The following is a 288,358-nucleotide window of genomic DNA, read 5'->3' as shown; positions in this document are numbered from 1 at the left end:
CTTTTCTTGGGCATGCGGATGATCTGGCAAGAGACTTCTTGACCGATCGCCAGTGCTGGTTTCAACGCATGCGCTTCGCATGCCTGAAACAGGTACTTGCGCAGCCCCTAGGCACCCGTGGTCATTTTCTTGTGGTTTTAGTAGTGATCCAGTAATAAAAGTATTTATGGCCTCCTGTAGTAGATACAAATTGGTCAGTATTCAGTCCTAAAATTTACACTGCTGCAGTGGAGGATTAGCATGGTCAGTTGGAGCAGAGAGCATTTATTCTGTCAGGTGGTGTGTGCGGACTAGTCAGCATTTCCTGTGTACACATTTTTAACTGGATCTGTAAAATCCTGTGGTATAAATTAAGGAACTGCTTTTTGATTGAAAGTTAGGCAATGGATTTCAAGAAATTGTTTAGCAATTTTATGGAACATAGATGGGTATGAAGCACGGGAAGGTTATAACTCTGTGCTTCTCCGGTATTGTGCAGTTTTGTAATGTTTTCATCTTTAACAGCTAAGAGTAATAAATGCTAGAAGTTATTTGTTGACCTATAATTGCAGCAGAAGTTCACACTATGCTCTGTAATTATTTAACTGTGTCAAATATCTTTGATTCAGTACTTAAATTTGGCAGACAGACTGTACTGCACCATTGTGAATTGTCTGCCAGTGCAGAATGATTTGGAGAAATTTTCTGTTCAAGATTTTTCTTGAAAGACAAGTTATTCTCTGGTTGTATAAATGCTCCTGGATGCAACCTTCCAGCATTTCTGGGCTTGATGTCAGATTCCTGAAAATCCGCGATTGCTCAAGCATCAGCCTAAGTTGGTGATTTCTGACATGAGACTGGCAGGAATAGGGAAATAATTTTCTCACTTCCCCTCCCACTCACAGACTACATGTTTGGTGAATGCATACTTTACTAAATCACCAGAGAAAAATGGCATTGGAGATCTAGCTGTTATGATGGCAGTTAAGAACGTAAGAAATAGGAGCAGGATTAGGCCATTTGGCCCTTCGAGCCTGCCCTGCCATTCAATAAGATCATGGCTGATCTTCTACTTCATCTCCACTTTCCTGCACTATCCCCCATATCCCTTGATTCCCTTAATATTCAAATCACTGTCTTGAATATACTCAACGACTGAGCCTCTACAGCCCTCTGGGGTAGAGAATCCCGAAGATTCACCACCCTCTGAGTAAAGAAATTTCTCCTCATCTCAGTCGTAAATGGCCTACCCCTTTATTCTGAGACTGTGACCCCTGGTTCATAGACTGCCCAGCCAGGGGAAACATCTACCCTGTCAAGCCCTGTAAGAATTATGTATGTTTCAATGAGATCACCTCTCATTCTTCTAAACCCCAGAGAATATAAGCCCAGTCTACTCGATCTCTCCTCATAGGACAATCCCCCCATCCCTGGAAGCAGTCTGGTGAACCTTAGTTGCTCTCCCTCTATGGCAAGTATATCCTTCCTTAGGTAAGGAGACCAAAACAGTACACAATACTCCAGGTGTGGTCTCACCAGGGCCCTATATAATTGCAGTAAGATGTATTTACTCTTGTACTCAAATCCCCTTGTAATAAAGGCCAACATACCATTTGCTTTCTTAATTGCTTGCTGGACCTGCATGTTAACTTTGTGATTCGTGTACAAGGACACCAAAATATCCCAATCTCTCACCATTTAAAAAATACTCTGCTTTTCTATTTTTCCTACCAAAGTGGATAACTTCACATTTCTCCACATTATATTCCATTTGCCATCTTCTTGCCCACTCACTTAGCCTGTCTATATCCCCTTGAAGCTTCCTTGCATCCTCCTCACAACTTATATTCCCACCCAGCTTTGTATCATCAGCAAACTTGGATATATTACATTTGGTCCCCTCATCCAAATCATTGATATAGATTGTGAATAGCTGAGGCCCAAGCACTGATCCTTGCGGTACCTGACTAGTTACAGCCTGCCAACCTGAAAATGACCCACTTATTCCTACTCTGTTTTCTGTCCATTAACCAATCCTCAATCCATGCTGGTATATTACCATCAATCCTATGAGCCCTCCCAATTTTGTTTAATAACCTCTTGTGTGCGACCTTATTGAATGCTTTCTGAAAATCCAAATACACCACATCCACTGGTTGCCCTTTATCTATTCTGTTAGTTACAACCTCAAAAAATTCTAACAGATTTGTCAAACACGATTTCCCTTTCATAAATCCTTGTTGACTCTGCCCAATCTTATTATTATTTTAAGTTATGATGGTTCATAAAGAATGGTGCTGCAAACGTAGAAGGTGGATTTTTTTTATAAATGGAAATTGTGCTGCAAAACTTGAAATGGATTAAATTGGAGATGTATCAGTAATCCCAAATCGGACAGATTTAATTACTTATGCTCATCACTTTTCAAGTTTTAATACAGTTGTGTGTTAATGTTACTTACTCTGATTTCTAGGAAGGTCCTATGATTCATTCTGGTGCTGTAATTGCAGCTGGTATTTCACAGGGGAGATCCTCAACCTTAAAGAAAGATTTCAAGGTTAGTTCTGATGCTGTTCTTTACTCATTGGCATAAGCCCGAACATAAATTGGCACAGTAAGTAGTGTTATTGATCGTAATTGATTATTGACTAGAACATGGTCAATGGACCATTAAGATGACTGAATTTAAACTAATTTTAACTGAAAATTGTTCAAGTAATTGCTGCAATTGAACAAACAGGATAATCAGTGATTTCAATTGACTGGCCACACACAGGTCTGGTGTATCCAGGGCACATCATTTGACTGAATTTGAACTAATTTAAAGTAATTGAACATAATTGTAACATAAGTAAGTATAACATATTTAGAAAAGATAGAGAGGGGAAAAAGGAGAGGTGGAGTAGCTGTACTTATTAGGGATAACAATGGCAGTAGAAAAAGTGACACAGCTATCAGCAAGATAGAAATAGAATCCATGTGGATGGAGATAAAAGATAATAAAGGATCAATCACACCAATAGGTGTGTCTATAGACAACGTAAAAGTGGAAAGGAGGTGGAAGAAAAAATATGGAAACAAATTAGGGAAGAGTAAAAAACATAGAATAATCATGGGTGATTTCAACTACCCCAATATTAATTGGACAGAAGAGGGAGGAAAAGGAGGTAAGCGATTGGAGTTCCTACAATGACTCTTTTCTAACCCAATATATAAGCAGCCCAACAAGGGAGGATTCGCTATTAGATCTAATAATGGGGAATGAACCAGAGCAGATAAAAGAAGTAAAAGTAGGGGAACATCTAGCCAATAGTGACCATAATATAATACTCTCTAAGATAATTGAGAAGGACATAAGTATGATGAAGACCTTGGAGAAAAGCCAATTTTTCAGTTGCTGAGAATAGAACTTAGGAAAATAAAATGGACAATAATATTGGAAAACAATGATTTAGAACAGCAATGGGAAACATTTAAAGCTGTGTTCAACAGAGTCCAGGAAAAAAATATTCCGCTAAAAAACGAGAACAAGCTAAACACTAATGAGACACCATGAGTAAGTAAAGACAAGGGAAAAATTGAGGGTAAGGAAAGAGGTGTACACTAAGTACATGGACAGCATGATGAGGGAGAATATGAAGAGATCAGGAAGGCAAAGAAGAATTATGAAATTAAATTATCAAGGAACATAAAACAAAAAATTATAAAATATTTTACAGGCAAATTTTTTTTTTAAATGAAGGTTGGGATGGGAATAGGGCCACTAAGGGATGGACAGGATAATACCACAGGCAGCAATAAATAGAGAGATGGCAGAAATATTAAATAATTACTTTGCTTCAGTATTTACCAGGGAGACAGAACAGGTGGACATGACATTTGATGATGAGATTAGAAATGAGATTTAATTTAAAATAAAAAGGAGAAATATTAAATAAACTAATCAAACTCAGGATAAAACGCCTGGTCTGGACAGATTACGTCCGTTTATTTTAAAAGAATCTAGGGAAGAGATAGCAGAGGCATTACTACACATATTTAATAATTTGTTAGAAAAAGGTGCCAGAGGACTGGCGGATAGCTGACGTAATGCCTATATTCAAGAAGGGGGATAGAACATGTGTGGTAAACTACTGCTAACTCTGTACATGTCTGTGTGGTAAACCACTGTTAACTCTGTACAGGTCCGGGCATGTCTCCGCCCCTGGCTCCACCCCTAAGCCCGGGTATAAAGGTGACTCAACACCCTTCCCCCGGGAGCTCTTAGGATGCATCCACTAGCAGAGGCATGCTCCAGTTCTTAGTCAATAAAAGCCTACTTCGTATAAGTTCAACTCGTAGTCTTTGGTGTTGTTGATAGCGCATCAATTTTATTGACTAAATTTTCGACATGGAGCAAATCTTGAAGCCGGAACGTTTAGACCTGGATCCTCAAGCAGCAGATGCAGCCAATAACTTTGAACACTGGCTGAGCTGTTTCGAAGCCTTCCTGGAGGCCTCCAGCACTACCGTCACTACAGATGACGCGAAACGGCTTGTCTTGAACTCACGGGTGAGCCACCGAGTCTACTCGATCATCCGAGACGCCACAACTTACGCGGCCGCCATCGCGACGCTAAAGGAACAATACGTGAGGCCTGTTAACGAGGTCTACGCCAGACACCACCTGGCTACCCGAAAACAGCGCCCCGGGGAATCGGGCGCCGAATATTTACTGGCACTGAGAGTCCTCGGCCGGGCCTGTAATTGCAAAGCGGTGACGGCCAAGGAATGCACGGAAGACCTGATCCGAGACACCTACGTAGCCGGCATCAGGTCCAACTATACTCGGCAGAGGCTGCTGGAACAGAGGGGGCTCGACCTGCAGAAGACGGTGGCCCTCGCTAACTCGTTAGACGTGGCCCTCCAGAACATGGACACCTACCCCCCTGACCGGATGGCCACGTGGATGTCATGGGAGCAGCCATCTTGGGACCCGGTAAGGCCACAAGCCGCCAGCAGCCCAACTACAGCTGCAATGACCAGAGGCCAGAAATGCTACTTCTGCGGCCAGGCCAAGCACCCCAGACAGCAATGCCCAGCAAAGGACGCGACCTGCTCCAAATGCGGCAAAAAAGGCCACTACGCGAGAGTGTGCAGGGCGAAATCGACCCCCAATTCCAGCAGCGCTGCGTGTGAACCATGCAGGCCGCCATTTTGGACCCCACCAACCACGTGTGAGCCGTGCGGGCCGCCATTTTGGGCACCACCAGCCGCGGGGGAGCCGCCATCTTGGACCAGGCCCCCGGCGCGGGCGAATACTACAGCGACCCACCGACCTCGACGATGGCCTCCATCACCCTGGACCAATCTAGGCCCCATCAACTAGCCAGGTCCATGATGAACGTAAAGGTAAATGGCCATGCCACAAATTGCCTTTTCGACTGCGGAAGCACGGAGAGCTCCATCCACCCCGACACGGCGCGACGCTACTCCCTATCGGTTATGCCCACACGCCACCAGGTCTTTATGGCCTCAAAGTCCCATACGGCGGACGTCGGCGGCTACTGTGTAGCGACTCTGACAGTGAACGGCGTGGAGTACAGAGATTTTAAATTCCTCGTCCTGCCACAGCTCTGCGCTCCCGTACTGCTAGGATTAGACTTCCAGTGCCATCTGGAGAGCGTCACGATGGCATATGGCGGGCCCCTGCCCCCACTTAGTCTGCAGCTGGCAGAATTTAAACACGGCGCCGTGCAAAGTATGCAGCCTGTCCACCCTGAAGGTCAAACCCCCCCCCGTTCGCTAATCTCGCCAAAGCCTGCAAGCCAACTGCTACTAAAAGCAGGCGGTAAAGTGCCGGGGATAGGAGCTTTATTAAATCGGAAGTAGAAAGACTCCTGAGGGAAGGGATTATTGAGGGCAGCACCAGCCCATGGCGAGCCCAAGTGGTGGTAATGAAGACCGGCGAAAAACAGCGCCTGGTTATTGATTACAGCCAGACGATCAATCGATACACTCAATTAGACGCATACCCACTTCCCCGCATATCTGACATGGTCAACCAGATAGCACAATACCGGGTATTCTCGACGATTGATCTGAAGTCGGCATACCACCAGCTCCCCATCAGGCCTGAGGACCGCCAGTACACGGCCTTCGAGGCTGATGGTCGCCTCTACCACTTCCTCCGAGTCCCCTTCGGCGTCACCAACGGGGTCTCGGTCTTCCAAAGGGAGATGGACCGGATGGTTGACCAAAACGCGCTGCAGGCCACCTTCCCCTACCTAGACAACATCACCATCTGCGGCCATGACCACGACGCCAACCTAGAAAAATTCCTCCGTACGGCCCAACGGCTGAATCTGACATACAACAGAGAAAAATGTATGTTCCGCACCACGCGCCTCGCTATTCTTGGCTGCGTGGTGGAAAACGGAGTCATCGGCCCCGACCCCGACCGAATGCGCCCCCTCCTGGAACTACCCCTCCCCCACTGCCTAAAAGCCCTGAAGAGATGCCTAGGGTTCTTCTCTTACTACGCCCAGTGGGTGCCCAACTATGCGGACAAAGCCCGGCCCCTCATCAAGTCAACCTCCTTCCCCCTGACGGCAGAGGCCCGTGCGGCCTTCACCCTCATAAAAGAGGACATTGCGAAGGCCACAATGCACGCAGTGGATGAGTCCATCCCTTTACAAGTGGAGAGCGATGCATCCGACTTCGCCCTAGCCGCAACCCTTAACCAGGCGGGGAGACCCGTGGCCTTCTTTTCACGGACCCTCCAGGGCCCCGAAATTCGACACTCCTCAGTCGAGAAGGAGGCCCAGGCGATAGTGGAGGCTGTACGGCACTGGAGGCATTACCTGGCCGGTAAACGTTTCACCCTGCTCACTGACCAACGATCAGTAGCATTTATGTTTAACAACAGACAAAGGGGGAAAATCAAAAATGATAAGATATTGCGGTGGAGGATCGAGTTATCCACCTACAACTACGATATCTTATACCGGCCCGGGAAACTTAATGAGCCCCCAGACGCCCTATCCCGTGGGACATGTGCCAACGCACAAGTCGATAGGCTACGGACCCTCCACAATGATCTCTGCCACCCGGGGGTCACCAGGTTCTTCCATTTTATTAAAGCTCGCAACCTGTCTTACTCCATCGAGGAGGTCAGGACCATGACCTGGAACTGCCAGGTCTGCGCCGAATGCAAACCGCATTTTTATAGGCCAGACAGGGCACACCTGATTAAAGCCACCCGCCGCTTCGAACGTCTCGGCGTCGATTTCAAGGGGCCCCTTCCCTCCTCTGACCGCAACACGTACTTCCTCAATATTATTGACGAGTACTCCCGTTTCCCCTTCGCCATCCCCTGCCCGGACATGACCAGCGCCACAGTCATCAGGTGCCTCAACGACCTGTTCGCCATATTTGGCTTCCCCAATTACATCCACAGCGACAGGGGCTCGTCGTTCATGAGCGACGAGCTGCGCCAGTACCTGCTCGAGAAGGGCGTAGCCACGAGCAGGACTACCAGCTACAACCCCCGGGGTAACGGACAGGTAGAGAGGGAGAACGCAACGGTGTGGAAGACCGCCATGCTCGCCCTAAAATCCAAGGGCCTCCCAACCTCCCGCTGGCAAGATGTCCTCCCCGATGCGCTCCACTCCATACGATCACTGCTCTGTACTGCCACAAACGCCACCCCTCACGAAGATGTTCGTCTTCCCCAGGAAATCCACCTCGGGGACATCACTACCGCCATGGCTGACTTCTCCGGGACCCGTCCTGCTCAGGAAACACGTGAGGAGCCATAAGATGGACCCCCCGGTCGAAAAGGTTCACCTCCTCCACGCCAACCCACAGTATGCCTACGTGGCGTATCCTGACGGGCGGGAGGACACAGTCTCAATTCGAGACCTCGCACCCTCAGGTACCACCCGAATCACCATCCACTACCCGCGACGCACCACCGGGGTGTCTACCACAAACTGACGACATGCCGGTGCCATCCCTACCCCGAGAGGACGACACGCCAGTGCTCCGTCACACGCGAGAAGCGGCCGCGGGCAAAGAACCGCCGCAACCGGCACCACGAAGATCATTACGGCAGACAAGACCCCCGGAGAGACTTTCGTATACGAACTTTTGAAACACTTCACCCCGCTGGACTCTTTTTTAAACGAGGGGTGAATGTGGTAAACCACTGCTAACTCTGTACATTCTGTGTGGTAAACCACTGTTAACTCTGTACAGGTCCGGGCATGTCTCCGCCCCTGGCTCCACCCCTAAGCCCAGGTATAAAGGTGACTCACCACCCTTCCCCCGGGAGCTCTTTGGATGGATCCACTAGCAGAGGCATGCTCCAGTTCTTAGTCAATAAAAGCCTACTTCGTATAAGTTCAACTCGTAGTCTTTGGCGTTGTTGATAGTGCATCAACATGTACAGGGAATTATAGACCAGTCAGCTTAACATTGGTGGTTGGAAAAATAATGGAATCCCTACTAAAGGAGAAAATAGAAGAACATCTAGAAACCAAAAATACAATAATGAATAGTCCGCATGGATTTCAAAAGGGAAAGTCATGCTTGACCAACCTCATTGAATTTTTTGAAGAGGTAACGGAGAGTGGACAAGGGTAATGCAATAGATGTAATTTATCTAGATTTTCAAAAGGTCTTCGATAAGGTACCACATAATAGACTAATGAATAAGGTCAGAGCTTGCAGAGTCGGGACAAGTAGCAGAATGGATTGCTAGCTGGCTTCAAGACAGAAAGCAGAGAGTAGGGATAAAGGGTTCAGAGTGGCAGAAGGTAGAAAGTGGGGTTGCACAAGGACAAGTGCCTGGACCACTATTGTTCACAATTTATATTAACGGTTTAGACTTTGGAATCAAAAACACAATTTCTAAATTTGCGGATGACACCAAATTGGGGGGGGAGGAATAGAGGAGGGCTGCAAAAAATTACAAGAAGACATTAATAACCTTTCAGAATGGGCATATAATTGGCAAATGAATTTCAACACAGATAAATGTGAGGTTGTAGGAACGGAGGTTCCTATCTGAATAAGGTATTCGACTCGCTGAATCAAATCAACAGGTTTTAATGAACAACAAAGTTAACAGGGAAACTACAGGAGAAATGGTACACAGGTCTATTCAGCTTGCTGGGCACTCGACTACTGGAAGATTCTGGAAGCTGACGTCATGACGTCATCGCGTTCTTCGCGCCACTGGTGGTCATGTGATCGGCGTCATGACGTCATCACGTGGAGTGCAGGAAAACACAATACAGTACAATTAACAGGCAGTTTAAAGGTGCAGTCCGCGGTTGCACTACACTGTAGTTAAAGGGATTATTACCAATTGTTCTGAGACCCTTGGTGGCTCCGCCACAGGCGCCCCCCCAGAATCCACTTTAACGGACACTGTCAACTGAGTAGGAGGCTTAATGATCCTGGTTGAACGGCGACGAAATTCAGGCAGCGGAAACAGGGCATTAGTAGAAGAGCCAGTGCCGGATTGCGGCAGAAGCGGCGGCCCGGGCGAGGCAGAAACGGTAGTCAGAGGTGCAGGCGTGTCAGAGGTCGAATCGGGCTGTTCGACGGCGGGCAGGTGCACGGCTGGTCTGGCGGCTAACGGCGGTCGGCCGCGGCGAGGCGGTTGGGCAGCCACGACAGGCTCACTCCGATCCAGGTGGGCTGGTTTGAGCCGGTCGATAGAGACGGTATCAGACTTTCCACCGACTTCGACTGTGAAAAACTTTTCCCCTGATGAGATGACACGAAAAGGTCCGGCATACGGTGGCTTGAGTGGGTCTCTGACCGTCTTGTCGAATAAAGACATAGTCCGACCTCATGAGCTCTGTCGGGACGTGAGGCCTCTGCAGGTCATGGTGCGAGGTTGGGATGGGCAGGAAAGTCCTGGCCGCCTCGTGATGAAGTAGGAGCTGTTGAGCTGCAGACCATGGTTCGGTGTGTGGAGGGAGAAAGTCGCCTGGTACTCTAGTGTCTGGCCATAAACCACAACAGCCGATGAAGACTGAAGATCCTCTTTTGGTGCTGTCCGGAGGCCTAGCATCACCCATGGGAGCCTGTCCACCCAGTTGGGTCCCCTCAAGCTGGCACGGAGGGACTCTTTGAGAGACCGATGGAACCTTTCGCACAGGCCATTCGCCTGCAGATGGTACGCGGTAGTACGGTGCAGCTTGGTACCCAGGCCTTGTGCCACTGCGTTCCACAGCTCTGATGTGAATTACGGACCGCGGTCCGAGGAGATGTCAGATGGCACCCCGAACCGAGTCACCCACGACGAAAGAAATGCCCTGGCGATGTCTGCTGCGGTGGTAGCGGCCAAGGGACTCTCCTCTGGCCACCTGGTGGTCCGGTCTACCACCGTCAGGAGGTGTGTGAATCCACGCGACCCAGGAAGGGTACCTACTAAATCCACGTGAACGTGGTCGAAAAGGTGCTCGGGCACCGGGAAGTTGGCCACCGGAGCCTTGACGTGATGGTGGACTTTGGATTTTTGACAATCGACGCAATTGTTTGTCCAGTCCCGGACGTCCAAATGCATGCCTTTCCAAACGAATTTGCGGGACAGTAGCCGTTGAGAAGCCCGCATCCCCGGGTGAGATAACTCGTGGATTGCCTGGAATACCTTGCGCCGTTCGACCGGCACAATGGGCTGGGGCACTCCCATGGATGTGTCGCACAAGAGCGTGGTTCCTGCCGCTTGAAACAGCACGTCTGCAACCTGCCAACTGGAAGGAGTGGTCCTAAACGCTTGTACCTCTGGGTCTGCCAGTTGATCCTCTGCCAGGCCGACGAAATCGATGCCCAGGTGGACTGCCTGGACTGGAACCCGGGAAAGGCAATCTGCCACGCGATTATCCTTGCCTGACACGTGCCGCAAGTCCGTTGTGAATTCGGATATAAACGTGAGGTGGCGCTGCTGCCGAGCTGACCAAGGTTCCGCCGTTTTGGCTATGGCGAAGGTGAGCGGCTTGTGGTCCACGAATGCAGTGAACGGATGGCCTTCTAGCAGGAAACGGAAATGCCGGATGACCAAAAACAGGGCTAGCAACTCTGTCAAAAGTGCTATACTTTCGCTCGTTCTTGCGCAGTTGGCGGCTGAAAAAGGCTAACGGCTGCCAACCCCCGTCGACCCACTGCTCTTGCACCGCTCCGATGGCGTAGTCGGAGGCATCCGTAGTGAGGGCAACAGTCGCGCCCGGGAGTGGGTGTGCTAGCATAGTTGCATCCGCCAACGCCGCCATGGTATCGCGGAATGCCTGGTCCATTTGCGGTGTCCAAGTGAGAACATCCTTGCCCGACTTTCCTTTTAGTGCTTCGTACAGAGGTTGCATTAACCGGGCCGCCTTGGGGACAAAACGATGATAAAAATTTACCATCCCCAAGAACTCTTGTAGGGGTTTGACCGTGTGAGGCCGCGGGAATGCGGTAACTGCCTCTACCTTAGTGGCTAGCGGGACGGCGCCTTCTGGGGTAATCCTGTGTTCCAGGAAATCAATGCTGGATACTCCAAACGTGCATTTAGCCGGATTGACAATAAGGCCGTGTTGGCTGATTCGGGCGAAAAGTGTACGTAAATGGGCCATGTGAGCTGTCGTATCCTTGCTGGTTATTAGGATGTCGTCCAAATATACAAAAATGAAGGGCAGATCCCGTAAGACAGAGTCCATCAACTGCTGGAATGCTTGCGCTGCGTTTATCAGACCGAATGGCATGCGGAGGAACTCAAAAAGGCCGAACGGAGTGATGACTGCCGTTTTGGGGATGTCTGGAGGGTGCACCGGAACTTAGTGATATCCACGAACGAGATCCACTTCAGAAAATATAGCGTTGCCAGCCAGATGTGCCGAAAAATCTTGGATGTGGGGAATAGGATACCTGTCCGGTGTCGTGGCGTCGTTTAAGCGTCTGTAATCACCGCAAGGTCGCCATCCGCCACCTGGTTTGGGTACTATATGCAGTGGGGAGGACCAAGGGCTGTCCGAACACCGGATGATCCCGAGGCGCTCCATGGTCTGGAACTCAGCCTTTGCGGCTGCCAGCTTGCCGGCTTCTAATCGCCGCGCCCGAGCGTAAACGGGTGCGCCGGTCGTGGAGATATAGTGCTCCACCCCGTGCCGTGTGCTTGCAGCCGAAAAAGTAGGCCTGGTGAGCTCCGGGAATTCGTCGAGCAGGCGCGTAAACCGGACTTGTGACGGAACCGCACAGGCCACCGACCAGGACACGGCGGTGCTGCGGTGGCAGGGCACTGCGTGGAAAGTGGACGCATTAATGAGTCGGCAGTGTTGGACGTCGACCAGCAGACCGTTTGCACAGAAAAAATCAGCACCCAGGATGGCCTGTGAGACCTTCGCTGTAATGAAGTCGCAGACAAAATGCTGACCGGCGAAGGTTAAGTTTACCGTCCGTTTCCCGAACGTACGCATGGCAGCGCCATTTATTGCCACGAGGGAAGGGCCCTGGCCGCCGGATAGTAGGTCCAGCTTTGAAGCTGGGAGGATGCTGCACTGTGAACCAGTGTCGCACAGGAATCGTCGGCCCGTAACGGAATCCGTAACGTAAATGAGTTTGCCCGCTGAGCCCGCCGCCATAGCTAACTTGCTGTGCTTTTTAGACCTTGTCCATCCGGGGGGACGCGGGCTTGTTGGAGTTTTTTTTTCTTGAGGGAAACTGCAAGGAGGCCGGCAGCATCGAGCTTTGGCGCCAAAACGGGCGTGGTACGCGCACCATCCCTTGGGGCGGGCTGGGCTTCACTTGCATGGGGGGAAAGGCGCCTCGTGGCTGCACAACATTGCTGAGTAACAGTAAATATCTTGTCTGCCTCTGCAGCGAGTTCAGCACCGTCTGTGATGGCAGTGTTGGCCAATGCCGCCTGAACCGGTTCGGGTAGCTGGCAGAGGAAAAGCTCACGGAATAAAAAGCATTGGGGTTCCGCGCCCAACAGCGTGAGCATTTGACTCATCAGCTCTGACGGTTTTGAGTCCCCGAGGCCGGGCATGGAAATAAGCTTGCGTGCCCGCTCCGACTTATTAAGATCAAATACCTGTAGCAAACGGGCTTTAAGCGCTTCGTACTTGCCCTCCTCTGGTGAGCTTCCAAGGATGCTGACGACCCGCGAGGCCGTGGCACTGTCGAGAGCGGCAACCACGTAATAATAACAGGTCGCATCCGCTGTGACCTCCCGGAGAGCGAACTGTGCTTCTGCCTGGAAAAACCATGCTGCTGGCTGCTGTTCCCAGAACTGCGGCAGTTTAAGGGCGACGGCATTAGTGTTCATCCTCGACGAAAGTTGTCCGACGAGATCGGGGTCACCAATGTAGGAACGGAGGTTCCTATCTGAATAAGGTATTCGACTCGCTGAATCATATCAACAGGTTTTAATGAACAACGAAGTTAACAGGGAAACTACAGGAGAAACGGTACACAGGTCTATTCAGCTTGCTGGGCACTCGACGACTACTGGAAGATTCTGGAAGCTGACGTCATCGCGTTCTTCGCGCCACTGGTGGTCACGTGATCGGCGTCGTGACGTCATCACGTGGAGTGCAGGAAAACACAATACAGTACAGTTAACGGGCAGTTTAAAGGTGCAGTCCGCGGTTGCACTACACTGTAGTTAAAGGGATTATTACCAATTGTTCTGAGACCCTTGGTGGCTCCGCCACAAGGTATTACATTTTGGTAAGAAAAATAGGGAGGCCACATATTACTTGGAAAATACGAATCTAAATGGGGTAGAAGAGCAAAGGGATTTCGGAGTACAAATACACAAATCATTAAAAGTAGTGACACATGTTAACAAGGCCATTTAAAAAAAAAAAAGCAAACCAAACACTAGGGTTTATTTCTAGAGGGATAGAATTGAAAAGTAGTGAAGTTATGCTAAATTTGTATTGCCCCTTGGTTAGACCACATTTGGAGTATTGCGTGCATTTCTGGTCGCCATATTATAAAAAGGATATAGAGGCACTGGACAGGGTGCAGAGAAGATTTACAAGGATGATACCAGAAATGCAAGGGTATACATATCAGGAAAGGATGAACAGGCTGGGTCTCCAAGAGAAAATAGAAGGCTGAGGGGTGTTCTAATAGAGGTCATTATCAAAACCTTTCATAATTTTAGAGCAGATACAGAGAGAGTGTTTCCACTTGTGGGGAAGAGCAAATTTAGAAGCCATCAGTATAAGATAGTTACCAAGAGATCAAAATGGAATACAGAAGAAACTTCTTAACCCTGAGAATGTGGAACCCGCTACCACATGCAGTGGTTGAAGCGAATAGTATAGAGTGGAGCATAAACGCCGGCATGGACTGGTTGGGCCAAATGACCTGTTTCTGTGCTGTATATCCTATCTAATCCTATTTAGTATGAGAAACACATCTGAGTGACTATCCCCCCCCCCCCACCCCCCCCACAATTTGGTGTCATCTGCAAATTTAGAAATTGTGTTTTTGATTCCAAAGCCTAAGCCGTTAATAAAAATTGTGAACAAGAGGCTTCAATTGACTGCTGTTCACTGCAGCTGCACATCATTCAGATGGATTAATGTGCCCACGGGTGTTTGTGCACCCGAAATTCTGGGCGCAATGTGATGCGCATCTCCGACGGGCAGAAACTCGCCATTCGTCCTGGGGGTGTGGCTAGTGTTTTGGGTGGGAATTGTTTCTGGCGAATGAACTTTGGAGCCAGCATAAAGTAGTTATGGGCATAACTCAGTAACCCTTACAATTCCGTGATTTTTGCACTATTTATTTCACTCTGTCCAGATTGTGCTGTTATCTGGGCAGAAAACCTGCAGAAACTCTGGGCCATTATGTTTAAGGAACTGTTAATATCAGTAAGCCTCTGTTAATTTATTTATGGTATGTGGGAGCGCACATGGTTTTGAAAAATGAAGACTATTCTTTTGAGGAACCTTGTATATTCAGGTTTATTGTATCAGAATTTTTACTGTGCGCTGAGCATTATATCTGTGCGCATGGGATAAAGGTCACCTATTCAGTTTGCACTTATGCCTTTAATTTGTGCAGTCTTTGAACAATTACTATACAACTTCTGGCAAAGAAGTGCTTTAATTGTTGTTCACTGAGCTTTTAATCATGAAAAGTTATCGCTGCAATTGTGGCCAAGACAGTTTTTTGCATTTTCAGTATCTGTCAACCTATGGTCTTTTGTTTCAGATATTTGAGTATTTTCGCAGAGATACCGAAAAAAGAGATTTTGTGTCGGCTGGAGCTGCAGCAGGAGTTGCTGCTGCTTTTGGTGCCCCAGTGGGTAAGGAGCAAAATGATAACCAGTGTGCCATGTTTATGTTGAATAGCCAAAGACAATACCCAATGCAGTGAAGTTTCCCATTTCAAAAAATAATGTTTCATGCAGACCAACCTCTGCCTGTTAAAACCACAACAAAAGTGTGGATACTATGGGGGAAAATTCAGTTGTTTGCGACTCCCGTTAGCGCCTTAAGAGGGCGCTAATCGGGCGCAAAGCAACTAGCGCCCGTCGCGGCGATGTTTGCGCCGCTCGCGAAATTAACTAGACATTTTGCGGCGTCGCTAAACACTCCCGCCACGATCTCCTGCGCCGGCAGATCGTGACGTCAGTCGAGTGCGCAGCGCCCCGGACCGGATATTGAGTGGCATCCCCTGCCGCTAGCAACGACAGATTGAGGGGAGCGTTTTGCAGTCAGAAAGGGACTGGGGGAGCGCTATTTAAAGGCGACCGCTTCCTGCCTTTTTTTGTTGGTGACATTTGTGCGCCACGCATTCCGAGAGAGTGAGACTGATTTCTGGAGAGATTCAACACTCTGTGAAGGAGTTTTGGGTACTGAGCAGCACTTTGCAGGTTAATTTTGATATGCACTTCCTTGCTTCGCCAGCGCTCTGAGGTAGCGCCTCGCTCCTCGGACTTTGCGCCTTAAGACAGGTGTGTAGTGCCTGATTTAGCGCTCCAATTACCTCCAGGGGCGATAAAAGCCAAGTTTACCGTCGGAGGCAATAATTAGTGCCAGGCACTAAACTTTGCGCACGGCTGATAATGGCGCCCCAAATGGGGCGATACTGAATTTTTCCCCCTATTTGTTTTAAATGGGGGGAAAAAAATCAAACCTGGATTTGCATTAAATGGTCAGTCGTATCTATGAGATACTTTTAGAGGGAGCTGTCATGGGAGTTGATTAGCATGCTGTCTTTTCACCACTGGGGTTTGCTTGAATCCAACCCAGCCAGATGGGATGACGGTCTTCTCTGTCTGTTGATTGTAAGGGTCTTGTGTGAAATACATTGGGCAATTACACCCCAGTTGCTCATGGGTAAGCACAAAACTGTCCTCATTTGCCACGAATTGGCATAATATTTGCAGTTTCACTGGTATGGCAACCACAATACAATTAACCTTTACTTTTAATGAAAAGGCCACTAATCTTGATTTTGTTGCACATTATATAATGTGCCAATTAAAGTATCAAAGTGTTGAAGACAATGGAAAAATGTGAAAATTTCAGTCTGGATTGCCATTTGAACTTCTAAATTCTTGGAAAATACAGCCAAAATGTAGCCAAACAGCATTCTGATGTTTGAATTTTTATTTGTAGTGAAAGCATTTTTATAATTATGCATTAAAATTTGGTGCTGCATTTTATAAAAAATAAATAAATATATATATATATGTCCTTTTAACTTTACCATTGCAGTAATTCGTGGTTTTCGAATGAAGCCTCCCTGTAATGTAAATTTATTTTGCAGGCGGTGTTCTTTTCAGCTTGGAAGAAGGGGCTTCCTTCTGGAACCAAATGCTGACTTGGCGTATTGTAAGTACATTTGCAGAATAGAATACCTAATGGTTACCACTGGCTATTGTAGCACACAGCATCCTTCAAAACTATTGTCTTCACTCCTCTTCGAGATACCCTCTCTAGAGCCATTCACTCTGTCCATCTACTGCCCTATCTAAAACCACCATTCTTCTTCAAAGTCCCCCCTGCAGCACTCCAATCTGACTTCTACCCATCCCACAGTACTGGTCAGAGTCATTCTGGCCAAAATGACATCCTGTGTGACTGAAACCATACCTTTTTTCCATCAATCCCTCTGCTGCTGTTGATAGTCGACTACTCCATCCTCCGAAGTTTCTCGCCTACAGTCTTACCTCTGAGACACTGCTCTCCTGCTTCTGCTCATACGTTACTCAGCACAGACACTACATTGTTGTCCACAGCTTCTCCTCCTCTGCTCACATGGTCACCATTGGTATTTGCCTGGGGTCCATCCTTGGCTTCCTTGTCTTCACTATCTACAAGCGCCCCTTGATGACATTAACTCCCCCCACTCACTACCTTAGTGACTTCCACCTGCCTTACATCCCTACACACACCCTCTGCTCCTGTAGCACCAGACTTCTCGCCTCTCACTTCCTCTCCTCATTCAGCTGCTACGATCCTGCCCTCTGGATTTCTCTACCCAGTTCCCGTTGCCTTGCTGACTCTTCTCTTTCAGAATACGCCTTAAAACCCTTTATTTGACCATGTTTTCAGTTACCCATGTTCATCTCCATATCCCTCATTTATAAAGCGCTCTGGGACATTTACCTGAGATGTATCCTTTGTGAAGTGTACTATATAAATGCAGATTGTTGTAAAAAAAAAATAGAAAAGTTGTAACTGGTAACATAACAAACTAGTGTACAAATCCAGATATTTCTGTACTTCATTCACTTATACTAAATATTACAGTTTGGGAAACTGGAATCATTAGTGTTAAAGTGAATAAAATGTGCAAGCAAACTTGCCATTTTTGCCAGAATGAGTTTGTGCTTCTCCATTATTTAATCACTATGATCCATGAATTCTGCCAAGTGTATAAAATGAGGCATACTGATTTTGTTAAGTAAATTGTGGGGCACTAGTTTGTTAAACAGCTTGTGATTCATGTGTAGAGTTGCAGAGAATAAGTCTGATAAAAGGATATGCAGCATTTCATGCTTAATTTAATATTTTACTGAGATCTCAGTTAAAACTACTGTAAGTGAATCAAAGTATTGGTGGGGTGGTGAGCAGGAAAAGTATTTTCAATATGAAGTTTCTGTCCTTGTTAGTCATTTGACAAGTAGGGAGAAATTTACTTTAATCCCATTCTTCCTCTCCACTCAGCACCTCCCCTGGAGACCAATATATATTTTTTCACAAAAGCTAGAAAGCAGTCCAGCTGACATGAGAGCCCCTATTTTAACGGAGCGAGATTTGGGTGGGCAAAAGACGGGGCAAACCTCCGACCTCAGCAGCGTGAGGCTCGGGCGATTTTAACTTCTGGGCTTCATCTGCATGTCGCTGATCAGCTGCCCGCCTGAAATGGGCGTAAAGTGGCAACTGGCCAGCAGGTGGGAGCGGAAAAGTGGACAGCAGGAGGTCACTGGCCCACACAAAAGGGAGACTCACTGGAAAGATGGTCTTGCAGACGAAAGGTGGGAGCCTGGGACTGAGGTTGCCTTAACTTTACTTCAGGCCCAGGGGAAGCATTCCTGCTCCTCTTAGCCCCATTAGGATATTTAAAAAAAAAACTTAGTATAAATTGCCTCTGGTCCTGGCTCCTCTTCCCACTGTATTCACCTGGTGGGAGAGCCAAAATGGTTTCCCTGCTCAGGCTGCAGTTAAAATTGCAGTCTGGGATCGATGATATTATCGGACCCCAATCTGTATATTTAAAGAAGGAACCCGCTAGCTTCAGGCGAGTGCATTTTCATCCTGCTCAAAAGCACTGGTTAAAATTGAAGACGACGGGATACTGGTGGGACCTCGGCGGTTAAGTCACCCAGCCAATTTTAACTGGCCACCCAAAAATTGCCTCTGATATGAACTCCATCAACAAGTAGTTAATGAAAAAAATATCTTTTTTGGTCTTGGGGAATTATAAGTTTCATAAGCAGTATCCAGTTAAATTGAGCTTTTGCCAGCTTTGGATCAGTGTCCAGACTGGTCCAGAGTGCTGGTTTCTAGATCACTCTGAATTCACTCTTGGGTGAATCCACAGGCCTGTATTGGTGAAACTTCCCAGTCTGAAGGGAGACCTGGAGGAACAGGCAATGGATAGTTTGTTATTTCATATAAGGTAACTGTTTAGATTTTTAAAATTAAAATACTAGTTGATCTTTCATGACATTGGTCCAGGAGGCTGGCCATTTCCATGACATTGGTCATGGGTAGCACAGATCCAGGAGGCTGGACACTGGCCATTTACTTCCAGATGCAAGAGCAATGTTGCAGCAAATTGAGAGGAACAATTGCCAGTTTGTTTAGAGATGGAGTCTTGACACCCAAATGCTGTCACTCCATTCCCAGGTCAGGTCACAATGCTCAACCAGTGCTGTTGGTCCAGGTTTTGCCAGTGGTGTCTCGATGGCATGGATAGGTGTAACTGTCCTGGCGGATTGCTAGTTTTGCAGTCTGTTTGCTGCTGGGTCAGTTGGACAAACAAATAAAAATCCAATATTTTATGCGCAGATAAAAAAAATAGCTGTTTCTGGGGAGATATTTTATATTGACAAAACACCCTTCTGTGCTGTCGTTTTTTAAAATTAATTTTTAATTGAATTTGATCCCTGGAATCTTTTATCTTCCAGTTCTTTGCTTCAATGATTTCAACATTTACTTTAAACTTTGTCCTGAGTATCTACCGTGGCAATCCAGGTGATCTGTCAAGCCCAGGTCTGATCAATTTTGGGCGGTTTCAAAGTGAGGTAAGAAAAGGTCAAATAATGAATGATTATATTGCTTTGTAATAATTGTTTGAGTTATCTCATTAGCAATTTGTTGCATCAAGGCAGAAGTGGAGTTTGATGTGAGAAATTCCATAACTGGCATAGAAAGTGTTATTGAGGCCTGGGAATTGGAGCCATTTTTCATGCTTCTAATAATTATTATTATTCTATTGTCATATGTTTTTGCAATAGTAAGTATTGGTCACAGACAAAATAAACACTTTGCTTCATTCCTGTGTTGCTGCTGTTCTATTAGTATCTTGACAGCATTCATGTCAAGATAGAATTATTTGAAAAGACAAAACTCAAATTATTAAGCTTCAGTAAATGTAAGTTTGGGACATAATTGTTTGCTAATGTTTGTGAGGAAAGTGATGATTTGTTTTATTTCTAACATCTAGAATTTTTTCTAAAGTCTAGAATTTTACCTAATCGTGTCTGGGGTAAATGTATGTCACCTTTTGCACTTTTTTTAACAGTATGTTTTTAACTATTCATCATGCTGCAGTAGTTTGTTTGAATGTTGGATAACCTGAAATGTAAAATATTCTTGCCAATAAACTGTGATTAGCTCCAATACAGTAGACACAGGAGTTCACTTGATGTTTGATCATAGACCAATCTCCTACTGAATAAGCAGTAATCAAATTTGAAGGGTAATTTTATTGATAACTAATGTACAGTGGAAATGAAGATCTGCATCTTCACCATATGCAAACCTGAATATTGTAAAAGATTTTTTAATTTCAGTATGGTTTTATTATTCTTGATGGCACAGTTGAGACAGGTCATGCAAGCATGCATATTTTTGGAGGCTGTTATAAACGCCTCAGATATTGCTTTTGTTTTGCACCTCGCAAGGGTCCATCCATAATCCCCACCTCCTGCCCACTCCATGGCACCGCCCCCCCCCCCCCCCCCCCCCCCCGACAGGGTAAGAGTTAATTTAGTATTAAAACTTCTGAGATAAATTAATTATTGTCATGTGCTTTTGGGGGACAGGGGACTAAATACTTTCGTGGGAAAAATGTCAGTTATGCATGACTGTTTTAAAAACACAGTTAAGAATTATAGGCCTGAATTGTTAAAGCTTATACTTGTACTATTTAATTACATGCAGCTATAATTTCAGTGCTAATACCTGTTACTTTCGGAATACTTAGCTTTATTCTTGGCCTTTTGCTAATACTGTACTAATCAAATGCTAGGTGTGCAAAAGATAGCCGAGCTTGACTTGGAAAGAAGGAACTCTATTTCCTCCCTCTTCTACACAGTTAAGACGAAATTCTAGGTGTGGACTGATGGCTTTCCATAAAAGGTGGTGTACTAACACATTGCCTGATTGGATTGTCATTTTATTTAATTCAGATTGGAATTTTAATGATTGTGTTCTTAATAGAGTTGGTCTTTATTGGAGGACAGAGTAGTAGAAAAATATCCCCCCGCCACCTTTAGTCTCTCAATCTCATTGTTGCAATTTTTCTTGTCTCCATACTGCTGTGGTTAGTGCTTCTCTATTTATAGTGTCACTTTTTTTGATTTACCGCAACTCTTCTATTATCAACCATCATGGTGTCCTTCAGAATGATTTATGGCCCTTGACCTAGCTTTTTCAGTTTTAAAAAAAAAGCTTAATTCATTGAATATCTTAAATATTGCTGAATATTGTAGGAAACGTCTTTGGTATTGCGTCCACTAAACTAGAAAGCAATAAATATGAATGCAAATCTGTGGCGGTATTACTAATTCCTTTACTTGCTATCAATTTATTTATTTTGTTTTCTTAACAGGCTATACAATATAATTGGTATGAAATCCCTATATTTATATGTGTGGGTGCAATCGGTACGTATTATCTTACTTACCAATGCAGAAGTGTAGGCAGTTTAACGTAAACCAAGTGCTACTTTTCTTGAAATTTTGCAAGAAATCAACAAAATATCTGAGGTGAACTGATGTTCGTATACACTGAAACAAATTGAAAAGTTTGGTGTTCGACATTACATCCATAAAATCTTGATTACTGTTTTTTTCTCTGTGCATAAGTTCAATAAGATACCATTAAATTATTGTACATTTGAATATTATACCCCAGGAACCAGTTGCTGACTATCATGCGATAAACTTGCAGTTATTACAAAATACTCATTGGGCTGAATTTTAATGGGGAAGGCGGGTTGGGGGCGAGGGGTCTCCGAGCGGTCATGAGGCCAGGTTTTCCACAGGCCCTGCTGAATTTAACGGCAGGGCCTGATTTGCATGTGAGGCCTCTGTTTCCCGCTTGCCGCCAGCCTGATGGAGAGGCTGGCTGGCTCTGGGCGGGTAGGCCTGCGGCCTGCACAGAGGAGGGGGAGGGAGGTATCGTGGGTGGGCCGGGAAGTGGCCACAGAAGTGGGGTGGGAGGGTCCGAGGACGGTCGCAGGCCGGGAAGCGGCCACAAAAGCACAATGTTTGGGGGAGGGGTCCTACCAGGTTTGCGGGCCGGGAGGAGCTGGGGGAGGGATCTTCAGAAGATCGGGGGCCGGGAGCAATGGGGAGGCCTCATGGAGGCTTGTTTGGGGTGGGGGGGGAGGGGGTGATTGGTAGGCTGGGGGAGAGGAATCTGCGGCCGGGGGAGATGGTGTGGGGATGTCCGATCACAGGGGGTAGGTTAGGTAGGGGTCTTGGATCCAGGATATAGGTATAAAGGCACTGACCTTCTGGATCCAGCAGCCCCTGCCTTGCTGTAACTGCTGGGTTTTACGAATTGAGTAAAACAAGACCACATGCAATTAAATACAAAATGGAGGTTAAAAAAGTGTCTTCTAGCCTATTTTATAATATTTTAAAAATTGGCTTTCTGCCTCCTGGGAGCGGGTTGGCTGGCCCACCCCCTCCCCGTCCCGCTTCCATTAAAACCGGAAGTAGGTGAATTGGAGGCGGGTTCAGGTCGGGAATCCGATTTTTAACAATTTAACTACCTCCACGCTCCAAATCCACTCATTTTTAGGTTTAAATTCTCCCCATTCTCGCTGAGCCATGCATCAATGATGTTGCAAGGTCCTGTTTGGTGTGCTTAATTTGTCATGAATAAAGAATCCAAAACGAAATAAACACCCTCCCATAAACTTTGTCCTACATAAAATCACTTCCAGCTATCCAAAGTCAAGACTAAAATTTATTTTTGGATTTCACATGAACAAGTTTTAGGAACTACTAAAGCTTCACTTGAGCTATTGGCTGAATGGTCTTAATTAGATTATTGTACAGTAATAACATCACTTTCAACTATCTGCTATTTCTCGTTTTTATCATTTGTTTTATGTAACAGCTGTTTTTCTTTAGATTTTTACTTGTGTAACTAAATTGTAGTCTTAATTTTTATTTGTATTTGCAAATTCTTCTCTTTCCACCCCGCCTCCAAAACCAGCAACACCCACATCAGAAGGGTAACTATAGCTGGATGTAGTTTTCTCCCTGACTATGAACATCTAGCAGGCAGTATTATGATTTTCTGCCCCTCTCGGGAAATTATAACGCTACTCTACCCCCAAAAAAGGGTTTAGGGGCTACCTGGTTTGAGTAGTAGGCAACAGGGAACTACAGGCCAGTTAGCCTGACATCGGATGTCGGGCAGATGCTGAAATCCATTATTAAGGAAGTGGTAACGGCCCTTAGAAAATCATATGATTATGCAGAGTCAGCATGGTTTTATGGAAGGGAAATCATGTTTAACAAATTTATTAGGGTTTTTTGAGGATGTAACTAGCAGGGTAGATAAAGGGGAATGAGTGGATGTAGTATATTTGGATTTCCGAAAGGCATTCTATAAGGTGCTACATAAAAGGTTGCTACGCAAGATAAGGCCTCATGGGGTTGGGGGAATATATTTGCATGGATAGAGGATTGGTTACCGGACAGAAAACAGAGTAGGGATAAACTGGTCATTTTCCGGTTGGTAGGCTGTAACTAGTGGGGTGCTTGTTCCTCAGCTATTTACTATCTATATTAATGACTTGGATGAAGGGATTGAGTGCAAGTTTGCTGACGATACTAAGCTAGGAGGGAAAATATGCTGTGAGGTGGTCACAAAGAGCCTGCAAAGTGATATAGACAGATTAAGTGAGTGGGCAATAAAGTGGCAGATGGAGTATAATGTGGGGTTATTCATTTTGGTAGGAAGAATAGAAAAACAGAATATTTTTTAAATGGTAAGAAACTTAAATGTTGGTGTTCAGAGAGATTTAGATATCCTTGTACAGGAAACAGAGTTAGCATGCAGGTACAGAAAGCAAATGGCATACTGGCCTTTATTGCAAGGGGGTTGGAGTAAAAGAGTAAGGAAGTCTTGCTACAATTGCACAGGGCTTTGGTGAGACAACACCTGGAGCACTGTGCACAGTTTTGGTCTCCTTATCTGAGAAAGGATATACTTGCCTTAGAGGCGGTGCAGCAAAGGTTCACTAAATTGATTCCTGGGATGAGAGGGTTGTCCTATGAGGAGAGATTGAGTACATTGTGCCTATTCTCTCTGGAGTTTAGAAGAATGAGAGGTGATCTCTTATAAGATTCTGAGGGGCATTGACAGGGTAGATGCTGAGAGGTTGTTTCCCCTGGCTGGAGAGTCTAGAACTGGGGGGCATAGTCTCGGGATGATGAGGAGGAATTTCTTGTGAATCTTTGGAATTCGTTACCCCAAAGGACTGTGGAGGCTGAATTGCTGAGCATATTCAAGGCTGCGATAGATAGACTTTTGCACTCTAGGGGAATCGAGGGATATGGAGATCGGGCGAGAAAGTGGAGTTGAGGCAGAAGATCAGCCATGATCTGATTGAATAGCAGAGCAGGCTCGAGGGGACGTATGGCCTACTCCTCCTGCTCCTAATTCTTATGTTCTTAGATCATACAGGAAAGGTTCTGTATCAAGTTCAATATCTTAATGGTCATGAGACCTTTCCTATATTTTGCAAATAATGCCTTTGATTGGAATAGTGAAGATAAGTAATCTGTCTCGGCTTTTAATTGCTGTGGTGACATATTTTCAGTTATCTGGATAGTCTAGAGAAGCTGAGGTTGTTCTCCTTGGAACAGAGAAGGCTAAGAGGAGATTTGATAGAGGTGTTTATCTAAATCCTTCATGATTTTAAGAGTATAGAGAAACGGTTTCCAGTGGCTGAAGGGTTGATAACCAGAGGGCACAGATTTAAGGTGATTGGTAAAAGAACCAGAGGCGACATGAGGAAAAACTTTTCATGCAACAAGTGTTTAGGATTTAGAATACACTACCCGATAGGGTGATGGATACAGATTCAATAGTAGCCTTCATAAGGGAATTGGATAAATACTTGAAGGATAAAAAATTGCAGGGATTTGGGGAAAGAGCGGGGGAGTGGGATTAACTGGATTGCACTTCAGAAAAGCCGACTCCTGTGCTGTATTATTCTATGATTTAGCAAACTTCATGGTAATTTTTAAAAGCCTATTGAAATATTACATTCTCTTTACTTCAGGTGGCATACTGGGAGCAGTGTTTAATCGGTTGAATTACGGTCTTACAATGTTTCGAATCAGGTAAGTTGTGCAAACCCAATGTATTTTTCTATTTAATGTTACTGAAATGGATGTGTTGAAAGAGAATTGTAGCAGTGGCTTCAATCGAGATTTGTTACCACCACTTTAAAGAATTGCAATAATCCTCTGAGCTTTTATGTTCTTTTGTAGTGGTTTTGGTGAGATTCTTACTTTAGAACTAAATTACTGTAATTAATTTTTGAAGTTTTGCAATCTATAATTTTGAATCTGAGAGTTGTGAATACCTGGAGAGAACAAGTTTTGCATATTTGTAGAAAAGTTCTATAAACCAGTACAGAAATGTTTGTTGAAAATTGCAGTAATAAAATGCAATTTTAAGAAGCTATCTTTCCAACAAAGGTACAGGAGCAAGCGATTCAGCCCTGAGCCTGTTCTGCCATTCTGTTGGGTCATGGCTGATCTGTACTTCAACTCCATTTACCTGCCTTTGATGATATCCCTTGATGCCCTTACCTAACAAAAATCTATCGATCTCCGTTTTGAAAATTTCAATTGACTCAGCATCCACAGCCTTTGTGGTAGAGTATTCCAGATTTCCACTACCCTTTATGTGGAAAAACTGCTTCCTTCATTCTTAAATGGCCTTGCTCCAATTTTAAGGTGACCGCTCCGCCGCCCCCCCCCCCCCCCCCCCCCACTTCTTGAGGTGTGGGCCTCAAAACAATATTGTACACCAGATGGGGTCAGATCAAGGCTCTGTACAACTGAAGCATCTTTTGTATTCCAGCCCCATTGAGATAAAGGCCAACAATTCATTAGATTTTTTGAGTTGCTTTTTGTACCTGTGCTCTAGCTTTTAGTGATTCGTGTACATGCCATTTCTTGCGGTAATATAACAAACCTAGCGAGAAAGTATATAAAAACACACTATATTTCTGCGCGCCCCCACCCCGCCCCCAAAAGAGAAAACGCTAAAACTGAATGCTGTCTGCCTAAACTCTAAGAGGGTTTGCAGCAGTGATGAGCTGCAGCTCTGCATTCCCGGCCACTGCAGTCTGATCTGGTTTCCATGTTATGTCATGGGAATGAAACAATATATACATTACTGCATCAGACCTTGTACTTCCACTGAAGGAATGCAGCTGTCATGTGAACTGCTTTAGTAGTGTTTTGCTTTAATCTGCAAGTAGTGGAAATTTTACATTAATATTCTTGTTCTTTTCTTAATGGTAAGTGGTGTATGAAGGCCCAAATCATACAAATCCAGTCCTTAACGTTTTTTGTGTTCAGATTGGTTTTTTGTCCTCTCAAGCAGAGAAAAATTGTTGACTGGTGCAATGTTAATGCATTATCACATCTTGGACTCGGGTTCAAGTCTCTACAGTGTGTTCAATATAAGGGTCTACTTGAAGTGGAATTCTGGAAGTTTCAGGACTTCTAATATAAAATTGCCAATAACTTATTGGCAGTCTTTCTCATGATGGCTAATGACTTCTTCCCCCTTCTACATACCTCTCACGCCAGTTAACATTCATTTGTTTAACTACGGGTTCAATTCTAATTTTATAGTTTGGTCTGTACAGTTGATAAGCTGATGAGGCTGTAGTTCATGATGTTTTGCTGTGCCACTGATATCTAAACCGCTCAGTATGTTACTGAGCTGGTAATGTCCTGGCAGTTTCCCAATTGAATTTGCTTCATCCATTACTCATAATAAAAATTCTATCCAGGGTGGGAATGCCTTCTCAATCTATTGACAAGGCCATGTGGAGACACTGATTCTTATATATGTCATGTTATTGGAGTATGGAAATATGCTGTACTCAATAGAAAGATCGCAACTTTCATGACATGATTGCAAGCATTACAGTTTTACAGTATGGTAAAAGATTGTGTTGGTTCAACTGTTATGGCCGCTTAAAGTTGTATTCCATGACACTCCCTCAAAAATGGAGAGTGACACATGGGACTGAACTCAAATATTGCTCATCATCTCTACTCAAGAGTTTACTTGACGCAGGTTCTGTGTAATAAAGATGCAAAAATATATTAGGCAATTGGTAGAATGGAGAAACCCTAGCCCATTTCTTTCAGTTTTGGGCTTGATGTTGGTCTTTCTGGAAACATTAACCAGATTTGTGTGTTTGAGATTACAGGATGCAGTTATACTGCCACTTTTATGTTGCTGCTGACAATTTCTACTTTGTTGTGCTGCAAAAGCATTGTCACTTCGGAGTCTGTCCCAAATCTAACACTCAGAACTTGGTAGAGAGGCAGTTTACCACAGTTTGGGTTTGACACTGCATGCAGTAAAAATTCAAGTGGGATGGCAAACCATTGGAACCCCTGGATGTTTTACAGACTTAGAGTTGCTTTAAATATATCAAGTGTGTGGTTTGCTCCTGCTGTCAAAACATTTGTAACTTAGCAGTTGAGAGTGCATGCATATATGCACAGAACTCTGACTAGGCCATTTAAATGACGAACTGCCAGGCTGGCATCAATTTGGTAACTACTGTTGTCATATTGGTAGCTACAGTATAATAGCCAAAGTGTAAACTCTGAATTCTAGTGCTTGTCAATCATGGGAGAATCAGTATGCACTGTTAAATCAAGACATCTCTGCTATCGATTTTTGATATATTAACATCTGTCACATTTGCAAAACATTTTTAAAATCTTGGTTCCTCACTTGCATTTCTAACCTTCAGCCTGAAGTTAACAAATTCAGTCCAATCTACAAATTATTAGACTTTGGAGCTTTAAAGGGCTCTACCGTAGCAGCAAAATAATATATTGGACATTACGTGCTATACCTCCTGTCATAAAATGGTGCATCATCTGTAGGGGGGCATCTTTTAACTGATTTAAGGTAATTTCCCTGGTCTTGCAGCCTTTGCCTGCACTCTGACCAATTCCAATCTTTTACCTGGTTTACGGTAATTCACCTGGTCAGGCAGCCTGCTGCTACACTGTAAACCAAATTCCAATAAACCAATTTTCAAACGGCGGTTTCGAATCGCTACCCCACCTTCCAGTTCTGACTGAAGGACTTATAATTAATGATATTAAAACGGACAAATGGTCTGGATGAGAGAAAAAAATCAAGCTTTATTAACTAAAAGAAACTATAATCAAATATCAAACTATACCACACGAACACAGTAATTACAGTAAAATTGCTTAAATGGGGGAAGGCAGACGGCAAAAACGAGGGATTAAATGGCTACAATGTTGATTAAACAATCTTAGCAATTTCCCCTTAATTACCATCCCCTAACTCCTTACTAGGTTGCTTTGCTGAGGAGTCAAAAACCCTGCTCACCTGTGGTCCAGCGAAGTAAGAGCTAAAAGCGAGATAGCTTCTCGGGAGCTATCTTTATACCTGGGAAAGTCTGTCTGCAAAATTTGCGCCCAAAGGTCCAATACACAAGAGAAACGCTGTGATTGGTTGATTCAAAGTGGTTGGAATGGGTTAATGTGTCTGCACTGTGGGGCCGAAATGTTCCCGCCCACATCCGGAGCTCACCTGGGCTAAAACAAAAGGGAATGCAACTGCCCTATTGTCCAGAATGATGGGTGATTCACACCCATTCAATGCTTAAACTGTTCCCTTTCAAAGGTCCATTCCATGGTTTCAGTGTGCCTCATTGCCTGTGAGTGCTTTGAATTGCTGTGTAAACAGAAGCAGTTTCAATCGATTGTCCTGCGGTTAGTCTCAAGTAGTTGTAATCCCTTATGTCAATAAGCAACTTCAATTGCTTAGAAGGGAACCTCCCTTTGATTGGCAGGTCTTTACACACAGAGCTCACGGGCTGGTCTGGTTTTTTTTTTAAGCCCCAGTATCTTGGCCAATGCTTTCTGTGGCCATTTTAAAACCTTTTGTGATTGCCCAAACTCCAGGGAACAATTTTATTAATAAAAGTACTGTCTTAAGGTATGTGAATATTTTCCACAGAGCTCCACGACTCCGGTGTTGTCCACGTTCTTTCCATCTCAGCAGTCTTTTGCAGTTCTAGGCACATTTTAAAATATTGTAGACAATTCACATCACCCAATTCTTCATCCACGATGTGGACCAATATTTTCAATCTTCAGGGGAAAAATAGGGGAATTTTGCAAAACCCTACACATCTGACTAACCATGAAAAACACTAGGAAATCTGTTAGTAATATATTAAACTACAGGTGTGTCATTGTAGATATAACGCTGTTACTATTACAGATGCAGAACAGTCTTAAAACGGTATGTGTTTCTGGCCTGAAACTGACGTGCATAATTAGTCTACAACGTTCCCTGATCAAAGAACAGTTAAACTTTGACTTGGCCTGTTTATTTAACAATTCGACTTGATGACCTTAAAGGGACACGCAACCACCTGTGCAGCAAAATAATGCATTGTGGAATTATGTGGTATAACAATATTGTTCTTCCAGAACAGTATTTCATTTGTGTCCTTCTAAAACATACAACTTGCCATTAGCAGTGCTATGGGAGATTTGCTGTAATTTTAATCTTGCTGAAAGTGTGAATTTGCAACCAAAAGTATGAAAAAACATTCCCCATCAAACCATGTCGACCTTTTATTCCTTCCTGAATTTGTCTTTAATTCACGTTCCAATTGTTCAAAGGTTTGTAAATCATTTATTAGGACTCCAGTCATTTTCTTGCATTCAGAGCCTTGTTGGGTGATGCTTTTAAGAGCCAGCAGTCAGTTTCCCTCTAGCTATTTTGTATCTGCGATCCAAAGTCTTCTAATTGTGTTCCCTGGATACCCAGACTGAGAGTTAGAAAACACATGAAGAGGAAACTCAGAACATTGAATTAAAGTGACTGGGATTTAAGATGATAAAGGTCATCAAGACAAGGTACTAAGGTACCTTTTTGTAAATGCTAATCCTTACATGTATAGAATAGCGGTCTGGTATTATCATATTTTGAGAATTCTGTTCACCAAGGACACATGAATTTCACATTCTATTGCTGCCTGGTAGAACAGTTCATTTTTGCTGCTCTCATCAAGCTTGTATTGACAGCTTGATTTAATTGCACAGAATTTTCTTCTCTTCCTCCCTCGTGTGTGTGTGTGTGTGTGTGTGTGTGTGTGTCATATTACAGTAATCTGGTTAGAATAATACATTTGGCAGTGATTTTGAGCCATCTTTTGTTAAATTACTGAATACAAATTAATGTAACGGGATGTTAACCTGCTTTTATTTTGTCTAAAAAGGTACATTCATCGTCCCTGCTTACAAGTGATTGAGGCTATGCTGGTTGGGGCAGTGACTGCTACAGTTTCTTTTATCATGATTTATGCTATGTACGCTTATGACTGCCAGCCTATTGGAGAAGATCCTATTAATTATCCACTCCAAGTAAGTTATTGTTTCTTTGCAGCTTATAGTTTTGGGTTTCGGTGATCAGTTTTTTCCTTTAACAGCTCAACACTAGCTCCTTCAGGAGAGGAAAAGTTGGCCAAAAAAAAAAACCTATTGTAATAAAAATAGGGAAAGGGGATGAGAATGTAGTGATTAAATTTACCTGTTGCTGTTGGTTGGAGCAGTGGTACAGCTGCTACAGTTTGCTGCAGCTCCCATGGGTTAGGGAACGTAAAATTGGCTAGGTTCCCACTGCTGATTACTGCTCAGCAATTTACTGCTGGTAGTGTATGAACATTAAGGAGGACAGGGTTGTGATACCCTCCACAATCAAATAGCCTGCTGGCACTTTCTTTCCAGGCTTGCACATAAAAGATAGCCACTTGGGTGAGGTACTGAAGGACGACCAGTATCCGTACAGCTATATCCAAGGTACTCGACAGGAGCGGAAGGGAGAAACTTGACTAGAAACAAAAAAAAAACTTGCAGTCATAATTGTGCTACTGATAGGCTGAATACAACAGTGTTTTCTAAACCACTTGATTACCCACCTCGACTATGGACATTTATTTAACTTTCTTGTAGTTAAGTGATTGGAGCCTTAGAGGGAGAAGATGCATATAATTTACGTTTGAGAATCATTTCAAATTTTTCTGTAGCTTATGTCTGCCCAGTGCAAAAACCATGACTTGTATTGGACAGAAACTAACTGTATCTGGTAATTTAAAGAAAACTAAAACTGGGAGTGGTTTCTGCAAATCTGTTCACATCCTACTGCACAAACTAAAGGCAGCAGATTGTCTGCCCTAATGGCCCAGTGGGTTTACATTGCATGTAGTTGAGGCATACAGATCTGTAAGATTCCAGATTTGTCCTGAGCTAGCTGATTTCATCTGGTGTATTTGGGATGCTTAATTGGCCTCAGTATCTGAGTTAGAGCGAGGTTAATTAGCCACTGCTGCTGCTCCTGATGATTGTCCAATGAGCCCCAGTGTGAGAGTGAAGATGGAGTCTAGCTTGACTGTTATGTCTCCTTGTGGTTGAATCACCTACTTCCACTCGCTGTGATCACACGTGAATCATTGACATTTGGGTAAGATGCAGGAGATCAACTGCCTTGCATGGAATTATAACCCAACAAAAATTCAGTGTCTTAGGAGGGAAGACAGAAAACTTGTAAAGAGAAATGAGCCATTTAAAAAAAAAAAATAAAATAAAAAAAAAAAAAATTTGAATGGATTTTTATTGCACCATCCCCTTAAGTTAATTTGTTACAGTCTACTCTTGACTCAAATTTTTAGCACTATGTTCCCAGTTTGCTATGTTTATGTTGCTTTATGTAAATTGTTGGATAATTCAAAAAAATTTAGTTGGAAAAAAGTTTCACTGTTAAACACCATCGTATCAGAATCATGGGAGGTATGTAGGTTGCTGGCCAACTTTCTGCACACCAAATTTTGCATATCAGCCAAGAAAGTTTTCTTTAATTATTTGGCTGCTCTCAGTTCAATAGATGTTTTGTACAAAATTTCGCACATCAGTAGAAGTCGTGTTAGTTTAGAGACTGAATCCAGGAAGCTTCTGTTGGAATCATTGTCACCAAAAGATTTCCGTGTCTGGTTGCTTTGGAGGAAATTGGCTGGTCAAACTAGGAACTTACTTGCTCTGGCTGTCTAACCAGCTGCGTAGATATCATTGCAATTATCCAAAATATCAATTGCTCTCTTTAATTGAAATACATCACCCTGGAATTTTAATCTGGAGGTGGGTACGGAGCAAGGGGGGGTCTAGAAAGCATTTGCAAACCCGGGAGAACGGATTTCCTGCAGCCCCTGCCGAATTTAACGGCAGAGCCTGATTAGCATTTCAAAGCTCTGTTTCCCCCCTGCAGCCAGCCAGATGGAGAGGCTGGCTGAATGTCGGGCGGGTAGGCCTGTGGCACTTGGCCGAGGAGAGGGAAAGGGATAGGGGTGTGGTCGGGGGCTGGTAGAGGATTGGGGCCAGAGGAGGGTTGGGGCGGAGGGGGCGGTGGTTGGGGGCCGGAGGAACTATAGGGAGGGGTGGGAGGGGGGATGGGGCTGGAGGGGGGAGTCGGGGGCCTGAGGAGGAGGATTGGGTGTGGGTGGGAGGTCGGAGTCGGGGGCCTGAGGAGGAGGATTGGGTGTGGGTGGGAGGCCGGAGGAGGAGGATTGGGTGTGGGTGGGAGGTCGGAGGCCGGAGGAGGAGGATTGGGGCAGGGTGTGGGGGGGTGCCAGAGGAGGATTGGGTGAAGGGTGGTCGGAACGGGGAGGAGAGTGGGGTCGTGGGAGGGGGGGGGGGGGTGTCGGAGGCTGGAGGGGCGAATCGGGTGCCGAGGATCAGAGGCTAGAGGCGGAGATCAGGTCAGGAGGGGCGAATTGTACCTCTGGGTGGGTGGAGGCCGAGAGCGGGGTGCGGTCAGGGGGTGAGGCAGGAACACTGGATCCAGCAGGTAAGTGGAAAGGTACCTAGCTCCTGGATCCAGCAGTCCTCGCCTCCCTTTAGCTGGCGGGTTCCCTGAGGCCAGGGAAACCCGCCCGCCCACAGTTAAGTTTGAAATGGTGGATCACTGAGGCATGCCAGCCTCATTATAATACTTAAATGGATGCTGCGCCTCCTGGGAGCAGGTTGGCTGCCCGTCCCCCATCTCACCTCCGTTAAAACCAATAGTGGGCGGGTTGGGGTCGGGATTCAGCTTTTTAACTCTTTCATCTCCTGTTTGTTGGGCTTAAAATTCCCCCCATTGTCTTACTGACATCACTTCTGTAATTTCAGCTATTTTGCCCAGATGGAGAATACAATGCAATGGCCACAGCATTCTTCAACACCCCTGAAAAGAGTGTTCGTAGTCTGTTTCATGATTCTCCAGGTCAGTGTTAGTAAAGTTGGTAATGTGACTCTTCAGTTCAACAGATTTTAAAAGAAGTTTTGTTGCAGTATTGGTATGATTAATCGTTCAAGAATGTTAACTAACTAATAACTCGTAACAACATGGCCTTTTTATTAAACCGGCACTTTTTAATTTGTTTCTTAAACTTGGTGTTTTATAGTTTTTACATGTTATATATTTCTAAAATTGTTTTGTCACTTCACCAGTTTGTAAATTCTACTAGTTTTTTTAAAGCCTTTAACCACCTCCATTTACTAGCCCCTTCTAGCATACATTTTTCGGAAGAAAAGCAGGTCAAAGAAAGTAATTTTGTTTAGCTTGTGGATGGCCATGCCTGGAATTGGGTTGCAATATTAGGGAGATTTAAATGTGCTTCAGCCCTACCCCACTGCCATTTATCATTAGTAATTTTATTAATTTACAGGTATGTGCGCTTGTTAGGCCTTGAATACAATTTTGCCATGTTTATATTTGCATTATTGTAGTTGGAGTACAAATGATGGGCATATTGACTGTGACTTGGGGACGATCTAACAACCACAGCAATTTGTTATTTTGTTTTCAGGAAAAGAATGTGGAAGATTATCACTAGTAAAGCTGAAGTAAAACATAACATATTGCAGAGAGCAAAAATACAAGGACAAAACTGATGCAGTAAAATTTCTAGTACAGTTCTATATTGAACACGATATAGGAAGTAACAAAAAAAAGCACTAATTGTTCATCCTCCACATACACATTAGTAGGCTTCCATCCAAATAAGGAAACACCGTTGGGACACTGTCTCTTAAAAATTTGGTACCACACAATAGCCAGCTATGCATACAGATTTCCCCAGGCTTTTGCTCCATTTAATGTCTTGTCAAAATAAATTACACCTAAGTCATCTTTCTTCTATCAGCAGCAGCAATTTGTTCATTCTGTTGTCACCACTTGCACATCCTGCTGTAGGTCCATTCCAGGTTCATACATCTTCATGCACAATCTACTTCAAAAAATCTAAAAAGCACTTATGACTACTTGACTTGATGGAAAATATTTTTGAACGAAAGAATGGGATACAATAGTTGACACATTGGAAAGCTTCAGAAATCTGTCTCTCTCCAACATGGAACAGCTTATGTTTCAGATCAAATTTCAGTAAAGATCTGTTTAGACAGCAACAAAAAACAATTTATTTTGTTGTCAAAAGTACCAACGGAGTCACATTCCATCGTTACTCGGTGTGTAGCTTTCTCGTGTAATGAGACTGTTAGCAGCAGTGACTGCAGAAACTACCCATCATAGCAGCCCAGTCATAAACTTTAGGCTGCTTCTCAATTATGCCTGATTTTTCTCCAAGCAAAAAAAAAACTTTGCCACTGAGTGTTTTTCTATTTTTTTTCTTTCTCTCTCTCTCTCCCTCTTTCTCACCCCACCCCCTCAAAAAAAAAAAAAAAAAAAAAGTCTCCTGACCAAGCAGAATTCTCCATATCTTCCCTTTGCTTTCCAAATTATTCTAGAGACAATAGTGGTGACGCCATTACTAGCCATAGAAAATTTGGCTGTGTATTAAAACTGATCACCAAACATCTCATGGTGATTCCATCCAAGCCAGACCTGTAGTTTAGATCTTGTGCAATTTCTGAGTCTCTACTGAATGGCTTCTGTCTTGAAACCAACAGTTGCCTGTTCAAGAATTTATCTCCCACTTGAATGCAACACCAGCATTGTGGTAAGACTTCCGAAGGCAGTGTAGTGCAAGAATACTGGGTACAGGCCCTTGGATATCATTTTTTCCCTTCTTTAATAATTAGTGTTCCCTCTGGGTCTGTTGTATGTTCTAAGGGTTCAAGTGGCAGCATATCACCAACTTATAAGTGCCGGAACATTTTGTTTTGAAACTTTCAATGGAATCCCTGCACTAGAATGCGTAAGCCTGAGGCACACCTGATCTTGGGCCTCATTTTCATGAAACTGGCGATCTGCGGATGCCTGTTAGGCATCCCCGGGCAGCTCACCGATTCGGATGTGAATTTTGGGCTGCTGCATCGCCGGCAGCGGCCCTCAGCTAGGTCCTGGGAGTGGGGGGGGTGATGGGGAGTTAATGCAAGCAGGGGCCAGCAACAAGCTTTGGCACTGCTACACATTCAGATAAGTTTTTTTTAAAACATCTTTTTGTTGGCATCTGGTGATCCCTTTAAGGACAGGTGGTTAGGCCACATGTAGATGCTTACTGTTATGGTTTATGATATCATTGGAACTCTTCCATATTTCTGTACTGTAAAGATAGATGCCATCCTTTGGATATGCAAATAAGGGGCCTAACCTGTTTCAGGGATGGGCTCCGGGCACTTATTTTTCTGCCTTCATCAATATGGCGGGAGGCGCACCTCCAGCACGGAATGTACGCACGCAGTCACCCGCCATGTTGGACGCTTGGGCACCCATTTTACACCTGTAAAACGGGTGCAGCCTCCACCAATTTCTAGGCCAGTGATTTTATTACCGGTGAAGTCCTGAGCTGAGATTCTGACGCCATATCCTCTCCATTACAAAGACTGCTTACTTCCTTTGTTTTTGTCTCAAATGTCTTACCTTTAATCTTGTATCTATGTCCCTTTGTTCTAGACCCCTCAATCACTGGAAACCATCTGTTTTTATCTACTGTGTCCCAACTCTTTTATAGTTTTATAAACACTTATCAAATTGCCCTTTAATCTCCTCTTTTCTAATGAAAACAGCCCCTTGCTTGCCTCTGCCTTAACCTTGGCTTATCTGCTGCTGAATCACTCATCCATACCTTTTTCACCTCTATGCTTTATTGCTTTCCTGGTTAACCTCCCATCCCCCATATGCTTCAGCTCATCCGTAACACTGCTGCATGCTCGCCCACCACCCCTGTTCTCACTCACCTGCGTTGGCTACTGGTTCCCGAACACCTCTCTCTCTCTCTCTCTCTCTCTCTCTCTCTCTCTCTCTCTCTCTCTGGTGTAGTCCTTGCTTGGCTTCACAATACCCTATAACCTACCCTAGCTCTAGAGCCCCTGCCCCTGATTCTGGTATTGCAAGAACACCTTATAAAATGTCAAAACTATTAAAGTTCATCAGAACTAAGCATTAGCAGGATTATATTTGTAAGATTATAAATAAAATTGTTGAATACAATCATTAGTATGCCATATTAAAGTTGTAAAACATTTCAAAATGAGCATCAACTTCTTGTAATGGTGTCCTGAAGTCATCATTGCATAATTTTTTTCACATGCTTGAGCTTACTGTTATGGTTTATGTCATTAGAACTCTACACTGTAAAGATATATATTTGAACACTGAATATTTTTTAAAGTTCAAAGAAGCAGGGTTAATTTGATTTTGAAAATTAACAAGAAAGATGAATACTGTGAAACAAAGTGTGAGATGCTGATGTTCAAGAACAGTATTTACTTGATCAGTATGTTCTATTTTTGCAGGTTCATACAATCCTCTGACTCTGGGCTTGTTCACTTTAAGTTACTTTTTTCTGGCCTGTTGGACATATGGTTTAGCAGTATCCAGTGGAGTCTTCATTCCGTCTTTACTGATTGGTGCTGCATGGGGAAGATTGTTTGGAATATTTATTTCCAGCGTTTCAGCAAACTCTGTGAGTTTCTTTTTTCATAACCTTGAACAATAGCATGTGTAATACAGGAAACTCTTTTTATCCGGCACTGACTGGACCGGCGTGGTGCCGGTTTATCAAAAAGTCCGGATTACAGAGAGGTATAGTTAAAAGGTACGAGAGCTCCGTACACAGCAACAAATCCAGGCTTCCCTGTTGCTTAGCAACAGCTGCAGGAACTCCGGCCACAGACCAAGCGTCCCTGTTGCTTAGCAACAAGTGCAGGAACCCCGATTACACAGCCACAGATCCAGGAACGGCCACTAATATGAAGTAAAACTTACCTGAACCTACTCCTGAATTTTGCCGGTTAACAGAGAATTCCGGTTATTTAGGTGCCAGTAAATCGAGAGTTTCCTGTACATAGATTTTTGGTATTTTCTAAAGGGCAGTCTAAATGAGAAAACCAACATGGTAAATTTTGAATTTCTGAATGCTTATCTAGCTTTGCCAACAAATTAATCCCTAACACTTCATACTATTCGTGCCTGTAACATGAAATATTGATTTGTTTCTGTCCGTAAAATGTTTATTTCATGAATTTGTTCTGTAGACATGCGGTGAAGGAAAATTCTTGCTGCCCATTTAGCTACGAGTTGAAGATAAATACATTAAGCCCTGACTGAATGTTACCTGTTTTCTGGGACAGTTCACAACAGCAAAGTTTTATTCGTCTAATGAGATTTTGTTTAAAGCAATGAATCAGCTAACGGCCAGTCTGTCTTGTACTGTTAGTTTTAGCATTCTTATACCTGTACTATGAATTCAGTAAGCAGTTTCTTGAGCCATTTTTCTTGAGAATAAAAAGACAATGATTTTTTAAACTTTTTTTCCCCCTAAGTAGACTTGTAATAATAGGAGGAACTGATTTGTGCAGACCTATTCTTTTTTTCATCAGCAATGACGTGTCATCTATCACCCTGCTGTTTTCCTTTTCCCCTCTAGAACTCTCCTAACATCTGATTGAATACTTTATTGAATACATTGTAGGATTTTGCTATGAAAGATCTGAGCCTTATGGGACTAGACGTGTGTTTCTCTTCCAAAAAGAAATCCTGGCGTTTAAAATTGATTACAAAACAGATAAAACTCCTGACTCACTTAATGAGATGACATGATGGTCCCCTGCTCCACATGTGCACCTTTAACAGTCTTAATGCTAGTTTCTGTCGACTACTTAAACAGAATGAGATTCTGGTTAGTTTGGATTTTAGCTTTCCCAAGAGTAGGGCTCTGGGGAAAATCCACATCCCTTCAGCACTCAAAACTATTTCTTGTGTTGTCATGAGGGACATTTTGGTATGGACTGTGATTGTCGATCTCAAGTTAACCAATTTTAAATTTAATGGATGACAGTCAATCTTCCAGTTGGAAGATCTAAGCCATTATCTCATTCCAGGACTTCATTTCAGGGGTAGGGGCATGAAACAAATTCTCCAAAGACCGATATTCCTGACACCATTTCCTTTCATATTCCTTTGGTATATCGTCTTCCTAGAATCATCATTTAAAAGGACAATTATATAAAGTAGGATTGTGTGTTCAAAAGCATCACCTGGCCCTATCTTTCTGCAACTTAGTCAAGCTGAACCCAAGAGTTTTCCTTTATTAACATTACAGGAAATGTCAATTTTCTCAAAGATAAAGGAGTTTTGTTTCCCCAGATGGCCTCTATCCTCTGGGAAGCAGTGGAAAATATTTAATTCACTCTCTACATCACATTCATTTTAAGAACATTAATTTCCCTGGAAGAGAAAAATGTAGCATTTTCAACTGATTTGGGTTCATCCGAATATTGATCGTTAACCTATTTGGTTGATATTCTCAGTCGGTGAGACTAGGGACCACGAGGTTGTCCAAAGTGGAACTGACATAGTTTGAATAGAATGCAATGTACAGTAGTTGAAAAGAATATGTAGCATACACTAATGTTACAATGCTATTAATCCAATTCAATACTGTACTGGTATTATGCCTTGTGTGACATATGGATTATCTATTGGATTCTTTCTTTCTTGTTGGTCACAGCACACAGGATTAAAATTGGTTACAGCTAGTTTCTGCAGATTGAAGAGAATATGCATCTCGGATTGGCAGAGACTTTGCTTCTTAGTTCAGGGGGACCTTGATATGTATGGATCAATTGCTGCTATCAACCTTGGATAGGGACCCATTTCTCCTCATTGAAAGTGTTGTGAATTGATCAGTGGGCCAAGACATTCCATTATATTACAAGCATCCTATGAGGCTCTGTCTTGCCTATGTTGCAACTAGATGGTGGTTAGTCTGGAGCCAGTAGCAATGAGGTTAATCAGAAGGCTCTGTGGTAGCAGGTAATCATATTTAAAGTAAGCAACTATGTTGCAAGGGTTAGTTATATATACTTATAAAGTTCAGTTGGGCTTTTGTGCTTGTTTTAATTGTTTTACTTTCTGTTGCACTCTACAGACTTGGGCTGACCCAGGGAAATATGCTCTGATGGGAGCAGCAGCTCAGCTTGGTAAGTGTGGCACTTGACCAGTGACCTACATACTGGGAAGTTAGGATTTCCAGACTAACAGTCTAGGGATATTCGATAATTTCCTGTTGCCTTTCCTATAGCAGCAAAGTAATTTCTATAACAGCCCTGCAGTCTTTGAAAACTTCCCTTTTGCTATGATCTGGGTAGGAATATTGGCAACATATTCATTGTGGAGGATTTTTCATTAATCCCAAAAGGCTACATTTTATGAAATCTGCTACTACAAAGTAAGCCAAGTGCTCTCACTAGATGGAGGAAATGATTTTGATACTTTTGTTTCCTACATATCTTTGAACAAAAAGTTCAGTGTTGCAAGTAATTTAACAATTGATTTAGCTACGCTTCAATGTTACATAGTATTTGCAGTACAGAAACAGGCCATTTGGCCCAACTGGTCAATGCCAGTGTTTATGCTCCACACAAGCCTCCTCCCATCCTCCTTCATCTGACCCCATCAACATATCCTTCTATTCCTTTCTCCCTCGTGTGTTTATCTAGCTTCCCCTTAAATGCATCTATGCTATTCACCTTGATTATTCCTTGTGGTAGCACATTCCACATTCTAACCACTCTCAGGGTAAGCAAGTTTCTCCTGAATTCCCTGTTGGATTTATTAGTGACTGTTATATTTATGACCCCTAGTCCTGGTCTCGTCTGCAAGTGAAAACATCTTCTCTGCAGCTAACCTATCAATCCCTTTCATAATATTAAAGATCTCTATCAGGTCACCCCTCAGTCTTCTCTTTTCTAGAGAAAAAACCCCAGCCTGTTCAATCTTTCCTGATAGATATAACTTCTCAGTTCTGCTATAATTCTAGTAAATCTTTTTTGTACCTTCTCCAGTGCTTCTATATCCTTTTCATAATATGGAGACCAGAACTGTTGATAGTACCCCCAAGTGTGGTCTAACCAAGGTTCTAGACAGGTTTAACATAACTTCTCTGCTTTTCAATTCTATCCTTCTAGAAATGAATCCCCCCCCCCCCCGGTGCTTGGTTTGCTTTTTTATGGCCTTCTTATACTGCAGCACAAATTTTAGTGATTTGTGTATCTGACTTTGTGTATCTGTTTGATTTTCTCCAGTAGTATTTCCACAGCTACATCTAAGAAGCTGGAAAAATCAAGTTTTTTTTCCTATGGCTCAAAAGTGATTGTAATGATGCGTGCCACTTTAAGCTGATGGAGGCCTTTAAATTCAACAGCAGTATGTTATTTCCTGCCCCTAATCGGAGGCAATCTTGATGCCTGCAATGTGCACAAAATGATGCTGATCCAGGAAATTATGGTTAAGTCAACGCTCATCATGTGCACTCGATCAGGATTTTACCCAATCGGAAAATCTGAATTTGGGTGATTAAAGTAGAATGGTGTTCATTTCCCAGCGCTGTCATTTTATATATCTTGTATCTGAGTTGGAATAGCTACCATTTATCACAGTTTTTGATGATCAAACAGAGCAATCATTATTAATATGGAAGGACTTAGCACTGTTGTAGATCATAACCAGATTCCTGATTATTTCTGAAAGGGAGAAAAAGGAAACTGTTAACATTTAAAACTTTTTAACTTTGAGGAAGTTTCTTCAATTAGGAACAACTTGGGTCTTATATTTGTTTCAAAAAACATGTTGACTACTACGCCCCTAAGAAATCTAGATTCACAATATAACATTGATCTGTCTTATGAGTGAGACAGGAGCCAACTAAGATACATACATGCATATAAACTGTCATGTTCGATCAGATGTAGCTGAGCTTATGGTCTATCACTTTCCATTGGCAGGAGGTATTGTACGAATGACGCTGAGCCTGACGGTCATCATTGTGGAGGCTACTGGAAATGTGACATATGGTCTTCCCATCATGTTGGTGCTGATGACTGCCAAAATAGTTGGGGACTTATGTATTGAGGTGCCTGTTTATTTATTTCAAGTGTTTGAATACTGAAAGTATAATCACTTCAAATTAATCTTTCAGTTTGTATCGAAAAGTAAGCTTTGTTTAGAAAAGTTAATTTGTTTTAATTGTCAGCATAGTTTGTTGAATTTCATAGTTTTATATTGATGTGAATTGGGGAGCAAAAGGTTGATGGAAATTAACTAGTTGGATAAGTTATCTCAGCATCTTCTTGCAGCTAGGAGATGAAGCTCAACGTAAGCTTGAGGAACAGCGCACCTCATCTTTTGATTGGGCACTTTGCAGCCTGCCGGACTCAACATTGAGTTCAACAATTTCAGATAATTATCCCTGCCCCTTTTTTCATGCAGTATGATTTTTGCCATTCCCATTTGCAACATTTTATCTTTCCTGCCTCTTACAAAAGTACAGGATGTTCTTTCTATTCCTTCCTCCCCTCCTAACCCCCCCCCCCCCCCACCGTCTCTGCACCTGCTTAATATCTGTTACATCTCCAGCTTTTTCCAGTTCTGATGAAGGGTCCCAGACCTGAAACGTTAACTCTGTTTCTCTCTCCACGGATGCTGCCTGGCCTGCTGAGTATTTCCAGCATTTTCTGTTGTTATTTCAGATTTCCAGCATCCACCGTATTTTGCAATTATTATAGTAGTATCACTTCTTGGGGAGCTGGGTTTTGTCGGAGTATTTCAAATTGAAAGTACTTCAACCTCCCTTTTGAAAAGAGAGCCCCCTTCACATACAGATCACCAACAGGAAGAACTTAAGGGCTATCTCCTTACAATATTTTAGCTTTGATTGCATGGTAATGTTGGGCTGGTGCTCATGTTACTTAGACATCCCTTATCATGTTTGAGTCCTCATCTGGGTCTGCAGATTCTTTTCCCTGTTGACAACTGCAGATGTCCTTGTTCAGCTTGTTTTTCTTGCATAAAAAATGTTTTTGTGCTTCAAACTTCATTTTTGTTTTGTTAAAGTGCATTGATTTGCAGTGAGTGCTGTTTCATAATTATTGTTTCTAGTGAATGATAAGAAATCTCAACTAGAGCCTTTGCAGTATCTACAGGTTCATTTATGTGTGGTTTAAACACACTGGGAATAGTATCCATAGTATTCTGTAATGAGGCATAAGCAGAATGTTTTGATGTGATCTAGGTCTCGTGTCTGTGGCCTTTACAGTGATTATAGATGCAAAACTCTTGAGGCTGGTCCCACTCAGAAGAGCTAGCAGCCCTCACTGAGGCATTTACCTTGTGGGCAATTTTTAGAGAAAAAATATTTTTTCAGTTATGTAGGTTTATGTTACTGACAAATAATTGAGAATAAGGACCATTGCAGGGCCTTTTCCTTCAACATAATTCAGTGCACACCTTGAAATGTTCACAGCATTGTGAACCAAAATAATGGATAAATGTGGGCCTCTCTCCAGTTTTATCAGAATATTTCTACACTCAAACCAATATTTAATCCTCACAATATTGGTACATAGTTGAGATTAACAAAAGTTCAGTGGCTATTTTTCTTTGTTTTTCCTTTTCTCCCTATTTTCTCCCATGAATGCAAAAGTCTGAGCTGCTGATTCTTTTCTGATCTCCTGTTAATCTGTTTAATACCAAGTAAGCAGGAGATGAGCATTAATGTATAGAGTTTCAAAAGTGCCTGCTCTTCCTATTCTCAAAATTAAGTACAGTGTTCCATAGTTCACAAATGAGAAACAGAAAATGGTAGAAATTCACAGCTGGTCACTCAGTATCTGAAAGAAAGGTTAATGCATTGAACAGAACTGGTTGATATGGCAGTGAGGCAAGTTATCTACCCATAATGACCCTCCCAACTGAAGTAACTGAGATTGAGTGACAAACAACCCATGACTTCAAAATCTGACTAAGTTAGAACTGGTCTTGACTTTCATCCTGCTGAATAAACAAAGTGTTGCAGTGTATACGACCACAAATAAAAACTCTATTTCTATCCTGCTTCAAAGGAATGTGTTCACCATTTAAGGATTGGGACGTGAAGCTTTAAAAATTAGTGTGTCATTTATTTTTAAACTGTAAATACACACTGGTGGGAAAAATAGAGTTTCTGTCTTGCAGTTTAATCTGAGAGCAATGGTTCTCTTATTGGCTCAATCTGCCAAGTGTTGAATTTCACTCTAGGATTAGTATGGATTAAATACTTATCCCAGTATTAACAAGTGCATGTAAATCAAGATCACATTTGGAAATGCAATACATATCTCAAATTGGTGCCTGTGTTGAGAATGTCAATCTCTTTCTGTAAAGGGGATTCACAGCTTAGTCCTTAAGTACTTGATAAATCACAGCTGCTTAGCTCAGCCTTTTGTACAGTTTGTCATTGTAGCAATATGTCTAACAACATAGGTTGCATTGCTTAGCATGTGAGTGGATTTTATCTTCATTCATGCGCAGACATAACGGAACACATTTGCTATTTTGACTTGTAACTGTTTTCGCTTGACTCAGATACGAGAAAATTTGCTAATTACACTTTCTTCAAGTAGCTATGTTGCTTTAAATGAGCAGGAGTATATGTTGGTTAACAAATTCAAACTATCTGGCTGTTAAAACCAGGATAATGGGTCATTTTTTCCCCAGTACTTTGAGAAGGCATAATCTTCAATTATGTCACTGTTGGCTGTCCCTTTTATTCTTGTGCCTAGCTAACTATTCAATATTGATTTCTATTTTACTAGTATAAAAATAATACCAGTTAGATAAATGACTGTTGCATTCTGTGTTTAGAGATATACAATAGGTAAACATATATGTAATGTCTGTCATATTTTGGGGGTTTTGAGCATTTTTCTACGGAAAGGATTTGGAAAAATAATAATGACTTTCAAATGTTTCTGCACCCTTAGAGAGGGTAGAGAAGAGATTTACTAGAATGGTACCAGGGATGAGGCACATCAGTTATATGGAGAAGTTGAGGTGGCTCTCCTTCGAGGTTAAGAGGAGATTTGAGAGGTGTGATCAAAATCATTAACGGTTCTGTTAGAGTAAATAAGGCGCAGGGTCGGACACAGATTTAAAGTGATTGGTAAACGAACCAGAGGCAACATGAGGAAATTAAATTACACAGTGCGCTGTTGTGATCTGGAATTCACTGCCTGAAAGGGTGGTGGAAGCAGATTCAACAGTAACATTCAAAAGAGAATTCGATAAATACCTGAAGGGGGGAAAAAATTATAGGGTTGTGGGGAAAGAGCAGAAGAGCGGGACTAATTGGATAGAAGAGCCAGTACAGGTGAATGGTCTCCTTCTGTGCTGTATCATTCTATGATTTTATGTTGAGGTTTTAAAGCAAAGAGTATTCACAATTTTTTTTTAAAGGCACTGGGACAGTAGGTTGCTAAAATGCTAATGAGCTAAGCTTTGAAGCCGTTTCCTCATGAGCTGTAAATAATTAATTTGCCTGTCTCAAATCACTAAACAGTTAAAACCCATTGTGTTGGTATGTCTTGGTTTCTTTCTGGCTGTGAAAACAGTTTAAGAAATAGACACAGGCAGCTACACCTGCAACCAGAAAGCCTTGTAGGCCAGTTTGGGCTTGGAAGGAGAATGCTGTAGGTTAGTTTCTCAGTTATTCTGTTTAAGTGAAGTAAGATGACTCACTGATGTGGCTTGTTCATTATAGTATGTGAAAATAAGTTGTACTGAATTGAACTAAGTGAGTCTAATCATAGCTGTTGCTCCATATGCATACTTGCTGTGAAATAAAACAGCTTAAGGACTTATATCTGGCCTTGTCTTACCAAATGTTTTCTTGGTTTGCTTTAAAAAAGACTAAAGTAGATGTGCAAAAGATATGATTATCTGGTTCAGATCTCAAAGGGGTAATTTTGTTGCAACCCTTAATTAAGTTCTCATATAGTTGGATATTGGGCAGTACGGGCACACCCAGGAGCATAAGACACTCCGACCACTTGTGGGAGTGACCATCCTGAAAAAATATCTAAGGCAGGACCTTAAAATCATTACAGTCCCCATTATGTGACTTGTATTTATAAGATTTCTTCATGGAGCCTCTTGTTCAACTACAGTATTTCAAGGGAACACATAGAAGAAAGACTTGCATTTTTATAGCACCTTTCACGATCCCAGGACATCCCAAAGTGCTTTACAGCCAGTTAAGTACTTTTGAAGTGTAGTCACGCTCGTAATGTAGAAAACGTGCATTAGAACTTTGCAAAGCAAAAGGATACCCATTATACACACTAACACTGGTTGCAATGTGACCAGACTCTCTAGTTCAGACTGATTTTGTGTTAATCCTGCAATTGATCTGTGAGCAGATTGCTAAATAGAAATCCATAACATTTGTGCGAGGCAAGTACCTGAATTCTTACAAACATACAAGCATGTTTCAGTGTCCCAATTAATGCACACGACCATTTTCATTAAATGTTTTCTAATTACTAAATCCTACACTGTCACTGCTTGTGGCTTTTTATTTGGCCTTGAAATGTAGTCAGTAGCTTCTACCTCCTTGCAAACTTTTTTGGAAGCTTAGCTGCTGGTTCATTGGTGGGATCTATTGACTTTAGATTTGCTGTAAATTCTGTTAAATAAAATGGATGATATCACAATTTTGTGCTTTCATACACATCTAAAAAACTTAGATTCCCTGTTACCAAGCTTTTTGTTGAAGATGCATTGAAGTAGTAAAAACAATAAAATTCTGAGTAAACGCAATAACATTTTAATTTTTTTCATCTCCACTGGTCTTGGGGGCAAGGGCTGAAAGAGATTAGCTTTGGAAGGATGTGTCAGAAATCCATGGCAGTGATCTATCACGTATTTCAATAACTCATCGACGAATCTACATTTGAACTGTATCAATATAAAGTAGAACGTGGATGTGAAAAAGACTTGAACTTTAACAGTTAAATTGTTTTTGGTTTTAGGGACTGTATGATATTCACATTAAGCTGCAGAGTGTACCTTTCCTTGGTTGGGAGCCTCCTGAAAAATCTCATGCTTTAACTGCACGGTAAGAATGATCAGTTTGTCTTGTATAGTTACTCCTATGTCATAAATTGAGAACTGTCAATTGGAAATGGTTTATGTAATATCCCTGCAGTTTTTCATTTCAAACCTAATGAACAGTGATTCTGCATCTTTATACTTTTCTTCAGGCCCTACCCCTCTCTCCAATTGTTTCATATGACAATACTGTGTTCTCCGTAAACTTAAAAGCAGGGAGGGGGATGACATGAAATTCCTCTCTTTTTAAAAAAAAAAAGCAAAACTCTTGTTTTTCACTGTAATTAATGTCCTGCTAATGAAATTGCAAGAGCATGCACTTTGAAATGTATCATTTCTGAGAATGCAGCTTCTTTAATTAGAGAAAGACAGGCATTCTTTTGTTTTTCTGTCAGGAGCAGTTTTTCCCCCTGAGGAATCTGCCCCGTGATCATGCTGCAGATCTGGGTTTGTTCCAAATTTATTCCTGCTCTGAGTTTGCAACTACAAGTTGGCGACAAATGGAATTTAAAACTCAAGTAGAATATATCTTCCAACTTTTTACATAACTCATTTTAAATCCAAGCTCCCATCTTGTGTTTATGTGCACACATTGTATCTTGGGTGTTTTTGTTCATGAAATTATACCAGATGCACACATCTGCTTTATATTAACTTGCCTTTTGTGGCTGGGGGGAGTGTGTAAGAGGGAAAATTGTGTCTGGTTCCTGACAGGCTGGGGATGTGATGCAATAATCTATCATCATATGGAATAAAAATATTATGAATAACTAGGGAATTAGTCTGCATTTGAACTATATGAATCTAAAGTATAACTTATCAAAGAGCTTGATCAAGGATACAATATTTGGCAGAGGTCGTCTTTGTTAGGAATTTGCTTTTTATCCCATTTTACATAAATCACTGTTTTTGTCAAGTATTACATAAGCATCAACAAGTAGATTTGGGTGCCTGTGAGAACCTATAGTTAGTTTTTTTTAATACTGTAGAAAATACAAGACCCCATACCACAGCTGTCCTGGTTTAGTTAAAATTTTGTGTATCTGAACAAAAAGTTCATATTTGTCTGACTTTGCAGTTCATATTACATTTACACAATTTTTTGTATTTTGTTATATCATCGTAAACTGCAGATTTTTTACCATTAGTTTTATTTGTATCTGATGTGATGATCCATTTATGGGCAAAACCTAGGGAGTTCAACAGTAAATCCATTGCTTATGACTTGCATTAATGCTGCTTTAACCAGCCAAATAACATGCATTTGAGATCCAAAATTCTGTAGAAAATTTATTAGCTGACTCTATGCACAACTTAAAGGATCAGCATGATTTCAATGCTCGATAAAGATGCAGTTCATCATTACTCAGGAACAGCATGACTGAGCACTTGCATTTGTTTCAGTGTCAGCTGTAGTATGCACACCATAGTTATAGGTAATACTCCTAGAAGATTAAGTTTATAATGCTGTTCCATGTATGTTATTTTACTCTTCCTTTCCTGGTGCGCTGCCACTTGTATGCAGGATGAATGAATGTTAATATGAGAGAGAAATCTGCTAGCAGCTTATAATGCATAAAAAATATCTATGCCCAAACCAGTCTGTTATAAGGGCTGATGTACATTGATGCTTTTTTCATGTATTGCTAGCAACATTTATTTTGCTTTAAATCTGTTTTATTGGCTTGCTTGACATTATAGCCATGATGGGTGAATGTAGGGAGGAAAGGGCGACTATAAATCAGTATTGGAGCAAAACTGATGACATTATCTTTTACATTAGGGATGTAATGCACATAGGGAAGGATTATTACCAAGGCCACTGGGTTTGGGTTTCATGGAAAAACTGACAAAATCGAGGAATACAATTCCCCAAAACATCTAAAAAAAAATCCTGGAATCCCATGTAATAAAAGTGGAATTTAATTTATTCAGTCACTTGAATTGTAGCCAACTGCCTTTGTGTTTTATCCCACTAAATTAGTTTTATTGATGACTGCCTCAAATTTACTTGAGCTTTGAATGATTAGTAATCACAACACTTGAACCCTTTTCCTTCTCCACCTGGCTCGGGTGTTTTATAAAGATTTAATGGTTCTGTGAAGAAGGCAGTGGGGGTGGTCAAAAAGCTACAACATTGTAGCCTCGATTCTCTTACCCATGATACCTGCAAGTGCAGTGCAGCTCCCTTTTGGGATTGCGGAATTAGCCCTTTAATTCTTTATAACACATGTGAATACCTTGTTTTAGTTTTAATATGAATTGCAAATATAGAGTTCTATGCATACTTGTTTGTGTTTAATTCATAGAGCCACTTTTGCCCCAAATACTAGAGAATTGATAAATTAAAAACTAAATATTCATTATTTTATGATTTCAAATTCAATTTGTCTATTTATCTTTTATACACCAGACTAGTGCATATTAGTATCGTAAAAGTGTTGATGTGATTTCTGGCACAGGAGAGAAAATAGTTCGTTTCATTTTTGTGTATGTATCAAAACATGTTGCATAAATAAGAGATTATGGTAGAAATATATTTTAAAAACAAATGCATCATTCAATTTTAGTGAAGTGATGAGTTACCCAGTCACTTGTTTCAATCGACTAGAGAAGGTTGGACGCATAGTGGACATTCTTAGTGACACATCAACTAATCATAATGGATTTCCGGTGGTAAATGAGAATCATGAGGTATGTAGATACATATTTAAATATAGATTTTGGTTTTCATATATATAGGGAATACGAGAAAATACAGGATGGTGTCCCTAAGTACAACTTGAACACAATATAAAACTTAATGCTGATCTCCTATAATTAGGGTGTGACCAATCTAAGATTTATATAACTGCTAAACATGTAGGCCCAGAATTTGTGGTTGTAATGACGGCAAAACTGTCGGTGTTCGCAATCATTACAACTGTGAAACTGACAGCAACTTCTGGTGTCCGAACATGCGCAGTTAAACTCGGAAATCCAGAAGTTGCTGTCAGTCATTCCCTGCTCCTCCACAGGCTACGCTGTTGAACTCCCCGGAGCCGACAATCAACTGAAATCCCTGAACTGACGAAAACGTCCCCTTTTACACTGGAATATCGCTGTTTAAAAACCCCCGAAAAAGTTGAGCCTTTTTGAATGAGGTGTAACTGGGTTTTTAACGGCGTACTGAGTCATAGCTACTACTGAACAACCGTTCAGGCCCTGGAAAACTAATTTTATATTTGACAAAAATGTGACATTCTGCAAATTTTTTCATTATGATAATTCTTGGTTTTTAATATTTTTTAAGATTTGTTTGATATTTTAGTTTCTACTTCATTCCCATGTATATGTCCCAATCTTTATTTGGCTCTCTGTGAAATGATTAAAAAGTGAAGGAAAATCAGTGCATTTTACTTCCTGGTTTGCTGTCTGAGAATTCTTCAGTGTGATTGGTTGCTTAGCCAGCTTGATAACATCACTGTTGCTGGAGAGCCCCTAGACTTGGCGCCAGAATCAAATTAACATCAGGAGAGGGGAAATCCTCACCACAGAGATCGCTAGATTGGGGAGACCAAACGCAGATTGGGTGACCGCTTTGCGGAACACCTCTGTTCAGTCCGTAAGGGGGGACCACGAGCTTCCGGTCGCCTGTCACTTTAATTCACTGCTCCATTCCCACTCGGACCTCACCGTCCTCGGCCTCTTGCATTGTTCCACGGAAGCTCAGCGTAAGCTCGAGGAGCAGCACTTCATCTTTCGATTAGGCACTTTACAGCCCTCTGGACTCAACATAGAGTTCAACAATTTCAGATCATAACCTCGGCCCCTATCTATATATATTTTTTATCCACACTTTTTGTTTGTGCCTTTTTTTCTTCCCTCCCACATGGCAGCTGTCTTTCATTCTGCCAGTGCAATTCACACTTCATCTAGAGCCATCCTTTGTTTCTTAACCTGTCCCATTACCATCTCCTCTTGCCTTGAATATCTCTTGATGCCTCTTCACTTCTCCTGCCTTCCATCCTATCACAGACCTTCCCTTTTGTTCTTTCACCCCCTCCCTCATTTCCCAGCCCCTAAACTTGCATTAAAATCTGTCCCATTTCCTGCTTTTTTCCAGTTCTGACGAAAGGTCTTCGACCTGAAACGTTGACTCTGTTTCTCTCTCCATGAATGCTGCCTGGCCTGCAGCGTTTTCTGTTATTTCAGATTTTCAGCATCCGCAGTATTTTGCTATTGTGATTGCTAGATCTTTGTGGGCAGCTTCCTTCAAGGTCAGCTGTAAAGGCTCCTCAATATAATGAGTGCAAGAGAAAAAGCTGACGGAGCTCAGCCACATCACTCATGGAGATCCTGATTCTGGAATCAATCCACTCAACTTATAGTTTAATTGAAGTTGGAGAAAATGACTAAATTTTAAGTACAAAAGTCTTCTTGCTGAAAGCAAGCGCCTTTTTTAAACGTTAATTCTCGAGATGTAGGCATCGCTGGCAAGACCAGCATTTATTGCCCATCCCTAGTTGCCCTGAGAAGGTGATGGTGGCCTTTCTTGAACCCTTTCAGTCCATGTGAAGGTATTCCCACAATACTCTTTTTAATACCAGTTTGATACAACCGAGTGGCTTGCTAGGCCACTTCAGAGGCCAGACATGAGTCAACCATGGTGTGGGTCTGGAGTCATGTATAGACCAGACCCGGTCAGGACGGCAGGTTTTCTTCTCTAAAGGACATTGGCTGAACCAGTTGTTTTTTTTCAACAATCCAACAACTTCATGGTCACTTTTACTAATGCCAGCCTTTTATTTCTAGATTTAAAAAAAAACTGAATTCAAATTTTTTAACTCCCATCCTCTGGATTATTAGTCCAGCCCTCTGACTGACTTTGTCCAGTAATATAACCACTACACCACCTCAAGAGCATTTTGAGTCAAGTTCACCACAGTGGCAACTGTTATTCTATGCAATGAAGGGGGACCCTTGTGGCTAATAATAGAAATTGCTTGATCAATAAGAATCCAAATTGCACTAAACTGCTAATTGTTCCACCTGTCTCTGCCTCCCTGTTCAGTTCTTCAGCAGGACTTGCCTCCATTATCGCTGCTGGCAATATGTCACTGTTATACAGCTGATGAATCAATAGACCTGCTAACTCAGTTTTCCCATTCACCAGCCCTTTGTAACCCAGCTCATGCCACAGACCTGAGAGTCAACCAAAGGAAGTTCCTTGATGCCAACCATGAGCCTCCAGCTGAAGAGGTGAATGCTAAACACACTGAGCTGGCCTTTGTTCATCCAGTTGTCAGCAATAATACTAATCTCAGTGGAGTTGTTGACTTTAAAATCAGTGCATAACCTGCCTGTTCAGGAGCATGTTTAAACGGGCAGCTTCTTCACCTCTTGAAATCTGAAGCTTTGCAGAGAACAGGATTACTAATGGTGCTGACAGAATAGTTGGAAATTAGTGCATACTTCTTTTAATGTTCACCTCTAGCTGGGTGCCGTGTTTGGCATGGGGAGAGAGTTTTTGTGTGGTATACTTGAGCCTATGGAGGTACGGGGTAGCAGAATGCTGACAGATCGGCTCATTGATCAGATGTGCAATGCCAGCTGATTTTGCCAACAAGAAGACAAACATAAAAGCTGGCAGCCCTGCCTCTCATTCTCCCATTATCCATGAACATTTTCCTGGATAATAGAGAGCACAAATAATGGGAGTGCAACTAATCGAGATTGCACTACACCTGCAAGCTTGGATATCCTTGTGGTTCTTCCATTTTGGTAACGTTAGCCATTTCGCAACCAATAGGCAAAGCCCAATGATTTTTAATGGTTCAAATTGCCAGTGATTCATCCAGATCATCCCTGGATCCCTTGAGATTTTGTCAGTTGTGATCTTACCCAGATGTGCACAAGTTTCTTTCTAGACAGTAACTTAAGTATTGAAAAGAAAACAATGCATGTGTTTCCAGTCTTTTTAAATTTTCATGTTTTGATATCCAAAACAATTTATTTTAAACCATGAGGGTGCAATTACTGAGACTTGCTAACGACAATGCCCTTCAAGTAAAATTCATGATGTTAACCATCTAAACAGTCAACTAACTGCTTTACTTTGTCGTGTTCCATTAGCTGTAATATGTCAAATCCAGATTAATTTTATGGAATCATTCAAATCTTGCAGTGCTGCCTGGAGATTAAGCAGCTGGCGGAGCAGTCATCCTCCATACAGCTGTGTCCACAGTGATCCCATTTTGCCCCAGCTTAGTGCTGGCAATTTTGATTGTTTTTGTAATTACCTTTGTTGTTGTGTGGAGTTGAACAGAAAGTCACCTAACTTTGGGAGAGATTGGAGCCCCTATAGTTATTAAATACCTATAGAATTTTTGCATGTGACTCCATGAAGTTTTTTTGGCCAGTTTTCTTCCCTCCCCTCCTAATGGAAATCATTTCCTGCTGAAGTATGATTCTGAGGCATCAGGTGGCTCTCCCCAGTGCCTCATCCAGAAATCCTTGACAAATGAGTGCTGATAGTCTTTTTAATTTGAGGCTGTCGGAGTTGAGCTGATTTCTGTGCCCACTGATCAGACATGCGCACTGCACAAGCGCCTAACTGTGTTTTGTTTCCCCTTACTCCTTAACCCTTGGGTGCTGAGGCAGATTGTGCTGGTTGGCTGAGATTAGCTAACTCAGCAAAGACTGGAGATCAAACCTGTGGCTGAGGTACTAAATGTTTTACCCTTCTGAGCAATCGGAAGAGTTGTTTGATTAGTATGCAGTCAAAATTGCCTCTGGTGTAACACTCACTGACGAAAGTATAATTCCTCTTTTAATTATTTTAAGGCCATCATAAATGTACAAGATTAACTGCTGTACTCCCCACCCCTTTACACCCCAAACCCTGTGCATTATTCTGTTGTTAAAAGTGCAGCACCCAGACCTCCTAATGTTTGAGAGGGAATCAGGGACAGTGACTGGAGTGACCAGTGTAATTATTTTACCTTTTTCTCTTTCTTTCCCATGACAAAAGACATTTGCTTTGTTTGGTATCTTAGCTAAAAGTAGCAACATGCTGCATGGGGAAATCATAGATGTAAAATTTACTATTCCACAGTACAGTTTGTTATGCCAGTTGCTACTGATTCATCTGGGGTTTGCTGTATTCTTTTAAGTTTTTTACAATTCATATGACATCTGGATATTCAATCCAGAGAAATTGAGATGTTTGGCATGGAAAACCTGGTGCACCCAAGAGACTGGTTGCTTTTTTCCTATGAAAGTGCTGTTTCTACGCTTTCCCTCTCATTTTACTTCATTCTATCTATACTCAGCCAGCAACGGCACTGCTTGATTTCTTTTCTTATCTAATCCTAATTTTCCAACTATATTTTCTGGACCTATTTTCATTTTACTAAAGTGGAATACTCCATACACAATCTGGCATTGTATTTGGTAAATTTTATTCTTCCTGTTTCTCATTACCAGCACTCAGAAATGGAAAGCAAGCTAAAAGGCCTAGTTGTGAGTTTAATTTCTGTTTTTGGTGCAGTAATTTCAATTTCCAATCATATCAAATGCTATCATTTTCTTTTCAGCCTGGCGATGATAATGTTGGAAGACTGTGTGGGTTAATATTACGATCACAGTTAATTGTCCTCCTGAAACATAAGGTAATCTTTCAAATAGAAAAAAAACTCTAAATGCTGCTAATCTGAAATAAAAAGAGTGTGCTGGGAACACACAGATTGATCAGCATTGCTGAAGAGAAAAGCTAGTGGAGTATATATATTCTTCAGAATTTTTTTTTTACTAAAGTGCATTTTATTTTAAAAATATTTTTGCAAGTAAATATATCTGAATTAAATATGAAGCAAAATGTTAATTGTGTAATGGTCGGATAACTCTGATTTCAAAGCTTGCAGTTGGTTCTTATCGATGATATTTTTTACACTGGGAGAGGGGGAGCATAATAGGGTTACATTCATCTCCTGTGGAATATAAATGCTCTTCCAGCTGTTAGATGGAGCAGTGTTAGTATAATATAGCCGCATTGCACTGAACTTTGAAACCAAGCTATATTTCAATTCAATTTCAATTTTATTTGCCATATGTAACTAGTACAATGGAATGCTTACTCCCTGATCACTCCCACAATAAGCTGTGGGAGCTCACAGAGACACGTCGCTATTCTCCAGCGCCATGTTCAGAAAAAGTCAATTCAATGGCATCCAATGGCAGTGGGAACGCGATGTCCCTCAGCCGCTCTGACACCGCGGCCTCCTCCTCACTGTTGCCGGCTCCACGATGTGGTGGCCTGCTTCAATGAATACTTCATTGATTTAACTTCAAATTTTAGGGTGGAAAAAATCAGCCACATTCCAGTCACTCTGAAGCCAAGAAAGTGCTGTATTTGGGGCCATTATAATGCTGCATGTTACAATTCATAGGAGTCTGATCTGTTAAGAGCATGGACCAGTTGGTGTCTCTGTGCTGTACATTCTATGCAAGAGTTAAGATGGAACCTCTTAAAACCTTACTAAAATGTTTAAAATGCAGTTTTCTTTTCAAATGCTGGGTGTAAACTGAGAAAGACTTGCATTTATATAACATCATACATCTTGGTTTCACAAAAGTACTTCACATACGATGAATTAATTTGAAGTGCAGGGATTGTTGTGTAGGCAAATAAAAAAAGTGCAAAATTACAAAGGGATATTGACAGATTAAGTGAATGGGCAAAACTGTGGCAAATGGATTTCAATGTAGGCAAATGTGAGGGCATCCACTTTGGACCTAAAAAGGATAGAACAGGGTACTTTCTAAATGGTGAAAAGCTAAAAACCGTGGAGGTTAAGGTACATAGATCATTAAAATGTCATGAACAGGTAAAGAAAATAATCAAAAAGGCTAACGGAATGCTGGCCTTTATATCTACAGGACTAGAATACAAGGGGGTAGAAGTTATGCTGCAGCTATACAAAACCCTGGTTAGACCGCACCTGGAGTAGTGTGTGCAGTTCTGGGCACCACACCGTAGGAAGGATATATTGGCCTTGGAGGGAGTGCAGCATAGGTTTACCAGAATGGTACCCAGACTTCAAGGGTTAAGTTACGAAGAGAGCTTATACAAATTAGGGTTGTATTCCCTAGAATTTAGAAGGTTAAGGGATGATCTGATGGAAGTTTTCAAGATATTAAGGGGAACAGATAGGGTAGACAGAAACTATTTCTGATGGTTGGGGATTCTAGGACTGGAGGGCATAGTGTAAAAATTAGAGCCAGACCTTCCAGGAGTGAAATTAGGAAACACTTCTACACTCAAAGGGTGGTAGAAGTTTGGAACTTTCTTCAGCAAACGGCAATTGATGCTAGATCAGTTATTAATTTTAAATCTGAGATTGATAGCTTTTTGTTAACCAAAGGTATTAAGGGATATGGGCCAAAGGCGGGTATATGGAGTTAGGTTGCAGATCAGCCATGATCTCATTGAATGGTGGAACAGGCTCGAGGGGCTGAATGGCCTACTCTTGTTCCTATGTTCCGAAATGCAGCAGCCATTTTTTACACAGCAAGATCCACAAATCGCAGTGAGATGAATGAATAGTTTTTTTTGAGGTATTGTTTGAGGGAAGTATCTTGCCCGGGCATCAGGAGAATCCCAGCCTGGAATTTCCAGGATCGCGCCAACACAGAAATTTACACCAGTTTCTATGTTGATTTTGCCAATGGGAACTTGTGCCCAAAATTCCTCAGAATTGCATTAGCATTCGCCGGAACATAACTGGCATAAAAGAAACTGAAATGAGCGTAAATAATCGGGGTCTGAGGAAAGCGCAGAATAAAGAATAACTTTATTCTTTAAGTCCTTCTTTATTTTATTGATGATATGAAAATTAAAGTCTGAAGCCATCAAACCATTTATGCACATTAAGCACAATTGTGGAAGCTTTTCGCTTTTTAATGTAACCGATTTTGATACCAATAAAAAGCAAACAAAAATGTAAAACATACAGTGCAGGTCTCAGTAAGGAAAAATATTTAAAAAATCACAAAATTGTTACTAGAAAACACCATAAATAGTGACTTTGGGTCCTGCTGCACCTAAAATTATAGGCATAAATTTACGTTTACCCATGCAAATGCAGGAAACTCATGTTCTCTGGTATTTTACATGGGGGGGATGGAGGGTGGATGTGGTGCTGTGTCTGAACCAAGTGGCGTTTTGGCGGATGTAACTGAAGCGACGTGAATGATTGAAGAAATTTGTGCGTAGCGATGTTTTGGCATAAAACCAGCATAAACCAGCACAGATTTCCTCAGAACAAAAGTAGTACAAATTCACTCTTAAGCCGTAGTTACGCTGAAACTTTCTGGGGAATTCCGGGCTTCTAATTTTAATAATACCAACCTATTCACGATAAAATTATTTTCTTTTAATAAGAATAACTTCCATAATTCTGGAAATGACAATTATGTGTGACGCAGATACTTCAGCTCTTGTTTCTTTGACTTTTCTCTTGGTTCTAATTCTGCTTTTATTATTTCAGGTGTTTGTGGAAAGGGCAAACTCAAACCTCACGCAGAGGAAACTTCAACTTAAGGACTTCCGAGATGCTTACCCACGATTCCCTCCAATCCAGTCTATTCATGTGTCACAGGATGAACGAGACTGTACAATGGACTTGACAGAATTCATGAACCCAACCCCATATAGTGTACCTGGGGTAATGACATTTAAACTGCTGCCTTAGAATAGTGTTGTCTGGTTGATCATTCAAAATGTACCACTTGAATATTTTTTTCATATTTTACTAACACTACCTTGTGTGAAGTTATTTTAGAGTTTGTATACTCACAATTATGTCTACATTAGTTGGCAAACATAGACAATGAAGACACATTTAATTCAGATATTTCACTATAGCAGTTAAATGTATAATCTAAAAATTTGCATATTTTAAATTATAAGAACATAAGCCAAGACACATTACAAGAACATAAGCAAAGATCATGTGTCTCATTGAGGCTCATCCTTCTAGTACCCTGAACTGTTACATCTTAGTATTTTAAACATCCCTAATGTTTTCACTCTACTATCCTGCTTGTCCATTTATTTCAAATGCATATTCTGAGTATTCTTAATATTTGAGCTAGAGATTTTCTAATCTTTGTTCATAGCTTATCCTTTACACTTGGAGTCAGTCCTCTTCCTCTTTACTCTTTTCAATGCCACTGCATCTCTTGTGTTGTGGTGGCAAGAACTTTAAACAGTCTGCTGCATGATCTGATGAATATTAGCATAACTTTTACAGTCTTGTACTCTACTGTTGCAGCTATATGTTTTTTAAAAACGCTTTGCCATGTTGTGTAGACAATGAAAGAAACTCATCTATCATTATGCGCAGGTTCCTTTTTAAGTCTCCGTGTTAATTAGGGTGACCACATGTCCCTGTTTTCCGGGGACAGTCCCCAGATAAGGTACTGTGCCCCAGGCCAACAATGTCCCCAGAAGAGTTCCCGGTTCACAAAACTCATCCCCGAAGTGTACCCACTGAGCTGTCAGTTTGTGGCTCTAAGGCTAAATTAAACAACAACTTGTACAATGACCAGAGTGACTCACTGCGCATGTGCAACTGGGCGGTCTTTCTGCACATGTGCCGGTTGTTGTTTGTTTCCGGCTGGGCGCGCGTTGCTGGATTATCGGCGCCAGAATTGCCTGGGAGCACGGCAACCAGAGCAGGTGAGGGAGAGGCCGCGGGGTAGGGCCCGGTCACGGTCACTGGGGGAAGGAGAGCGGCTTAGTCCTAGACACTAGGAGGGTCAGGTATGACGTCAGTCATGGTGGGTGGGCAAGGGTAGTGGTCAGGATCAGGTGTAACCTCAGTCACTGGGGGTGCGTGTCAGGTGTGACCTCAGTCACTGGCATGGGGAGGGGGAGGATGTGGCCTCGGTCGCGCAGGGGCAGGTGTGACCTCTGTCGCGGAGGGGGAGGGTCAGGTGTGACCTGTCGCGGAGGAGGGTCAGGTGTGGCCTCGGTTGCGGAGGGGGAGGGTCAGGTGTGGCCTCGGTCGCGGAGGGGGAGGGTCAGGTGTGGCCTCGGTCGCGGAGGGGGAGGCGGGTCCGGCGCGGAGGGGGGAGGGTCAGGTGTGGCCTCAGGCGTGGAGGGGGAGGGTCAGGTGTGACCTGTCGCGGAGGAGGGTCAGGTGTGGCCTCGGTTGCGGAGGGGGAGGGTCAGGTGTGGTCTCGGTCGCGGAGGGGGAGGCGGGTCCGGCGCGGAGGGGGGAGGGTCAGGTGTGGCCTCAGGCGTGGAGGGGGAGGGTCAGGTGTGGGTGGCCTCTGTTGCGGAGGGGGAGGGTCAGGTGTGACCTCCGTCGGGGAGGGTCAGGTGTGGCCTCGGTCACGGAGGGGGAGGCGGGTCCGTCGCGGAGGGGGAGGGTCAGGTGTGGCCTCAGGCGTGGGGGCGGTATCGGGTGTGACCTCAGGCGTGGGGGCGGTATCGGGTGTGACCTCGGGCGTGGGGGGCGGTATCGGGTGTGGCCTCAGGTGTGGGGGCGGTATCGGGTGTGGCCTCAGGCGTGGGGGCGGTATCGGGTGTGGCCTCAGGCGCGGGGGCGGTATTGGGTGTGGCCTCAGGCGCGGGGGGCGGTATCGGGTGTGGCCTCGGGCGTGGGGGCGGTATCGGGTGTGGCCTCAGGTGTGGGGGCGGTATCGGGTGTGGCCTCGGGCGTGGGGGCGGTATCGGGTGTGGCCTCAGGCGTAGGGGCGGTATCGGGTGTGGCCTCAGGCGTGGGGGCGGTATCAGGTGTGACCTCAGACGTGGGGGAGGTATCGGGTGAGACCTCAGTCGCAGGGTGGGGGAGGGTGTGACCTCAGTTGCGGGGAGGGAGAAGGGTCAGGTGTGACTTCAGTCGCGGTGGTGGGAGGGGAGAGGGGGGGAGGGTCACGTGTGACCTTAGTTTGGGGGGGGGGGGGGGGGGTGGTGTCAGGTGTGGCCTCTGTCACTGGGAGGGGGCAGGTGTCTGAACGCGCGTCAATAGTATAACATCACATCCACAGTAATTATATGCACATTTGTTTTGCATTTGTAGTGTATATGTGCAACTGTTTAAAATATAGGCTGCTAAAAAGGTTTGCTTCGCTATGCTGCGCAATCTACATTTTCCACCCTGGCTACTTTGCTGTGCTCCCACTCTGCGTGTTCCTGGATTCGGTTTAGAAAATATGGTCACCCTAGTGTTAATTCAATTGTGTTCATTGGTCAAAAAAGTGCAGTTTTAAATATACAATGTGCGCTACTGTATATTGAGTGTTACTGTTTGCCTGATCCCAATCCTACTGCAAATCTTTATCAACATCCTCTGTCTCTACATCTCTCCCACTGAATTTGACACTCTACGTTTGGTTCCTGTACCCAAATTATTTTTATATACACTAAGAGTAAGTGTTCAGTGTACTGAAACCTGTGGGACCGATTCAACACACTCTGTTTCCTCGTCTCCTCTGATTTTGCGTTTGTCAGAAGCACTGTTAATGTATTTTGTGTTAACCAACTACTTATGCAGTCCCAGATACTATCCTGGATTCCTGTGAATTTTAGTTTAATTGGAAATCTTTTTCATGTTAAATGCTTTCTGAAAATCCATTAAGCAATAGCATAGGGAATTCCTATGATAAGCAGAGCTGAACTTGAAAAAGAAACACAGGAAGGAGGACACTTTTTTTTTTTTTTTCCTTTTTTAAAAACCAAAACACTGGGACCAACACTAAAGGAAAAGTGCAGGATTCCTGGGAGTGGGACTGAAAAAAAAAGACAAGCTATTAGTTAAGTCAACCCTGCTGATTAGGTCATACCCATTGACTACATGTGAACCAAACACACACCAGTTCCAGACAGACAGGAAAGCTAATCAGCAACAGGCAAACAACACAAAATCATCGATTTAAATTACTATTTTTTATAAAAAAACAAGCAGCTCCCAGCAAATGAACCAAATTGCTTCACATTTTTCTCGGCCACCATTTTCCTTCACTCGGGTGAGATAATTAACAGACACAATTCTGAGAATAAAATACTAAACTTATCCATAAGAAATAGGAGCTGGAGTAGGCCATTTGGCCATTCAACAGGATCATGGCTGATCTTCTACCTCAACTCCACCTTCCCGCACTATCCCCATATCCCTTAATTCCCTTCGTTCCCAAAAATTTATCGACCTCTGTCTTGAATATACTCAACGACTGAGCATCCACAGCTCTCTGGGGTAGAGAATTCCAAAGATTCACAACTCCTTGAGTGAAGAAATTTGTCCTCATCTCAGTCTTAAATGGCCTACCCCTTATTCTGTGACTGTGTTCTAGATTCCCTAGCCAGGGGAAACATTTTCCCAGCATTAACCCTGTCAAGCCCCTTAAGAATTTTATGTTTCAATTAGATCACACCTCATTCTTCTAAACTCTAAGGAATATAGGCCTAGTCTACTCAGTCTCTCATAGAGCAATCCCCTTATCCCAGGAACCAGTCTAGTGAACCTTTGCTGCACTCCCACTGAGGCAAGTATGTCTTTCCTTAGGTAAGGAGATCAGCACTGTACACAGTACTCCAGGTGTGGCCTCACCAATGCCCTGTATAATTGTAGTAAGACTTCTTTACTCTTATACTCTAATCCCTTTGTAACAAAAGCTAACATACCATTTGCTTTCCTAATTGCTTGCTGTACCTGCATGTTAACTTTCTGTGATTCATGTACAAGGACGCCCAGGTCCCTCTGATTCAAACATTTCCCAGTCTCTCACCATTCAAAAAATATTCTGCTTTTTTGTCTTTAATGTTTGAAATACCTGCAAGAACTTCCCCATCACAGGTCTGTTCTTCTGTCTGGAGGTGAGGCTTGAGTTGGATGCTTCATGTTGATCTTGGATGCTGTGGTTTTCTAGCTACAGTGAACAAAGTGTGTGTTGATAGGGTCAGATGAAGCAAGGTGGGAGGAGGCTCGTGTGGGGAATAAACACCGGCATAAACATGTTGGGCTGAATCAACCTGCTTTTCTTTAACTACACTATCCAGATGCAGCGCACACACTGTCACATGACCACTATGTAGAAAAGTACCGGGGAGTTATAGCTGCTATTGACAAATTATGTGAGATGCATCGTGGGAAGTTGTAATTTTAACTTTTTATTTTTACCATTTTTAAACAATTTCACTGAAGTAGTTTACTAGTTTATTTGATCGCAAATTGTCCGTTTCAACGAGAGAAGGGAGAACAATTCTAATTTTACTGACATTCCTGGAAAGTACATGTGGTTAATCGGGTAGGACCAGAATTAATATTGTAGATTTGTGCCAATGGCCTCGGCTTATTAAACATTTCAATATGATCTTGTTTGAGCTGGGCTAGGCAATTTGCAAGTGAACTCAAATTCATCTGTTTTGTTTAAATTTTCAAATCCAGTATTTGTTTTTCTTTAAAGGAGGCATCTCTTTCTAGAGCCTTTAGATTGTTCCGTACTCTTGGCCTGAGACACTTGGTGATATGTGATGGCTCTAACGGGGTGAGTAGTTCAAGTTGTACTCGAAAAAATGTTTGTATAGTGTCTAGTTTGGGACTTTGACCATTTTTCTGCAGAAAATACTTGAAAAAAGTTGCATTCAAATGTATTTTTAAGTGTATTAATACAAATTTACTGAAGGGGGAAAAAAGCACCTAGCTGAAAGATGGTCAATATGCCAATAAATGCTGTTTTCCCAAAGATTAACCAATAAACAATTAGTTTGCTTGTCTTGATAATCCTTCTTAGGCAGTCCCTCTGAACAGAGGATGACTTGCTTCCACACTAAAAATGAGTTCTCAGGTGACTGATGAGTCCAATGCGGGACCTACAGTCTTTGTCACAGGTGGGGCAGATGGTGGTTGAAGGGGCGGGTGGTTGGGGTGCTTGGGTTGACGTGCGCTCTTTCCGCTGCTTGCGCTTGGCTTCCGCTTGCCCCTGACAAAGAGACTCGAGGTGTTTCCGGATGCTTCTCCTCCACTTTGTGCGGTCTTGGGCCAGGGATTCCCAGGTTTCGTTGGGGCTGTTGCATTTTTTCAAGGAGGCTTTGAGGGTGTCCTTGAAGCGTTTCCTCTGCCCACCTGGGGCTCTCTTGCCGTGTCGGAGCTCTTGAGTAGAGCGCTTGTTTTGGGAGTCTCTTATCGGGCATGCGGACAATGTGGCCCATCCATCGGAGCTGATCAAGCGTGGTCAAAGCTTCGATGCTGGGGGTGTTGGCCTGAGCGAGTACACTGACGTTGGTGCGCCTATCCTGTCAATGGATTTGCAGGATCTTGCGGAGGCGGCGTTGGTGGTACCTCCAGTGCTTTGAGGTGCCTGCTGTACATGGTCTATGTCTCTGAAGCATACAGCAGGGCTGGTATCATTGGTGCTCTGTAGACCATGAGCTTAGTGCCGGGTTTGAGGTCCTGGTCTTCAAACACTCTCTTCCTCAGGCGACCGAAGGCTGCAGTGGCACACTGAAGGCAGTGTTGGACTTCATCATCGACGTCTGCCCTTGTTGACAGTAGGCTCCCAAGGTATGGAAAGTGGTCCACATTGTCCAAGGCCTCGTTGTTCCCCTTGTGGAATAAACGAACGCCTCATGACTCTTCGGCTCACCCTAGCCCGGAACCAGTGTGCTACGGTCATCAGTGCGTACTCCCCAACACTGGAAGCCACAGACGAGACCAAAGAGTAATTCTACTCCAGCCTCGAACAGTCCCTGTCCCGAGTCCCAACAGGTGACAAGCTGAACCTCCTTGGTGACTTTAACGCCAGAGTTGGAAAGGACACAGACCTCTGGAGAAGTGTGATCGGCAGAGAGGAGGTAGGGAAAACCAACTCAACGGTACCCTCTTCCTGACGAAATGCTTAGAACATGGCCTTGTCATAACCAACACCTTGTTCCATCAGAGAGACAAGTACAAGGCTTCATGGCAACACCCTCGCTCCAAGCACTGGCATCTGCTGGACTACGTCATCGTCCGAGCGAGGGGCTGCAAGGACATCCGCAACACCCGCGCCATGACACGAGCTGACGACTGCTGGGACAGACCACCGCCTAATTCGCTCTGTCATCTCCATCAATGTAGCCCCAAAACAGCGGTGGCAACAGAAACCATGCCACAGGAAAATCAATGCTGGAGCACTCAAAGACCCTGCTAAGAAAGCCCTATTCAGCCTGCGCCTCACAACCAGTCTGACGACTCCCAGTGATTGAGTGTGTCCACGGCACCTGGTCTGCACGCAAGGCCTCCATAATCAGCACATGTGAGGAGACGCTCGGTCACTCGAACAGGAAACACCAAGACTGGTTCGATGAGTGTGACCAGGCGATCCAGGAGCTAATGAGCCGCAAGCGCAAGGCATTCCTGATCTGGAAACAGCAACACAACTCACGACCTAAAGAACAGATGATGGGTGGAGAAAGCGCAAATGATCCAGCAGCTAGCCGACAACCACGCATGCGTGGATTCTTGAGCGCAGTCAAGATCACCTACGGCCCAAGCACCCAAGGTCCTACCCCACTGCGGGCCAAGAACGGAGAGGTACTCATCAAGGACAGAGAGGCAGTCAGTGCCCGCTGGAAGGAGCACTTCGAAGATCTCCTTAACCGAGACTCTGTCTTCGACGCGAGTGTCCTCAACTCCATCCCACAGCATGCTACCCGCCACCACCTCGGCACAACCCCAGCCCGGCATGAGGTTGAACCGGCCATCCGACAACTGAACAAGGAGGCCTCGGGAGCAGACGGAATTCCCGCCGAGGCACTAAAGCATAGCGGAGAAGCACTTGATAATCAATCAACACCTTACGCCTATTGTGTTGGGAACTCTGGTCCTAGGCACTCGACAAGGGGTCTTTGCCAGGGCTTCCTTTTTTGGCTGTGAACAGAGGAAGATTTTTTTTAAAAAGCAAACGCAGGCAGTCAGGTGCAGAAAAGGCTGTGAAAGTAGTAAAAATTTTTTAAATGGAAAGCTGTGAGTGCAAGCATTCACAAGGCTGAGGAGGAGAACGCAAGAGTATAGCAAATAGTGTTATTGTATTTAAATCAAGTAAGATAACTTGCTGATTTTTACGAAGTTTTGCATGTTCTTTATTTTGAATCATTATTCAAACAAGTACCATTTGAGCGAAGTGAATTTGATCGTAACTTGCTCTATATGTTCACTTGCTGTGAAATAATGCAGCTTATTAATTCATATTGAGCCCCATCTCACCAAATGTTTTCTCAATCTGCCTTCAAAAAGATTGAAGAAGCACATGTGTGAAAGACACTATTATCCAGTTCAGGTTGCAAGCAGATTCTGCTGTTAAACACCTGCAGAATATTTATCGTTCAGTTAGATATTGGGAAGTAGGAGAATACCCTTAAACACCAGATGCTCAGAATACTTATAGGAGTGACTAGCATAGTAGTACTTGAGACAATATCTAAGGCAAAACCCAAAATGTTATACTAGGAAAAAATGCTGTTTAGTATTAGGGAATAGGAGTTGTAACACAATTTCCTAAAATATCTTCAAAAAGAGAAAACCTGGGATTATATTTAATTAAATATAGTTGAAGGGCTTGAGTTAATCTTTGTGATATAGATCCAGCTCCTTTGATCTGAAGTTCTGTGTAAAGTAACTGATTTAATGCCAACAATGATTGTGTTTATTATTTTGCATGTAGGTAATTGGAATTGTTACCAGAAAAGATCTTGCCAGATATCGTTTGCATAAAGGACAACTGGAGGAACTTGAAATGGCACATACATGATTTCATCTCGTGCCTTTGTTAAGAAACTGCAATGCGCTGGAGTTTTAACTTTTTTTTAAAATTCTGGATAAAACGTTTTATTCAGCCAGCATTTGTTGCACTTCATGTGAATGGGGCCTCATGCACCAGGATATTTTCTGGAAGGGCTACCATATTGTGCCAGAATTGACTTGTTTGCACTCTAACTTGTTGTAATTTAAAATTGTACAGTCTTATATTAATATATTTTTAATTAGAACGAATATTTGCCTTGCACAGTTTTCTGCTGTTCTTTCTGGGTCATGGTAAACTGTGGCACTTGGGAACCAGGAATGCAAATACCTTTGTAAAGTTGCTCCTGTATGGTTAGTTGGACCAGAATTTTAACTTGGGGAGATTCTGCTATGTTCTGAGAAATTCTGCTGCTATTCTGAGTCAGATGTTTAGGAGGGGGTGGGGTTAGGGGAAGAAATGTAGATTGATTATAAATATCATGAAAGGAAAAGTTGATCTGTTCAATAACAATTCACTTTGCCTGCATACATACTAAGTTGGGCTCCACTTGTACTGCAGCTACCAGTCTCAGAATGGTATCTGTGAAGTGTAATGTGCAGTCAACAGATTAGAATGATATTGCTCGCTGCACCTTGCCAGAGGTCAGCTACATGGGAGCTCTATGCATGCAGATTGCATACCTGTGCAGAGCTCTGCTCTCTGCTAATTTCTAATTTTCAAGCCCAGGCAGGAGCATTTGCTTTTCCCGAATATACAAATATAAAGTTGGCATAGTTCCAAGACAGTCCATAAGCTAGATGTGCCTTTGCATCAAGCTGGGGTTGTACTGCAGCTAGTGTAAGACTATCCCCTGGCAGGAGTCTCCTACTGTTTAGCTTCAGTACAGTTGGGAGCAGATCACGACCTTATTCCTGAGGTATATTGCTTCTTTTACATTGATGGGCACCTGAAATTGCTTTACATTCACACAGGTGGTTGTATAGCTCCACTCTTGAACCTGAGCACAATGTCATTTCTGTAGACTTTTTTGTTAATTGGCTAGTATTTGCATTAGCATTTCAATCATTAGAATATAGATTCTATAACCTAATTTGTGTTTTTTGATTCTATTAAATTAGGAGATTTATGAAATGCCAGAAGTGACAGGTGTGCTTTCTAGAGAGTACAAATTTAAAAAAATAATAATTTTGACTTCTGTAGCAGGACAATAAATGGGGAGGTGTGAGTATGGAGGGTTTTAGCACGTCAGTGATTATTTTGTTCTGCAGTAAGTTCTGATATGAGAAAATTCTGATATTTGCACACCTTGCATATAATTTTAGATAATTAAATTTGACCTATTATCTTGCACTAAAAATAATGCTAATAAATGTTGACCTGGCTTCAAACCAAAATGGCAGCAACACCAGGGGAACAATTAAAATTCCAAATAGTGTTCCAAGTGATAGCTAATCAGTGTTCTTATTGCTTCAATAGTGACTTGTATTTTTATCATACTTAAATTTTAGTTTTATTGTGCTAGATCGATGTCTGAACCATGACTATAATGGCAACTATATGAATGAATGATAAATATAATGGTACAACTGCAAAATAGACATGTTTTAGTCTTTAAGTACTACAGTATTCAAGTATTATTTTGTCTAAAATTTTAAGATATCTTTGTGCTCATGCATTTCAAAAAGTATTGTGACTCTTATTTCCTGTAGAAATAAATGTGTTTTCCTAGGTAGCTTGAATGTTCTTCACTTAGAATTTTTATGCTCATGAAGATGAATGATTTTAATATTGGAAGATACTCCTTTTGGTTTCCCAAGCCAGAGTTGTGACGATCGGCTGCAGAGATAATTTCCTTTGACTCTGTCCTACTAACGTCTTAAACCCCAACTTCAGAGGAGCATGCCTTCCTCCCCACCACTGACGAATGGGATATTTCATCATCCACACCAGCCAAACTTATGACCTCCTGAGTGAGATTGCCAATTTAGTGACAAATCTGTGGACCCAGTCTCGCAGATTCTGGATTTTGATTGCCCAGACTCCTTTTACAGCCCTTTTGCCAGAGATTTTAATCCTATGGGCTGGGTTCAAACCCAGATCCTAGAAGAGAAAGGTGTTAAAAAACCTGTTCAACTATCTAATTCCTCCTGGATCCCCAAGGGTCTTTTTCATTTTGTCAAGAGGTGCATCATTACTTAGCAATTTTGAAAGAACTTTCTTAGTTATGTAATTTCTAGTTTGAAGGCTTATTTTTTCAAAAAGGTATGAACACCAGCTTGTGATTGTGTTAATCTGAAAATGCATGGTGGTGTATATACAAAGCAGCTGCAATCTGATTAAAGTATATTGAACTTTTTACAAATGGATAGAACAGTGGGTGAAGTTCTTTATTAAAGCATTTTTTGTGGTTATATTCAGATAAATGAAGCATAGGTAACATCCTGCAGTTACAGATAGCCAGTGAATACGAATAGCCAGGAGTATGAATTTGACCATGAATTTTCTACTAGTTTGTTGAAGTAAAGTGCTTAATATTGACAAACATATTTAAGATAAAAATGTTATCACTAAGATTTGAACCATTTGTTCAGCTGCCTCTGCTGCTTCCTCCTCTTCCCTTTGTCCACGAAGCTGAACGCCCGCCTCAGTTTAGTTTCTCACCCATGGCTCCCCATGCTGAGCTCCTCCCCATGGATCCACCACCTGCTCCCTTGATCCCATTCCCACTCTACACCAGGGTAGAGCTTCTGCTTTGGGCACAAAACTACTCCAAAATTGCGATAGTTTTGGGAAGTGTTTTTTATCCCGCAAGTTTCTGCTCCAACTCATTTGCATATCGCCGAATGTAAAATCTGCCATGAAGCAGCACAGTCGGGCAGCATTTTAGAACGGAATTAAAACAAATGTTTTGCATTAAAAAATATTCCGTGATATATTTAAGAGTGATAGCTTGGTGCAATTTGATTAATACAGCTGAAAATGAGTTTATCACAAAATAAGCATTTTTAATCAGTGTCTCGTCACCATCTGTGAGTAACCTGATTTTAAATAAATGAAAATTACTTTAAAAAACTATACAGAACCATTTGCTTGTTATTGGTGAAGTGTAGTCAGTTTTTTAGTAAATTAAAAATAAGTTATATTCATAAGCTTTTAAAACATGTCTGTTGGTGTCCTTGCACCCAAAAAAACAGCTTAATTTTAAGAGCCTCCTCGCAGGCCCACAAAGGGGCGCAGTTAGCGGAAACTTGCAATGGTGATTAGTCCGATCTGGGGGCAAGAACTGTTTTGTAGACGGGGCCAGCTTCTAGCGCAATCTTTTTTAAACTAGCACAAAAGATTGCAGAAACTCGATTTATACTGGGGAGAACACCCCGCTCTCCTTTTGAAATAGTGCCGTGGGATCCAGTGCTTCAATTTTGCTAACAACTCTATTATATGGCACTTTATCAAACACCTTTTGAAAGTCCATATACACATCAACCAATCCTCTGTTACTTCATTGAAGTACTCAATCAAATTTGACTCGATCAGACACAACTTGCCTTTAACAAATCCGTGTTGGCTGTTATTAATTAACCCATGTTTTTCTAAGTGAAAATTAATTTTATCCGGGATCATGGTTTCTAGAAGTTTCCCCACCACTGACGTTGGGCTTAATGGCCTGTAGTTACCAGGCTTATCCCTCCTTTTTTGAACAGGGGTGTAAAATTTGCAACCCTCCGGTCCCCTGGCACCACTCCCATATCCAAGGAGGATTGAAAGATTGTGGTCAGTGTGTCTGCTATTTCCACCCTTACTTCCCTCAGTAACCTAGGATGCATCTCATCTGAACTGTGCTGACTTTTCTATTTCTGTTGCCAACCTTGCTGTTGACACCTAGCTAACTCTCCACTACCTTTCTTGACCTCACCACAATTTCTGTGCTATCAGACTGTTTGTCTAACAGTATTGGATGAACCACAATTTCCTCCAGCTAAACATTGGGAAGACTGAAAGCCATCATTTAATGGCTCCCATCCAAACTCTATACTCTTAGCACTAACTCCATACTATTCCCTGGCCACTGTCTTGGCAGCTGAACCAAAATGTTCACAACCTCAGTGTTTTTGTTTGACTGTAAACTGAGCTTCTGATCCCTTATTCGCTACATCACAAAGATAACATCCAACTCCATAACATCGCTGGCCTCTACCTGTGCCTCAATCCATCTGCTGCTGAAACCTTCACTCAATGCCTTTGTCACCTTTGAACACCTTAATTCACTGTTCTCCTGTCCCTATCCTATCCCACACCAAGTTCCAGTTGCTCATCGCCACTGTCCTTGCTGACCTACATTGGCTAAACATCTCAATTTTCATCCTTGTGTTTAAATCCTTTTGTAACTTGTCCCTCCCTACCTCTGAAACATCCTCCAGCACTACACTCACCCCAGCCCCACCACTAACTACATTCCTCTCAATCCAACCTCTTGTGCATTCCCCTACCTTTGCCCAACCTTTTGCGACCATGTCTTCAGCAGCCTATACCCCATGCCCTGGAATTCTCTACCTATCCTCCTTTAAGACCCACTTCTTTAATCAGGTTGCCTTGTCTATTTCTTTGATTTGGCATCCATTGTTTTTACCTTCTGCTTCTGTGAAGTGGTTTGGGATAGCTTCCTACACTGAAGACACTGTATAAATGCAATTTGTGGTTGTTAACCTGTTGTTAAGACCCATCAGATTTGGATGAACAAAATTGGAGTCTGTAAGCATTTTGGCAACTGACTATCCAAGGTCAAGTATCTTGCATTCAAGATTAATGGAAATCGATCTATAGTTAAATGATTTACAGACTCCTTTTTGCCTAGTTAGTATAAGTGCCACTGACATGGCTGTTTGCATTGCCATGACAGTGCATCTGATCAAAGGCAAATGTTGGATGGGGAAAAGAGGAGGAAGCATTTCCTGATAGTGTAGAATTCTTTTGGGAAGTCATGTATTTGTTGGAACTTCTGTTATGGCAGCTGGAAATTGCCTTTTAAGTATCTATGCCCAATATTTGAATGGGACGTCATATAAAAAGATGTACAGTTGCTGTGGTCAAATAAAATAAGGGGTGTATACGTATCAGAAGCTGCCCCTCCCCACTAGTTGAATGGAGGAATTTGACACTATTGCTTTGTTCAGTAAGCCCAGGATATCAAGTAAATGAGGGAAGCAATAGTTATGAATGTGAAAATGAATGAGAGGACAAGACCATCGAGCCTGTCCAATATGGCCATGTGCAACTTAAACACACTGTCACCCCTGTCCACACCAACCAGCCATGGGAGAGGAAAAACACCGTAGGCCAATTTAGGAAAAAATACTGAGATTCCTCTCCAACCCCTAAAAGTGAACATACAAGTTGCAAGAAACCTTGGTGACTGGAAGAGATATCCCCCCATACCCAATCACCACCTATACATCGTTACGTCAGCCACACTCCTCCTTTGGCTCAGCGTCCATTTTTGTCTGATAACACCCCTGTGAAGTACTTTTGAGACATTTTTCTACATTTAAAGGTGCTATATAAATGCAAGTTGTGTAACAATCTAGTAGCCCTTTAAAAAAAATCTTTTTAGGGCCTCTTAGCACCTATCATATGAGGGTATGCAAGAGAAGAAAATGCAACAAGAGTTTTTTTTAATTGTGAATTTTAGAAATAAATTTCTTTCCCCCATTTTAATTTTATTTTTTGCACCACATTTAGATTACCCATGAATTTGCAACAAACAAGTGATTTAATGGGAAATAGAATTTTAATCTTGTGGAAACTTGATGTCAACTTAATCCGTAGTACATAGCTCTGTCTGGTGGTAAACATAGTTACAGAAAGACTAGAATAAACTCCCTTTATTCTTCAATGCTAGCAATTTGCTCTGTATTTCCAGCCTTGTTTTTATTCCCTTTGTTCTTTACTGGTCACACTACATTTTTTTACAGTTGACCTATGGAATAATGTAGTGAAAGTGGATTTGGTTGAAGCTTTTTAAAAACTGCAAAGAATCAGCAGGGAGTAGAAAATCATGGACTTAGTATCAAAGCAGGGAGGAAATTAAAATTTAGTGGGCCCTATCTGTTGACCTTAATGACCGCATGAGCTATGGGCTTTTCTTCATACCTTTTTATTAGAATAATTTTGATAACACGGGTTGAATGATTGAAATGTAATTATATACTGTATTGAGGGCACAATGAATGGAATTCCTCAGGGACTTGATCAGCTCTTCACAATCGTGCTCTCTACCCAAATATATAATTCAGGAGTCTCATTTTGGGGCTGCTGTGAATCAGAGTCCATATACATTTGGTCAATCGTAACCAGAAGTACATAGACAATATGATAATTTGAAAACAGGAATGCTTTTGTCTATGCTTGCTAATTCACTTACCCTCCCCCTCGTACCTGGAATGAGACAGCATAACTGGTTGTTCTGGACCAATGAACATTTTATGTGTGCAGATAGCACCCTCTGGTGGTTATTGTGTTAACAGTTTGTATGCTGGAAAGGTCATCTGATCGATCTTCCTGTGTGAGGTCATTTGACCTTTGTTCCTTTCTTCCTGTGAGGGGTTATTTGACCTTCCTACCTTTCTTCCTGTTGACCCCAGGAAGCAGTTTTGCTAGGAAGAACCTGACTTGAGTAATGGAGAATCTGCCATGAGAGGTTCCATTCACAATCCAATGTAATCTGATTTCATATGTTAGGCCAAGCGCAATATCTGTGAGTATCTTTGTTCCTTAGCATAATAGCAACGTTGTCAGAGTAATATTTTGATAATACTATGTTTATAAAAGGTTAATATTTGATAGTTATAGAAGTTAGTCCAAATGTTTGTTAGTTATACAATTAGTCTATTCTACTGTTGTAAATATGTTTATATCTTATGTAATATCGAATGTATAGTACTCAGTTTATGTACAAAACATACTTTGTCTTTGTTTACAGTTTCACAAATTTGTTCAAGTAAAGCTTCAAAACAGCAACCGCTTGAGAAGAATTATTTTTGAATGAGTGTTTAACTTGCTGGATAGCTAGATAGGAGCACGTCTAGCGCGGCCAGTACAGTGAAAAGATAGCAATACGGCTAGCTGTGAAGAGCGGAGCAGGAGGAGCCCAGAGTAAGCCTTAACCTCGTAGAGCACATCTACCTCATATATCAACATGTCAGAAGATAATAACGAAAATGCTTTGCAGCAAGTAGAAAACCTTAAACAGGCAGATGAAACTGTAGAATGTGACAATCGGTCTATAAGCTCCGGTTACTACAGATCGCAAGTTGGTTCACGGTCATCGGGTGGTTCTAGAGTAAGCATAGCCATCGCCAAAGCACGGGCTAAGCTAGTAGCAGCTCAAGCCAGAGCTGCGCATACGGACAGTGAAATAGAAATAAAAGTAAGACAGGCCGGCTCCAAGCAGAACAGGCCCGGCTCCAAGCAGAATTCCAAGCGGAACAGGCCCATCACCAAGTGGAACGCCAGGCTGAACAGGCCTGTCTCCAAGCCACATTAGAGGCTCTGCAGCAACAAAAAGAGATAGATGCTGCATTAGCCGAGACACAAGTATTCGAGGCAATTTTGGAGGGAGCTGATCCCAAGACAGCTTACAAACCTTTAATTCCTGTTCCGTGGCAGAGTCCACGACAGCACACCGTAGATTACGTGAGCGACCATGCCGACATACAGTTTACAGGAGAAAGGGATGGAGGCCCGCACATCTCTACAGACGCAAACACTTCGTATAACATGCCACAAGTTGCCAACCAAGGTCAAAGCAGACGGCGTGCCTCAAGCCGCAGAGTCTCCGCCAGCAGAACGGAAGACACGGTGCAAAGGAATAGGACGCCGAATAGAGAAAGTCAGAGGCAAATCCCCTCTCGGTCCCTTGAGACCCCCAACAGAGCCCCCAGCCAAGGCAACCCTGGCACAGGTCCCAGCACCTACGACCTCGCCAAATACCTTGCACGCACCCAGCTGGTGACTTCGGGGTTAATCAAGTTTGATGACAGGCCAAAGAATTGTCAGGCTTGGAAGTCCTGCTTCCACGATGCCACATTGGGCTTAGACCTGTCGGCAGGAGAAGAGCGCGGCCTCCTTATCAAAGAAGCCAAAGCCAGGAACGACCCCAGCTTCAACTTCTTCTCCTCCCACCCAGCACTTGCCAGAAGAGACAAGTTCGACAGACATGGAAAGACACCAATACCTGTCCACAGAATGCAAGTGTCCTCAACTGAGTACACAAAGATTCAGAAGAAACCTGAGGATATGAGCAAACAATGCCCTATCGACAACAAGCCCCATCCTTTAAAGAAGTGCAGAGGCTTCAGGGAGATGTTCCTGGAAGATCGGAAACAATATCTTAGAGAACTCTATATGTTTCAGGTGCTGCTCGTCCACGAGCCATCTCGTCAAGAACTGCAAGGTAGATGCAAAATGCACAGAAGGCGAAAGTGATCGGCACGTTTCAGCACTACACCCAGGCCCAGCTCCTTGGAAGTCAGAGACGCCTCCTCCCGCTTCAGAGCACGGTGGGGAGAGAGAGAGGGAGCTGCTGGTCCAGAGATTACATCCAGGTGCACCGAGGTGTGTGGAGAAGGAGTGAGTGCAAGAGCATGCTCCAAGATATGCCTCGTTAATGTGTACCCTGTAGGACGTCGCACACTAGAGAACAAGCCATCTCAGGTGAGCACACAAGACTTCCATCTTGGAGAATGGTTGTCCAAGCTACCTTACCCCATGCAGTAGACAGATCCGCATGGTGTTTGACTCCAGTGCACCATATCAGGGCGTCTCTCTCAATGACGTACTCCTCACAGGGCCCGATCTTAACAGCCTCTTGGGGGTGCTCATGAGATTCAGGAAAGAGCCCGTCGCCATCACTGCCGATATCTAGCACATGTTTCATTGCTTCGTGGTGAGAGAAGACCACAGACTTCCTCCGCTTCCTATGGTATCGGGACAATGACCCTAATAGAGACATTGTGGACTACAGAATGCGTGTCCATGTCTTTGGGAATAGCCCATCCCCTGCTGTCGCCATATACGGACTAAGGAGGGCTGCCAAGGAAGAAGACGACGACTTTGGCAGTGATGTGAGAGGGTTCATCGAACGAGAGTTTTACGTCGACGACGCACTGAAGTCATTCCCGACCGAAGCAGAGGCCATCAGTACCCTCGGACGAGCCCAGGAACTACTTGCACTATCCAACCTCAGGCTGCATAAGATCGCCTCTAACAGACCAGCAGTGATGGAGGCATTCCCCCCTGAAGATTGTGCTAAGGACGTCAAGGACCTAGACCTCTTCACTGATGACCTCCCCCTACAGCGTAGCCTAGGGGTGTCGTGGAACATAGCAACAGACACATTAACGTTCCAAGTCCTAGACGCCAAGAAACCCTTCACACGTAGAGGAGTGCTCTCTACAGTCAACAGCCTATACGACCCTCTCGGCTTCTTAGCCCCTGTCACCATACAAGGCAGCCTACTCCTCGGGGAACTCTCCACACGCGCTGAAGAGTGGGATTCACCTCTCCCTGAAGAGATGGAAGCAGAGTGGGACAGATGGAGAGACTCCAAGACTTACAGGAGATCCGAATACCTCGCTGCTATTCATCTCTCTCTCCCTTAAATGCCCAATTCAAAGAGCTTTGTGTCTTTCCAGACACATCCGCTAAGGCCATTGCAAGTGTGGCTTATCTGAAGGTCACCACTCAAGAAGGACAAAGCAAAATTGGCTTCGTCTTTGATAGAGGCAAGTTGGCGCCCCAGCCAGACCTCACCATACCCAGGTTGGAACTGTGCGTAGCAGAACGCAACCTACCCCCTCACAGCAGTCTACGGAAGCTGCATCCTATCATCGACACCGACGGACCGTCTCCGAGGTGGTTCTTCTTTTGTCGCCAGAGGACTCCAGTGACAAGTAGAGTTCGGACTATGTGGAGTCGTTAACGACCCCAGACGGGGAGTGTTCTGGACCAATGACATTTTATGTGTGCAGATAGCACCCTCTGGTGGTGGTTATTGTGTTAACAGTTTGTATGCTGGAAAGGTCATCTGATCTTTCTTCCTGTGTGAGGTCATTTGACCTTTGTTCCTTTCTTCCTGTGAAAGGTCATTTGACCTTCCTACCTTTCTTCCTGTTGACCCCAGGAAGCAGTTTTGCTAGGAAGAACCTGACTTGAGTAATGGAGAATCTGCCATGAGAGGTTCCATTCACAATCCAATGTAATCTGATTTCATATGTTAGGCCAAGCGCAATATCTGTGAGTATCTTTGTTCCTTAGCATAATAGCAATGTTGTCAGAGTAATATTTTGATAATACTATGTTTATAAAAGGTTAATATTTGATAGTTATAGAAGTTAGTCCAAATGTTAGTTAGTTATACAATTAGTCTATTCTACTGTTGTAAATATGTTTATATCTTATGTAATATCGAATGTATAGTACTCAGTTTATGTACAAAACATACTTTTGTCTTTGTTTACAGTTTCACAAATTTGTTCAAGTAAAGCTTCAAAACAGCAACCGGCTTGAGAAGAATTATTTTTGAATGAGTGTTTAACTTGCTGGATAGCTAGATAGGAGCACGTATAGCGCGGCCAGTACACTGGTAGATAGTGACTCCTGAAGAATGAACCGCATTGGCTACTAGTATGCCTATATTCAATCTGTAGATGCACTGTAGTAATTAGTAAACAGCCCATATTATATCATGATAGGAAGAATGACTCACTAGATTTTGCAAGAGCTTAATCAAATATTCATCTTGGATGCTGATAAAAGCCATTCCCTTAACCCTGGTGATTTAGGGTCATGGGAATGTCTAGTGCTAACCATAAGACCAGTCCTGAAGTCTTCAACGACTCAGATTTTTCAATCACTTCCCATGCCAAATATACATATAGCTTCCTGTTCAATTTACCAACACAATTTCCCCTTCCTTGTTTCTTTTGGAGTTCATTCCACAAATTCACCATTCTCTGTGAAGTAATTAATTCCAAATTGTTCATCTTTCTTCTTAACTTCAGTTTATGCTCCTGTGTAAAGTTCTTCTAATGTAAGCAGGGCTATGAGCTAGCATGGTGAGAGACAGAGGCAGCCTCAACCAATGGCTTCTGCAAGAACAAGCCCTAAGGTAGAAAATGAATTAATACCAAAAAAATTAAGCCAATCCTTTATCCACTTAACAAAGTCCATCTGAACTATTGCTTTATACCATCTGACATTAAGTGAAATGGTTCAAACTTTCATCAGCCTTATAGTCACTACAAATGTTTGCAAGCATGGGCCAGGAATGGCAATTTAAGTGGTTAGAAGTTGGGTAGGGAAGAGATTGAGGGAGTAGGAGGTGGGTATCATGGAAGAGATGAGCCTGAAAAGGACTGAGAGCAGTTAAGGAAGACATTAGAATGACAGAGGATTGGGAGCAGAGTGAATGAGAGGGCTAAGGTGTAGTTGGGGGGGGGGAGGAGGCAGCTGGTGGATGGACTCGATCTAAGATATTGGCCTGAAAATTACAGCCGGAGGCTTGCTGCCCGCATATGCCTCCGAACCACAAGAAAAGTACGTACTTGCCTGCTGTCTCCGGTCCTAGGCTTACAGGGCCTGTGTAAAGGCCCACAGATCCCAGGGGTGGATGCGGTTTGCGAGCGTCCCTGGGATCACGTGGGCCAGGCCAAGCAATGACAACATTTGAGAGTTCTTCCTACTTGGTATTGGATCAGAGTAGAGCGATTTGGGGAAATTGGTTTAAGGAGATTTGTCATCGAGAAAATGAGTTGTGGGTGATACTCCTGGTTTGATAGGAGGATTTGGTTGAAGAGAGTGAGGTATGGTGGATTCCATTTACGTACGGAATCCCCGTAAGAATAATAGAAATCGCCTAATAAATACAATTTCACAACACTGAAATAAAAATAAATGATCGCAGGTTCAAAATTAATTGAAATACCATTTAATTAAACATTTTTTAAAAATTAAAAAGATTTTTGAAAAATAAATTTAAACATATTTTTAACCGGGACAAAATTGACCTAAACTAATTTTAAATGTAGGTGAATGTCTAAATCATTTATAAAAAAAATTATTTTAACATTTATTTAAACTTTTATGCTGGTAAAAGAAGGCCTTACACCTGCTTTTACCAGGCATAAGGGTTTGGTGGGTATTCACTGGGCAGTATTTGGGCAAATAGCTCAACCCTGCGCCAGCGAATGTGAATTTACAGCGGATGCGTACGATCTGTCAAAGAGAAACTTGATAGATTGCAAGTTCGAGTTTTCGCGCACTCGCATCGCATGTGGAAACCCAGAACTTGCGGGGCACTTACAACGGCGTACCACTGTCAGGCTCCATAACATCCGGGCCATTAAGAAATTTGAGAGTTCTTCCTACTTGGTATTGGATCAGAGTAGAGAGATTTGGGGAAATTGGTTTAAGGAGATTTGTCATCGAGAAAATTAGTTGTGGGTGATATTCCTGGTTTGATAGGAGGATTTGGTTGAAGAGAGTGAGGTATGGTGGACCTTCATGTGGTTGAGCTAGATATGTTAATGAATAGCTAGTTTATATTTGTGGCCCTCGGACTTATGGGAATCAAGATGAGAAATGTACTTGGGGAATGGCAGGAATGGGAGATGAGGAGTGATTTGGTGGAAACAAAATGTTGAAAAATGAGTGAACAACTGAGGCCAAGAACGACAGCAGTGGTGTGATGGATGGAGGACTAAAGGAGAAAGAATATTAAATGATGTGAGTGATCAGGAAAGTGGGCTTATGTGAAGCAACACCATCACAGACTTGATGGGCAGAATAACATTCTATGATATCCAGGCTTGCTGCTGGTGTCAGTAGTGATACACAACCTGGTTTTCTTTGTTAGATAGCAGTGGGATTACAAATGCCAACACTTTGAGGCTACCCACTTGTGCTAATTTATTGGTCGTTTTGTGCCATGGAGCTGTCCGATGAAGGACTATTACAGCTGGAAAAGTGAACTTTCCATTCCATTGGTTTGGGATGGATTTGAACTCAGGCCAGAACGATGGAAGGTTGTCACTGGGTAGATATTGAAACCAATGGTGCCACTTTGTCCCTTTTTGATGTAGTTAACCGTTGCAATGTCCATATAGTTGACAGAAGGGTGGCAAAGCCCACCAACTTGATATTCTTTAACCTTACCCAGCAGATAAGCGATCCAAAAGTTTGAACTCTGAAACACAGGACCCATCTTGGTGTAAGCTTTGAGGCAAGGATGCCAAGCTCCCAACAATTAATTGCATTTTTTGTGCTCCAACATTCATTGGCCATTTGGCTAATGAACAAGAGCTAGGTTCTGCCATGAAGTGGCATATTACTGCTTTGATAGCAGAGCTAGAATTGCAAGAACAGTTGTGGTACAAAAAGAAACTTACTTCTCTTTAAAGTAAAACATTTAGGTGCGTAAAACCAAAAAATCTGATCCTTGCATTATTTTACCTGGCAACACCACAGGTGATTGCGTTTGTGTTCATTTCTGGGATAACTGGCCAATTAGTAAGTGTGTTTGGACTAAAACATGAAGCATGCATTTCAGTGACAGTTGGCCTCCTGTTTCCTACAAACTATGGGGGTAATTTTAATCTAACTCACCAGGTGGGAAAACCGCATGATCGGCTGGAATGCTGGTAGACACCACAAAAGTAGGGACTGTGGGTAATTGTGAAGAGGATTATATGCGACAGTTTAGTAGGTTGGGCAGATAGATGGCAGATGAAATTTAATGCGGAGAAATGTGAGGTGATACAATTTTGGAAGCATGAATAAGGATGGTAAAACTTTAAAACTTTAAAAAGTAGCAACTTGGAGTTCGGACATATAAATTAATAAACTGGGGAAAATATTTCCACTGGTCGATGAGTTGGTAACTAAATGACATAATTCTAAGCTCCTCAAAAACCATAAGGGGGTTAGGCAAATTTTTATTTTACACAGGGATGTTAGGATAAAGGGATGGACTGGTGGAAGCAGAACCATAACAGCTTTTATAAGGGAATTGGGTAAGTTTTTGAAAGAAAAAAAATAGTTGCATTTATATAACACCTTCCACGACAACCGGATTTCCCGAAGTGCTTTACAGTCAATGGAGTACTTTTGAAGTGTAGTCACTGTTGTAATGTAGGAAACGCAGCAGCCAATTTTCACTCAGTAAGCTCCCACAAACAGCAATGTGATAATGACCAGATGATCTGCTATTATGTTGAGTGAGGGATATATATTGGCCAGGATACTGGGGCTAATTCTCCTGCTCTTCTAAATAGTGCCATGGGATCTTTTGTGCCCACCTGAAATAGCAGATGGGGCTTCTGTTTAATGTTGTAATATATGGGGGTAGAACAAATGAGGAACAGAGACACAATGAGTTGCTTGGCCATGTGCTTGCTTTATTTGGCCAGAGTGAACTAAGCGTGCTCATACTAAACCATGTGACAAAACCATGTGACAATACATTACAAACCTCACATCTGAAAGGCACATCTGACAGTGCAGCGCTCCCTCAGCTCTACTGTAGTGTCAGCCTAGATGTTTGTGCAAAAGTCTGCAGTGGGACTTGAACCCACAACCTTCTTGAACCAAGGCTGACACTTTTTTAGGGGAAGATGAAAAGAATAAAAGGGAATAGGAGTAAGCAGAGAGTTGTGTGAGAGGCACCACGGCCCCCTTGCTATAAAATACTGTGACTCCATGGAGCTGGAGCGCATCATCAGTCAATCTGAGTGAAGGTGCTGTCCGGCACGTGGTGCAGCTGAGCGCGCGCATTCAGGCCGAACCTTCGGAGGCTGATTGTGACGTCAGTCCGCCACAGGTGGCGGCAGCAAACGAATATCATGGATGCCGACAGGTAACCGAGCAACCCGGCCCCGGGGGCTTTCTTCCCTGTTCTTGTTTAGTAAAAGGGAGTTGAAGGATGGCCTTTTAAAGCAGCCTGGCCCTGCGATTCACTGGTTGCTATGGGAATTTGCGACTTTTCTGTGACTATGTCAACACCTGAACCAATCCCTTCAGTAAATAGCATTCGTCCTTTGAATGAGTGAAGCTCGTTGTTACGAAAATAGTGAATGTCGTCACCGACCTCCACCACCCCCCCCCCCCCCCCCAATCTGTGCAATACCGTAAGGATGTTATTGCAGAATTATGGGTTCTTATGGTGAAAATAGTAGCATTTATACATGGTATTTAAACCACTGATTCTGCAGTGCTTATTTACCTCAGTCGTGTTGTACAGCAAGTAGCACATTAGAAAATAGTCTTTATAAAACTTAAAATAATTCGCCTTCCAGATAGCTGTTGTTATGCAAAGTGGCAATAAAACTTAGTGAAGAATTTCTAGAAACCCAGAGGATGCATAACCAGGTGCAATAGTTAAAAGAAGGGATACAGACTGTATTTCTAAGCTATAGAGATAGTCTCACAACCAAAAAGCAGCTTTAATTCCTGTTATTTTCTAGTTATAAGAAGATGGGAGTTTTGGTTCATCCTCAGCCTTATAAATTAAGTATATTCCTTAGAAACATTTAAAAAAATTTTGAGTTTTCACATTTTATTTTATTAGTACTCAGTGTTAAAACAATCCAATGTTCAAGATCTTCCCATGACCATCGTCTGAAATGCCTCCATAAAAATCTTGGTCCTAGTGGAACATGTAGAAATAGGTGTCCAGAGTCCATTTGCCATTTAAGATTCAACAAAGTCTGTTCAGCATTGCATCTTCAACAGTAGAATCCATGAAAAAGCAGTTCACCTGGACCTTGACCTGATTTCATCTATAGATTTCCAAAATGCTTGATGTAAATAATAGAAATTGTTGTCATGTTAGACATATACATTTTTAAAAGATGTACTAGCCCATAGTTAAAATGGATTTTGTTCTTTAAAAAAAAATGGGAAACTGATTCCAATCTGTCTGTGGGAGGCAAAAGGCTTTTTTTGATCTGAAGTATGATTGAGTACAGGGTATTTGAATGTCAATAAAGATTGCAAGGTATCAGCACCTGACCAAGCATTCTAAAGATGCTTTTACTTTGGCACTTGTTTAGTTTGGATTGTGGTTTTTGATGCTTTTAATATATTTGGGTAGACCAAATGAGGGACAGTGACACGATGAGTTCGAGTCATAGTCATAGAGTTATACAGCACAGAAAGAGGCCCTTCTGCCCATCATATCCACGCTGGCCATCAAGCCCTGTCTATTCTAATCCCATTTTCCAGCACTTGGTCCATATCCTTGTATGCTATGGCGTTTCAAGTGCTCATCTAAATGCTTCTTGAATGTTGTGAGGGTTCCTGCCTCTACCACCCTTTCAGGCAGTGAGTTCCAGATTCCAACCACCCTCTGGGTGAAAAAGTTTTTCCACAAATCCCCTCTAAACCTCCTGCCCCTTATCTTGAAACTATACCCCCTGGTTATTGACCCCTCTACTAAGGGGAAAAGTTCCTTTCTATCTACCCTATCTGTGCCCCTCATAATTTTGTACACCTCAATCAGGTCCCCCCTCCGCCTTCTCTGCTCTAAGTTGCTAGTCCATGTGCTTGTTTATTAGGCCAGTGTGAACTGAGCATGCTCCTACAAAACCACGTGATAATACATTACATTGCTTCCCCTTTTTTAAAAAGTGTCTGTATTCTTTTCTCAAATATAACAAAACTATGCTGTTTTTCTCAGTATGTCTGTTTTATCATAATGCATAATTTTGGATGTATAGACACCTTAAAATATCAACCAAATATCCAAACATTCCAGCATTAATGTGCCTTAATATATTTGTTTTGAACCATATAATATAAAGTACATATATGAAGTAAATATTTTTCTTCAATAGTACATGTACCACATAACAAAGACTCCTGGCTTTTTTTCTTTTAAATGAACTACAAATCCAGTTTAATAACAGGTTTACAGAGCCTTCCTGATCTCTTTACAGAAGGTTTTGGCGGTGAACCAATTTTTGGACTGTTTTGTTTTGGTTCCGAACTCAAAGATGATCTCGTTTCCATTTCAGACTTGCTTGAACCTGGTACTTCAGTTACTGAAGTCTGAACTGAGTCAAACTAATGTATGAGTTATTGATCAAGTGATTCACGATCATGTCTTAGTTCATCTCTAGCAGAGATCATTTGATTTACAAGAACACTTCAGATGTCGTCACCAATTTGAACCAAATATCCCTTGGTTCCACCAACCTCTACTATGGTTCCTACATCCCACTTGTGTGAACTTGACTTGCCAGGGGGGACTGAAAACACGAACGCACTCATTTTGTTTGAAACTGTGTTCTTTCTGATTGGTGTCATAATAATGTTTCTGACTCAACTGTTTCTGTTCAACTCTTGAGGCCAAATTCGACTGAACAAGACTCAATCGTGTTCTCAATCTCCTCTTCATCAAGAGTTCTGCTGGGCTATATCCAGTTGTAGTGTGCGGAGTAGTTCTGTACTTCAGCAAGAAATTTGCCAAACGTTGCTTCGTGCTGAGTCTCGAACAACCCTGCAACACTTGCTTTTTGAGAGCTTCTTTCACTATTCTGACTGACCTTTCGACTGCTCCGTTTGGAGCTGGATAATATGGTGGAACGAGAGTGTGTTTGATACCGTTCCATTTCATGAACTCTTGGAACAGAGCAGAATGGAACTGAGGGCCATTGTCAGAAATTAGCTCTTCAGGTATCACGTGACATGGAAAGCTAGACCACAATTCACCTATGGTATGTTCAGTTATAGCATTTGAACCCATGAGTTTCTCGTCAATCCACTTTGAGTGACTATCTAAAAGTACCAGGAAATAATCATTTGCTTTCTCACAGAAGTCGACATGTACTCTCTGTAAAGCTCTACTTGGCCAAGACCAGGGTTGTAGTGGAGTTTTGGATGGTTTGTTTCTGCAATTTTGGCAAACGCTGCATTTGGCGACAAGTGTTTCAAGATCACTGTCCAATCCAAGCCAGTAAACAAAGCTTCTTGCATGATTTCATGCTGATGATCTCTGGATGTCCAGTAGGAAGTTGGCCAGAATTCCATTTCTCAAAGAAGTAGGTACCACCACTCTGCTTCCCCACTTGAAACAACCTTGCTCACAAGACAATTCAGTACGACAGTTATGGAGTGGTTTCAGTTCTGTTTTCATACATTCTTTTCAGTACTAAGTCCTTTTGAGTCTCATCTGCAATCTCAGTTGCAGTCACAGGAAAGTCTTTGTCAACTGCACCTAGCGAGAAGATCGCAAATTCACTCCCAACACGAGTCCTCATGTGACAACCTGGACAAGACATCTGCGATTGCGTTTTGCTTTGAAGTGCGATATTCAATTGTGCAGTCATAGTGTGACAACAACATTGCATTCTCGATGTGGCCATTGTAGGGATAGCAGATTTAGGTCCCAATATTGCTAGAAGCGGTTAGTGATCGGTTATCAGGGTAAACTTTCTGCCAATCAGGAACTGTTGGAATTTCTTGATTCCAAACACTATGGCGAGTGTTTCTTTTCTGCGCATAGTTTCTTTTGCTCTTTGTGAGGGTTTACGAGGCGAAACGATTGGTTTCTCTTGGCCGTCATCCATTATGTGGCTTCTGACAGCTCCCACATCATAGCTGGAAGCATCACATGCTAACTTAAGCTCATGCTCTGTGTTGTAGTGCACAAGTAGAGCATCGCTAGAGAGACTTCTTACAAGCGTCGTAAGCTTCCTTTCGAGTTTCCACTTACAGTGGACATCCTTGAGCTCATGCAATGGAGCTAACATGGTCACTAACTCAGATAAGAAACGCCATACTACTGGACCATTCCAAGGAAAGATCTTAACTCAGACACGTTCTGTGACTTTGGAGCATTGATGACAGCATCAATCTTTTCCTTCACTGGTTGCAAGCTATTTGCATCAGCTTTCAGACCAAGATATACAACCTCAGGCTGCACAAAAGCACATTTGCTCCTTTTCAATTTGACATTGTGGGCATTCAATCTTTGAAGCATGGTATCTAGCACTTCTAGATTTTCTTCCTCGCTGCTTGTTGTGATCAGCACATCGTCATAAGTAATTTGGAACTCCTTGCAAAATCTTATCCATCGTAGCCTGGAAGACTTTGGGGGAGGACTTTACACCATACAGCAACTTGGTGTATGAGTACAGTCCCTTGTGTATGTTGATGGTGAGTTACTGTTGACTCTCTCTGTCAACATTCAGCTGAGCGTAAGCGTCCGATATAAGAACATAAGAATTAGGAGCAGGAGTAGGCCATATGGCCCTTCGAGCCTGCTCCGCCATTCAATAAGATCATGTCTGATCTTCGAACTCAACTCCACCTTCCCGCCCGATCCCCATGTCCCTTGATTCCCCATGAGTCCAAAAATCTAACTATCTCAGCCTTGAATATACTCAGTGACTCAGTATCCACAGCCCTTTGGAGTAGAGAATTCCAAAGATTCACAACCCTCTGAGTGAAGGAGTTCCTCCTCATCTCGGTCTTAAATGGCCTACCCCTTATCCTGAGACTATGCCCCCTAGTTCTAGATTCTCCTGCCGGGGAAACAACCTCTCAGCATCTACCCTGTCAATCCCCTTCACAATCTTATGCTTCAATGCGATCACCTCTCATTCTTCTAAGCTCCAGAGAGTATAGGCCCACTCTACACAATCTCTCCTCATAGGACAGCCCTCTCATCCCAGGGATCGATCTGGTGCACCTTCGTTGCACCGCCTCTAAGGCATGTACAGGTATGTCCTTTCTCAGATAAGGAGACAAAAACTGTGCACAGTACTCCAGGTGTTGTCTCGCCAAAGCCCTGTACAACTGTAGCAAGACTTCCTTACTCTTTTACTCCAACCCCCTTGCAAGACAAGCCAACATGCCATTTGCCTTCCTAATTGCTTGCTGTTACCTGCATGCTAGCTTTCTGTGTTTCCTGTACAAGGACACCGACATTTAATATTTTCTCACCATTTAAAAAAATTCTGTTTTTCTATTCTCCCTACCAAAGTGAATAACCTCACATTATACTCCATCTGCCACCTTATTGCCCACTCACTTAACCTGTCTATATCCATTTGCAGGCTCTTTGTGTCCTCCTCACAGCTTGCTTTCCAACCTAGCTTTGTATCGTCAGCAAACTTGGATACAATGCACTCGGTCCCTTCGTCTAAGTCATTAATATAGATTGTAAATAGCTGAGGCCCAAGCACCCCACTAGTTACAGCCTGCCAACTGGAAAATGACCGGTTTATCCCTACTCTGTTTTCTGTCCGTTAACCAATCCTCTATCCATCCATGCTAATATATTACACCCAACCCCTGAGCCCTTACCTTGTGTAGCAACCTTTTATGTGGCACCTTGTCGAATGCCTTTTGAAAATCCAAATACACACCACCACTGGTTCCCCTTTATCTACCCTGCTAGCTACATCCTCAAAAAACTTGAATAAATTGTTAAACAATATTTCCCGTTCATAAAACCATGTTGACTCTGCCTAATCATATTATGATTTTCTAAGTGCCCTGTTACCACTTCCTTAATAATGGATTCCAGTATTTTCCCGATGACTGATGTCAGGTGAACTGGCCTGTTTCCTCTCTTTCCTTTCTAGTGGGGTTACCTTTGCTACCTACCAATCCTCTTGGACCGTTCTAGAATCTAGGAAATGTTGGAAGATCACAACCAATGCTTCCACTATCTGCAGCCATCTCTTTTAGAACCCGAGGATGTAGGCCATCAGGTCCAGGGGATCTGTCAGCTTTTAGTCCCATTAGTTTCTCAAGTACTTTTTCTCTGCTCATATTAATTACTTTAAGTTCCTCACTCTTATTAGCCCCTTGGTTCCCCACTATTTTTGGCATGCTTGGAGGTCAAGCTTGGAGAAGACGTTTGACCCTGAGAGCGCTGCATACAAACCTTGTGATGTAGATAACGGGTACTGCTCATCGTCAACTGCTTGGTTGATAGTAACTTTGTAGTCAGCGCACAAGCGTACAGTTTTGTCTGCTTTGGGCAATACCACAATCGGGGTAGCCCATTAACTTTTGTCAGTTTTTACTAGCACTCCGTTCTCTCTGAGCTGCACTAGCTCTTCCTCCACCTGACTTTTCAACGCATAATGGACCGGCCTTGCCTTACAATAGACAGGCTTCACGGTGGACTTGATACAGATATGGGCGTCATACCCAGTGATGCTCTCATAACTGTCTGTTGTGCACACCATGGAGCCCATCATTTCCAGTCTGCATAGGATGGTAGGCTCCCAGAGAGACCGTGGTGACCCAAAACTGATGCCATGTGTGATGTGCGATCTGGCAGCTTCCATTGCAGCACAAATGGAAGCGATGCAATGTCGTCGTGCTGTAATGCAGTCTATGCTTGGCGGCATCCAATCTCAGACTGCTCTCATGCAGTCTCAGCTTGATGCCACGCAAGCTCTAATTGCTGCCATCATGGCTGGGTCTACCATCGTCGACCGGGGCTTTCACGGTGTCGCAGCAGGCCAGCAGTCTGTGTTCCAACAGTTTGCTAGGGATGCTGAGGTGCTGCTCTGGGGGAGTGGCAGTGGGTCAATGGAGCAGGAAGCTGCTGCCCTCTCTCAGGATGACAGCATTGCTGCTCCCACCATTGCCACTCTGCTATTGCCTTTGTCGCTGCCTGTCATCCAGCCAGCCCAAACTGCTGCCACCCATGCTGAGGTGCTGCAGTCTACAGTTGGGCCTTCCAGGCCCAGAGCTGGTCGAGGGCGTCCTGCATGGCCATCTGAAGTCTCCTGCATGGACACTCGGCAGCCTTCCACCAGCGCTGCAGCCACTGGGCCAACACTTTGTAGGCGAGGCACTAAGGGATTGCACAAGTGTGAATAGTTAATATTTTAGTTGTAAATATGTGTTTGCTGATTTTTGATAAATTTATTAATTCAATTTGGATTCTTTCGTGGTGTGTCTCATTTTAGCTTTGCGCTGTAATATGGCCTGCAACAGGGATGGAATGATGGGGATGTGCTGAGTAATGGGGATCTGGGCTTTAATTCATTGGAATCGCATTCTGATGAGGCGGTCACGGACTGCCCTTCCAGAAGACCAATTGAGTGGCTGCCTCCTCCTTCGCTCCTATTCCTCCTCCTCCTCCTCGTTCTCCTTAGCTTCCTCATCCTCCTCATCCTCCTCCTCATCCTCTTTCTCCTCCTCCTGAGGTAGTCCCACAATCCCTGGTGGCAAGGGCTGGGCCCTCATGCTGGCCAAGTTGTGGAGCATGCAGCAGACCACCACGAAATGGGACACCCGCTCAGCCGAGTACTGGCGGGCTCCTCCCAAGCGGCTAAGGCAGCGGAATCATTGCTTCAGCAGGCCAAAGATCTGCTCGATGATGTTCCTGGCGGCAGTGTGGCTCTTATTATGAGTGCTGGGCAGGAGTGTTGGGGTTGCAGAGGGGAGTCATGAGCCAGGTGGAGAGTGGTGCAGGATGAAGGCATCGTGGCTGCTGCCAGGATAGCAGGTATTGACGGTGAGGATTAGCTGTCTCTGGTCGCACACCAACTGCAAATTAAGTGAGTGGCAGCCTTTGAGGTTATGGAAGATCTCAGGATTGTTATGCGATGGCCATAAGCCATGTGGGTGCAGTCAATGGCCCTGCACCATGGGGAATCCCACTATCCGGGCAAAGCCACATGCATGCTTGTCCTGTTTCTCTCTGGTGATGGGGAAGGAAATGTCGTCCCTTCTCCTACTGTAGAGAGTCTCTGTGACTCCCGGATGCAGTGATGGATGGCGAATTGCGAGATGTTAGCTAAGTCTCCTGTTGCAGAGTAGAAGGATCCACTGATGAAGAAATTGATGCCGACAGTGACCTTGACTGCCACTGAGAGAGCTGTGATCACCCTGATCTGAGGCTGGAGGTCTGGTTGAAGGAGGTGGCAGAGTTCTGTGACCTCCTCCTTGGTGAAGCGGAGCCTTCTAATACACTGCTCCTCGCTTAATTGGAGGTAGGAGAAGTGCTCTCAGAATACCCTCGGAGGGTAAGGCCTCCTGTTGAGAGCCCCTGATGGCCCTCCTCCTCCCTCTGACCACATGTTCCAATCTTTCTTGTTGCCTCCACTGCCTCTGCCGTAGATCCTAGAGGGCGAGGTCGACAGCCAGTACAGCGCCCGTTAATGTAACCAAGTGTAGCAGTTTGATTTTTTTAAAGAATAAATGTAGCTACTTTTTAGTTGCCACAACACTCCTGATACTAAATAACAGTGAAATAATGGAATGAGACTGTTGCACTATGTGAAACTGACAAGAAAGCACTGAAACTCCACTAACCTACAGCTGCGACTCATTACTGATGACCCCTTTAAAGAGCGTCCTTAGAGCCGGCTTCCTGTTGCTTCACGCCAGCTCTCCCTGTCGCTGTTTCCTCCAAGTGCTAAGGTATGTGGCGACAATCAATTTTGTAGATCGGGCGCTCAGTGAGCGTTGCACACTTGCTGACGTCACGATCCACCTGATGTTGAAGCTCCCGCTGATAACTGTTAGCGGCGGCGCTGCGGGGGGAGGGGGTGATTTGGCGTGTGCCGTTGGATTTGCCTCACCCCGGCGATAATCCTCTAGCACCCGTTGGCGCCTTCAGCTGGTGCTAACGAAAGGCGCTAAGGTACCGAATTTTTCCCCATCAGTATTCAACTTGCAGTATTTCGGTTATTAGGTATAGGCCATGTTATTCTGAGGCCAGAGCTAGGAAAAAGCATATTTTCAATTTTTTCCTTGTTATTCATTCTAGGGATGGAGGCATCACTGGCAAGTCTGGCATTTCTTGGCCATCCCTAGTTGATCTGGAGAAGGTTTACTTGCATGTGAACTTGTCATTTGTATAGCTATATCCAGAAGTTCTAAACTAATTAGAGCACAATATGACAAAACATTTTCTAGAAACAGAACACAGAGTGTTCCATCACATTCATAAAACCCATAAAACATTTATATTCCTTGTATCTTGATGGCGAATAAAATTAATTGATTATATTAGAAAATGTATTTTGGTGTTTAGCTTTTGCTGTCACACAGAAAACAAAATTATGAATTATCTTTTGTGTTTCATCATTCGTCTTTTTAAGATTTCCTATGAATAATGATTCAGTAAATTTGTTCCCAGGAGCCTCATAAACTTAAATATTTGTTTTAAAAATTATGTGTAATGATCACCTAATGATTCAAAATGAAGGCTGTAGAGATACAAGATAGCAGGACCTGTAGAAAATAAGATTAACTAGTTCACTGTGAAAAATATGCTTGCATAATCAGAAATATGTTTACCATACCTTTCTAACTGTTCAGATACAGACTAGAGGCCTTTTTAAATTAAAGCTTGCAGCGCAACACATTAAACTTGCAATACCGTTGGAATGCATTCATGGATATAATTTAATTAAAACTAATCTTACAAAACCTATATATCAACCATGTCATATAAGTTCAATTTTGTGAGTGTTTCCTTTCAAAATATGCTTTACGTGCTCATAAAATTATAGTACACCCTTTATAAAGTTGATTCTGATTTTAAATTACCTTTTAGATCAATTCGTGAAATTGGTCCTCGGGTTGGCATCCTCCCTAATATCTACACATCTGATCCAAATAAAAAAAGACTGTATGGTGCAGTTAGACAAGGACACAATTTCCAGGACAGTGATTATAACAAAAATAAGCTGCCTTCTCTTGAGATTGAGACTCCATACAATGTCAGTGAAAGTTCAAAGATATCTTTATTAGAATCCAGAGTGAAATCGGTAGAAGAAGCAAATTACTCCTTACGAGAGGAGGTTGTACAACTTCAAAATGACCTCAAACAAGTAGGAACTCAAGCCATTAATTTCCAAGAGCAGCGCAACTCATGGTCAGCTATTATGGACAGTATGAAAACTAGCAATAATATGATTTCAAAGGTTGTGTCTCGTTTAAAGGAAGCAGAAGGGATGCTCTACACTGAGAAACTGTCAGTTAATGCATTATTAAATCGTACGAATCAGCTAGATCGGATTGTCACTGGCCACCAGGAAGATATGAAAAGACAAAAGAATCATCTTGAGTACAGGTAAGCATAATTGTCATGACTGCAACTTGTCTTAAAGGTGTAATGAAGTATCCTATATTGGGATTGTCTGCAATTTTGTTCATTAATTCACAGAGCCTAGTGTGTTTTTTAATAAGATTTGCAGATCTCATATGATGTTGCTTGTGGGTAACTGCAGACCGATAGCATGGATTCTGATGCTTATCCTCAGTCCCATTGTTGCATAGCAAATTTACTGATACAAAATCGAGGTCAATATTATACTTGGAATATTTCTATATAGATATTATTGCTATACACAGATATAATATTTGTGGTTATATTTATTAATTTAGAAAACTTGCTTAGTAGCATTCTTTATTCTTCACTCCCAAAACCTCTAGACCTTATTTATTTAGAATCGTAGCATTTTACAACACAGAAGGAGGCCATTCAGCCCATCGTGCCTGTGCTGGCTCTCTGAAAAAGGTATCCACCTTTTCCCATTCTCTTGCTCCACCCCCACATCTTGTTTTTACGTTTTTCTTTTTGGAATATTTATGCACTTTCCTTTTAAGCACAATTACTGATTATGCTGCTGCCACTGTTTGTGGTAGGGCATTCCATGTTCTAACACATCCCTCTGCACAAAAAGATTCTACTAACCTCTCCCTTCGTTATCTTGGTGGTAATCTTAAATTTATACCCTCGAATTACTGGCTCATCAACCAGTGGAAATAGTGTTTCCCAATTTAGTTTATCAAAACCTCTTAATTTTGAACACCTCTACCAGATTTCCTCATAATCTTCTTTATTCTAATGAAAAGAGCTCCAGTTTCTCTAATTTTCTTTGTGACTTGAAGGGGGAAATTTTTACTTCCCAACGCGCTGGGTTCGGGGGGGACCTGGTACCGCATGGGAAACTCTGGGTTTCCCCGCATGCAGTATCATTTTAATGAATCTTTTTTTGCACCCTCTCCATGGCCTTAACATCTTTTCTAAAGTAAGGTATCCAAAACTGGACATAATATTCTGAACTGCAGCCTATCCAATAATTTTTTTAGGTTTAGTATTACCCCATTGCTTCTGTAGGCTATGGCCTGGTATTTTCTGAAACAGCGTAACTGGTCAGTTGGGCCAAAACTCATGCAGGTCTTGCCATTTCAACATTTCCTGACTTCCATTACTAAAAGCTAATGGACAGGTACAAAAAAGGCAAATGAAATCTTTGGCCTTTATCTCAAGGGGGCTGGAATACAAAGGGGTGGAAGTTACGTTACAGAAGAGTTGCCAACTCCGGTTGGACATATTCCTGGAGGCGTCATCACATGACCTTCTGCCTATAGCTGCCTTGCCCCCCACGCCCCAGCCATTGGTCCCCCGACATGTCCATACTCGCGTGCCCTGCCTTCCCACATCAATTGGTAAGTGATTAGACTCTTCGTTACCCGATTGGATGTTTCTTGACTGTCAGTCAAATAACTTTTTTTTTCCTCATATCCTTTTTTTTATAACTAGTAAACAAAAGTGTTCACTTTTTTAAGTAAAACAATTTTTTTAATGCCCCTATGATTTTTCTCCTGGGTTGCTCGCAGCAGTGTCCTGGAGATTAGTATTTTATTTCTGGAGACGCCAGGCCAATCCTGGCGGGTTGGTAACCCTAGGTTACAGTTATATAAAGCTCGGGTTAGACCTCATTTAAAGTACTATGTTCAGTTCTGAGCACCACACTTTAACAAGGATATATTGGTCTTGGAGTGGGGGGGCAGTGCAGATTCACCAGAATGATACCGGGGCTAAAAGGGTTAAATTATGAGGACAGGTTTCATAGACTAGGCTTGCATTCCCTAGAGTGTAGAAGATTAAGGAATGACCTAATTGACATGTTTATGATGATTAAAGGAACTGATAGGGTAGATAGAAACTATTTCCTCTGGAGGGGGTGTCAATAACTAGGGGGCATAACATTAAAACGAGAGCTAGGCTGTTCAAGGGTGATGTCAGGAAGCACTTATTCACACAAAGGATAGTGGAAATTTGGCATTCTCTCCTCCAAAAAGCTGTTGAGGCTAGGTCAATTGAAAATTTCAAAATTGAGTTTGATAGATTTTTGTTAGGCAAGGGTATGTATTAAAGGTTACGGAACTAAGGTGGGTAGATGGAGTTAAGAGACAGATTGGCCGTGATCTAATTGAATGGCGGAACAGGCTCGAGGGGCTAAATTGACTACTCCTGTTCCTATGTTCCTCAGTATCTTGTGGAATATACAGAAGAACGTACAAACTGGCGTAAAACAAACAAATCAGAAAAAACTTTCAGAACCAAGGAAAGCACAGAACTTGTGTCGTATTCCTTTTTTAAGTCCCTCTTTATGCAATCATGAAAGTTTTTGAGTTTTTAATGCAAATCATTCTGATGCCATAAAGATGCATTCAAAGGTACATTTTAGGTCTCAGTGAGAAGTTGAAAAAAAATTGCGATAATGTATCAGAAATAATTGGGGTAGAAATTGCGGTCAGAGGCGTACCTCTGGAGTACGCCGCCGACCCGCGAAACAAATCTGAAATTACCTGCTGGCCTCCAGGCTGTGAAGAGTTGCATTCTCGGGCGTACGGCAGCCCGGTCCGCCAATGAGAAAGTAGGATTCCATTGCAATCATCTATGAAGTGAATCCCCAAATAACTATACAATGTACAGAATTTTAATAATTATAAATGTACTGAATTGCAATTTTATTCATAAGTCCCTTCATTGCACCAACCTCAGTAAAAAAATTTAGGCCTAGAAATTCAGTAAGGCGCTGCAAGCTTTGCGCCCAGTTACCGCCTAAAGAGGGCTTCTGCGCCAGTATAGGAGGTTGCGCTGATATTGAGATCGGCGGTAATGGCGGCGGTAGCCGGTAGCGCTGTGCCGGCACCGATGACGTCATCGGTGTGCGCAGTGCCCCGTTTCCGCCCCGATGCCGGCCCGACGCCCATATTCAGTTGCCGCCGCCGCCTCCTCCGTGGCGGCCGCTACTTACATCCGGAGACCAGGGCCTTACTGCAGCCTTAGTGGGGCGCATAAAGGTGGAGGTGCGGCCGGCCGCTTTTTCGGCGGCCGCCTGCCCGCACCTCCTTCCCCGGCCTCCTCCACCACCCCCCCCCCCCGCGGCATTGCCGGCTGCTTTCCGCGAGCCCGGCACTTCTCCGTGCTGCCGGGCTCATTTGCCGGCACAATCCAGCGGCGATCTCCCCGTTGCAGGCACCTCCACCTTAAGAGAAGGAGGAAGCCTGCAGTACCGCAGCCTGCCGCACCGCATCGGATGGCGCAGCGGCACTTAGAGCGCTGAAATTCAGTTTCAGCGCCCCAAGCGGGGGCGGGCACACCCTGGAATAGCGCCCGGTTCCGACTTGGGGCGCAAAAAGTGAATATTTGACGGTCGCACATGGCTCCGCGCGCAGCGCTAACTTTTGGCCGTTAGCCAGCTGGCGGGGCCATAGTGAATTTCTAGGCCTTAATGTTTTGATAAATAATTTTAAACATCTCGATCCGGTCCAATATTTGCATAAACTCATTTAAAGTGTATGTGCATAATTTTGGAATTTTAAATGTTTTATTTAAGCCTTATATATACCCTTACGCTGATGAAAGCAGTCCCTACCCCTGCTTTTACCAGCCGTAAGAGTTGTGTGGGCAATTGCTGGGCAGTTGTTGGGCAAATAGCACAACTCTACGCCAGCAATACTCAATTTTCAGGTGGTGCAGATGATCTGTCAAGGTGTACTTTGACAGATCGCAAGTTCTGGATTTCGCAAACGCATGCAGAAATCTGGAACTTCCGGGGGCTTTCAAATGGAATACAACAGAGTACGCTGTTACAGACACAGCAATTTCAGGGTCAATACTTTGGGTGCTGTTTTGTAAATTAAGAGCCCTGAGAACTAGCATAAATTCAGGAAATTCACATGAGCTGTACTTTTGCATCGAGGTGCGGAGCTATGTTCATGATTAGCAGAGGGTTTTGGCACAATTGTTAGATCTTTTAATTTCAGTGGACCACACCAATCTGAGGTCAACGCATTAAAATAAAAGATTTTGAGTCCGGTGGTAGGTTTTAAATAGTCGATTTATTGCAGCACTGACTTACACTGTTTGACTTCCTTTATTGTACTCAAAAGCATGTTCAAAATGGCTGGTTCTTATACAGCATCAGATCACAGTAAATGTACCCGCCCCCTTTAATACCATTGGCTCAGCAGCATGCATGCAGAGCTATGGTTGGTTCAGCTACATCGGCCGACCTGACGTTATCACACTGTGATTGGATCTTTGGTGCATCACTCATTCCTTTGTTCTAAAGTTAAGCTAAATCAGCCGATGTGACGTTACCACATTGTGATTGGATCTCTGGTACATCACACCATCATCCCTTTTGTGCTGCCTCTCCCTCTAACTTAACCTCACTGTATGTATTTAACTTACTTATATATGTATAACCTACCTGTTGGGGCCGTTGCCCCTTTAACTTACCTTTTAGGGCCATTGCCCCTTTAAGATGCGCCTTAGCGTGCTGACGTCACGTCACGTACAACGTAGCGTGCTGACGTCACGGCACGTACGACGTGACGTGCGTGAGGCGGCTGCCGGCACAGCCCGGCCTAGCGTCTTTGGCCGCATCTACCAGCCGCCGGGAGCGACGCGATCTTCCGCTCCCGCGGCAAGCATCGGCTCAGCCTGGCCTCCAGCTCCCGCTCCCGACTTCGGCCTCCACGGCCAGAAACGCGACCACGCGCATCACGTGACGCCCCAAGCGCAGACAACGCTACCGAGCGTGATGAGGTCATCACGCTCCCCACAGGACTGCTACGTAGTCCTCGTGGAGTCCTCGCTGGGACACAGACCTACACCACGGTGCTCCTACAGCAGCACAGGCTCCGAGCAGTTGTATTGTCCCCATGCTTGAGTCTTGGAAATTGTTTGTCTGTAAGTATTTTAGAATGCTATGGATCATTAGTGTGCACTGCATGTTGTAGAAAATGTTTAGTTGTAACTTTTCTCTGTCTAGCTGATTAACTAGTAGCTGTATTTTGATGCACTATGTACAGGGCTAATTTAAAGAGAATGCCTCCCAGTTTACTAAATGTACTGTGTTGCTCAGGCGTACCTAAATTTGTGTATACATATCAGTTATGCGCTTGTATACTAATGTGTGCTTCCATTTCTGTGTTGTATTTCAGTTTTACAATTAGAATCGTTCAGTAAAGCGTTACAAGAAAAGTCAAGCCTTGTGATTTTATTGGAAGATATCGAGTTGTTCGCTATCTGTCTAGCTCTGCATAGAAGCGCGTTGCGAGGGCAGAACACCTTTGTTCTACAGTTCAGCAGCACGTGGTTGACTGTTCTCAGTTTAAGCATAATCAGCACTTTCAGTCATTAGTTTAATCATATTCAAACCTATGTTATTAAAATATATATAGATATATATTCCCTAACACATTAAAAATTTCAACAATTTTATTGCTTTTTACAATAATGCACAATCATTATATGATCATGACACATTAATGTCAATGATAACATTGCAAAATTATAATTCTGCTTGCTACCTCCAAAGTGACATAGAAGGAAAACTGTAAAAACTAGATTTTTTGGCTACTGTCGATCCCCATTAACAAAAAACTAAGTTAAACAACCACCTCCTGGGTGCTTAGGAAGAGTTCTTCAATCCCAACAGTTTTATAAACATGTCAGAGGGTTCTTCAGTTCCCTCGACAACGCCAGGTACTCCAGCTAGTAGTGTACAAATGGGCTTAAGTCACTTACGCCCAAATTTCCTCGATCTTTTGCGTTGAAAATCAGCATTACGTCATACTTACACTGTTGTTGCACTGGAAATATGAAGAAATGTGGGGCCTACATCCCCATTTATAATACCTAGGTTCGCATATACTCTTTAAAACAGTTTTATCAATTTGTCCTTCCACCTTTAAAGATTTGAGTAACTGGACGTCCAAGTTTCTCTGCTCCTCTAACCGTTTAAAAATGTTACCATATAATATACATGTCCTCTCTTTATTTTCCCTCCCAAAATGTATTGCCTCTCACATTTCTCCACGTTAAATTTCATCTGATATCTATCTGCCCATTTGGCTTATTTTTCTGTGTCCTTCTGAAGTCGCATATAGTTCATCCCCGTAGTTAACCGCAATCTTCATTTTTATGTAATCTACAAATTTTGATTTTGTTTCCCCTATACCCAAGTCCTGATCATAAATTATCCTAATGTTAACCTTGGGGATCACCACTGTTTACATCCCTCCGACCTGAAAAGCATTCATTAACCACTTCTCTCTGTTTTCTGTCCTATAATCAGCTTCCTATTCATACTGCCACACTCCATTTAATACAGTGTGCCTTAATTTAACCAGCAAGCTTCCCATGAGGTATCTTGTGAACTGTCTTATAAAATTCATATGCACAATATCCACTGCATTTCCTTTATCAATATTTTGTTATTTCCTTGAAGAGCTCTATTAAATTTGTTTAACGAGACTTGCCTTTTACAAAACCATGTTGGCTGCCCTTAACTGACCCCTGCCATTTTAGGCGAATGTTAGTTTTATCCCATAGTGTGACCTCGAGACACTTACTCAATACCAATGTTAGGCTGACTGTTGTGTAGTTACTTAGTTTTCCTTTACTTTCTTTTTGAACCGAGGTATTCCATTGGCAACCCCCAGTCACTGGCAGAACTTCCGTATGCATGGATGTTTATATGATTGCTATTTCTTCTCTGACTTCCTTCAGTATTCTAGGATGCAGGCCATCAGGGCCTGGTGTCATTCCCACTTTGAATTCCACCAATTTTTTTCAGTAGTTCTTTCTTATCTGTACAATTGCGCCACTTCCTCTGCTTGTATCCTTTCATTCCCACTATTACACTCTTCTGTGATACCAAGGGAAAGTAATCATTTAGTAACTCTACCATTCCTTCATTAGAAGATTTCATTTTTAATCTCTAATGGGCCCCATCCTTTCTATAACTTTTTAAATTTTTATGTGCTTATAAAATTATTTTCTATTTTCCTTTGTTACCTGCTGGTCCATTCCTTCACTTAGCTTTTCTAATCTTTTTGCTTCCCCTCTATATTTTCTGTATTCAGCTTGATTTTCTTTTCTAATTTTAATTCTAGATTTATCACATTCCTATGGTGTGAGTCATGGCTCCCTAGTAGCACTCTTGCCTCTGATTCAGAAGGTTCAAGTCCCACTCCAGAGACTTGAGCACATAATCTAGACTGACACTCCAGTGCAGTGCTGAGGGACTACTGCACTGTCGGAGGTGCCGTCTTTCGGATGAGACGTTAAATCGCTGTTTCAGATGGACGTAAAAGGTCCCATGGCACTATTTTGAAGAAGAGTAGGAGAGCTCTTCCCAGTGTCCTGGCCAATATTTATCCCTCAACCAACATCACTAAAACAGATTATCTGGCCATTTTATCATTGCTGTTTGTGGGACGTTGCTGTGTGCAAATTGACTGCTGTTTTTCCTACAGTACAACAGTGACTACACTTCAAAGGTACTTCATTGGTTGCAAAGCGCTGCAAATCCTTTCTTTTTCCTTCTGTCTCACAGGTGTAAGCAATTGTCACTGACCTTTTATAACTGTCAGCGAAACACAGGTGAGAACAATTTGGCTTCAAAATTTTACTTTATTTTGCAATCTCTCTCTCTCACTGCACAAGTTCAGACTGCACAACCTAAATTCAGCTTGGAGTTATGCGTGTGGGTAAAAAAAAAAAAAAAAAATCTAGCCCAAGCCCAGACTTTTGGGAGAGGCTGAAGGGTTCAACCAAAAACTTTAGCATTTCTCCTCCCTCCTCAAACCTTTTTTCTCTGTATTTACTGAGTAAAATATGTTTTTCTCTCTTTTACTTCCCATGATGTATTTTGTAGATGTTGTATGGCACTGCATCAGAGAGGTTTTCCCCATTGTTCAGTTTCTAGTGGCCAGGACCTTGAACAGGTGGTCATCCACTATAGTCCAGGTGTGCCTGGCAGACTAACTTCAGTCGCAATATCCAACAATTGTCAGTAGCAGGGTGCCTCATAAACTTTCTTTCTACCCCAGGGGAAACATTTTGGTTTAGACATACCTCTCTCTCAATGACAGAATATGTCAACAGGAACTGGAAATCCCTGGCCCAGTTGAGAGAGCCTTAAAATCAAGGCATTGGTGGACCATGAGCCAATGTAGGTCAGTGAGCACAGGGGTGATGGGTGAGTGGGGACTGAATGCTGGCTAGGATACAGGCAGGAGAGTTTTGGATGAACTTACGTTTATGGAAGGTGGACGATGGGAGAGCTTTGTACTGTAATAGTCAAGTCTGAAGGTAACAAAAGCACAGATGAAGGTTTCAGCAGCAGATGCCGGGGGAAAGGAGTTTGTGTCGGGTTCCAAAGATAATAGCTTCAGTCTTCCCATTGTTTTATTGGAGGAAATTTCAGCTCATCCAATACAGGAAGTTTGACAAGTTGTTTGACAATGCAGAGGCAGTGGAGGGGGTCGAAAGAGATGGTGAGGAGGTAGCACTGGGTGTCGTCGGCATACATGTAGAACCTGATGTCTTCAGATGATATCACCGAGAGGCAGCATGCAGATGAGAAATAGGAGGGGGCAAGGATTAATCCTTGGGGAGCTGGAAGAGAAGCCATTTTAGAAGATTCTCTTCAATACAACTGGATAGATAAAAGTGGAACCAGGCAAGGATAGTCCCATTCAGCTGGATAACGGAGTAGAGGCATTGGAGGAGGATGGTCACCATCACAGAAGATGCCATTTGTGACTTTGATTAGGGCTGTTTCAGTGGTGCGGCAAGGACAGAAACCTGAGTAGAGAGGTTCAAAGATGGAGTAGCAGGAAAGATGGGCACGGATTTGGGAGGCGACAACACTTTCAAAGACTTTGGAGAGGAAGGGGAGGTTAGAGATGGGGTGGTAGTTTGTAAGGACAGAAAGGTCAAGGGGAGGCTTTTTGAGGAGGGGGCGGGGGGTGGCGATGATTGCAGATTTGAAATGGAGAGGGACAGTACCTGAAGAGATGGAACTGTTTACAATATCAGCGGGATAGGAAGGGAAGCTAGGTAGTTATCACTTTAGTGGGAATAGGATTGAGAGAACAGGAGGTGGGTCTCATGAACAATATGACCTCGGAGAGGGCATATGGGGAAATCAGAGACTAACTAGAGAAAGAAGTGAGTTCAGGGCTGGGCTGGAGAGAACCTTGGGGGAAGCTTGTCTTGACGTGCAAGGGGAAGAGAGGAATGTGGCAGAGACAGTTGAACGAATGGTCTCAATCTAAGTGACAAAGAAGTTCATGAGCTCCTCGCACATTGTTGGGGTATGTAAGCGGTTTTTGACCCTAGCCCAATTGCTAGACGGACGGTTCGAATCGCCCCTGCCTTACAAAAGTTCTATACCCGGAAATAAATTATTCAGAGTGTAAATGAAATAAGTCACGGATAGGAATGCTTCGGTGAAAAATCGTACTTATATTTATTTGGTCTAACATACACTGGCTAAAATATGCACTACTAAACGAAATCACTGTCTCTGTGGAGAATAAAATCCAGGTTACAAACAACATACATGCAGTACACAACTGGGGACTATAACAAGCACTAATTCCCTTGTTGCTATGGTGGACTCTAATTCCACCCCTACCAACGAATTACCCAGTCGCAGAAGCCCCTTCGCCTGGCTGAACCAAACAAAGCTCCCACCCCAGAATAGCCCAAAAGCTTCACTTCTGAGGAAAACCCTGAGCCCCTTACACCTCACCCAGCTTGCCTGGGATATCTAGTTACCGACTTGGGACACTCGAGACTATGCTTACCACCACACACAGTCGGTCTCGATCGCTTCGCTCAGAGGCTTCTTCCTCTGGTACTTCTTGTTAGGTCGATCTTGGTGGAGCAAGAAAGAGAAAGAATGGTGGAAAAGAATCTATCTTTATAGGAGTCTGGCTACCCCTATCTTTCCCGCCAATCTTTAAAATCCTTTTGTTTCTAAGCACTCCGGTGCTTAATCAGTGACGGGTCATCATCGGACCCATGAGTATTCCGTGATTGGATTAATGGCCCTAAGTCTGGGACATATCTTTCGGTCTTTGTGTTGGGAAAAACTGGCTCCTCTTCGGCTGGCTGAGGCTAGTGGGTTCATTGTTCTGCTTCTCTTCTGAGACGGAGGTGAGAAGTGCTTTTGCATATTAGAGTGGCTTTCTAATAAGTTCAAGTTCAATGGCCCCTTCATTTTTCTAGGACTGTCGGGCGAACCCATACATTCTGGATGACTGACAGTTCTTTTGTCACAGCCAAGTGCCATACGTTCTCTGGAGTTTTAACAAACCAGTCCCCCACGCATCTGCACAGGGCGATCCCACCACAGGAAAAACACGCTCGGCCTATAAAGTCCACAAAAATATTCTTGACTGAGTCCATTCTTCAAACAGAGACTTTGCGATCTCTTCAGTAAGACTGCAGGGAGCAGGGGAGAGTGGTTTAAGGAGAGGGTTGGTAGTGGAGAAAAGAAGCCGAGGGTTAGCTCTGAATTCCAGGATGATCCTGAAATAGTGAGCAGATTTGACAGAGGGGAGCAGGGCCTGATAGTTCTTGATGTGGTCCAGTCAGATATGTCGATAAATGGCTAAACCAGTTGTGTGCCATATACGTTCAAGTCTGCGCTCCTTGGACTTGAGAGAACGAAGATGGGGGCCCTACCAGGGGAAATGACCAGGATGGGAGAGAGTAAGGGTTTTACTGTAGACCAGGGCATCAAAGGCGGATCAAAGTATCATGGTGAACGTAGTGTATGAAGTACCTATTTCATGAATGCAAAAACAAGTTTTATCTATGTCATTTCAGTGTCTGCAAGGACTGCTGTACTGTAGTGTTTGCCATGAACGCAAATCCGTTTTGATCTTTCTCATTGGTTAAACTGTGTTCTACTTTCAAATAGATTATTTTCTACTTTGGCATCTCGTCCAGCTTATTGCACAAAATGTTTTCCCCAATTTTCTCTTCCATTCAAAAACATTCTCCCAAACACACTGCACCAAGTAAAATTCTCATTAATTAATTGGTGCAAACAAAATCTTCCTAATCGCATTCCAATAAAAACACTTTCTCAGACATGCAGATGTTAAGGTGGCTCCTCACCCACTTCATTATGTGCCACTTATCTGAACAGCATGGCATTTGAGAGATTTTTTTGCTGCAGACAGATTTAATGTGATACTATAAATACACTTAAATAAATGTTTTTATTTGTTCATGGGAGGTGGGCGTAGCTGGCATGGCCAGCATATATTGCCCATCCCTGATTGCCCTTGAGAAGATGGTGGTGAGCTGCCTTGAACCGCTGCAGTCTGTGTGGTGAAGGTACTCCCAAAGTGTTGTTAAGGAGGGAGTTCTAGGATTTTGACCCAGCGATGATGAAGGAATGGCAATATATTTCCAAGTCCGGATGGTGTGTGACTTGGAGGGGAACTTAGAGGTGATGGTGTTCCTATGCACCTGCTGCCCTTGTAGATGGTACACACTGCAGCCATGTTGCGCCGGTGATGGAGGGAGTGAATGTTTAGGTGGTGGATGGGGTGCCAATCAAGTGGGCTGCTTTGTCCTGGATGGTGTTGAGTTTCTTGAGTGTTGTTGGAGCTGCACTCATCCAGGCAAGTGGAGAGCATTCCATCACACTCCTGACTTGTGCCTTGGAGATGGTGGGAAGGCTTTGGGGAGTCAGGAGGTGAGACATTCACCACAGAATACTCGGCCTCTGATCCACTCTTGTTGCCACAGTATTTATGTGGCTGGTCCAGTTAAGTTTTTGGTCAATGGTGACCCCCCAGGATGTTGATGGTGGGGGATTCGGAGATGGTAATGCCGTTGAATGTCAAGGGACGGTGGTTAGACTCTCTCTTGTTGGAGATAGTCATTGCCTGGCACTTGTGTGGCGCGAATGTTACTTACCTCTTATCAGCCCAAGCCTGAATATTGTCCAAGTCTTGTTGCATGTGGGCATGCTTCATTATCTGAGGAGTTGCGAATGGATCGGAACACTGTGCAATCATCAGCAAACATCTCCACTTCTGACAGGGCAGGTCATTGATGAAGCGGCTGAAGATGGTTGGGCCTAGAACATTGCCCTGAGGAACGCCTGCAGCGATGTCCTGGGGCTGAGATGATTGGCCACCAACAACAATTGAGGATAAGGAATGAGGCATATATTAAGTACAGAGACAGCAGGGGAGTGCATGATAAGTGAGAATATGAAAAGATTAGGAGAGAAGTCAAAAAAACAATTAGGGAGGCAAAGAGGAACTATGAAATTAAATTATCAAGGAACATAAAACAAAATAGTAAAATATTTTACAGGCACATCAATAAAAAAAGGAAGATTGGGATAGGAATAGGGCCATTCAGGATAGTCAGGATAATACCACAGGTAACGATAGAGAGATGGCAGAAATATTAACTAATTATTTTGCTTCAGTATTTACCAGGGAGATAGAACAGGTGGACATGACATTGGATGATGAGATTAGTAATGAGATAAGCACATTTAAAATTAAAAAGGGGATATTATTAAATAATTTAATCAAACTCAGAGGATTAAACCCCTGGTCCGGATGGATTGCATCCACTCATTTTAAAAGAATCTAGGGAAGAGATAGCAGAGGCATTACTACACATATTTAATAATTCATTAGAAAAAGGTATAGTGCCAGAGGATAGTTAACATAATACCGATATTTAAGAAGGGGGATAGAACATGTCCAGGAAATTATAGACCAGTCAGTTTAACATCGGTGGTAGGAAAAATAATGGAATCCCTACTAAAGGAGAAAATAGAAGAACATCTAGAAACCAAAAATATAATAATGAATAGTCAACATGAATTTCAAAAGGAAAGTCTTGCTTGACCAACCTTATTGAATTTTTTGAAGAGGTAAGAGAGAGAAGACAGTGTTAATGCAGTAGATGTAATTTATCTGGATTTTCAAAAGGTCTTCGATAAGGTACCCCATAATAGACTGATGAACAAGGTCAGAGAATGCGGAGTCAGGGGACAAGTAGCAGAATGGATTGCTGGCTGGCTTCAGGACAGAAAGCAGAGAGTGGGAGTAAAGGGTAGCTATTCACAGTGGCAGAAGGTGGGTAGTGGTGTTCCACAAGGATCAGTGCTGGGTCCACTGCTGTTCATAATTTACATTAACGATTTAGATGTAGGAATGAAAAACACAATTTCTAAATTTGCGGATGACACCAAATTGGGGGGGATAGTCAATGCCGAGGAGGACTGCAACAAGTTACAGGAGGACATTAATAAACTTGCAGAATGGGCATATAATTGGCAAATGAAGTTCAACACAGATAAATGTGAGGTATTACATTTTGGTAGGAAGAATAGGGAGGTCACTTATCACTTGGAGGGTGCGAGTCTAGGTGTGGTAGAGGAACATAGGGATCTAGGAGTACAAATACACAAATCATTAAAAGTTGCGACACAGGTTAGCAAGGCCATAAAAAAGCAAACCAAGCACTAGGGTTTATTTCTAGAGGGATAGAATTGAAAAGTAGTGAAGTTATGCTAAACCTGTATCGAACCTTGGCTAGACCACACTTAGAGTACTGCGTACAGTGCTGGTCGCCATATTATAAAAAGGATATAGAGGCACTGGAGAGGGTGCAGAGAAGATTTACAAGGATGATACCAGAAATGCGAGGGTATACATATCAGGAAAGGATGAACAGGCTGGGCCTCTTTTCTCTTGAAAAAAGAAGGCTGAGAGGTGACCTGATAGAGGTCTTTTAAAATTATGAAAAATGTTGATAAAGTGGATATAAAGAGAATAGCAACATAGAAGATAGGAGCAGGAGTAGGCCATTCGGCCCCTCGAGCCTGTTCCACCATTTAATGAGATCATGGCTGATCATCCAAATTCAGTACCCTGTCCCTGCTTTCTCCCCATATCCCTTGATCCCTTTAGCCTTAAGAAATATATCTAACTCCATCTTGAATATATTTAATAAGTTGGCCTCAACTGCCTTCTGTGGTAGAGAATTCCACAGGTTCACCACTCTCTGGGTGAAGAAATTCCTCCTCATCTCAGTCCTAAATGGCTTGCCCCTTATCCTTAGACTGTGACCCCTGGTTCTGGACTCCCCCACCATCGGGAACATCCTTCCTGCATCTAGTCTGTCTAGTCCTGTTAGAATTTTATAAGTTTCAATGAGATCCCCTCTCATTTTTCTAAACTCGTGAATATAAGCCTAATCGACTCAATCTCTCTTCATACGTCATTCCTGCCATCCCAGGTATCAGTCTGGTGAATCTTCGCTGCACTCCCTCCATGGCAAGAACATCCTTCCTCAGATAAGGCGACCAAAACTGCACACAATACTCAAGGTGTGGTCTCACAAGTAGAATGTTTTCACTTGTGGGGAAGAGCATAACTAGAGGCCATCAATATAAGATAGTCACCAAGAAATCCAATAAGAAATTCAGAAGAAACTTCTTTACCCAAAGAGTGGTGAGAATGTGGAACTCATTACCACAAGGAGTGGTTGAAGCGAATAGTATAGATGCATTTAAGGGGAGGCTAGACAAGCATATGAGGGAAAAGGGAATAGAGGTTTATGCTGATAGATTTAGATGAGGAAAGACAGGAGGAGGCTCGAGTGGGACTGCGGGTGTCAGCGGGAGGCGCGAGCAGGAAGCTTAGAAAGGCTTCAGGGACCCAGGTAAGGCCTCAGACCGTGGGTGTCGGCGGGAGGCGCGAGCGGGAAGCTTAAAAAGGCTTCAGAGACTCGGGTAAGGCCTCAGACCGCGGGTATCGGCGGGAGGCGTGAGCGGGAAGCTTAAAAAGGCTTCAGAGACCCAGGTAAGGCGTACCAGTCTCCAGTCTCCGAAGTCAGAGGGAAGGAGAGTGGTAAAAAGTAATCCAAGTGTGACGTCACCAGAAAGCGGGTAAGTGATTGGTTGGTAAGTATTTCTCTCTTTTTTAAGCTTAAACTCTGGTTTATAGTTTCTAAGGTGCGATATTCATCATCTAGAATCGGGGCAGAGGGTATTTAAAAATAATAAATTTAATTAATTACATAGAATGGGAGATTAGGTGATGTGTTGCTGCTGCAATATGTGGGAGCTGGTGGACACCATTGATGCTCACGGTGATCACATTTGCAGTAAGTGTTGGCTGCTCGAGGAATTCCGGCTCCGTGTTGAAGAGCTGGAGTCCGAGCTTCAAACACTGAGACACATCAGGGAGAGGGAGAGTTACCTGGACTCTGTGTATCAGGAGGTAGTCACACCAATTAGATTAATTAATTCAGATGTAGTCCGTGGCCAGGGTCAGGATGGTGTGACTAGAAGTGAGGCAGGTACGGGGATCCAGGAGGTAGTGTTGGAGGAGCCGCAGCCCTTGCTCTTGTCCAACAGGTTTGAGGCTCTTACTCCCTGTGAGGATGGGAACAGGGACTGCGGGGAGGATGAGCAACCTGGCCACAGCACCGTGGAGCGGGGGGCCATTCAAGTGGGGGGGGGTTAAAAGTAATGTTGTAGTGGTAGATGATAGTATCGTTAGGGGGATAGATAGAGTTCTTTGCAGCCGAGAGCGAGCGTCCCGAAGGCTGTGTTGCCTGCCCGGTGCCAGGGTTAAGGACATCTCCTCTGGGCTGGAGAGAAACTTGGAGTGGGAGGGGAAGGATCCAGTTGTCGTGGTCCATGTTGGTACCAACGACATAGATAGGACAAGGAAGGAGGTTCTGCTGAGGGAGTTTGAGCAGCTAGGGGCCAAATTAAAAAGCAGAACCACAAGGGTAATAATCTCTGGATTACTACCTGAGCCACGTGCAAATTTGGCTAGGGTAAATAAAATTAGAGAGTTAAATGCGTGGCTCAAAGACTGGTGTGGGAGAAATGGGTTTTGCTTCCTGGGACACTGGCATCAGTACTGGGACAGGCGAGAGCTGTTCCGTTGGGACGGACTTCACTTGGCCAGTGCTGGGACCAGAATCCTGGTGAATCGAATAACTAGGGCTGTAGAGAGGGCTTTAAACTAATTAGTGGGGGAGAGGTTTTAAGAGAGCGAAAAATAAAAATGACAGCGGAGAAGGCAATAGAGCAAGGTAGCAGTGGGGGAATTAAAAACCAGAGCGTGTCAGGAAGGGACAGAATGTATAATGATAAAGGTAAAGTAGTAAAAGGGGTAAAAGCAGGAATAAATTGTCAGAAAACATATTTGGAAGTTCTTTATCTGAATGCACGCAGCATTCATAACAAAATTGACGAGTTGACGGTGCAAATAACTACACATGGGTATGATCTGGTGGCCATTATGGAAACATGGCTGCAAGATGATCATGACTGGGAACTAACCATACAAGGGTATTTGACAATTCGGAAGGACAGACAGGAAGGAAAGGGAGGTGGGGTTGCTATGTTAATCAAGGATGGAATCACTGCAATAGTCAGAAATGATATTGGGTCAAAGGATCAGGATAGTGAAACAGTTTGGGTGGAGATAAGGAATAATAAGGGGAAAAAGTCACTAGTGGGCGTACTCTATAGGCCTCCTAACAGTTGCAACTCTGTTGGTCGGAGCATAAATCAGGAAATAGTTGGGGCTTGTAATAAGGGAACAGCTATAATCATGGGGGATTTTAACTTTCATATTGACTGGACTAATCAAATTGGGCATGGCAGCATTGAGGAAGAGTTCATAGAGTGCATTAGGGACGGGTTCCTTGAGCAGTATGTAACTGAACCAACCAGGGGGCAAGCAATCTTAGATCTGGTCCTGTGTAATGAGACAGGATTAATAAAAAATGTCCTAGTAAAGGATCCCCTTGGAATGAGTGACCATAATATGGTTGAATTCCAAATTCAGTTTGAGGATGAGAGAGTTGGATCTCAAACCAGTGTACTAAGCTTAAATAAAGGAGACTATGAAGGTATGAGAGTGGAATTGACTAAAGTGGACTGGGAAAACAGATTAAAGTGTAAGACGGTACAAGAGCAGTGGTCTACATTCAAGGAGATATTTCACATCTTTCAAGATAAATATATTCCACTGAGGAAAAAGGGGAGTAAAAGAAAAGACAGCCATCCGTGGCTTGGTAAAGTAATAAAGGATAGTATTCAACTGAAAACAAGGGCATATAAATTAGCCAAATCTAGTGGGAGGGTAGAAGATTGGGAAGCATTTAAAAGCCAACAAACAATAACTAAAAGATTAATTAAGAAAGGGAAGATAGATTATGAAAGTAAACTAGCAAAAAATATAAAAACAGATAGCAAGATTTTCTACAGCTAAAGAAAAAGGGTGGCTAAAGTGAACGTTGGTCCCTTAGAGGATGGGACTGGGAAACTAATGGTGGGGAACATGGAGATGGCAAAGACGCTGAACAAATATTTTGTATCAGTCTTTACAGTAGAGGACACTCAAAATATCCCAACACTGGACAAACGGGGCAGGGGGGAGGGGGAGGAGCTAAACACGATTAAAATCACTAAGGAGATGGTACTCAGTAAAATAACGGGACTTAAGGCGGATAAATCCCCCGGACCTGATGGCCTACATCCTAGGGTCTTGAGAGAAGTGGCGGTAGGGATTGTGGATGCATTGGTGATCATTTTCCAGAACTCCCTGGACTCAGGAAAGGTCCCGGCAGATTGGAAACCTGCTAATGTAACACCCTTATTTAAGAAGGGAAGTAGACAAAAAGCTGGAAACTACAGACCAGTTAGCCTAACATCTGTGGTTGGCAAAATGTTGGAGTCCATTATTAAGGAAACAGTATCAGAGCATTTGGATAAACATAATTTAATAGGACAGAGGTCAGCATGGTTTTACGAAGGGGAAGTCATGTTTGACAAATTTGCTCGAATTCTTTGAGGATGTAACATACAGGGTGGATAAAGGAGAACCAGTGGATGTAGTGTATTTGGACTTCCAAAAGGCATTTGACAAGGTTCCACACAAAAGATTACTGATCAAGATTAAAAAATCATGGGATTGGGGGTAATATACTGGCATGGGTGGAAGATTGGCTATCTAACAGAAAACAAAGAGTTGGGATAAATGGTTCGTTCTCGGGCTGGCAATCAGTAACTAGTGGTGTTCCACAGGGGTCAGTGCTGGGACCCCAACTCTTTACAATCTATATTAACGATTTGGAGGAAGGGACCGAGTGCAACATATCCAAGTTTGCCGACGATACAAAGATGGGAGGGAAAGCAGTGAGTGAGTGAGGAGGACATAAAAAACCTGCAAAAGGACATAGACAGGCTAAGTGAGTGGGCAGAGATTTGGCAGATGCAATATAATGTTGGAAAGTGTGAGGTTATGCACTTTGGCAGAAAAAAATCAAAGAGCAAGTTATTATCTAAATGGAGAGAAACTGCAAAGTGCTACAGTACAAAGGGATCTGGGGGTCCTGGTGCATGAAACACAAAAAGTTAGTATGCAGGTGCAACAGGTGATCAGGAAGGCCAATGGAATCTTGGCTTTTATTGCAAGGGGGATGGAGTATATAAACAGGGAAGTCTTGCTGCAGTTATACAGGGTATTGGTGAGGCCACACCTGGAATACTGCGTGCAGTTTTGGTTTCCATATTTAAGAAAAGATATACTTGCTCTCGAGGCGGTTCCGAGAAGGTTCACTCGGTTGATTCCGAAGATGAGGGGGTTGACGTATGAGGAAAGGTTGAGTAGGTTGGGCCTCTACTCATTGGAGTTCAGAAGAATGAGAGGCGATCTTATCGAAACATATAAGATTGTGAGGGGGCTTGATCGGGTGGATGCGGTGAGGATGTTTTCACTGATGGGTGAGATTAGAACTAGGGGGCATAATCTTAGAATAAGGGGCTGCCCTTTCAAAACTGAGATGAGGAGAAACTTCTTCACTCAGAGGGTAGTAAATCTATGGAATTTGCTACCCCAGAGAGCTGTGGAAGCTGCAACATTAAATAAATTTAAAATGGAGATAGACATTTTCCTAGCAGATAAGGGAATTAGGGGTTACGGGGAGAGGGCAGGGAAGTGGACGTGAGTCTAGATTCAGATCAGCCATGATCCTATTGAATGGAGGAGCAGGCCTGAGGGGCCGTATGGCCTACTCCTGCTCCTATTTCTTATGTTCTTATAAACGCCGGCATAGACTGGTTGGGCCGAATGACCTGTTGCTGTGCCATATATCCTAAGTAAAACCACTACCATCTTCCTTTGTGCTAGGTATGACTCCAGCCAGTGGAGAGTTTTCGTCCTGATTCCCATTGACTTCAGTTTTACTAGGGCTTCTTGATGCCACACTCGGTCAAGTGCTGCCTTGCTGTCAAGGGTAATTACTCTCATTTCACCTCCATTATTCAGCTCGTTTTTTCATGTTTGGACCAAGGCTGTAATGAGGTCTGGAGCCGTTCTATGCAAGCCTGTATAACATGGATTGTGTTCTTATGATTGTGATACTATTACATACATCAAATACTTCCCTGCCCTCTCCCTGTAACCCCTAATTCCCTTATCTGCTAGGAAAATGTCTATCTCCATTTTAAATTTATTTATTTAAAATCAGGTAATTGTTCATGTAGCTATCTCAGTAGGTAGGGGGAGTAGTGGGGGGTGGAGGGCCGGAGTCTCTGATTTTTAAAGAATGAAGAGTTCCTGATTTTTCTAATATTGATAAGGTTTTTAATAATTAAAAACCTTAAGTCCAGATTTTATTAATACTGTGTCTATATCTAATACTGTGACCCATCTACTATTTTTAGTACTTAACTAGTCAATCTTTCATGGTGTTGCATGCGGGGAGTCAAGACCAAGTGCAGTATTGAAGTCAAGTCAAGTTAGAGGGTGTAACAAAGGAGGGGGTCGGGGTGGGTGGGGGGGTGGATAGACAGGAGGATATGGTATGGGGAAAGGAAGAGGACAAAGGGGGAACAGAGGAATACAGGTTGGAAAACTACCTCAGCAGAGAATGTTGGCCCAGATTTTCCTCTGAGTGGTGGGGGAGTCACTGAACTGTTTTTTCTATTGCAGCCCTGATTTTCTTCTCAGTTTAGGGTGTGTGCTGAGCGAAACTTTCCTCCCAAAAGGGTCCAAAATTCTTCAATGGGGAGTGGACGGAGGGCATGTACGATTCTCTCACATTCCTGGAATGGGGAAGAAGAACAGGAGGAGGAGGGGGTGGAGGACACAAATTATTGTGGGATGGGAAGAGTCTAAGATAATGGCCCAGATAGTCCGATCGCAGGCCTCCCGCTGGCGGAGGGCTGCAATCAGGAAAAATCTGCGCCCTTACCTGAGGGCTCCCGGGAGGCGCACAGTTCCAATGCTGGGCCTCTCCAAACTGCCGGTGCGCAGGGCCCACGTATCCCAGATGCGCAGGTAGTTCACCGCGTCCCTGGGATCACGTGGGCCATGGGGAGCCAATCAGAGAAGGGAATCTCCCTTCATACATTTGACAGGAAGACCTGTCAAATATATGAATGGAGATCACCCCCAAAACATAGTAAAACTTCAAATAATTTTTTTTTTTAAATGACTTGAAATTACATAAGTTAACTATTTTAAACAACAATTTAAATTTTTGAAAAAAAATAATTAAAGTTTTTAATGAACTTAAAAATAAACTTACTTTAAAGTATTTTTAAATGATAAATCAGTGAAAAAAAAATTTCCACTTTTTTCAACTCTTATCCTGGTAAAAGCAGGCCTTACGTCTGCCTTTATCAGGCGCAAGAATTGAAAGTGTTTTCTGCAGGCGGAGGGTCTCCAAAAAGCGGAACTGTCCGCCCTCAGAGGCCCTTCTCCAGGGCAGCCAGAGGATCTGTCAAGAGCTTTCTTGACAGATCGGAAATGCCGGTTTCCAGTACATGCGCAGTGCATGCCTCAAACCGGCATTTCCAATGTCCCTACGGGCGGGTACACAGCGCGTACCCACCTGTAGGGATCGGAATATCTGGCCCATTACCTCAGCATGGGGGGTTCACAAGTGCCTCTTACCCAGGCCTTGATTGTGGACTCATTGTGAGGGGAAGTGGCTTGCTGGAACGATTAGGGTTTGAATGAGGGATTCCGATGCGTTTTCACTTTTATGACAGTTTCGGACGCATTGCTACCAAACAACAATGGGCAACAGCTGCATTCAAAGACTGCTGAGTATGTGGATTTTGGGCCTGGGTAGGGAGTGGTTGGTCTCTAATGTTAGGAGAGGGGGAGCTTGTATTAATGAGGTGCTGCAGGGTGATGGCTGCTTCTAACAGCTGACAGACATCATATCTTGAAAGAAGGGTAGCGATTAAGGGGACGGATTTCTGGGCTGGTTACAAAACAACCTAGACTTAAGTGTAGGGAGCAGCATTATAAAGTCTGTTGCAAAGCTGCTGTATCTGGAGCTTTCACTGCGTCGGGATCAGTAGTGATTCCCCTTGCAGCTTGCTTTCTTTCTGCCCCCAAATTCTCTGTGACTTGTAGTTTTGGTGAGGCCAGTGTATACAGGTCAGCGTGAGCCAGCAGTGGGTTTTGTGAAAGAAACGGCATTTGTGGAATGGGGAGCTCGTTACCCAGCATCCATAGCGGCAGAGAAAGTGCTTCATCTCTGGGACTGAACGCTTGCACCAGGGACAGAGCTTTTCTTCCTGCTGCTATGGATGCTGGGTAAAGAGCTGTTCCTTTTACAGATCTGCTTCTTTGAGAAGCTTTGGCTTTAGGGAGTGAAGGTGGATAGATGGCTGTCCCGGGTGCCTCTGTCTCTCATTCGAGTGTTGGACAGTGAGACCTAGCTATCAGTCATTCTTCCTGCAGACTCACTGCTCAACCAGAAAACTGCAGTTTCACTCCTACACATGTGACCTGTTGTGTTTTCTCTCCGAAATGTTCTCCATCCGTTCTAAGACTTACCTTTTGGAAGCTGCAATGTACCGGCACAACATGTCCTCACATTTCCCCCTTCTGTTGTCCTGTGACTGCTCTAATGCTGGTAAGTAGAACTGAGAAACGCAGTTCATTACTGAAGTTACACTCTGCTCCAAGTAAGAATGGTTGGAAATGAAACAGGAATTTAGAGTGCAAAACTGTTCCGTATCTGCCGTGGCTCAGTTGATAGCACCCTCGCCTCTGAGTCAGAAGTTATCGGTTCAAGTCCCACTCCAGTGACTTGAGCACAAAAATCTATGCTGATACTCCAGTGTAGTGCTGAGGGAGCACTGCACTGTCAGAGATGCCATCTTTCAGATGAGACATTAAACCGAGGCCCCCTCTGTTCTCTCAGGTGGATGTAAAAGATCCCGCGGCACTATTTCGAAGATGAGCAGGGGAGTTGTCCCCGGTGTCCTGGCCAATATTTATCCCTCAATCAACATCACTAAAACAGATTATCTGGTCATTATCACATTGCTGTTTGTGGGAGCTTGTTGTGTGCAAATTGGCTGCCGTGTTTCCTACATTACAAGTGTAGGATTCGCAAAATTGGATTTAATATTAATAAGGGTTAAATGGCAGAAGAGGCCGTGATTTTAAAGACTGTTTTAAAAGAAGCCCAGAAAAAGGGGCATACAAAATGGCCACCATACCATGTGACCAGCTTATTGGGACACTTTAAAATGGTTCCTGCGCAACCTCAGACAGATTTGTGGATTCAATCCACAGTAAGTTCTGGAAGCCGTTCCTGAGAGAACGAAACCAGACCCACAGGTATGCATATGGATTAGATGCAGATCTAGTCAAGATCGGCCTGGAGACAGAGGCCATCAAGATGTTGCCCCAGACAAAAGGGGACAATTTCATATTCATGAGAACAGCACCCAGGACTAGATAATGAGATCAGCAGGACATTAAAAACAATGGAGGTAATTTCAAACCAGAGATGGGCCTGTTACCAGCCGTTTAAGACATTTAAAAAATATAATAACTACCCTACTGTGCACACAGCCCGCCAAAATTAAAACAAAAACTAACCTGATTTTGGGCGGGAAGTGAAGCCTCTGGAAGAAAGGTATATCTGGAGAGACTTTTCGGCAGTTGGACAGGCAGGCCAGAGTGAGTTGGAAGGCAGACAGACGCAAGCCTGCAGCTTGAACACAGACACGCCGGGTTGGAGAGCTGGAAACATGCAGCTTGAATCTGGACACCCAGAAGAAGGAGCAGTCAATCGCAGGCGTTCCGCCCCGGGGAAGCACATCGGGAGATCATCGACCATCCCCGGGCCGTTGCTGGAACGAGAGGCCATCGACCCAGCTTGGGAGAAGAAACAAAAAAATAAAGGTCCCAAGCGAAGAAAACTTCCAGCCACCACGGCTCGGTAGAAGAGAGGAAAGGAACCTGAAGAAACGATGGGAGCCAGCCCAAGGCTCCTCTAACCAAGGTTGAGCCAATGATCCTCGACCCCGCCGACATCCAGGCCCGCCAGTGTCCAGCTGCCCCCGACCCCCACCTCAGGAGAGGTGTGGCGCAGCTCACGGGCTCCACGATCCACGTGGAGACGAGATGCCTGAAAGGACCAAACACAGCCTCGTTTTCAAAACCTTGCACTTCCTAGTGGGATTGGTGAGCATGTTTCTGGCCCTTCACAATCAGATCTAGATAGGTTTAATAAGGGGGTGGATTTTTAAGGGTACAATTAACATGAGTTGTTGTCCCTCGATGTTCCGTGTGTTTCCTTATTTCATGATAATCTTTGTAGAGTATAAGATGCCTGTATTTGCTTTAGTTAGTACTGTGTCATTATGATTTGTTTTGTGTTGTTTTCCCTCCCATGTATTCCCTTATCTGCTTGCATTTGATTTGATATTTTTCCTTATGCAATAAAATTTCATTTTGTTTCATCAAACTTGGTGTACACGAGTTTTCTCTACATTGTAGTTCCTGCGCCTAAGTCCAGAGTACAGAATCTAAGGGGCGAGTGGGTCGAACGGTTATGTTCATTAATAAATAGACATTCTTATTATGAACACAGCTAGCTTCTAGCTAGTCATTTATTCAGTCCACGTTCTCTAGGTACAGTATCTGTAGAGATGCAGCATGTGTGCTCCTGTGTGTAGGCTGCCATCTTGACTGTTGCCTTGTGGGTACTAGTGCCTCATGGGTAATGTAGTCTTAATATATATACAGCTGGGTAGTATAGTCTTGTACATACAGCTATATCCAGCTCTACAGCTCCACCTGGTGTCCACTATAGAATGACATGTTATTGATCATTACATCCCCCTTTGATATTGATTTTGTTAAACCTCAATCAACTTTCAAGAAAACAATAAAGATAATATCAGTAACACTTTTGTTAGTGCTCTATAAACACAAACATTTTCAAAACAGTCAACACATTTTCAAAGCTTTACATTGTACTCAAAGATTAAGTCTATCAGGTTCTTTTACTTCACGTGTGGATCTTCTCAACACGGGTAAGTCTGATGTGTCTTCATGAGATTGTTCTGGCGGTGAATGACAAGATGCAATTGCGGCATTGTCATCAATCTGCTCTTGTATAGATCGAGGTCTCCTTGCGATCTTTGCTTGGAGAGGGTTTCAGTGTTTCCTTCACTCTTCATGCCATAACTCTCAATGTAGTCAATGCACTCTCGAAAAACTGCTGGCAGCTGGATCCCATCATACAGCATAGTCCTCTCAGCAGCCTCGACTAATGGAACACCAAAGATTGGCCTGAGGGAAGAAGGAGTATCCACCGATACTGCTTCCTGCTCTGGTGCAGGCTTCTTCTTTTTCTTTTTCTCTTTCCACTGCTTAACAACATCTGCTGCGGTTATCTCTTTGGACTTTTTCTCCTTGTGTTTTTCCTCTTTGTGCTTTTCTTCCTTTGGCTTCTCTTTGACCTTAAAGTCTTTTTCTTTCTTCTTGGAGAAACTAGGCTTTTTGAAGACATGGATACCCTTTGGCCTTTTCATCCTTGATGGGCTCTCTGCTTCATCACCTGAGTCATCTGGTCTGCTTATGGCACAGTTTATACGGTAGACTCTCTTGACCAGTTCTAAGTCTTCACAAGCTTTGTCACCTAGTATCGAATCAAGTCTTTCAGCCACAACAGAAAACATGAGATGATGCACTTTGTCTTTGACTGTCACTTTAAGTCTGCATACACCTAAGCTATCTATTTTCTGTCCATTATAGCTCTTCAGTAGTACTGACTTTTTCTGTATTTTGGGCTTTTCTTTCATTTTTTATGTCACTCATACTGATTAAGTTTGCTTTTGCCCCAGTGTCCAGTTTCAATGTAACTAATGCTCCATTTATCTGCAGTGGGATCATCCATTTGTCCACTTACTGCATTGACTTTATGTTCAGCATTGTCCATTTCTGAGGGCTGCACATTTTCTGTATCTTTTTTGATATCGTCACATGACACCATTCCTACAAAAAATGTCTCACTTAAATCAGTGTCCTCAATCACATTAACTTGTTGCCCTTTTGTTGTTTTTACTTTTGAAAAGCATTGTTTGGCAAAGTGATTCTTTCCATTACACTTTGTGCACATTTTTCCAAACGCTGGGCATTGTCTTAACTGGTGTTTATAACCACAGCGTTTACAATTAAAAATGTCATCCTCCGATTGCTTTGCATTTCTGTCCTGCCCATGTTTCTTCCCTTTGTAGGACACAGCACCGACAGTAGCACTTACTACAATCGCATCATTATTGATTTCACTGAAAGTCTTCGCATGCTTTCGAGCTAGCTCGCTGGCTTGGCATATTTTCACTGCATTTTCCAAATTTAGTTCGGTTTCTCTCAACAGACGTTCCCTGACACTTTTATCATGAATACCAAACACAAACTGGTCACGAATCATGGATGCTTTGAGCTCAGAGAAATTACATGTCTGTGCTTTCAGTTTCAGATCAGTTATAAAGCTAACAAAAGTCTCATTTTGCTGCTGTGTCCGAGAACAGAAGATGTATCTTTCATAGGTCTCATTCTTTTTGGGAGAGCAATGTGCATCAAATTTTTTTAGCACATCTTCTAATTTTTCTCTGTTCTCCGCTGGATTAAATACAAATGTATTAAATACCTCTATCGCCTGTGGGCCTGCAATCGTAAGCAGCAACGCTATCTTCCTTGCGTCTGGCTTCGTACCGAATCTGATGGCTGCAATGTAGAGTTCGAATTGCTGTTTAAAAGTCTGCCAATTGTAGTCGATTTTTTTCTGTGAGATTCAAATGCTCTGGTGGCTTCAAATTCTCCATGTCGCTTTTCACAATTTTCAGCAGATCTTCACCACCCTGGTACCATGTTATGTTCATTAATAAATAGACATTCTTATTATGAACACAGCTAGCTTCTAGCTAGTCATTTATTCAGTACACGTTCTCTAGGTACAGTATCTGTAGAGATGCAGCATGTGTGCTGTGTGTAGGCTGCCATCTTGACTGTTGCCTTGTGGGTACTAGTGCCTCATGGGTAATGTAGTCTTAATATATATACAGCTGGGTAGTGTAGTCTTGTACATACAGCTATATCCAGCTCTACAGCTCCACCTAGTGTCCACTATAGAATGACATGTTATTGATCGTTACACACCACTCAAGGTTTACTGTGCAAGAGAGAGAGGCCTCTAGAGAGAGAAACCTCAGGGAAACCTCTGCGATCTAAAACCCCTTACACAACAGTGACTACATTTCAAAAAACAAACTGTTTTGAAAAAGGGTTAGACCCGGAACGTCGACTCTAATTTCTCTCCACGGATGTTGCTTGGCCTGCTGAGTTTTTCCAGCATTTTCTGTTGTTATTTCAAAAAGCATTCATTGGTTGTAAAGCGCTTTGCAACGTCTGATGGTCGTGAAAGGCGCTATATAAATGCAAGTCTTTCTTCTTTCTTGGCATTGTTGCAGTTGATTAGGTTCTAATCATAATCTCAGTTGGTTCTTCAAGATTGTTGGGAAAATTTTTACAGTACCTATAATGACCACTTTGAAAAGGACAGCTGATGCTAGTCCCTAAGGTGTATGTAATTTACAGGTTTCATTGTATTAGGTGCTGGTATTGACTGGCTGCTGAAGAACCACCAGGTGGCCAGTACGCGGAAGTGCAGGAGAAATAACAAAAATTCAATTCCCGTATCAACTCCTGTTTTTCCACCCAATGTCACTGTGGTGGATGTAAAATGGAAATAGGCCATTTACAGTGTAACCTGTAGGCAGTATCTGGTACTGCAGGTAAATGCTACTTTTAAAATGGGTTTTCTATTGATAAAGCCTGACAAAGGAGTTTTCTATGTAAAATTGCAACCTACTCAGCATTTTTATTTACAAGAGATAGATGTTAACAAAATTTCTGCAATGAAGCTCGGAAGTGTGTAATATATACATGTGCAACAAGAAAACAATGCAAATTACAATTTATTAAAAGTATTCTTACTATTCTCAATTATTTCAGAGGATAGTTATTTTGTAGTTATATGGACTTCCAGAAGGCATTTTATAAAGTCCCACATAAGAGACTGTTATCTAAGGTAGAAGCCCACAGTTGAGGGCAAAGTATTGACCTGGTTCAGCTGAGCGGCAGGAGACAGAGAATAGGGATAATGGGTAGGTACTCAAATTGGCAGGACGTGACTAGTGGTGTCCCGCAGGGATCTGTGTTGGGGCCTCAACTATTCACAATCTTTATTAATGACTTGGATGATGGCATAGAAAGTCATATATTCAAATTTGCCGATGACACGAAGATAGATGGCATTGTAGGCAGTGTAGCTGAAAGCATAAAATGACAAGGGGATATTAATAGATTAATTGAATTTGCAAAACTGGCAAATGGATTTCAATGTAAGCAAATGTGAGGCCATCTACTTTGACCTAAAAAGGATAGAACAGGGTACTTTCTAAATGGTAAAAAGCTAAAAACAGTGGATGTTCAAAGAGACTTGGGGGTTCAGGTACATAGATCATTAAAATGTCATGAACAGGTACAGAAAATAATCAGAAAGGCTAATGGAATGCTGGCCTTTATATCTAGAGGACTAGAGTACAAGGGGGCAGAAGTTACGCTGCAGCTACAGAAAACCCTGGTTAGACCACACCTGGAATACTGTGTGCAGTTCTGGGCACCATACCTTAGGAAGGATGATTGGCTTTGGAGGGAGTGCAGCGTAGGTTTACCAGAATGATACCTGGACTCCAAGGGTTAAGTTACGAGGAGATATTACACAAATTAGGGTTGTATTCCCGAGAATTTAGAAGGTTATGGGGTGATTTGATCGAAGTTTTCAAGATATTAGGGGAACAGATAGGGTAGATAGAGAGAAACTATTTCCGCTGGTTGGGGATTCTAGGACTAGGGGTCTTGGTCTAAAATTTAGAGCCAGACCTTTCAGGAGTGAAATTAGGAAACACTTCTACACACAAAGGGTGGCAGAAGTTTGGAACTTTCTTCCGCAAACGGCAATTGATGCTAGATCAATTGTTAATTTTAAATCGGAGATTGATCGCTTTTAAGGGTTATGGGCCAAAGGCGGGTATATGGAGTTAGATCACAGATCAGCCATGATCTCATTGAATGGTAGAACAGGCTCGAGGGGCTGAATGGCCTACTCCTGTTCCCATGTAAAAATTTTAACATTTCTTATCAATAAGTTTAAAATGTTATAAAAGTAACTTTACCCCAATACATACTTCACAAAGCAAGGTATCATGGAATCATACAGCACAGAAGGCCATTCGGCCCACCGTGCCTGTGCCAGTTCTTTGAAAGAGCTACCAATTAGTCCCAATGCCCTGATCTTTCCCCATCGCCCTGCAAGTTTTTCCTTTTCAAGTATATATTCAATTCCTTTTTGAAGTTTACTATTGAATCTGCTTCCACCACCCTTTCAGGCAGTGCATTTCAGATCCTGATAATTCACTGCGTCAAATAATTTCTCCTCATCTCCTCCCTGGTTCTTTTTCCAATTATATTAAATCTGTGTCCTCTGGTTACCGATCCTTCTGCCACTGGAAACAGTTTCTCCCTATCTTCGCTATCAAAACCCTTCATAATTTCGAACACCTCTATTAAATCTCCCCTTAACCTTCTCTGCTGTATGGAGAAAAATCCCAGTTTCTCGAGTCTTCCCACATAACTGAAGTCCCTCATCCCTGGTACCATTCTAATAAATCTCTTCTGCACCCTCTCTAAGGCCTTGACATCCTTTCTAAAGTGTGGTGCCCAGAAATGTACACAATACTCCAGCTGAGGCCTAACCAGTGATTTATAAAAGTTTAGCATTACCTCCTTGCTTTTGTACTCTGGCTCTATTTATAAAGCCAAGGATCCCGTATGCTTTTTTAACAGCCTTCTGAACTTGTTCTGCCACCTTCAAAGATTTGTGTGAGATATTAATACATTTTAAAATCATTAAAGACCTTCATTGTCAGCTGACTGAGCCACAGTGCCTTGTGTAACCTTTTGGACTTTTATCTACATCCCAGAAGGAGTTTTGTTTTTATTTTAATTCATGTTATGATATTGCTATGAAGGCTAGGTTCAGCTTACAAAGCCCCTGAGGTAAAACATTTTTTAACTTAACATTTAGTGCCATTTAGGTCTTTCAGTAGGAAACAACTGTGCTTTGATTTACTGTTCACTCCTTGGTGATAAAGATTTTTGGGGTAGGATACCAGGCAAGCCAACCATCATAGACACGTCTGCTTATTTTGATACAATGAAGTTTTTTAAGGACTGGTCGTATGTGTTTCTTGCTATTATGACTGAATGTTTTAATTTATTTTGCCCAGCAGGGGGCTTGATTGAACCAGGCATACATGTGCTGCCGGCCCCCACACCAAAGAGATAGTTTTTCATTCAACGTGGCAACTTTAATTGGCAGCTTGGAAGGCCAGTCCACAACATGGAATTAAGGGAGGGACAGAGGACTGTCTTTGCCCCCCCGCCCCACCGAGAGGGGAGATGCTAGTTGGCGTGAGTTAGTCAGAGACAAACAGAAGTACCAGTATGGTAGATTGAACTCAAAGCGTTTGCCTGTCATTACCTGTTATCTGATAGACCATTGGGTTGAAAAGTGAGTTTCTGCCCAGAAAAGGTGGAAAGGATGCATGTTTTTATTAATGGTACAATGAGCAGTAGAAAATAGATATATCTCACTGGAAAACTATTCTGTTCATTCATCTCTTCTATGTAAAATAAATCAGTTTATTGGTTTACTACTGGCTACATTGCACTCGACTACTTTTCAGTCGGTCTTCCATATGACGGGAGGATACATGGTGGCATGTGCGAGCGACACCATAGTATTTAGTACATTCAACCGAGGTCTGTGTTACAGTCCTCAGGTTACACTATCGTTTAACTAGATATTGAGCAGTAAAGTTGCACTTCAGATTACAGGACATGCGGGATCCTCCTACAGGCGTCACCGGTAATGCTGAGCCTGATTAAATACCTATTGCAGAGCCATAAAATTTGTAACACACTGATGTAATTTTCTTTCATGTCCTTTTATATATTTAAATATAAGGTATATATTTTCTTTCATGTCATTTTACACTCAGCCTCATGAGCACACCTTTTCTTGAGCTATTAACAGAATTATTTATATTAGCAGCATATCAGACCCATTTCTCTAGTCAGCGGGAGCTCAGCAGTAAAAGTTTGGGAACCTCTGGGTTATGTTATTTGTTGGGTAAAGTTTCCAATCATTCCCTGCAGCATGTCGTTACTAGACATTCAATTAAACATTGGCTGATTTAGCCTAGTGAGATTTTGCTGTGTCTCGATAACACAGTTTCTGCTTTTGATCTCTACAGCGTTTGTCAATTTGCCATTGCACTACAGTTACAGCAGCTTCAATCTTTACTGTGGCACTTTCAGCCCTGTAACTGACTTTTCTGTCAGTTGTCCTTTCAATTATATAAAATAATTCTACATTAACAGTTTTACTACGTGTTCAAAATTATAGATGTCATTTCCTGTGACTGTTTACTGTACCAACGCTATAACCTTTCAGAATATTTGAATGCATTGATATTGTATGCAAAGCTTCTCTTATTAAATCGGAAAATGTTATGTGACTGAGCTGTGTTTTTTAGGATGTCAGAATTACAGACTATAGTGCAAGACATTCAAGACCAAAGAGACCAGACAGAGCACATGATTTCGACTTTGCTGTATGACCTAGGACAGGAAAAGAATAAAATCGATCTGCAAGACTCTGAAATTAAAATAATCAAAGCAGAGATGAAACAATTTTCTAGAAGAATGGCAGATGATAGCAAGGTATATGTTTTAAATCCTAGGATTAGGTTAAACACCTATGAATGCTTTAAACCATACAATCACATTTTCAGTGATGTATAAATTCACATACTAAATATTTTTCAAAAACTCCTATGGTTCCAGTTTTTATTAACCCTTTTCCATGTGTAAATCGCTTGGCTAAGGTTTCCGAAAGCAAACTTTTTTACCAGCTCAAATCTGCATCTTTTACTTCCTGCTATAGCATAGGTCAGGTCTGTCAATTAATACTGATCACCATAATTGTTCATTGGAGATCGTATATGCTGTGCACGCCCTCTTTTGTCAGTTCAGATCAAATAATATTGATAACATGTAACTCCTTTGTACAAGCTAAACCAATAATTTATTTACCATTAAAATCAGTTACGAAAGCAGAAACACAGATAGAATGCTCTACAACTGTAATGTTTAGAATTGTCTTTCTGGAACAGAGTCCTTCCCATCCACAATCCTATTGTGGATGATTGTATTGACATCCTGGCTGTGACTAAAACTTGGCTCATGGGTTGTGATACATTGCCCCTCACTGAAGCCTCCCCACCTAGCTATAATTTTTACTACCTGCCCCACCCAAATCGATGCAATGGTGGTGTAGCCCTTATCAACAAGTCACATGTTGGTTGTCCCCCTACTCCATTGGCACCTTCTCCTCCTTTGAGCCTCTCCACCCCCCTCCCCCCAAGCCTCAGCCTGAGTTTCACACTAAGATATCCACCATCCTTTCCTCCCTCAGCCTCTGCATTGAGTGACTCCTTATCCTTAATGATTTCAATCTCCATCTCAGCTCCGATTGTTCCTCTGACCTCATAAACGTCTCCCTCCATATAAAGTCTTCCACCCATATTAATGGCCATCCCCTTGACCTTGGCACCTCCCGCGGTCACACTCACTCCCATGGTCTTGATCACAGACAGGGCCATCTCCAACCACTTATTGTATCTCTCAGCACCCCACATGCTCCTCCCCCTTTCCAACCCCACTTCCTTCTGCACCTGTCCGTGAAAAAAAAAACTCTCCCTCACGTCATTTAAAATTGCACACAAACTCCCAGCTGGCTAGTCTTTGGCCCTGTATTTGTCATAATGCTTCTACAGCTGTTGACTGGCTCAACCACTTTCTCACCTCCACCCCTGTCCCCAGCAAAACCTTAATTCTCGCCCATCCAGGTCATTAGCCCTGCTATGGCCCCATTTTTATTCCCTCAAGTCCAACAGGTGCATATGAACATATCTGGCATGTAACTGGTAAAATAGATGGGGGAGAGCCAGTGGATGTGGTGTACCTTGACTTCCAGAAAGCCTTCGATAAGGTTCCACACAAAAGATTATCATGCAAAATTAAGGCTCATGGGATTGGGGGCAAAGTATTAACGTGGATAGAGAACTGGCTGGCGGATAGAAAACAGAGAGTTGGAATAAACGGCTCGTTTTCGGAGTGGCAGGCAGTGACCAGCGGGGTGCCGCAAGGATCTGTCCTGGGACCCCAGCTGTTCACAATATATATAAATGATCTGGATCAGGGAATTGGATGCAATATTTCCAAATTCGCTGACGACACTAAACTAGGAGGAGGGGTGGGCTCTGATGAGAATGTCAGGAGGCTACAGTGCGATTTGGACAGGTTGGGGGAATGGGCGGATACGTGGCAGATGCACTATAATGTGGATAAATGCGAGGTTATCCACTTTGGGGGTAAAAACAGGAGGGTGGATTATTATCTAAATGGCAATAGATTGGGAGATGGGGAAGTGCAGAGGGACCTGGGTGTTCTTGTGCACCAGTCACTGAAGGAGAGCATGCAGGTGCAACAGGCGATTAAGAAGGCAAATGGTATGTTGGCCTTCATATCAAGGGGGTTCGAGTATAGGAATAGGGATACCTTACTACAGCTGTACAAGGTGCTGGTGAGACCGCATCTGGAGTATTGTGTACAGTTTTGGTCGCCCCATCTGCGGAAGGATGTTCTTGCCATGGAAAGAGTGCAGCGGCGATTCACCAGGCTGGTACCTGGAATGGCGGGAATGACCTACGAGGAGAGATTGAATAGTTTGGGCTTGTACTCACTGGAGTTTAGAAGATTGAGAGGGGATATCATCGAAACATATAAAATTATGGCAGGGCTGGACAGGCTGAATTCAGAGAGAATGTTTCCAATGGCAGGGGAGCACAGAACCAGGGGCCACAGTCTAAAAATAGCGGGCAAATCATTTAAAACAGAGATGAGGAAGAATTTCTTCACTCAAAGAGTGGTGAGCCTGTGGAATTCCCTGCCACAGAGGGCTGTGAAGGCTAATTCAATAAATATTTTCAAGAGAGAATTGGATATATTTCTGAAGGCTAAGGGGATTAAGGGTTACGGAGAAAAGGCGGGGACGGGGTACTGAACTGGTAAGATCAGCCATGATCTCAGACGAAGATCAGCCATGATCTCATTGAATGGCGGAGCAGGCTCGAAGGGCCGAATGGCCTACTCCTGTTCCTATCTCTATGTTTCTATGTTTCTATGTAACTGATTTAGACATTCATCACCAGATCTGGCTGGAGCACATCAAACGCTATCGGGCCTCATTCTCCTCTGCCAAAATCACACACTGTTCTAGAATCATCCTGCAGAGCAAAGAAGACCCCCAGCTTCTTTTCTCCACTACCAACCATCTCCTTAAACCCCCTTCCCCAATTTCCTCCACCCTCCCTCTCCTCCCACTACAAGTACGAGGAGCTTTTGAACTTCTTTGTCACTAAGGTTGAGACAACCTGTTTAGCTGCCTGTTCATTTTCCCTGCATCCCCTAGCCCACCAAGCCAAACCTCCCCACAACCTATCCCCTGCCCTAAGCCTGCACTTCTCTCTAGTTTCTCACCCATCATGCCCTCCGAGCTCATCTTGTCTTTCAGACCCAAATTCTGTTCCATTGACTGCATTCCCACTAAATTGCTTCCCTTCCTGAACTCCATGCAAGTTGACATTGTAAATGGTTTCCTCTTTTCAAGCACTGCCCCTTTCCCTTTCAAAACTGTCACTATCACCCATCCTTCTCAAACTCACATTCGACCTCCCTATTCTTGCAAACTACCACCCCATCTCCAAACTAATTTTCTTCTCCAAAATTGTTGAGTGTTCTTCCCAAATCTGTGCACATTTTTGTTGCTATTTCCTGTCTGAATCTACAATGAAATTTCCAGCCCTGCCAATGCAGCGAAACGGCTCTGACCAAAGTCACAAATTACATCATCCTCTTTGACTGTGACTGTGATGCAACAGCCCTTTTTGTTCTCTCTGCATTTTTTGACATGGTCGACCACACCATTCTCCTCCAATGTCTTTCCTCTATTGTCCAGCTGAGTGGGACTGCCCTCACTTGGGTCCACTCATGCCTGTCCAATCGTAGCCAGAGTGTCTCCAGCAATGGCTTGTATTCCCACCTCCATGCCATTGGGCCAGAAATTCGGGTCCCCACGAGTGAGTACGCGCTGGGTACTCGCGCGTAGGCCCAATGAAAGTGCCGGTTTCGTGCATGCGCGGGAAACTGGAACTTCCGTTCCCTTAAAGGAAGGGGTTCACAGGTCGAACGCGTGCGGCAGCGCGTACGCTTGGAACTTCTGTTTTTGTTACAGGTTTCTCTGGGAGGGTAAGTCTCCAGCAGCTACGCTTTTAAAAAGCAGTCGCAAGGCCTGCTTTTAACAAGGTAAGTGGTGAATTAAGTAAAATTAAAACATTTTTTCCACAGGTTTATTATTTTTAAATACTTTAAAGAAAGGTAAGTTTATTTTTAGCCCCGTTAAAAACTGTAATTAATTTTTTCAACAATGTAAATTATTGTTTAAAATAGTTATTTCATGTAATTTATAGTTATTTTAAAAATGTGATTTAAAAAAAAAAAAAAAATGTATTTGAAGTTTTAGTTATGTTTTGGAGCCGAACTCTATTCATAGATTTGACAGGTCTTCCTGTCAAATCTATGAATAGAGATTCCCTGCTACGATTGGCTCTCCATGGCCCACGTGATCCCAGGGGATGCTTCGAACTAACTGCGCCCCTGGGATACGCAGGATCGGAATCCCACGCGGGCCCACAGCACAACGGCCGGCGCACTAGGTAAGTGCAGGTCGGGGGCTTGCACCCACGGGAATCCTCCGACCCGAATTTCTGGCCCACTATCTCTGGAGTCCTCCCAAGGATAGATCGTTGGCCCCCTCCTCTTCCTCATCTACATGCTGCCCCTTGGTGACATCATCCAGACATGGGGTCACCTTCCACATGCATGTTGACGACATCGTGCTCTACCTCGCCACCACCTTTCTCGACCTCTCCACTGCCTCTGTGTTATCAGACTTGTTGTCCGACACACAGTCTTGGATAAGCCACAATTTCCTGCAGCTAAAAATTCATAAGGTGGAAGTTATCGTCTTTGGCCCCATCACAAAACTCTGTACACTTGCCACCAATTCCATCCCCCACCACGACCACTCTCTCAGACTAAACTAGACTGTTCACAACCTTGGTATCCTATTCATTCTCAAACTGAGCTTTTGTACCCATATTCTCTCCATCACAAAGACTGTCTCTAACATTGCCCGTCACAGCCTGCTGCTGACATCTTCGTGCCTTTGTTACCTTCAGACTAAAGTAATCCAATGCTCTTCTGGCTGGCTGCCCTTCCTTAACCCTGTGTAAACTACAGCTCATCCAAAACTCTGCTGCCCATATCCTATCCCGCACTAAGTCCTGTTCACCTATCACTTCTGTCAGCACTGACCTACACTGGCTCGTGGCATCTTGTTCTCAATTCTCACCTTGTACTTAATTTGCTTAATTGCTTCACCGTCATGTCTCTGCAACCTCCTCCAGTCCTATAAATCCCCGGCCCCCCTGGCAAACTCTCTATTCCTATGACTCTGGCTTCCAGTGCAACCCCCTCCCTTTGCTCCACCATTGCGCACTATGCCTTCAGCCACCTCGGCCACACACTCTGGAATTCCCTCCTTAAACTCTTCTGCCTCTCCTCATTTATGACTCTCTTTAAAGACCATGGGGGAGAAATTGGGCTCTCTAATGACAACCAGAAAATGCTGTCTGAGCTGCACGCGCACACTTCCAATGGGAAGTGCACTGGATGCCATCTTGGTGAAGAGGTTTGCGCGCACGCATCTAACAACTACTGGCTTTCCAGTGCGCCAAGCATCTGGATAGGTACACCCATCAGCCTTCTTCTGTAGCCTGGCCCATCGAAGTCCTCATCTGAGTCCTCTGCAGCAGAACTAGTGCGTGACCTTGCCCTCCGATGAACTGGCACCTTTGCTATCCTTTCCCCCAGCCTTGGCTCCTGCGCATTTGTGCCTGGTGTTTCACTGTGTTTCCCTCCTCTAGCCGAGCCTCTAAAATACGCACAGTCAGTATCTGAGCTGGTGGCTGTGACCGTAAGATCGAGTGGCGGTGTCTCTACATTTTCACTGCCTTCCTCTTCCTGCACTGACTGGGAAGGCTCCAGTTCCTGTGTATCTGAAATGAAAAATGGACAAGCGCTGGCTTGTGGTGGGGGAGAGGAGAAAGTAAGAAGTGCGTACTTACATCATCTGCAGCTTCTAAGTCGGAAGTAATTGAGGGAGAAGTGGGATAAGAAAGAGGATTAGGTATGCGGATACCGTCATCATCTATTGCTTCAGCCCTGCCAGTGGCCATGTCCTCAGTGGTGCCCCTTCTCATGACGGCCAGCACTGTCTCCTCCATAGAGGCTAAAACATGCAGGTGCGCTTGTCCTCCTCCAGCTACTGCCTGCTGTTATGCGCCACCTTCTCCTGGAAGGAAGAGAGAAGTGTGTCAGTGAGTGCCCTGCAACATGTTTGTGTGATAGTTGAATAGCTGCCAGTGTGTGCGAGCTGTGAGTTGTGGGTGTGAAGCTTGCAACAGTGCTAAGTGTGTGAAGGTGAGGTCTAGCATATGAATTGAAAGGTTGAGTCCTGATTGATAGGGCTGGATTTTGCCAGCGCTCAGAGGGCAGGTTTGGAGGTGGGTCAAAGGGTAAAATCGTTTTGATTGATGACGGGTTGCGATCCCGCCGTCAACCTGCCTCCAAACAATTTTCCTAAGTGTCGGGTCCCCGGTTTACGCATGGACCCGACACCTAGCGGCGGGAAGAGGATTAAAGGCAATTACGTGCCTATTAACAGGTAGTTGCTAGTAGCTGACGGGCTATTTTTGAATTTTGCCGCTTCTGCCTCGGGTTTCCCGACGTCTAGACACCACACCAGGTAAGTGTGGCGTGTTGTGAGTCTGCTGTAATGTTTCTGGATTGATGACCGCTGCAGAAGTGGTGTGAAGGATCCAATGTTGCACTGGTGAGACTCAGAGGTAAGAAAATGTTGGGAAATTCATTTTTAATACACTTACACATTTCTTTAGGTTACAAGTTTTGAAATCCATGTCCAGTGCCACTTCATTGAGAGAATCTCTCTCACCAGTGACAGTTCGCTTCTGTCACCTCACCTGCAGCTGCCATCTGTTCCAGCCTGTGGAGGGAGTCATTGGAGAGCCTTGGTGCAAGAGGTGACCTTTGTGCAGTGATTGTCAGTGTTTTCAGCACCTCAATGCTGTCAAACACTGATAAATCAACTGTCAAACAAAATTGTGCGTGGTCCCTTTAAGGAAACCGACATCTGACTGGCTTCCCCTTAATTGGCCGGCAAGCCCGCAGGGTGGGCTTAGCAAGGTCAATCAATGTAAAATCATGTCTGTGGGCCGGATGCAGCTGGGGGCGGGACTGGAAGCCGGAAACCACCTGACCTGCACCCAACCCGCCTCCATTGATAAAATCGTGGCCATAGAGATTGTTGGTAGGTGGGTGATGGTGTTATAGTGAATTGAGCGGTGGATGAGGCCAGTGGTGCAGTTGCTAGGATATGCCATTTCAAGATGAACTCACTGACCTTGACAACTTGTGTGAGATCGTTAAACTTCTCCCTGCACTGCATCCATGTTCTTGGGGCAACACTCCTGGCATTGACCTCCACCACTACTACTTCCCACTGCCTCCTGAACCCCTGCGAATACAGTACATGTCTCCATCTTTCCACCTCTTTCACCAAGACCTCCAGTTCAGTGTCTGGAAACCTTGGTGCTCGCTCTCTCGCATGTTCAGCCATTGCTCAAAGTATCACAGCCCAGATTGACTTTTGAAAACACTCCTATCACTTCTTGCAGCCACAAAACATCTCCCCTTTAAGAAGAGCAGGCTGCCTTTAACTAGCACTAGCCACTCGCTATATAGAGGCCCTCTGCTGATGCGTGCTGGCAATGAACAGCGCAGGGAGCACTGGCTGCACGCAGCAATCATGTAAAGCAGCAGGCAGCATGAATTTATCGTGCTGCCTGCAATGCAATGAATAGGCGTGGGTTAATCGTGCTTCGCAATCCCCATGCCCTTTTTCGGCGGTTAGCCCATTTCTCCCCGCATGTCTTTGACCAAACTTTTGGTTCCGCATGCTAATAATGTTCTTTTTGCCTTGGTTCAATTTTTTCCTTATATCAATGTGAAGCACCATGGGACTTTTTTTCTAAGTTGCCGGCGCATTATAAATGCAAGTTGCTGTTATTATTCATCTTGGTGGAATGTATTAATTGTAAATTCAAACTATTTGCACAGTAAAGATTTAAATGGTGTCGTAAATGATGTCTGACAGTAACAGCATTCTTTTTTCTGTTGCTTTTACTTGTGGGGCCATTTTCATTTTGTCTTGCAAATTTTGCTCCTCCCCTCTCTCCTGTGGGAATGAATTCCTTGATGGGACACAATTCCACAAATGCTGGGAACCTCTTGGTGCCTTGCCTGATTGGTTATTATTGAGCCTTGACCGTGAGTGCTGGCAGTCTATTTGACTGTGGGGCTGAAATTCATACAGGCATATTTCTGGCATGGGTTGTTGCATAGCAGCCAGGTGAATGTTCCCTGGCTGATTTCCCCCCCCCCCCCCCCCCCACTCCTTCCAGAGAGGCACTGAGGCAACTGTAGCGCCCCGACCATTGCCCTGCCTGTCTTGTTGCTTGCTGTGATCACACTGTTTTGACTGCTTGAATTATTCTGTTTCTACTGAAATATTTTATTATAATAAATAAGTTTACTGTTATAATGTTATATATTAATACAGTGCTAGTATATGAGTAACTTTGGAAGTAACTAGAAATTATTTGTATGTTTAGGGGAACTTGAGACAAATTCTTTTGCCAACTAAACATTCATATTTATATATAGTTTTTATTTATCATGAAATTGTAAACCATGTCAGTGAAAGTTTAGTTCTTAATTTTCATATGGGCTTCCTCTGGGAAGAAACTAAGAATATAATTATATATTTTACAGTTGTCCAGTATACACAAACACAATGAAGTTCAAAGTTTTGCTGAACAGTCAGTTATGCAAATAAAGACCACCTTCGAACAGAGGTATATGTATTATTACTACTTGATGTTGCTCATGGACAAAAATATTAGACAGAGCATAAAAAAATCTGTTACTACCCAATTATTCATTTTGTCTTTGCTTTCCATGTCAAAATATTTTGAAGTTTTTCCTTCTTCCCCAATAATTACCTTGTGATCTTGTTTAGTTTTACAATGAATCCAGTAATTATTCTTTCCTGTTTATTTCTATTGTTTCAAAATATGTTTACTTTTGGATAATTTGACTTTGTATTTAGACACTTCTGGCTATGCTTTTAAATTACCTATACGCATTTCTTAGCACTGTAGATTGTGATGAATTTTCTTTAAGGTTTTCATTAACAAAATCAATTTGTCCACTGCTTTCATTTTAAAAAGAGAGAAGGGAGAAAAGGAACTAAGTTGTATAGTCCACAGTCTGCCTGGGCTGGGATGGAGGGAAGGTGGCAAATGTCCAAATCTTGGACCTGGAGAGCCATGTCTTGATTCAAGACCAAGAGGGAGGCACAAAGTCAGGTTGCCCTCTGCTGCATATCTGCCTGCATTCATACTGTAGTACCTCAGAATGTTGGCTTTAGCTGACTAGGCCAGGCTCTGAAAGTTTCAGGGAAGGTGTACCCAAATTTGGGGATGCTCATGCCAAGCATGGTGTGTTGGGTTGCGTTTGTTTGGGAGGAGGCGGGGGGTTAGAAGGAGTGTTTGAAAAATGGGATGGGCACATTTATAAGTAAGTTTCTGATTTTTCTCAATGTAAATTTCTTTGTTTATTATGTTATTTTTATTTTGGGACTTCTATAGTGAAACTGGTAAGGAACTGTCATAAAATTTGTCTGAAATTGTTTTTCATGAAATGTGATTAGAGAAATATTTTAGTCTATTCTTATTGCGGAGAATTTGTTTTTTGTATGGTGTGTTTAGGAAGAATTTTTGGTGCAGGGAGAACGGTTTTGTGCAGTATGATTTGTGAGATAGAAGTAGAAAAAGTTTAGTGAGTAAAAGACTTACTGCGCACACTTATCCATTTAGAAAAACAAAATTGACATTGTTATGGCAGCTGCTCAGTTCACAATGGCCATTATAGACGCAAAAAAAATTATTATATGGTTAAAACCTTTTTTTTTACAATAGTGCAACATGCACTTAATACACTGTAGTTGTTGGCAACTTGGATTTTTTGCTGCTTATAATAGTAAAAAAAAAAGCATTTTCCTCCAAATATTTTAAATGACACTAGTAAGATGATGAATGTAAGTGATGATTTAAGTTTTTTTTATTGATTTGGTTAGGTCAAATTATTTTTTGGAAGTAAACACTAAAATTGTGAGGAATTGAATAGCGGGGCAGTAAAATTATATTATACTTGTGCTTTGTTTATACGCTGTCTTTTGTAAAAATATATATAGTTTTTCCAGCATTTTCTGTTATTACAGGAAAAGCTCCTGATTAAATATATACATTGAAGTTTAGAGTCTGATGGTCCACAGAAGCTCCTTCAGTATCTTTAGTTCTATGGTGACTTTTACATAGGAGAAGCAGGATTTATTAGCTATTAACAAATCATGTTGGAACTATACTCTAAGGAAATTAGAGAATTTGTAGCTCTGACATATTGGGTGCTTATTGACTTGGGCAAGCAATATCACGAATCTTCAAATTCTCAGATGTGATGAATATTGTGATGTCTCCCCTGCCATCTGCTTTTGAAAAAATGTTGTTGTGTGAATGTGAAGAAGTTTTGCTTTTGCAAACAAATTAGTAAGAGCGATGACTGTTTTCACATTTACCAAGCACATGGTATTTTTGCATAGTCATACAACAGGTTTGTACAAGACAAAATAATAATGCTATTGAGTTGAGAATACTTTTTTTTTGAATAACTTTAAAAATAAAAATACATTCATTAACTTTTGTAATGAACGGTGTAATTGTCAATAAAACTAGCCAATAAGTGGCATCCAACTCGATTATCTAATGGGGCATTTATCATCCTTAACCTGAGTTGGATTAAAAAAAAAACTTTTGTATATATTTTTATTATGAATTTGTCGAACCAACAATTATATCTTTAAAAATAGCTTAGTGAATTTTGTTACTCCAGTATGATATAAATGAATAATAAAAGCATTAAGTCAAAATATGATATCGTGTGATAGATTAAAATATGGTCAGAAAGTGGTTTTATTTTGGTGTTCCACAGCGATACCATTATTTTATATATTGTTATTTCCATTATTTTAATAGTTTGTTATTGACTTAGATATTTTATGTAACTCAAAAAGCTAATACTAAGATTTATTTAAAATTGTAGATTGCTGCAAATTGAAGATGCATTCTCTTACATTAGGAATAGACTAACTGTTCTTGAATCAGAAGGAAGGATTCTGGAGCAAAAGATGAATGTGAGGTAACCTCTTTCTATTTACCAATGACCAACTGAAATAATATAGTTGTGTCTAAGAAAATGGGGCCCACATCCCTTTCAAAAAGCTCTGCAAAATGTTGGTCTGTAATCCTTTTTTTGAATTTTAAAATTTGAATTATAGTCAACTGACTGACTGACTGTAATGATATGTTAACGTTGTATAGAGCTATTGAATAGTCAGAGAAGGGATTGATATAAAACCACCATATGCTCAGAAAATGAAGCAAACATTTTGAATAAAGCTCGAGACATGTTACAGTCTCCTGAGGCTGGTTATTTAAAGAGGTAACCAATCTTTGCACGGAAGGTTTAAAACTCCCAGATCATTTGAGATTAGAAAGAAATGTTTTGGAAGCATGGGAAAATTGGAAAAAATACATTGATTTATATGCAGCAGCAACAGGATTAGGAGACAGAACAGGTAAAGTGCTGGCCAGTACTTTACTGCATGCAATAGATTGGAAAGTGATGGAGGTGTATAGAAACATAGAAAACATAGAAAAATAGGAGCAGGAGTAGGCCATTCAGCCCTTCGAGCCTGCTCTGCCATTCAATATGATCATGGCTGATCCTCTATCTCAATACTATATTCTCGCTCTCTCCCCATACCCCTTGATGCCCTTTGTGTCTAGAAATCTATCTATCTCCTCCTTAAATATATTCAGTGACTTGGCCTCCACAGCCTTCTGTGGTAGAGAATTCCACAGGTTCACCACCCTCTGAGTGAAGAAATTTCTCCCCATCTCAGTCCTAAATGTCCTACCCTGTATCCTGAGACTATGACCCCTCGTTCTAGACCGCCCAGCCAGGGGAAACATCCCCCCTGCATCCAGTCTGTCTAGCCCTGTCAGAATTTTATACGTTTCAATGAGATACCCTTTCATTCTTCTAAACTCTAGTGAATACAGGCCTAGTCAACCCAAACTCTCCTCATACGACAGTCCTGCCATCCCAGGAATCAGTCTGGTGAACCTTCGCTGCATAATTTATGTATGGTGAGGCAGAGGATAAATGGAACCGGAGATATTAATGGACAAGTTTGAGGAATATTCACATCTCAGAAGAATATTACAATTCAAAGACATGCGTTTGTGTTCAAACTCGAGGAGAAAACATTGATCCAGATATAAGTGATTTGTGAAATAAAGGCATGTCTTGTGAGTACGGGTCCCGTGTGGATAATTTCATTAAAGACCTCAAAGTCCTCCATATTAGAGATGATTAAATCAGATCCATGTTACTCAAAAGAAACAGTCTAGATCTGCAGAGCAGCTAGACCATCATTACAAGACCAGCAGTGCTATAAATAATGAGTGAATCAGAGATGTCACTTCAATTAAAAAAAAACTCAGATCAAGCTGGTCAACAGATCATGAATTATAATTCATGCTCGAGCAGGCTCCAGGGGCCATATGGCCTACTCCTACAACTATTTCTTATAATTACTTTGGTAAATTGCATGAGAAAAAATGACCAGTATATGGTTAAACATGGATGCAGTGTAAAAAAAAATTTGTAAAGTAGCAAAGTGAAAGCAAAACCACCCTCATCAGTGAAGCGAAGAATTTGAAAAGTCTGAGAGTGAAAATGAATTTTTAATGCATGCACCTCAGACAGTAATGACAGTCAACTTCAAGATGAATGACAGACTGTTTGTTTTAAACTAAAGATGGGAGCTCAATCTGTCATGCCACTGTCAGTTTACAGGAAGCCAAGTACAAGATTAAGCAAGTCTAATGCAAAGTTGGTCACAGAAAAATGTAACATGTTATGTGTATATAAAGGAAAATACCAAAGTTTGGAATGTCAAATTCTGGAGCAATGGGCATAGTCAGTCATTGGTCTTTTGAGTATGCCAACTGTTAGGCTTGATTAAATAGATTAATGTAGTCATTAATAATAAATGTCTAAAATGATTGAGAAGTATGCTGGCATTTAAAATCTTCAGATAGTGGGAAAGCAGAGCATACAACTAAAGATATATGCTCAGCCAGTTATATATCCACCAAGGAAAGTGCTAATTGCCCTTTGTGATAAAAGTTTTTGATTAGCTAGATATAATGGAGAAACTTAGTGACGTAAGAAAACTACTAGGCACTTAGTCTGAGTATTAAACAAGGCTTTAATCAACTGTTTTTCAACATCGAGATCTAGTTGTGTCCTTCACTAGTTCCTGTTAAAGAATGTCCTGAGCAAGCTGGGCCCATGCCCGAGTATTTATACTCTCCCTGGACAGCGCCACCAGCAGGCCGCCCAGTATCATTTCATAAGTCATTTCCACATGAATGACAAGATTCATGTCATTCTTCCCGCCTGAAAGATTGGAAGTCCGGCGGCTTCCTTCTACCGAATTAATCGGACTAAGAATAGACGCAGTCATTTGGATCTCCACTGGAGCTGGAAGGCATGTCTCCTCGGACCGTGTCTTAGTCCCTGGGTCGCTTGGTTCGTACCGGCGGGCTGGCAGAGTCCGTGTCGCCTTGATCGACCTGAGGGGGACTGGGGAGATTGTGGCTCCGGGTGCGGGCCCCCACAGACACAGAGCTGGCTTCACCCTGCTTAGTAGTCGGTGACTGACCGGCGTCCTGGCTTCGGGTGGCCATCCCGTGGGGAGCGCTCTGTTCCCCGGGTTGATCCGGCGGAATAGCTGGCAGATCCCTTGACGTCCCGGGTAGGGCGTCATCCTCAGAGGAGCGCAGGGTATCGGCATCATTAATTCAGATCCCACTATCGATTGGGTCCATGGGACCAGTTGGGCAGGGAGCCAGATCCCGAAGTGACACTGTGGATTCCCGGCCATCAGGGTACCGCACGTGCGCGTACTTGGGATTGACATCCGTCAGTTCCACTTTGTCGACAAGGGGATCACTCTTAGAGGATCGGACGAATCTTCGGAGCAGCACGGGGCCAGGAGCTGCCAACCATGATGGTAGGGACGTCCCATGAGTGGAGCGACGCTGGAACCCGAAGAATCGTTCGTGAGGAGTAGCGTTGGTGGATGTAGAAAGAAGAGACCTGATGGAATGCAACGCGTCAGGGAGCATAGTTTCCCACTGCTGGTCTGATAGGTTGTGTGACCTCAGTGCAAGACGAACAGTGTTCCAAACGATGGCGTTGTATCTCTCAACCTGTCCATTTCCAATAGGATGATACGGTGTCGTTTTACTTGTGGTGATTCCCCGTTGGGAAAGATAACTTATTAGGAACATTCTCACCACACTCCTCGAGGAAGTTGATGAAGGTACGATACTAGTGTTTCCATACCTTAGCAGCTGTAAGTGAATTCGGGTCCAGGTTGAGACGTGCGGGACTGAGTAGTTTCTCCATAATGGATTGATTACTATGTCCAAGTTCTCTTCTACAGTTTGAATCATAGCTGTCTGTTCCTAAATCACTCAGAGTGTGGAGCAGGTTGCAGTTGATTAAATTGACGTAAGAAAACTACTAGGCACTTAGTCTGAGTATTAAACAAGGCTTTTTTCAACATGGAGATCTAGTTATGTCCTTCACTAGTTCCTGTTAAAGAATGTCCTGAGCAAGCTGGGCCCCTGACCGAGTATTTATACTCTCCCTGGACAGCGCCACCAGCAGGCCGCCTTGTATCATTTCATAAGTCATTTCCACATGAATGACAAGTTTCATGTCACTTAGTATAATAAAGTCAAAGAACCAAGCCAGCGAGTCAGTAGTACAGTGACATTAGTCAAGCCAAATAGTTAATGAGTGAAATATTACCTCACTCCTAAAGACTTAAATAAGTCCATAGAAAGAGAACATTATCCAGTGTAAACCATAGAGGCAGTAATGTCATGGCGATCAAACACGAAATGTTCAGTAAGCTTGATACAAATTGTGGATATTGGCAAGTACAATTGATTGAACACTCATCAAGGTTGTGCACATTTAATAGTCCTTTTGGGAGATTTACATATACCAGAATACCATTTGGGATCACCTCAGCCCAGAATTCTTTTTAATGCATTATACCATGGATGCTAGATACCATTGAAGGAGTGAAAGTTATTGTAGATAATGGCCCAGAAATTCGGATCTCCACGGGTGAGTACGCATGGGGTACTCACCCGTAAGCCCAATGGAAGTGCCGGTTTCGTGCATGCACTGCGCATGCGAGGGAAACCGACACTTCTGTTCCCCTGAAAGAAGGGGTTCAGAGGTGGAACGCGTGCGCAGGAGAGGCTGCGCGTGTGTACCGAACTTACGTTTCTTTTGCAGGTTTTCCCAGGAGGGTAAGTCTCCAGGAGTTACACTTTTTTAAAAAGCAGGCGCAAGGCCTGCTTTTTACAAGGTAAGTGGTGAATTAATTAAAATTAAAACATTTTTTCCACAGGTTTATTATTTTTAAATACTTTTTAAAGAAAGGTAAGTTTATTTTTAGCCCTGTTAGAAAATGTAATTATTTTTTTCAAAAATTTAAATTACTGTTTAAAATAATTATTTAATGTAATTTATAGTTTATTTTAAAAATGTGATGTTTTTTAAAAATTTATTTGAAGATTTAGTGATGTTTTGGGGCTTATAGTATTTATAGGTTTGACAGGTTAAACTTATGAATGAAGCATTCCCTGCTGCCATTGGCTCTCCATGGCCCACGTGATCCCAGGGGACGCATCAAACTAACTGCGCCCCTGGGATACGCAAGCACTGTGCGCCGGCAGGTGGAGGAGGCCCAGGATCAGAATCCCACGCGGGCCCACAGCTCAACGGCCGGCACGGTAGGTAAGTGCAGGTCGGGGGCTTGAACCCGTGGGAAGCCCCCAACCCAAATTTCTGGGCCAATATCCTGAGGACTCAAGACAGATGAAAAACGGTGGCAGCAAGCAAACGCAGGAAAATAAACAAGCAACTAAAAAGACTGACAACAGTATATTGGCAAATTCCTGTCGAACTTGTGATGTCACAATACTGCTAAGGAAACTACTTGAAAAAGACATGACATGGCATGGAGCATGACTGAAGTGTTCAGGACACTTTTTGATGGAAGTGCTACGAGATGATCAAGCCAGTGAGGATTAGTGTTGATGCTCTTAGTTCAGAAATGGGTTCCATATTATTGTAGGAAGAACAACCAGAGTCTATGTTTTTTGAGTATTTACAATAACTCACTACAGATATCCCAAAATAGTAGAAGACTTTGCAGCTGTAATATTTGAATGCAAAAAGTCCCAACAATAAATCTATGCAAGAGATTTTGTGAGGTGTGATCATTAACCTCTTGAAGCAATTGTGAAAATGCTGCTTCATCATTTCTGTCTGCTGACTGCAAAAGAGCTAGCTGAAATAAATTTGGAAGTCTCAATCCAATTAGGTAAATTGGGAATCTCACTTGGAGCTAGCTGGTGCAGGAAATGGAAAAAAAAATGTCATTCTAGTGCAGTAGGGGGTGATCTTCTGAGAGAGGGCAGGATAAAGAAAGTTTTACTTCGCATCTCGTTTTACTATACCATACCTGGAAGTGCTTGATGTTGGCTATGGGTGCCAGAAATGGGAAGAATTCTATTCCTTAGCACCAAGACCCTTCGCCTTGAAAAACAGAAAAATTGAAAATTAAAGGAAATCTTCACAAAGACTGCAGAGTGTGCTGCATAAGTCCAGTTTGGTGTAAAATACAAGAAGGTAGTACAGAGCTGTATGTCTGATTCACTGAGTTAAAACTATTTACCTGCCATCGAAAGCACAGGTGACAATGTTGATCAAATAACTATGTATAGTATCCTGTCTCCCTATGTTGCAAGCAAGACAAGAGATGAGATGATAACTGAAAACGTGGAAGACCAGGTGTTACAAAAATTTAAGTTCCTGATCCTAAAAGCATTTTCAGACATGGAATCTGAAATTGATCCTTGAATACAACAGTATTGGGACTGCTGAGAATGAATTTGCAAAAGAAGAGGAGCTTATCTTCAAACACGTGCTGTAAATTCTATATAAAATATGTAAATCACAAAGTCTTTATGCCTGACAGTCTGAGAAAATTTGTGTTGGTAAAAATACATCAGAACCATCAAGGGATTGAAAAATCCAAAATGTTAGCAAGAGATGTCACAAAGAAATTATGCCAAGAGCCACTGTGAGGACAGGGCATTCTGAGCAGATCATTATCAAAAGTTAGGACCGGTATCTGAATTTAATTCAAATCAATATTTAATAATTGTAGACTACTTGTTAATTGTCAAAGTCAATTAGGATGGGCAATAAATGCTGGCCTTGCTAGCGACGCCCACATCCCATAAACAAATTTAAAAAATTGGTGGAACTCAAAACATTTTTTTTATTGATGGGATGTAGGTGTCGCTGGCTAGGCCTGCATTTAGTGCCCATCCCTAATTGCCCTTGAGAAGATGGTGGTGAGCCGCCGCCTTGAACCGCTGCAGTCCATATGGTGTAGGTACACCCACAATGCTGTTAGGAAGGGAGTTCCAGGATTTTGGCCCAGCGACAGTGAAGGAACGGCGATACAGGTCCAAGTCAGGATGGTTTGTGGCTTGGAGGGGAACTTGTAGGTGGTAATGTTCCCATGCGTCTACTGCCCTTGTCCTTCTAAGTGGTAGAGGTCGCGGGTTTGGAAGGTGCTGTTGAAGGAGCTTTGGTGAGTTGCTGCAGTGCATCTTGTAGATGGTACACACTGCAGCCACAGTGCGCCGGTGGTGGAGGGAGTGAATGTTGAAGGTGGTGGATGGAGTGCCAATCAAGCGGGCTGCTTTATCCTGAATGGTGTCGAGCTTCTTGTGTTGTTGGAGCTGCACTCATCCAGGCAAGTGGAGAGTATTCCATCACACTCCTGACTTGTGCCTTGTAGATGGTGGAAAGGCTTTGGGGAGTCAGGAAGTGAGACACTCGCTGCAGAATTCCCAGCCTCTGGCCTGCTCTAGTAGCCACAGTATTTATATGGCTGGCCCAGTTCAGTTTCTGATCAATGGTAACCCCCCAGGACGTTGATAGTGGGGGATTCAGCGATGGTCATGCCATTGAATGTCAAGGGGAGATGGTTAGAGTCTAGCTTGTTGGAGATGGTCATTGCCTGGCACTTGTGTGGTGCGAATGTTACTTGCCACTTGTCAGCCCAAGTCTGAATGTTGTCCAGGTCTTGCTGCATATGGACACGGACTGCGCCAGTATCTGACGAGTCTCGAATGGTGCTGAACAGTGTGCAATCATCAGCGAACATCCCCACTTCTGACCTTATGATGGAGGGAAGGTCATTGATGAAACAGCTGAAGATGGTTGGGCCTAGGACACTGCCCTGAGGAACTCCTGCAGTGATGTCATGTGATTGAGATGAATGACCCCCAACAACCACAGCCAACTTCCTTTGTGCTAGGTATGATTCCAACCAATGGAGAGTTTTCCCCTTGATTCCCATTGACCAATACTAAGAATAAAAATGTAACTGCATTTGCAAGCAGCAGTTTGCTGTATTTGATACCCCAGATGAAGTAATCTTAGATAATAAACACATTTTGCAAGTGTAGAGTTTGCAAAGTGATCACCCAATCTGCATTTGGTCTCTCCAATATAGATGAGACCGCATTATGAGCAGTGACTACAATATACTAAATTGAAAGAAGTACAAGTCAATCATTGTTTCATCTGGAAGGAGGGCCCTGGATGGTGGGAAGGGAGGAGGTGAAAGGGCAGGTGTGCACCTCCTATGCTTGCACGGGAAGGTGCCATGGGAAGGTGGGCAGGTGTTGGGGGTGATTGAAGAGTAGACCAGGGTGTTGCAGAGGGAACAGTCCCTTCGGAATGCTGAAAGGGGAGGAGAGGGGGAAGATTTGTTTGGAGGTGGCAGACATGGCGGAGGATGATCCGTTGAATGTGGAGGCTGGTGGGGTGGAAGGTCAGGACAAGGGGAACCCTATTGTGGTTCTGGGAGGGAGGGGAAGGGGGTGAGAGGAAAAGTGCGGGAAATGGGACGGACACGGTTGAGGGACCTGTCAACCATGGTGGAAGCGAAGCCTTGGTTGAGGAAAAAAGAAGACATATCGGCAGCACAGGTATGGAAGGTGGCATCGTCAGATCAGATGCGACGGCAAAACTGGAAGAATGGAATAGAGTCCTTACAGGAAGCGGGGTGGGAGGAAGTATAATCAAGGTAGCTGTGGGAGTCAGTGGAGTTATAGTAGATACTGGTTGACAGCCTATCCCCAGAAATGGAGATAGAGAAGTCGAGGAAGAGAAGAGAAGGGAAGAGTCAGAGATGGATCATGTGAAGGTGAGGGAAGGGTGAAAATTGGAAACAAAGTTGATGAAATTTTCCAGTTAGGGACGAGAACAGAAAGTGGCACCAATATAATCATCAATGTACCGGTAAAAGGGGTGAGGGAGGAGACCTGTGTAGGACTGGATTAAAGAATGTTCCACGTATCCCACAAAAAGGCAGGCATTGCTAGGACCCATATGGGTTCCTATAGCAATGCCTTTTATTTGGAGGAAGCGAGTGGAGTTAAAGGATAAGTTGTTCGAAGTAAGAACAAGTTCAGCCAGGCAGAGGGTTGTGGTGGTGGTGGTGGATGGGGACTGGTTGGGCCTCCTTTCAAAGAAGAAGCAGAGGACCCGCAGGCCGTTTTGGTTGGGGATAGAGGTGTAGAGGGATTGGACATCCATGGTGAAAAGGAGACGGTTGGGGCCAGGAAACTGGAAACTGTTAAAGTGGTGGAGGGTTGTGGATGTAGGTAGGAAGAGAATGGACAAGGTGAGAAAAAATAGAGTCAAGATAGGAAGAAACAAGTTCCGTGGGGCAAGAACAGGCTGAAACGATGGGTCTACCAGTGCAGTCCTGTTTGTGGATCTTGGGAAGGAGGTAGAAGTGGGCTGTGTGGGATTGGGGGACTGTAAGGTTGGAGGCTATGAGGGGGAAGATCTCCAGAGGAGATGAGGTCAGTGACATAGAAGATAGGAGCAGGAGTAGGCCATTCGGCTCCTCGAGCCTGCTCCGCCATTCAATGAGATCATGGCTGATCATCCAAATTCAGTGCCCTGTCCCTGCTTTCTCCCCATATCCCTTGATCCCTTTAGCCTTAAGAAATATATCCAACTCCTTCTTAAATATATTTAATGAATTGGCCTCTACTGCCTTTTGTGGTAGAGAATTCCACAGGCTCACCACTCTCTGGGTGAAGAAATTCCTCCTCATCTCTGTCCTAAATGGCTTACCCCTTATCTTTAGACTGTGACCCGTGGTTCTGGACACCCCCGCCATCGGGAACATCCTTCCTGCATCTAGTCTGTCTAGTCCTGTTAGAATTTTATAAGTTTCAATGAGATCCCCCTCATTCTTCTAAACTCCAGTGAATATAAGCCCAATCGACTCAATCTCTCCTCATACGTCATTCCTGCCATCCCAGGTATCAGTCTGGTGAATGTTCGCTGCACTCCCTCCATGGCAAGAACATCCTTCCTCCGATAAGGTGACCAAAACTGCACACAATACTCAAGGTGTGGTCTCACCAAGGCCCTGTACAACTGCAGCAAGACATCCTTGCTCCTGTACTCTAATCCTCTCGCAATGAAGGCCAACATACCATTTGCCTTCTTAACCGCCTGCTGCACCTGCATGCTTACCTTCAGCAACTGGTGCACAAGGACACCCAGGTCTTGTTGCACTTCCCCTTCTCCCAATCTATTGCTGTTCAGATAATGGCCCAGAAATTCGTGTCGGGGGCTTCCCGCGGGTGCAAGCCCCCAACCTACACTTACCTAGCGCGCCGGCAGTTGAAGCCTGGGCCTGCGTGGATTTCCTATCTGTGGCCCGGTTCAGCTCCCAGCGCGCTGTGCTTGCATGACCCAGCGGCGTACTTAGTGCGATGCGTCGGCTGGGATCACGTGAGCACTGGGCAACCAATCGGAGGATGCAAAAGTTCATTCATGAGTTTGACAGTAAGAACTGTCAAACTCATGAAAACCCCGGGCGCCCAAAACAGTACTTAAACTTGAAATAAAATTTTAAAAAAAATCACACTATTTAAATGAACTATAAATAACTTTAAATAACTATTTTAAACAATAATTTAAATTTTTGAAAAAAATAATTTTATAAAAAATCAGGGTTAAAAATACACTTACCTTACTGTAAAGTCTTTAATAAAAATAATAAACCTGTGGGAAAAAATTTCTAATTTTAATTAATAGACCACTTACCTTTTAAAATTAAGTCCTTACATCTGCTTTTTAAAAGTGTAAAAAGTGGAGGCCTTCACGCACGGGCAAACCTGGAAAAAAAAAGGAAGTTCAACGTGCACGCGCAGACTCCTGCGCGCACGCGTTCGACCTCTGAACCCCTTGGTTCAGAGGATCGGAAATGCCGGTTTCCCGCGCATGCGCAGTGCATGCAGAAAACCGGCAATTCCATCGGTCCCACGCATGAGTACACGGTGCTGACTCGCGCGTTGGGACACTAATTTCTGGGCCAATAATCTGCCTTCCTGTTTTTGTCACCAAAGTGGATAACCTCGCATTTATCCACATTGGGCAGATGCATGGCAGATGCAGTATAATCACCCAACCTGTCCAAATCATACTGAAGTTTCTCGGCATCCTCCTCACAGCACACACGCCCACCCAGCTTTGTGTCGTCTGCAAACTTGGAGATATTACATCTAGTTCCCTCGTCTAGATCATTAATATATATTGTGAATAGCTGGGGTCCTAGCACCGATCCCTGCGGTACCCCACTAGTCACTGCCTGCCACTCGGAAAAAGACCCGTTTATTCCAACTCTTTGCTTCCTGTCTGCCAACCAGTTCTCTATCCAAGTCAGTACCTTACCCCCAATCCCATGTGCCTTAACTTTACACGCTAATCTCTTATGCGGGACCTTATCGAAAGCCTTCTGAAAGTCCAAATACACCACATCCACTGGTTCTCCCTTATCTATTCTACCAGTTACATCCTCAAAAAATTCCAGTAGATTAGTCAAGCACGATTTACCTTTTGTAAATCCATTTTGACTTTGTCCGATCCTGTCACTGTTTTCCAAGTGCTCTGCTATTACATCTTTTATACTGTAATGGGCTCTAGCATTTTCCCCACTACCGATGTCAGGCTATAATTCCCCGTTTTCTCTCTACCACCTTTTTTAAATAGTGGGGTTACATTAGCTACCCTCCAATCCATGGGAACTGTGCCAGAGTCTATAGAATTTTGGAAGGTGACCAGCAATGCATCTACTATTTCTAGGGCCACTTCCTTAAGTATCCTAGGAGGTAGATTATCAGGCCCTGGGGATTTATCGGCCTTCAATCCCGTCAATTTCCCTAACACCATTTCCCTACAAATACTGATTTCATTCAGTTCCTCCCTCTCATTAGACCCTATGTTCCCCGACATCTCTGGGAGGTTATTTGTGTCCTCCTTTGTGAAGACAGAACCAAAGTATGTATTTAATTGGTCAGCCATTTCTTTGTTCTCCATTATAAATTCCCCTGATTCTGACTGCAAGGGACCTACGCTTGACTTCACCAATCTTTTTCTCTTCACATATTTATAGAAGCTTTTACAGTCAGTTTTTATGTTCCCTACAAGCTTACTCTCAATCTATTTTCCCCCTCTTAATTAATCCTTTTGTCCTCCTTTGCTGAATCCTAAACTGCTCCCAATCCTCAGGTTTGCTGCTTTTTCTGGCCAATTTATATGTCCTCTCCTTGGATCTTATGCTGTCCCTAATTTCCCTTGTTAGCCACAGCTGCACCACCTTTTTGTTTTATTTTTATGCCAGACAGGTATGAACAAATTCTGTAGTTCATCCATGCGATCTTTAAATGTTTGCCATTGCCTGTCCACCGTCAACCCTTTAAGTAACATTCCCCAATCCATCCTAACCAACTCGTGCCTCATACCATTGTAGTTTCCTTTATTTAAATTCAGGGCCCTAGTCTCTGAGTCAACTACTTCACTCTCCATCTTAATGAAGAATTCTAACATATGATCGCTCCTGCCCAAGGGGTCTCACACAAGAAGATTGCTAATCAATCCTTTCTCATTACATAATACCCAGTCTAAGATGGCCTGATCTCTAGTTGGTTCCTCGACATATTGGTCCAGGAACCATCCCATATGCACTCTGGGAATTCCTCCTCCACAGTATTGTTACTAATTTGGTTAGCCCAATTTATATGTAGATTAAAGTCACCCATGATAACTGCTGTGCCCTTATTGCACGCATCTCTAATTTCCCATATAATGCTTTCCCCAACCTCAGCATTACTGTTTGGGGGTCTGTATACAACTCCCACTAACATATTCCTGCCCCTTGGTATTTCTCAGCTCTACCCATACAGATTCCACATCATCAGAGCTAATATCCTTCCTTACTATTGTGTTAATCTCCTCTTTAACCAGCAATGCTACCCCACCTCCTTTTCGCCTGTCCTTTCTGAATATTGAATACCCCTGGATGTTGAATTCCCAGCCTTGGTCACCCTGGAGCCATGTTTCCGTAATCCCAATTATATCATATCCATTTACATCTATTTGCACAGCTAATTCATCCACCTTATTATGAATGCTCCTCACATTAAGACACAAAGCCTTCAGGCTTGTTTTTTTAACACTCTTAGTCCTTTTAGAATTATTATTTACTGTGGCCCTGTTTGATTTACACCCTTGATTTCTCTGCCTTTCACTTTTGCTTTTCTCCTTCCTGTCTTTTGCTTCTACCCTTGCTTCCCTTTCCTCTGTCTCCCTGCACAGGTTCCCAACCCCCTTTTAGTTTAAACCCTCCCCAACAGCACTAGCAAACACTCCCCCGAGGACATCGGTCCCGGTCCTGCCCAGGTGTTAAACCGTCCAGTTTGTACTGGTCCCACCTCCCCCAGAACCGGTTCCAATGTCCCAGGAATTTGAATCCCTCCCCCTTGCACCATTCCTCTAGCCACGTATTCATCTGAAATATCCTATTTCTACTCTGACTAGCACGTGGCAGTGGTAGCAATCCTGAGATTACTACCTTTGTGGTCCTATTTTTTAATTTACCTGCTAACTCCCTGTATTCAGCTTTTAAGACCTATATCATTGGTATCTATGTGCACCACGACAGCTGGCTGTTCACCCTCCCCCTCCAGAATACCCTGCAGCCGCTCTGAGACATCCTTGACCCTTGCACCAGGGAGGCAACATACCATCCTGGAGTCTCGTTTGTGGCCGCAGAAACGTCTATGTATTCCCCTTACAATAGAATCCCCTATCACTATAGCTCTCCTGCTCTTTTTCCTCCCGTCCTGTGCAGCAGAACCACCCAAGTTGGCTACTGCTGCCTTCCCCCGATAAGCCATCTCCCCCAACAATATCCAAAGTGGTATATCTGTTTGAGAGGGGGATGGCCACAGGGGACCCCTGCACTACCTGCCTGCGCCTACTACTCTGCCTGGCGGTCACCCATTCCCTTCCTGCCTGTGCAGCCTTTACCTGCGGTGTGACCAACTCCCTAAATGTGCTATCCACAATGTCCTCGGCATCGCAAATGCTCCAGTATGTATCCATTCGCAGCTCCAGCACCGCAATGCGGTCTGCCAGTAGCTGCAGCTGGATACACTTCCCACACACATGGTTGTCAGGGACATAGGAAGTGTCCCTGATTTTCCACGTAGTGCATGACATGGGGCAGAGCTGTGCTGCCATGACTTACCCTTTAATTAATTCAAATTAAATCAAATCAATACCACCAATTACATAACAATTAAATGATATACTCAAGGGCCCTTGTTTACTAGCACTCCCCGCTACACAGCAGAGACCTTAGAAACTATAAACCACAAAAATTAAGTTTGGAAAAAAGCAAGAAATACTCACCAACCAATCATTTACATGCTTTCTGGTGATGTCACACTTCGATTACTTTTTACTTCTTTACACTCACTGGTCCGTTGTAGCCTCAGCTCACCTTTGAAATCTCCCGAGGTTTGGCGCTCTCCAGCCGCTCTCGCTCACCTTTGAAATCTCCGAGGTTTGGTGCTCTCCAGCCGCTCTCGTCACCTTTGAAATCTCCCGAGGTTTGGCGCTCTCCAGCCGCTCTCGTGATTGTCTGGGAAACGATGGCTTGATGTTTGGTGGTTGGGTTCATGATCCAGGGGAAGTTAGGAGGAGGTGTCGGAGAGTTGGCATTCAGCCTCCGCAAGGTAGAGATCCGTTCACCAAACAACAACAGCGCCACCTTTGTCAACAGGTTTAATGACAATGTCAGGATTGGACCTGAGAGAACAGAATGCTGCGAGTTCAGAGGGAGATAGGTTAGAATGAGTGAGGGGAGTAGAGAAATTGTGATGGCCGATGTCACGCTGGCAGTTCCCAATGAAGAGATCTAGAGAGGGAACAGGCCAGAGGGAGGGATCCAAGTGGAAAGGGAATTCTGAAGATGGGATTGTGGGGAAGGTTCCTGGCCAAAGAAGTGGACATGGAGGCGATGGAAGAAGAGCTCAGCATCATGCCAAGCTCGAAATTCATTGAGGTGGGGGTGTAAAGGGACAAAGCTGAGGTCAGAGAGGGGAAGGTCAGAGGGGATACTGAAATCACGGCAAAGGGTGAGATTGGAAGGAAGGATGGGGTCTGAGGAAAGTGAAGGGGAAGAAGAACATAACAACATAAGAAATAGGAGCAGGAGTAGGCCATTTGGCCCCTTGAACCTGCTCCGCCATTCAATAAGATCATGGCTGATCTGATCTTGGTCTCAACCCCACTTCCATGCCCGCTCCCCATAACCCTTGACTCTCTTATCATTCAAAAGCCTGTCTATCTCCACCTTAAATATAGTCAATGACCTAGCCTCCACAGCTCTCTGGGGTAGAGAATTCCACAGATTCACGACCCTCTGAGAGAAGAAATTCCTCCTCATCTCCGTTTTAAATGGGCGACCCCTTATTCTGAAACTATGGCCTAGAAATTCGGTATAGCCGCATTTGGGGCGCTAGTCCTGGCGATGCGCAAAATTTAGCGCCAGGTGCAATTTAGCGCCACCTAGCGCAATATTGGGTTGCAGCGCCCCTAAAGGTGACTGTGGCGCTAAATCAGGCGCTGCACGCTACTTTTGAGGCGCTAACCCGGCGGTGCAACCCAATTTCGTGGCGGCGGGGCGCAGCAAGGGTGCTGTCAATAATCACTTTCCCTGAGACACACTGGCGCTGGCCAGCTCTTAAAGGGACAGGCCAATTGGCATCACCAGACACACTCACTGCCTTGTAGGCCTTCAACGCGGTGGGAGCCTACCTGTGGCGCACCAGCCTAGCAAGACATGGAAAGGGTGAGGCAGAGGGCGGAATGCCTCACTGATGGGGCATTGGATGCTTTGGTTGGCGCAGTGGAATCAAGGCCAAGGAAGATGGTCGGAATGTGATTTATGTTTTGGACCGTCTCCCGGGTGTGAGAGGCAGTTATGTGTCAGTGTATTAGTTTTGCTTTCTGTTGCCATAGCTTTCTCATGTTTGAAGGAACCACATTTTGTGTAATGAAACACTTTCTTCATTTACAATGGCCATGCCTTCTATTTACATGCATCTTGCCCTTCACAGGCTTGGGGGTATCAGACCGGTTCCATTCCTGTTCTTGGAATGGCAGCAAGCATTCCGTGAGAGGGGCCTAGAAGCTACTTCTGATCAGCCTCTGACGCGCAGCCTGAGAAGAGCCGCTCGCGTAGAAGTTCAGGCCAGCAGGCATCTTCTCAGCCACCGACAGAGATGTCCTGCACCTTATCTGAGGCTGCAGATCTGGCTGAAGCAGCTGGCACAGCTCAGTCACCACCTCCTTTCTAAATCGCAGCCTTCTGACACACTGCTCCTCCGGCATGTTCATGTAGGAAAACTGCTGTCGGAAAACCCTGCCAGCATAAGGTCTGCTGTGGCGACGTCTGTTGGCCCTCCTCCGTCTGGCCATGCCCGCCCCCCTTTCCCAGCGTCTCAGTGCCCTTTCCAGATGATTCAGCAGCAGGACGTTCCCCTCCAATGCAGCCCCCATAATAAGTGCCCACAGGAAGGTTCCCCATTGTCAAGGCTCACCAACAGCAAGGTGATGGTCAGAAGGCTGAAGATCGTCTGCCTGCGCAGGCTCAGTGGTCAAATGGCTCAGTGTGCAGCTCAGCAACTCTTTGTAGCTCTCGAGGAAGTTGTGCTCCAAAAATGGCTGCCGCATTTAAACCACACCAGTCCCCTTTAAATAACGCTCCTCCAGCCCGAGAGCGACTTGGTAAGGTCCAGGTAAGTTGTCACTATTAGCGCCAGGTGCTACGGAGGGGGGCGCCACTGAATTTCAGGTCCGGGGCGCCCAAAAGGCATTGCACACTCAAATGACGTCATAATCAGCCTGTGCCCATGAGCGGGCGCTAAGATTTAGCGCTGGCACTAAATGCATGCTCAATATGGGGCTAGGCGCCTTGCGCCCGCCCGGAAATTGGCTAGCGCCCCACTTCTCGGTCTCTTTAGGCGTTAATCGGTGGCGCTAACAACCGAATTTCTCCCCCTATGTCCCCTAGTTCTAGATTCCCCCACAAGGGGAAACATCCTCTCTGCATCTACCTTGTCAAGCCCCCTCAGCATCTTATATGTTTCAATAAGATCTCCCCTCATTCTTCTAAACTCCAATGAGTATAGGCCCAACCTGCTCAACCTTTCTTCATAAGACAACCCCTTCATCTCAGGAATCAACCTAGTGAACCTTCTCTGAACTGCCTCTAATGCAAGTATATCCCTCCTCAAATAAGGAGACCAAAAGTGTACGCAGTACTCCAGGTGTGGTCTCACCAATACCCTGTACTGTTGTAGCAGGACTTCCCTACTTTTATACTCCACCTCCCTTGCAATAAAGGCCAACATTCCATTTGCTTTCCTAATTACTTGCTGTACCTGCATGCTAACTTTTTGTGTTTCATGTACAAGGACCCCCAGATCCCTCTGTACTGTAGCATTTTGAAATTTCTCCCCATTTAAATAATAATTTGCTTTTTTAGTTTTCCTACCAAAGTGGATAACCTCACATTTTCCCACATTATACTCCATCTGCCAAATTTTTGCCTATCTGTAGATTCTTTGTGCCCTTTCACAGCTTGCTTTCCCACCTATCTTTGTATTATCAGCAAATTTGGCTACATTATACTCGGTCCCTTCATCCAAGTCATTAATATAGATTGTAAATAGTTGAGGCCCCAGCACTGATCTCTGTGGCACCCCACTAGTTACAGTTTGCCAACCGGAAAATTACCCATTTATCCTGGCTCTCCGTTTTCTGTTAGCTAGCCAATCCTCTAGTTATGCTAATCTATTACCCCCAACCCCGTGAGCTCTTATCTTGTGCAGTAACCTTTTATGTGGCACCTTATCGAATGCCTTCTGGAAATCCAAATATGCTATATCTACTGGTTCCCCTTTATCCATCTTGCTCGTTACGTCCTCAAAGAACTCCAGCAAATTTGTCAAACATGATTTCCCTTTCATAAAACCATACTGACTCTGCGTGGAAGGATCCGGAGGGGCATTGGTATCTAAAATTTGTTGAGGCTTGCGGTCCTTGACTGCTGAAAGGAATAAAAAAGGTTTTTTGTTAAAGTGGCTTATGCGGCACAGGATGAAATGGAACTGTAGACGAGGACAGCTCTGAGATAGTGAGTCGGTGCTGCTGAAGAGAGAGGTCGAGAGCCTGCATGTGGCGGCACATGGCAATCTCAGGAAGCGGCAAGAGCAGTGGTTCGAGGAATGATGAATATCATGGAGATATCTAATGGATGGATCCGAAACATGAAGGATGGAATTTAAGTTGGAATCCATGTTGAATAAGTCGGAACAGGGGACAGTTGCTGAGGAAAGAGATGTGGCTGTGAAAGCGAGTTTTCGTAGATACTGATCAAACATAAGAAGGGAAACAAAGCAATGAAGGTGAACAAGGTAAAAGAGACAAACTGAAATTCCGTCGGAGAGAAGAGCAGAACATCTTCAAGGTGGGCATTTAACGCATCATTAACAGCATAATTACATGAAAATGAGGGGATTCTCAATTGAGTTCAACATTCTCTTGAATTTAACATCTCCAGCCCGGGTTTCCCGGGGCTCAGAAAACTCGCCAGTGAAAAGGAGGCGAGATTGAGGTGCACTTCATGGGTCTTTAAAATTCAGATTGCCCAATCTGAATAAAGGTCCAGTGCTTACAGCTGTTTTGTCAGTTCCCTCTGGTAAACGTTTAGCAGAGAGTTCTTGTCAGCATAGAGGTTTTTGAGAAATTTGGGGCCTTTCAAATGGACACCAGCAGGATGGGAGGGAGGTGCCATGGATTTCTTTGACACTACATTAAACAAGGAAGTCAATCCAGATCCATGGCAGAAGTGCTGCAGTGAGAGCCTCATGAACACCACGTGTGTCATAGGTAGTATGTTGGGTTATGGCTGCGGGGGTTGGTTGAGGGGGCAACGGGTGAGAAGTGGGCGCGCTTTGAGTGGTGTTCCCGCTTCCATGTCTCCTTTCGCCATCATCCCTCTCCTGAGCCTGCGCTACATCACTCCCACTACTCTGCTGCAGACCAGCTTGGTGAAGATCAGTGACGCATTGTAAAGCCATTGTAAGGTATCTGTCATCTTGTTTAACGCGGCAGACATGTTGGCATGTGGTCATGGACTCCTGGCGTGAAGCTCCAGGGAGGCGGACACTCTCTCCATGGCAGACAATCTCGCAATTACCTGTGCCACCAATTCACTGTTCAAGTTGGACTCCTCCATCCTCTCCGCTATTGTGGAGACTGCACGTGGCTCATCTGTCAATACCTCACAAATTTGCTGATGTACCTCTATCATTCTCCTTCTCAATGATGGCCCCGGGGCCTGGGGTTCAGTATCTGTGTCCAGCTGAGCATAGCTTGGAGAGGATTGCCTCCATGCTAACTCTCCACAGTTGTCCCTACCACTAGTGTCTGCTCGTGCTCACTTGTGAATTGTGAATCGCCAGGTGAAAAACCCAACTGGGCCCACCGAAGTGTGAATATTTGTGCAGGTGCATAGCTGTATGTCCTGTGACAGTGCACCCTCAAAAGGAATGAAGGCCTCTGAGGAATCATTCTCGTGCATCTCCAGTAACTCTTGCTGAACATATGAAGGCCCTGGAAGGCAAAAAAAAAATGAATTCCACATTAAGTTTGAGAATGACTTGCCTCAGTCTGAAACTAGAGTCTTACACTTAAATAAAGCCAATTACATAGGTCTGAGGGGAGAGTTGACTAAGGTAGATTGGAAAAATAGATGAATAGGTATGGCGGTAGATAAGCAGTGGCTAGCATTGCAAGAAATATTCACACTGAGAACACCCGCCATCGTGTTGTGTGGCACTACCACCATGCTAAATGGGATAGATTCAGAACAGATCTATCAGCTCAAAACTGGGCATCCATGAGGCGCTGTGGGCCATCAGCAGCAGCAGAATTGTATTCCACCACAATCTGTAACCTTATGGACCGGCATATCCCTCACTCTACCATTACCATCAAGCCAGGGGACCAAACCTGGTTCAATAAGGAGTGTAGAAGAGCATACCAGGAGCAGCACCAGACGTGCCTAAAAATGCAGTGCCATCCTCTGGAAGCTGCAACACAGGAGTACATGCATGCTAAAAAGTGGAAGCAGCATGCTATAGACAGAGCTAAGTGATCCCACAATCAACAGATCAGATCAAAGCTCAGCAGTCCTGCCGCATCCAGTCGTGAACCATTAAACAGCTAATGGGAGGAGGAGGGTCCATGAATGAGGGGGGGGGGAGGGGCGGGGCGGGGCGAAGTAGGGAGGGGGGAGCTGGGAGGGGGTGAGGGGAGAAGAGGGGGGAGCAGAAGGGGGAGGGGAGGAAGGGGGTGGGGGAGAAAGTGGGGGGGAGAACTCTCCACTGGCTGGAGTCATACCTAGCACAAAGGAAGATGGTTGTGGTGGTTGGAGGTCAATAGAAAAACAGAATAATTTTTAAATGGTGAAAAACTTTTAAATGTTGGTGTTCAGAGAGATTTGGGTGTCCTTGTGCAAGAAACACGACAGCTAGCATGCAGGTACAGCAAGCAATAAGGAAGGCAAATGGCATGTTGGCCTTTATTGGTTGTAGTATAAGAGTAAGGAAGTCTTGCTACAATTGTACAGGGCCTTGGTGAGACACACCTGGAGTACTGTGCACAGTTTTGGTCTCCTTATCTAAGGAAGGATATACTTTCCTTGAAGGCGGTGCAACAAAGGTTCACTAGATTGATTCCTGGGATGAGAGGGTTGTCCTATGATGAGAGATTCTGTAGAATGGGCCTATACTCTCTGGAGTTTAGACGAATGAGAGGTGATCTCATTGAAACATACAAGATCCTGAAGGGGATTGACAGGGTAGATGCTGAGAGGTTGTTTCCCCTGGCTGGAGTGTCTAGAACTAGGGGGCATAGTCTCAGGATAAGGGGTCGGCCATTTAAGAGCGAGATGAGGAGGAATTTCTTCACTCAGGGTTGTGAATCTTTGGAATTCTCTGCCACTGAGGGCTGTGGATGCTGAGCCTTTGAGAATATTCAAGGCTGAGATAGATTTTTGGACTCTAGGAGAATCAAGGGATATGGAGATCGGGCGGAAAAGTGGGGTTGAGGTCGATGATCAGCCATGATCTTATTGAATGGCGGAGCAGGCTCGAGGGGCCATATGGCCTACTCCTGCTCCTATTTCTTATGTTCTTATGAATTAGTCGTAGCAAAGTAATAATCTTGATAATGACCATACTCAGTCTTCTCATAGTTTAGTCATTGATGCAATAAAGTCAGCATGTGTGTCAGATATTTTTAATTCTGTCACCAGTCGTCTGCGAGTTCCCAGTCTCTCCACCTCCATTGAGAGGGATTCAGATCTGCCACTTATCTCCATGGCATCCTCCACTGCATCTGTTAGCTGCACAATTTGTTCTGAGCCACCTGCAGTCCTCTCCCGCTCTCTTCTCCTACAAGGGCCGAAAGAATAGACCTGGAGTGTATGTAGGCCACATAGTCAACCGATGGATGTAGTGCATTCAGTGAGGGTAACTATCTGGCAGATGCATTATATTGCTTAAGAATTGGGGTGAGTGGCAGGGATGAATGGTTACATGGGGAGGTGAGGAAGTGTTTAGAAAGTGAAGGATGGGTGGTGCTGAAACTTAAGTGGGTGTATGTATGCTTGGCAAGATAGAATGAGGGGTGGGGGGAAGGGGGTTGCATCACAGGATGTAAATGAATCAGCAAATGTACTCACTTTTCCTGACCTGGTGAGATTAATAAACCACTTCCTACACTGTATTCAAGGCCGGGGCACAATGCTCCTGCTGCTCACCACCTCAGCCACCTCCAACCAGGCGTTCTTGGTGACAGCAGCAGGTTTCTTTCTCCCATTGATGGAGAAATGTATGTCTCCCCTGCTCCTGACTGCACCCATCAATAATTCGAGGGAAATATCATTGTATCTGGGTGCTGCCCTTGCTGTTTGTGAATCCATCCTTCCATCCTAAACACCTGCTGGCTACTCCAAATTACATTTCTGCATTGGCCCTTTTAAGTAGTGGATTTCAGATTGCATCATGTGGGTGCGCATCATGCCTGGTACGCAGCGTGGAGATGAAAAACCTGGAAGGAAAGATATAACCATTCAATAAAGTTGAAATCCGAGAATCCAACCCACTGACTTTACTTATGGCTTTTGCACATGCAATCTCCCCACACTCTCCACCACCAACTCGCCCCCCACCACCCCCCCAGAACCTGCCTCTACATTAATATCTGAGCCCAAGACATTTTGAATGAAGCGTGACATGCTCTAGATAGTCTCCCGAGAGTCGCTGATTATAGAGGTGCCAACCTCTAGTGTCACTAGGTCACAGCTTGCCAAAATACTTTACGAATTAGAGTCAACTGGTTTCACCTTTTTGTTTGCCAGTTTTTTTCACTGATGTTCCACAAGATGTTTTGGGTGGGGGTATTATGTGTATTAATTTAATATAATATATTTTATCGCTGGATGTAAATGCACAGAAAAGGTAAAAGAACTAAGACAATTGTGGTTCGATGCATACAGAAGTCAAAGTATCAATTATTCATTAGAGAGATTTGATACAGATGCATCAGTCTGCAATACACTTCCTTAAATAAACAACAGTAATATTTCATAAGATATTTTTCATGCCTGATCAGTAAACACAAACCGGTGGCATGGTAAAATAGTGAAAATATAGGAATTCACACCTTCACTTAAATGTTGATAGCGTAGTACAAGTCTTTGGGCAACACTGCCACAGCATGTGCAAAAACTGGTGATGCATAGGCTTGAGCCCTACTCTGCTAAATTCATGATCTTAGTTCAGTTGCTTTGAGAGCTAACAATTAGAGCTTAAGCATTCCCTCACAAAAAAAAAAAGACTATCTGAAAGACAGCTATACTCAGGTCACTGTTCTGCACCCCTTGCCAAGTCAAAGCAGCAGCATTGACAGAACGCTGGGAGCAGGTCACCTGTCCTGATAGTCACTGTTGGCATGTTGCTGAGAAGCCTAAGGAATAAGAGGATGTATTAAAAACATTCTGGCCCTGAGTTTCTGCCTGATTTCCACTCGGATAACCGCTTAAGTCAAATAGCGTAAAAGACCGCAAAATTTTAGATGTAAATGAGTTACGCCCATAGCTGTATTACGCTCAAAAATCCCCAATCTTTTAAGTCCGTCCATTGTACCCTTCACCCGAACCGATTCCCTCCCACAAAACTGGCCACGACTGAAAAATGAGCTTCTGCCTATTGCGTTTGTTTGAAGACAGTTCATTACATTGCATTTGTTTGAGGGCGGTTCATTACATTGTGCTTATTTGAGGGCGGTTCATTACATTGCGCTTGTTTGAAGGCGGTTCATTACATTGTGCTTGTTTGAGGGCGGTTCATTACATTGTGCTTGTTAGAAGGCGGTTCATTACATTGCGCTTGTTTGAGGGCGGTTCATTACATTGCGTTTGTTAGAAGGCGGTTCATTACATTGCGCTTGTTTGAGGGCGGTTCATTACATTGCGCTTGTTTGAAGGCGGTTCATTACATTGTGCTTATTTGAGGGCGGTTCATTACATTGCGCTTGTTTGAAGGCGGTTCATTACATTGTGCTTGTTTGAGGGCGGTTCATTACATTGCGCTTGTTTGAGGGCGGTTCATTACATTGCGTTTGTTTGAGGGCGGTTCATTACATTGCGTTTGTTTGAGGGCGGTTCATTACATTGCATTTGTTTGAGGGCGGTTCATTACATTGCGTTTGTTTGAGGGCGGTTCATTACATTGCGTTTGTTTGAGGGCGGTTCATTACATTGCGTTTGTTTGAGGGCGGTTCATTACATTGCGTTTGTTTGAGGGCGGTTCATTACATTGCGTTTGTTTGAGGGCGGTTCATTACATTGCATTTGTTTGAGGGCGGTTCATTACATTGTGCTTATTTGAGGGCGGTTCATTACATTGCGCTTGTTTGAGGGCGGTTCATTACATTGCATTTGTTTTAGGGCGGTTCATTACATTGTGCTTATTTGAGGGCGGTTCATTACATTGCGCTTGTTTGAGGGCGGTTCATTACATTGCGTTTGTTTGAGGGCGGTTCATTACATTGCGTTTGTTTGAGGGCGGTTCATTACATTGCGTTTGTTTGAGGGCGGTTCATTACATTGCGTTTGTTTGAGGGCGGTTCATTACATTGCGTTTGTTAGAAGGCGGTTCATTACATTGCGCTTGTTTGAGGGCGGTTCATTACATTGTGCTTGTTTGAGGGCGGTTCATTACATTGCGTTTGTTTGAGGGCGGTTCATTACATTGCGTTTGTTTGAGGGCGGTTCATTACATTGCGTTTGTTTGAGGGCGGTTCATTACATTGCGTTTGTTTGAGGGCGGTTCATTACATTGCGTTTGTTAGAAGGCGGTTCATTACATTGCGCTTGTTTGAGGGCGGTTCATTACATTGTGCTTGTTTGAAGGCGGTTCATTACATTGCGTTTGTTAGAAGGCGGTTCATTACATTGCGCTTGTTTGAGGGCGGTTCATTACATTGCGTTTGTTAGAAGGCGGTTCATTACATTGCGCTTGTTTGAGGGCGGTTCATTACATTGCGCTTGTTTGAAGGCGGTTCATTACATTGCGTTTGTTAGAAGGCGGTTCATTACATTGCGCTTGTTTGAGGGCGGTTCATTACATTGCGCTTGTTTGAAGGCGGTTCATTACATTGCGTTTGTTAGAAGGCGGTTCATTACATTGCACTTGTTTGAAGGCGGTTCATTACATTGCGTTTGTTAGAAGGCGGTTCATTACATTGCGCTTGTTTGAGGGCGGTTCATTACATTGCGTTTGTTAGAAGGCGGTTCATTACATTGCGCTTGTTTGAGGGCGGTTCATTACATTGCGCTTGTTTGAAGGCGGTTCATTACATTGCGTTTGTTAGAAGGCGGTTCATTACATTGCGCTTGTTTGAGGGCGGTTCATTACATTGCGCTTGTTTGAAGGCGGTTCATTACATTGCGTTTGTTAGAAGGCGGTTCATTACATTGCGCTTGTTTGAGGGCGGTTCATTACATTGCACTTGTTTGAAGGCGGTTCATTACATTGCGTTTGTTAGAAGGCGGTTCATTACATTGCGCTTGTTTGAGGGCGGTTCATTACATTGCGCTTGTTTGAAGGCGGTTCATTACATTGCGTTTGTTAGAAGGCGGTTCATTACATTGCGCTTGTTTGAAGGCGGTTCATTACATTGCGTTTGTTAGAAGGCGGTTCATTACATTGCGCTTGTTTGAGGGCGGTTCATTACATTGCGCTTGTTTGAAGGCGGTTCATTACATTGCGTTTGTTAGAAGGCGGTTCATTACATTGCGCTTGTTTGAAGGCGGTTCATTACATTGCGTTTGTTTGAGGGCGGTTCATTACATTGCGCTTGTTTGAAGGCGGTTCATTACATTGCGTTTGTTAGAAGGCGGTTCATTACATTGCGCTTGTTTGAGGGCGGTTCATTACATTGCGTTTGTTAGAAGGCGGTTCATTACATTGCGCTTGTTTGAGGGCGGTTCATTACATTGCGCTTGTTTGAAGGCGGTTCATTACATTGCGCTTGTTTGAGGGCGGTTCATTACATTGCGCTTGTTTGAAGGCGGTTCATTACATTGCGCTTGTTTGAGGGCGGTTCATTACATTGCGCTTGTTTGAGGGCGGTTCATTACATTGCGCTTGTTTGAGGGCGGTTCATTACATTGCACTTGTTTGAGGATGGTTCATTACATTGCAGCTCGAGCCTGCACTGCTGCTGCAGAAATCATACATCTTTAAGAAAAGCTTGAAGTTTGACTCATTTTCTGGCTATTCCTCTACTGGGAAGGAAAAGTAAAAAATACTTCAGATTCTGTAGAGAGCAATTTAAATTAATTACTGTAAAATTTTGCAGGGCAGAGATGAATGCTACACACCTTGTAGTCTCCAGTCTGACTGTGAAGGGGAATTTTTCTATTATACTACAGGTACTACACCCCAACACCTTGGGCTTATGTTCATTAATTGGCTCTGCTCCAGTCATAAATTGGTCATGCCCGATTACACTTGTTGATTGTGCTGATTGATGAGCGATTTTACGCTTGGGCGTTAATTAGTTTGCACAGAAACTCGAGCGCAATTTCACCTCGGCCAGACTGGCGCAGTGTGGGTGCATTTTGAGCGCAATTTGCCGATTGCACCCTTGGAGGAAACTCAGGGCCTCTGTGTCTTTATGTTAAAGGCTTAGTGAATTGACTACTGCAATAGCTCAGCAAGACCACAAGAGGGAGGAAGATCTACAGAAACTGCATCAAATACAAGTGGAGAGCAGCCACTCAGCAGAAAGTGAGCAGGTTAACATCCAGGTAATTTGATCTGTGTTGAAAGCTGTTTTCATATTATTTACAGTAATTTCTTCAGATTATCTTTCCTTTAAATATTTTGCTTATTTTAACAGTGAATGTGGTGAAATAAATCAATTTCCCTAAAAGTGAATCTAGAATAACAACCACAGTACATACCAATTACTGGAATTTTAATGCAATTTCTATAAATGTGCTGCTGTGTTAGTGCAGTATATTTTAAACAGCAATGTATAACATCATATTGTATGTGATAGTGCAGCCCTTTGGAGAACTGGCTTGTGCGAAAGAATGTGGCGGTACAGATTTCATCCCCAACTCTGTTTGTGCCTGACTGTAGCAATGTTACTGTGAGGAATTGCTGAATGGAGACCAGGTGATTCCTCATAAGGCAACGAAAAACAACAGGAAATTATCCATTGACTGCTTTCAAGCACCTCCTGGCAGCTGCCTCTGAGTAACGTTGGAGGACCTTTAGAGAGAAAACTGTATGCCTGCCCTCTCTACCATGGTAAGTGTGTGATCCAAGGAGTCTAGGGAGAAATATAGGTAACATTCACTTTTTTTTTTACAAAATGCAAAGAATAATGTCAAAGTTCAGGTTATTAATTGCTAGGATAACTCCGCTACCAAGTATCAATGGTGTTTTTGTGTCATTAGCTGCACTTTTGTAATAAACTGGATAATTACTGATTGGTAAAAAGTGAAATGCAATCATATTTCAGTAGGTGTATTAGTAATGACTGCTTAAATATATATTTTAAATCTTCAAACGTTAGTATGAAGTATCTATTCAGTCTTGGTTGCTATATAACAATTTAGTGTTAATGGACAATATTATTTTATGGGAGCTGTGGAAACACTTTTTGTACTTCACACATTGTTAGATATTTCATTTTAGCATGTTGGCTTATTGTGATAAAGCATAAACATTAAATCACACCAGTAAACATACTAAAACACTGCATATGATTTTTAGATCTATATGTGTAATAGATGGAGGGTAAAGAACTAAGCAGATCCTTCACGAGATCAGTGGATTGCTCCAGGGATTATTCTTGGGACTTCTACTATTTATTTTTCAGTAACTTGGATGAGACTATTGAAAGCATGATCTTAAAGTTTGCAGGTGGCACTAATGTTGGAGACAGAACAAATTATATGAACAGTGCAACAGAATTAGAAAATGGAGCCATTAGCAGTTTAGCAGGTAGAGGTAAAATAATTAGTTTGGGGAACGAGGAACCAACATGGAGACTATGGGTGGAATGTAACAGTTATCCAGTATACTAATCAAAGCAGGGATTTGGATATTGCTGCGGTAGAACAGTTGAAACCATCAAATTGGTATGCAGCTTGTCATATTTTGGGATTTTTTTGACCACTTTTCCCACAAAGAATTTGGCAAAGAATTACATTTAAATGTTAGGTTTTTAAAGCAAAGTGTATGCATGCAATTTGTATTTTTTTAAAAGTAGAGGTGGAAGGTGGTTAACATGCTATGGGGCTAGCCATTGATGTTGATTCTCCAAAGATTGAAAACAATAAGTAATTCACTAGTACTGTCTCAGTAATTGATAAGCACCTCAAACCTATTTTTTTGCGAAGCCCATGGTCAGGGATTGTCTTGCATAGGCCCTTCTTTCTGTTTGTGAGCATGCGGAAGATAAAATACAGAAAGAAACACAGACTGACAAGTCAGGTTCCTAAACATAAAGCTGTTAGGGCAGGCTTTCACCCAGATCTAGAACCCTAAAATGCAGGAGGCTAGTTAGAAGTTATAACATTTTAAGTCAAGCAAGATTTCTTTGACTGATTTCTTTATGAAATCGGGTTTCAAGAGTGCAAGATATGGAGAGAGCTCAAGGAAGCTGGGTTTGTTTTCATTGGAGAAAAGGACACTTCAAAGCAATCTAATAAGGTTTTCAAAATTGAAAATTGTAAAGGAGATTAATTATTCAAAGTAACAAATGGCTCAAATTGGGGTTATGAGTTAAAAATTAGGAAACAGAATTCAGGTAGAAGTATTTCACATATTGGTAACAGACCTATGGGAATAGGATATCAGAGGAGGCATTGGACAACTGGAATTGGTTCTGGAGAAAGGGGATTGATTTTTATGGTGAGAAAACAAAAATGTGGGTTAGTATTATTCAGAAAGGTGTAATTTGCCTTTTCTTCTTTCTAAGTGCCAGGATGCTTGTTAAGAGCCTTTGATTATAAGTCAAAACAAGTTATTCTAACCTTATACATCATTGACAAGGCCATATTTAGAAAATGGTAGGCAATTTCAGATATTTGTATAGAGAGAGTTTAGGGAAGAACAACGAGAATAACTGAGATTTAGAGCTGTAAGTTATAAAGACTCAAGAGGTGCTTATCAATTACAAGAGTAAGGAAGTCTTGCTGCAATTGTACAGGGCTATGACAAGACTACACTTGGAGAACTGTGCACAGTTTTGGTCTCTGTACCTAAGGAAGGATATACTTGCCTTAGAGGGGGTCTAACAATGGTTCACTAGACTGATACCTGGGATGAGAGGGTTGTCCTATGAGGAGAGATTGAGTAGAATGGGCCTATACTCTCTGGAGTTTAGAAGAATGAAACATATCAGATTCTGAGGGGGATTGACAGGGTAGGTGCTGAGAGGTTTCATTCCCCTAGCTGGAGAGTCTAGAGCTAGTGGGGGTCACAGTCTCAGGATAAGGGGTCGGTCATTTAGGACTGAGGAATTTCTTCACTTAGAGGGTTGTGAATCTTAAGAATTCTCTACCCCAGAGAGCTGTGGATGCTGAGTTGTTGAGTATATGCAAGGCTGAGATCGATAGCGTTTTGGACACTAAGGAAATCAAGGGAAATGGGGATCAGGCAGGAAAGTGGAGTTGAGGTCGAAGATCAGCCATGATCTTATTGAATGGCTCAAGGGGCCATATGGCCTACTCCTGCTCCTAATTCTTATGTTCTTAGCGGCCTTTTCACTGGAGAAAATAAAATAAAGGGAGAAAATTATTAAGTTTAATCTGTTATTTGGATTGGAGGCTATAGGGATAGTTGTAGACTGAAATGATCATGATATTTTTAAGAAGTGATGGTTGCTATAGTGCTGGAACTTGATGAACTTGAGGATCCGGGAGTTTTTTCTCATCACTGGTTGAAGCTGGTTAATTTTAAATCCGTGTCCTCTCATTCTATATTCATATCTACATCTCAACCCCTCTGTTTAAAAGCCTACATCATTCTTCCCACTTTCCCCAGAGTTCTTCAACAAAAAATGTTTTTCTCTGTCAGTCTCCCCTTATAAGTCAATCCTAAACTGAACTTCCCATCGGGAGATTATATTTTGGGGATTGGTAAATTTTATATGGTATGTAGAAGGAGCAGGCTTGGTTGGCCAAGCTACCTTTTCTCATTCAGTGCATTTTTTATGGTTGCTTTGTTGATGATTAGAACTTTGTTGCAGGGCAAAATAGATCAACTTGTCGATGATCTTGGCAACAAACTATTTCAGAAGGAAACTCAACTTCGCGAAGATGTAGAAAAGAGATTTTTATACCTTGAAAAGGTGAGCATTCAACAATACTGATGAAACATTGAAATTATTTACATTTTTATAACATTTGTATTTTTTGCTTCAATTTTCTTAAAAATGTGTTCTCTGGATGTGGGTGATGCTAGCAAGGCCACATTTATTGTCCATCCTCAGTGGGTCCAAATACATCCTTGCAACAGGGGGTGCTGCTTAGCAGTCAGAAGTTGGTACACTGACGTGTTTTTCTTTGTTCCTTCCTAGCTCTGGGATGTCAGCTATGTATGATGCACACCTGCATCCCAGCTAAGGTTGGTTAGCTCAGTAATGACCAGAGTTGAAATCTGGCCCCTTCCTGGTCTGAATGAGTGGTACACTGTGCACCTGAGGAATTAAAAGAACAAAATAATTTACATCTAGATAAGTGGGCATATATACTCATGTTTTTGAATATTATGCCACTAATATAGTAGCCATTTTGCTGAAGAAGTTGTTCATTTTCAAATTAAATTAAGAAAGGATGGACCATGAGATGCCACTTTTTAAAACACACACATACAAGATTTATAACTGATTGCATTCACTGTCAAGTCAGAATACTGGTATTTTGCTGTTTGACATGATCCTCTGTGTTAATGATGTACACCTTGTTTGATCTCAGAGGCCAGAATGTATCCATGGCATATTATGAGCCAAACATAATTACGGTAGTGTAGTGGTTATGTTACTGGACTAGCAATCCAGAGTCCTGGACTTATAATCCAGAGAATGTGAGTTGAAATCCCACCATGGCAGTTTGAGAATTTAAATTATGGAAATTAAAGCCGAATCTGTTGGATTATCTTAAAAACCCAACTGGTTCACTAATGCATTTAGGGAAGGAAATCTGCTGTCCTTACCTGGTCTGGCCTCTATTTGACTCCAGTCCCACACCAATATGGTTGACTCTTAATTGCCCCCTGAAGTGGCCTAGCAAGCCACTCAGTTGTGTCAAACCACGACAAAGAATTGCAGACTGCAGAAATTCAAGAAGAAGGCCCACCACCGTCTTCTCCGTGCAACTAGGGAAGGGCAATAAATGCGGGCCTTGCCCGTGACACCAACATCCCGAGAATGAATAAAACAAACATGATTTTTTTCACTGACAGGAACAACCAAAAATGGCTCAGGCCAATGCCACACCACAAAACAATAAAATTGAACTCTGCACTTGTAAATTGACCAATTGTACCAGAATAACTGAGAATCATCAAAAATGTATCCATCAGTGTTTTTTCTGCTAGGTTGATAATTCACCTTAAATTTACATTGTGATATATTCTGGTTGCCTTTAAGGGTCCAAAATTCCTTGCACCAGCAGAACATTAAGCAAGCAGTACATATTGTAGTTGAACTTTGTCTCTTGTCTGGTCTCTTGGGCACAAGTGTTCACCAGCTCCAGTAAATCAGAATGTATGGTTTGAAAACTATTGGTAGGCTGGATACTGCACTTCAAAAATGCATCAAGGGCTAGATGCAGTGATACAGCATATTATATTTGGGCTAATGGCCCTGAGCCTTAAGTTATCCTACATATTTGCATTTATTCAGTAACATCATTCTTAAAGGAAACTATGTAAATTTTTATTTCTGAAGCATCTGCATAGATTAGAGACTACACGAAGTGAGCATGAGAAGGTCCGCTGGGAGGAATGTGCGAACAAATGGACTACTGTTCAAAAATTGAATGTGGAAGAAATCAAAGCAGTCAAGGACCAGCAGGTACATGTTACAATGGCACCCATTACCTGTCTGTTTTTCTTGGTGTTTTTACATAAATACGGACATATTAGTACCATTATTCTAGATTTGAATGATGAACAAGTCAAAATGTTACAAGGCTCAGTTTTCCAGAAGTAGTGGTTTATTTTCAAGTTTGACTCATTTTACCTCTGTTTATCATCTCCCTGCTTTTGCATCTCCATAAGCCAGGATAAGATGGCCATCTTGGCAGCTCTGCATCAACTGAGCTAAAGACTGCTTTTTGGAATGGGAAATGTCCCATTGATTATTTTTCATCTCCCTGAGATCATAAGGTTGTGGGTTCGAAGCTAACAGTCCAGTGCAGCACTCGAGGAATTGTTGGAGTGCCGCTTGTTATTGGTTGATGCATTTCGATGATTCAGATGGATACTAAAGTTTCCAAGGCACTTTTTGAAGTGAGTCACTCAACCAACAAAACAAGAACCAAGTAACTGGTCATTCATCGCATTGACATTTGTGGTATCTTGCTGTGTATAAAATGGCAGAAACAGTCACTGAATTTCAAAAGTAATTAATTTTACGTGAAGTGATTGTGATGTTTCTGAGAGGTGTGATGAGGTGCTATATAAATATATATTTTAATTGATGAGGAATCTAGGACTGAATAGTTGCTTACACAAACCACTAATTCATTTTAGCAATGTTTTTAGCAATATTCCAATGCTCTCCTGGTCAGCCTCTTATCTTTCACCCTCCATAAACTTCAGCTCATTTAAATTCTGCTGCCTATATCCTATCCCAAACCAGATCCCACTCACCTATCACCTCTGTTCTTGCTAACCTAGAGTGGCTTCCAGTCCAATAATGCTTCCAATTCCAAATTCTCATCCTCATGTTTAAATTCCTTTGTGACCTTGCCCATCCCAATCTCTGTAATCTCCTCCAGCCCTACTACCTCCCCAAGCTCTCTGTTCCTCTGACTCTAGCCTTTTGTGAAATCCCCTTCTACCCCACAATTAGCAGCCATGCCTTCCGCCATCTAGAGCACATGTTGTGGAATTTTCTCCCTAAACCTCTCCACCTCCCTTTCATCCTTCAAGACCCTCCTTAAAACTCACCTCTTTGATGAAACTTTTGATAATCTCTCCTAATATCTTGTCTTTTGGCTCAGCATTCATTTTTGCTGATTACGCCTCTGAGAAGCACCTTGTGACATTTTTCTGTAAAATGGCACTGTATAAATGCAAGTTATTATTTTGTAGGTTCTTAGCTATCTAGCTTTGAAATGCTATTTAAGCAAATTATCTTTGATTCCAATAAAACACACACAGCTGTCATATTAGATTTATTTGGAACTATTGAAAAACTGACAAGTTAAAAACATTTTTTTTCTTGTAGTCAGGATTCAAAGTGCAAGAACACTACATGAAGATGGATAACGATATTAAGAAGTTAGCAGACTCATTTGCCCTTAAAATGAATTGGATAGAAGAAGTCCTCAAATCAGAAATACTTGAACGGTTAGGAAACATGTTTTTCCCAAATTTCATTTAAAAAAAAAAAAATCTCTGTATATCTATCAATAAAGTATGGGCTGAAATACATTTTCACAATTACAATGACTCATTTTAGGGTAAGGTGTAGTAGGTTGAAACATTTTTGCTTTGGTCACGTTTTTTTACCTTTGAATATAGAATCATAGAAACATACAGCAGAAAAGGAAGTAATTCAGCCCAGCATGCCTGTGCTGGCTCTCTGAAAGACCTAACAATAAGCCCCATTCGCCTGCTCTTTCCTCATAGCCCTGCAAATTTTTTCCTTTTAAGTAGAGCTCCAATTCCCCTTTGACAGTTACTATTGAATCTGCTTCCACCACCCTTTCAGGCATTTTCGCTCAAAACAACTCGCGGGGAAAAAATAAAATCTCCTTATCTCCTCCTGGCTTTTTTGCCAATTATTTTAAATCTGTGTCCTCTGGTTACCAGCCCTCCTGCCAATGGAAACAGTTTCTCCCTATCTACTCTATCAAAACTCCTCATACTTTTGAACCACCTCTATTAAATCGCCCCTTAACCTTCTCTGCTCTAAGGAGAACAATCCCAGCTTCTCTAGTCTCTCCAGATAACTGAAACCCCTCATCCCTCACACCATTCAAGGAAATAACCTCTGCATCCTCTCCAAGGCCTTGATGTCCATTCTAAAGTGTGATAAAAGTTTAAAAAGGTAGTTTTTACTAAGAGGTATCTAATGCTTTGCTTGTAGTTTGCTTTTCGCGGGTTGATTTAGATTGAAATATATATATGTTGCGAACATTCCAATTCCTGAGAGTTCATTTGGTGATGAAGCAAAAATGTGGGAGTGGGAAGGGCTTAAAGTTTTAGTTAAATCACAAAAGTATGAATCTGAGATACGGGTGAACCAATATAAATGTAACTAAAATTCACACAGACAAGATGGTACGTAGGCTTATATGATGTTGAAAAGCTCTGTATTTACACAAAAATCTAAAACTAGACAATTGAATTCAGCATATTGCGGAATCTGTCAGTACCACGTTTAGAAATTTGACTGGAAAGAATGTGTATATATAAAGGTGTAAGGAATTTGGACCGAGAAATTTGTTGATGCCGTGCCTATTTCACAAGAATAAAACAGGCGCCTAAGCATCCAATATGGCAGGTGGCACGGCACACTCATTCCACACTGCAAGTGTGGTGCTAACAGGCAGCAAGGACCCTTAAGCAGTGAAATTTAAAGGGCTCACCCACTACATACAGGTTAGTTGCTGTATGTTAGGCTGCTGGTTAACTTCTGAGCATTTCTTGACGTCTTTTCTCACTTCTACAACTGAATTCTGACTTCTGCTAAGAAGTTTTTGCTGGTGCTGTACTGCTTTCGTCTGCCTTCAAAACAGTTTCACTGTTGTTATGGTGGTCTGGTAGGTCTGTCTTTGGGGCTGGAGGACGAGAGGGAGCAGCCAAGAAGAGAGGAGAGAGCAGGAGCACCTGAGAGAAGATGGAGGAGGAAGGCACTGCAGAGGAGACCAGACCTACAGCGGATCTTCAAGGAGCACTTCTCCTACCTTAACTTCACTGAGGAACAATATGTCAGGCACCTTCACTTAACAAAGGAGGCTGTTGCCAGCAAGCTATGTCACCTATTGCAGCCACAACTCAAATCTTCAATCAGGGCATGGACAGCAACGCCTGTGGCTGTCAAGGTCATCGTGGCCCTTAACTTTTATAAAACAGGCTCCTTCTGGCTGAAGCAGGCGACATCTCCAATTGGCTGTTCACCATTGTATCAGGGAGGTCATCAAGGCGCTCTATGCCAAGAACATTTACACCTCTTTTCCAATACTTTGCCTGCATTGAAGACTTTCCCAGGATGCAAGGCGCCATAGACTGCACCCATATTGCCTGGTGTGCTTCCCATCACCATCCTGGCATCTTTCTGAATAGAAAGCGATTCCACTCCTTCAACATCCAGCTTGTTTTCGTCCACAGGCAACACATCATGCAGGTCTCTGCCGATCGCTTGGCAGCAGCCATGGTTCATTCATTCTGCACCAGTCCTCTGTGCTGCCTTTAGTCCAATCAGGGCACAGACTGGCTATTGGGCGATAAGGGCTAGCTCCTTCAAACTTGCCTCATGACTCCTGTCAGAAACCCAAGCACAGCTGCTGAGGTGGCTATATTGTCATCAGAAACATAATCGAGCAGACAGTTGACATGCTCAAGCAGCACTTCCGCTGCCTGGACCATTCATAATCTTATAGCAGGCCCAACAACTTCCACTGCTGGAGGAGTAGGCCATCCTCATTGAATTCATTGGTTTGCATTGCTTTGCACTCCAGGAATTTGATATCGACTTTTGTCAATTGGAACAGTGTGCCATCAGTGGCAGATATGGGTCCTGCATAGCATTCGTGTTGCTGACTGCAATAAATAATACTACATTTCTCAAGAGTTCTTGCTCATCTACCAGTGTTTGTAGCCACCTTTGCTATTTTTTGTTTTAGCATCATTGATCACATGATTAAAAGCCAAGAAAGAAAGTCTGAAATTATTTTAGAGTAGAAATGGTTAGGAACATCATGGTGTTTTTTTTCCACAGCTATTTAATTAATGTTCAGTATAGATTGTATTTGGCAATGCATTAATTGTGTCATTATCATTCTGTAGTAACTTGGTCACTGCTGACTTTCGGATAAGAAATTAACCATTCAGCAGAAGATATGGAGATTGTATAGCTTTAACAAGCTGCTTCCTTGTGCAAAATGGACTTAATAATATAACTCTCTCGTAACAGAGATAAACAAGAGACCCAACTCGAAAACAAAATGGAAGATTTACATGAACGTGTGAGTCTTGCTTTAGTAACTCTTCAGGAAGCATTAGGCACCTTGCAAGAAGACTTTAATAATGAGATGAAAATGGTAAGGGTTTTTGAACAAGTTTCATAAAACATTTATTTGCAGGTATTATAACATAAATTCATTAAAGAGAAATTTAGAACACTCTTACATTATCTTGTTAGTTGAATTTTAGTTAAAATACAGGTGAAAAGTACATTGATTAGAAGAATTTTGCATTTTCCCCTTAATTTTCTCCCTTTTTCTACTCTCCTATCCACTCATCCTGGAAGTACTGACTATTGCAGGGGTACAGTTCAGTGGGTGCCAGCAGCCCTCTGGTTCTTCATTAGTGGACCTAGACAACGTATTGGCTGGCTATTTGACAGTGAAGGCAACAGATTTGAGCCCAGTCTTTTTCTCACATATGTCCACATGCAAGTATGTTCAAACAGGTCACTGGATAGTAATCAGAAATGGGACTTTTCCCCTCTACAACTGAAGGTTGCTGAGGGCACTGAGTGCCCCAGATGTTGCTCTGGCCAAAATCAGCACAGACTGGCAAGTGAACCTGGCACCCCCTGGTCTGAATGGCTTAGTGCTACACCTGTCAGTGCCTATACCTACAAGGACCGACAAAGAAACTGTTTTGTTACTACTTGTAGTTTTACAAAGTTTTTTTCTTGCATCATCAATTGAAATGTCCTACTGAAATCTACTTTAGTCCCAGTCAGTGCCAGCTCTTGGTTTCAAAATCTGCATTGATCATTGGGATTGTTCCTAGTAACTAACTCACATGACAACCAACTTTGCTGTATTTCATTATACTTTTCAAAAAGCTTGCTCCAAGCTAAGCACAAGGTTCAACATCACTAGCTCATTCACTGCAAAACCATTCCAACTTCTGTGATGTCAAAGTTCTGTCCCTTCAGGCTTACAGAAACCTTGTTTTTTTGTTTGACACTAAAATGCTCCTTCTTTGCCAAGATATGGGCCCCGATTTTCCGATCGGAGGCTTTCTGCGTGCGGAGGCCTTCGATCTGGAAAAAATCTACAAACTTACCCGAGGGCTCTTGAGGTGCGTATACTTCCGTTCCTGGGCCTCTCCAAACTCGAAATGCACGGGGCCCACGTATCCCAGAGGCGCAGGCAGTTCACCTGTCAAATATATGAACGGAGATCACCCCAAAAACACAGTCAAACATTAAATACATTTTTAAAAAACCATCACATTTTTAAAATGAGTTGAAATTACAATAAATTAAATATTTTAAACAAAAATTTAATTTTTTGAAAAACATAATTAAAGTTTTTTACAGGGCTAAAAATAATCTTTTTCAAAAGTTTTTTTAAATGATAAATGAGTGGAAAAAAAAAATTTTTTAAACATTTTTTCAACTCTTATGCTGGGAAAAGCAGGCCTTACACCTGCTTTTACCAGGCGTAAGATTTCTAAGGGTTTTCAGCAGGCGGAGGTTCTCCAGAAAGCAGAACTATCCGCCCGCAGAGGCCCTTTTCCAGGGCAGGCGTCCGATCTGTCAAGAGCATTCTTGACAGACGGAAATGCCGGTTTTCAGCGCATCTGCTGTGCATGCCTGAAACCGGGATTTCCGATGCCCCGATGGGTGTGTACACAGCTCGTACACACCCGTAGGCATCAGAATATGCGGCCCCTGGAGTCGGGTTAGTCAGGAAATTTCCCAGCAATGTTCCAGCTGAGCCATTTTCAGCATCAGTTCATAGTGCGAAGAAGCGAGCTAGGCCCCAATACTTACTGGGACTGGATTTCCAAGCCGGGAGGAGGAGTTCTGGTCGGGAAACCCGGAAGTCCGTTTTGACTCCATAGCTTGCATGCTTTTTTCCCAACAGGATCCCCGCCTGGAAGCCAGCCTGAATAACAGGCTTGGTTCCCTGTCGAACGAGGAACACTGCAGCAGAGGCTGCAGCCCAGGAGCTGGCAGGTTTCCTGCTGCTGAGATAGTGATCATGGGGTGGGGGGGGGGGCGATGTCTTTTTTATTTTTCCTACCAAAGTGGATAACCTTGAATTTTCCCACATTAAACTCCATCTGCCAGATTTTTGCCCACTCACTTAGCCTATCTATATCCCTTGGAGATTCTTTGCGTCCTCCACACAATTTGCTTTCCCACCTATCTTTGTATCATAAGCAATTTTGTCTACATTACACTCGGTCCCTTCATCCAAGTCATTAATATAGATTGTAAATAGTTGAGGCCCCAGCACTGATCCCTGCGGCACCCCACTAGTTACAGTTTGCCAACCTGAAAATGACCCATTTATCCTGATTCTTTGTTTTCTATTAGTTAGCCAATCCTCTATCCATGCAAATATATTAACCCCAACCCCGTGAGCTCTTATCTTGTGTAGTAATCTTCTATGTGGCACCTTATCGAATGCCTTCTGGAAATTCAAATACACGACATCTATTGGTTCCCCTTTATCCTCCCTGCTCGTTACATCCTCAAAGAAATCCAGCAAATTTGTCAAACATGATTCCCCTTTCATAAAACCATGCTGACTCTGCTTGACTATATTATGATTTTCTAAATGTCCTGCTACCACTTCCTTAATGATGGACTCCAGCATTTTCCCGATGACAGATGTTAGGCTAACTTTTCGATAGTTGCTTGCTTTCCGTCTCCCTCCTTTCTTAAAGAGGGGCGTTACATTTGCGGTTTTCCAATCCACTGGGACCTCTCCAGAATCCAGGAAATTTGCCAGTCCAATTACAGGAAGCGGGTTTGGTGACGTCATTCATGACGTGTCACCAGCCGGTTTCCTTAAAGGGAATATGGCCAACTTAATTTTGATATTTGTGCTGTCCGTGTTCTACAGCATTGAAGTGCTGCCAACACTGACAATCACTGCACAATGGTGCAGGGCTGCACCCAGGTTCTCCCACGACTCCCTCCATATGCACGCAGGGAGGTCCTCTTCCCTTCCGATGGGCGGAAGAGACCTTACCAGGAGATCAACGCAGACTGGTTGCACATTGCACAGGAGGGCACAAGCAGGGATGGCGCAAACCTTTCAATGATCTCAGATCATGAAATGTAAGTACAGGTAAACTATCCTTTATCCGAAAACCTCGGGACCAGCCGTGTTTCGGTTTTCGGAGAATTTCGGAAGGTGGGTCGGCGGGGGGTCGTGCGCACGACTTACGCTGACGCTCAGCGTAAGTCGTCGGGGCCGGCGGGGGGGTCGGCGGGGGTCCACGGGGGGTCGTGCGCACGACTTACGCTGACGCTCAGCGTAAGTCGGCGGGGGTCGTGGTCTGCGGGGGGGGTCGGCGGGGGGTCGTGCGCACGACTTACGCTGACGCTCAGCGTAAGTCGTCGGTGCCGGCGGGGGGGTCGGCGGGGGTCCACGGGGGGTCGTGCGCACGACTTACGCTGACGCTCAGCGTAAGCCAGCGGGGGTCGGGGCCGGCGGGGGTCCGCGGGGGGGTCGGCGGGGGTCGTGGTCGACGGGGGGGTCCGCGGGGGGTCGTGCGCGCGACTTACACTGAATGAAAAAACCTTCGGTTTTTAGAGGGTTTCGGTTTTCGGAAGTTCGGATAAAGGGTAGTCTACCTGTACAAAGCCACACTCAACCTCATCCTGCTGTGCCTCTCATCATATCCCCATCACTCTGCCTTCCCTACCCTGCCCCTGTACATCCTTACTCACACCAACTTACCTCCACCCATCCCTGTCTATCTATCTACATTATCACATCACCATTTCACTAGCCACCCCTCACACTCATATGAACATTAAAAAAATAAGAAATAGGAGCAGTAGTAGGCCATTTGGCCCCTCGAGCCTGCTCCGCCATTCAATAAGATCATGGATGATCATCGACCTCAACTTCACTTTCCTGCACTATCCCCATAGCCCTTGATTCGCTTAATATCCAAAAATCTATCGATCTCTGTCTTGAATATACTCAATGACTGAGCATCCACAGCCCTCTGGGGTAAAGAATTCCAAAGATTCATCACCCTCTGAGTGAAGAAATTTCTCCTCATCTCAGTCCTAAATGGTCGACACCTTATTCTGAGACTGTGACCCCCTGGTTCTAGACTCCCCAGCCAGAGGAAACATCCTCCCAGCATCTACCCTGTAAGAATTTTGTATGTTTCAATGAGATCACCTCTCATTCTTCTAAACGCTAGAGAATATAGGCCCAGTCTACTCAATCTCTCCTCATAGGACAATCCTCCCATCCCAGGAATCAGTCTAGTGAACCTTTGTTGCACTCCTTCTATGGCAAGTATATCCTTCCTTAGGTAAGGAGACCAAAACTGTACACAATACTCCAGGTGTGGTCTCACCAGGGCCCTATATAATTGCAGTAAGACGTCTTTATTCTTATACTCAAACGCTCTTGTAATAAAGGCCAATATATCATTTGCTTTCCTAATTGTTTGCTGTACTTACATGTTAACTTTCAGTGATTCGTGTACAAGGACACCCAGGTCCCTCTGAACACCAACATTTCACATAATCTCACCATTTAAAATATACTCTGCTTTTCTATTTTTCCTACCAAAGTGGATAACTTCACATTTCTCCACATTATATTCCATTTGCCAAGTTCTTGCCCACTCACTTAGCCTGTCTATATCCTCTTGAAGCCTCTTTGCATCCTCCTTACAACTTACATTCCCACGTTGCTTTGTATCATCAGCAAACTTGGATATATTACATTTGGTTCCCTCATCCAAATCATTGATATTGACTGTGAATAGCTGAGGCCCAAGCACTGATCCTTGCGGTACCCCACTAGTTACAGCCTGCCAAATAGAAAATTATCTGTTTATTCCTACTCTCTGCTTTCTGTCCATTAACCAATCCTCAATCCATGCTAGCATGCTAGGACCAATCCCATAAGCCTTAATTTTGTTTGATAACTTCTTGTGTGGCACCTTATTGAATGCCTTCTGAAAATCCAAATACACCACATCCACTGATTCCCCCTTTTCTAATCTGCTAGTTACAACCTCAAAAAACTCTTAACAGATTCGTCAAACATGATTTCCCTTTCATAAATCCATGTTGACTCTGCTCAATCCTATTATTATTTTCTACATCCTTAATAACAGATTCTAGCATTTTCCCTACTATGGATGTCAGGCAAACTGGTTTGTAGTTTCCTGTTTTCTCTCTGCCTCCTTTCTTAAATAGTGGGGTTACATTTGCTACCTTCCAATCAGTGGGAACCGTTCTAGAATCTATAGAATTTTGGAAAATGACAACCAATGCATCCACTCTCTTTATAGCCACCTCTTTTAAAACCCTAGGATGTAGGTCATCAGGTACAGGCTTTCAGTCCCATTAATTTCGGCAATGCTTTTTTTTACTAACACTAATTTCATTCAGTTCCTCATTCTCGCTAGACCCTTGGTTCTCTACTATTTCCGGGAGGTTTTTTGAATCATCTTCCATGAAGACAGACATTTACAGTATTTGTTTAATTTCTCTGCCATTTTCTTATTCCCCATTATAATTTCTCCTGTCTCAGCCTGTAAGGGACACATGTTTACTTTCACTAATCTTTTCCTTTTTACATACCTATAGAAGCTTTTACTGTCTGTTTTTATGCCTCTCGCTAGTTTAATCACAATCTATTTTCCCTTTCTTTATCAATTTCTTGGTCCTCCTTTGCTGAATTCTAAAATCCTCCCAATCTTCAGGCTTACTAATTATTTTGCCAACATTATAAGCCTCGTCCTTTAATCTAATGCTATCTTTAATTTTTCCTGTTAGCCACGGTTGGATCATTTTTCCCGTGGTGTTTTTATTCCTTAAGGGAATGTATATTTGTTGCAAATTATGAATTATTTCTTTAAATGTTTGCCATTGCTTTTCTACTGTTACATCTTTTAATCTAGTTTCTCAACCTACCTTAGCCAACTTGCCTCTCATACCTACGTAGTTTGCTTTGTTCAGGTTTAGGACCCTAGTTTCAGACTTAACTAAATCACTCTCAAACTCAGCATAAATTTCCATCATATTATGATCACTGCTCCCCAGAGGCTCCTTTACTACAAGGTTATTGATTAACCCTGTCTCATTGCACAGTACTAGCCAATTCCCTCGTAGGTTCCTTGACATACTAATCTAGAAAACTATCTTGAATGTATTCCATGAACTCTTCCTCTGCACTATTTCTGCAAATTTGGTTTGCCCAGTCTATATGAAAGTTAAAGCCCCCCATGATTACTGTATTACCCTTGTTACGTGTATCTCTAATTTCCTGATTAATACTCTGCCCGACACTACAACCACTGTTAGGGGACCCAAAGACTACTCCCACTAATGTTTTCTGTCCTTTGTGGTTTCTTAGCTCCATCCAAACTGATTCTATATTTTGTTTTTCCAAGCCAAGATCCTTTCTCTCTACTGTCTTTATTCCCTCCTTTATTATCAGGGCTACCCCTCCTTCTTTTCCATTTTGCCTGTCTCTTCTAAAAGTCAAGTATCCTGGAATATTTAGTTCCCAACCTTGGTTACTCTGCAAGCACGTCTCTTAAATAGCTATTAAATCAAACCCATTTATTTCTATCTGCGCTATTAATTCATCTGTTTTGTTGCAAATGCTTCATGCATTCAGATATAGTACCTTTAGCTTTAACTTTTTTCCATTTTTCCCTAATGTCACTTTAGTCACTAATGCCCCATTACCTTTGTTAATCTTTCTGTCCCTTCCTGACCCACTCTGCTTATCTTTACCCAGATCACTACTCTGCTCTACAGCCTTGACATTTCTCTTACTGCTTTTAATTTTACCCTTTCCTGAATCCTCCCACGCCCCCCTTCATTAGTTTAAAGCCTATCTACTGCCCTAGTTATTTGATTTGCCAGGACACTGGCCCCAGCCCGGTTTAAGTGGATCCCGTCCCCACGGAACAGCTCCCTCTTTCCCCAGCACTGGTGCCAGTGCCCCATGAACTGAAACCACTACCTCCCACACCACTCTTTGAGCCATGCATTTAACCTTCTAATCTGTTTGTCCCTGTGCCAATTTACGCTTGGCCCAGGTAACAATTCAGTGATCATTACCCTCATCCTAGTGCAATCATACCAACTAACAACACACAAGGGTAGCCACTTGGGTATTTTATCCAATGTTCATGTAAAGTTTCTGTTAATGTACTGTCAAACATTTATTTTCAACACTTTACGTTCTTGGCCAGATTTGTGTGCACCTTTGGAAGTGGTTTAGTGAGTTGCAGTGAATGGTGCAACATAACAGTACCCCCCCCCCCTACACACACAATGGTGGTGAGTGTGAAAGGAATGGCTTGGGCATTGTAGGGATGCTTTATGTTGTTGGTGTGGGGTGGTACCAACCTGGTGCATCATGTGGCAGCCAGGGTGTACAGCATCAAATGAAGTAAATCTGGCCATGGTGAGGCCATCCCTGACGTCTCCGGCAGCGATGTGGTCGGGTGCTGATGCCCTGTGTCCTGTGCAGCATCAGGTGATTGCGGAGAAAGTTGGTGTTGTTGATGGTGCTGCTGGTGCTGCTGGTGTTGGGGCTGATCTTGGTCAGATTCTGAGGACCGAGGTGAAACAGTATAAACGGTACCATGCTAATGGAATAGATGGCAGATGAAACTAAGATGACAGAAGCAAGCTTTCAATGGTGAGAGAGGTTGTTCCAATGAAGTGATACTGGATAGAGAGTTTGGTCCAAACACTTGCAGCCCGCATAAAGTTCAATCTGTGTTTCAAATGGAGTAAGCAACAGCTTCTCTGCTTAGAAAGTGAACAGCTGTGAGGTGGGAGCTTTTATGGCACATTTTAAGCTGTCAAATAATCAACTGATTCAATGGCCATTCAACTCCCACCTCAGATTCATTTACATGATCCCCAATCAGCGTGGACCCCATGGGCGAGCAGTTAAAGTGAAAAGGTAAGGTTAAAAGGATTATTAAGGGTCTGTTAACAACCAGATAATTGTTTAAATTGGGTCGCTGGCCTCTGCGGGTCTGGTCGCGTCAGGTCGGGTCAGATCGGAGCTCACAGATGCGCCATTGGGAAAGGCGTATTGCGGCGGGTTGACAACGGGATCCCAACTCGCTGTCAAAAAAATCAAATTTTCCACCCGACCTGCCACCGATCTCACCCGCTGACCCCCTGGAAAATCTAGCCCTTTGTAAAATTATTGTGGAATCTCAATAACTGACCTTCATTTGTTCAGTTTCAGTTTTCTACAATGTAGTATGATTTATTTGGATTGTATGTATGGTATTGTGCCTCAGAGCATTAGAGTAATCTATAGTGACTTTAAGTAATATGTTCATTGAAGGTTTTGAAATGACCCAAGTCAATTCTGTGTGATTTCAAAATTACTACTCACATTATGGATAAAGACTAGCTAAGAAATGATGCCTTAGAAATTTGTTGGTGGCGCCTAAGCACCAATATGCTGGAGACTTAAACCTTCTGACTCAGACGAGAGTGCTACCAACTGAGCCATGGCTGAAGTATGATGTCATAGCTATTATGAAACATGGCAGTAGGGCAGGAATGGCAGCTCAACATTTCTGGTTACAGGATTTTCAGACGAGATAGAGATGGGAATAAAAAAAGGAGGGGGGTTGCAATATTGGTTAAAGAAACAATTACAGCTGTCAGGAGTGATGATATGTTAGAATGATCATCAAATGAAGCCATATGGGTTGAACTGAAGAACAAAAAAGGGGCAATTGCACTGCTGGGAGTGTACTATAGACCCCCAAGTAGTCAGAGGGAGATAGAGGAGCAAATGTGTAGGCAAATTTCTGAGAAGTGCAAAACAATAGGGCAGTAATAGTAGGGGATTTCAACTGCCCTAATATTAATTGGTATAGAATCATTGTAAAAGGTATAGAGGGTGCAGAATTTTTAAAATGCATTCAGGAGAACATTTTTGCCAGTACTTAGCAAACCCAGCAAGAGAGGGGGCAGTTCTGGACTTTTATGGAGCATCAGCGGGAGAACATTTTGGTAGTAGTGATCATAATTCAGTTAGATTTAATGTAGTTATGGAAAAGGACAAAGATAGAATAGGAGTAAAAGTTCTCAATTGGGGAAAGGCCAATTTTACTAAGCTGAGATGTGATTTAGCAAAAGTGTCAGAGCAGCAGGAGGCATTCAAGGAGAAGATAGCAAGGGTTCAGAGCAAATATGTTCCCACAAAGAAAAAGGGTGGGACTCCCAAATCAAGAGCCCCCTGGATATCAAGGAGCATACAGGGTAGGATAAGGGGAAAAAAGGGAAGCTTTTGTCAGATACCAAGAGCTCAATACTGCAGAAAGCCTAGAGGAGTATAGAAAGTGCAGGGGTAAAATTGAAAAGGAAATTAGGAAAGCAAAGAGGGCATGAAAAAATATTGGCATGTAAGATCAAGGAAAACCCAAAATATGTTTTATAAATACATAGAGCAAGAAGATAACTAAAGAAAGAGTAGGGCCTATTGGAGACCAAAAAGGTATCCTGTATGTGGAGGCGGAAGACGTGGTTTTGGTTTGTCATGGAAAATAGCTGGACCGGATGAAATGTATCCCAGGCTGTTAAGAGAAGCAAGGGAGGAAATACTGGAGGCTCTGACCATCATTTTCCAATCCTCTCTGGCTACAGGCGTGGTGCCGGAGGACTGGGGGACTACTAACATTGTACCGTTGTTTAAAAGAGAGAAAGGGATAGACCAAGTAATTACAGGCCAGTCAGCCTAACCTCGGTGGTGGGCAAATTGGAAAAAATTCTGAGGACCAGTATTAATCATCATTTAGAAAGGCACGAATTAATCAGGGACAGTCAGCATGGATTTGTTAAGGGGAGGTCGTGTCTGACTAACTTGATTGAATTTTTTGAGGAGGTAACGAGGGTTGATGAGGATAGCGGGTTCGATGTAGTCTACATGGATTTTAGCAAGGCTTTTGACAAGGTCCCACTTGGCAGACTAGTCAGAAAAATAAAAGCCCATGGGATCCAAGAGAATGTGGCAAGTTGGATCCAAAATTGGCTCAGTGGCAGGAAGCAAAGGTCGACGGCTGTTTTTTGTGACTGAAAGGCTGTTTACAGTGGAGTTCCGCAGGGCTCAGTACTAGGTCCCTTGCTTTTTGTGGTCTATATCAATGATTTAGACTTCAGTGTAGGGGACATGATTAAGAAGTTTGCAGATAATACAAAAATTGGCCGTGTGGTTGATAGTGAGGAAGATAGCTGTAAACTGCAGGAAGATGTCAATGTACTGGTCAGGTGGGCAGAAAATTGGCAAATGGAATTCAGTCTGGAGAAGTGTGAGGCAATGCATTTGGGGAGGGCTAACAAGGCAAGGGAATACACAATAAATGGTAGGATACTGAGAACTGTAGAGGAACAGAGGGTCTGGGGTCTAGAACTCACTCCCTGAAAGGGTGGTAGAGACAGAAACCCTCATCGCATTTAAAATGTACTTGAATTTGTACTTGAAATGCCATAACCTACAAGGCTACGGACCAAGAGCTGGAGTGGGATTAGGCTGGATTGCTCTTTTTCGGCCGACATAGACACAATGAGCTGAATCTCCTCCTCCTGTGCCGCAAACTTCTATGATTCTATGAATATCTTCCACTGTTAGAGAAAAAACCAAAAAACAAATTGGTCAAACAATTCAATTTCATCTGTATATAATAGTTAACAGAAATAATTCTGAAACACCTTTGTGCAAGCCCTTAGTGCCTGTCTTCTATGCTCGTTTACTAATCCTAGTGCGCCTACGAAGTGTTGCCCCAGTGGCTACAGCTTAGGAATTGGAAGTCTGCTGAGTTTCCATTGAGGACATTTCAAATGGCCATGGTGGGTGACCTGGAGCAATTCTGTCCTTGACAGCAGCACCTTGGCATGGGCCGGGCCAGTCTGACCCAGCTGGTTGTGAGCCATTAAAGAAGGTGGAATGGGTGACTTGGGAGCAGACATGCTGTCATCCTGAGAGAGGACAGCAGGTGCCTCTCCCATAGGACTAAGGCCACTCTCCTGGAATTGCACCTCAACAGTCCTACGGCTCCGCATGAGAACAGAATGCAAGAGCGATGTGACTCAGTCAGCATGTAAACATTAGCCCTCAGAGCCAAGATGACATCTGTCTGAGCTTCCGTGGCAGTAGCGTTGGCTGCCATAGAAGTTGTGAGAGCTGTCAGCAGAGGCTCCATCATGGTAGATGGCACTGTCGTGTTCGTGGAGCTGACCACTCAGTCTGTGCTCGAAAGAATGGTCTCCATGCTCTGCACAAAGCCTTGACACAAGTTGGAGCTGGATTGCTCCATTCTCTGATTGTGTGCAATCTCACTGGCAAGTGGCCCAGTGCACCTAGTATTTCTATCAGCTGCCTTCAGTAGCCTGGGCCCTCGAAGTCAGCATCTAAGTCCTCTGCAGCAGAACTAGTATCCGATCTTGCGCTCTCGCAAGCTGGCACCTGTGGCGACCTATCTCCCTGCCCAAGCTCATATACTTTTGTGCCTGGTGATTCACCACATGAAGACCCATCCTCTAGCCTAGCCTCTAAAGTATGCGTGATGCCAATCTCTGAGCTGTTGCTTGTGAGGAACCGATCGAGTGACGTTGCACCTTAATGAAGGCTGGACTCCTCTTCCTGAACTGGCTGAGGTATCGCCACATTTTCAACACCTGAAATGAAAGAAAGGGACAAGAGTTGAGTTAGATTTTAGTGTGAAGGGAGAACAGCTGCAGTTTATCATACAAAGTATAGAGTGTGAGATAGAAGTAAGAAGGGGAAAAGAGGATAAGGTGTGAAGATTGTAGTGTATGTACCTTTAAGAGCCCCTGTGTACTGTAATACCGGTAGTGACCACTCGGGTATATAAGCCTGTATAGCGTCTTGAATCTTTTAGTTCACCTCCAGACTTTGTTCAGTAAACACCTGTTAAACCAACTCCTGCATTCCGTGTCTCCATTAACACACGGATACAACAGTGGCGACGAATTGGAAACGGACTTACCTGCAATTCGGCAGCACCTCCAGGAGATCGATTCCTCAGACGAAGGTCGAAGAAAGAAAAAAAAAAAACTGTGGTTTCACCAGCTAGCCGGGCTGGTGGCAGGTACTGCACTATTCCTTCCTGGGCGGCGGGCTGGGGCTCGATCGGGTGGCTCTGCAGCGGGGCCGAGCAGTGAGTCGGAAGGCGCAGACAAACAAACGGAGGGTGGAGCACTCGGGAGACGGCCGGCGCTGCAAAGCAGGTCGGCGTTCGGACCAAGCAGAGGGAGGGAAAAGTCCCAGAGAGTCCGGCGGGAACGAGTCTCCAACTATTAAAAATATCTGTGTAAATAAAATCCGCGGAGAACAGCGTTGGCATCGGCGGGAAAGCGCGGGAGGCGCCATTTTTTCTCGGCAGGGAAGAAAGGAAAGCGCAGGAGGTGCCATTTTTGATTTTCAGGATGCCTAAGACTGGCGATATTACTGCTTTCGATAGTAATATAGAGGATTGGACCACATGTGGAAAGAGTGGAGGTATATTGCACAGCGAATGAAGTAGAGGATGATAAAAAGGCATCGGTACTTCTAAATCTGATGGGCGCAAGGACATACGGGCTGTTACAAACCTTAATCACTCCAGCCAAACCGATGGACAAGAATTTTAAGGAGATTGTTGATACCCTACAGGAGCACTTAAACCCAACACCGCTGCTGATAGTGGAATGATTCAAATTCTTCAGGAGGAATCAGCACAAGAATGAAAGTAACGCTGATTACCTCACCGAATTAAGAAAGCTGTCAAAGCACTGCCAATTCGGGGCAGGACTGGCAGATTCTCTACGAGACAAATTCGTCTGCAGTCTCCTAAGTGAAGGAACACAGAAAAGGCTACTTTCTGAGAAAGATTTGACACTGGACAAGGCTTTCAGTGTGGATGTATCATACGAAGCAGCAGCAAGAGGAGCTGCAGAGATACAGCAAAAGCCACAGGACTTCGGCACCCATGAAATGACACGGGGTTTCGAGAGATGTTATCGCTGCGGCAGATCCACCCATGACCAGAGGGACTGCTGGTTCAAGGACAAAGCATGCAGGCAATGCGGAAAGATGGGACACATTGCACGTGTATGCCGATCTGGAAACAAAAAATCCACTGACAGAAAAAAAATCAATAAGGAAAAGTACAGAAAGGTACAAATGATGACGGACAGTAGCTCCGAAGACCAGAAGAGCGATAGCGACTCCGGAAACAAGAGACTAAGCTGTCTCAAATTACCTAATGTAATTGCCAAAGAAGATTACCAGACCATTTGGGTTACCCTCGCGATAGCGGGGCCCCCAGTTAAAATGGAGCTAGATACAGGATCAGCTCTGACCGTCATGAGTCGACGGGATTACGAGCGGCTATTTCCGCATATACCTTTGAAAGACACATCCATTATCTTGAAGACATATACGGGGCAGAAAGTATACCCCAGAGGGAAAATAAGGGTGCCTGTTGTATACAACGGCAAGGAAATACAGAAGTTGTATTTATACGTTCTGCAAGATGGTGGTCCACCGCTGTTGGGACGTGAATGGATCAGGAAGATACGTTTAGACTGGCACTCCATTCAGGCACTGACGGTGACCAGTAAGAAAAAAAATGATGATGACGTCATACCTGAACGATTAAAAGACATCTTGGCCAACGCCAAAGAAGTGTTTCAACAGGAACTAGGAACCTTGAAAGGCGTCACCGCCTCAATAAAAGTGGAAGATGCGGCAATTCCCAAGTTTAAGGCAAGGCCGGTGCCATACGCAATTCGTCCAGCAGTCGAGGCAGAGCTGGAGAATTTGGAAAAGGCAGGCGTGTTATCCAAGGTAGATTGGAGCAAGTGGGCAACACCCATCGTCCCGGTCATGAAGAAAATGTTGAATAATGATAAATCTGAAGAACAGAGAAAAATTTGCATCTGTGGGGACTTCAAGGTGACTGTAAACCCGGTCCTTCACAGTACAGTATCCTCTTCCGAGGATAGAAGATATTTTCGCCTCACTATCCGGAGGGAAACGTTTCACCAAAATTGACTTGGCACAGGCATATCTACAGATGGAGGTTGAGGAGGCCTCTAAAAAGTATCTCACGATAAACACACACAAAGGCCTGTGCCAGTACAATCGACTGGTTTTCGGAGTAGCATCAGCTCCAGCTATCTGGCAAAGAGCTATGGAGCAAGTCCTGCAAGGGATTCCGGGGACTCAATGCTACCTAGACGACATCCTTGTAACAGGAGAAAACGACAACGAGCACCTTGCCAATTTGGAGCAGGTGCTCACTAGGCTGAGAGAACGGGGCCTACGAGCAAATCGCTCCAAGTGCGAATTTTTCCAGAAACAAATATATTGTGACCATATAATTAACGAAGAAGGGTCGCATAAGTCACCTGAAAAAATTGAAGCGGTCATAAAAGCCCCAGCACCTGAAAATGTCTCACAATTAAGGTCGTTCCTGGGATTGATAAATTACTATCATAAATTTTTATCGAACTTGTCAACTGTTCTGCACCCTCTTAACGCACTGCTACAAACGGGAGTAATTTGGAAATGGAGCGAAGACTGTAAACGTGCCTTCCATAAATGCAAAGGCTTGATCACGTCCAAGGAAGTGTTGGCTCATTGCAACCCATCACTGCCAATCAGACTGGCGTGCGATGCATCCCCTTACGGCGTAGGAGCGGTATTATCGCATAGATTCCCTGATGGCTCGGAGCGGCCGATAGCTTTTGCGTCACGCTCATTGAACTCAGCTGAGCGTAACTATGCCCAGATCAACAGGGAAGCACTCAGCCTGGTGTGGGGAGTGAAGAAATTCAACCATTACCTACACGGACAAAAATTTACCTTGTTGACTGACCATCAACCCCTCATCTCCATATTCAACCCTAAAAAGGGCGTTCCCATTATGACAGCGCAAAGGCTACAGAGGTGGTCCTTTTCCTAGGGGCACACCAATATGACATAGAATACAAAGGATCAAAACAGCATGGGAATGCTGACGGTTTATCGCGCCTACCGTTGCCAACGGTAGAAGAGGCACCTACAGTGGACCCAGTGGAGATGTTCCACTCAACCATAGTGGAATGTCTACCAGTAACAAATTCTACCATTGGAAAGGAAACGAGAAATGACCCGACTCTCTCACGAGTCTACGATTTAACGGTGAAGGGATGGCCAGCACATGGCGAACCACTGTTGCTAGCATTCTCGCAAAGAAGAGAACAGCTGTCAGTGTGCCGAGGAACCTTGATGTGTGGATCCAGAGTGGTGATTCCACCCAAACTCCAGGATAAAGTGCTAAAGGAGCTTCACGAGGGGCATCTGGGTGGAGTGAAAATGAAGAACCTAACCAGAGCATTTGTGTGGTGGCCAGGTATCGATGGAGACATCGAAGAAATGATCAAGAACTGTCTAGGATGCCAGAAGGTCCAAAACGCCCCGCCACAAGCCCCTCTACATCCATGGGAGTGGCCCTCATCTCCATGGCAAAGGGTACATATCGACTTTGCTGGTCCATTTATGGACTCAATGTTCTTAATCGCGGTGGATGCACACTCCAAGTGGCCGGAGGTAATAAAGATGTCCTCCACCACCACGGAAAAAACCATCACAGTATTAAGGACCATATTTGCTAGGAATGGGCTGCCTGAACAGATCTGTTCTGATAATGGACCGCAATTTGTGTCCGAAGAATTCAGGAAGTTCTTAAAAAAACAATGGGGTTAAGCACTACATGTCCACCCCATACCATCCCGCCACCAATGGATTAGCTGAAAGGTTTGTCCAGACCTTCAAGAAGGCCATAAAGGCCATGGGTAATGAAGACATAAATCTACAACATAAGGTAGATAACTTCTTGTTGGCGTACAGGAATGCAACACGTGGTTACAAACCAAACTCCCGCCATGATGTTTTTCAATAGAAGACTAAGATGCCGGCTGGATTTGATCAAGCCAAACATCAGAAGGGACGTAGAGAACCGGCAATTTCAAGGCATGAATGAAAGGCCAACTAGAACCTTCCAGATAGGTCAACAAGTTTTGGCCCGGGACTACCGTACCGAGAAATGGCAGCCTGGAACTATTTGCACACGACTAGGACCGCTGATGTATACCGTGGACATTGGAGAAAGCATAATAAGGCGCCATGCTGACCAGATCATAGAATCATCCGAAAAGGGACAACCTACACCACAACTCTATACGCCTAATGATGAAGCAGAGATACCCATAATATCTACCTCCGATCCGGTGATACTGGAACCAGATGAACCCGACACTGGCATTCAGGCTGAATCGACCTTGCCAAAAGAACCTACTACACCACCGAAAACTACTACACCACCGAGGCGTTATCCGGACCGAGTCAGGAAGCCTCCAGAGAGACTGACTTATAATTGATTAACTGCAGCAAATGTGTAGATTATTGTTCTTGTAAACATGTTAATTAATGATTACTTAAAATGTTATGTACTAATTATCTAAAAGGGGAGGAATTGTAGTGTATGTACCTTTTTAAGAGCCCCTGTGTACTGTAGTACCGGTAGTGACCACTCGGGTATATAAGCCTGTATAGCGTCTTGTATCTTTTAGTTCACCTCCAGACTTTGTTCAGTAAACACCTGTTAAACCAACTCCTGCATTCCGTGTCTCCATTAACACACGGATGCAACAAAGATACCATGCACGACTTCTCCAGTGTTGCCACTCAGCCACAGCCATGATTGTTCCCCCAGCCTATGATGGCCAGCACTTTTTTTCTACAGGAGAGATGATGTGCTGGCGTGCGTGGCCTTGTTCGATTGTAGCCTCCTGTTGCAAGTTGTGTAAGACCATCTGCAAGAAATGCGGGACTGTGTTAATGACATCCTTGTGTGGTGTTTTCAGAATGTGCTTGTCATAGTAGAATAGTTTGTAGGTTGTGTGTAAGATGGGAGGTATATGGAAGTTGGGGTTACAATAGTGGTGAGTGTGTATGTGAATGAGGAGGAGGTGGTGGAATGAAGTGTGGTACAGTGAATGTACGAGAGTGAAGGGAAGCGGTGGAAAGGATTATTGTGATTAGTGAGGCTGGGGATGTAAGCAGAGAGTAAGAGAGCAATATTCTTACCTTGATAACTCTGGCCAGGTCATTGAACTTCTTTTGTCATTGCAACAATATCCTGTGGGGCTAAACTTCTCACATTGATCTCCAATGCAACCTCTTCCCACTGGCGGTGGAAGTGTTGCATGGAGGGCTTTCTGCCCCCTGGAGAAACCAGGACTTCCTACACTATGGCCTCCAACACAGCATCGGATAACCTGGGGACCCTGTCTGGATCTCTTCCAGCCATCTATTTGAATCTAGGGAGTTTCTCTACTGTCTGCAGCTAGAGTGCACATCCCCTTTAAGAGGTGCTGGCTACCTTTAAGTAGCTTCAGAAAAGCCCAATTTGCACCCCGCCCCCTTCACCCCAAACAGGTAAGCACCCAGTCAGTGGCGCTAGCTGCATGCCTGAATCATTTTAATGAGGCCCCAGCACAAAATTTACATGCTGCCTGGAACCACGTGAGCAGGTACAGTGCATGCCCCACCCGCTGCATGCCTGATTTTGATAAACAATTGAATTTTTAAGCCAGTGTCTAGAAATTGGATAATATTAAACAAATCCATTACTATAGATCTGGAGCAACTGATTTAGCACATGGAAAAAAACACAAGAGATTGGTTATTTAAATCAGAATGACCTCTTTCGTCACATATAATAATTGTATTTTAGTCTACAATTTAAATTTTTGCAAATCAAACAGCCTTTGTATGTTAAAGATTTACCATAGATATAGACAAAATGAAATTGTTCTATGTTAAGAGCAAAAGAGAGTAAAATAAAAAGGTATGAATCAGTGTAGGTTTGAAGGAGCCTACAATCATAAAACAAAACTTCTATTTGGAGCAGTCTAATTTTAACTGTATAGTATCACTGCCATTGTACTCCTGTATGACGCAAAGTGCTAATATTGATTGAGTCATTTTATAAATAGGCAATTATTACTAATGTGCAATTAGCACTGTTCACATCAATTAATCGATCCTGTCTTTCATTTGGATAATATATAATTTTAAAAAAATCACACAATGGGGCAGATTTTCAATTTCACCAGCTGTAATCTAGCCCAAATTGTTTGTCCATCATTTATACAACCAGCCAATTTCCCTTCTGTGGGGTTCCACTTGAATAAGTGGCCCATTAAAACGGAAAGCTTTAACTTTAGGTGGAGTGCTAATTCAAGCGCTCCACTTCCTTCTTAGAGCGCTGACCCTGAATATTGGGACGGTGCGTTCTGCAGCACTACGCACTGGGCCATGTAGCGCTGCCACATGGAAGGGCTCTTCCTCTCATTAAAGGGGAGGGCCCAAGCCCACAACTCTGCAGGGCCCTACCTGGACCACCGGGGAGCGGGGTGCCGTGCCAGCAGCCCGACACTCAAGAGGAGTGCCAGGCTGCCAGATCGCGGCACGGACCCCACGTTCAAAGATGCAACGGGCCGCGACAAGTAAGTCGGACGATTTTTTTCCCCCCGCCCGCCACCTCCCCTTTACTTAGCGCCACGTGAGCCTCCTGCCACTCCGTTCCTGCCCCCTAAATTGGTCGCTGTCATCGCCCGCTGCAGATTCAGGGAGCACGGGCCAATTTTGGAGGCGGGGTGAAAATGGGGCACTGTGCACGGTGATGACATCGTCATCGGCAGCAGAGCGGGGCGTTACTGGTTACTGCCGCCGCTAAACTTACGCTGAATTTAGCGCGGGAGTCATTAGTGGAGCTGCGTCTGGGCGAAAAGTCATTTACGCCCTATTAGTGCCCCCCGGAGGCGCTAATGGGAGGCGCTAAGGTACCCAATTTCTAGCCCAATGTCCCTAATTAAATTTGAGTGCACAAACAAAAGTTGTTGTTCCTAGTCTCTACCTTGATTGTGAAGGAATACTTGGATGTTATCATAGAATCATACAGCTCAGAAGGAGGCCATTCAGCCCATTGTGCCTGTGCCAGCTCTTTGAAAGAGCTATCCAAATAGTCCCACTCCTCTGCTCTATCCCCATGGCCCTGCAAATCTTTCCTTTTCAAGTATATATCAAGGACATAAATAAGACAAAGGCCACGATAACACATTGAAAAAAAGCAGCTTTTGAGGGAATGAGAATGGAACTAGGGAAAATAAACAAGAAAATAATATTAGCAAATAAAGAGAGAGAACAGCAGTGGGAAATATTTAAAATGGGGACTAATAGAGTCCAGGAGAAATATATTCTGCTAAAATACAAGAACAAACTAGCCAATAATGAAACACCATGGATGAATAAAGACAGAAGGAGGAATTTTAACCTAAGGGTGGTGTGGGGGCAGTTAAATTGTTAAAAATGGGATTCCCGACCTGACCCCATCTCCAACCCACCCACTTCCGGTTTTAATGGGCGCGGGTGACCAACATGCTCCCAGGAAGCGGGATCTCAATTTAAATATAATGAGCTGGAAGCCTTTTTTTTTAACCTCCAGGTTGTTTTTAATTGCATGTGGTCGTGTTTTACACAATTTGTAAAACCCGGCAGTTACAGCAAGGCGGGGACTGCTGGACCCAGGAGGTAAGTGCCTTTATACCTACCTCCAAGATCTAGGGTCCCTGCCTAACCCACACCCCTGTGATCGGAGACCCCTCTCACAAGGCCTCCAATCCCTGGCTGACCCCACCGCCCCCCTCCGATCCCTTTACTGGCCCTGCCTGACCCGATCCCTCCCTCCCTCCTCTGTGTGGCCTAGTGTCGCAGACCTACCTGCCCGTAGCCAGCCAGCCTCTCAGTCAGGCTGACTGCAGGCGGGAATTTAACTGGCGGACAGCTAATGTTATACCTCGCATGCAACTCAGGCCCTGCCGTTAAAGTCAGCAGGGCCTGCGGGAAACCCTGCCTCCCGGGCTTCCTGACCGCTTCGGAGCCTCCCCACCCCCAACTCGCCCTCCTCCTTAAAATCCAGCCCATAAGATCAAAATTTAGACTAAAGGCAAAGGTGTACACTATGTACATAGATAACCAAGGAGAGTATGACAAAAGGGAATATGAAGAGGTTAGGAAAGAAGTAAAAAAAAAAGGAAGACAAAGAGGAACTACAAAATTAAATTATCAAGGAATATAAAAAGAAATATTAAAGTGTTCTACAGATACATAAATAACAAAAGAAAAATCAGGATAGGGATAGGGCACTAAGGGATGTACAAGATAAACTTGCTGGTAATGACATCGAAATGGCAGAAATATTGAACAATTACTTAGCCTCATTATTTATCAGGGAGACTAACAAAGTGAGCATAACATTAGAAGAAGAGATTAAAATCGAGATAAAGACATTTAAGATAGAAAGGTGGGAGATAATTAACAAACTAATCAAACTTAGAGAGGATAAGACTCCGGATCGGATGGATTGCATCCGTGCATATTAAAAGATGCTAGGCAAGAGATAGCAGAGACACTGTTATATATGTAAATTCACTAGAAAAGGAAATTGTGCCAGAGGACTGGCAGACAGCTAATGTTATACCTATATTTCAAAAGGGAGATGGAACAAGTCCAGGGAACTATAGACCAATTAGTTTAACATTGGTGGTAGGAAAAATAATGGAATCTTTACTGAAAAATGCAACAGAAAAACATCTGGAAACCGAAAATATAATGAAGAATAGTTAGCACGAATTTCAAAAGGGAAGGTCATGCTTGACCAACCTTACGGAATTGTTTGAAGAAGTAACAGAAAGGGTAGACGAGGGTAATGTAGTAAATGTAATATATTTGGATTTTCAATAGGCCTTTGATAAGGTACCACATAGTAGGCTCATGACCAAGATCAGAGCATGTGGAGTCAGGGGACAAGTAGCAAACATAGAAACATAGAAGATAGGAGCAGGAGTAGGCCATTCGGCCCTTCGAGCCTGCTCCGCCATTCAATGAGATCATGGCTGATCATCCAAGTTCAGTACCCTGTCCCTGCCTTCTCCCCATATCCCTTGATCCCTTTAGCCTTAAGAAATATATCCAACTCTTTCTTGAATATATTTAATGAACTGGCCTCCACCGCCCTCTGTGGCAGAGAATTCCACAGGTTCACCACTCTCTGGGTGAAGAAATTCCTCCTCATTTCAGTCTTAAATGGCTTACCCCTTATCCTTAGACTATGACCCCTGGTTCTGGACTCCCCGGCCATCAGAAACATCCTTCCTGCATCTAGTCTGTCCAGGCCTGACAGAATTTTATAGGTTTCGATGAGATCCCCTCTCAATCTTCTAAACTCCAGTGAGTATAAGCCCAATCGACACAATCTCTCCTCATACGTCATTCCTGCCATCCCAGGTATCAGCCTGGTGAATCTTTGCTGCACTCCTTCCATGGCAAGAACGTCCTTCCTCAGGTAAGGCGACCAAAACTGCACACAGTACTCAAGGTGCGGTCTCACCAAGGCCCTGTACAACTGTAGCAAGACATCCTTGTTCTTGTACTCGAACCCTCTTGCTACGAAGGCCAACATACCATTTGCCTTCTTAACCGCCTGCTGCACCTGCATGCTTACCTTCAGCGACTGGTGCACAAGAACACCCAGGTCTCTCTGCACTTCCCCTTCTCCCAATCTATTGCCATTCAAATAATAATCTGCCTTCCTGTTTTTGCCACCAAAGTGGATAACCTCACATTTATCCACATTATAGTGCATTTGCCATTTTTCTGCCCAATCACCCAACCTGTCCAAATCGCACTGGAGCTTCACGACATCCTCCTCACAGCTTACCCTCCCACCCAGCTTTGTGTCGTCTGCAAATTTGGAGATATTACATCCAATTCCCTCGTCCAGATCATTAATATATATTGTGAACAGCTGGGGTCCTAGGACCGATCCTTGCGGTACCCCACTAGTCACTGCCTGCCACTCGGAAAACGACCCGTTTATTCCAACTCTTTGCTTTCTGTCCGCCAACCAGTTCTCTATCCAAGTCAACACCTTGCCCCCAATCCCATGTGCCTTAATTTTGCACGCTAATCTCTTGTGGGACCTTATCGAAAGCCTTCTGAAAGTCCAAATACACCACGTCCACTGGTTCTCCCTTATCTATTTTACCAGTTACATCCTCAAAAAATTCCAGTAGATTAGTCAAGCATGATTTACCTTTTGTAAATCCATGTTACTTTGTCCGATCCTGTCACTGCTTTCCAAGTGCTCTGCTATTACATCTTTTATAATAGACTCTAGCATTTTCCCCACTACCGATGTCAGGCTTACCGGTCTATAATTCCCCGCTTTTTCTCTACCACCTTTTTTGAATAGTGGGGTAACATTAGCTACCCTCCAATCCATGGGTACTGTTCCAGAGTCTATCGAGTTCTGGAAGAAGACCAGCAATGCATCTACTATTTCTAGGGCCACTTCCTTAAGTACCCTGGGATGTAGATTATCAGGCCCTGGGGATTTATCGGCTTTCCGTCCCATCAATTTTCCTAACACCATTTCCCTACAAATACTGATTTCTTTCAGTTCCACCCTTTCATCAGACCCTATGTTCCCCAGCATCTCTGGGAGGTTATTTGTGTCCTCCTTTGTGAAGACAGAACCAAAGTATGAATTTAGTTGGTCTGCCATTTCTTTGTTTCCCATTATAAATTCCCCTGATTCTGACTGCAAGGGACCTACGCTTGACTTCACCAATCTTTTTCTCTTCACATATCTATAAAAGCTTTTACAGTCAGTTTTTATGTTCCAGGCTAGCTTACTCTCATATTCTATTTTCCCTTTCTTAATTAATCCCTTTGTCCTCCTTTGTTGAATCCTAAACTGCTCCCAATCCTCAGGATTATTGCTTTTTCTGGCCAATTTATATGTCCTCTCCTTGGATCTTATGCTATCCCTAATTTCCCTTGTTAGCCACGGTTGAGTCACCTTTTTTGTTTTATATGCCAAACTGGGACGAACAAATTCTGTAGCTCATCCATTCGGTCTTTGAATGTTTGCCATTGCCTATCCACCGTCAACCCTTGAGTGACATTCCCCAATCAATCCTACCCAACTCGCTCCTCAGACCATCGTAGTTTCCTTTATTTAAATTGAGGACCCTAGTCTCTGAGTCAACTACTTCATTCTCCATCTTAATGAAGAATTCTATCATATTATGATCGCTCCGACCCAAGGGGCCTCGTACAACAAGATTGCTAATGAATCCTTTCTCGTTACATAATACCCAGTCTAAGATGGCCTGATCTCTGGTTGGTTCCTCGACATATTGGTCCAGGAAACCATCCCGTAAACACTCCAGGAATTCCTCCTCCACAGTGTTGTTACTAATTTGGTTGGCCCAATCTATATGTAGATTAAAGTCACCCATGATGACTGCTGTGCCCTTATTGCACGCTTCTTTAATTTCCCTTTTAATGCCATCCCCAACCTCCGCCTTACTGTTGGGAGGTCTATATACCACTCCCACTAATGTTTTTTTCCCCTTAGTATTTCTCAATTCTACCCATACAGATTCCACATCATCAGAGCTAATATCCTTCATTACAATTGTATTAATCCCTTCTTTAACCAGTAATGCTACCCCACCTCCCTTTCCTATTTGCCTATCTTTCCTGAATATCGAGTACCCCTGGATGTTGAGTTCCCAGCCTTGGCCATCCTTGAGCCACGTTTCCGTAATCCCAACCAAATCATATTCGTTTACCTCTATTTGCGCAGCCAATTCGTCCACCTTATTACAAATGCTCCTTGCAAATGGATAACAAGCTGATTACAGAACAGAAAACAGAGTAAGGGTTAAGGATAGCTACGCAGACGCAGACTACAAGGAGCAGTTGTTCACAATTTACATAAATGATTTGGCTTCGGGAATCGGAAGTACAATTTCAAAATTTGCAGATCACACCAAATTGGGGGTGTGGGGGGATGGATGGTATAGTTAAGACTGAGGAAGACCATGACAAAATACAAGAAGACATTAATAAACTTGCAGAATGGGCATGCAGTTGGCTAATGAATTTCAATATAGCTAAGTGTGAGGTGTTACATTTTGGTAGGAAGAATAAGAAGGTCACATACAGCTTGGATAAAAAGGGCTCGATTTTGCCAGGCCCGAGGAGGCGGGATTGGAGGCATGTGAGGTGTTAAAATCGCAAAAAAAGGAAGATCCCCCTCCAGCCTGCCTCCGAGCAATTTTCCCAGAATCGAGTTTTCAGACCCTGTTTCCATCCCACCTTCAAGAGGCGGGATAGGCCCTTAACAAACAGTTAATTGCCTCTATAATCCCATTTTGAGAGGCCTTTCTGATTTTAACACATTTCCCCCGTCCTGCACTTCTCCTCTGGAACATGCCAGTTAATCCTGGCGGCCTCACAAGTGGATTGCTTACTAACAGCTGCAGCTCCACCATTAAAAAGGAGTTTTCAACAATGATCATTTGCAGGTGGCAGAACTTTGTTGTCTCAGGTCTGGGGGAACTTTTAGCAGGCATACTCATTGTTGTGGAAGTTTGGACTCTGACACCCATCTCCAGTGTGACCTCCTGGGAAACCCCTCTTTCCCCCCCCCCCCCCCCCCCTTGACTGAGCGCTTCCTCAACTGAGGCATATACCAGAAGCATGGGAATCATTTATTTCCTTTCCTCCTGGACATCAGATTCAGACGAAGACCAGCCGTGGCAGCAGCAGAACCATGAACAACAACAACAACAACAGCAGCGCCAAGCTGCTGCTCGCCCACCTGAAGCTGCACAGGCCAGAAGGCACCAGCACGCGACCACATTGCTGCCCGGGATGTAAGGGACGCACTCATGTTGGCCAGATTTCCTTAGCCTGCACAATCAAACACTTTTGCCTCGCACCTTCTTTCCAGAGCATCGACAATGGACAAGAATTCCTGCAGATTCCTATCACTCTGACCACCATACTGACAATTGCAAGTCGCCCTAAGCCCTCAATGTGGAAGTCCCATTTACGAGATGACACAGGCCACAACTTCAACAGTTTGCCATCAAATCTGTTTATTATAACATTACAAGGATGGCTTGTCAAAAAACAATGCAACAGAACACCCAAGTGACTCCCCTTGTGACTAGTACGATAGCAAAATACTGCAGATGCTGGAAATCCGAAATAACAACAGAAAATGCTGGAAAACTATTCTGAACAATGACCATGTTTTCAACACTCTGGCGACTTAGCTCCTCCATGGCCGTAGCCATCCTCTCCTCTACCATAGCCTTCCTTTCCACGGAGATTGCCATCCTTTCCGTGGTGATGCGTTCATACGCCAATGCCTCCACAAAGGCTCTGCTCATGTTCGCGATGGACTCCTCCATTCGCTCCACACTCGCAGCGACCCTGGAGGCAAAACCTGCCAGAGACTCCTGCACCTGTTCCTGGAGTTCCAGCACCGCTGTCCTTCTGGATGGACCTGGAGGCACAGGGTCGACGTGCAGCTGAGCCGAGCTGGCAGAGTCCTCTGCCCTCTGACGCGGACTCTCCACTGCTGCCCCTGTCTCCACCATCTACTGATGCTCACTTGTGAGCTGTGATACACCAGGCGGCAACACTACTCTATCTTGCGAAGGTCCCACCGAGTGTGAGTGGGTGTGCTGAATTCTACTGACGCTGCGCCCTCAGAGGTTGCAGCTTCCTCTGAGGAGTCTTGTGGCTCACTGGGGACGGGGGCTGTCGATGGTCCTGTTGGGGAGTAAAGGAAAGAATTAGAGATGTGAGGTAAAGGTTGCATGCACATTGAATTGTGCAGATGATCATTAGTCAAACTGTTAGAGCATCAGAATCATTATCAGTCACTGATGCAATGTCAATGAGAGAGATGCCAAACTCTTCTGTCACCAGCTTGCTGTGATGCGCCCGTCCGTCCCCCACTTGCGAATCGGCCTCAACAACGGCGATTTCCAGGGCTGCCTCTGAGGTGGTGAGCTGGGCTACTGAGGGTGGCCCTCCTCCTGTCCTCGCTCTTTCCCTCTTATTATGGGCTCTCTTTTCCTGCAATGAGGGACACAAGTGGAGTTTGAGTGAGAATGAAGGAGTGAGTGTAGAGAATCCATAGCATAAATGCTTAGAAGGAGACAAAGGGCTCTCCCTGTGTGTTGTAAGTTGTTGTCATTGCATCACAGTGATAGGGAGTGAGGGGGCTGCATGGTCGAATAGTTAAGTGAATGTGACCATAGAGAGAGAGGGAATAGGGAATGGGTAAGGGTGCAGGGATGTAAGTGTCAAGTAGGATATGGAGGAAGAGGTTGGCAAAGCAGAGTGCTGGTGAGGAGAGGCGATGGGGATCAGATTGAGGGTGATGGGAAAGTCATGCTCATTTTTCCTGTGCGGAGAAGGTCATGAAACCTCTTCCTGCACTGCAGCCAGGTTCTGCGGCATGGAGATTGAGTTGACCTCCTGGGCCACCTGCATCCACACAGTTTTAGTCTGCTGGGGAGGCTTTTTCCTCACTGAGGAAGGGAAGAGCACCTCCTTAGAAAAGAGAAGACTGAGGGGTGACCTAATAGAGGTCTTTAAAATTATGAAGGGGTTTGATAAGATAGATGTAGACAAGATGTTTCACTTGTGGAGACCACAAGTCTGTGTAAAAAGCATTTCTCCTCATCTTCCCTCTTTTTTTTTGCCAGTTATCTTAAATTTGTGTCCTTTGATTACCGGCAGTGTTCCCCCTAAGGTGTGCAGCTGCGCACCGATCGTGAGGACCCACGCAGGCCGCTCACCAGCGGCCCGGGCAGGGGGAAAAAAATTAGAGGGCACATTGGTTACCGGCCCTCCTACCAGTGGAAACAGTTTCTCCTTATTTACTCTGTATGTTAGATATTCTATCCAGTGTTGACAATGGGCTGGTAGATAGTGGATCATACCCTGACTATGCAAAAAAGGAATGAGATATGAGATTTGAATTATAAGGGAACATTTCCCTGGATCTGTTCCCAGGCACACTAGATTGTCTGGACACTGTGAATACTGGAAAATTAGACGGAGGGAGCACATACCTGTAATGGTACAGTTTGATTTACCTTCCATTAATTAAGTGGATGAAAATTGAATAGGTTCTTTTACAGACAAGCTATCAAATTTTCCAATATTTGTTGTACCCAGGTGATCTAGTGCGCCTGGGTACTGACCTAGGAAAATCTCCCTTAGTCATATAAGGTCACAAAATGATTATGGATGACAAAGGTCATTTGATCCATCTTAGTTCATGTATCCAAAATTACCCTAAAGTTCCCCCGATTGCAGCATCCAATTGGTTTCTAAATGATTCCAGGACTTTCACTTCCATTATTCCATGCAGAAGTCCGCTCCCTGTGTTTATCAGTCTTTGTGTGAATAAGTTCCTAATACCTGTTCTCATTTTGCCTTTTACTGGTTTGAACTTGTTCTACTTTTGCAATTTAATTTAAAGTAATTTTCCAGATTTACCTTTTTCCATATGATTTACTGCTTTATAAAACTCTATAGAAGATTACTTCTCAGATGCCTCCTTTCAAGTCTGAAAAGTTTGTCTTTCCACTCTTTCCTCCTAACTCCGATGTCGAGCACTTGTGGCTTTTCTTTGAACTGCTTCCAATATTTGAATGTGAGCTTTTTAAAGAATATCGAGGCCCGTGGTCTTAATGGCAAACCACTCAGCTGGATATAGTGGTTGTTTAATTTTGACTATGATCACAGAATTGAAGAACATGTATAGCAAACCAAAACACCGCACAAAACTTGAGATGATTGGAATTTTTTTTTCAGAGTAGTAGACGTAAGGAATAGAATCATAGCAAAAACTGTTCTACAGTAAATAATTCCTTTTCTAAAAAAAGAGCTGGATTTCTGATTAAGAATGGAATTGATCAGGATAAGGATGGCTATAGATAATCAGATACTCATTGGAACAGGCTTGTTAGGGTGAAGGTCTTGATGTAAACTTTCCTCTCTAGTCTTCACTCATAATTGGGTAAGTGAAACATTTTGAATTTTAGCAATCAAAGTAAAAGAGTCTAGTAAAGTAGTTATCCATTGAGTGTCGAATGTTTACTATTACGATGTGGTTTCTTCCCTGTGAATCTCCTTCCTACCTTCTGGAAATAAGGAAAGTTGGATGGCGAATCACCCTTAACCTCTCACATACCTCTTAGCTGCGAGTTGCAGGCTGTAATCGATAGAGGACCAAATTGTTCGGCTACCTTCCAGATAAATACTTAAAGAACAGGAATAAAAATATTAGAGTGAGAAAGTTGATTGAAAAGGGCATGCAAGGTTATTTACGCTTTCTAAAGATAGAAAATTACAAGATTTACAGGTTGATTTAGAAGAAAATGTAAACATGCTTTGTTCAATGGGGACTAAACCTTTTTAATAAAATTTTGCACAATAGGCTGAAGCAATACAATTAAAATATGCTGAGTCAAAAGCTACGATGAAGGAAGAATTCCAAAACCGGTAACCAGACTAGATTTGTATTGATAATCTTGTAAATTGGGATTTTAAAAATCTGCATATCTTTAAATAAATCTTATAAACTTCTGCTTCAAGTCATTAACTAGAGAGAAAGAGAGAACAAATGTGAAACTGTGGCTATCACTTAAACTCAAAAAGATTTCAAGGTTAAAATGCAAGTTGTCAGCAGCAGCCACTATTAATGTAATTCAGTTGTATAGTATTACATAGTACACCCAGAAACAGGCCAATCGGCTAACAAGTCCATACCGGTGTTTATGCTGCACACGAGCCTCCTCCCATCCTTCTTCATCTAACCCCATCAGCATATCCTTCTATCCCTTTCTTCTTCATGTGTTTAACTAGCTTCCCCTTAAATGCATCTATGTTAGTTGCCTGAACTGGTCCTTGTGGTAGCGAGTTCCACATTCTAACCACTCTCTGGGTGAAGTAGCTTATCCTGAATTACCTATTGGATTTATTAGTGACTATCTTATATTTATGGCCCCTAGTCTGGTCTCCCCCACAAGTGGAAACATCTTCTCTACGTCTACCCTATCAAACCCTTTCAAAATCTGAAATACCTCTATTAGGTCACCCCTCAGTCTTTTTTCCTGTTCAATCTTTCCTGATAGGTATAACTTCTCAGTTCTGGTATCATCCTCGTAAATCGTTTTTGCACCTTCTCTCATGCCTCTATATCCTTTTTATAATCTGGAGACCAGAACTGTTCACGGTTTTCCAAGAGTGGTCTAACCAAGGTTCTATACAAGTTTAACATAAGTTCTCTGCTTTTCAATTCTGTCCCTCTAGAAATGAACCCCACTGTTTTTTATGGCCTTATTAACCTGCATTGCTACTTGTAGTGATTTGTGTATTTGTACCGTACCCCCAAATCCCCCTGCTCCTCTACCCCATTTAAACACTTATTTTCCAAGGAGTATGTGGCCTCCTTATTCTTCCCACCTCACACTTATCTATATTGAAGTTAATTTGCAAATTACATGCCCATTATGCAAGTTTATTAATGTCTTCCTGTATTTTGTCACAGTCCCCCTCTGTATTAACTGTAATCCCCCAATTTGATGTCTGCAAATTTTAAAATTTTGATCTTCCGATTCTCGAGTCCAAATCGTTTATGCAAAACCACTGCCCACCTTTTGCCATTCTGAGCAACTACCTTTAACCCTTACTCTCTCTCTTCTGTTTTGTAGCCAGTTTAAAGTCTATCTTATTGATATTCCTGACACTAGGAAATACTTTTGGAGACATAATTTTATTTTACTCTAAACTCTAGCTCTAGTCACCACATTAATTGAACAAAACATTATAGGCAGTATATATCCATATCTGTCATTTATTTCCAGCATTTCTTAAATTTCTAATTTAATATTACTGGATTTAGATTATAATGGCTTGCTTCCTTTAAGAGAAGTTAACTTCTCTCCAAGTGTTAATCCATTATTAATGTAAGTGGAGAATAATGCTTTCATTAATCCTTTACATTTGTGCAGTATATTTATGTTGTTGAAATTTGGTAGTTTCTTTACTGAATAAGGTCAGTGCACCTACCTAATATTTAACACATGTTCTCTTTGTTTCTTTGTATTTCATGTGATTCTTTCTGGATTATTTATACAAGATTAATTTTAGCAACATAGAATGAGTGCAAAAGTATTAAAATAGCTCTGCTTTTCCATCAATTTTGTAAAAAAAATAAGGCTTGTGCAATTATATTGTTCAGAATCTATTTAACACTCTGAAAGCCTATTGGGCAGGGCAGAATTGAGATAAAACTATTTGTAGTAGGTTCTCAGTAACATATTTCTTGTAAAAATAGGAAAGGTCAAATTTTGCCTTGATCAACCGAAACCACAGTTATCTTGAAGCAGATGTCGATACTATTTATATAAGGAGTCTAAAGTGATCACTTCCCTACTTTTTGTTAATTGTCTGTTTCAGTCTTTGTCTAAATTACTTTTTAAGTTATTTCTTGAAATTCAAGTTTTTATTCTCGAAGCATGTAGAATCTTAAGCATTCGATTTCACTTTGCTTGTTAACATTATTACAGGTCAATTAAAATTAAATCATATGTGTAAGTATTTTGTATCTCTTGAATCAATATGAAAACACAGCCATCATCTAAATAAAAAATGTGGCTATCTTTCTATTGATCTTTTAAGGATTTTTGAAGGTAAAACATATTAATTTAGATAGTTTGTTGTACTTTATTGGATGATGCAAAATGTCTTACTGGACAGATAAATTCCAGTAACTTTAATACATAAAATGGACACAGAGTAAAAACATTAATTCAGATTTGGGATTTGTGTACTTAGGGTGTGGGATGTTGAGTTAGTGCGACAGGCCATGAGAGCATTGTTGGCTGACATCCATCGAATTAAAGAGGACACACCTGGAGAAATTACAAAGATCAAAGAAAACTTGATAGTTGTAAGTTTAACATCTGATTACATTTATTTGGTCTTTTTAACTGGCCATAGTCAATTTTGTAACTGATAATTGTGTAATTAATTATGAATTTTGTCTGTATTTAAGTTGTTTATAATCATCATACTCTTAGCGACATTATTGGGCACATTTTTCACTACTGCAGTAAGTACTGTGTTAGGGTAATTCTATGACTGAAGTGTTTAGGATCACGGTGACAGAAGGTGTACTGGTCGAACTGGCATGTTCAGGATCCTGGTGGTGGGTGTAAGACCACCTCAAGGAGATAGCTTCTCGCTGGAGCAGTATAACTGCATCTAATGCAACATTTAAGTTTATTTAAAAAAAAAAAAAAAAAAAAATCTAGGTAGTTTGCTAAACTGCCCTTAAAGCTTTAACAGCCAGGTCTCTACTAACATTAAAAATTTTGCTGAGTTTCAGATGTCCACAAGCGGAACCTGTGAAAATGCTTGTACGCTGTTTTGTTTTCCCCTGTTTGAGTGTGGTGGGAAGCAGATAGTATAACTTGGCACTGCCCACTCACAATCCTCTCAAGTTATACTGATGGAAAACTTTATATGCAGTTATGCTGCACCTACAATGGTACTATTATGATATAAATTTACTCATGAAATGCAGTAATATGCTTTGTGGGAGGTTTACTGACCTTGGGTGAAGTTTAGTCAAACATGAAAAATATTTCAGTGAGTTGCTGCACAAGCTGAATGAAGCTTGCATTTATTATCAGCATAAAACAAATTATTCCAAGTTTATGATAGCTTTTGACCTACATCTTTTTAGATTTTATTCAGATCATGCTGTCGATTTAGAAATGTTCCATGGTTTTACATTATCCCTTAATTTTAGCTTGAACTTAATATATCAGTTTTGTAGGTAGTACTTGAGAGCATCGATTTGTATTTTTTTTTAAGTTTAATTCTTTCAGGAGTGCTGTATGATAGTTTTGAGCAGCATCATGTTAAGGACAGCAGAAATGGCAATCGATTATTTTCTAAAGCTTTTACGGAAAGGTTATTTTACGTAATTTAGAATTTATATTTTAAAAAGTATTAAACAATAAGTAAAATATATTTTGTATCAACAACAACAACTTGTAATTATATAGCACCTTTAACATAGTAAAGCTTCACAGGAGTATTATAAAACAAAATTTGGCACTGAGCCACTTGAGCTGAGGTTGGGGCGGAGTTAAGCGATGTTCCGGAGATGGAAATAGACAGTCTTAGTGATGGCGCGAACATGTATTTGGAAACTCATCTCGGGGTGAAATATGACGCCAAGATTGCGAAGAGCCTGGTTCAACTAGATTAAAGATGGGCTGTATTAACTTCTACTCAAAAGTCCATATGTGTGGACATTAGTTGAAGTCAGCTTCAAACTTGGTTCTGATGTTGTACATAGTCGAATACCCTGTCCACAGTCACTGTCTTGCTCACACATGAAGAATGGGCATGCAGGTGAGGTATTGGAGAGCTGCGGGCACCCGTGGAACTGCACCCCAGGTGGAAAAAAAAGTGACAATTGTTAAACGGTGCTTTTAGAATAAGAGTGCTAAAGGTTCTAGTTTAAGCAATTGATAGTTTTGGGGATAAAGCTGAAAGTAACTTTAGTAATTCAGTACAGAAAGTCTGCTTTTTTGATACAGCAGTCTCACAGATAAACATTGCAGAACCACAGTGCAAAAGCCTGAGACTCTTTAATCTTAAACTTGCATCATGTTTTTACAAGCAATGATTTTGGCGCTGTAGCTTATAAACTGGACAGACCCTTGTCTGGTTGTGGCTTTGAAAATTATTCTAAGTAAAATCAGTCAAAATTTGAATCATGCATGATAGTCTTTCACTGACCCTGAAACAATGCACAGGAAAATTGTTGGTGAACAAATTCATGAAACACTGCACTGTGGTTGAACTGCAAAAAAAAAAAAAAAAAAAAAAATGAGGTTATCTTAGGTAAAAACATGTTATCTTAAGCTTTAGGGCAAACAGTTTAAATGGAAGTCAGCATGACAATTGAAATGTGCACTGCACCTTATCAGATTTATAAAATTTAAAAAGACATCCATAAGTAACAACTGATGCAGTCAATGTTCCTAGTATTAAGCCAATTGAATTGTAAAAAATAAACCTAAGTAGGCATCTAATACAAATTTCAAGCAATGTTACATCAAATGGCCAGCTGCTATATCGTTGGTTTGTGTGGTGAAATAAAATAGCTGGGTTATGAATCAGTACAGATCATGGTGTTTTTGATCTTTGGAATCAAAAATTATCTTTTCTTTTAATATAAAATAAGTATAATTTAACCTATATGCTGTAATAAATTTAAAACTTGAAAAGGATTTGACATAAAATGATAGTTGCATGTAAAGGATACAATTTCATTTGAAACATTTTGCATATTAAAATTGCATGACCTCTGTACTAAAATCACTAATGGCTTAAAAACGGTGAGGACGGGGCACTTAATGTTCAAGGTGTTCAGAAAAGATACGGAATGAAAAAAGGGAGGTGGAGTGGCAGTGCTGAATAAGGAAGACATTGTAGTGTTGGAAAGGGAGGATGTTCTTGAGGGGACTAGGGCAGAATCCATTTGGTTAGAGTTGAGGAGCAGAAAGGGTATGGTCACGCTATTGGGGGTATTCTATAGGCCTCCAAATCGTGAGAGGGAGGTAGAGGAGCAAATCTGCAAGGAAATCGCAGAGATATGCAAGAGCTATAGAGTGTTGATATTGGGTGACTTTAATTACCCAAATATCGATTGGGAAAATGCTAGGATAAAGGGAAAGGAGGGGCAGGAATTTCTGAAATGTGTTCAGGAGAATTTCCTTGACCAATATGTTCTTGGCCCAACCAGGAAGGAGGCATTGCTGGATCTGGTGCTGGGGAATGAGGTGGGCCAGGTCGACCAAGTGTCTGTCTGGGAGAACACTTTGGTATGAGAGATCATCATATCATATAAGATTTAGATTAGCAATGGAGAGGAGCAAGGAACAATCTAGAGTGGAACTTCTAAACTGGAATAGGGCTAACTTCAATGGGATGCAAAAGGATCTAGCCAGAGTAAAATGGAACCAAAGACTGACAGGAAAAACTGTAACAGAACAATGAGTGATCTTTAAGGAGGAGATGTTCCAATTACAAGCTAGATACATACCAACAAGAGGGAAGGGTAAGGGAACCAAAGCAAGGGCTCCTTGGATGACGAGGGAGATAGAGAAGATGATGAATCAAAAAAAGAGGGTCTATGATGCATGTCAGGTGAATTCTTCAAGGGACAACCAGACCAAATACGAGAGGGTTTGAGTACAGGAACAAGGATGTCTTGTTGCAGTTATACAGGGCCTTGGTGAGACCACATCTTGAGTATTGTGTGCCGTTTTGGTCGCCTTATCTGAGGAAGGATGTTTTTGCCATGGAAGGAGTTCAGCGAAGATTCACCAGGCTGATACCTGGGATGGCAGGAATGACGTATGAGGAGAGATTGGGTCGATTGGGTTTGTACTCGCTGGAGTTTAGAAGAATGAGAGGGGATCTCATTGAAACTTATAAAATTCTGACAGGACTGGACAGACTAGATGCAGGAAGGATGTTCCCGATGGTCGGAGAGTCCAGAACCAGGGGTCACAGACTAAGGATAAAGGGTAGGCCATTTAGGACAGAAATTAGGAGGAATTTCTTCACCCAGAGAGTGGTGAACCTGTGGAATTCTCTACCACAGAAGGCAGTAGAGGCCAATTCATTAAATATATTCAAGAAGGAGTTGGATATATTTCTTAAGGCTAAAGGGATCAAGGGGTATGGGGAGAAAGCAGGGACCGGGTACTGAATTTGGATGATCAGCCATGATCGCGTTGAATGGCCTACTCCTGCTCCTATCTTCTATGTTTCTATGTTTGTATATAATTCTAAAAGATTTTATGGCTGAACACAGCTGTAAATGGGTAAGAATGCGACTGAAGTTTAAGGAAGATGATGGTTTGTTCGGTCCTGAAATTCTGAATGTTTTTACCTGTAGACTACAACTGCTTAAGGCTGAATAATGGAGGCTGTAATGCTAGATTTGTAAGGGGTCAGAGAGAAATTTCACATAGGTGTTTCTTTTTGGTCATTTTCTTCCTGGACATTTTACTTGTGTTTGTTCACTTCATTCAGGAGATCAAATTAGTTGGGCAAAGTCCATGGGGGTGAATTTCCTCAAGGTTTCTCCCACTCTGGCACCGTAACTTTGGAAGAAATTGCATTTATGCGTGTAAACGGCATTCCCCATAATTAGGGTGGCAGAGTGGGAGAAGTCCTGAGGAAATACACCCTCCCACCACTCCCAACCACCCAAGATAGGGCAATTTATGCATAGTCTGTGAAAGGAATGTGATTAGTGGGTCAAATTACCACCTTTACTTTAAGACTTGAAAAACTTTTTAAAAGATTATCTGTAGTATTTTTTCCAAATGGAAATTTTCCCTCATTAATCACTTTGTTTCACAAAAAGTTAACAAGGATTACAATGTATGAATTGAGTGTATATGAATTCAGAAATTAAATATATTTATCTGTCTTTTATATGACAGATAAAAATCATGCACCAATGTACACTTCCTGTCTGCACAACTTGGGATGATGTGCTCTGGGTGGGGAACTTCAATGTCCATCACCAAGAGTGGCTCGCTAGTACCACCACTGACTGAGCTGTTCGAGATCTGAAGGATGTAGCTGCCAGACTGGGTTTTCAGCAGGTGGCGAGAGAACCAACATGAGGGAATAACCTACTTGACCTCGTCCTCAGCTGCATCTGTCCATGACAACATTGGTAGGAGTGACCACTGCACAGTCCTCGTGGAGACCATGTCCCGTCTTTACACTGAGGACACCCTCCATCGTGTCGTGTGGCATTACCACCGTGCTAAGTGGGAGATAGATTAAGAACATATCTAGCAGCTCAAAACTGGGCATCCATGAGGTGCTGTGGGCCATCAGCAGCGGCAGAATTGTATACCACCACAATCTGTAACTTCAAGGCCTGACACATCCCTCACACCTCCATCACCATCAAGCTAGATGATCAACCCTGGTTCAATGAGGAGTGTAGAAGAGCATGCCAGGAGCAGCACCAGGCGTACCTAAAAATGAGGTGCCAACCTAGTGAAGGGATAACACAAGACTACGGGCTCGATTTTACCCTCGGCGGCGGGTTGGAGTCAGGTTGGCTGTTCGGCGGGTTCTGGTCCCACTGCCGGCTTCAGCCGCTGTGAAATAACGATTTTGCCTTAAGTGGGCTGATAAAGCCCGTCGTGCGCGCTACCCGGCCCAATCAGTGGGTTCGGGTCTGCTGATGTCTTTCATCCAGCTGCATTTAAGGGGCCCATGCAGCCTTGATGTTGTTCATTCCTATTCTGCTGCTTCCCGGTTTGGCATATATTGCAATGACTGCTTCCAGACCTAAGGCAGCTCCAAGATTCGATGACTACTCCCTCCGTGCTCTTTTGGAGGGAGTGAGAGGGTGCCAAGCGGTACTGTTCCCATCAAATGGACGGAGGAAGCCTCCTCAGGAAACCAAGGCAGCCTGGCTGCAAATTGCTGAGGAGGTGAGCGCCAGGTCTTTGTGTGCATGCATCTGGGTTCAGTGCAGGAAAAGGTTCAATGACCTGATACGCACAGCAAAAGTGAGTATAACATCACACTTACCTTCAATCTGCTCCCCATCTCCTCTCATCGCCAGCACTCTGCATTGTCAACCCACTCCTACACATCCCACTTTACCCTTGCATCCCTTGCACCCTTAACCATCCCTCTATATATATATTATACTAGCTGGGGTGAGCCCGGCGTTGCCGAGGCTTTTTCGAGGGCATGTTGTTGTTGGAAGAGAGAGAGAGAGCGACTGGGGGGGTGGGGGGGCGGCAGAGAGAGACTGGGGGGGGGGGGAACAGAGAGAGACTGGGGGGGGGGGGAACAGAGAGACTGGGGGGGAACAGAGAGAGACTGGGGGGAGGGGGGAACAGAGAGAGACGGGTGGGGGAACAGAGAGGCTCTCCACCCCCCCCCCCGCGATTTCCCGAGGTCCTCCCCCCCCCCCCCCCCCCCCCCCCCCCGGCGATTTCCCGAGGTCCTCCCCCCACCCCCCCCTCCCCCCCCGGCGATTTCCCGAGGCTCTCCGCCCCCCCCCCCCCCCGCGATTTCCCAAGGCCCGCACCCCCCGCGATCTCCCGAGGCTGTGTGCTGGCGTCACAGGGGCCGTGCGCATGCGTGCCAGCGTCAAGGCGGCTGCGCAACTGGCGGCCTCTTCATTTTTTTTAAACTGATGCGTGCTGACGTCACGGGGTGGCGGGCCGTGCGCATGCGTGGTTGCCGTTTTATAAAAAAAAAAAAAAAAAAGCCGGAGCGGGCTCTCGTGGGCGGGCGGCGCATGCGCGGTCAGTGCCAGCGGCGCGAGGCGGCCTGCGGGGAGTAGGCAGGGAAACCCCGCGGGCTGGTGGCCGTTAGAGCGGCTCACTTCGGGCCCCGACACCGTCAAACCTGAGAGGGGGAAGTAGAGAGAGACAGAGAGGGAAGAGGAGAAGGAGAGAGAGGGAAGAGGAGAAGGAGAGAGAGGGAAGAGGAGAAGGAGAGAGAGGGAAGAGGAGAAGGAGAGAGAGGGAAGAGGAGAAGGAGAGAGAGAGAAATTTTTGGAGCTTCAGGCCTGCCTGCAGCGGGCCTGGAGACCAGCACCGAGTCCCCCCTGCGCGAGGGTGAGGAGGAGGGGGGTGCTGCTAAACACAATATAAAACTGAAATAAATTGTTAATTAATTCCCTAACACATAATTCAAATATTTACCTTAGTTCCCTAACACACAGAAAGTGTGGGGGGAAAGAATCGTGAAAAATCAAGATGGCGGCCACTCACCTCGGTTCAGAAGGATAAGGCCCGCCCACACACGCACCGATTGGTCGACCGGTCAGGTCACCGAAGCGTAGGATTGGTCAATCGTCGAGTCACTCGACACTCAACTGTAGGCCGGCACGCGCCAGGAACCCACCGTCCGATTGGTTGACCTCGACGTCACAAGGTCGCTAATGAGATGCTAATGAGTGGAACGCTGAACGTTTTTCGGATACCGCGGGCGCGGTTTTTGTCCGGCCGAAAGGTAAATACGCCTATGACCGGTCCGGAATCGCAAGCTTTCTTTTGAGGCGACGCGCGCGTCAGTACGCTCTAACTTTCAAACGTATAGAACACGGACAGACAGACATCGGGACAGACAGACAAGAGCTGCTTTATATATATATATATAGAATATTATATATATATTTTATTTATATATATATATATTATTTATATATATATATATATATATATAAAATATATATATATAGAATCACTTAACCATTCTACTGTGCAGGGAGGGACCTTGGTATTGGCACCATGCTCCATCTTTGTCTCCCTCTAAGCATTTATGCTATGGATTCTCTACACTCACTCCAACATTCTCACTCAAACTCCACTTGTGTCCCTCATTGCAGGAAAAGAGAGCTGACAATAAGAGGGGGAGGACAGGAGGAGGGCCACCTTTGATTGCCCACTTGATCACCGCTGAGGAGGATGCCCTCCACATCGGCAGAGGTGCTGAGGAGCTGGAAGTGGGGGACGGAGAAACGGGCGCAGTAGAGCAAGCTGGTGACAGAATAGATTGCAAACCCTCATTTAGATTGCATGAGTGACTGATATGGCATCTGATGTTCATACAGATTGAGTTCTGATCATCTGCATAATTCAATGTGCCTGCTATGTTAATATCACATGTCTAACTCATGCCTTTACTCCCCCACAGGACCATCGAGAGCCCCCCTCCCCACTGTCCAGGAGGAAGAGCCGGAAGACTCCTCAGAGGAAGCTGCAACCTCTGAAGGTGCAGTGTCAGCAGAACTGCGCACTCAGCACCAACGCAGAGAGGCACGCCTCGGTGGGTCCTTGCGAGATAGATTAGTGTTGTCGCCTGGTGGATCACAAGTGAGCATCAGTAGATGGTGGCGACAGCGACAGCAGATGAGAGTCCTCGTCGGAGGGCGCTGGACAGCTCTGCTCTGCTCAGCTGCATGTGGACCCTGTGCCTCTGGGGCCATCCAGAAAGAGAGCGGTGCTGGAACTTCAGTAACAAGTACAGGAGTCTCTTACAGGTTTTGCATCGACAGTAACTGCGAGTGTGCAGAGAATGGAGGAGTCCATCCCAAACATAAGCAATGCCATGGTGGAGGCAATGGCGCATGAACGTTCTGTAAGGTGTTTGATTTCCTCGTCTTTACAAGGGTTCTTTGACTCTGGGTTTTACAGGAACAAAATGGTAGACGACACAAAGGTTTAGGTTCAACCCAAAACTGTTAGTTTATTAAAACCAACAAAACACAGACAAAAACCTGTTGAGATTTGGCTGAAACTTACAATCACCTATACGGCCAGTCGTTACCATTGTGGATTGTAGGCCTGGATCGGAGATGACCTGTCCCCGTCCTCCTTTATCTGACTGCAGCTGCCCACAAAGCACAAACCCCTTGTAGAATCAACTGATACTTACAAACACCCGTCCGGCTGGTCGTGGACGACGTTGATTGCAGGCTGGGAGCTGGAGATGACCGTTTTCCCTTCCTTCCTTACACCTGGCAGTTGCTGTAGTCAGAGCTAGCTTCCGAGAGAGAGCTTCCGAGTGAAAGAGAGAGAGCGCTGTGGTGTGTTCCTTCTCATAGTTCTTTTAGTCACCTGGCCCCATGCTGGGCCTCCCCCAACCAGTTTCAGTTGTCGGTTTGCTGAACTGTCCGACATTCACACCTCGTCAACCTGTAATTCAATCACCGGAGGTGTACAGAGTTGTGAGATCGAAGATAACTCCTTATCTCCTCTCCCGCTTTCTGTAATGCATATTCAATGTGATTTCTATTACTGTTGATGGGCGGTTGGCTGATTGCCTGCTCAGGACTTGTGTCTTCCATTCATATCAGGAAGTCGATCGTGACCCCCATTGTTTCAGTTAAACTCAGAGCATTGTCCAGATGTTAAATTTTCCCATTGAAACCAATCATGATTCAAGGCCTCACTGTTCAATGTCCTTTTCAGAGTTAATCATGAGTCAAAGCTTTCATTGTCCAATATCAATCTGTTCTCCAAGAACTGCAGACTTTACTGACTGGCACCTTTTCTGTGCCTCGAAGTTTAACCGTTTCATGCCCTTACCACTGGGCCAAACAGGCTTTCAGCATTTTACAGGGTATTTTAAAAATCTACAGTTCCGCCATGGAGAGTGTGGCAACCTCATTGGAGGACATAAGTCGCCAGACTCAACAGAGCGTGGCGACTCTTCTAAATAGATGGTCTGCTATGGAGGATAGATGGACATCTATTGAGGAGAGACACCAGAGGTACATGGACATCCTCGTTATGAGGATTGTCAGTACAGAGATGGGTCCTAATGGCCCCACTGATGTGTAGCAAGGTGCTCTGCAGCTACTTGCTAGCAGTGAAGTGCGGGCGACCCATCAGAGAGATGTTGGTGGTCGACAACAAGGAAGTGTGGGCTCCTCTCCAAGTGCTCACACTCCCATGCCACTGTGGAGCCCTCAGTCAGAGCCCCAGATTCCTCACCCAACTGAGATGGCCGTCTCAGCCCCTGTACAGCCGCAGGAGGAGCAGACTGTTGCCGAGCCCCCTCAGGCTCCCAAACCCAGAGGACGCCCGCCAAAGGTGTCGAAGCAGGAGCAGCATGAAAGTGAGCAAGGTGCCTCAACATCTGCTGAAGTCACAGGGGGAAGCACCACGTAGGAGCACACATAAGAGAAAGTTAACACACACAGTCACAAGGGTAGTCACTTGGGTGTTTTGATGTAATTCAAAGTGAAGATTATCATCGTTATTGGAATTGTAATAAACAAAAGCAATGGTAAAGATTCAAAGAGTTGGCCTATGTGTGCCCAGAAATGTAAGTGTCACAGTGAGGTGTCAGGGCGCCTTTCATCTGTAATGATGGTGGTGAGAGTGATAGGAACCCACGGTTTATTGTACAGATGGGGTATGGTGTGTTGAGAAGGTCGGCCATACACTCATTTCCATGTGGCAGCCACATGTGTTTGCTTCGTTAACTTAAGCGAATCTGGCATGGATTAGTGCATCCCTTGCCTCACTGCCAGCAATGTGCTCGCGTGCTGGTGGAACTGGCACATCTGCCTCCACAAGATGTCCCTCATCTGCCATCTCCTCCTCCTCCTCCTCTTCCGAAGAGGCTGTGCGCTGAGCCACATGTTCCTCAGGTAGCGGTAAGCCACGCTGCAGTGCAATGTTGTGCAGTGATGCATCTGGTGGGAATGTGGCTGGCATTGTAGCGCTACTCAGCTTCGTTTGAAGGCCTCCTCATCGGTGTCATTAGCCACGTCTTCAGGGGATAGCTCTTGTCTCCAAGTAGCCATCTGGAAAGTTGGGTTGGTGGATTGAAGAGCTGAGGCACAGTAGACTGCCGCAGGATGAAGGAGTCATGGCAACTGCCAGGGAACTTGGCGCAAACATGCATAATGGTTACACACCAGCTGGATGGTAAGGGAGTGGAAGTCCTTGCGGTTGACAAATACAGCTGCGTTGTGATGGGGTGCCCTAATAGCCACATGTGTGCAGTCTACGATGCCCTGCACCCTTGGGAATCCTGCCATATTTGCAAAGCCAACCGCATGCGCGGTTACACTTGCTTCATCCGTGGAGAAGTGGATGTAATTATGCGCCTTTGCAAAGAGGGCATCGGTAATCTGCGTGATGCAAGTGTGTGCAGCCGACTGGGAGATACCGCTGATGTCTGCTGATGATCCCTGGAAGGACCCCGAAGCAAAAAATTGAGTGCGGTGGTGACTTTGACAGCCACTGGTAGGGAGTATCCAACGCTCCTCTGGGCTCCAGGTGTTGGTGCAGCATTGTGCAGATGTCAGCGACTACCTCTCGCGAAAGTCTCAGCCTCCTTTGGCACTGCTGCTCACTCATGTTGAGGAAGCTCATCCTTGGCCTGTAAACCCTGTGTTGGGTTATCTCCTGTGGCGCGGTGCAGCCCTGCGCTGACACCCTCTGCCCTGTGCAGCATCAGGTGGCTGAGGAGAAGGTTGGTGCTCCTGTTGCTGCTGTTGTTGTGCCTGGTTGTGCTGCTGCCACGGCTGCTCTTCCTCCGATTCTGAGGACCAGGATGAGAGGGTACAAATGGTTCCCAATCCGCTGGTATATATCTCAGTTGAGGAATAGATGTTATAAGCGCTCAATCAGTGTGGGGAGAGGGTTTTCCAAGGAGGTCACAGTGCATATGAATCTCAGCTTAAACACTTACAAGCTCAATAGACCTGCAAAATGTGTTCCAACACCTCAAAACACAAAGTTCTGGCATCTGAAAGTCAGCCATGTTACAGGTCTGCTTTTATACTGCAGGAGCAGCTGTCAATAATTCAGGTACTTGCTCAATCTGCCATAATCAGCTGGCGTGTTTGGCACACGACGTGGAACACACTGAAAATGTTCTAAAATGGGAAGAGCCTGGTAAAATGGGATTATGTTGGCAGTTAACAAGCTGTTAACTGCCTTAAGTGCCTCTCCCGCCGCTTGGTGTCGGGTCTGATTGGGACTCCCAGACCTGACACTTTGCAAAGTTGCGTGGAGGCGGGTTGACGGCCGTCAATCAAAACGACTTTAACCTCTGACCCGCCTCCAAATCCGCCCTCTGAGCGCCGGCAAAATCGCGGCCTACATGTATGCAAACCAATGGAAGCAGCGTGCTATAGACAGAGCTAAGCGATCTCACAACCAGCGGATCAGGTCAAAGATCTGAAGTCCTACCACATCCAGTCACGAATCATGGTGGACAATGTTCCTTGTAATTTTTTTGGTCCCTTTAAGTGGCTGCACAGCCCATTCAAATGTTTGCGCATGCACGGTTATTCCAATTGAAGAGCCGGCGATTGGCCTGCATGGGAGTTTCAGATCACTGCGCAGCTTAGCAGGAACATTGGTGGTGGACAATTAAGCAACTAGAGAGGAAGCGGCTCCACGAACATCCCCATTCTAAATGATGGCGGAGCTCAGCATGTGAGTGCAAAAGAAAAAAGAAAGACTTGCATTTATATAACATTTTTCACAACCTCTTTTAATCCAATACTATCCTTAACATCTTTAGTTAGCCATGGATGGATCACTTTTCCCGTGGAGTTTTTATTTCAAGACGTCCCAAAGCATTTTACAGCCAGTGAAGTACTTTTGAAGTGTACTCACTGTTGTAATGTAGGCAGAAGTGATCGTAACCATCATTAGCCAAAAGTGCTGAGTGGATGATACTTCTTGGCCTCCTCCTGAGGAGCCAGCCTTCAACCGATTCAATTCACTCCACGTGAGCGGTACTCCAGAATTAGCCGCGCTTAGCTAAGCTGTTCCAGTACAGTTATAACACTGGCATCTACCATGTGGAAAATTGCCCAGGTATGCCCTGTCTGCAAAAATCAGGACAAATCCAACCCGGCCAATTACTTCCCCATCAGCCTACTCCCAATCATCAGTAAATTGATGGAAACAATCATCTCCAACAAGAGAGAGCAGTACCATCTCCCTTTGACATTCAATGGCATCACCATTGCAGGGTCCCCCAACATCAAAACCCTGGGGGTCACAATGGACCTGAAACTGAACTGCATCAGCCACATAAATGCTGTGGCTTTTAGAGCAAGTCAGAGGCTGGGCATTTTGCAGCAGTTGGCTCAGCCCCTGACTCCCCAAAGCTGTTCTCTCTCACCTACAGGGCACAAGTCAGGAATGTGATGGAATACTCTCCACTGCCTGGATGGGTGCTGTTCCAACAACACTCAAGAAGCTCAATACTATCCAGGACAAAGCAGCCCACTTGATCGGCACCTCATCCACTGACTTAAATATTCACTCCCTCGGCCACCAGTGTGGCATGTCTGTAATGTGTACTATCTGCAGGATGCACTGCAGCAACTCGCCAAGGCTGCTGCTTCAGCACAATTCAACAGAATCTTGGAACTCGGTACCTAACAGTATTGTGGGAGCACCTTCATCACACCTACTGCAGCGATTCAAGTAGAAGGCTGGTTTCTAAAGCTCTTCCAATCCTCAGGCTTACTACTATTCTTTGCAACATTATAAGCCTCTTTTAATTTAATACTATCCTTAACATCTTTAGTTAGCCATGGATGGATCACTGTTCCCGAGGAGTTTTTATTTCTCAGTGGAATGTATACTCGTTGAGAATTTTGGGATTTTTAAAAAATGTTTGCCAGTAGCATTTAGTCAGCTGATCTAAGATGGAGAGTGCTGCATGGAGAAGTGGTATCAGCGTTGATGATGGGTAGCAAAATATGTTAAAAATATGGTGGCATGAATAAAGTTTGTCTTGAGGGACAGTAAGAGGAAGCTAACTTAACTTTTTAATTAAGCAAAAATGGTCATGTGAATGACTTAAAATTTGTCCCAATTCCTAAGTATTTAACCATTGCATAAGCTTTAAATTATTTTAAATTCAAAGAGAACATTGCAGGATTAGATAATAAGGGAAGAGATAAATTTCATCCATGGAATAAATTACAGTGAGATTGAATATGTCAGATGCGCAGCAACAGTCTGGGAGGATTCGGGGAGAATGACTTTAAAATGCTGTTTCCTAATTATATTTTAATGTATTATGCATATTGAGCCTTACTGCACTGTGGGTGATTTGCTAATCAAAATGTAATCGGCTTGACAGAGTCACAGACATGATCGCTAGAGGCAGACAACGGTAGCACTTGTGTGTTGATTGTTACAAATTTTAGGTCTTGGCATAGATATTTTTATGGTTACAGCAGTGCCAGTCACTTCCATTAAAGGTCTGACTGTCTTATGCTTAACGATGTACCCATCCTGCCCAGTATCTAACTATACGAAAGCATATCCCCAAGGTAACAAGAGGATCCCCTTGTGATCTGAACTGGAAAGTTCTGTTTTTAACAAATGTCCTCACATGGGCCTCTCCAATCATTTCAAAGGCGGATCAAGAAAGCACTTGGTAAAATAAGGCCAGATATAAATTTTTAAACTGCTTTATTTCACAGCAAGTGAACATACAGCACAACAATTATGATCAGACTTACTTAATTCAATCAATACAATTTTTCTTGCATAATAATACAAATAATATATACTCTTAACTTCCCCACATCAGTGGGTAGACTGACTTGTCTTAAATAGAGTGGGGGTTAAATTGGATAGCCCCTGAAAATGTATGCGGGGATCCCGATGCATGACAGCCCCATGTCCATTGTTTGAAATGCAGGCAGCACGCCATCTTTGTGCTGCCTGCTCATTAGCATGACTGCTGCATGCAGCCAGTGCTAACCGCACAGTTCATTGGCTGCACGCATCAGCAGGGGGCCCAAAATTATAACTTCCTAGCACTTCTTAAAGCTAGCCTGCACTTCTTAAAGGGGAGGTGCATTGTAGCTGGAGCATGTGCTGGGAGTCATGCAGGAAGTGAATCTGACCTGGGAAATGGTGGAAAATGGCACAACATGGGAGAGAGTGGGCCCCAAGGTTTTCCGATGCTGCACTGGAGGTCTTGGAGGAGGTGGAAAGGAGGAGAGATATTCTGTATCTGCAGGGGGGCAGGAGGCCCTCCAGATGCACAGTCAAAAGGCAGTGGGAGCAGATAACCATGGAGGTTAATTCCAGGAGTCTAGCCCCGAGGATGTGGATGCAGTGCTGCAAGAAATTCAGTGACCTCACATGAGTGGTCAAGGTCAGTGAATGCATCTTCAAATGCCATATCCTACCAACTGCACCACTAGCCTCAGCCACTCCTCAATTCACCAAACCCCTATCACTCACCTACGAACACTGAATATCTTGGAAATATCTGTAATCATGGGTGGACCTGAAACGTTTCCAGCATTTTCTGTTGTTATTTCAGATTTCCAGCAGCCACAGTCTTTTTTTAGTTCATATCCCCACACCTCAATTAGCTTAAAAAAAGGTTTTCAGCCAACCTGAGGTGCCTTTTTGTTGTTTTGAGTTTTACATTCAATATGAATGGTGTGGGCCTAGCCGCCTCTGAAGTGAAAGAAAACATTTAAAGTTATTTTATAGAAAAGAAAAACAGTGATTTGAAATATTCCCGGTTTATCATTAATGTTTACATTTTTGTATAGTTGAAAATAGTTTTTAAGTAGTTTAGTTTATGGTTTAATAAAATAATAGTTACTGTTGATATTTGAGTAGCTTTATTACTGTGCAATAAAGTTGTGCTTCAGTGTTCCAGTATGTGAGCAAAAACATTTATAAAAATAATATCTCTCTGGAATTCTCAGAGCTGCTGGCAGTTTAGTAGATACAAGCTGGACTCTGTAGAAGAGCACAATTTAGATCTCCAGCTTAGAATACATTTTGTTTATAGATACCTTATGGACAAAAAAGTGACACTGAAAGAAAGGGCTGCTACTATGAACTCTGGTCTTCCTCACATTTGCATGAAGCTAGTGCTTTTGTTGGCATTGGGGCGAAAATATGTACAGTAATCTTTTTACCATGTTATCATCATGCAGGTTCTCAAAAACAAGTCCTGGTGTGTGGAGTTTAATAGTTTTGAACTCTGAGTTTGAATCCTTGTGGTCTACCTAGTGTTCTGATACTGCTGGACATTAAATTTCAATCTATATCTTAAAAAATTGAATGTCACTTTATGAGTCACCTGATTGCTTTCCAATGACCCATTTCGTTCAAACTGCATGCCATTTTCTTGCATGCTCATTGAGCATCATTCTCAACGAGTCAACCAACCAGTGGAAATAACAATTATGTTACCGTGGAAGACATCACAAAGCAAGTTCAGGGTGTCAGTATTTTAGTTACATATTTGTTAGCCTTCCCAAGAGATACAGGGGGGATGTGAGGAAAAACCTTTTTACGCAACAAGTGGTGAGGAACTGGAACTCGCTGCCGACGGAAGTGGTGGAAACTGAGACACACAATGTTTTCAAGGGGAGACTGGATAGGCATTTGAGAGAAATAAACTTGCAGGGCTACGGGGATAGAGCAGGGGAATGGGACTGACTGGATACTCTACAGAGAGCCGGCATGGACTCGATGGGCTGAATGGCCTCCTGTGCCGTTATGACTCTATGACTATGACTCCTAGAACCTCAGAAGCCATCACTGCGTACCTTCTTGCCAGCTTTCCATCTTCCACCCTCCGTAAACTCCAGTTTGTCCAAAATCAGCTGCCCCATGTCCTGTCCCACACTAATTCTCACTTGCCCAACACTCCTGTGCTCACTGACCCAAACTGACCTACATCTCCTCCAGCACATTGAACTTAAAATCCTTGTCCTCATCTTCAAATCCCTCCATGCCTGACCCAATCCTATCTCTGCAAGCTCCTCCAATGCCCCTGCATGCTTCGGTCCTCTGACTGATCTTTTTTTCATCCTACCCTTTTGCCCCACCAATGGTTACAGAGCCTTCAGCTGCCTTGATCCTATTCTCACACATTCCCTGCATAAACTCCTCCCCCACTTCACTTCTCTCTCTACCTTTAAAAAGGTAGCAGCAGCAGCAGTGCGGACCTAGGAGGAGCGGTGAGGCGGCGGCGACGGTATAAAGAGAGCCCGAGGCACAGGTAGGCCCCACAGCAGCAGCGGCGGCAGTGCAGACCTGGGAGGAGCGGCGAGGCGGCGGTACCAACTCAGCACCGGCAGAATTTTCAAAGAGTGCCATCCGAAGTCAAAGGTAACATCAGCACAAGGGGAGGGAGCTGGTTGGTGAGTATCTGGTAAGTGTTTTTACTTTTTACTTGGCTTTCTTAAGGTTTTTAAGTGTATTCCAGCTAGGTTAGCAAATTAGAGGTTAATTAGAGGTATGGCAGGGCAGCTCACACCCATGGAATGCACATCATGTACCATGTGGGAAGTCCTGGACACCACCTGTGGTCTGGACGACCACATGTGTGGGCAGTGTCGCCAGCTACAGCAGCTCAAGCACCGGGTTACGGAGCTTGAGTGGCGGCTGCAGTCACTGCTGTGCATCCGCGAGGCTGAGAGCTACGTGGATAACATGTTTCGGGAGGTTAACCCCGCAGCTTAAGAGTGTGCAGGCAGAGAGGGAATGGGTGACTATCAGACAGAAAGGGAGGACCAGGCAGGCAGTGCAGGAGCCCCCTGAGCCCATCTTGCTCACCAACCAGTATTCGGTGCTGAGTAATGGCGAGGGCGATGGTTTCTCTGGGGAGTGCAGCCAGAGCCAAGTCCACAGCACCATGGAAGGCTCAGCTGCACAGGCAGGAGGGAAGAGGAGAGGGAGAGCAATAGTGATAGGGGATTCAATAGTTAGGGGAGCAGACAGACGTTTTTGCGGCCGCAGACGTGACTCCAGGATGGTATGTTGCCTCCCTGGTTCCAGGGTCAAGGATGTCACTGAACGGCTGCAGGGCATTCTGAGGGGGGAGGGTGAACAGCCAGAGGTCGTGGTCCATATCAGTACCAATGTCATAGGTAGGAAGAGGGATGAGGTCCTGCAGGGGAACTGGGAAAGAGGTTAAAAAGCAGGACCTCAAAGGTAGTAATCTCCAGAATACTACATGCCATGTGCTAGTGAGTTCAGAAATGGGAAGATAGAGCAGATGAATGCGTGGCTGGAGAGATGGTGTAGGAGGGAGGGCTTTAGATTCCTGAGGAATTGGAACCGTTTCTGGGGGTGGTGGGCCCTCTATAAGCCAGACGGGTTGCATCTCAACGGGAACAGGACCAATATCCTTGCAGGAGGGTTTGCCAGTGCTGTTGGGGAGGGTTTAAACTAGCTTGGCAGGGGGATGGGAACTTAAGTAGGGAGTCAATAGGGAGGGAAGAAAAACTGGGATTGGAAAACAAAAATGTAGAAAATAAATTGGAAGGACAGAGGAATCAAGGGCTAGATAGTAGTCAACAAGGAGGTTTGCCTGTACTAAATGGTATATACAGGAATCCCGCCCCAACCGCGGTTTTGCCATATGCGGATTTCAAGTATACACTGTTTCCTCTCTGCGACAACTTTTGCCAACCGCGGCAGTGAATTTTGCGTATACACGGTTTTTAATTTAGGATTAAGGTAAATAACATGATTTTATTGCTTTTATATTTTTTATTGTGTTATTTGAACATTTATACTGTATTTGCCAACCACGGTTTTACTAACCACGGGGGTTTTCAGGGACATATTCCCCGCAGTTGGGGAGGGATTACTGTACTTCAATGCAAGGAGTATAGCAAACAAAGCAGATGAGCTGAGGGCACAGGTAGATACTTGGGACTATGATATAGCTATTACAGCGATGTGGCTGAAAGAGGGGCAGGTATGGCAGCTCAACATTCCTGGTTACAGGATTTTCAGACAGGATAGAGAGGGAGGTAAAAAGGGAGGGGGGGTCGCGGTATTGATTAAAGAAACTATTACAGCTGTGAGGAGGGATGATAATTTGGAGGGATCATCAAACAAGGCCATATGGGTAGAATTGAAAAACAAAAAAGGGGCAATCACACTGCTGGGAGTGTACTACAGACCCCCAAACAGTGAGAGGGAGATAGAAGAACAAATATGTAGATAAATTTCTGAGAAGTGCAAAAACCATAGGGCAGTAATAGTAGGGGATTTCAACTACCCCAATATTAACTAGGATAAAATTAGTCTGAAGGGTATAGAAGGTGCGGAATTCCTAAAATGCATCCAGGAGAACTTTTTTAGCTAGTATGCAGCAAGCCCAACAAGGGAGGGGGCGGCTCTGGACTTAGTTTTAGGCAATGAAGCTGGGCAGGTAGAAGGTGTATCAGTGGGGGAGCATTTTGGTGCTAGTGACTATAAATTCTGTTAGATTTAAGGAAGTTATGGAAAAGGACAAGGATAGACCAGGAATAAAAATTCTAAATTGGGGAAAAGCAAATTTTGCTAAGCTCAGAGGGGATTTAGCCATAGTGGACTGGAAACAGCTACTTGAAGGTAAATCAGTGTCAGGGCAGTGGGGGGCAATCAAGGAGGAGATCCGGAGGGTTCAGACCAAATATGTGCCCTTAAAGAAAAAAGGTGGGACTAACAAATCTAGAGCCCCCTGGATGTCTAGAGACTCCAGAATCTTTAGAGGAGTACAGAAAGTGCAGGGGTGCAATTAAAAAGGATATTAGGAAAGCAAAGAGAGAGCATGAAAAATTCTTGGCAAGTAAAATCAAGGACAACCCAAAGACGTTTTATAAATATATTAAGAGTAAGAGGATAACTAAAGAAAGGATAGGGCCTATTCGAGATCATGAGGGTAATCTGTGTGTGGAGGCGGGAGACGTCGGTAGGATTCTTAATGAATACTCACAAAGGAAAGGGACGAAGCAGACATTGCTATCAGGGAGGGAGGAGTGTGAAATATTAGATGAAATAAACATAGTGAAAGAGGAAGTGTTAAGGGGTTCAGCAGCTTTAAAAGTGGATAAATTCCCAAGCATGGATTAAATGTATCCCAGGCTATGAAGCGAAGCAAAAGAGGAAATAGCAGAGGCCCTGACCATCATTTTTCAATCCTCTCTGGCTTCAGGTGTGGTGCTGGAGGACTGCTAATGTGGTACCCTTGTTTAAAAAGGGAGAAAAAGATAGACCAAATAATTACAGGCCAGTCAGCCTAACTTCGGTGGTGGGAAAATTATTGGAAAGAATTCTGAAGGACAGGATAAATCTTCATTTAGAAAGACACGGATTAATCAAGGATAGTCAGCACAGATTTGCTAAGGGAAGGTCTTGTCTGACAAACTTGATTGAATTTTTTGAGGAGGTGACAAGGAGGGTAGATGAGGGTAGTGCGTTTGATGTAGTGTATATGGACTTTAGCAAGGCTTTTGATAAGGTTCCACATGGCAGACTGGTTACGAAGTTAAAAGCCCATGGGATCCAAGGCAAAGTGTCAAGTTGGATTCAAAACTGGCTCGGAGACAGGAAGCAGAGGGTAATGGTTGATGGGTGTTTTTGTGACTGGAAGGCTGTTTCCAGTGGGGTTCCGCAGGGCTCAGTACAGGTAGACTACCCTTTATCCGGACTTCCGAAAACCGAAACCCTCTAAAAACCGTACGACTTACGCTGAACGAAAAGACCTTCGGTTTTTAGAGGGTTCCGGTTGCGGAAGTTCGGATAAAGGGTAAGTCGTGCGCACGACCCCCCCGCCGACCCCCCCGCCAGCCCCGACAACCGCCGACCCCCCCGCGGACCCCGCCGGCCCCGACAACCGCCGACCCCCCCCCCGCGGACCCCGCCGGCCCCGACAACCGCCGACCCCCCCCCCCCGCGTACCCCGCCGGCGCCGACCCCGACTGACTTACGCTGAGCGTCAGCGTAAGTCGTGCGCACGACCCCCCGCCGACCCACCTTCCGAAATCCGAAATTCTCCTTTATCCGAAACTCGGCTGGTCCCGAGGTTTTCAGATAAAGGATAGTCTACCTGTACTAGGTCCCTTGCTTTTTGTGGTGTAGGAATGGAGGTTCCTATCAAAAAGACTGAGTTCGACTCAGGTAATTAAATTAATGAACTTTAATGAAATCAAACGAGTTTAAACTGGAAACTGCGAGAACACATCAATAACAGGTCTACTCTCCTTGAGGGCTCCACGAGGACTGATCCCCTGATCTGGAGAGTGACGTCATGACGTCATCACGTTCTTCCCGCCATTGGGGCATCACGTGACTAACGGCATGAAGTCATCACGTGCTGTAAAGGTAACTAGGCATTGTACAGTCAAACAGTGTAATTAAAGGTACAGGCACAGACAGTAACTACATTGCTGTTAAAGGAATTATGTACAACCGCTCTGAGTCCTTTGGTGGCTCCGCCACATGCGCCCCCCCGAATTGTCTTTAACAGAAAAGGTGAGGCGAGGAGGAGGCCTGATGAGCCTGTCCGATCGACTTCAATACCCTGGTAGAGGAAGTTGACGACCGGTGGACGCGTTGGCAGTCGGTGGCGGCTGAGCAGGCGCGGCGAGCGCAGTCGGGTTGTCAGGTGGCTTTGGTTGATCCGGTGCGGTGGCAACGGGCGGTCGGCCACGTTTGGGTGGTTGAGCGACTACGACAGGGTGGTCCAGGTCCAGGTGAGCCGGCTTCAAGCGGTCCACCGAGATGTGATCCAGTTTCTCTTTGACGTCGACCAAAAAGGATTTGTCACCCGGTTCGATGACGCGGAAAGGACCAGTGTAAGGAGGCTTGAGCGTGTCGGATGAAGACATACTCCGCATTCTTCAGTCCCAGTGGCACGTAGGAAGTCTGCAAACCGTGATTGGACGTAGGTATCGGGGCAAAGCATCTTGCCGCTTCTTGGTGGCGAACGAGTTGCCAGGAGGTGGACCATGGCTCTGTGGGAGAAGGGAGGAAATCTCCTGGTACACGGAGTGGCTGGCCATAGACGAGTTCAGCCGAAGATGATTGTAGATCATCTTTGGGCATCGTACGGAGACCCAACAGTACCCATGGGAGTCTGTCCACCCATCCTGCGCCTTGAAGACTGGCCCGAAGAGAGGCTTTAAGCGACCCGTGGAATCGCTCGCAAAGGCCGTTTGCCTGCGGATGATAGGCGGTGGTGCGATGATGCTTGGTACCGAGCCCCTGAGCTACAGCGTTCCAAAGATCCGAGGTAAATTGTGGCCCGCGGTCAGAGGAGATGTCCGCCGGTACCCCGAAACGGGCGACCCAACAGGAGATGAAAGCTCTAGCGACATCTGCCGATGTGGTGGAAACCAAAGGAATTGCCTCTGGCCACCTAGTGGTGTGGTCCACTATTGTAAGGAGATGAGTATAACCCTGAGAAGGCGGAAGCGGCCCCACGAGGTCCACATGCACGTGGTCGAAACGACGCTCCACAACAGTGAACGCAGCCACTGGAGCCTTGACATGACGCTGGACTTTGGCCTTCTGGCATACGACGCAGGTATTTGCCCAGTCACGGACATCGATGTGCATACCTTTCCAGACGAACTTGGCTGACTTAAGCCATTACGAAGCCTTCATCCCTGGGTGCGACAACCCATGTATGGCATCAAAAACCCTCCGGCACCATGCGACTGGCACTATGGGACGAGGAACTCCCATGGAAACATCGGAAAGGAGCGTGGCACCTGCGGCCAGGAAGACGACGTTGGTCGCTTGGAAGCTAGAGGGAATGGTTCGATATGATTGGACCTCCGAATCCGAAACCTGATCTGCCGCCATGAGGGCGTAGTCGATTCCCAGGTGCACTGCGTGGACCGTCGCACAGGAGAGGCAATCTGCCACCAGATTGTCCTTACCAGACACATGTTGAATGTCTGTGGTAAATTCGGAAATGAACGTCAAGTGACGTTGTTGACGAGCGGACCACGGTTCGGTGGTCTTGGCCATGGCGAACGTAAGGGGTTTGTGGTCGACAAAAGCCGTGAAGGGGCGTCCCTCCAATAAAAAACGGAAATGGTGAATGGCGAGGAAAAGGGCCAGTAGTTACCTATCGAAGGTGCTGTACGTTTTTTCATTTGTTCGGAATTGACGGCTGAAAAACGCCAGCGGTTGCCACGTGCCGTTGACCCACTGTTCTTGCACTGCACCGATGGTGTAGTCTGACACGTCGGTGGTAAGGGCGATAGTAGCACCTGGAAGTGGGTGCGCCAGCATGGTTGCATTGGCCAAAGCGTTCTTGGTGTTGCCGAATGCCTGGATCATTTCAGCTGTCCAGCTGATTGGGTCTTTACCGGACTTGCCCTTGAGTGCCCCGAACAAGGGTTGCTTGAGTTGAGCCGCCTTGGGGACGAAACGGTGGTAGAAGTTGACCATCCCCAGGAACTCGTGCAAGGCCTTGACTGTTGACGGCCGCGGGAAAGAAGTAACCGCCTCAACCTTCGTCGCCAAAGGGACGGCGCCGTCCGATGTTATACGATATCCCAGGAAGTCGATTTGTTGCAGGCCGAACTGGCACTTGGCCGGGTTGATGATTAAACCATGTTGGCTGAGGCGCGTAAAGAGGGAACGCAAATGGGAGATGTGCTCCTCCTTGCTGGCACTGGCGATGAGTATGTCGTCAAGGTAGACAAAAAGGGAATGCAGTTCTCGAAGAACGGAGTCCATTAAACGCTGGAACGCCTGTGCTGCGTTCTTTAAGCCAAACGGCATCCGCAGGAACTCAGAGGCCAAAAGGGGTGATGACTGCGGTTTTCGGGATGTCTTGTGGGTGCACTGGAACCTGGTGATATCCATGTATGAGGTCGACTTTAGAGAAGATAGTATTTCCCGCCAAGTGGGCCGAGAAGTCCTGGATATGCGGGATCGGGTACTGATCTGGAGTGGTGGCATCGTTGAGGCGTTGGTAGTCACCGCATGGCCGCCGGCCGCCGCCTGGTTTCGGCACGATGTGGAGAGGCGAAGACCAGGGACTGTTCGATCGCCTAATGATGCCGAGCCGCTCCATTGTGGCGAACTCTGCCTTCGCAGCTGCGAGCTTGCCGGGTTCGAGCCTTCTACCCGCGCATAAACCGGGGAGCCAGTAGTGGTGATGTGGTGTTCAACACCATGTTTCGTCGCTGAAGAGGAGAAGGTGGGCCTTGTCGGCTCCGGAAACTCCCCGAGGAGCCGCGTGAAGTCATCTGGAGGAGAGAAAGCACAGGCAATGGAACGCGCCACGGAGGTACTGTGGAAGCACGGGATTGAGTGGAAGGTGGCCGCGTTGATCAGCCGGCGGTGTCGGACATTGACTAGCAGGCTGCTGGCACACAAAAAATCTGCCCCTAGGATAGGCTGTGAGACTGTAGCCGTGACGAAATCCCAAAAGAAGCGCTGACCGCCGAAACAGACTTTGACCAGCCGCTTTTGGAACGTTCGAATAGCTGCGCCATTAGCCGCTACGAGGGAAAAATCGAGGTTCCCAGTCTGCGTGTCGAGCTTCGACGCAGGTAGAATGCTACACTGCGCCCCGGTGTCACAAAGGAAACGGCGGCCCGAGAGGGAATCGGTGATATAGAGGAGTTTCCCCGTAGAACCGACGGCCATCGCCACCGCTGAACGCCCATTAGACTTGGTCATCCGTCGCCAGGGACGCCGCCTGCGCCTTCTTGGTTTTTTTTTTTGGCGAGAAACTGCAGGGGGAATGGCAGCATCGTGCTTTCGCACCAAAACGGGTGTGGTAGGAACACCAGCCCGCTATAGGAGAAACCGGGACCGCGTCTGTGGGGGGTGGGCGCCTCGTGGCCGCGCAGCACTGCTGGGTAACCGTGAAAATCTTATCGGCTTCGGCCGCAAGCTTGACGCAGTCAGTAATGTCGGAGCTGGCCAGGGCAGCCTGAACCTGTTCAGGCAGTTGATAGAGGAAAAGCTCCCGGAAGATGAAACATTCCGGGAGCACCCAAGAGCGTAAGCATTTGGCTCATGAGCTCGGACGGTTTGTAGTCCCCGAGGTCGGGCAGCGTGATGAGCCGGCGAGCACACTCCGACTTCGATAGCCCAAAAACCTGAAGCAACCGCGCCTTAATTGCATCATACTTGCTGTCAGTAGGAGGACTACCGATGAGGCTGATGATCCGTGATGCAGTTGCGCTGTCGAGGGCAGAGACCACGTAATAATAACGGGTCTGATCCGCGTTGATGTTCCGGATGGCGAACTGGGCTTCAGCCTGGATGAACCAGGCGTCTGGTTGTTGCTCCCAGAACTGTGGCAGTTTCAGCGTGACGGCGTTCGTGTCCATGTCGAATCTTCCACGAAAATCGTTCGTAGAAGCCGGGGTCACCAATGTAAGAACGGAGGTTCCTATCAAAAAGACTGAGTTTGACTCAGGTAATTAAATTAATGAACTTTAATGAAATCAAACGAGTTTAAACTGGAAACTGCTAGGACACATCAATAACAGGTCTACTCTCCTTGAGGGCTCCACGAGGACTGATCCCCTGATCCAGAGAGTGATGTCATCACGTTCTTCCTGCCATTGGGGCATCACGTGACTAACAGCATGATGTCATCACGTGCTGTAAAGGTAACTAGGCATTGTACAGTCAAACAGTGTAATTAAAAGGTACAGGCACAGACAGTAACTACATTGCTGTTAAAGGAATTATGTACAACCGCTCTGAGTCCTTTGGTGGCTCCGCCACAGTGGTATATATCAATGATCTAGACTTGAATATAGGGGGTATGATTAAGAAGTTTGCAGATGATACTAAAATCGGCTGTGTGGTTGATACTGAAGAAGGAAGCTGTAGATTGCAGGAAGATATCAACAAATTGGTCAGGTGGGCAGAACAGTGTTAAATGGAATTCAATCCGGAGAAGTGTGAGGTAATGCATTTGGGGAGGGCTAACGGAAAGGGAATACATATTAAATGGTAGGACACTGCATAGTGTAGAGGAACAAAGGGACCTAGGGGTGCATGTCCACAGATCCCTGAAGGTAGCAGGCCAGGTAGATAAGGTGGTTAAGGCATCATGGAATGCTTGCCTTTATTAGCCGTGGCATAGAATACAAGAGCAGGAGGGTTATGCTTCAACACTGTAAAACACTAGTTAGGCCTCAGCTAGAGTACTGCGTGCAGTTCTGGACACCACATTACAGGAAATATGTGATTGCACTAGAGAGGGTACAGAGGAGATTTACAAGGATGTTGCCGGGAGTAGAGAATCTTAGCTATGAGGAAAGACTGGATAGGCTGGGTCTGTTTTCCTTGGAACAGAGGAGGCTGAGGGGAGACCTATAAAAGGGCATAGATAAAGTGGATACAGAGGACCTATTTTCCTTAGCAGAGGGGTCAAAAACCAGGGGGCACAGATTTAAAGTAATTGGTGGAAGGTTTAGAGCGGATTTGAGGGGAAATTTCTTCACCCAGAGGGTTGTGGGGTCTGGAACTCACTGCCTGAAAGGGTGGTAGAGGCAGAAACCCTAACCACATTTAAAAAGTATTTGGATGTGTACTTGGGATGCTCTAACCTGCAGGGCTATGGACCAAGAGCTGGGAAGTGGGATTAGGCTGGATAGCTCTTTGCTGGCCGGTACGGACACGATGGGCTGAAATGGCCTCCTTTCGTGCTGTAGCTTTCTATGATTCTATGAAAAATCTTCTCAAAACCCATCTTTTTGATTAAGGTTCTGGTCACCTGTCCATACTCTTCCACCATGGCTCTCTTTTATGCATTTTCTTTTCTTCCCTCTCTGTAAAGTACCTTAGAATATTTTCTATGTTGAAGGCACTCTATAACTGCAAATTGTTGTACCGACATGTTGTGGCAGGTTTCTTGAAATGTTTCATTATTAGTGAACAGAGAACATAGTGGTTAGCACGGTGGCATAGTGGTTAGCACTGTTGCCTCACAGCGCCAGGGACCCGGGTTCGAATCCGGCCTCGGGTGACTGTCTGTGTGGAGTTTGCACATTCTCCCCGTGTTTGCGTGGGTTTTCTCCGGGTGCTCCGGTTTCCTCCCACAGTCCAAAGATGTGCGGGTTAGGTTGATTGGCTATGATAAATTGACCCTTAGTGTTAGGGGGATTAAATACATGGGGTTACGGGGATAGGGTGGGATATGTGTTGGTGTAGGGGTTATGGGGATCGGGTGGGATATGTGTCGGTGCAGGCTCGATGGGCCGAAATGGCCTCTATCTGCACTGTGGGGTTTCTGTGATTCTGTGATTTCTTACCATTATACGGCATTTTTCAAGATTTAATTCCTGTTGATTTTTTAGCGTGGAAAGATTTCATTTTATTTTTAACTTAATTATCTTTTTGCCACCTTTCTCATGTCCTCAGAGATCTAAGGCATCCAGTGAAAAGTTTTCAACAGAGAAAGATTTTATTCAGATTGAAAGTAGTTTTTAAATAGACAATTACAGGAACAGAAATACAAATGTGCTTGAAATATTTTTTTCTCTCATAAGCAACACAATATCCAGGTATATTTTGTAAAATATCTGACAAGTCATTTTTTTAGCTTGCAATTAAAGATGAAGTATGATTTTTATTTAGAATGGGTTTTCATCATTTTTCACAATCACTATAAATCTCTCTCTGTTATACCAGCACTTCTTGTATAACATACAGGGCTAGAAATTCAACTCGGGTGGTGGCACCAAATGGCCGGTATCGTCTGCCCATTATACGCAGCGCTTGATATTCAGTTCCATTGCAGTCACCACCCAAGACAAATTTCTAGGCCACACTGTTTATGACTTACCCGCTCATTGGGAAATTCTATAAAATATGCTTGTTATATTTCCCTTGTTACAACAACCTTTTTGAATGGTTCCTGAAAACAGTGGTTTTCTGTGGTTTTAAATGAAAATTTTAACATCTTGCCAAAGCTCAAAAAATATACAGGATTGCTGGTTTAAAAAATTATCCTTTGTAAACAGGAAATAAATTGTGTGTTTTCAGAATAAATTATATGAATCTGAATTTAGGATTGATGTTTCCATTCACTTAAATTTATGATGACAGAAATACATTTCATTAATTTTCTTTGCGCCATTAAGTGTAACCTGTACAGTGAAAATTAAAGATCATAAAAGTTCCCTTTAGTGAGATTAACATAAGTAGGTTTACACGGCTGTAATAGACCGATTCCACCGTATTAAGGAAAATGACACCATTGTGGCATATCCCTGGTTACTTATATTTTACTAATGACAAGGGATGAACTTGTCTGATGTTATTACCGATTCACTAAAAGGATTACCAACAATAGATAAGATTGAAATTCTTTGTTGGCTTTAATGCAGATAAAAATCCTTGTTTAAATATAAGGAGTTTACTCAACCTCAGATTACAAACTATGTTGTTTTATCCTTTTACAGTACTTCTAATATGTCTTGTTTCTTGTCTTCCTCTTCGACCATTCATATCTCCATCAATTTTCTCTTCCTTTCTTTCCTTTTTTTAAAATTTCTCTCCCTTTGTTTTACCATCTATTCATCAGTGCATTGCAGAAATTAAAAGTCTAAGGGATGACGTAATCAAGCTAAAGACTGTAGCAAACTTGGAGCAAGAAAATGACACACTTCGAAGAAGTCAGCTATTTGTTAAAGGACCTAATGATACCGAGGACAGAGCGATTAACAGATGGGGCATGTATGAAGCCATCAGGTATGAAGGGGGTTGACAAGAACAACAAAGAAGTGTTAGTAAAAGCATCTTTTGGTAGACAAATGTAAAGATGTGTTCTAACATTATCTGTCCTTTTACTAATGTAGGCTTTAACATAGCAGCTGGTTTGCTAAGGCCTAAGTTATTGCAGCAGGAGAGCTGACAAGTTTTCAGGCTGAGTGCTGCCTACAGTTCAAAGTTCATCACAGTTGTTTCATAGCACAGGAAATACATCTTTAGATATTTTTGTATGTTGTACTTATTAGGAGACTATTGATGTACTCTGTGTGTGGTTCATGCATATGTTAATTAAGATAACAGAACTAATGTGAACCTTTCTTTTTCTGATGCAAGTTGCAGATGGCTGTGTTTTGCTAAACTGAAAGTAATATTGATTTTGTATTGTGCTACTTTGCTGAAGTTTGATTTTTCCTATTTATATTCTTGCTTTACCTGTAGACAACTGACATTTGCTATAAATCCTGTGGTAAATTCACTCCCTTTTCTTCTTCTAGAAGCACCTCTCCCACAACATGTCTTTTCAGTGTTTGCTTTTATGTAACGTGAAACAGGTATATAACCTATTTCAAGACCACTTTCTTTCTTTCACCAGTTATATGCTGAACATAATTTGAACCTACCAGATTTTTTAAAACATTGTCTATAATTGTATTTACAGTAGAGGAAGAGGATAGCATGCCAGAAATCCCATTAATATTGAATCAGGGACAGGGACTCAATAAAATTAACGTATGTAAAATAACAGTAATCAAGAAAATAATGGCACTAAAGAATGATAAATCCCCAGGACCAGATGGTTTCCATTCCAGGGTTTAAAGGAAGTAGGTGAGCATATTGCAGATGCCCTAACTATAATCTTCCAAAGTTCTCTAGATTCAGGAACTGTTCCTTTAGATTGGAAAATTGCACATGTCACTCTGCTATTTAAGAATGGTGAGAGAGGGAAACAAGGGAATTATAGATCAGCTGGCCTAACATCTGTTGTCGAAAAGTTGCTAGAGTCTATAATTAAGGATAGGGTGACTGAACACCTCAAATTTTCAGTTGATCAGCGAGAGCCAGCATGGATTTGTGAAAGGTAGGTCATGCCTGACAAACCTGCTTGAATTTTTTGAGGAGGTGACTAAAGTAGTGGACAGGGGAATGTCTATGGATGTTATTTACATGGACTTTCAGAAGGCATTTGATAAAGTCCCACATAAGAGACTGTTAACTCAGGTAGAAGCCCAAGGAATTGAGGGCAAATTATTGACCTGGTTAGGAAATTGGCTGAACGGCAGGAGACAGGCAGTAGGGATAATGGGTAGGATGTGACTAGTGGTGTCCCACAGGGATCTGAGTTGGGGCCTCAATTATTCACAGTATTTATTAATGACTTAGATGATAGCATATAAAGTCATACATCCAAATTTGCCGATGACACAAAGATAGACGGCATTGTAGGTAGTGTAGATGAAAGCATAAAATTACAAAGGGATATCGACAGATTAAGTGACTGGGCAAAACTGTGGCAAATGGATTTCAATGTAAGCAAATGTGAGGTCATCTGCCTTGGACCTAAAAAGGATAGAACCGAGTACTTTCTAAATGGTGAAAAGCTAAAAACAATGGAGGTCCAAAGAGACTTGGGAGTCCAGGTACATAGATCATTAAAATGTCATGAACAGGTACAGAAAATAATCAAAAAGGCTAATGGAATGCTGGCCTTTATATCTAGAGGACTAGAATACAAGGGGGGTAGAAGTTATGCTGTAGCTGTACAAAACCCTGGTTAGACCACACCGTGGAGTACTGTGTGCAGTTCTGGGCACCACACCTTAAGAAAGATATATTGGCCTTGGAGGGAGTGCAGTGTAGGTTTACCAGAATGATACCCAGACTTCAAGGGTTAAGTTATGAGGAGAGATTACACAAATTAGGGTTGTATTCCCTAGAATTTGTTGGCCGGCATGGACACGATGGGCCGAAATGGCCTCCTTCCATGCTGTAACTTTCTATGATTCTAATTTAGAAGCTTAAGGGGTGATCTGATCGAAGTTTTCAAGATATTAAAGGGAACAGATAGGGTAGATAGAGAGAAACTATTTCCGTTGGTTGGGGATTCTAGGGCTAGGTGGCATAGTCTAAAAATTAGATCCAGAAATTTCAGGAGTGAAATTAGGAAACACTTCTACACACAAAGGGTGGTAGAAGTTTGGAACTCTCTTCCGCAAACGGCAATTGATGCCAGATCAATTGTTAATTTTAAATTGGAGATTGATAGCTTTTTGTTAACCAAAGGTATTAAGGGATATTGCCAAAGGCGGGTATATGGAGCTAGGTCACAGATCAGCCATGATCTCATTGAATGGTGGAACAGACTCAAGGGACTGAATGGCCTACTCCTGTTCCTATAATCGTGGCACATTATGACTATCCAGGAACATTCAGCAGAAATTACACTTGACGATCTTTCTAACAAACTCCTTACAAAAGAAAGCTGGTCACAGGACTTTATAACGGCCCAGAAATTTGGGTCGGGGGCTTCCCGTGGGTGTAAGCCCCCGACCTGCACTTACCTTGCGCACCAGCAGTTGAGCTGTAGGGCCCCATGGAATTCCGTTCCGGGGCCTGGCCCAGCTGCCGGCGCGCAGTGCTTGCGTGTCCCAGGGGCGCAGTTAGTGCGATGCGTCCCCTGGGATCATGTGAGCCATGGGCAGCCAATCGGAGGAGGGAAAAGCCCATTCATAAGATTGACAGGAAGACCTGTCAAAACTTATAAATACTACGGCCCCAAAACAGCAGTAAACCTTCAAATAATTTTTTTTTTAAATCACACTTTTTAAATGAACTATAAATTACATAAATTTAAATTATTGTTTAAAATAGTTATTTATTGAAAAAAATAATTTTATATGCTAATGGGGCTAAAAATAAACTTACCTTGCTTTAAAGTATTTAAAAATAATAAACCTGTGGAAAAAATGTTTTAATTTTAATTAATTGACCACTTACCTTGTAAAAAGCAGGCCTTACGCCTGCTTTTTACATTTCTAAATACTGCAGGCTTACGATCCTGGGAAAACCTGCAAAAAAAAAAATGAAGTTCGATGCTCACGCGCAGCCTCTCCTGCGTGCGCGTTCGACCTCTGAACCCCTTCGTTCAGAGGATCGGAAATGCCGGTTTCCCACGCATGCGCAGTGCATGCAGAAAACCAGCACTTCCATTCGGCCTACGGGTGAGTACCCCGTGTGCACTCACCCGTGGAGACCCGAATTTCTGGGCCAATGGCCCAGAAATTCGGGTCTCCACGGGTGAGAACGCACGGGGTGCTCACCTGTAGGCCCAATGGAAGTGCCGGTTTCGTGCATGCACTGCGCATGCGCGGGAAACCGGAACTTCCGTTCCCTTAAAGGAAAGGGTTCAGAGGTCGAACGTGTGCGCCGGAGAGGCAGCGCGTGCGCATGGAACTTAGATTTTTTCAGGTTTCTCCGGGAGGGTAAGTCTCCAGGAGTTACACATGTAAAAAGCAGGCACAAGGCCTGCTTTTAACAGGTAAGTAGTGAATTAATTAAAATGAAAAAATTTTTCCACAAGTTTATTACTTTTAAATACTTTAAAGAAAGGTAAGTTTATTTTTAGCCCTGTTAGAAAATGTAATTAAATTTTTCAAAAATTTAAATTATTGTTTAAAATAGTTATTTTATGTAATTTATAGTTATTTTAAAAATGTGATTTAAAAAAAAATTTATTTGAAGTTTTAGTGATGTTTTGGGGCTTATAGTATTTATAGTTTTGACAGCTCTTCCTGTCAATTTTATGAATGGGCATTTCCCTGCTACCATTGGCTCTCCATGGCCCACGTGATCCCGGGGACGCCATCCTGGGATACGCAAGCATTGCGCGCCGGCAGTTGGAGGAGGCCCAGGAACGGAATACCACGCGGGCCCACAGCTCAATGGCCGGCGCACATGGTAAGTGCAGGTCGAAGGCTTGCACCCGCGGGAAGCCTCCGACCCGAATTTCTGGGCCATAAGCAGCATCGACTCACAGGTCCATGGAACTGTCCAATACATACTTGTGTTGGACAAGTGTGAGGTGGATAGTGACAGTGATTCAGAGGAAGCGCTGGGACTAAAATCCTGGTGAATCGAATAACTAGGGCTGTAGAGAGGGCTTTAAACTAATTAGTGGGGGGGAGGTTTTAAGAAAGCGAAAAATAAAAATGACAGCGGAGAAGGCAATAGAGCAAGATAGCAGTGGGGGAATTAAAAACCAGAGCGTGTCAGGAAGGGACAGAATGTATGATGATAAAGGTAAAGTAGTAAAAGGGGTAAAAACAGGAATAACTTGTCAGAAAACATATTTGAAAGTTCTTTATCTGAATGCACGCAGCATTCGTAACAAAATAGACGAGTTGACGGTACAAATAACTACACATGGTTATGATCTGGTGGCCATTATGGAAACATGGCTGCAAGATGATCATGACTGGGAACTAACCATACAAGGGTATTTGACAATTCGGAAGGACAGACAGGAAGGAAAGGGAGGTGGGGTTGCTATGTTAATCAAGGATGGAATCACTGCAATAGTCAGAAATGATATTGGGTCAAAGGATCAGGATAGTGAAATAGTTTGGGTGGAGATAAGGAATAATAAGGGGAAAAAGTCACTAGTGGGCATAGTCTATAGGCCTCCTAACAGTTGCAACTCTGTTGGTCGGAGTATAAATCAGGAAATAGTTGGGGCTTGTAATAAGGGAACAGCTATAATCATGGGGGATTTTAACTTTCATATTGACTGGACTAATCAAATTGGGCATAGCAGCCTTGAGGAAGAGTTCATAGAGTGTATTAGGGACGGGTTCCTTGAGCAGTATGTAACTGAACCAACCAGGGGGCAGGCAATCTTAGATCTGGTCCTGTGTAATGAGACAGGGTTAATAAAAAAATGTCCTTGTAAAGGATCCCCTTGGAATGAGTGACCATAATATGGTTGAATTCCAAATTCAGTTTGAGGGTGAGAGAGTTGGATCTCAAACCAGCGTACTGAGCTTAAATAAAGGAGACTATGAAGGTATGAGAGTAGAATTAACTAAAGTGGACTGGGAAAACAGATTAAAGTGTAAGACGGTACAAGAGCAGTGGCCTACATTCAAGGAGATATTTCACATCTTTCAAGATAAATATATTCCACTAAGGAAAAAGGGGAGTAAAAGAAAAGACAGCCATCCGTGGCTTAGTAAAGTAATAAAGGATAGTATCCAACTGAAAACAAGGGCATATAAAGTAGCCAAATCAAGTGGGAGGATAGAAGATTGGGAAGCATTTAAAAGCCAGCAAAGAATAACTAAAAGATTAATTAAGAAAGGGAAGATAGATTATGAAAGTAAACCAGCAAAAAATATAAAAACAGATAGCAAGAGTTTCTACAGCTATATAAAAAGAAAAAGGGTGGCTAAAGTGAACGTTGGTCCCTTAGAGGATGAGACCGGGAAACTAGTGGTGGGGAACATGGAGATGGCAAAGACGCTGAACAAATATTTTGTATCAGTCTTTACAGTAGAGGACACTAAAAATATCCCAACACTGGACAAACAGGGGGCAATGGGGGGGGGGGGGGAGAGGAGCTAAACACGATTAAAATCACTAAGGAGGTGGTACTCGGTAAAATAATGGGACTTAAGGCGGATAAATCCCCCGGATCTGATGGCCTACATCCTAGGGTCTTGAGAGAAGTAGCGGTAGGGATTGTGGATGCATTGGTAATTATTTTCCAAAACTCCTTGGACTCGGGCAAGATCCCGGCAGATTGGAAAACTGCTAATGTAACACCCGTATTTAAGAAGGGAAGTAGACAAAAAGCTGGAAACTATAGACCAGTTAGCCTAACATCTGTGGTTGGTAAAATGTTGGAGTCCATTATTAAGGAAACAGTAACAGAGCATTTGGATAAGCATAATTTAATAGGACAGAGTCAGCATGGTTTTATGAAGGGGAAGTCATGTTTGACAAATTTGCTCGAATTCTTTGAGGACGTAACATACAGGGTGGATAAAGGGGAACCAGTGGCTGTAGTGTATTTGGACTTCCAAAAGGCATTCGACAAGGTGCCACACAAAAGATTACTGATCAAGATAAAAAATCACGGGATTGGGGGTAATATACTGGCATGGGTGGAAGATTGGCTATCTAACAGAAAACAAAGAGTTGGGATAAATGGTTCATTCTCGGGTTGGCAATCAGTAACTAGTGGTGTTCCGCAGGGGTCAGTGCTGGGACCCCAACTCTTTACAATCTATATTAATGATTTGGAGGAAGGGACCGAGTGCAACATATCCAAGTTTGCCGACGATACAAAGATGGGAGGGAAAGCAGTGAGTGAGGAGGACATAAAAAACCTGCAAAAGGACATAGACAGGCTAAGTGAGTGGGCAGAGATTTGGCAGATGGAATATAATATTGGAAAGTGTGAGGTTATGCACTTTGGCAGAAAAAACCGTAGAGCAAGTTATTATCTAAATGGAGAGAAACTGCAAAGTGCTACAGTACAAAGGGATCTGGGGGTCCTGGTGCATGAAACACAAAAAGTTAGTATGCAGGTGATCAGGAAGGCCAATGGAATCTTGGCTTTTATTGCAAGGGGGATGGAGTATAAAATCAGGGAAGTCTTGCTGCAGTTATACAGGGTATTGGTGAGGCCACACCTGGAATACTGCGTGCAGTTTTGGTTTCCATATTTAAGAAAAGATATACTTGCTCTCGAGGCGGTTCACTCGGTTGATTCCGGAGATGAGGGGGTTGACATGAGGAAAGGTTGAGTAGGTTGGGCCTCTATTCATTGGAGTTCAGAAGAATGAGAGGTGATCTTATCGAAACATAAGATTGTGAGGGGATTGATCGGGTGGATGCGGTGAGGATGTTTCCACTGATGGGTGAGACTAGAACTAGGGGGCATAATCTTAGACTAAGGGGCTGCCCTTTCAAAACTGAGATGAGGAGAAACTTCTTCACTCAGAGGGTAGTAAATGTATGGAATTTGCTACCCCAGAGAGCTGTGGAAGCTGCAACATTAAATCGATTTAAAATGGAGATAGACAGTTTCCTAGCAGATAAGGGAATTAGGGGTTATGGGGAGAGGGCAGGGAAGTGGACGTGAGTCTAGGTTCGGATCAGCCATGATCGTATTGAATGGCGTAGCAGGCCTGAGGGGCTGTATGGCCTACTCCTGCTCCTACTTCTTATGTTATGTTATGAAGGTGATCCTGTGCAACATTATGACACTGTGGAGTAGGGAAGTACTCAAGGAAATGAGTAGCATATGACTACAAGAAAACTAGAGTGGTAGTAGTGAGAGATTCTATAGTCAGAATGTAGACAGTCTTTATTGCAGTTGTGACCGGAAGTCCTGAGTAATATGCTGCCTGGTACCAGGGTGAAAAACATCACGGAATGAGTGGGAAGCAGCCAAAATTCGTTGACCATATTGGAATCAATGGCACAGAAAGAAGTATGTTTGAAGTCTTGCAGAGGGAGTTTGAGGAGTTGGGCACTAGGTTTAAAAAAAAAAAAAAGACCTCAAGTGTGGTAATGTCTGGATTGTTTCCTACATCACATGTTGGACAGGTTAAGGAGAGGAACATTAGGAAGGTCAACACTTGGCTGTAGAACTGGTGCAGGAGAGAAGGGTTCACATTCTTGGGGCATTGGGGTGAGTTTTTGGAACAAAGGAAGGCTTACCATAGAAACATAGAAGATAGGAGCAGGAGTAGGCCATTCGGCCCCTCGAGCTCGCTCCACCATTTAATGAGATCATGGCTGATCATCCAAACTCAGTACCCCGTTTTTTCTGTTGGAATGTTACTTCAGGATTTGGTCTGCTTTGCTTCCTGTTTTCTTTCTTATGTTCCGTCATTTATTCTTTGCTACAATATTCTATGAATGGAAACTAGCAAATCAAATTTAGCTTGCTTGAAGTGTAAAGAGTACATTATTTTCTCTGGTTGTAATAGTTTCTATTACAATCTTAATTATAACTCATTTGGTGGAGATTTAACCTGTTTCCACCATGCATTCTGTAAATAGTGGGATTAGCTGTTCAATAGATGCTCCTTGGAGGAATCTGAAGTAAAAACCCCAGGAGACAATGCAACATGTTAATTTGGATTGTTTCTATCACCTTAAGGTCTAAAAATTCGATTAGGCCTGAAAACGGATGCGAGGATCGTGACGCGCGATCGGTCCACACCCTTTGAAAGTAATGCAGGCAGCACACAACCTTCAAGCTGCCTGCTAATTATCATTATTGATGCGTGCAGCCCAGCACTGAGAACGCTGCTGAGTGCTCAGCAGGAGGCCGAAGTTCGTGCGAGGCTATCTCTATTTAAAGCTGGCCTCCATTTTTAAGCGCAGTCTGCACCTCTTAAAGGGGTGGTGCATTCTGCATTCAGCACCTCATTGAACTGGTTGTCAAGGCAACTGCCACTCAGAAATGGCTCAACAGGGCAGAGAAAGGGCACCTAGGTTTTCTGCACAGCACTAGAGGCCTTAGTGCAGGCTGTAGAACGGAGGAGACAGATCCTCTACCCACAAGGAGCCAGAAGGCCCTCCAGACTCACAGTCAGAAGGCAGTAGGAGCAGATAGCCAGCAGTCTTGCCCCGAGGACCTGAATCCAGTGCTGTAAGTAGTCTGATGACCTCACACAAGTGGTCAATGTCAGTGAATGCATCTTCAAAAGCCGTCTCCCACCAACTGCACACTGCTCAATGCACTGACCAACAATCTCTATCAGTTACGACTCATAGCTCACATTCATAGCTTCACCTCACCCTCGCACACTGCTGCAAGCCTCAGACCCACATCTCACACCTTGCTCACACTGCCAGCTATTCACCCATGACAGGCACATCACCCAAAGACATTGCACCACACTCACTGACACACTTCCTTTTCTCTTGCAGGGCGCTGTGGCTCACAACCGTAGACAGCTAACCGACGGGGGACAGGCAAGCCTGCATATCCTGATGCAGTTGGAAGGCACCGTGCTTGACATTATTGGAGGGGCTGTCACTAAGGGCATGGCGATCAGCGAGGCTGAAATCATTGAAGACGACGGTATGCTCATACCTAATCCTCCTTCTCACATCCTACTTCCCCCTCATCCCACAATCTTTTCTCACTTACAAGCTGCTGGTGATGTAAGCATGCACATCTTGCTTTACCCCTCTCCCCTCACCCTTGTGCCTTTCGCCTTTCAGATACCCAAGAACTCCAAGCTTCCCAGCCAGTGCAGGAAGCGCAAGAGGAGCGTGATGGAGAAGAGACACCATCACTCGATCTCACACTCCCAGGCACGAGCTCAGAAAATGGCACTGCATGTACTTTAGAGGGTGGTATAGAGGCAGGATCTGCACATGGTGAGTAATCAGGTTGGCCTGCAGCCAGGGCAGAGGGAAAGGGTAGCGCAGGTGCCGGCTCCTTGGAGGGTGAAGTCGCACACAAGTTCTGCTGCAAAGGACTCAGATGAGGACATTAATCGGGCAGCCATCAGAAGAAGGGTGATGGGCATGCACACAGAAATGCTTGTTGCATTGGCAGGCTTTTTTTTATTCATTGATGGGATGTGGGCATCGCTGGCTAGGCCTGCATTTAGTGCCCATCCCTAATTGCCCTTGAGAAGATGGTGGTGAGCCGCCGCCTTGAACTGCTGCAGTCCATATGGTGTAGGTACACCCACAATGCTGTTAGGAAGAGTGTTCCAGGATTTTGGCCCAGTGACAGTGAAGGAACGGCGATACAGGTCCAAGTCAGGATGGTGTGTGGCTTGGAGGGGAACTTGTAGGTGGTGATGTTCCCATGCGTCTGCTGCCCTTGTCCTTCTAAGTGGTAGAGGTCACGGGTTTGGAAGGTGCTGTTGAAGGAGCTTTGGCGAGTTGCTGTAGTGCATCTTGTAGATGGTACACACTGCAGCCACAGTGTGCCAGTGGTGGAGGGAGTGAATGTTGAAGGTGGTGGATGAGTGCTAATCAAGCGGGCTGCTTTATCCTGAATGGTGTCGAGCTTCTTGAGTGTTGTCGGAGCTGCACTCATCCAGGCAAGTGGAGAGTCTTCCATCACATTCCTGACTTGTGCCTTGTAGATGGTGGAAAGGCTTTGGGGAGTCAGGAGGTGAGACACTCGCCGCAGAATTCCCAGCCTCTGGCCTGCTCTTGTAGCCACAGTATTTATATGGCTGGTCCAGTTCAGTTTCTGATCAATGGTAACCTCCCAGGATGTTGATAGTGGGGGATTCAGCGATGGTCATGCCATTGAATGTCAAGGGGAGATGGTTAGAGTCTCGCTTGTTGGAGATGGTCATTGCCTGGCACTTGTGTGGTGCGAATGTTACTTGCCACTTGTCAGCCCAAGTCTGAATGTTGTCTAGGTCTTGCTGCATATGGACATGAACTGCGTCAGTATCTGACGAGTCTCGCATGGTGCTGAACAGTGTGCCATCATCAGCGAACATCCCCACTTCTGACCTTATGATGGAGGGAAGGTCATTGATGAAACAGCTGAAGATGGTTGGGCCTAGGACACTGCCCTGAGGAACTCCTGCAGTGATGTCATGTGATTGAGATGAATGACCTCCAACAACCACAGCCAACTTCCTTTGTGCTAGGTATGATTCCAACCAATGGAGAGTTTTCCCCTTGATTCCCATTGACTTCAGTTTTGCTAGGGGTCCTTGATGCCACACTCAATCAAATGCTGCCTTGATGTCAAGGGCAGTCACTCTCACCTCACCTCTTGAGTTCAGCTCTTTTGTCCATGTTTGGACCAAGGTTGTAATGAGAACATAACATAAGAAATAGGAGCAGGAGTAGGCCAATCGGCCCCTCGAGCCTGCTCCGCCATTCAATAAGATCATGGCTGATCTGATTCTAACCGCCAATCTACTATCACAGAACCATCTCCTGAATCTAACAGAATTAGACACACGAAATAGGAGCAGGATCAGGATACACGGTCCCTGGGCCCGCTCCGCTACCCACAAGGCCATGACCGATCCGAACCTATACTCGTGTCCAAATTCCTGCCCGCTCCCCGTAACCCTTAATTCCCTTTACTTCTAGGAAACTGTCTATTTCTGTTTTAAATTTATGTAATGATGTAGCTTCTACAGCTTTTTGGGGCAGCATATTCCATGGACCTACCACCCTCTGAGTGAAGTAGTTCCTCCTCATCTCAGTTTTGAAAGAGCAGCCCCTTATTCTAAGACTATGCCCCCTAGTTCTAGTTTCACCCATCATCGGGAACATCCTCCCCGCATCCACCCGATCCAACCCCTTCACAATCTTATATGTTTCAATAAGATCGCCTCTCATTCTTCTGAACTCCAATGAGTAGAGTCCCAATCTACTCAACCTCTCCTCATATGTCCATCCCCTCATCCCCGGGATTAACCGAGTGAACCTTCTTTGTACTGACTCGAGAGCAAGTATGTCTTTTCTTAAGTATGGACACCAAAACTGTATGTAGTATTTCAGGTGCGGTCTCACCAATACCTTGTACAACTGAAGCAATACCTCCCTATTTTTATATTCTATCCCCCTAGCAATGAAAGCCAACATTCCATTGGCTTTCTTAATCACTTGCTACACCTGCATACTAACCTTTTGAGTTTCGTGCACCAGGACCCCCAGATCCCTTTGTACTTCAGTACTTTCCAGTTTCTTGCCATTAAGATAATAACTTGCTCTACGATTTTTCCTGCCAAAGTGCATAACCTCACACTTTCCAGTATTGTATTCCATCTGCCAAATCTCTGCCCACTTACTTAGCATGTCTATGTCCCCTTGCAGGTTTTTTATGTCCTCCTCACTCACTACTTTCCCTCCCATCTTAGTATCATCTGCAAACTTTGATATGTTACACTCGGTCCCCTCCTCCAAATCGTTAATATAGATTGTAAAGAGTTGGGGACCCAGCACTGACCCCTGCGGAACACCACTAGTTACTGATTGCCAGTCTGAGAATGAATCATTTATCCCAGCTCTCTGCCTTCTGTTAGATAGCCAATCCTCTATCCATGCCAGAATATTACCCCCAATCCCGTGATTTTTTATCTTAAGCAATAGTCTTTTGTGTGGCACCTTGTCAAATGCCTTTTGGAAGTCTAAATACACTATGTCCACTGGTTCCCCTTTATCCACCCTATATGTTACTTCCTCAAAGAACTCCAGCAAATTTGTCAAACATGACTTCCCCTTCATAAAACCATGCTGACTTTGTCCTATTAAATTATGATTATCCAAATGTCCTGTTACTGTCTCCTTAATAATGGACTCCAAAATTTTACCTACCACAGATGTTAGGCTAACCGGTCTATAGTTTCCAGCCTTCTGTCTACTGCCCTTTTTAAATAAGGGTGTTACATTAGCAGTTTTCCAGTCTGCCGGGACCTTTGCCGAGTCCAGGGAGTTTTGGAAAATTATTACCAATGCATCCACAATCCCTACCGCCACTTCCCTCAAGACCCTAGGATGTAAGCCATCAGGTCCAGGTGATTTATCCGCCTTGAGTCCCATTATTTTACCGAATACCACTTCCTTAGTGATTTTGATCGTGTTTAGCTCCTCCCCCCCTATGGCCCCCTGTTTGTCCAGTGTTGGGATATTCTTAGTGTCCTCTACTGTAAAGACTGATACAAAATATTCACTCAGTGTTTTTGCCATCTCCATATTTTCCACCATTAATTTCCCGGTCTCATCCTCTAAGGGACCAACATTTACTTTAGCCACCCTTTTTCTTTTTATATAACTATAAAAACTCTTACTATCTGTTTTTATATTTTTTGCTAATTTACTTTCATAATCTATCTTCCCTTTCTTAATCAATCTTTTTGTTATTTTTTGCTGTCTTTTAAAGTTTTCCCAATCCTCTATCCTCCCACTAGATTTGGCTACCTTATATGCCCTTGTTTTTAGTCGAATACTATCCTTAATTTCTTTACTTAGCCACGGATGGCTATCTTTTCTTTTACACCCTTTTCTTCTCAGTGGAATATATATTTTTTGGAAGTTGTAAAATAACTCCTTAAATGTACACCACTGATCATGTATCGTCTTACCCTTTAATCTATTTTCCCAATCCACTCCACTCAATTTCGCTCTCATACCTTCATAGTCTCCTTTATTCAAGCTTAGCATGCTTGTTTGAGATCCAACCTTCTCACCCTCTAATTGAATATGGAATTCAACCATGTTATGGTCACTCATTCCAAGTGGATCCTTTACTAGGACATTTTTAATTAATCCTGTCTCGTTACACAGGACCAGATCTAAGGTTGCTTGCCCCCTGGTCGGTTCAGTTACATACTGCTCAAGAAACCCACCCCTAATACACTCAATGAACTCATCTTCAAGGCAGCCCTGCCCAATTTGATTTGTCCAATTAATATGATAGTTAAAATCCCCCATAATTATAGATGTTCCCTTATGACAAGCCTCAACTATTTCCTAATTGATACTCCGTCCAACAGAGTTGCAACTGTTCGGAGGCCTATAGACTACGCCCACTCGTGTTTTTTTCCCCTTATTATTCCTTATCTCCACCCAAACTGTTTCATTATCCTGATCTTTTGACCCAGTATCATTTCTCTGTATTACAGTGATTTCTTCCTTTATTAACATAGCCACCCCACCTCCCCTTCCTTCCTGCCTGTCCTTCCTGATCGTTAAATAACCTGGTATGTTTAATTCCCAGGCATTGTCACCCTGCAGCCATGTTTCTGTAATGGCCACAAGATCATACCCATATGTAGTTATTTGTGCCATTAGCTCGTCTATTTTGTTACGAATGCTACGTACATTCAGATAGAGAACTTTCAAATATGTTTTGTGACACTTAGTTCCTGCTTTTGCCCTTTTTATTACTTTACCTTTTACTCCACACCTTCTGCCCCTTCCTGACATGCTCTGGTTTTTAATTTCCCCACTGCTACCTAAGTCTATGACCTTCTCTGTTGTCATTTTTATTATTTGCTCTCTAGGAACCTCCCCCCCGACTAGTTAGTTTAAAGCCCTCGCTACAGCCCTAGTTATATGATCCGCCAGGACTCTAGTCCCAGCACTGGCCAAGTGAAGCCCGTCCCAACGGAACAGCTCCCTCCTGCCCCAGTACTGGTGCCAGTGTCCCAGGAAGCAAAACCCATTTCTCCCACACCAGTCTTTGAGCCACGCATTTAACTCTCTAATTTTATTTTTCCTAGCCAAATTTGCTCGTGGCTCAGGTAATAATCCAGAGATTATTACCCTTGAGGTTCTGTTTTTTAATTTGACCCCTAGCTGCTCATACTCCTTTAACAGAACCGGCATCCTCGCCCTATCTATGTCGTTTGTATCAACATGGACCACGACAACTGGATCCACCCCCTCCCACTGCAAGTTTCTTTCCAGCCCAGAGGAGATGCCCTTAACCCTGGCACCGGGTAGGCAACACAGCCTACGGGACTCTCGCTCTTGGCTGCAGAGAACTCTATCTATCCCCCTAATAATACTATCCCCTACCACTACAACATTTCTATTTACTCCCCCCTCTTGAATGGCCCCACGTTCCATGGTGCTGTGGCCAGGTTGCTCATCCTCCCTGCAGTCCCTGCTCCTGTCCCCACAGGGAGTAAGAACCTCGAACCTGTTGGACAAGAGCAAGGGCTGCGGCTCCTCCAACACTACCTCCTGGATCCCCGTACCTGCCTCGCTCGTAGTCACACCGTCCTGACCATGGCCATGGGCTACATCTGAATTAATTAACTTCATAGGTGTGACCACCTCCTGATACACAGAGTCCAGGTACTTCTCCCCCTCCCTGATGTGTCGCAGTGTCTGAAGCTCAGACTCCAGCTCAACAACACGGAGCTGGAGTTCCTGTAGCAGCAGACACTTGTCACAGATGTAATCACCATGAGCCTCAGTGGGGTCCACCGGCTCCCACATCTCACAACAGTAACACATCACCTGCTCCATTCTATGTAATTAATTAAATGTTTTATTGTTAGTTATGGACACCCTCTGCCCGATTATAGATGCTAGTATCCCCTTTAATTAATTGGATTTAAATTAAATCAATCCCTCTAATTACACCAGTTAAATGGTTTACCAACAGTCACTCTGCACCAGAAAGGCCTTATTAACTACAACCCACAGAGTTAAAGTTTGAAAAGAGCACCTAACACCCCACTTACTCCCTCTCACACGTACCCAAACTCACAGCACTCTTTGCTGACTCGCACTCAGTGCTTGCTCGCACTAGCACTGGTCTTTTTGTACTGTTTGTTTGTTTACAGCCAAATGAGTCACCCCTGCTGATTGGTTAGAAAACTGGTTTCCACTGCCTGCTGTGCCAATTTACTCCTACTGCAGTGTAACCTTGTTTTACTCTTAAACCAACAGAATCCCAAATATTTAACTTTTCCCCTTTACTTAAACTGCTTAAGTAATCTTATCAAGAATGATTTAAAGAGAAATAACAATTAAAGAACTCTCACACTTACCCAAACTCACAGCACTCTCTGCTGACTCGTACTCAGAGGTCAGGAGCTGAGTGGCCCTGGCGGAACCCAAACTGGGCATCAGTTAGCAGGTTATTGCTGAGTAAGTGCTGCTTGATAGCACTGTCGACAACACCTTCCATCACTTTGGCAGAGAAAGAAAGAAAAGAAAGAACGACTTGCATTTATATAGTGCCTTTCATGACCACCAGACATCTCAAAGCGCTTGAAGTACTTTTGAAGTAGAGTCACTGTTATAATGTGGGAAACGTGGCAGCCAATTTGCGCACAGCAAGCTCCCACAAACAGCAATGTGAAAATGACCAATAATCTGTTTTTGTTATGTTGGTTGAAGAATAAATATTGGTCAGGACACTGGGGATAATTCCCCTGCTCTTCTTTGGGATCTTTTACGTCCACCTGAGAGAGCAGACAGGGCCTCGGTTTAACGTCTCATCTGAAAGATACCACCTCCGACAGTGCAGCACTCCCTCAGTACTGCACTGAAGTGTCAGCCTAGCTTTATGTGCTCAAGTCTCTGGAGTGGGACTTGAACCCACAACCTTCTGACTCAGAGGCAACTGTTGAGAGCCCGTTGGCACTGTCAAGGAGCATGGAGCTTCAACCTTGTGCAGAGTTGGAAGCCCATGATTTCCTGATGGAAGTGATGGGCAATGCCTTGAGAGCACTTGTGGACCCAACCATGTTGTAGGGTCTGATGGGCAATGCCTCCGCTTCCATTGCAGCACAAGTGGAAGCGACCCAACGTCTGAGTGCTGCAGTGGAAGTCATGCAAGCTCAGACTGCTGCCATCATGGCTGCGTTTACCAGTGTGGAAAGGGGCTTGCAGGGTGTCACAGCAATCCAGCAATCTGTCCTCCAACAGATTACTAGGATTGCTGAGGTGCCGCCCTGGGAGAGTGGCAATGACTCTGCGGAGCAGAAACCTGCTGTCCTCTCTCAGGATGACAGCATTGGTCCTCCCAACCCTGCCACTCCACCAGTGCCCTTGTTGTTGCCTGTCAGCCAACCAGCCCAGACTGCAGACGTCCATGCCGAGGTGGTGCAGTCTACAGCTGGCCTTCTAGGCCCAGAGCTGCTTGAGGTCATCCTGCAAGGCCATCTGCAGTCTTCCCCACTGCAAGTCAGTAGCCTTTCACCAGCCATGCTGCAGCCACTGTGTGTAGGAGCACTAGGACAGGCAAAGGCACATGGAAGACGGGCACGAAGGAATGCACAAAGGTGATTAGTTGACTTTGCTATGTAGTATTGGATTGATTGATTGATTTATAAATGTGCTTTAGAATGTTTATTTTGTGGTGGCTTTCATTTCGACATTGTGGCCAAGAGGATGCTGTAATGTTCCGTGACAGAGGTGGGGGAAGTGTTGATCAATGGGGATCTGGGGTTTCATTCAGGGGAACCGGAGCCTGATGATGCGCTTAAGGCTGCCTCCTCCCTTCCCCCTCCCCCCATCTCCTCCTCCTCCTCCTGAGGTGGTCGGGGAACCTGTGGTGGTAAGGGCTGCCCCCTCATGATGGCCAAGTTGTGGAGGATGCAGCAGTCCACCACAAATTGTGATACCCGCTCCGGCGAATACTGGAAGGCGCCTCCCAAGTGGTCAAGGCAGTGGAACCGTTGCTTGAACACCCAGATGGACTGGTTGGTGACGTTCCGCATGGCTCTCCTTATATGAGTGCTGGCCACGAGTGGTGGGGTTGCGGAGAGGAATCATCAGCCAGGTGTAGAGCGGATAGCCCTTGTCGCCGAGCAGCCACCCTCGTGTTTGACATGGTGGCTGGAAAATTGCTGGCACAGTGGACTGGTGCAGGATACCAGGCATTCACCAGCATGATGTACTTGGTGTGGTCGCACACCAACTACATAGTAAGTGAGTGATACCCCTTGCGGTTACGGAACTTCTCACCATTGAGATGCGATGCCTGCAAAGCCATATGTGTGCAGTTGATGGCACCCTGCACCATGGGGAAGCCCAATATCCTGGCAAAGCCACATGTGTGCTCCTCCTGCTTCTCTCTGTTTAGAGAGAAGACAATGAAGTGCCTCCTAGAGTACAGAGCCTCTGTGACCTCGCGGATGGAGCGATGGATGGCAATCTATGAGATGTTTGCTATGTTGCCCATTCCAGCCTGGAAGGATCTGCTGGTGAAACAATTCATGGCCATGGTCACCTTGAGGGCCACTGGTAGTCCCGTCGTCGCCCTGCTCTGAGGCTGCAGGTCTGGTTCCAAGAGGTGGCACATTTCTGAGACCACCTCCTTGGTGAAGCGGAGCCAATGAACACACTGCTCTTGGCTTAGGTGCAGGTAGGAGAAGTGCTCCCTGAAGACCCTAGGTGGGTAAGGCCTCCTACTGAGAGCCCTCCTCCTCCTCCCTCTGTCTTCTTTGCTGCCTCTGCTCCATCTCCCTGTCATGCTGCAGCGTGAGGGGGGCTGCAACTAGAGCCCCCATGACTGGGAGCAAGTGGTGAACTCTGAGGCCTTCCAGTAGCAGCCAACACCTTCCCAACGTCCAGCAGCACACTCTGCACACTTTAACAACATTATAAATGTCTTACAGAGATAGGAAAGGGCGAGGCCAAGGAAGGATTTGAACACAAGGATGGGAATTTTAAATTTGAGGCACTGCTGGACCAGGATCCAAAGTAGGTCAGCAAGGCCAGGGATGATGGGTGAAGGGACGGTGCGAGTTAGGATACGGGCAGCAGCGGTTTGGAAAAGCTCAAGTTTCTGGAGGGTGGAAGATGGGAATGCTGGCCAGGAGAGTTTTTTGTGATGATTTGGGAGACTTCTGTATTTTTTTACATGGCCATAGATATGCAAGGTAAATGTGACTTAGTAATAACTAGATTTAAGATAGCTGTTGTTCCCTTGTAAACTTCAAAATAGGGACCTGGAGCACAATTGTCTGCAAAATGCAAGTGTGTGCTTTGATCTATACATTAGCTACAATGCTGAAGCTTAGTTCTAAGTGTTAATCAACTTATTGGTCCTTTAGAGGTCAATGGGTGTTTTATTTATGGACTCAAGTATATGCCAGCCAGACATAGGAATGGTTTTAATTGCTGGTAAGTGATAATATATGTGACTTTACAGACAAATACGTGAAATCCTAAATGGCTGAAATATCAAGCGTATTTTTTTCTCAAAGAAGTTCAAAACATATACTGGATAAAGCATTAAGCATTAGTAAATAGCTGGCCGTAGACAAAAATGTTTGGAGAGAACCCATACTGTAACCGGCTTCAATGAGCTAAAAGTACTCGTTTATTAAAAGCAAGTGCAATGTAACTATACTTCAAAACATTTTTAAACGATTATTCAGAAGTAAAATAAGAAACTGGAAGCAGTGGCAGTGACGAGATGTTGTTGTTGTGCAGTGTTGTAATCTGAATACTTTAGTTTTGTTGAAGTTTCCCGAGGTTGCTGAAGCAATAAGCAAGTTAAAAAGCTATTCTTGTTTTACATTATGGTGTTTTCCTGTTGCTACAACTGTTTGAGTAATTACATTTTATTCATTGTAATTGATTTGTATTGCTATTATATACAATGGTGCAAAATAAATAGTAAAATTAAATTACTAATAGTCAAAAGTATTTATTTACAATAATAGTTATAAATACTAAAGTGTATTTACTTGTGTGCTTTTAGGTGGGCACAGTGGAAGAAAAAGCTAAGTAATCTTTCAATGAAAGCAAAGTTACAAAGTGGAAGGGATAAGCAACCGTCTGACAAAGAAGATGGCTCTGCGTGATTTTTAAAAAGGAAACAATGTAAAGGAGCAAAATGAATCTGTGGACTAATCAATTCTTCTTCCTCACAGCACAACAGGGAAACTTCAAAGCAGAGGGTGATGGGCAGTACTTGATCATGAATGGTGACCAAATAGCACTGGTGTTAAATTTTTGCTGTTTCTATAAACGTGCTGCTGTTGCAAAGTTTAGTGACTGATTTGCTTATTTTGAGTGAACAGTGCATTTTAGGTATCAATGGGGCATGAGACTTTGTGCCAAATCCTATTTTACAAACATTACTGTTAATCTTCACACTGTGGAAATTGCCTGTTTTACGTACATTTATGTGTATTTAACAGAGGCGACTTACTTACTCAAACTGTTTCAATAATTAGAAAGAAAGTTAAAGCAACGTGAACTAATAAATGAAATAGCTTGTGCTTTGTGTCAATTCAGTGAACAATGAGAAAATAGTTTTGCTTATGTTTTATTAAAAAAAATTAAAAATGCTAGAAAGACCAAGGTCATTTGACTATTTTCAACAGACCTGTTAACTAACTCTGCTGAATGGAATTATTAAATAGTCCTAAACTATATGTGGTGATTTACTGCACACCATCAATTGCTGATCAAGTAGACTTGTATGATGATCAATAGTGTTTACCTTTCAGGTTGGGTATTTAATTATTAAACCCCAAATGGAATAAATTTCAGTGTGTGGAATTCAGTTTCCACGTATGAAGTCTATTAAAATAACACATTTATTGAAAACCATACAGATCTTATAGGATGTAAATTATTCATGTTGAAAATGAGCTTAGTCATTTTAGGAGACTACAAAGATTAGAATACTTGGGGAGAGAAATTCGTGTGTTTAATGTCACACGTTAGCGCCACCAAACGTCATTCAGTGCTCTACCGCCAGCGCACTCCATATCCGTCTTGCCGGTAGTGCTGCCGCTAAACTCGATCACTGGGGACATTGCAATCACAGAGATCATGACGTCAGTGAGTGTGCAAAACTCACTTGACGCCTGATCTCCCAACTTCGTTTTGGCCATTGAAGTTACAGGCTGGAGAAAGCAACGACAGCTTCAGGTGGCGCGCAGCAGCAGGGAGCCAGCTCCAGTGATGCTATATAAAGGGATCATCACCAATCACTCACACCTGACCGGGTTTTGCAGTTTGAGTGGCGGTGTGCTACTCCCTGCTGCTGCCAGAGTTTTCTTTAATTAATTCAAGGTTATTTGGTATCAGGGAGTGTTTTGGCAAGTACAAAACTCCCTCATTATTTTTGAGACGCTTCAAACTACAACACTTGCTAAAAGTCATGGGGGCTGTACTGGCAGTCGACCTCGCCCTCCAGGATCGACGGCAGAGGGAGCAGAGGCAGTGAGAAAGATTGGAACATGTGTGCAGAGGAGGAGGGCCATCAGGGCTCTCAACAGGAGGCCTTACCCTTCTAGGGTCTTCCGACAGCACTTTGCCTACCTTCAATTAAGCGAGGAGCAGTGAATTAGGAGGTTTTGCTTCACCAAGGAGGTGGTCACAGAACTCTGCCATGTCCTGCAACCAGACCTCCAGCCTCAGACCAGGGTGATCACAGCTCTTCCAGTGGCAGTCAAGGTCACCATGGCCCTCAATTTCTTTGCCAGCGAATCCTTCCAGTCTGCAGCAGGAGACATAGCTAACATCTCACAGTTCACCGTCCATTGCTGCATCCAGGAGGTCACAGAGGCTCTCTACACTAGGGGAAGGGACTACATAGGCTTCCAGGTCACTAGAGAGAAGCAGGATGAGCGTGCATATGGCTTTGCCAGGATAACGAGCTTCCTCCTGGTGCAGGGCGCCATCGACTGCACCCACGTGGCTTTGCGGGCACTGCATAACAATCTTGAGATCTTCCGTAACCGCAAAGGTTACTACTCACTTAATGTGCAGTTGGTGTGCGATGACACACAGCGAATCTTCAATGTCAATGCCCACTATCCTGGCAGCAGCCATGATGCCTTCATCATGTGCCAAACTGGTGTGCCAGCACTCTTCCAGCCACCACGTCAAGCTCGAGGGTGGCTGCTCGGAGACTAGGGCTACCCACTCTCCACCTGGCTCATGACTCACCTCCACAACCCCAACACTCGTGCTCACCACTCATATAATGGGAGTTGTAATGCCATGCTGCCACCAGGAACATCACCGAGCAGACCATTGGCCTACTAAAGCAACGGTTCTGCTGCCATGACCGCTCGGGAGGAGCCCGCCAGTACTTGGCTGAGCTGGTGTCCCATTTCGTGGTGGTCTGCTGCGTGCTCCACAACTTGGCCATCATGAGCATGGAGCCCTTGCCACCAGGGATTGTGGGACCACCTCAGGAGGAAGCGGACAAGGAGGAGGAGGAGCAGGAGGGAGGGAGGAGGCAGCGAGACAATCGGCCTTCCGGATGGGCTGTCCGTTTTGATTTCTTTTTGGGTTCAATAAAGACTCATTTCTGAAAGAGAATGTTGTTTAATCTAAAGTCTTGTTCAAGATTTTCTACAGCTTTTACAGAACACACTATGCTGTGATGCATCTAGAATGAAACTGAAAGTAAAACTCCTCTGGACTGCTTGTCTCTCACATGACCTCTGCTGGTCAGGCACAAGTAATCAAAAACACAGACAAATATGCTGTAAGGCATAAGTAATCAAACACAGACAAATATCATCACTATTTGCTGATATCATTACATCTCCCGTTCTTAAAACAAAAGTATTTTACTTTTAACTAACAACATTTAATGAACTTACATTATCATTATCATGATCAAGGTTTTTTTACCCTTGCTTTGTGTGTTCACATGAAATATGTCAATACACTAGAACTTGAAGAAAGAATAAGATAACATTACTCCCTTCTTTAACAATAGTCCTTAAATTTGCTCAATGAGTCTCTCAGGAGGCTTCACGTGTCTTGAGGATTTTCTGATTGATTGTCCTTGAATCTGAGTTGTTGCCTCAGATGATTGGTTCTCAGCTGTGTGATCAGGTTGTTCACCAGTATCAGTCTCTTGACCTGCTGTGGCTGGTCCCATGAGAAGATCTCGACGATTTCTTCGCAGAACAGCACCCTCATCTGTCTGAATGGTGTATGATCTTGGTTGAACTTCACTCAGGACAGTTCCCTTCTGAGTCCATGTGTTTGTTTTGTCTTTCAACCTTACTTGGTCACCAGTGTGGAGTTCAGGTAGGTTTTGTGTTCCTCTGTCATAGTAGTACTTTTGCTTTTCTTTCTGTTGCTCTTTGAACTTCCTCACTTTCTCCCCCTCTTTTGTTTTCAGGAGGTTCTCCGGGATGGGTAGGTTTGACCTTAGCCGACGTCCCATCAGGAGTTGGGCTGGTGACATACCACACTCGAGCGGCGTTGTGCGGTATACAAGCATGCTTTGGTAGAAGTCAGTTCCACTGTCTTTTGCCTTGTACTTCAGTCTTTTCACTGTGTTTGCGGGCTCTCCTGGGTCAACAGCTCTGGACAACGTGTGTACGCAACATTCAGTTCATCATAGACTGCCTCTCTTTCACTTTCCACAACGAGGACTCTCTTTACCAGGTTCAGTCTCTCACAGGCTTTTAAACCTAGTATGGCTTGCACATCCTTTGGCACCACGATTAATGCTAGCGTGTGATCTCTGTCCTTGTGTGTTACTTTGACAATGCATTTTCCTTTCACTGGTATATCAGTACCTGAGTATCCGGTCACTTTCACTTGTATTCCATGTAACTTTGGTCTGGGCCTAATTCTCTTAAAATCGGTCTCTGATATCACATTAACTTGTGCTCCAGTATCCAATTTAAATGGAATGTGTATGTCATTCACTTTTAGTGTCAACATCCAGTCTCTTTCTTTTTTGTTTTCAGACACAACATCTACATTGAATTCCTCTATCTCGCTTTCATCTACTGTATGGACCTTGCTTTGTTGCGCTTGGTTCTTACAGCAACGGGCATAATGGTTGTTTTTGTTGCATCTATTGCATGTTTTACCATATGCTGGACACTTTCTTGGTGGATGCTGTGTACCGCATCGACTACATGACTTCCGATTGTCTCTTTCATTTTCGTTTGCTGGCCACGTCTCTTTTTTCACATTGGCGCTCTCTTTGTTAAACGGTTTGTATCCGTTCTTTCTCACTGCATCCACGTTGCAGCTACTGTCACTGAACAGCTCCTTTGCCTGCAACTTCACAGTCTCTGTAGCCCTACACAATGCTATGGCTTTTCCCAGGTCTAGGTCTTGCTCTCTTAGCAGCCTTTCCCTTAGACCATTATCTGGAATACCACACACCAGTCTGTCTTTTATCAGCGAGTCTGTGAGTCCCCCAAATTCACACGATTTGCTCCGGTTTCTCAGTTCAGTCACATACTGATCAATAGTCTCGCCGATTTTCTGTACACATGTGAAAAATTTGTGCCTCTCAAAGGTCACGTTGCGTTTAGGTATGCAGTAGGCCTCAAACTGTTCCATTATTTTATCTAGCTTCATTTTGTCTCCATCAACAGCAAATATGAAATTATTATATGCCTCCAGCGCTGCATCACCCACGACATGTAAGAACACGGACGATTTTTGTTTATCACTTTTCTCGTCGGCTCTGATTGCCGCTAAATACAACTCTAAACGTTGTTTGAACCTTCTCCAATTTTCAGCCACATTACCTGTCAATTGAAGCGTCGCCGGTGGGTGTAAACCTTCCATTCTTTCACTTCGTTAGCTATTCTCTAATGGTAAGCAACGATGTTCTCTTCTGGCTTGCTAATATGTGGAGAGCTGATTTCGCTTACTTGCCACAACTGCTTTCACTGTCCCATCGAGTTGCTAACTTCAGACTTTTTCTCTTTCAGCCACTTCTGACACCATGTTTTGATTTCTTTTTGGGTTCAATAAAGACTCATTTCTGAAAGAGAATGTTGTTTAATCTAAAGTCTTGTTCAAGACTTTCTACAGCTTTTACAGAACACACTATGCTGTGATGCATCTAGAATGAAACTGAAAGTAAAACTCCTCTGGACTGCTTGTCTCTCACATGACCTCTGCTGGTCAGGCACAAGTAATCAAAAACACAGACAAATATGCTGTAAGGCATAAGTAATCAAACACAGACAAATATCATCACTATTTGCTGATATCATTACATCCGTGACCGGCTCATCAGACTCCGATTCGCATGAATGAAACCTCAGATCCCCATAGCTCACCACATCCCCATCACACCATCCCTGTCTCACACCATATCACAGCATCCTCCTGGGCACAAATGAGACACCACAAAAGATTCCAAACACAATAAATGTATCTATAAACATATAACACATATATGAATACTATTAACTAATCACCCATGTGCAATCCCTTAGTGCCTGTCATTCATGTGCCTTTTCTTACTCTAGTGCTCACACACAGTGGCTGCAGCACGGCTGGTGGAAGGCTGCTGAGTTTCCGTCTGGGAGACTGCAGATGGCCTTGCAGGACAACCTTGAGCAGCTCTGACCCTAGAAGGCCCGGCTGTAGACTGCACCACCTCGGCATGCGCGGCAGCAGTCTGGGCTGGCTGGCTGACTGGCAGCTGCAAGGGGAATGGCGGAGTAGCAGGGATGGGAGTAGGAATGCTGTCATCCTGAGAGAGGACAGCAGGTTCCTGCTCCACTGACCCACTGGCACTCCCCCGGGGCAGCGCCTCAGCATTCCTAACAATCTGTTGGAGCACAGATTGCTGGCCTGCTGCAACACCATGAAAGCCACAGTCGACGGTGATAAACCCAGCCACGAGGGCAGCAGTCAGAGCTTGGATGCCACCAAGCAGAGACTGCATGAGAGCAGTCTGAGCTTCCGCTGCAGCTCTAGGATGTTGGGTCGCTTCCACCTGTGCTGCAATGGAAGCTGCAACATCACCCATCATGCACGCCATCACATCTGGGTTGCGATGGTCTCTGAGACTGGAAATCCTGGGCTCCATGCTCTGTACAGAGCCCCGTGCAATGTTGGAGGTGGATTCCTCCATGCTCCTTGCCATTGCCGAGAGGTTCTCTGAAGGCCTCCCCATCGAGATCCTCATCTGAGTCCTGTGCAGCAGAACTTGCCCTCTGGGGAGCTGGCCCCTGAGCTACCCTTTCCCCCTGGCCTTGCTGCAGCCCACTCGTGCACAGTGCCTCACCCTGTGCAGATGCCACTTCTCTACTAGCCTCGAAAGTATGTGTAGTGCCAGTATCTGAGCTGCAGTCTGCGAGTGACAGATGCAGTGACGTAGTGTCTTCTTCTTCCTCCTCTTCTCCCTCCTCGCTCTCTGTAGTGCCCTCAGGGACAGGCTGCTTGGGTGCTTGCTGATTATCTGAAAGCAGAAAAGCACAAGAGTCGGGTTATGGTGAGTGGAGGTGGGCGGGAAGGCAGAAATGCATGCATACAGCATGAGTAGCTTGAAAGTGAGAAAAGATTGTGGGCTGAGGGGGAAGTGGGCTGTGAGAAGAAGGATTAAGACAGAACATACTGTTGTTGTCCCCAAGGGGGGTCAACGTCACCGGTGGCCATGGTGCCGATGACCTGGCGCCCAATGATCTGCAGCACTCAAGTCTCTAGCTGGCTCAGCTCTTCAATGTGGGCTTGGGCCCTGCCTGTCTGCTCCTGCCGATTATGCACCACCTTGGCCTGCAAGAGGAAGGGAAGTGTGTGAGTGAGTGTGGTGCAATGTGTTTGGGTGATGTGGCTTCCATAGTTGAGTAGCTGTCATTGTGTGAAAGGTGTGCAATGTGGGTGTCAGTGTTGATAGGTAGAGATTGTTGGTGGGTGAATGCTGGGGGTGTGGTGCATTGAGCAGTGTGTGAAGCTTGTGGTACAGACAGTGGTATGTAGCATTTGTTGAAGCCTTCACTCACCCATACCACCTGTGTGAGGTCATTCAACTTCTTCCTGCACTGAGTGTGGGTCCTGGGGACTACAGTGATGCCCATGACGTGGTGTGCTACCTCCCTCCACATAGTGTGGTTGACTTGTGGTAGGACCTCCTGTCAGTTGGTAGGTACAGGACCGTTGCCTTCTCTCCACTGCGAAAACCAATGCCTCCAGAGCTTCATCGGAGAACCTCCGGGCTCTCTCCCTGGGGGCGACGATCTGCCATCAAGATTTGTACAGAACTCTTCCTTCTCCTTGACCTTATGGTTGTTGGGGCAGCTGCACACCCAACAATCCTGACAATGAGATGCTGCTGCAGCGTCAATGAACCTCCCCTTTAAGTAGTGAAAAAAGCCTGGGGCAATCATTACTTGCAATTAGACTGCCCCCGATATTGGTCCATCTTTTCAGCATAATGCCAATGTGCTTGAGTTTTTCGACGAGAGTCATGACTACAATCATTTTAATGAGGAATGAGCACGAATTTTGCGTGCATCCTAGACGATTTTCAGGTGGCACAGCTTAACCTTTTTTCGTCTAAACACTACCCATTTCTTGGCTGTATCGAATTTTTAGCCTTATGTGTTTACATTAGCATGACCTCTGGAGCACTAGATTTTTAAAAATTTAAATCTGAGACCAACTGAGAGAAATTGTTGATTATATTATATGAATACTAAAATAGATTATTCCATATAATTTCCAAATTGGGCTGATTCAGATTTAATGGGTAAAATTTAAATGTTATGCCAACTCAAATGCTGTTGTTTTGAAAATTGGCTTCACACATGCACAGTTGCATATTTCCAATTCTGCACCAGCACAACACTATGCCCATGTTTCAGGACGCTTACGGGTTATAATTTGTATGTTAAAAATATTAATTGGCGTTAAAGATTATGGTGATTTTCAATGATGCAAGGCTGCTTTTCTCTGAAAATTGTACGGTAGCTGTATTGACATGCATTGAAATTTGATAATTGGGAAATTGTTTAAACATTGAAATATTCAATGGAACAAGATAGGTACAGACTATTTGCCCCATCTTATCTCATTCAGAATTAAAGAAAATTTAAACTTCTCTTATCATGTCATCTAACTGTCCTTGAATGAATCCAAGCTTTTCAACTCCACTACTCTACTCCGAAAACCATGCTCTGTGTTGCTCTGTGTGAAAAATTTATAGGCTATCTGTTCTAAATTTCCATTTTTTTGACCTCTTGTTCTAGCATTCTTGAAGTAGTAGTGCTCCATATTTACCTTATCTATGCCGATTAATATTCTGTATACTTCTATAAGATCTCCCTGTCTCATCTATTGAAGGCTAATAAGCATCAGTTTCGCTAATCTTTCCTGAGGAAATAGTTGAGCCTCTGGTTAATATTTTGGGCACTTTATAAATGTAAAGATGTACCCTAGGGATACAGATGTAAGTAGAATTCTGATTATTCAATAAAGGAGTCAGATGCATTCAGGAATTATGCTAGTTAGTCTAACATTGATTTTGGGGGGAAAGATCAAGAGCATTTCATAGGATCTAAAGAGTACAGAGTTCATAGGGAGTAAGCAAAATAGGTAGTGTGAGACACAGCTACTAGTGTACTTTGAGGAGGTAAATATTGGTAAACTTAGCCAGTGGATATGCTTTCCTTGTATTTTTCAAAAGCAATTGATAAAGTTGCATATCTGAGGTGTTTAAAGCAAACTATGGCTCATTGTTATTAATTTAATCAAGTTATTCATATTGAAATAACAACAGAAAATGCTGGAAATACTCAGCAGGCCAGGCAGCATCCGTGGAGAGAGAAACAGAGTTAACGTTTCAGGTCTGGAACCCTTCATCAGAACTGGAAAAAGCTGGAGATGTAACAGATATTAAGCAGGTGCAGAGACAGGGGGGGCGGGTGGGAGGGGAGGAAGGAATTGAAGGAACATAGTGAATATGTAAGAGGCAGGAAAGATAAAATGTTGCAAATGGGAATGGCAAAATTATACAGCATGAAAAATGGGGGCGGGGTTATAGTTTGAAATTGTTGAACTCAATGTTGAGTCCAGAAGGCTGTAAAGTGCCTAATCGAAAGATGAGGTGCTGTTCCTCGAGCTTACGTTGAGCTTCATTGGAACAATGTAATAGGCCGAGGACAGAGAGATCAGAGTGGGAGTGAAGCGGTGAATTAAAGTGACAGGCGACCGGAAGCTTAGGGTCACCCTTACGGACTGAACGGAGGTGTTCCGCAAAGCGGTCGGCCAATGTAGAGGAGACCGCATCGTGAGCAGTGAATACAGTATACTAAATTGCAAGAAATACAAGTAAATCGCTGTTTCACCTGGAAGGGGTGTTTGGGGCCCTGAACAGTGGGAAGGGAGGCGGTAAAAGGGCATGTGTTGCATCTCCTGCGCTTGCACGGGAAGGTGCCAGACGAAGGGGAAGGGCTGTTAGGGGTGATTGAGGAGTGGACCAGGGTGTCGCGGAGGGTCCCTTTGGAATGCTGAAAGGGGAGGTGAGGGGAAGATGCGTTTGGTGGTGGGATCACGTTGGAGGTGGTGGAAATGGCGGAGGATGATTCGTTGAATGTGGAGGCTGGTGGGGTGAAAGGTGAGGACAAGGGGAACCCTGTTGTGGTTCTGGGAGGGAGGGGAAGTGGTGAGAGCAGAAGTGCAGGAAATGGAATGGACATGGTCAAGGGCCGTGTCAACCACGGTAGAGGGGAATCCTCGGTTGAGGAAAAAGGAAGACATGTCGGAAGCACTGGTATGGAAGGTGGCATCGTCAGAACAGACGTGGCGGAGACGGCGAAACTGGGAGAATGGAATAGAGTCCTTACAGGAAGCGGGGTGGGAAGAAGTGTAATCCAGGTAGCTATGGGAGTCGGTGGGCTTGTAGTGGATGTTTGTCGAAAGCCGATCGCCAGAAATGGAGACAGAGAAGTCAAGGAAGGGAAGAGAAGAGTCGGTGAGGGAAGGGTGGAAATTGGAAGTAAAGTGAATGAACTTATCTAGTTCAGGGCGAGAGCAGGAAATGGCACCGATACAGTCAGCGATGTACTGGAAAAAGAGATGAGGGAGGGGACCCGAGTAGGACTGGGCCAAAGAATATTCCACATATCCCATGAAAAGACAGGCATAGCTAGGGCCCATGCGAGTTCCCATAGCAACACCTTTATTTTGGAGGAAGTGAGTGGAGTCAGAGAAGAAGCTGTTCAATGTGAAAACAAGTTCAGCCAGGCGGAGGAGGGTGGTGGTGGATGGGGACTAGTTGGGCCTCTGTTCAAGGAAGAAGCGGAGCGCCCTCAGGACTTCCTGGTGGGGGATGGAGGTGTAGAGGGAACGTCTGTGGTGAAAAGGAGATGGTTGGGGCCAGGAAACTGTTAAAGTGACGGAGGGCGTCGGAAGAGTCGCAAATGTATTTTGCTATTGTATCCATATTGAATATTGGCTTGACAGGAAGTAGAAGGTAATGATAAATGGAAATGATTCTGAGGGGCAATTGCTAGTAGATTTCACAGCAGGTGAAATCTACACAAAGTAAGATGAGGTATTCTGGAATTTAACTCAATTTACCTTTTGGTGTGAAGGGAGAAATTTTGCAGAGCCCTCCCTCAAGAAATTAAATGGGTTGGGTAGAGTTCATGATGGGGTGAAAGGATCAACTAGGCAGGATATATATCCTTTTCTTCTGTTCTTAATTTAGTAATCTGCTTTATTGGATCAGTTAGTTATTAACCATAAGAACAGTGTAGCCTTGAAAAAAATGAAAGGTATGAAAATGTGTTTGTGTGGTCTAACCCCTCCCATCTTGCAAACACTTGTACTTGATCTTTTGATATGAGGGAAAAGTACTGTCTGGTTTTTCCTATTACTATGAACCAAAATAAGATGAAAATGATACAGAAACAGCAATAGAACAAACCAGTGAGGAAAGAAAGAGTGAAAAGTAAAGACCTTTCTTTTGGGAGATGCAGACACCTGTGGATAACTATTTGCACACCAGCAGTACAGCTAAGAAACTGGAGGCAAATATCTTTGTACTTCTGTGACACAATAGGGTTTATAATATGCATTAAGTTTTAAACATACCACGATGTTTTCTACATTCTAACCATTCTTATTAGACCTCTCTCTCTCACACACACCCATTTCCATGCAACTGAAATTTCTGCCTTTTGTGTAAATTTTATAACTAACGTCATAAGCGAGAAAGGAATACTAAAATGCTCTGTGTTAGGGTGCTTTTTAAATTCAGTAAACTTTTGAAAAAAGGTCAGTGGGGCAATCACAGGGCTGTCACTCTGGCAGTGTCAGTCTAAGAGTTAGCCACTCTGGGGAAAAGACTGAGCCTTTTTGGAAGTCTGGTAGATTTTGATTGACAACCTGGTGTTTTCTTTCTGTACAGGGAAGTATGACTGTTAGCAGATAATATATGTGACACTACAAGAGTATCTTGCCTTGCCTATAGCTAATGAATAAGAAATACAAAACTTGTTTGATCTGAGTGATTTAAATCATAGAATAGTACAGCACAGAAGGAGGCCATTCGGCCCATCAAGTCCGTGCCACCTTTCAAAGAGCAATCCAGTTAGTCCCACTCCCCCGCTCTTTCCCCATATCCCAGCAGTTTTTTCTCCTTCAAGTATTTATCCAATTCCTTTTTGAAAGCTACTATTGAATCTGTATCCACCACCCTTTCAGGCATAAAAACAGAAAATGCTGGAAATACTCAGCAGGTCAGGCAGCATCTTTGGAGAGAGAAACAGAGTTAACGTTTCAGGTTGATGACCCTTTGTCAGAACTGCTATCAGGCAGTGCATTCCAAATCCTAACCACTCGTTGCGTAAAAAAGTTTTTCCTCATGTCGTCGCTGGTTCTTTTGCCAATCACCTTAAATCTGTGCCTGCTTGTTATCGACCCTTTAAACCATTGAAAACAGTATCTCTTTATTTACTCTATCTAAACCCTTCATGATTTTAAACAGCTTTATTAAATCTCAACCTTTTGTGCGCCAAGGAGAACAACCCCAGCTTATCTAGCCTATCCACGTAACTGTAATCCCTCATTCCTGGAGGCGATCTTATCGAAACATATAAGATTGTGAGGGGGCTTGATTGGGTGGATGTGGTGAGGATGTTTCCACTGATGGGTGAGGCTAGAACTAGGGGGCGTAATCTAAGAATAAGGGGCTGCCCTTTCACAACTGAGATGAGGAGAAACTTCTTCACTCAGAGGGGCAACATTAAATAAATTTAAAATGGAGATAGACAGTTTCCTAGCAGATAAGGGAATTAGGGGTTACAGGGAGAGGGCAGGGAAGTGGACGTGAGTCTAGATTCGGATCAGCCATGATCCTATTGAATGGCGGAGCAGGCCCGAGGGGCTGTATGGCCTACTCCTGCTCCTACTTATGTTCTTATGAACCATTCTATTAAATCTCTTCTGCATCCTCTCCAAATTATTCCCACCCTTCCTAAAGTGTGGTGCCCAGAATTGGACACAATACTCCAGCTGGGTCCGAACTAGTGTTTTATATAGGTTTAGCATAATTCCTGGCTTTTGTACTCTGCCTCTATAAAGCCCAGGATCCCATATGCTTTATTAACTGCTTTGTTAACCTGTCCTGCCACCTTCAAAAATTTGTGCACAAGCACCGCAGGTTTCTCTGTCCTTTAAAATGGTACCATTTAATATATATGGTCTCTCCTCATTTATCCTACCAAAATGTATCACTTCATACTTCTCTGCGATGAATTTCATCTGCCATGTGTCGGCCCATTCCACCAACCTGTCTGTCTTCTTGAAGTCTATTACTATCTTCCTCACCATTTACTACACTTCCACATTTCGTGTCATCTGCAAAATTTGAAATTGTGTCCTATACCCCCAAGTTCAAGTCAGCAATGTATATCAAAAACAGCAGTGGTCCTAGTACTGAAACTTGGGGATTGCCACTGCATACCTCCCTCCAGTCCAACAAACAACCATTCATCACAACTCTCTGTTTTCTATTCCTTAGCCAATTTTGTATCCATGCTGCTACTGCCCCTTTTATCCCATGGGCTTCAATTTTGCTAACAAGCCTAATATGTTTATCAAACATCTTTTGAAAGTCTATATACACAACATCAACTGCACTGCCCTTATCCACCCTCTCTTGGTAACACTCAATCAAGTTAGTCAAGCACGATTTGTCCTTAACAAATCCGTGCTGGCTCCCCTTCATTAGTCCATACTTGTCCAAGTGGCTGTTAATTTTCTCCCAGATTATTGTTTCTAAAAGCTTCCCCACCACCGACGTTAAACTAACTAGCCTGTAATTGCCAGGTTTATCCTTCTCCCCTTTTTTGAACAAGGGTGTAACAATTGCAATCCTCCAATCCTCTGGCACCACCCCAGTATCTAAGGAGGATTGGAAGATTGTGGCCAGCACCTCGGCAATTTCTACCCTTACTTCCCTCAGCAGCCTAGGATGCATCCCATCCGGACTGGGTTACTTATCCACTTTAAGTACTGCCTGCCTTTCTAGTACCTCCTCTTTATTTATTTTTATCTCATCCAGTATCCCAGCAACCTCCTTGTTTACCATAGCTTTGGCAAAGTCCTCTTCCTTGGTAAACATCAATGCAAAGTACTCATTTAGTAGCTCAGCCATGCCTTCTGCCTCCACCAATAGTTCTCCATTTTGGTTCCTAATCGGGCCCACCGCTCTTCTGACAACCCTTTCACTATTAATTTGCCTATAGAAGACCTTTGTATTCCCTTTTATGTTAGCCGTCAATCTATTCTCGTACTGTCTCTTTGCCCCTCTTATTTCCCTTTTCACTTCTCCTCTGTACTTTTTATATTTAGCCTGATTTTCCCTTGTATTTTCAAGCTGACATCTGTCATATAGCCCCTTTTTCTGCTTCATCCTACTCTCTAACTCCTTCGTCATCCAGGGAGCTCTGGCTTTGGTTGCCCTCCCTCTCCCCCTTGTAGGAATGTACCTAGACAGTACCCAAACAATCTCCTCTTTAAAGGCCACCCATTGCTCCATTATATTTCTGCCTGCGAGTATTTGACTCCAATTTACCTGGGTCAGATCCCTCCTCAATTTGCTGAAATTAGCCCCCCTCCAGTTAAGTATTTTTATTCTAGATTGCTCCTTGTCCTTCTCCATAACTAATCTAAACCTTACAATACTATGATCACTATTTCCGAGCTGCTCTCCAACTGTGACATTCTCCACTTGACCCATTTCATTCCACAGGACTAGATCCAGCAATGTCTCATCCCTCATTCGGCAAGACAATTCTCCTGAACTCACTTCAGAAATTCCTCCCCTTCTCTGCCCTTAACATAATCACTGCCTCGTTTAATATTGGGGTAGTTAAAGCCTCCCATTATCACTACTCTATAGTCCTTGCACCTCTCAGTAATTTCTTTGCAAATCTGCTCCTCTATCTTTTTCCCACTGGTGGCCTATAAAATACACCAAATAGCGTAATAGCTCCTTTATTATTTCTCAACTCCAACCAAATAGATTCTGACCTAGAAATTTGTGTTCACCGGCAACTGGAGTTAATGGCCGCAATGCTAAGGAGAATAAATTCAGCTGGGGAGCTGGAGATTGGTGGCGCAGCGCTAACCTTCCACGCAACTCCCTCCTGGTGGCATTAGTGGAGACCCCCGAGGCGAGGTTCCTGTCCTGAAGTGGCGTTGCAGTTTCTTACAGCTTCTGGGAGAGAGGCTGTGGAGCTTGCAAGGAATTGTGGGCAATTAAAAGGACTTTGAATTAATGGGGAAATGCACTCAGTACTCATACAAGTTAAAATGCAGTGGAAAAAATTCAGTTTTCAGCCCTTACTGCTTTTCAAAAAAAAATGTAACATTAAAAAGAATTCCCAAATGTGATTATTCAGCTCTTAAAGCTGAATTACCTTCCGAGCCTCAAAAAATGGAAAAACTGCTTCAGCACTAACATAACTGGCTCAGCAAGCCAGGGAAGGGGCACCCAGGGTTTCGCACGCAGCACTCCAGCTTTGTGCAGCAAGACAGGTCCTCCACCCACAGGGCCCAAGAGGCCCTCCAGAGAGAAGGATGTGGGAGTACAGCAGTGTCGTCCCCCCACCACTTGGCTCCAGTGCCAAAGAAGCTTCATGACCTCAGACCACTGGTCAAGGTCAGTGAATGCATCTTCAAAAGCCGTCTCCTACCAACTGCACCATTAGCCTCACACACTGCCCAAAGCATGGCCCCCACCCCTAATCACTCACCTACCAACAATCTACACCAATCGCGAGGCACATCTCCCATTCCTAACCTCACCTCACCCCCTTGGAGGAGACGGTGCAGGCCATTCTTGGCAGGGGCATAGCTGAGCCCTTGGCCAGCGGTGGGGCTGAAAGGATAAAAGATGTTGGTATCCTCATATGTTATCCTTCTGGCATGCATTTCTTGTTTTCCTGCCCTCCCCTTACCACAACTCCACCCTTGTGCCTTCCTCATTTCACACACCCATGAAATGCAGCCTGCCCAGCCAGTGGTTGACCAAGAACAGGGAGAGAGAGAGAGAGAGAGTAAGAACATAAGAAATAGGAGCAGGAGTAGGCCATTCAATGAGATCATGGCTGATCTTCTGCCTCAATTCCATTCACCGGCCTTATCGCCATATCCCTTGATACCCTTACGAGTCAGAAATCTATCGACTTCTGTTTTGAATATACCCAATGACTCAGCCTCCACAGCCCTCTGGGGTAGAGAATTCCAAAGATTCATCACCCTCTGTGTGAAGAAATTTCTTCTCATCTCAGTCCGGAATGGCCTACCCTTTATCCTGAGGCTGTGACCCCTGGTTCTAGACTCCCCAGCCAAGGGAAACATTCTCCCAGCATCCACCCTATCAAGCCCTGTAATAATTTTGTATGCTTCAGTGAGATCCCCTCTCATTCTTCTGAATTCAAGAGAAACAGGCCGAGTTTACTCAATCTCTTCTCATATGACAATCCCATCATCCCAGGAATCAATCTCGTGAACCTTCGTTGCACTCCCTCTATGGCAAGTATATCCTTCCTTAGGTAAGGAGACCAAAATTGCACACACTACTCCAGGTGTGGTCTCACCAAGGCCATATATAATTGGAGTAAAACATCTTTACTCCTGTACTCAAATCCTCTTGTAATGAAGGCCAGCATACCATTTGCCTTCCTAATGGCTTGCTGCACCTGCACATTCACTTTCAGTGACTCCTGTACAAGGACACCCAGGTCCCTTTGAGCATCTGCACTCCCCAATCTTTCACCATTTAGGAAATACTCTGCCTTTCTGTTTTTTCTACCAAAGTGGATAACTTCACATTTATCCACATTATATTCCATCTGCCATGTTCTCGCCCACTCACTGAGCCTGTCGAGATCCTCCTGAAGCCTCTTCACAACTGACGCTGCCACGTAGCTTTGTACCATCAGCAAATTTGGAAATGTTACATTTAGTCCCCTCATCCAAATCATTGATATAGGTTGTGAATAGCTGGGACCCAAATACCGATCCTTGCGGTACCCCACTAGTCACAGTCTGCCATCCTGAAAAAGATCTGTTTATCCCTACACTTTGTTTTCTGTCTGTTAACCAATTCTCAGTCCATGCTAGTATATTACCCCCAATTCCATGTGCCCTAATTTTGTTCACCAACCTCTTGTGTGGGACCTTAGTGAAGGCCTTCTGAAAATCCAAAGACACCACATCTACTGGTTCCCCTTTGTCTACTCCACTGATTACATCTGTAATGTATATACTTTTAAGGGGGGGGGACTATCTTTTACAGCTCATGTATACTGCAGTACCGGCAGTGACCACACCTGTATATAACACTGAGTAGTAATCTGTACAGATCAGTTCCACTGTACCGTTTCTCCTGTAGTCTGTGTCTTATTATACACGGACGCAACATTGGCGACAAGGCAAGTTCGAACCTACCTGCAACTCTGCATCACCTCCCGGGGATTCGTTCCTGGAGATCAGTGGATTGGAGGTCAAGGCCAGAGACTCGGGCGTCGACCATGGGCAACCACCCAGTCATCCAGCAGAGACTCGAGAATTGCGGGGGAGGCTGTCGAGAGCCAGGCTTGGCTTTCCAGTCGAGGCGGTCCAACGAAACGGGCTGGCAACAGGTAGTGCGTAGACCCTGGACAGCGGCGGGCTAGAGCCCGACCGAGCGGCACAGCAAAGGGCCGAGCAGCGTCAACGGGGGAGAGAGAGAGGGCAGAGCGCACAGGGTGCAGCCAGTGTTCAGGGGCCGAGCAGCGTCGAAGAGAGAGGGCAGAGCGCACAGGGCGCAGCCGGTGTTCAGGGGCCGAGCAGCGTCGGAGAGGGAGAGAGAGAGACGCACAGGAACCCACGAGGCGCCGCCATTGCCACGAGGACCGCCGAGAGCGGTGTTGGCAGCAGCGCAGGAGAAGCGCGCGAAACCTACAGGGTGCCGCCATTGCCACGAGAACCGCCGGGAGCGGCGTTGGCAGCAGCGGGGGAGGAAGGAAAGCGCAGGAGACACCATTTTAAGGCATTGGGAGACGCCATTTTAAACCACACCCAAAATGCCGAAGAGTGGCAGTATCACCGCATTTGACAATGAAGTTGAAGATTGGACTACATACGTCGAACGAATAGAGGTGTATTGCAAGGCAAATGAGGTGTCAGATGACAAGAAAGCGTCGGTATTGTTAAATTTAATGGGTGCAAAGACGTATGGTTTATTACGAAATCTAGTAACCCCAACGAAGCCAATGGAACAGAGTTTTGAAGACATAGTAACGACACTACAGGAACATTTAAACCCCACACCACTGCTGATAACAGAAAGATTCAAGTTTCACAAACAGCACCAGCATAAGGATGAAAGCAATGCTGATTATTTAACAGAACTGCGCAAACTATCGAAACACTGCCAGTTTGGAGCGGGACTGGCAGATACCTTAAGGGACAAGTTTGTGTGTGGGCTTCAAAGTGAAGGAACCCAGAAACTGCTTTTATCTGAAAAGGACCTTACGCTGGAAAAGGCTTTCAGCATTGCGGTATCATATGAAGCAGCAGCACGGGGCACTGAAGAGATACAACAGAGACCGCAAGAATATGGCACAAATGAAATGCCATATGGAACAGAGAAGTGCTATCACTGCGGCAGAACAACACACGACCAGAATGATTGCTGGTTCAAAGACAAAGTGTGCAGACATTGTGGAAAAGTAGGACACATAGCACGAGTCTGCAGGTCGGAAAAGAAAACCAGCAATAAGAAACCTACCAAAGGAAAGTACAAGAAGGTACATAAGATGACGGAGAATAGTTCAGATGAACAAAAGAGTGATAACGACTCCGAAAGCACGGAACTGAGTTGTCTGAAACTACATAATGTGATCACAACGGAGGATCATCGAACCATTTGGGTCACTCTCAAGATAGCAGGAGTCCAGGTAAAGATGGAATTGGACACAGGATCAGCCCTAACAGTCATAAACCAATGGGACTACGAGCGGCTATTCTCACACATACCCTTGAGAGACACAAAAATTATTTTGAAGACGTACACTGGGCAAAAAGTCTACCCCAAAGGAAAAATAAGGGTGACCGTTATATATAACGGTAAGGAAACACCAAAACTAGACCTGTATGTATTGCAAGATGGAGGACCACCATTACTGGGACGTAAATGGATCCGGAAAATACAACTGGATTGGCATTCCATACAGGCACTGACTGTGGCTGACAAAAAGGATGATGACGTCACACCTGGGCGAATGTCAAAGATCCTAACTGACGCAAAAGAAGTGTTCCAGCAAGGACTCGGAACACTAAAAGGCATGACAGCGACGATTAAGATTGAAGAAATCGCAAGCCCAAAATTTTTTAAGGCCAGACCGGTGCCTTATGCGATCCACCCAGCCGTCGAAGCAGAGCTGGAGAGTCTGGAACGTTCAGGTGTACTGTCCAAGGTAGACTGGAGCGAGTGGGCTACACCCATCGTCCCTGTGATGAAAAAGTCATTGAGCAGCACGCCTGGGGAACCAAGGAAGGTTTGCATCTGTGGGGACTTTAAGGTAACAGTGAACCCGATCCTTCACACCGTACAATATCCACTTCCGCGGATTGAAGATATTTTCGCTTCGCTATCTGGAGGGAAACGCTTCACTAAGATCGATCTGGCCCAGGCGTATCTGCAAATGGAGGTAGAAGAAGCATCAAAAAAATACCTCACAATCAACACCCATGAAGGTCTCTACCAATACAACCGGCTGGTATTCGGGGTAGCATCAGCTCCGGCTATTTGGCAGAGGGCAATGGAACAAGTCCTGCAAGGGATCCCAGGGACCCAGTGTTATTTGGACGACATCCTGGTCACGGGCGAAAGTGACAGTGATCACCTTGCCAACCTGGAGCAGGTGCTCACTAGATTGCAGGAATATGGGCTCCGAGCTAACCGCCCCAAATGCGAGTTTTTTAGAAAACAGATCTCGTATTGTGGCCACGTTATCGATAAAGAGGGGTTACATAAGTCCCCAGAGAAGATTGAGGCAGTAGTCAAGGCTCCAGCACCGGAAAATGTGTCACAACTGAGGTCGTTCCTCGGGCTGGTAAACTACTACCATAAGTTCTTGCCAAATTTGTCTACAATACTACACCCACTGAACACCCTACTGCAAACTGGGGTGCCATGGAAGTGGAGTGACGAATGTAGATGAGCTTTCCAGAAGAGCAAAACACTAATCACATCAAAAGAAGTATTGGCCCATTACAACCCGGCATTACCAATTCGGTTGGCATGTGTTGCGTCACCCTACGGCATTGGAGCGGTGCTGTCGCACAAATTCTCGGACGTCTCATAGAGAGGCCAATAGCCTTTGCGTCACGATCACTAACCTCAGCCGAGCGTAACTACGCCCAGATTGACAGGGAGGCCCTCAGCCTAGTGTGGGGAGTGAAAAAGTTCAATCACTATCTGCATGGGCAGAAATTCACCTCGCTGACTGATCACCAGCCTCTTGTCTCCATTTCTAATCCGAAGAAGGGCGTTCCGGTGATGACTGCGCAACGACTACAAAGATAGTCATTTTTTCTAGGGGCGCACCACTATGAGATTGAATATAAGGGCACGAAACAGCATGGAAATGCTGATGGGCTATCACGCCTGCCACTGCCTACTGCGGAGGAAGCACCAGCAGTGGATCCTGTCGAAATATTCCATTCGACTATAGTTGAATACCTACCGGTAACTAACGCTTGTATCGAAAAGGAAACCTGAAATGACCCGACACTGTCTCGGGCATATGATTTGACGGTGAAGGGATGGCCAGCACATGGCGACTCCCTGTTGCCAGCATTCTCAACAAGGAGAGAACAGCTGCCAGTGTGCCGGGGGACCTTGATGTGTGGATCCCGAGTGGTAATTCCACACAAGTTAAGGGATAGAGTGCTCAATGAGCTTCATGAGGGCCATCTGGGAGGGGTAAAAATGAAAAGCCTAGCCAGGGCTTATGTGTGGTGGCCGGGAATCGATAAACAAATCGAGGACCTGACCAAGAGCTGCTCAGGATGCCAGAAAGTCCAAAATGCACCACCACAGGCCCCTCTACACCCATGGGAGTGGCCCTCATCTCCATGGCAACGGGTGCATATTGATTTTGCTGGTCCATTCATGGACTCAATGTTTTTAATAGCCGTGGATGCGCACTCGAAATGGCCTGAGGTCATCAAAATGTCCTCCACCACCACGGAGAAAACTATTGCAGTCCTACGGACCATTTTTGCCAGGAATGGCTTGCCAGAACAGATTTGCTCTGACAACGGACCTCCGTTTGTGTCCGAAGAGTTCCGGAGGTTCTTGAAAAAGAATGGGGTAAGGCATTACACATCCGCCCCGTATCATCCAGCCACAAATGGATTGGCTGAGAGGTTCGTACAAACCTTTAAGAAGGCAATAAAGGCTATGTCCAATGACAACATTCCGCTGCAGCACAAGGTGGACAATTTCCTGTTCGCCTACCGGAATGCGACACATGCAGTCACCAACCAGGCCCCAGGCCATGATGTTCTTTAACCGAAGGTTAAGATCTCGCCTGGATTTGCTCAGACCAAACGTACGAAGAGATGTTGAGAGTAAGCAATTCCAGCACATCCATGAGAAGCCAACAAGGAGCTTCAATGTAGGGCAACCAGTCTTGGCCCGCGACTACCGAACAGAAAAATGGCAGCCAGGAATGATATGCACACGGCAGGGCCCACTAATGTACACAGTGGATGTTGGGGAAAGCATCATGAGATGCCATGCTGACCAGATCCTAGAGTTACAGGAACAGGTCAACCCCATGCCTTGCCCATACGTACCTGGTGATGAACCCGACGTACAGGTCGCATCTACCCCAGAAACAATAGCATCGGAAGCTGATGAACCAAACGACGACAGGGGGCCAGAATCGCCTCCGCACCAAGAGCAAGACACTCGGGAAAGGCGCTATCCAGAAAGGATCAGGAAGCCTCCCCAAAGACTGAATATATAAATAGACTATTTTCAGCTAATGTTGCATGTTAGAAGTCTTAATTGTAATTAGTTTGATATTTAATTGTTAAATGAGTGTTATGGTACTGTTAATCTAAAAGGGGAGGAATTGTAATGTATATACCTTTTTAAGGGGGGGGACTATCTTTCACAGCTCATGTATACTGCAGTACCGGCAGTGACCACACCTGTATATAACACTGAGTAGTAATCTGTACAGATCAATTCCACTGTGAGCCACGTTGAGTAAACACCTGTTGTACCGTTTCTCCTGCAGTCTGTGTCTTATTATACACGGACGCAACAACATCCTCAAAGAACTCCAATAGGTTTGTCAAACAGGATTTGCCTTTCATAAATCCATGTTGACTCTGCCCAATCTTACTATTAGTTTCTAAGTGCCCAGTTATTGCATCCTTTATAATAGATTCCAGCATTTTCCCAACTACTGATGTGAGGCTAACAGGTCTGTAGATCCCCGTTTTCTCTCTCCCTCCTTTCTTAAATAGCGGGGTTACATTTGCTATCCTCCAATCTACTGGAACCGTTCCAGAATCTATAGAATTTTGGAAGATGACAACCAATGCGTCCACTTTTCCAATGGCCACCTCTTTCAAAACCCTAGGATGTAGGTCATCCAGTCCTTGGGATTTATCGACTTTTAGTCCCATTAATTTTGCTAGTACTGTTTTTTCACTAATAATAATTTCTTTAAGTTCCTCATTCTCGCCACACTCTTGGTTTTCTCGTATTTCTGGAAGATTTCTTGTGTCTTCCTCCGTGAAGACAGAAACAAAGTATTTAATTTCTCTGCCATTTCCTCATTCCCCATTATAAATTCTCCCGTCTCTAACTGTAAGGGACCTACATTTACCTTCGCCAGTCTTGTCCTTTTCACATACCTATAGAAGCTTTTACAATCCGTTTTTATATATTTTACTAGTTTGTGCTCATATTCCATTTTCCCTTTCTTTATCAATTTCTTGGTTCCCCTTTGCTGATTTCTAAAAAGATCCCAATCCTTAGGCTGACTGTTTTTTCTGGCAACTTTATAAGCTTGCTCCTTTGACTTAATACTAGCTTTAATTTCTTTTGTTAGCCATGGTTTGGAGTGAAGAAGAAGAAGAAACACCATCACTTGATTTGACACTCCCAGCCACCAGCTCCTCAAGGTTGACCAGCAAGCCCATTTGCAGTGTCCCCCACTGAAATTAAGCAGCCTTCCACCAGCCATGCTGCAGCCACTGTGTGACATCAGTAGGATAGACAAGACAGTCACTAAGGGAATGCATAAGGGTGATGAGTTGATTTCTTGATGCCATATTGGATTGATAGATGTATAAAGTTGGATTGGAAGGTTTGCTTTGTGGTGGCTTTTATTTCAGCATTGTGGCCAAGAGGACACTGCGATGGTCAGTAACAGATGGAAGTTTAAGTGTATAACAAATGTGGAAAGGAGAATTGGGGTTGTGGTCACTGGTACCGCAGGTGGATGATTCCATCCTGGATATCCTGGCCAGAAAGGGGCTGTCTGGTTTGCATCCTTCCTTCTGCTTCCTCCTCTTCGGCTTCTTTCTCTTCTGTGTCTTCCTCTTCCTTCTGTGAGTGGATGCTGTAAATTTGAAATGACAGCATAAAATTCTGGAAATAATCAGCTAGTCAGGCAGCATCTCGACCTGAGATGTGAACTCTTGTTTCTCTCTCCACAGATGCTGCCTGACCTGAGTATTTGCAGCATTTTCTGTCTTCTCAGAGGCCTTCCTTTACCATCCAAGGTCCTGCAAGCATCCAGCAGCACTCCCTACACATTAAAAAAACTTTCAACATCTATTTCAGCAAACCATCACTTCAATAAAATCAAAAAAAATCCAGTCCAAAAGCTTCAATCCAAACTTAAGTTAAAGATGTGTGTGTCCCTTTAAGAGGTGCTGACATCACCACTGTCAATCTGCTGTGCTTAGGATCTACCACCAGCTGACGAAAGAGCAGCAGCCACCATTTGTTCTCCATTTCATGGTGCTGTGGAGTGGCGGTAAGTAGATGAATTTCTAGCACTCTGCTTTTGATCCCACAAGGATGTTCTCTCTTTCTAGCACTGTAATATTTTCCTTAATCAAAACTGCTAGCCCTCCTCCTTTTTTTCCTTCCCTATCTTTCCTGAATACCTTGTACCCAGGAATATTAAGCATCTAATCCTCCCCTTTTTTGAACCAGGTCTCAGTTATCACCACTACATCATATTCCCATGTGGCTATTTGCACCTGTAGCTCACCAACCTTATTAACCAAACTTGGTGCATTTGCACACTTGGGTATAAAAATTCAATAGCCTCCCGAAAACGGGCCAGGGGATCACAATACACGATTAACCTACGCCCGTTCAAAGTAATGCAGGCAGCATGCAAACTTGGTGCTGCCTACTAATTTAAATGCACTGCTAAGTGGTTGCACACTCAGCAGGGGGCCCAAGTTCGTACGAGGCTAGCACCAATTAAAACTAGCCTGCACTTCTTAAAGCTAGCCTGAATCTCTTAAACGGGAGGTGCTGTTTGACGAGACCAGGTGCTGAAAGTCATTCCAGAAGGCAGTTTCAACTGGGAATCAGCAATGGCACAACAGGCCAGAGAGAGGGCTCCAAGGTTCTCAGGCGCAGCACTGGAGGCCTTAGGTGGAGAGGAGGCCCTCCAGACAGACACTGTGTAGACAGTGGGAGCAGATAGCCACGGACGTCAATGCCAACAGTGTTGCCCCGAGGACCTGGATGCAGTGCCAGAAGAAGTTCAATGACCTGACATGAGTGGTCAAGGTCAGTGAATGCACCTTCAAATGCCCTATCCCACCAACTGCACCACTAGCCTCACACACTGCTCAATGCACCACAGCCTCATCACTCACCAACCAACAATCTCTATCAATCACGACTCATACCTCACATTCATATGCTTCATCTCACCCTCACACACTTACCACTGCTGCAAGCATCACACCCATATAGCACAGCATGTACACACTGTCAGCTACTCAACCATGGCAGCCACATCTGCCAAACACATTGAACCACACTCACTGACACACTTCCCTCTCTCTTGCAGGACAAGGGAGCACACAACCATAGGCAGCAGCAGCTAACTAGAGGGGGACAGGCACGCCTCCATATCCTGACCACGCTCAAGGAGATGGTTCTCGGCATAATTGGAGTGGCTGTGACTGAGGCCGTGGCCAGCAGTGGCGTTGAAACCATTGAACACGATGGTATGCTCATACCTAATCCTTCTTCTCACATCCCATTTCCCCCTCCTCCCACAATCTCTTCTGACTTACAAGCTGCAGATGGTGTAAGCATGCACTTCCTACTTCCCCCTTGCCTCACCACACCCTACCCTTGTGCCTTTCTCATTTCAGAGACCCAAGAAATCCAACCTGGCCAAGCAGTGGTGGAAGAGGAAGAGGAGAGTGATGATGAAGAAGGAACACCGTTACTTGATCTGACACTCGCAGCCACCAGCTCAGATATTGGCACTGCGCAGACTTTAGAGGGTGGTTTAGAGGTGGGATCTGCATGTGGTGAGTCACTGGGCATGAGTGGGTTGCAGCTAAGGCAGGAGGAAAGGGTAGCACAGGTGCCAGCTCTCCGAAGGGCAAGGTTGCACACAAGTTCTCCTGCACAGGACTCAGATTAAGACTTCAATGGGGTGGCCTACAGAAGAATGCTGATGAGTTTGTACAACAAAATGCTTGGTGCATTGGCAGGCCTACCTGGAAGTCTGAATGCAATGTCAAGGAACATGGAGTAGTCCAGGTCCAACATTGCACAGGGCTTTGCATAGAGCTTGGAGCCCATCCTTTCAAGCGCGGAAGGGGTGGGCAGATCCATTAGCACATTTGTGGATCCAACCATGATGCAGCGTCTGATGGCTGATGATTCAGCTTCTATTGCAGCACAAGCAGAAGCCACCCAATGTCTTGAGTGCTGCAGTGGAAGCTCAGCTTGCCACCACGCAAGCACAGATTGCTGTCATCATGGCTGTTGCAGGGTGTCACAGCAGTCCATCAATCTGTCCTCCAACATAATACTAGGATTGCTGAAGCACCGCCCCGGGGGAGTGGCAGCGGCTTCGTGGAGCACAAACCCACTGTCCTCTCTCAGGATGACATCATTCATCCTTCCACCGCTGCCTCTCCTCTGTGCCCTTGCTGATGCCTGTCAGCCATCCAACCCAGACTGCTGCCGCCTATGCCAAGGTGGTGCAGCCTACTAGGCCCAGAGCTGCTTGAGGTTGTCCTTGCCACCTGTGGTCTCCCCCCCCCCTGCTGAACGTCAACAGCCTTCCACCAGCCATGCTGCAGCCACTGGGGTAGCACTTCGTAGGAGCACTAGGACAAGCAAAGGCACACAGAAGACTAGCACTAAGGGATTGCACAAGGCTGATTAGTTGACTTTTGAATGAAATATTGTAATCATTTGATTCATTGGTTTGGAATGTTTGTTTTGTGGTGGTTTTTATTGTAGCTTTGTGGCCAAGAGGATGCTGTGATGGTCAGTAACAGAGGTAAGGTAAGGCATAGAACTATTAGTGAATGGGGAACTGGGGTTGCGTTCACTGGTACTACAGTCGGATGAGTCGATCATGGACAGCCCGAGTAGAAAGGGGCTGCCTGGGTTGTCGTCGTCGTCCTCGTCCTCGTCCTCGTCCTCCCTGTTGTGTCTGTGTGTAATAAGACACAGACTGCAGGAAAAACGGTACAACAGGTGTTTACTGAATGAGGGTTACTCTAGAACTAACTCTACAGATCACTACTCAGGGTTTATATACAGGTGTGGTCACTGCCGGTACTACAGTATACAGGAGCTGTAAAAAGTAGTTCTCTCCCTTAAAGGTACATACATTACAATTCCTCCCCTTTTAGATTAACAGTACCATAACACTCATTTAACAATTAAATATCAAACTAATTACAATTAACACTTTTAACATGCAACATTAGCTGAAAATAGTCTATTTATAAATTCAGTCTTTGGGGAGGCTTCCTGATCCTTTCTGGATAGCGCCTTTCCCGAGTGTCTTGCTCTTGGTGCGGAGGCGATTCTGGCCCCCTGTCGTCGGTTGGTTCATCAACTTCCGATGCTACTATTTCTGGGGTAGATCCGACCTGTATGTCAGGTTCATCACCAGGTACGTATGGGCAAGGCATGGGGTTGACTTGTTCCTGTGACTCTAGGATCTGGTCAGCATGGCGTCTCACGATGCTCTCCCCAACGTCCACTGTGTACATTAGTGGGCCCTGCCGTGTGCATATCGTTCCTGGCTGCCATTTTTCTGTTCGGTAGTCACAGGCCAAGACTGGTTGCCCTACATTGAAGCTCCTTGTTGGCTTCTCATGGATGTGCTGGAATTGCTTACTCTCAACATCTCTTCGTACGTTTGGTCTGAGCAAATCCAGGCGAGATCTTAACCTTCGGTTAAAAAACATCATGGCCTGGGGCCTGGTTGGTGACTGCATGTGTCACATTCCGGTAGGCAAACAGGAAATTGTCCACCTTGTGCTGCAGCGGAATGTTGTCATTGGACATAGCCTTTATTGCCTTAAAGGTTTGTGCGAACCTCTCAGCCAATCCATTTGTGGCTGGATGATACTGGGCAGATGTGTAATGCCTTACCCCATTCTTTTTCAAGAACCTCCGGAACTCTTCGGACACAAACTGTGGTCCATTGTCAGAGCAAATCTGTTCTGGCAAGCCATTCCTGGCAATAATGGTCCGTAGGGCTGCAATAGTTTTCTCCGTGGTGGTGGAGGACATTTTGATCACCTCAGGCCATTTCGAGTGCGCATCCACGGCTATTAAAAACATCAAGTCCATGAATGGACCAGCAAAATCAATATGCACCCGTTGCCATGGAGATGAGGGCCACTCCCATGGGTGTAGAGGGGCCTGTGGTGGCGCATTTTGGACTTTCTGGCATCCTGAGCAGCTCTTGGTCAGGTCCTCGATTTGTTTATCGATTCCCGGCCACCACACATAAGCCCTGGCTAGGCTTTTCATTTTTACCCCTCCCAGATGACCTTCGTGAAGCTCATTGAGCACTCTCTCCCTTAACTTGGGTGGAATTACCACTCGGGATCCACACATCAAGGTCCCCTGGCATACTGACAGCTGTTCTCTTCTGGATGAGAATGCTGGCAACAGTGAGTCGCCATGTGCTGGCCATCCCTTCACCGTCAAATCATATACCCAAGACAGTTTCGGGTCTCCTTCTCTATACCAGCGTTAGTTACTGGCAAGCATTCAATTATAGTCGAATGAAATATTTCGACAGGATCCACTGCTGGTGCTTCCTCCGCAGTAGGCAGTGGCAGGCGTGATAGCCCATCAGCGTTTCCATGCTGTTTCGTGCCCTTATACTCGATTTCATGTTGGTGCGCCCCTAGAAAAAGGGACCATCTTTGTAGCCGTTGCGCAGTCATCACCGGAACGCCCTTCTTTGGATTAAAGATGGAGACAAGTGGTTGGTGATCAGTCAGTAAGGTGAATTTCTGCCCGTGCAGATAGTGACTGAACTTTTTCACTCCCCACACTAGGCTGAGTGCCTCCCTGTCAATCTGGGCATAGTTACGCACGGCTGAGGTTAGTGATCATGACGCAAAGGCTATTGGCCTCTCTAAGCAGTCCGAGAATTTGTGCGACAGCACCGCTCCAATGCCGTAGGGTGACGCATCACAAGCCAACCGAATTGGTAATGCTGGGTTGTAATGGGCCAATACTTCTTTCGATGTGATTAGTGTTTTGCTCTTCTGGAAAGCTTGTCTACATACGTCATTCCACTTCCATGGCACTCCAGTTTGCAGTAGGGTGTTCAGTGGGTGTAGTATTGTAGACAAATTTGGCAAGAACTTATGGTAGTAGTTTACCAGCCCGAGGAACGACCTCAGTTGTGACACATTTTCCGGTGCTGGAGCCTTGACTACTGCCTCAATCTTCTCTGGGGACTTATGTAACCCCTCTTTATCGATAACGTGGCCACAATACGAGATCTGTTTTCTAAAAAACTCGCATTTGGGGCGGTTAGCTCGGAGCCCATATTCCTGCAATCTAGTGAGCACCTGCTCCAGGTTGGCAAGGTGATCACTGTCACTTTCGCCCGTGACCAGGATGTCGTCCAAATAACACTGGGTCCCTGGGATCCCTTGCAGGACTTGTTCCATTGCCCTCTGCCAAATAGCCGGAGCTGATGCTACCCCGAATACCAGCCGGTTGTATTGGTAGAGACCTTCATGGGTGTTGATTGTGAGGTATTTTTTTGATGCTTCTACCTCCATTTGCAGATACGCCTGGGCCAGATCGATCTTAGTGAAGCGTTTCCCTCCAGATAGCGAGGCGAAAATATCTTCAATCCGCGGAAGTGGATATTGTACGGTGTGAAGGACCGGGTTCACTGTTACGTTAAAGTCCCCACAGATGCAAACCTTCCTTGGTTCCCCAGGCGACTGCTCAATGACTTTTCATCACAGGGACGATGGGTGTAGCCCACTCGCTCCAGTCTACCTTGGACAGTACACCTGAACGTTCCAGACTCTCCAGCTCTGCTTCGACGGCTGGGCGGATCGCATAAGGTACCGGTCTGGCCATAAAAAATTTTGGACTTGCGTTTTCTTCAATTTTAATCATCGCTGTCATGCCTTTTAGTGTTCCGAGTCCTTGCTGGAACACTTCTTTCGCGTCAGTTACGATCTTTGACAGTCGCCCAGGTGTGACGTCGTCATCCTTTTTGTCAGCCACAGTCAGTGCCTGTATGGAATGCCAATCTAGCTGTATCTTCCGGATCCATTCACGTCCTAGTAGTGGTGGTCCTCCATCTGGCAATACATATAGGTCCATTTTTGGTGTTTCCTTGCCGTTATATATAACGTTCACCCTTATTTTTCCTTTGGGGTAGACTTTTTGCCCCGTGTACGTCTCAAGACAATCTTTGTATCTCTGAAGGGTATATGTGAGAATAGCCGCTTGTAGTCCCTTCGGTTTATGACTGTTAGGGCTGATCCTGTGTCCAATTCCATTTTTACTTGGACTCCTGCTATCTTGAGCGTGACCCAGATAGTTTGGTGATCCTCTGTTTTGATCACCTTATGTAGTTTCAGACAACCCAGCTCCTTGCTTCCGGAGTCTGTATCACTCTTTTCGTCTGAACTACTCTCCGTCACCTTATGTACCTTCTTGTACTTCTCCTGTGGAGCTTTCTTGCTGCTGGTTTTCTTTCCCGACCTGCAGACTCTTGCTATGTGTACTACTTTTCCACACTGTCTGCACACTTTGTCCTTGAACCAGCAATCATTATGGTCGTGTGTTGTTCTGCCGCAGCGATAGCACTTCACTGTTCCATATGACATTTCATTTGTGCCATATTCTTGCGGTCTCCGTTGTATCTCTGCAGTGCCCCGTGCTGCTGCTTCGTGTGATACTGCAATGCTGAAAGCCTTGTCCAGCATAAGATCCTTTTCTGATAGAAGCTGTTTCTGGGTTCCTTCACTTTGAAGCCCACACACAAACTTGTCCCTTAAAGTATCTGCTAGCCCCGTTCCAAACTGGCAGTGTTTCGATAGCTTGCGCAGTTCCGTTAAATACTCAGCATTACTTTCATCTTTATGCTGGTTCCTTTTGTGAAACTTAAATTTTTCTGCTATCAGCAGTGGTGTGGGGTTTAAGTGGTCCTGTAGGATTGACACTATGTTTTCAAACTCCTTTTCTACTGGCTTCTCTGGGGTTACTAGGTTTCGTCGTAAGCCGTATGTTTTTGCACCCATTGAATTCAACAATACCAGCGCTTTCTTGTCATCTGGCACTTCATTCGCCTTACAGTATATTTCTATGCGTTCGACATATGTTTCTATGCGTTCGACATATGTCGTCCAATCTTTGACTTCATTGTTGAACGCTGTGATACTGCCACTCTTCAGCATTTTTGGGTGTGGTTTGACTGGCTTAAAATGGCGTCTCCCGCGCTGCTGCCAACGCCACTCTCGGCGGTCCTCGTGGCAAATGGCGACGCCCTGTGGGTTTCGTGCGCTGCTCCTGCGCTGCTGTCAATGCCGCTCTCTGCGGTCCTCATGGCAATGGCAGCGCCTTGCATTTTCCTGTGCGCCTCTCCCCCCCCCCGTTGACGCTGCTCGGCCCTTGAACACCGGCTGCGCCCTGTGCGCTCTGCCCTCTCTCTCTCTCTCTCCCCCGTCGACGCTGCTCGGCCCTTGAACACCGGCTGCGCCCTGTGCGCTCTGCCCTCTCTCTCTCCCCCGTCGACGCTGCTCGGCCCTTGATCACCGGCTGCGCTCTGCGCTCTCTCGTCTCTCTCCCCCGTTGACACCATACAGTCCTGAACACCGGCTGCGCCCTGTGCGCTATGCTCTCTCTCTCTCCCCCGTCGATGCTGCTCGGCCTTTTTCTGTGCCTCTCGGTCGGGCTCTAGCCTGCCGCTGTCTGTGAACGGTCTGCGCAGTACCTGTTGCCAGCCCGTTTCGCTGGACCACCATGACTGGAAAGCCAAGCCTGGCTCTCGACAGCCTCCCCTGCGATGCTCAAATCTCCGCTGGATGACTGGGCGGTTGCCCGTGGTCGACGCCCGTGCTTCTGGACTCGACCTTCTTCCACTGTTCTCCAGGAGCGAATCCCTGGGAGGTGATGCGGAGTTGCAGGTAGGTTCGAACTTGCTCATCACCACTGTTGTGTCTGTGTATAATAAGACACAGACTGCAGGAGAAACGGTACAACAGGTGTTTACTGAATGAGGGTTACTCTAGAACTAATTGTGCAGATCACTACTCGGTTTATATACAGGTGTGGTCACTGCCCGTACTACAGTATACAGGAGCTGTAAAAAGTAGTTATCTCCCTTAAAGGTACATACATTACACCCTCCTCCTCCTCCTCCTCCTTCTTCTCCTTCTTCTCCTTCTTCTCCTTCTTCTCCTTCTTCCTCTTCTTCCTCTTCTTCCTCTTCTTGCCGTATGCTTGGTGACAAGTGTTGTGCCCTCATGATGGCGAGGTTGTGCAGCATGCAGCAGACCATGACGAACCTTGAGACATGCTCTGGTGAGTATTGCAGGGCTCTTCCAGGGTGGTCCAGGCAGCGGAAGTATTGTTTAAGGATGCCAATGGTTTGCTCTATCAGATTCCGTGTAGCAGCAGGGTTTTTATTGTATGCAGGCTGCCCACATGTGCGTAGGTCGCGCAGCGGAGTCATGAGCCAGATGGTCAGCAGATAGTCCTTGTCATCCAGTAGCCACCCTTGTTTGTCATGGTGGCTCCATTGCTGATGGTACAGTGGACTGCCGCAGAATGAAGGCATCATGTCTGCTGCCAGGATACTGAGCATTGTCCTGCATGATGCGCTGCGTATCGTTGCACACCAGCTGGACATTGAGGGAGTGGACTCCTGGTTGCGGTACATCAATGGCACCATAGGGAAGTCTGCTATCATGGCGATGCCGCATGCTAGCTCTGCCTGCTTTCTTTGCATGCAGAGGCTCACTCGCCCCCCCTCTCCCCCCCCCCCCCCTTATGCAGCAGTGGACGGCGAACTGGGAGATGTTACAGATGTCGCCTGCTCCAGCCTGGAAGGAGCCCGATGTGAAGAAGTTCAAGGCCACGGTCACCTTACAGCCACTGGCAATGCTGTCCTCTCCCTGGACTGAGGCTGCTGGTCTGCCTGCAGCAGGTGGCAGATTTCAGTGAGCACCTCCTTTGTAAAATGGAGACGTCTCTGTTCCTTTGCTGAGGTTGAGGTAGGAGAATTGCTCCCTGAAGACCCTGGGTGGATATGGCCTCCTGCTGAGAGCCCTTCTCCCCCTCCTCCTCCTGCCTCTTCCAGCAGCTTGTCCTGCTCTGTGTCACCTCTGCTCATTCTCCCTGCCATGCTGCAGGCCAAGGGGGATACAAAGTACTGCACCCATGTCTGGGAGCAACTGCTCTGAGCAGACCCCTTGCAAGTCAGTACCAAGTGCTTGAACACGTGCCACATCACTCCTTGTCGACTTTAGGCAACTTTAAAGAAGTCTAGAAAGCACCAAACACTTCTACAAACTCAGCAACAGCTAGTAGAAATCAGTCAGTGACTAACCTGTAAGCAGGTGATAATCTCTTTAAATAGCGCTGGTGGTGGGGTCCTTCCTGCTGCTGTGAGAGGTTAATATAGCACGTAAGCTCCAGTTTTGAGGTCAAAAATGGCAGCGCTGGCATCAATTTAGCATTACAATGCTGATTGATGTCACGATCTGCGTACTCTGTATACTTCCGCTGCACGCTCCCAGCGCCGACGCTAACGCCCTCACCAAAATGTCGTCCTGCGCGGCCTCCACCAGAAGTGTACCCTTTTCGACCCAAAACGGTACCCATAACGCCCAAACAACGGGTGCTATGCAACCGAATTTTTAGCCCATGCACTCCAAACCTAACTTAGACCTGTTTGTATTTTCTATGATTCCACCTAAATGCTTATCATGTGTGAAATTGAATATTTGTTTTGCTATAATTTTAGTCTATTCTGTGGCATAATGTGGCTTCCTGTATTGTTAACACAAAGCCAAATTTAATAAAATTTGTACTTTTCACTTGTACCCAGTGCTCCACCTGGACCTGGTAGTGAGAAGTGAACCTAACGATGTCTTGCAATTTGGGCAAAGGGGTCATGATCCCTGTTACAATGATCATCTGAAACAGTTCACATTTTCGAAATTATCCAATGTAATTCGAAGCTTGAAATAAATTGTGCAACAGATTATTGTAACAAATCATGCAGAAAATACATCAGTGTACAGAAACTAGGGAGTGTAAGTAATAGATGTTATAGTGCAGAAGGAGGTAATTTTCAGCTAGTGTCCAAAAATTAAAAAAAACATGAAAATCTCTCCATATATCAAGGCACATGTTTTAATCCTGCAGTGAATGCTGCTTGCTCACATAAAGGATCTAACCTTCTGACTTCTGATAGTGGATTCCTGAGCTGCTGTTGGACTGCACTCCTTCTATATGTACCTAGTAAACACACAGTGCTGATTCTGTCTGCATGCATAGATCACAAGATATTATGGATGAGGAGCGCTGTTTGATTAATTCATCCAGAGAAGTCCTAACTCATTGCAACATCCAATTGTTTCTTAAATGATTCCAGGGTTTTTACCTCCACTCTATCTGGAAGTATTTTCCACATGCTGATCGCTGTGTGAAGAAGATTCTTCTGATATCTGTTCCAAAGGTACCCTTCTCTAGTTTGAACATGTGTCCCCTAATTCTACTGCTGTAGTTTAATTTAAAGTAATATGCCAGGCAAACTTTTTTTTATACCCTTAACAAACCTATATACCTCGATAAGATAACCTTTCAGTTGCTTCTTTTCCAGGCTGGAAAAGTCCAAGTTTCACCAGTGGTTCCTCCTAACTCAGACCCCTGACACTGGGGATCACCCCCATGGCTCTTCCCTTGAGCGCTTGAAAGTCTCCCATGTTTCTTGGCGATCAAAACTGGATGCATAATTGATGATGGGGGTCTGACTATAGCACTGTAAAGTTTTATCATTACTTCTTCTGGCTTCTGTTCTTTTGTTTTGACTATGCAGTGTCATAACGTATTGATTTCTAGGCCCGTTTCCAAGCATGTTGCATGTCATTGTGTCATAATATTGCTACATTAGGACACGTCAGTTCACATAGGCACACTTGCGACAATCACAGACATGTACAATGCGCTGGTTTCCATTTTGAAAGAGGCCTACAACAATAGCAGCAGCAGAATGCAAGATAAATTGGGGAGAGTGGTGCATAGTGTTCATGAGTCATTTGAATAACACCCAGCCGGTTCTTGAAATAGACCATAAAAGTGCCGTAACACTCCATTCACAGTATTTACTGCTAATCCCATATTTATTCAGCTCAGAAGAACCAAAACTGAACATGTTCTCTTATAGATTTTATGCTAACATATGTCTCTGAGATAGCTCATCCTTAAATAAGGAATGACAGATAACAGTGGTATTCTGCAAGTGATTGTCAGTAGCTCCAAAAACAACAACTTTCTATTCCCTCCCAGATGACGAAACCATTTTCATCTCGCATGGCCAACAAATTGGGGTGTGTAGTCTATTGCCAGGCTGCTATCCATGTTGGATTTGGTCAATTGCAATGAATTGTATGAGAACAACAAGGTGGCTACCTATCACATTGCCTCCTCCCCCACACAAAGGCTTCTGTTTGGCATCTTTCCAAAGCAACCCGGTTCAGACTAGAAAAAAAGGAAAGACTTGAATTTATGTAGCACCTTTCACAAACTCAGGATGCCCCCAAGTGCTTTACAGTCAATGAAGTACTTTTGGAGTGTAGTCACAGTTGTAATTTAGGAAACACGGCAGCCAATTTGCGCACAGCAAGGTCCCACAAACAGCAAAGTGATAATGACCAGATAATTTGTTTTTGTGATGTTGATTAAAGGATAAATATTGGCCAGGACACCAGGGTTAACTCACCCTGCTCTTCGAAATAGTGCCTTGGGATCTTTCACATCCTCCCGAGAGTGCAGCCAGGGCCTCGGTTTAACGTCTCAGCCAAAAGACAGCACCTCCGACAGTGCAGCACTCCCTCAGCATTGCACTGGAGTGTCAGCCTAGATGTTTGTGCTCAAGTCCCTGGAGTGGGACTTGAACCTGCAACCTTCTGACTCACTGAGCCATGGCTGATTTAGGAACTTAACTGGGTGAGGAACCAAACAACTCTGAACAATGTACTGTCGCACTAGTGCACTGTGCATGCCCTCTTTCCTGAGTTTAGTGATGCTTCAGCCAGGATCAGGAAAAGTTCATCATAAAGAGTGTTGCAACCATTTTTTACAGAATGGTTTCACTATTTATGCAACATAAATCAGTAAAAAGTTTCAAATCACTAAAATAATTACAGCCTCGTTTTATCAAATTAGATTACTGATGTGTATGTAATCCCTCACCGATGCTTGGGCGTCATAAACTAGCCCAGAACCATTATATATACTTCTGTAATCAATCCCTGATGAACCATTATTCTGTATAAATAACAAGTACTAAACAGTTGTGTGTTTAGATTAAAATAAAAAATGACTCATTGATGCTTCCATCGTAAAATCTTTAGTCACTTCCAGATTGGGACAGACAGAAGAGATCTAAATAATCTTATATATATATAAAAGACCTCTTCTGTCTGTCTGTCTGTTCTCTATACGTTCGAAAGTTATAGAGCGTACCTACATGCGCGTCACATCAAAAGAAAGCTTACGATTACGGACCGGTCATAGGCGTATTTACTTTTCCGTCAGACAAAAATCATGCCCACGGTATACCAAAAACTTTCAAAATTCCGCTCATTAAATGGGAAAAGTTCCGCTCATTTGCTCATTAGCATTGAGTGATGTGAAGGTTGACCAATCGTGCAGTTGAGCGACCTGACAGTTGACCGACGGTTGACCAATCACTGCGTCACGGGGGCGGGTTCATTGCACGTGCGGGCGGGCCATCCTACAGTTGAGTGTTGAGTGACCTGACGGTTGACCAATCGGTGTGTGTGTGGGCGGGCCTTATCATTCTGAACCGAGGTGAGTGGCCGCCATCTTGATTCTTCACCATTTTTTTCCCACACTTTGTGTGTTAGGGAACTAAGGAAAAGAACAATTTATTTGAGTTTTAAATTGTATTTAGCAACAGTAGGAAATGAAGTGATCCCCTGCCCTTCGCTCGGAGGCTCGCCTACTTTGACGGCCATTTCGAGCGGCTGTGCCGGCGCCGGGCGCGACCTAGCAGCCCGGGATGCCTGGGCCTTGAGTTGCGGGCTGTGCCGGGAGCCGCCGCGCACAAAACTTCCCCGCGGCGTCAACAGCCCCGCCCCAGAGCCCGACCCAAAGCCACCAGGTCACCGGCCGCGGCGGGCCGTGCCGGAAGCTGCCGCACACAAAACTTCCCCACGACGTCAACAGCCCTGCCCCAGAGCCCGACACAAAGCCACCAGGTCACCGGCCGCGGTGGGCTGTGCCGGGAGCCGCCGCGCACAAAACCTCCCCGCGGCGTCAACAGCCCCGCCCCAGAGCCCGACCCAAAGCCATCAGGTGAGCGGCCGCGGCGGCCCAGTCTCTCTCTCTCACACACTCCCAATCTCTCTCTCTCACACTCCCAATCTCTCTCTCTCTCTCTCTCTCTCTCCCACACTCCCAATCTCTCTCTCTCACTCCCAATCTCTCTCTCTCACTCCCAATCTCTCTCTCACTCCCAATCTCTCTCTCTCTCTCACACTCCCAATCTCTCTCTCTCTCTCTCTCTCACACACACACACACTCCCACTCTCTCTCTCTCTCTCTCTCTCTCTCTCTCACACGCTCCCAGTCTCTCTCTCTCTCTCTCACACTCCCAATCTCTCTCTCTCTCTCTCTCTCTCTCGCTCTCTCTCTCTCTCTCTCACACTCCCAATCTCGCTCTCTCTCTCACACTCCCAATCTCTCTCTCTCTCTCTCTCTCTCTCACACTCCCAATCTCTCTCTCTCACTCCCAATCTCTCTCTCTCACTCCCAATCTCTCTCTCTCTCACTCCCAATCTCTCTCTCTCACTCCCAATCTCTCTCTCTCTCTCACACTCCCAATCTCTCTCTCTCTCTCACACTCCCAATCTCTCTCTCTCTCTCTCTCTCTCTCTCTCTCTCTCACACTCCCAATCTCTCTCTCTCTCACTCCCAATCTCTCTCTCTCACTCCCAATCTCTCTCTCTCTCTCACACTCCCAATCTCTCTCTCTCACACACACTCCCACTCTCTCTCTCTCACACGCTCCCAGTCTCTCTCTCTCTCTCACACTCCCAATCTCTCTCTCTCTCTCTCTCTCTCTCACACTCCCAATCTCTCTCTCTCACACTACCAATCTCCCTCTCTCACACTCCCAATCTCTCTCTCTCACACTCCCAATCTCTCTCTCTCTCACTCCCAATCTCTCTCTCTCTCTCCCAATCTCTCTCTCTCTCTCATGCTCCCAGTCTCTCTCTCTCTCTCACACACACTCCCACTCTCTCTCTCTCTCTCTCTCTCTCTCTCTCTCAATCTCTCTCTCTCTCTCTCTCACTCCCAATCTCTCTCTCTCTCTCTCTCTCACACTCCCAATCTCTCTCTCTCACACTCCCAATCTCTCTCTCTCACACACTACCAATCTCTCTCTCTCACACTACCAATCTCTCTCTCTCACACTCCCAATCTCTCTCTCTCTCACCCTCCCAACCTCTCTCTCTCTCTCTCTCTCACTCCCAATCTCTCTCTCTCTCTCTCTCTCTCACACTACCAATCTCTCTCTCTCACACTCAATTCAATTCAATTCAATTCAAATCGCTTTATTGGCATGACAAGGTACATCTTATGTTGCCAAAGCATCGAAAAACATTCATGGTTGTACACAAAAATACAGATCTATCCATACAGTGTACAAACAGATATATCCCTGAGTGTATAAATATACATTCATATAATTTGTATATACTCTTTTCTTATATTTAGTGGTTGTCCCTCTGTTTATGGCAAGCTGTAACGTAGTGTGCCGCTAAGGTTACACAATTTCTCTCTTCCCCTAGTAGGTATGGGAGTTTTTGGTTGTCATTCAAATTTCTGAATTCCGGGCATATTTTTGTGAATTTTGGGTAGAAATTCTCCCTTATGCCCTGATATTTTCTACAAGCTGTGAGGAAGTGCATCTCTGTCTCCACTACTCCCTGACTGCAGTGAGAGCATATCCTGTCCTCTCTTGGTAGCCGGGTCTGCCTGTGTCTACCTTTTTCGATCGCCAGGCTATGTTCACTAAGTCTGTACATTGTCAAGGTTTTTCTCAGTTTGCTATCCTTTACCCTGGCCAGGTAATAAGCCATGTTGTATTGTCTGTTTAGGGCCAAGTAGCATTTGAGTTTGCTTTGGGCTTTTGTTGTTTCTGCCCAATATGACAGATATTTTTCCTTTTGCTTAGCGACGATTGTGTTGGGTTGAATTCTTTGTGTTACGCTGTCACTGTCCTGGGGCTGGTTATTGTTAGTAGTGTTAGTAGTTACTTCACTGAGTCCCAGGACTAGTTGACTGAGGGTATTCTTCTTTATGGTCCTCTCTTGGCATTTCAGGGCTTCGTAATGATAGCATTGGGGGTTGCTCATTTCTAGGTGTTTCCAAAATTTGGTGGCTCTTTTTTGGATAGTGATTATTAATGGATATTGGCCTAGTTCTGCCCTGCATGCATTGTTTACGGTTTTCCTTTGAGTCCGGAGGATACTTTTACAGAATTCTGCATGTAGGATCTCAATTGGATGTTTGTCCCATTTTGCAAATTCTTGTTGTGTTAGCGGTCCCCACACCTCACTGCCGTAGAGTGCAATCGGTTCAATTACTGATTTGAAAATTTTCAGCCAAATGCTAATTGGGATTTCTATTTGGATTGATTTTTTAATGGCATAGAGAGCCCTTCTTGCTTTCTCTTTCAGTTCATTCACAGCCAGATGAAAATTTCCCGCTCTCTCACTCCCAATCTCTCTCTCTCACTCCCAGTCTCTCTCTCTCACACTCCCAGTCTCTCTCTCTCTCACTCCCAATCTCTCTCTCTCTCACTTCCAATCTCTCTTTCTCACACTCCCAATCTCTCTCTCTCACTCCCAATCTCTCTCTCTCTCTCACACTCCCAATCTCTCTCTCTCTCTCACACTCCCAATCTCTCTCTCTCTCACACTCCCAATCTCTCTCTCTCTCACACTCCCAATCTCTCTCTCTCTCTCACACTCCCAATCTCTCTCTCTCACTCCCAATCTCTCTCTCTCTCACACTCCCAATCTCTCTCTCTCTCACACTCCCAATCTCTCTCTCTCTCACACTCCCAATCTCTCTCTCTCTCTCTCACACTCCCAATCTCTCTCTCTCTCACACTCCCAATCTCTCTCTCTCTCACACTCCCAATCTCTCTCTCTCTCACACTCCCAATCTCTCTCTCTCTCACACTCCCAATCTCTCTCTCTCTCACACTCCCAATCTCTCTCTCTCTCACACTCCCAATCTCTCTCTCTCTCTCTCACACTCCCAATCTCTCTCTCTCTCTCTCACACTCCCAATCTCTCTCTCTCTCACACTCCCAATCTCTCTCTCTCTCACACTCCCAATCTCTCTCTCTCTCACACTCCCAATCTCTCTCTCTCTCACACTCCCAATCTCTCTCTCTCTCTCTCTCTCACACTCCCAATCTCTCTCTCTCTCACACTCCCAATCTCTCTCTCTCACTCCCAATCTCTCTCTCTCTCTCACACTCCCAATCTCTCTCCCAGTCTCTCTCTCTCTCTCTCTCTCTCTCACTCCCAATCTCTCTCTCTCTCACTCCCAATCTCTCTCTCTCTCACTCCCAATCTCTCTCTCTCTCTCCTTCTCTCTCTCTCTCTCTCTCTCTCTCTCTCCTTCCCTCTGCCTCCCCTCTCTCCCTCCCCTCCCTGCCTCTCCTCCCTCCCCCTCTCCTCCCTCCCCCTCTCCTCCCTCCCCCACCTTCTCCCCCCCTCCCTTCCCTACCCCCTTCCCTCCCTCCCCCTCCCCTTCCCTCCCTCCCCTCCCCTCTCCTCCCTCCCCCACCTTCTCCCCCCCTCCCTTCCCTACCCCCTTCCCTCCCTCCCCCCTCCCCCTCCCCTCCTTCCTCCCCCCTCCCCCCAGTCGCTCTCCCCTCCCCTCCTTCCTCCCCCCTCCCCCCAGTCGCTCTCCCCTCCCCTCCTTCCTCCCCCCTCCCCCAGTCGCTCTCTCTCTTCCCCCCAGTCTCTCGCGCTCTCTCTCTCTTCCCCCCAGTCTCTCGCGCTCTCTCTCTCTTCCCCCCAGTCTCTCGCGCTCTCTCTCTCTTCCCCCCAGTCTCTCGCGCTCTCTCTCTTCCCCCCAGTCTCTCGCGCTCTCTCTCTCTTCCCCCCAGTCTCTCGCGCTCTCTCTCTCTTCCCCCCAGTCTCTCGCGCTCTCTCTCTCTTCCCCCCAGTCTCTCGCGCTCTCTCTCTCTTCCCCCCAGTCTCTCGCGCTCTCTCTCTCTTCCCCCCAGTCTCTCGCGCTCTCTCTCTCTTCCCCCCAGTCTCTCGCGCTCTCTCTCTCTTCCCCCCAGTCTCTCGCGCTCTCTCTCTCTTCCCCCCAGTCTCTCGCGCTCTCTCTTCCCCCCCAGTCTCTCGCTCTCTCTCTTCCCCCCAGTCTCTCGCTCTCTCTTCCCCCCCCCCCAGTCTCTCGCTCTCTTCCCCCATCGCTCGCGCTCACTCCCCCGTCTCTCGCTCTCTCTCTCTTTCCCCCCCAGTCGCGCTCTCTCTTCCCCCCCAGTCGCGCTCTCTCTTCCCCCCCAGTCGCGCTCTCTCTTCCCCCCCAGTCGCGCTCTCTCTTCCCCCCCAGTCGCGCTCTCTCTTCCCCCCAGTCGCGCTCTCTCTTCCCCCCCAGTCGCGCTCTCTCTTCCCCCCAGTCGCGCTCTCTCTTCCCCCCCAGTCGCGCTCTCTCTTCCCCCCCAGTCGCGCTCTCTCTTCCCCCCCAGTCGCGCGCTCTCTTCCCCCCAGTCGCGCTCTCTCTTCCCCCCCAGTCGCGCTCTCTCTTTCCCCCCCCCCAGTCGCGCTCTCTCTTCCCCCCCCAGTCGCGCTCTCTCTTCCCCCCCAGTCGCGCTCTCTCTTCCCCCCCAGTCGCGCTCTCTCTTCCCCCCCAGTCGCGCTCTCTCTTCCCCCCAGTCGCGCTCTCTCTTCCCCCCCAGTCGCGCTCTCTCTTCCCCCCCCAGTCGCGCTCTCTCTTCCCCCCAGTCGCGCTCTCTCTTCCCCCCCAGTCGCGCTCTCTCTTCCCCCCCCAGTCGCGCTCTCTCTTCCCCCCCAGTCGCGCTCTCTCTTCCCCCCCAGTCGCGCTCTCTCTTCCCCCCCAGTCGCGCTCTCTCTTCCCCCCCAGTCGCGCTCTCTCTTCCCCCCAGTCGCGCGCTCTCTTCCCCCCCAGTCGCGCTCTCTCTTCCCCCCCAGTCGCGCTCTCTCTTCCCCCCCAGTCGCGCTCTCTCTTCCCCCCAGTCGCGCTCTCTCTTCCCCCCCAGTCGCGCTCTCTCTTCCCCCCCAGTCGCGCTCTCTCTTCCCCCCCAGTCGCGCTCTCTCTTCCCCCCCAGTCGCGCTCTCTCTTCCCCCCCAGTCGCGCTCTCTCTTCCCCCCCAGTCGCGCTCTCTCTTCCCCCCCAGTCGCGCTCTCTCTTCCCCCCCAGTCGCGCTCTCTCTTCCCCCCCAGTCGCGCTCTCTCTTCCCCCCCAGTCGCGCTCTCTCTTCCCCCCCAGTCGCGCTCTCTCTTCCCCCCCCAGTCGCGCTCTCTCTTCCCCCCCAGTCGCGCTCTCTCTTCCCCCCCAGTCGCGCTCTCTCTTCCCCCCCAGTCGCGCTCTCTCTTCCCCCCCAGTCGCGCTCTCTCTTCCCCCCCAGTCGCGCTCTCTCTTCCCCCCCAGTCGCGCTCTCTCTTCCCCCCCAGTCGCGCTCTCTCTTCCCCCCCAGTCGCGC

General features: G+C 44.4%; 2 protein-coding genes across 2 annotated transcripts in view; both read left to right on the top strand.

Moving 5' to 3' along the window:
- The window catches only part of clcn7 (Cl-/H+ antiporter 7), a 113,291-nt gene extending 45,518 nt beyond the window's left edge, over positions 1-67,773 (top strand). The window contains exons 9-25 of the mRNA XM_086000851.1: positions 2,453-2,536; positions 15,181-15,274; positions 16,744-16,808; positions 19,613-19,729; positions 21,541-21,595; positions 25,240-25,300; positions 30,493-30,637; positions 33,434-33,527; positions 37,001-37,170; positions 39,637-39,688; positions 41,492-41,619; positions 46,553-46,638; positions 49,202-49,325; positions 54,209-54,283; positions 57,161-57,337; positions 62,085-62,165; positions 65,322-67,773. Of these exons, the coding sequence (XP_085856977.1) occupies positions 2,453-2,536; positions 15,181-15,274; positions 16,744-16,808; positions 19,613-19,729; positions 21,541-21,595; positions 25,240-25,300; positions 30,493-30,637; positions 33,434-33,527; positions 37,001-37,170; positions 39,637-39,688; positions 41,492-41,619; positions 46,553-46,638; positions 49,202-49,325; positions 54,209-54,283; positions 57,161-57,337; positions 62,085-62,165; positions 65,322-65,408 (1,695 nt within the window). The 3' untranslated portion in view covers positions 65,409-67,773. The remainder of the gene's footprint in view (positions 1-2,452; positions 2,537-15,180; positions 15,275-16,743; positions 16,809-19,612; positions 19,730-21,540; positions 21,596-25,239; positions 25,301-30,492; positions 30,638-33,433; positions 33,528-37,000; positions 37,171-39,636; positions 39,689-41,491; positions 41,620-46,552; positions 46,639-49,201; positions 49,326-54,208; positions 54,284-57,160; positions 57,338-62,084; positions 62,166-65,321) is intronic.
- A 20,988-nt stretch (positions 67,774-88,761) lies between these two features.
- On the top strand, positions 88,762-247,058 carry LOC147110665 (coiled-coil domain-containing protein 154-like). Its single transcript, XM_086002249.1, has 14 exons — positions 88,762-88,847; positions 89,989-90,507; positions 121,538-121,724; positions 130,098-130,180; positions 132,486-132,581; positions 158,325-158,448; positions 161,907-162,008; positions 163,608-163,733; positions 165,114-165,235; positions 168,027-168,153; positions 196,487-196,551; positions 198,889-199,003; positions 226,960-227,126; positions 246,331-247,058. The coding sequence occupies exons 1-14, from the start codon at positions 88,762-88,764 to the stop codon at positions 246,431-246,433; spliced, it is 2,022 nt and encodes a 673-aa protein (XP_085858375.1). The 3' UTR covers positions 246,434-247,058.
- The last annotated feature ends 41,300 nt before the right edge of the window (positions 247,059-288,358 follow it).

The sequence above is a fragment of the Somniosus microcephalus genome, chromosome 11 (assembly GCF_052327205.1).
Source record: "Somniosus microcephalus isolate GS21.2 chromosome 11, FLI_Smic_1.0, whole genome shotgun sequence".
Classification (NCBI taxonomy): domain Eukaryota; kingdom Metazoa; phylum Chordata; class Chondrichthyes; order Squaliformes; family Somniosidae; genus Somniosus; species Somniosus microcephalus.
The sequence above is the reverse complement of the archived record's forward strand: the minus strand, read 5'-3'. Positions and strand labels throughout refer to the sequence as shown.

What these genes read in the sequence shown, in the direction of transcription:
- LOC147110665 (XM_086002249.1), top strand. Translation starts at nt 88,762, where the DNA reads ATGACCCCTTTAAAGAGCGTCCTTAGAGCCGGCTTCCTGTTGCTTCAC. An exon ending in GAATGGCAGATGATAGCAAG is followed by an intron (nt 121,725 to 130,097) that starts GTATATGTTTTA and finishes TATATTTTACAG; the next exon opens with TTGTCCAGTATACACAAACA. An exon ending in AAGACCACCTTCGAACAGAG is followed by an intron (nt 130,181 to 132,485) that starts GTATATGTATTA and finishes TTAAAATTGTAG; the next exon opens with ATTGCTGCAAATTGAAGATG.